Source organism: Aphelocoma coerulescens, chromosome 1A (assembly GCF_041296385.1).
Source record: "Aphelocoma coerulescens isolate FSJ_1873_10779 chromosome 1A, UR_Acoe_1.0, whole genome shotgun sequence".
NCBI classification, from domain to species: domain Eukaryota; kingdom Metazoa; phylum Chordata; class Aves; order Passeriformes; family Corvidae; genus Aphelocoma; species Aphelocoma coerulescens.
Window position 1 is genome coordinate 31,234,614 of NC_091014.1, and position 260,157 is coordinate 31,494,770.

Sequence of the window (260,157 nt, forward strand, 5' to 3'; positions counted from 1 at the left end):
TGCTTTAGTCTTTACTTCTCTTTGAGAATAACATAGCTTTGGTCACGTAGCCTCCTTCATTTATTGTCCCAACAGAACAGTAGTGGCAATAGGGTTTGCATATTGAAGTAATCCCCATGCATTAAGATACTTCACACAAACAGCAAAAACAGCTGCAGAGCTTAAGGAAGACAAACCAACCCTTGGCAGCTGGAGAGAAGAGGAATTTGGAGAAGATCCCCTGTAAATCTGAACAGATCCAAGTCACACACAAATGATCTGTACTGACTCTGCATGACAACATCCCAATGGCACATAGGATCTGATATTTAAGCATGTGAATTTGCTGTTTAATCCACTGTAATGACAAATTACTTATGTGTATCTTAACAAAGACATGATAGGCATAAGGCTGTGCTGGGCATAAGCTTCCACATGTAGAGGAGCTAGACAGGCAATACTTCACCTGTATTGTCCAGATGCCCAGGAATGCTTGCAAAGAAGTAACAGCACACATAAAAATGACATCCTTGAAGAGGAAAGATGGCACAAACAGAAACTTAAGGTAAGAGAAATATTTATTTAAATTTGCACAATTACGAGCTTATACCGAACAAAGTCAATCAAGAAATAATAGTAAGTGCAGTAAAACAAGGAAATATTGATGACTTTTCCCATCAGAAAACATTAAGAAGCCATGCCTGTGCATCACGGGTTTTCTTTTTTGTTTGGATTTTTTTTTTTGGTTTTTTCTTGTTTTGTTTTTTGTTTTTTACAATAACTTTATCTTTTTTTTTTTTCAGCGCACATACTGTACATATCACATCTTAGCTGCTAGGTTCATTATTCCTGAAGGCTTCATCCTTTCACTCAAACATCTGCTAAGTTCTGCAGTAAGCAATCAAAGACATCTGTGCAGTTCCAAATATGATTAGGTAAATCTGCTGCATCTGGTCAAGCGTTGGACTCTCAAAGCTTCGGAAGACCCTGTAAGAACTCCTAGTTGATTTTAGATCTTGACATCATTATGTACAGCATTACAATGTGTCACTTTACACTAACCTAAATATTCTGCACAAGGATGCCAGACAGACAAATAGCCAGAAGATTTGGACCTAACCTCATACAAAGGTTTACACATCTGAGCTTGTCTTGAGTCCCATAAATTTCACTCTGATTCAGGTAACCGAGTTCATCACATATCTGCACTTCAGATAGACAAAACCAACCTAATTTTAGTTTTAATTTTGAACAATTTTTGGTCTAAAGGTCTATTTCTGTGAAGGAAAATTCTTTATCCAGAAACTGCTTGTGAGAGATAGCTGTTGAGTGTCACAGTTCCTGAAGGCACTGTGGATCCACTGAGCAACAGACATGGCCATTCTAAAGGATGAAAAAACAGAAAGAGGAATTAAAACAATTTGCATTTGTACAAAACAAGTAAATTTAACAAGTTCAGCTGTTTGCAAATACCCATCAGATTTGAACGTACAGACTTGTAAAACACAAAACATGCACAGACTTAGACCAGATTCACGACATTGTGCTCATGTCCTTATGTTGCCCAAAGGAACAGGCTATTATGATTCCTCTAATTGCTTGGCTTGTTGAGGTCTGTGTCCCAGAGCTACAACAGTCAAACTGAAAGAAGCTGGGATCAGTGGAGGGAATGCTCCCAACATAAAGGTATCGGGCATCTGCTCAAATACATAAAGCTGTTGAACAAGACAGGGCACTAGGGAGTTTTATTCAGATCAGGCAGAAGGGACTCTGGGTTTTATTTAGCCCTGAAAGCTTCAACTTTGTGCATCCTGGCTGTAACACCAGCAAACATTAATCCATGCACTTTTTCCTAATAGTCCAGACATTCTTATGAGGTTACTAAGGGCAATTAAGGGAACAGATTGCCTATGGACATCATTAAAACACTGGAGAAATAATTTCTGCATCTCTACTACTTATTTTCTTAAGTCTGATTCTTACAATGCAAATAAAAACTGAGTATTATTTATAAATTAGTCCAAATACATTAAACTGACTAAACTGACAGGACTTGTTAAAGACCAAGGTCTGAATAATTCAAGCATTTTCTTTCACTCCTTCTGTTACAGGAGGTTACAATCCTACTCTCCCCCTTCTTTACTTGTGATTAGAAATGTTTTTGTGGCTAAGTCTGCTTTAGCTGATACCCAGGTTTCTAAATTCTTTAAGGATTTGTGTAAACCTATTTTTGCTATTGCTTGTTTAGAGAGGCTTACACTAGAGTTTTGACCTTCCATGAGATGCTTTACAAGAGAAGAGGGGGGTGACACAGGATGAATGAGAAGGAGCACTATACAAACTGGGCACACCACTACCCTGATCCAGAGGGAGCGGGCTGCTTGCATGCAGAACTACAATATTAAAATGCTGGCAATATGAGCAGATAGTGTATTTCAAAATGAACATTGCTCTGTAAAGAGAATTGAGTAAGATTCGGCTTGTTTAGGGATGAAGTGGTACCTCTACTTTGTTAGGCAGAGTCACACCTGAGTCATTAAAACTATGGAGTTTGGCAGAGTATCTGTTTAATCCCCACTATGTTCACAAGGCAGCAATGGATTTGGTTAGTCTGTGTATGTGTTTGCACTGAATACCGATTAGTCAGCGCTTAAGGTTCAGTCTTTGCTTAAAACAAAAGGCCAGATGGGAGCAGCACTTAGGTGGCCACGATCAGAACTGATACATGCCTTCTGCATTGCCCCTGATTAGCAGTACAGCAAGAGCATATTTCCCACCACTGAGTCTCAAAGGTGCTTTAGGGAAGAACCACACAAAAAGATTGTTTTTACAGAGGGGGAACCAGATGCATAAGAACCGTAGCAACTTGCCTGAGCAAAAAGTCACTTCTAGCATTGGAGCTGGTGTATACCAGCAGCTACAGACCCCAGAAGTACAGGTTTCTGCCTGTAAGCCTGCTTCAACATCCTCTGGGCAGCAGATGGCTTTCTAACCATTAGCTAGTCTGTCAGACTACAGCATTTTCTTCTAACCACTGACCCATTCTGACATCAAGACAAATGCTGACACTTACTTGGTGCATATCACTGCCCTTGAGAAAGGACTCTGCCTCGACAGCAGCACCTGTTGCACTCAGTATTGCATCAGGCAAAGTGGAGGAAGGAAGTGATGCTTGACAAGCTTCTGCTGCCTGATCACACAGAATTCTCACAGAAGAAGGTGCTGAAGATAGACTATTTTTTATGAGCACCTTTTCAAAGTAGTTAATTGTACCATGTATTGGAGTCTGGGAAGCATCTTGCTTGGGAAAAACATAGAATGAAGTCCAAAATCAACTGTGAATTTCAGTAATAATTAAAGAACTCTGCATGAATCCTGCTATCTCTCTCTCCTTGGCTACTGTGTTAACACATATTGTCACTCTTCAGTACCGGATGGCAGGAAACACAATTCACTTTATGGTCTTATTTTGAATAGAAACACTTACGTTAAGCCCTTTTTCTTTTCATTCTCAAAAAGAGATGCCAGAGTTCACATTTGCACAGAGCTATTAATTTTTCTCCTCAGACAATAATTTCTTTGACTACAAAACCAGTAAATGTTCTAAACATGTTGATTAATTTTAAAGTACAAAAGCTATGTAACCATATAAGTAGTCCTTTTATTCTGAAAACAATTACTATTCTCAAAAAGCAATTCAAGCAGTTCCACTAACACTATAGTATCACACTGAACAAATTTCTTGGGTGAAGTCTAGGCTTACATAGCCATATTTGCATGTTTCCAAGATAGCATGGAGCTTGGAGCTCCATGTTTAAACTTGAATTCAGCTATCCTGGTGGAAAAGCAAAGTCTAGTACCGTGCCTACAGCACTCTGCAGTGTGGGCTGTTGTCCTGTTTCTGACCTGCTTGCACATCACACCATGCTTCTACCACATGCAAAAGTACAGTTAACTAAGCTGAACACTTTTACTGTCATCTCTGCTGCTTTAAAACAAGTGTAGACACCAACTGTTCACTGACTGGACTTAGTACATTAATATTTATGTGCCACAGAACAAGCTGGGAAGAAGCATCTCAGCTTCATCTTTATAACCTCTATTACCTTGCACTGGCAGAGGGTGCACTCTGTGCCATGCTTAATCCAAGAAGATCCAGTGAAGCGAATGACATTGGTTTCATCCAGACATGTTTTAGTGATGTCATTGCGAATGGTGTCTGCTTGGCAGGGGTCAGTGACACAGCGTGGGCAGCACTCATTCTCGGGGAGGACACTGAATTCACAGTCCACCTCTGGGCATGGCAAGGGCCAGCAGTCAACTTCTCCTTGCTGTTTTCAGAAAGAGCAAGATATTATTATTAGCTCTTATTTTGTTTCTCACCCATTCCTCTGAATCAGCACCATGTTTCCTAGCTGGCTATTTTTTCCCAACTGGTCCTGTTCAGAATTCAGCATAGAAAACACTGATATTCACTGACTGTGGGACACACAGCAGATCAGGTGTTTTTTAATGCATGCCATTCGGGAAGTATATTAGATTTAACTTATAAATACACTCTCCATCAAGCTGCAGCTGAAAATTCTCCATAAAAGTTATGCAATACAGGTTATGGGCCTGTCCTTGTGACACCCTACTTCTGCAAGTGACAGAAGTTGTAACATGACTCCACAAAAGTGCACCAAAATCTTCAGTTTCACCCAGTTCTTAACTCACAATTTCAACTGTTGGCTTGCCATAGAAAGCCCTCAAATTTATCTTTGCCATGGTTACAAATGTATTGACTGGATTAAGGGTGTCAAGCTACCAGCAGCCCAATGTAACAGGGAACACCAGCACAGTTGCAGTGAAAGGACCTCCAACCACTCACCATCCACTTAGGATATTATGCAGAATACCTGAAGTTCCAAACTTTATCACACCTTCTGCATGGTGGGTGTAGTACAGTCAGGGTAAGAAAAGGTCCGAGCAGAGATTTGTGTTAGGCCAGCATATCCTTAGGGGAAGTTACTGTATGCCTGAACACAAATCTAAAGATGTTTAATGAATCATATCAGTTACTAGAAGCTGGAATCGGCTTCCCTTCACTCTGGACAAGGGCCAATGTTGCAGATCTACTGGCCAAAGAAAAGACTTCACAGAAGTTATTAATGCACTTTTTTTTTTGGAGCAGGTCCATCTCTGATCCCCAACTTATTCAGCTCATTTGAGCACAGATTGAATAGTCTGGACTTAAGGGAGGGCAAAAAGCACAGCATTTGGTCCTAGGAAATCAGTTTATTCATGAAAAATGTATCTAAGACTTTGATGAGAATGAGGAGTTCACTATCTCCAGAGCAGAAGCTGAAAAAAAAATCACAGACACTTGTCATAGCTCCAAATTTCCTTCACTTGTTGCAGAAAGTATTGTGAAGTTAGTCTTTTAAAAAATTCTCATCTGGGTCAATTTTCTTCCTTTTGAATTGCATGATGGTAAGAATGAAAGTAATCTTTTAACCCAGTCACTGATCTTGATACTTCAATCTATTTTTTGCACTGATGGACAGTACAAGGAGTAGACAATACTTTGTCACCCCAAAAAATCCATGACCACTGAAAGAAAGCAGGCTTTTGCTACAGAAGTAGGATCTTGAAAAAAAAAGAAACATCTATTGATGTGATCTCATGATCTTTTGAAATCTGAAGTTGTAGGTTGGGTTTTTTTCATTTTTAAGACATTTAATAAAGCACATGGTAATCTATTTCATTGGATTTTAGCACTGAAAGCACAGTCTACAGAAATGAGTTTCTGGCTGTTACTCATGATACACTGACAAGCCAAAGCTGCTACATGGACTAGCCTTTATATTTTGAGATAATCTGTGATAAAAGCTAGTTGTTTTATCTTGGGATTTTCTCTGTCACAGAAACTTCCTGAGCAGCATTATGCAGAATAGTTTTTGCTTAGACTCCGAAATACATGCCTAGGAAAAAGATGACAAGCGTTAACAGATGTGTGTTTTTTTCAAATCTCATTTCACTGTTTTGAAAAATGCATAAAGTCTTATTATTTTTCTGTTACTCAAAATGTCTGAATGAATAAATAAGTTCTGGTTTACCAGCATCCTTAAAATTATCAGCTGTGATAATAAATACATATTTAGAATTTCCCTATAGAGCTTCATCAGTCTCTGAATAAGTGAACACGAGTGTTGCTGTGTAGGTGCCATATCCAAATGACCTCCATTCTGCTGAAACCACCTTCATGATTAAATAATTTCTATTGCGTCTATTGCATCAAAACACTTTTTTGACAGGAACTTGACAATACTGACAAAAATCCACGAAAACCCGATTTTGATTATACCGGTTCTTCAGGGGAAATTAGGTGGATGCTAATGCATGAAAATGAAACTATTCAGAGATCAGAATATCTCATACCGATTTTCCCTCCTGCCTCTGCTGCTGTAATCAGGAACCTTACCAGACAGCGGCACTGCTGACAGTTCTGTATCCAGGAATCACCACTGTTATAGGAAAGCTCCCCACTCTGATGTAAACATTGACTGCTGAGCCTCGGGTCACACTCAGGACAGCAAAAGAGGTCAACAGTGGGATTTTGGCAGTCACAGACCATTCGCCGGCACATCACATATCCATTCTGTTTTTAGAAGAGAGACATACAGCAGTGGCAGAAATTTGCACAACTACAGCCATATTCCAGCCAAAATTTTATTTTTTACCATGATTCCAAGCCATTTGCAGCTCACAAGTTTTCCACTACACAGTATCTTTGTCAAAATACAATTCAAACCAAGCCAGAAACCCCAATACACACTCAGTAACTACCATAAAGTTCCCCTATTTCTACATCCTTCATTCAACCAATTTCCAGGCAGCTCTCCCCTGAGGTGGTGAAACCCAAAGGTGTTCTTCCCAAGGGTTAGATTTTAATGGATTGCACTAAGTTTGTAATTCTCATATAGATGCTTGATGAATCTTGCTTTAAACTTCATTGAATATCCCAGTTTCATAGACTGGAGAGTGTCAAGGAAGACCAACCCCTCTGTTCTCTAATTATTCACGTAGGAAGATGATAGGTGATCTGAAACTAAACCATGTACGTGAGAGTCGAGCTGCTGAAATGTTCAGGATACCAGCAGCAGTGTTTTGGGCCTTCATTCCCCATCAGCATTTAGCTTGGGACCAAACTTCCCACAGCAAACATTTGAGAAAGTTAAACTGAATTATTCTGCAGACAGAGAAACTACTTCTATTTATAGCCATCTGCTAGATACTGGTCTCAGTCTCCGACCCCAGTAGATGTCTAGACAGTTTATTTGCATGAAAATGCTGTTACTCCCACCCAGAGACCACAGGTGGCATCTCTGCTAACAAAACAGTACTATCATCCTTCTCCCAGTACCATATAATAAACTTCCAACAAATGTTCTGCTCATGCAGGTTGGAGAGAGAAGCTATCTCCAATGTAATATAATGTAATATCTCTCCCATGCAATATATGATTTTATTTCTGTAGCTCCACACATGCACCTGAGAGGGCAGCTAACCAGGAATTTCACTTGAATCCTGACACTCTGCCCTTCATCCCTACCACCACCTTGCAGAAGCAGCTACTTCCATTTGTACTGACCTGGCAAGAGCAGACAGAGCATCTGTCATTCTCCAGCACCCAAATCTGACCATTGTGCTTGATTTTGCCTTCATGGATACAGTCTCCTGTGCAGTTCTTGCCATGGGGACATCGACAGTCATACCCACCATCCAAGTTAAAGCAAACAGTGTCATTGGCACAGCTATGCCTTCCAGTTCCACATTCATCAATGTCTGCAAAAACATGCCATGTAATGCTTTTAGACCACATTCAAGTAACAAAAATCTTCTTGTGGCAGTCAATATAAATGATTCCTGGCCATTAAGGCGTTCAGCTGAAAATTAATTTGTACTTCACCAGCATGGGGAGAAATAACTCAAAAATTCACAAAAAATATTTTACAAGTCACATCAGCTTTTTTAGGTCATGTTTTAACCTGATATTTTGAGTTTTGCTATACATATTTCTAAGTGAATGCTTTTGAGTACAGTAGATAGAATGAAGAAACCACAAGAAACATGAGAGCAAGAATAATTCTCAGCTCCCCTAAAGAGCCTTAGTTTGTGGCAACCATTCATGAGACATGTTCTGTGAAACAAGAGCAACTTCAGAATCTTGTTCTGAAAATATTTTGCTGGCTCTGTCTAGCACGTTTGAGTTCACTTGATGAGAATTTACTGTAAAAGGAGATGTCTGACCTGTAAGCTCATTTAAGCAAGCACATCATCTTTAAATTTCATCCTTTATTAGAATGTGAAAACTAGAATATTTTAAATATTGAAGTTGCAGTGTCAGCTATAGCCCTTGTGTCTAGAATAGAAAATAAAGAAGAAAAAATTCACATCTCCATTGAATAGAAATAAATTACTTCAAAACAGTTATATCTCAAAGAATTAAAAAGTATTTTAAAGGCCTACCTCATCAAGGTACATACAATTATATTGCAAAGGCAAGCTAGCAGCACACACTACCTTCTACCCAAATAGCCTTTATTTAGCTTTTTCAGCTGTTCAGATGGAAAAGAATTATCGTGGAAAGAAGCTTCAAAGGGGAATGAAGTAAATGGATATATGCAATAAAAAGTGGAAAACCGAGTAAAAGCTAGAACTATGGTGATTGTAAATATCGATATATTGAGTTCAACTCTAAATACAATTTCTCAACAGTATGGCCCAAGTTCTTGATTAAAGTTCATTAAAAAGTAATGTTGTTATAATTAAATGTCCACCAGAGGAGTGAGATAAAATCAGCAATATGGTCATGAATATATCTTTCACCACCAGCACAAAAACCTAATAAATAAAACACTCAGCTTTGGGTTCAACAATGGAAATGAAACCTCCAATCCATCTCAAGCACATTCAGTTTAAAGCAAAATAATTCAATTATCATTTCAATTCCAAGTGTGGCTGCGGTCAAAAACCCAAAAAAGTAAACAAGTTGCTAACATGAATATGAATTGGGATGAAAAAGAGCAAGGAAATTATTAGAATTCCATTGTACAAATCAGCAGCATTGTGTGTTTCTTTCAAATACTGTGTGCAATAACAGTGGCATCATCTTAATAAGAATTGCAAAATTGCTAGGGCTTATGGGAAGATTGAGGGAAATATCATTCGAGAAGAAATGAAAAAAATGGATTCCTCATCCTAAACTAACATCAGCAAGAAGGGATATAACCAAAAAAAAAAGAATACTCCAAATAAGACACGTTGAGAGCTTTTTTCTCCATATTGCCTAACACACAAGACAGGGGACAGTCAGTGGAATTGAAAGACAACAAATTCAAGCCTGATAAAAGGAAATAACTTTCCATACAATGCATAAACAAACTATGACACTCACTGCTACAGAATCCTAAGAGGCAAAAAACAATCGCATAGCCAAAAGTGTATAAAGTTAGCAAGAATATTCAATTTGAAATGCGAACAGATTTTGGGAGAGAGATTACATTTCATGCATTAGGGCCCATGGTAGGCTTATTTACATATCAGATAATCCAGAACAGGAGAATCATCTCAGATCTCTACATCTTCTACCTCACTGCCTTCTGAAGCACCTGGAGGCAGTCACTGTTGTAACAGGGCAGAGGATAACTGGGACCATGAACCAAATTCAGTGTGGCTGTTTGCATGGACCTGAACAGCTGAAACATCACAGGCACATCAGACAGGGAAACCCACCCCAACAGTCAGGATACATAACCAGTGGAACAGATGGCTCTGCAGAGGCTGTCCAGACTCTAAACTTGAAGGTTTGTAGAGGAGTAGCTAACAGGAGTGGTTTGAGTGACTCCAGTTTGGGCAGAGCAGAGGGATGGAAGAGCTGCTCTCTCCTTCCTACATTTTCTCTTAAATCAAACCTGAAAGTAATAGAATCTGGCAATTTAAAATTAAGGTATAGCTGGTTTTAAATTATGCAACAACAAGAACAGACACAAATTGTGTTTAAATGTAATGATTTGGGTTAACAGCAGGATTCTCTTTATTAACAAAGTAACTTTTAATAAATTACTTTTTGAAACTTGTATTCATTTGTTTAGAACATTCTTTTGTACAAAAACTTTTACACAGCTGTTATAAATTAATAATGTCACTTCTCAGCAACCTGGACGCTTATGAGAAGGCAGACATAATTAATGAGATAACTGGACAAAGTTCAGCTGTCATGTAAATAAGAAAGGTTTCCTTTAAACAACAAATGTTGATCCTATAAACATTGACTCTGCATTCGGCACATATATACAAGCCTATTTCACAATTTTCCCATGAGAAAGAGGCTTCTGAGGTTTATTTTTCAACACAGTCCCAGTAACTGAAAATAATGGAGGTTTCATCATTGACTCTGGTATTGAGCCGAGCTTATTTGGCATTAAAAACTTCTGGAAATTCCCAACCTTGTTTTTTTCAGTTGTTTGATTCATGAAAATAAATGTTCTGGATAGGGCAATTTAAATATCCCTAGTCACAGCAGGAACTATTTACATTTTGATTCTAACCTAATCAGAAACAGCAGTGTGTTTATGATGCAGCAAGAGAAACACCAGCTTTTCATGCATGGAACTCTCATCTGCATTATTCATCCACATCAAACTTCAGGCATTATCAGCAAAGAACTTGCACACCAATCATCCATACCAAGCAAAACTTCGTCTGTTTTTTTTTTTACTTTAGACTTTTAATCGATGGTGCATTATGTTACAGAAATTGTGTTTACAGACATAACCAGCTATGGACAAGGGACACTGGGCCCTGCATCTTTTGTGTTTGAAAGGGAAGATGGTAGGATTACAGGTTGCATACTCCAGTATATACAGCCACAAAGCCATTTTATTGCTGCTCCCATATAGTTAACAAAACACACAAATAAACAACCCGCACCCCCTCCCAAATAAAACAAAACAAAAAACCCCCAAAAGAGCCCCCCACAAACCACACAAAAACAAATAGTTCACTTCAGGCTATTTACAACACACTGCTTAAGAACCAAGCAGCTTGAATATTATGACATTAGAACATTATTGCCAAAAGACTTGGAAGTTTGCCTCAATAAAAAAAAACAGAAATGAAATGTAACTAGTTATCTAGTGCTAAACTGAGAATTAGCTCTTATTTATCTAACCTACATGAAAAATTACTGCAGCTTTGATCTGTCACATTTTTAAGGATTTTGCTTTTCTTACCATCATCTCTAGGTACAACTGAATGTTGCAATAACAAAGGAATACCATGGGAGAAGAAGTAGTGATACATGCTACAGAAAATGAGGAGTTAATTTTATCACAAATAATTTCCCACCTACACTAGAAAAATACCCAACTAAAGCCATACAATAGGGTGACAGTAGTCAGAATGACTAAACTCCATTTGCAGTATTTGCAAGACTGCAGAGACAAAAAACTCCATAAAAACGGGAAGTTCAATTGCTCCAGGTTGTGACCCAAAGTTGTATTTAAGAGATTTTAAAAGAGGTAGTCAAAGAAACCTAGAGGGACAAAGCACCATTTCACTTGGCCCTGAGCACCAAGCAGCCTCTGATTCAGAATGTCTCTACAGAGCAACTACCCTGCATTGGTGACCAACAGTGACCACAAGTTCAATATCCTTGAAGGAATTTAAAAGGCTGCAAAAAAACCCCCTCTGTGGTAGTGCTTAGATTCAAAGAGGCTATTACATCAAAATGATGGAGATTTAAATATGAACTAAAACTAGCAACCAAAAGGATAACATTTTCAGATAGAAAGAGGATTGTTTAAAGATACCATATCACAGATTCATATTCAAAGTATACTATGCTAATTAAAAATATTTTTTAAAGGGATAGATTTAATATACTCTTAATATTTTTATTCATGACCTTCCTTGCTCAATACATGCTCTTACAAGAACTATGTGCCATGGAAGAAAAGTGGTCATTGACTCACAGATTAAAAATAATTATATTCATCAATAAATAATAATAATAATTAATTATTTATCCCTGTAACGAAAGGGATAAAAGGGGATAATTATTGTGAAATAAAGGGCAGTAAAAAATGGTCAGGTTGTCACAATGGAGAGCTGTCCCACTGAAGTTCTGCAAGAATCTGTGACAGAATGTGTGCTGCCCAATAACTTAGTCACCTGGAGAAATGGATGAACAGTGTGATGACAAGGCTGTTGATAACAAAGTATAAAACCCAGATATTAAAAGTGAAATATAGAAGCATTTTGTGATGTTGACTGAGCAAACAATAATACGTCAGATGAGATTCATTTGAAAAGTGCATGGGGAAGTAGCCATTGAAAAATCAAATCAGTCTTTTGGATGTATTCTGGAAAAAGATCTTGGAACTACTATGGATAGCTCTAAGAAAGAAAGCTGAATTGTACAGACGAAAACCTCACAAATGGCAGATGCAAAAAATCACAATGAACTCACAAGGAAGATAAACAAGGCACAGTTAGAAAACAAAAGAATTGTGCACACCTTGCTAGGAAGTGACAAAAGGCTCAGAGACCCACTGATATAGCTGATGGAAAGTTGCAGCTATCTGTCCTCTGATGAACTATCCAGACTTACATGCAGGAGATTATCACAAAGCCCTGAAGGGTCTGCCTGAGACCAGAATCATTCTGATATTGGTTAGACTCTCATTTTTGTAAAGAAAAGATGAACATTTGTATCACTGAGAAATATTGGCAGAGATGGTTTGGGAGGGTAGACAGTTCCTTTGCTCTGAAGGAATGGAAGTTTCTCACTTACCTTTGCTCTGAGGAATAGCATTAGCTCAGCAAGGTGAAAGTACCAGGATACCTGAATACTTTTTGCTTAAGGCAAAAAAGGAAAGAGTGCATTTGCTAGGGAGCCCAGGCTCATCTGAGCAGAAAGTTTTATTTCTGTTATTTTCTGTCCTGAGTAAATCTCTTGACTGGTGTAACTATTCTTCAAAGAGCAAGTGAATTGTGACTAATTTATTTGTGAGCTCATGTAAGCCACCTGTGAGAGTGCTTACCAGATGTGGAAGATGAAGAGCTGAGACTTCAGATGTTGGTAACATCAGCTTGACAGAAATGTTGTCTCCCTATACAGTGAATGTGTTCAAATTGCTGTCTTATAAAATAACAGTGGTCAAGTTTCTGTTTTATCAGTCCTTTTATAAAAGACGAGAAACTCTGAAAATTTTGTATTCTTCCCACACTTCAGAATATTTAAATATTAATGTGTCTCCATATCTGCCTTCTGTTTGGTGATGCTTAAGTTGGGTTCCCAAATTCAGTATTGAAAGCTTAATGCCTATAGCTCTACTTGGGACAGATAGATGGAAAAAAGAAAGAAGTCACTTTATTTGCTGACCTTTAATGATCATGAATAAAAGCAAAAGGATTTTGATGGGAGTTTTGTGAGTGCTACTAAGGTTTCCAGCTGAAAAGTAGTGATTTCGTATTTCCTGTTTCCCTTAAGTGCTATCAAAAACAAAGCTTCTGAGAAACCTAAGTGTAGGACTCCAAACTGACAGCGGTTTTTCAACTGCAAGAAATTTCATATACTAGTTACAATACTGAATGTACTGTGAGATAAACTGAGATACCCTGACAGCCAGCAATTCCTCTACCTTCCAGACCCAGAGCAATGGATGCTGGAGTGACTGTTTTGGACTTTGCTCAGTCAGGAAAGCTGGGGAGCATACTGAGGCTTGTAATATGCCTCCATCCCTCACTATCCTGAATTGTTGAAAACAGTGCTCAAGTAGAGCTTCAGTCTCTGTGCTGTCAGGCAGGCTGCTCTGTCACACACAGAAGAAGGTGATTCTAATTCTGGAGGCAGGTTGGCAGAAGAAAAATATAAGATACTTCAGAACAGAAAACCCAAACGGAAGTTCATATATGGATAAACCCTTACAACCAAAAATGATTCTTCTATGAATTGGGCATTCTGGATTGATCTATCCAAACCTTTCATTTGCATCTGTCTCATTTAAAGAATGTAGTACCTGCTGAGAGTGAAGGTACATTGATCTCATATTCTATACTAATAACAGCTGGTACCTGACAGATTCTCTTGGTAAGTCCTAAGGGGCTGCCTTAATTAGGTGAGCTATTCTTTGGATGTGGATGTGTGCCAAATGTCCAACAACTGATGAGGTATAACCTGCACTATTCTGGTACAAACCAATACAGCCTCCCTCTACCACTGATTATGGAAGCTTTTAGACTTTGCAAAGGACAAATTCAAAGGAATCAGGATGTTACACAGAACTGCAGGGCAAACATTAATGGGGCCTGAACTTTCTTATTTTAGGATTTTGCCCTCAGTTGTTCTAGGTTTTTTTTACTGCAATGAAGCCTGAGGATGCAATATCTACTCCCTTAGCCCAGCTCGCTTTATGAAATGGTACGTAAGAGACAACCTTCAGCACCAATAAGACTGTTTAAAGAAACTATAAAGAAAAGCTGTCAGGGGGCAAAGAGGAAAATACCAGTTAATATACCATGCTGAATGCTATATTTACATATATAAAATTTAAGACTTCCCAAAGCCATACAATTCTCAAGGACTACATGGCTGATATTTCCCTTTTCTGGAAATACAATGAGGCATAACATAATTCTATTTCCAAGGGGAAAACAGCAAGTGCTGCTAAGAGGTTGAAGTCCTACAGCTGCATTTCCCACAATTTCTGTCAGTAATTTTTATAGACACCACAGGTCTACCTAGGGGTATAATGGGAATTAAAACTATTAGCAAAGGAATCTCTAGGTCTTCCATTGCCTGTAGGTACAATAGAATGGGATTATGAATTTTTGCATTCAAGTACATTAGTCAAAATACTCAATGGTCTCAGTTGTGCCAAAGAAGCAGTAGCAGCCAAGGTCAATAGATGTGTAAAATAGGCAATTCAGTAACTATTATTTCGTTATCAAGCACTGAAAAAGTCTGGTGCTACCAAGGAGCGTACCTCTAGCTCGGAATATTTAGTATTATGTCCTAAAGGGACCTTTCCTGCAAAAGGTGTAGGTGCAGTTTTGGAATTCTGTTGAAATAAGGTTTTTAAGGACATGCTCCAGTGCCTCTGTGATTTTAACAGAGGTGTTTCCACATGGATTTTTAAAACTGGAGGCTTTGCTGAAGGAAACAAAGCCCTGATTACACTGATCACTGAAATGCTCTGTGTAGTACTATCAGCACATGTCCAGGGGACACAAACAGACCCAGATTTGAGGAAGACCAAGTAGAACAATCAAGAAAGAAAATTTAAATCCACACTTCCTTGTCTTTTACAGGTTTTTTCCACTGAAAGAAGGAACTTACTTCAAAGCAACTAAAACTTACAAAAGATGAGTCAAGTCAAGCCTATTACATACTCTATATAAGACACTACTTTGAAGTAGTTTGCACTGTTCCTTCTACAGCTCTGCAAGCTGAAGCACTTGTACAAGCCAGAAAGTTTCAGAGGATAGAGTTGAAAGTGAGAATTGGAGAACTGCGATTTGAAATTTGAGATTAGTATAGCCTGGAAGCTGCTGCTCCATTAAAGTGACTGTCTAAAAGACCATCCACCAACAGCTCAATCTAATCACATCTAACCAGAGGTTACTGAAGAACTGTCACAAGCAATCCATTTCCTTTTGTCTTTAAACTCAGTAGGGAGATGTCTTACAGTGGAAAGGTCTGACAGCAGTGCTTCTGCACTACTGTATTGTGCTACTGCAAGTTCAACTTTCCATACTGCAATGGATTTTAGGTTGTCTCTCTACACCCTTTCTGGTTTTATTTTTATCTGAGACAACATGTCACAAGCTTCAATCCAATAAAAAGTGATGTAGTAAGACTAACCAAATACCTAGCCTTCCTCCCCATCCAGGTCAGGCTGGATGGGGTCCTGAGCAACCTGGTCTAGGGATGTGTCCCTGCCCAAGGGGGTTGGAGCTATGTGATCTTTAAGATACCTTCCAATCCAAGCCATTCTATGATTCTATGACCTCAGGTTGTTAAGGATTCCAAAGTTTGGAGCTGCAATCAATCAAACTGAAAGTGTTCCACTGTTAGTGACTAGTGTTATCAGCAGTAAAGATAGTTTCCCAACATCTGTGATTTAATTCTAATCACTTGTTATCCTCTGCGTATGTTTAATAAAGAGCTGCTGGCTCTTTGCAGAAAAGGTCAAAACAGTCTAATAATTGCCACTTCTGTATACATATAGCAATCCCCGTATTTCTTTTCCCTTGGCTTTTCACTTGTTTAGAAATTGCTGCTTAATTGCTACTTGTTTCCACACATCTTAACACAGACACTTTGTATCATGTATCTCTCTTGAGACAGCATGCGCCAAACCACGGTCTTCAACCCCGAGATAAGTGTTATACTGACACTGAAGATAAAACTTGGGATACTGAGAATATTTCCATAAATGCCTGGCTGTAGTATTTATTACCGATGCCATGAGTGACAGAAGTGCAATGTTATAATCAGAGGGATCACAACTTATTCTTTGCACCTTCCTGTCCAAACTCCTGGCCAGCTAACACTGACATTTAGTTAGTTCTTGACAAAGAAAGCTCGACGTACAAAAGCAGTGGTTGCCTCAAATTGCTGATTCCTCCTGGGAATACAGGCTTTCAGCTGTGATGAAAATGTGTTGAAATAAAGTATTGATGATGGGTATACCAGAAAGGTCATTCTCACTCCTGGAGAACTGTCTGTGTGTCTGCCTTAGAGAAATTAATTCAATTGCTTCCCTTTGGGACCGATGCAGCCCACCAATGTGAGTTTAAACAGCAAAAAGAAAGCTTACACTGTGAGCACTGAATATTTCAGCACTCAGAGAAAGAAGGGAGAATGGGTGATAATTTTGCCCTGAGAAGTCCATGCCAAAAAAAGACTGGGTTATTCTGTTATTTAAGAGCAGCAGCATGAAATACCATTAAGAGCTGAATAACATTCATTCCTGAGAGATCTGCTTCGGAAAATAACTGTGTTTTTATTAATCTGATGTTCTCTCTAACATCATTCATGAACACAGAAAACCTTTCCATCTCCTTGTCCCCCTTGTCACTCTCTTGTCCCCTACACCTTGCCCCAGCCCTACATCCACTGAGCTTCCTAGTTTGTAATGTAGGTCTGCAAACTGCAGCCTTCTAGAAGCAGTTACCCATTACACAGGAGAAACACCACAGTATTAACCAAGATAAAGGCAGGGGTCTCAGGGATGTATAATCATTTTTTTCAATGGGAAATATTTTTATCATGAACTATTTCAGTGTACGAGGAAAACCAAATGGAGGAAATGAGGTCTGGATTGAGACCCATTTCTATATACAAAGAATCTGACATATAAACAGGTTACCCTGGAGTGACAGATTACTGTGCATGCTATCAGCCCATGGGAAATTACCTATGCAAGGGACAAGCACAGAAGCAGATGTAGGGCCAGAGAAACTGCATTTTAATCAACATGCCTGATTTTACATACTATGTTAGTGAAACACAGAAATGCTCCACTAATGCTCCACATTATAGGTATATTCGTACTTTATATTCTTCTGCCTTTGTTGATGATGCTTATTTAGACTACAGCTCTTTTGGGTCAAGGTTTAAATTTCACTGCAGTGTTCAAGACAATGCATGACTAGTACAATCTGAAACACTATATATTTTCTAGACATTTTCATGTGAGCCACAACAGTACCCCACATTTTTTAGACACTGACCTTCACAGGATTCTCCACTTGGTGAAAACATCCCATTGTCATGGTAGCCATCTCTGCACTCGCAGTGGTACCAACCAGGCAGGTTAATGCAGTTAGCACGGCTGTCGCACTGAACAAAGCCATCTGAGCACTCATCAATGTCTGTTTATTAAGAACAACAAAATAGAAGAAAATTCACACAGAGGAAATTGCTATATTCATCCAATGAAAGAACAATGTATCTGGTATTGCTGGGTTTCACAGAATTATTTGCATTACTGACACTTGAATTTGCAGAATTACTTGCAGCAGAGGTTCTGCTAATCCCAATTTACTGCCTACATAGTAACAACTCATTTTCTCACAATACATGACAGGTAATCTGACATCTGTGGTAGGCTGCCCGTAATATGAAGAAAAGAATTGGGTCCTAAGTCATATAATAAGATGTAAACTCTTTGAGTAGTGCAGGCTGCCTGTTAAAACAAAGATTTTTTTTTTTCTAGGGGTATATCAAAACATTAAATACTCACTCTGGACCTTGCTTATGCTCTCGGGGACACCAATTTTAGGTTAGAAGGGCCGCCCTATCCTGTGGAGTTCCTGTTGACTTATACCAGCACCTCTGACTCTGAATGTAACTGACTGCAGGCTCCTCTCTAACCATCAAAGAAAACAACTGGGTTTCCAAATGCTTAAATTACGAGGTAGAAACACAACACATGCTCCTTCTCCTGGAAATTCCTTTGGGAAGTGTGTCTCTTAAATGAACATGCACTGACTAAACTTCACAATAACAATTTATCACAGAATGGATTTTTTTGATACACTCATTAGATCTAAAATCCATCAGAGCATGTTCTAAAGAGACCTGAACTCAGGGACTTAGCAGAGATGCAGAGAACTTTGTGACATGTTCATTTCCAGTGCCTTCAGGTACACAGTAAGCTGTACTAAAGAATAGGTCCCAGAGTATGAGTGCTGTTAACAGGGAATACCAGGAGTATGGAGCTAAACAGGGGTAAAACTGAGCTGTTCCCTATCAGATTCACTGCCTTATCACTGTGTTTTACACCAGAAGTAGCATACATATCTGAGCATCAAGCTGACAGAGAGGTGCCTATAGAACCAGCACAAAGGGAGGCACAGAATGTGCAAACTGCCTTCAGAAACAAAAACCTCTAATCACCCTCCACCATGAATTTGAACAACTAATAAACTCTCAGTGTACTGGCCACTTTGGCCAAAGCAAGGATTTAACCTTTCTTTAAAGGCTGAATCTTCAAAACTAAGAACTGTAACAAATTAGGACTCAAACTCCTAAAGTACGTCAGCAGTTGATCTAGTATCCTCTAGGATGCAGATATGAAGAAGAGGTGTGATGTGACCACTGAGATACATGTGAAATATGTCAAAATTCTGCCCAGAGTCCCTGCTACCTCCCATTTATGTCATTTGCTATTTTCATAGGAGAAAGTGTAAACTGGCTAAGAAAATAAATTGTGAGCTACAATAAGGTAACAAATCTCTTTTCTGAGAATAATAATGTGTGCCTAGATAGACATACTCATCTAGTATTTTGTATAACCTATTCAAACACAAACCTTAAAAAACCTGGGTCTTCCTCATCCATTGTGAACACTTTGTTTTACATATGAAGTAATAAAAATATTAGTATGTGGGGAACACCTGCATAAACTACAAGGTATAGCACAGTCACCCACATTTGGTTTTGAGTTGCATTTTTCTTATACATGAAAGGGGGATGTGCTCTGGGTATTTTATTTACATGAAAAATAGATTTTTTTGTAATTTCTTTAGAATTACTGTACAACTGTATCATGAGTATTTTGGTTTTTAAAAGCTTTACAGATTCTTGACAAAATCTTATTAGAAATGTTCACTATGATGCATCAGTCTGATTTTCTATCAACAGTCTCTCTAAACAGGCACACCTGATGTACATTACCAGTATTTACAATGATAAAAATTACCAATACTGGAATATTGCAGCAAGTGTACATTTTGTGGCTTTGTGCACCACAAATTAAGTCGTAAGTCTCTATTGGTTTAAAACAGAATTTTCAACTCCACTGTGAATTCCAAGATAATCATCTCAGTAGTCATGCTGCAGGACTGAGAAATGCCAAACCTTTACAATCTTCCACTGCTCAGTGTGTTTCTTTCTAAATCAGTATAAACTCTGGCCTTTTTCTTCTGAGCAGCCAGGAGCCAGTGGGACCTCAGAGCTGTTTGAGAGATCAGAGGAAGATCAATGAAAATTATGTTACAGTAGTGAGAAAAGATTGGCTTGCAGTCCGTGTCTTATCTACTGCTATTCGCTCAGAAAGTCACAGATTACTCAAGAAAAGGGAAAAGAAAAGAAGAAAGGACTGCAGGCTGGAAGTTCCCTAACCACTGGGGAATATGCTGCCTGGCAGCCTGCTCACCAGGCAGAACAGAAGTGACCGCACTAAGCGCTTGGGATCACCTGGTCAGTACAACATAACTTGTTGGGGTTGGCTAAAGCTACGAACCCCAGAGAACCAATAGTGCATGTAAACCCAGAGGCTGAGAGAGAAGAGCTGTTGTTAAGACTTGATACTAATCTTCATACTAACTACTTCATAACATTGCATTAAGACACTGGATAGCATATACTTCTTTGGGAAAGGGGAATGTATTTATTGGTGATGAGCTGGAGAAATGAGTGTTATTTAGGTCAAAGTAACAGACGAATTAAAGAAAGCCTGTGTTCCTCTCTCCAGAAAAAATTATTTGTTAATCTATAAGCCTTAAAAGTGTAAGTGCAGTATCACAGGCACAAGTGGAATGCATTCAGATGAACTCATTGATTATTCAGGAAAAACAAGCCGTGAATGTCACATCAGTATTGGTAAAGTGACAACAAAAGCAGCTTCTCTCTATTTATTTGTAAGCTAGCTTATGAATCTATAACACAGAAAGTATTACTTGGGATGAAATGCTTTATCCAATGTTAATAAACAAAGAAATACATTCTTCTGGTTTTGTTATGACTGCATGCAAAGTTGGAGCGGAGTTATTTAAGAAAGCCTCCCATCACAAGCATGTATGGAAGCATGCTGTAGGTCTTGAAGAATGTCTTACTCCCTACAGGTTGTTTGCCATTGCATTGGAACCATTGCTGCATCCATGCAGAATAACCAATTACTCCTTTCAGGATTTTGCAGCAAACAAAAGAAAACCAAAACAATTCTCACCACTAACTTTTTAGACCAATGATATCTTAAGCACATGCCAGTGGGTTTCAGAATATAGATGTTCTTTATGCACAGAATTTTGTTCTCATTCTCACAGCTAATGCTGATCAGTAATTCTAGTAATGTGCTCTGTAATGGGACAAAATATGACTGTCCCAACTCTGTTAAAGAAGAAAATGCAGCAGAAATGTGTCTTACAGATCAAAAACACTGATTTCATGGAAAAATTTCCTGACATTTGGATAAAAAGATTTCTGTTTTCAAAGAGGCATAGCATGGCTCAGGAAGGGCTGCTAAAATATCTACAACTGAAATTATCTTATTAGTATGGGTAAAGAAGTCAGAAATAATTTTCCCCTGTCCTATGGTGAAACCTTCTCTGATGAATCATCTTGCAGCTGCTCAGTCAGAGGTGTGAGCTGACAAGAGAAGAAAAACTGATTGAAGTTTTGCTTGGCCAGTGGCTATGGTATATCAGTGGGCTATATGGAATACTAACAGTGATAATGAAGTCCTGTTTGATGGAAAAGCATGGAAAATGAAATATTACTCTATAGAAGAAAGTTAGCAAAAGGCTTTATATTTTCACTTATGAAAAAAATTTAAACAAAATGTTTAAGTACTAGAAAAGGAAGGATGTCTATTTTCCAATAGCAAGTGATGACTTTTTTAAGCAGAACAGAAGAGACACCTTATTCTGAGTCTTTAAGTTCTGGTCTTAACTGGTTATAAAGATGTGTGGAAGAGTGAAGGGAAAAAATTTAAAAATAAAGGCAACATCCCCAGCTTCCATAGGAAGTAAAACAGCATCCTATGCCATGTGTGATATGCCAGAGGAAATGGTCTCATCCTGGTCCTGCTCTTATTTATGACAGGACTAGCAGTGGCTACCACAGAGGTAGCCCACTCCTCTGTTTTTCCTTTTCAAATAAAGAGCACAATTGCACATACCAAATCTGCAATCCCACTGATTCAAGTCGCCAGGTTTGAAACAGAAGTCATTGGAAGTAACCTTCATCCCAAACTGGAGACCAGCTACACAGTTGTACCACAGCAGTTCATTACTACCTGCTCTGGCTGTGCTTCCACCCTATGACATTTTGCACAGCAGCAGATTTGTGATTTGGGCTTTTGAAACACTGCAGCTGGAGAAAACACACACCCCTGTGAGACTGGTGAGCCACAGAACACCACGAACATGTGAACTCTCTCTACCCTATGTAATTCATGCACACACTCCTGGCAATACTGTACATACCCGCTTTCCACAAAACAGGGTAACTGATTACTACATGCTTACGTTGCACTTGATTTGGTTTTCAAATACTCAGGTTTTCTCCTGTGCATTTGTCTCAAACTCAAACCAGTCAGCCTTCTTATTTCCATATTTTGTTACCCATTTTTCAACTCACTTTTTTTTTCTTTTTTTTTGCTGAGGCCTCACTCTAATAAAGTAGACACACAATCAGAAGCATTTTGAAAGTAAGAGCTGTGTATGCCTAGCTTCCCTTGACATGAAAAAACCACGCTCTCCCAAATACCTTCTTTATACCTCAGGATCCCTCATTTCCTTAACCGTGGCAACAATTTTAGCTATTATACCCCTTTCTCTCGGGAACATTGAGAAAACTCTGCTCCCTGAAGAGTAAAATAAGATCATTAACAAATTACCCACTGGTGCAAAAGAAAAAAAAAGGAGAACTAGCTGTCTGATTCATATTATTAGAGAGTTTCTGTATAATAAGAATTTTTGAAGACTGAAAGTGGTATAAAATTGCCAATTAGAAAGATAGCAGTTCTCTTTCATCCAGCAACAGGACCAAGCTCTCATGTAGTCAAGCTGCACTCAACAAAGAACCATAGTGTGGGGGAGGGGAGAGGGGTTGCTACCACTTTATTATTCACTTCAAGACTTAAATATTAATCACCAAATCCTCCTCTCAGAAAAGCCTGCATTCACAAATACACAGAGTGACAAAGCACAACACAGTCCATAAGTATTTTCTGTCATAAACTGCTTTATCCAGGTCAATACAAACCAAAGTCCCTGCTTGTTAAGAAGTCAACACCACAGGTTGGGAGCTGTGAATACTTAGAATTTAGTTATCTCCATACTGGAAGTTTTTCTGTGACAGAATAATACACGGCACATAGCTAAGACTGCCAATTAATAGAGACTCCCATTGCAATAATCTGTCCCAGTGTTAATTGGGTTTTATCACTGGTTGGTTATAGAGATTTATGGATATGGTTATAGAGATTAATGAGCAGCCAACACCTTCCATAATGTTCAGTCACTACTGACTCAGGCTAAATTTGAGATCTCATTTCAATGGCAACAGCCTTTTCAGCCTAATGCTGACCTCCAGAGTCACCCACATCCCAGCCCCATATATAGTACAAATAAAGTACAAACTGAAAGAAAAATAATTTCAGCAACAGATCACTGAAGAAGTTGCTTAGGAGACTTTGAAGCTGCTTAAACAGATAAAGCTTCCATGTTTGGTTTTTATTCATGGGTACATTTGGAACAGTCAGACTCTGATATGCCTTTGCATATGTCAATACAATATCAAGGATATTATGTCTGGCTTGTATATAGAAGATCACATTTCAACTATTCAGATTTATGCTCAGATAACAGAATATACAGTAGGATTAAGATGATGTCTGGGTTATCTAATTTTAGTAAATACGTATGGAAGGAGGAAAACACCTTATTCAGTAGGACCAAATCGAAGTTCACTGTACTACATGAGGTATTTGCTATCAGTGACTCAGTTTTCTGGAGTAGCCTTGGAAAGGGTTCATTATCTCTACTGCAAATTCTAGAGTCCCATCTCTTGCATTTAACAACCAAAAAGTGCTTGTGTTAGTTTTCATGTGACAACATATTTCTAATATGATGATACTTGAGAAGACCCTCCTGTTCAACCAGACCTTTGATTTGAGATCTTATGCAAAAAACAGGTCCAGGTGGAGAAATGTAAGATCCTGAAAAGTAGTTCAGTATACCGGAGCTATATTACTGCTAAAACAAAAGATCAGCTTTTGGGATTTCCATCCCACTACATTCTCATATACCACATGCATATAAATATAATAAAGAGGACTAAAACCCTCAAGAATATAGTGGCTAAGAATGCTGACATAATCCAGGAAGATATCAGTTATGCCAAAAAACCTAAATTGTTTGGAATGACTTTAAATCTATTTTGCAAAGTTTAATCAGCTCCTTTTTTTCTAATACTGCACCTGACTCCAAAAAGAACTTTCTTCATTTGTCAATCACAGCCCTAGAGCCTGATTTCATTTACAGTCTCACTCTGATTTGTCATCTTTAAGGAACTATTTAAAGATATCATATCATATCTTGAGTACTAGGGCACTCTTTTCACTGTATGAGTTCTCACATCAAAGGTGTCATTAAACCATAGAATATTCTTGATTTTAATTACAATTTCATCCCAACATTTTATTCAGTTACAAGTTTGAATCATAAAAGGCAAGATTACAGATGGCCCATGGGACACAGCAAGGAGAGGAGTAACCCACAATTCTATCCTACCATAACACAGTTGCATGAGCAAAAGAACTTTCTCTACACATCACTAGAAACACCAGGTATCTCAGATACCGCCTTCAGAGAAGGGTGAAAACCATGGCCCTTCCTCTCCCTGCTCCCCTGGAAAATGAATTAGGCCCATCTTGGGAAAAAAAAAAGCATTTGTAATGTCTTTGGAGTTGCTGTTTCTATCTCAACACCTTCCTGATCTAGTAGAACTTCTGGTTAAATCATCTTAAAATTGCTTTGACTGGTGGAGTCAGTGCTGCAGATGATATGTTCTTCACTCCAAAAATTTCCAACTGTCATGTTGCATGAAAAAATAGCTACTATTATAACAGGTCTTTTTTTTTTTTAATCCCAGCAAGACCATGATTGCAGTTTATAAAGTACCCTGTCCATGGAAAACTAATTTAGTTACATTAATGAAAAGGAAGCAAAATGTGATTGAGAATGTAATACAGAATTATAGTTCATTAATTCTTCAAGTATGCAATTTTCCAGGCTCCTGATCCCCCATTGATTTCTGCATACCCCCATAGGTCCTGCTAAATGCCAGCAAAAAGAAATTCAATCGTGTTGGTATTTCATGTGTGGCAGTGGCGGTGCTCCAAAATTAGATAGAAATGTTATCAAAAGGAATTTTCCACTGACTGCTTCACCATGTGGCCCTGCTAACAATTCTTTGTTGTGGAAAATTGATCAATCACAGATCACACCAATAACTGAAATGATGCCTCTCATTGCACACCCAATATCATCAAAGGAAGTCATATTTGTAGCAACTGAAATTCAGAGCACCTAATTGGCCATGATGAACTAGGTGCATCCAGGAATATTGTCATATAAAAATAATATATTTTTCAGCTCTATTGTGTGACACTGATTATGCCAATTCTCATTAGAAAGACTAATTAAGAGGAATTGGACCTCTATTTGTAGTTGTTGACAAAGAGATGGTTTTGCTTTCACTTTGTTCATCCTTCTCAGTACAGCATCTCATGTTAACTGCAACACATGCTTCTGTTTCCTCATTAGCCTTATCTTGAAAAAGAAAAGTATTTCTTTTCTCCCAGATAGCAAAAACACTTTTATACCTTGAAATACATTGACATACCTGTTTTAGATACCTACTACCATCTGAAAGTTACACAGCTACATCATAACCATGAGATAGGATGTTTACACATATGAATGACTGATGCAACCAGCATTTTCTCAGCCTTGCAAAAGGTTGTTTCAGATCAGCTCTGTTCATAACTACAGTAAATTTCCAAGTACTTAGTTCAGAGGCAATTTATGGAAAACAAGCAAAAGAGACCTCAAAGCAGCTCAAAGTTTGAGGAACTAGGAATCATTTTGACACTGTGATTTGAGCTTGGTCTCCTGCTGTAGTCCTCTACTCTTTGGTCAGGGTATTGCACATACTATATGTGTGCTAAAGTTTAAAACACTCTTACCTATATTTTCTTACCAGTGGCTTCTTATCACAACTCTTAGTCCATAGACCAGTGACAACTAATTTGCATTGCTACTCCTGAACTCTCAAATCATGTAGAGATTGTATAAAATTGCTGAAGCACAAAAAAGGAAAAAAACCACACACATTATTCTTTCATGCTACAGTTGACAACAACTCATCAAGAAAACAACAAATATTCTCAATACAAACATGAAAAAGCTGTAGAAGCACCTTAAAACTAAATCACTTTTCCTTTGCTTGGACTATAAACACATCATTGGCATGATATGTGCAGAGACTGCAGACGTCCTCATGCTGACAGCAAAAGGAAGAGCTCCATAGGGATAGAGGACAATGATTGGCAGTGTTATAGATTTTAATTCCACTAATAGTCGAATGACTCATAATTCATGAGAGAGCTTACAGTAAGTGATGAAGGTCATCCCTATCTCCCTTATATAACAGAAGGAAATTCTATTATAATGCTGCCCAGCTGCACTATTCACATTCTATTTATAGCCCACTGTATCTTAAGAATGTAGCTGAAATTTTAGTTTTCATGTTTAATAAAGGACTTTTTTCCCCATAGCAAATAATAGATAAGTAGTGGATGCATTTTGATGTTTTTCACAAATAACAAGAAAATCCTGTCTCCTTAGAGCTCTTTTGTAGTTTTTTTCTTCCCTGGTTTCTTTCTCCCCCTTTTTTTTTCTCTTAAGCTGCTACATATAGGATTGTAGTGTTGCAACAAGCTAAAGAAAGACATAAATAGAAAAAGATAAGTACCAGTATGTGACCTTTCAGCAAAGAAAAAATCTTTTGTGATTTAAAACTGGTGATTCTGAGGGAGGAAAATAAATAATATGCACCCAAGAAACTGTGTCAGGCAAGGAAAATGGAGAAAAAGACACAGAAGGATGAAGCAGCAAGGCATCTTAAGCTATAAAACTGAAAGGATGAGGTAAGTAGGGTTCATGCCTAAATCCAGAATGCACATTAAATTCAACCCAGGCATTTTTTGTTTAAAGTCTGTCAAAGATTTTCTTGGTGAACAATTTTAAGTAAAAACGTAAAGTAAAGTAAAGTAAAGTAAAGTAAAGTAAAGTAAAGTAAAGCAATTAAACATTCCAAGCTTCTAAAGTCACCAGCCCTTGTCTTACTGCTCATTTTGAGCTTACTTTTCTTATCTGAAAAAAAATCAGATGAGAACAGGGAGAGTGACTTCCCTTTCAAACATTGCAGCCAAGTAAAAAGCATCTGATCTGCAGAACCCGGGCTTGCCTCTTTGCTTGCTGCAGATCTCATTTGTTTACTCTCACAGACAACTTTTAAAGCTTTTTTTCCTTTATAATGAGATAGCCATTTTTGAATATGTCCTCCTTGAAGGTCAAAGGGATTTTTTAGGTTTTACAAATTCACTGAATTTCCCACTCACAGACAATATGCTATAAATCCTACCATGTTTTCTCTCAGAGATTACCGTATTTAACAGACGTGCAAGGGGAGGAGAAATGAGATGACCCACATCTTACCTGGACTTCTGCTACTGTATTCTTATGCAAACTTTGTCACCTACTCAACTTTCCTTGTGTGGTTTAATTCCAAATCTGTAAAATGGGGAGAAAGTGCTTCCACCATCTACCCTTTTCCCTTTCTCTTGCACTTGCTTTATTTGGTAGCACAGATAGATCGCAGAGGTCACAAGGACACCTACTGATAGTGATTGTCCATATTGGGGCCATTGTTACTTAATATCTTCATTAATGACCAGGATGAAGGGATCAAGTGCACCCTCAGCAAGTTTGCAGATGACACTGAGCTAAGTGGTGCAGTTGACACACCTGAAGCACAGGATGCCATCCAGAGGGACCTGGACAAGCTGGAGCAGTGGGCCCCTGGGAATCTCATGTGGTTTGACAAGGCCAAGTGCAAGGTGCTGCACCTGGGTCGGAGCAACCCTGGTATCAACACAGGCTGGGGATGAACAGGCTGGGCCTGCTGAGAAGGACTTGGGAGTGCTGATGGAGGAGAGGCTGGACATGACCCAGAAAGCCAAAGCTGGACGTGGCCCAGAAAGCTAAAAATATCCTAGGCTGCATCAAAAGAGACATGATTAGACAGTCAAGGGAGCTGATTCAGCCTCTACTCTGCCCCTCTACTCCACTCTGGAGAGACCCCACCTGCAGTGCTGTATCCAACTCTGGGGTCCCCAGCACATGGAGGACATTGACCTGCTGGAGCGAGTCCAGAGGAGGGCCACGAAGATGATCAGAGAGATGAAGCACCTCTCCTATGAGGAAAGGCTGAGAGAATTGGGATTGTTCAGCCAGGAAAAGAGAAAACTTCAGGATAATCTAATTGTGGCCTTCCAGTACCTGAAAGGAACTTACAGGAAAGATTGGACAAGACTATTTACAAGGGCATGTAGTAACAGGACAAAGGGGAATGGCTTGAAAACGGAGAGTAGGTTTATATTAGAAGTTATGAAGAAATTATATACTATGAGGATGGTGAAGCTCTGGAAGAGGCTACCCAGAGAAGTTGTGGATGCCCATTCCTGGAGGTGTTCAAGGCCAGGTTGGACACAGGCCTGAGCAATCTGGTCTAGGGAAAAGTGTCCCTGCCAATGGCAGGGGGGGCTGGAACTGGATGGTCTTAAAGGTCTCTTCTTATCTAAATCATTCTATGTTTTTGTGAAACTATGATTGAAGTCTTGCATTATTTGTTTCAGACAGGTCTCATAATGTAGACCACAAGTGTTTTTTGTAAAAGTATAATTGTCCCTGTGCAGTTCTGCTGCCCTCTAGGATGTTTAATTTTTATGGATACTTGAAAGACTAGCTTAATATAGCACCAGCAGCAGTGCTATTAACTTCATATTATTATACATTTTCAGGGAAAATATTCAGAGAAAGGGAAGAGCAGGAAGTTGTTTTGTACACAAACATGATGAGTTTCAGAATCTCACAAACAGCTATCTATATCATTTATGTCAAGTTTTCAACCCATCCATTGGCTGCACATGTCTATTTTTCCATAGCCTGAATTAACACTTGGAACATTGTTAACATAGAGAATTCCTTGCAAGAAAGGGACATTCTCCAGGGGTTAGCTGAACAGTTTCTGAGATTGCTAATCATGTTTTCTTTTTCTGTTTTGAACTTTCTCTTAACAGTAAATATAAAGACTTGGCTTTTACTGAAACATAATTTGCTAAAGTTTGCTGAAATTATTAATTATTATAACAACTGAAATGACAATAATTTATTATTTCTAGATTTTTATCATTATTGAGGAATAAGCAGTATTATTTCTCTTTTTAGCAACAGTCCTTTCTGAATCTATACTTGGACTGTAAACATTGCAGACTCAGGTTTCTATGCTTATTTCTGACTAAAACCCTTCAAATCTCTTCATTTTTTCCATGAGCAAAAAACGTCATGCAGAGGTTCTTGGAGAAGGGTTTCAGCAGAAACTCTGTGCTGTAGTTTCTGGTGCTCTCTGTAAAGGATCTTCCAAATTCTTTTGAGCTGGAGAATAAACTTCAGCCACTTCATGCCCTTCATACTAATGCTCAGGCAAGACAAAAGGAACACAGATGCTATGTTGGGTTTGCATGGGCAGGTTTTGTAGGCAGGGATGCTATAGCAGCAGTGGCTGCTGGGAGAAGCTGCCAGAAGCTTCCCCCACGTCTGATAGAGCCAATGCCAGCCAGCTCCAAGACAGACCTGGCACTGGCCAAGCCCGAGCTGGGATAGTGTATGTAAGAAGGGGGAAAAGTGACTGCACAGTAACTAATGTATAGCTTGTCAACAGAACAGAAGCTGTAAAGATGATGGCTCCTAACCTCATGATTTGTGTAAGGCTTATCAAGAGGAGTACAGAAACAAAAATATAGGAATCAAAAGCACTTTCTGCTCTAGAGCAGACAAAGGAGATTTTTCAGAAACTTTCTAGGAATATCAGAATTGACAGTACAAATTAAGCCTGTCTGCCTAGAACAGTCACCCTCTATGAGTGAGGCTATTTCTCCCTATTAATCTCCAGTCAGGAACAGATACAATATACTGTGCCCTACACAGTACATCAGGAAACTAAATTAACCAGAAACATGTAAGCAGTACAGAAGTCCAAATTCCTAGAATTAGTGTTCTGAGAAACTATTTCTTTGTAACAGAGGTAAGTCAAAACAAAAAAAATTGTTCCAAATTCTGAATGGACTTGGTGACACCACCAAGGTATTGGATGAGATAGTTTATGGGATCACAGTTCAGTATTTGAGTCACTGCTTTTATGCACAGACAGTGCCTAAACAGCTACTACCTACGGTAGCTCAGAAGGTAAAATTTAATAGTTTTCACCCTGGACAACACAAAAATTATAGTAAATTGACTGTGCAAATTACTGTGATAATTTTAGCCTACTCCTTACCAGTCCTTGTTTAAATTTCAAAAGTCACCTTATATTTTGAAAGCATTAAAAGTTTTGCAACCACAAGGAAAGCAGTAATGTTATCAATCAGATGACTGATACGTTGGTATGGCTTTGTAAGGAAATACCTCATATAGTCATATCCTGCTAACCTCTCCTCAAGTCACCAAAACAATTCTACCTGAGGATGCTTGTTTCACATTGTGTAACTGTAGTTCAGTGATAGGACTGCAGAACACAAATTATATATTCAAAATTCCTTATTAGTGTTCTACTTACTGGAAATTTATCATAGGGACACATTAGTCTAAGTTAGAGCTAGTTGCTATGCTTAAAGAAGACACAGAAGTTGATGTTATAGGATTCTTCCCATAAGTTTGCCCAGGATTCTACTATCTGCTTTTCCTACAGGCAACACTAAACACACCAGTTAGATGCATTACCTCAGTAAACCAAGGCTAGCTCAAACACTGTTCTTACTTCTGAAATAAGCAGCTGACATGCAACATAGCATGTTGCATGTTCTCCCTTTGAGAAGGGCATGACTGTAATGCAGACCACTCATTACTCAGCCTGTGGAAGCTGAGTAGGGACTTTATACAGCAGAGATGCAAGTTATAAAGCATGTTTCAACATCCTCAGCAAAACCATTGCATTATTTTTAGCAGCTGGACCCTGTCTCTTTCTGCTGCAATGGAAACCACAGAAGATATTAATTAAATGCAAGTGTAATTCAGAAGTATTTTCATTTCAGAGATGCAGCTCCCAAGAATAAAGAGCAGTTAGATATTTACTGTTAAAGTTTAAGTTAAGCCTGTTTAAACAGGATACTGAGAACTGTGTTTCCATCTACATTTAAGCTATGGCTAGAAAGGCCAAACCTCTGAACCCAATATGCCACATATCCAAATTTCAACAGGGCAGGAAGCCAGGAGACTTGCCTTCCAAATGGAGAGCATGTGGAAGGACTCAGGAAAGAAAAATGGCAATAATTCCCCAAGGCTATGGCAACCAAGTCCAGCAATGAGCTGGACATGTCAGTTCCAGCATCTTTCCTTGCTCACCTCCTCCCACAGCCAGAGCTCTGGGTTACATGGATCTGACACCAAAGCCTCAGTGCTGCTGCAGGGCAGTAGCATCATGGAGCTCAGCATCCAAGCTGGATCTCAACTACTTGGCAAGGCACAATTTAGTTCCTTTGGGCTCTGCCCTGGGAAATTTTTTTTCTTTTCTAATTTTTTTTTTTTGCCTGCACCAAGGAAAAGTTTATAATAGCCCACAAACTTTGAAAATTACTGTCATTGAAATCCCAGACTTCAGTGACTCCAAAGGCCTGACTTTCAGAATATAATGAATTCCTATTGCACACTGGCATCTATTAAAATGTTTTATGCTGCAAATCATGCTTAAGAACTATTTGCAAAAGTTTTTTCCAGACTCTATAGACTAACTCAAATTTCTCTTATTTCTATGAATTGAAGTCAGATCCTTAATGTAAATAAAACATTCCCTGACAAAAGTATCCTCTAACTTCTAAGTTTCTAACTTGGGAGTCCAAAACCAGGAGCCTGAATACTCAGGACACCAAACAGCAAACAAGTCAAGTGGACTATGAAAACTAATGAAACAGGGGAGGTGTCCCTTCTTCCTATAACTCTTGCTTTGGACAGTCCATGCCTGTGCTGCCTTCATGTTTATTCCACATCTCTTGCTCGCTTCTTTTGCTTCTTCCTTCACTAAACCCACCAGCAACCCCTTAAGGATTTCAGAGAAAGAAAATATTAACCCTAAAATCCTTTCTGCTCAGGGTTTGTTGTTACACTCATTTATCCCAGGTCACAACTGGCTTCCCCTCCTAGACTATGAAGGGCACACCTCTTACTCTAGCTTTGTGTACCACAAATTTGAGCCTTTTGGTATTATTGTTATAAATTCCAATCTGCTATCAGTAATTTAATTCTTCATTTTAACAATAAAACTGAGCAAATGGGAGATTCCTGAGTGTTGGAACCCTGAGTTCAGAGAATTTCAGTCTTTCAGTGCTGACAGGCAATGATCAAAAACACACTGCATTTGACCTGAGGCCTTGGGAAAGGCTTCCCAAATTGTGTGATAACACTGAGGCTGTTGCTGTGTAATTAAAGTTATATCACTGGGTGGAATATGTAGAGATGTAGAAAATTTAGGTTTCTGAGATATATGTAACTAGATGGAAGATTTGGGGTGTGGATTAGTTCTTCTTCTTTCCTCCTTCTTCTTCATAAATCTGGGTGTTCAGGTATTGTTCTGGTATTGGTTCAAAAAACCCGCAGTGTGGATCATGAACAGTCAGTTATTGGATTATAAGTAAAAATAAATTAGCTGGCATTCCATAATTGGGTAGGTTGGACTTTAAAAGGCCTTGGAAGTTAGAACTCGGGGCCATTTTCACCTTGTTAACTCAGAGGCACATTCTGTGCTGCTGTATTATAGATAAGAAATAATAAACATTTGAGTCCGAAGATAAACCCTATGTCTCCTGTGTTTCAATCCTAACTTGGAGTAAAAGAACTCACTAAACAGAGGCAAAGAAGAAAAGAAACAAAACAGAGAAAATGAATACCTGAGTTGCTCAGAAAGTTTTGACTGTGATACTCTCACAGCTTACTGATAGTGTAGCCAAGAATTCTTAAGAATTCTGCCAAAAGTAATTTTGGTTCTTAAAGCCTTTATTCAACACTCTGTAGGCTTCAAATACCATTTGTGTCACAGCTTTACCTTCAGAGCCTACCTGGCCACAAGATGATTGTGGTTGTTTTAACTGAACACAAGGGATCAAGACCTTAAATGGATGCAGTTTTCTTGTCATGCTAAAAGTACTAAACACTTCAGTTTTTGCAAACTGCGCTAAGTTAACAAGCTTTCTGGTTACTTTGACAAAGTCTTCTTTTCCTATACCAATAAAATACTTTTTCTAATAACTGGGAAATCATAATGAGAAGATTTTTTTCAAGCTTTCTTTGGAATAGGAATAACAATAGCCTTTAATAACCTGAAGTCTGCTATTATTATGGTCAGTGCACATGAACAAATTAATTTGGACTTGCTGAAATGAGCAATAGTCATTCATGTTAATTATTTAGCTTATACAGAAACTAGCACAAAACTGACAAGATCTGATCTATAACAATTATTTAGCAAAATCATTTGTCTGAGTTGTATTTCAGTATTTTGAACTACAAATGTTGCAAGAATTTGATTCAGCAACATCCCATGAGAGGAAGTTTTCCATATGTGGAGAACAAAAAATTAAAAATGCAGAGAAGATCCAAATAATGTATTTTCCTTGGCACTGACTGTTTCTGATAAGAGCTCAGGTAAGACAGGGTCATCTCACCATCATCCACCACTCGCTATTTTTTTCCATAAACTCAGTTAGATCTTTAATTAAGCCAAATGTTAGTAATAACGTATGGCTGAATTAATGGAGGATCTGTAAGCTAAAATTTTTTTCAATTGTTGCTTTCAAAGGTACACAGCTTTGTCTGCCAGTTTATTTTCAGCAGTTTTAACATGGATTGTTTGGTAACAGGTGGACATGATTCCTGCAATAACCAAGGACAATTCATTAGCAGGAAATTCAAATAGCAGCAAACCATCCAAAAACTTGCAGCCAACCTGTTAACAAAAACTACATCAAAACACTACCAGTAGCAAAACTCTACTTTTGGATCTTATGCATAATTAAAAGCTGTCCAAGATACTCAAAGCACAAATCAAGTGTGGAAACTCAGAAAAAGAAGCTGACAAGCAGCAAAAATGCAGTAATCTTGTATGCATACACTAGCAGATATGCATATATAGTAGGAGAACAAATCCACTCTTAAAGCTCTGTTACTGAATTAAAGGAGAGTTGAAGTAACATCAAGCAAATCTAACAAAGTCATCCTGTTCTGAATTCTAAAATATAACATTCTTCAAACACAATTTAGGACAGCATTTAAAAATGTCAATCGAAGAATTCATAATTTTGCAGTTAAACAAGACAGTATTAAGTCAAGTATTTTGAAAAGTTTACCAGGCACAAATACTTTTAGATTTGCTTTCTAGTCTCATCTCTACACTGCAGAAAGCTGCTCTACTTGGTGAATGCTGGTGTGCCTTTTAAGACTTCAAAAATTTGTAATATATAAACCCTACCTCCCTAAGCCAATGAATGCATCCCCAACATTAATAAGGTCTCGACCCATATCCTTTGGGAGGACACATAGAAACTCTCCCACTCATTTTTGTGACTTGATGAGTTTTAGTCTAATTTTTATGGCTTCATACCAATTTTTTAAAAAGGTGGTGTAGGTTGATATATCTGCACATGATTCTTCCATCTGCTGCCACATTCCACTGGTCCATTTCCACATGGCACAGGCCATGATTAATCTAGAAGGCTCCCAACAGATCATTTGCAGGTGTTGTAACAGCTCTGGGCTTTGTTAACTGCAAGACACTCCACAGCAAATACATCACACTGAAACAACCGACCAGCAATAACAGTTGATTCTCCCTCTTATGTTTCCAACAGAGATGTGGCTCCTAATGACACCCCACAAGCACCATTTTGGAAGCAAAAAATTTTATGAAACCATCATTACTTACACAGGACTTCTCTTTGCAAAAGCTGCACTGAGTTTAGGCTGCATAGGCAGGACCTAAGCATGGACAGCATCATCCCTCTCAGGCTTTGGGAGAAGTATAGATACTGATTGAGTAAACAAAGATGGGTTTTGGAAAGGAAATTCAAAACAGTGAGGTACTCAATGCCTTCTTCACTTTGGTCTTTATAGGTAAGATTTCAGGTGTCCCACATCACCAAGACCGGTGGAAAATTTACCCATGGTGGAGAAGGATCAATATCTAAATAAGTTGGAAAAAAAACACAGGTCAATCAAACCTGATTGGATGCACCCAGGAATGTTGAGGAAACTGGCTGATGTCACTTGAGGCCAACCTCAACTGTCTTTGAAAGGTCATGGTGACTTAAAGAAGCTCCTCAGAAATTGAAGAAAGCAAATGTCCCTCCAATCTTCAAAAAAGGCAAGGATCCAGGGAACAACAGATTAGTCAGCCTCACCCCCACCTCTGGGAAGATGATGGTATCCTCCAAACAGATTAAGGACAAGAAAATAATTTTAAACAGTCAACACCAATTTATGAAGAGGTAATCATGCCTGACCAACCTGATAGCCTTCTAAAGTAAGATTACTAGGTTTGGTGAATGGGAGAAGAGCAGTACATGTTGGTTATCTTAGTAAGGGTTTTCATACTCGCATAACATCCTGAGACAAGCTAAAAAGTGCAGGGTAAATAAATGGGTCGTGAGATGGACTGAAAACCTTCTGAGTGACTAGTGTCAGAGAGCTCTGATCAGCTGTCTGACATCCATTTGGAGACTAGTCACTTATCAACACACACCTGGGTAAACATCAGGTACTGAGCCAGGACTGCTTAATATCTGGAAAGTAAGGCAGAGACCACCCTCATCATGTTTTCAGATGATACGAAATTTGGAGAAGTTGCTACATAAGGCAGTTTTACTGACATTCAGTAGGACCTCAACAGGCTGGAGAAATGGGCCACTGGGAATATCATCAAGTTCAGAGGGAAATGCAACAACTATTAAGAATCCTACAACTATTAAGAAACAACCTCAGGCACCAGTAGGACAGTGGAAAAGCTACTTGACAGAAAACAACCTGGAGATGCTGGTGGACATGAGATGAACATGAGGCAGCATTGTGCACTTGTAGCAAAGGTGGCCAACAGCCTCCTGAGTTGCATTAGGAAGAGTATTGCCAGCAGGTCAAGGGACATGATCCTGCCCCCCTACTCCATGCTGCTGGGATCCTATCTGGAGTGCTGGATCTTGTTCTGTATTCCCTAGTACAGGAGAAACATGGAGCAAATCCAGCGCAGTGCTGTGAAGATGATTAATGGAGCAGAGTATCTGTCATACCAGAGAGGCTAATAGAGCTGAGATGTTCAGCCTGGAAATGAAAAGGCTGAGGGGAAACTTATCAATGTGTATAAATACCTAACAGTGTTGAAGGAAGCTAGAAACTCCCAGTCACGTCCAGCAAAGGGACTAGGGGCATGGAAAATTTCATGTGAACATAATGAAAATAAATTTTTTTTGTACTCTGAGGGTGATTGAACACTGAAATTGGTTGCCCTGAGAATTTATGGAGCCTCCAACCCTGAAAACACTCCAAATCCAACTGGGCACAGTCCTGAGAAGCCAGCTGTATTTGACCCTGCTCTGAGCAGGGGGATTAGACAAGATGATCTCCAGAGGTCCCTTCCAACCTCGTCCTTTCTCTTCTATGATTCTGAGAAATTATTTAAACAGAACTCTTAAACCACCTTTGACAGAAGGAAACAGTAAGAACTGATGATTGCATTTTCTAGGTTATTGCTGGGGTGTGGATTCAATCTCCTGCAATTAATTCATAGGTTCAGCAGCTGCTTACCATGTCTACATAACTGTATATTTTAAATTAAAATTGCCAAGATTCTTCAATAAGCAGTTTTTAAATATGTGTAGTATAAACAGAAATAAGTAATGTGCAATTTTAAAATAGATTTGGCACCTTTACATCAATTCCCCTCCTTCTCTGTATGTGATAGCAACAGAAGAGATCTGCCTAGAGAAGACTGCATCACCTTTGTAGATACAGAGACTGTTCAAAGGGAAACTTCCAGCATAAATTATTTGTAGTACGAACATCTTGAAACATTTCAAGCCTAATGAGAAGCAAACTCTGCTGCATTCACTACAAGTGAATGTGTACTGTTTGAAGCTCCAGTTTTCTTTAATGGCTGATACAGCACCATTCTTCTGACAGCGCAGTCTCAGAAAAAATCAGCTATTACTCTTTACCGACCAGATAGTTCTTCCATTTGCCACTCTGACAGTATTTCAGACTGTATGTTTCAAAGCCATGCAGAAGTAGATGACAATCCTTCTCTGCATATTAGTATCCACATGAGGTGACCAGACCTGTACTCCTGTGGCTGACCTCTAGCACTATTTATTTCTACAGTAGGAAAAAAATATCATGTTCAACAGAAGTTAAACAGGACAGCTGGTCTTCCCCTCAGAAAACTGACCTATGAAATTGGTTTGGGGCTCACACATTGGCTCCAAATCATAACACTATCACCAGCTATGTGTTATCAGGTCACCACCATGCTAACTTTATGTTAAACATTGAGATCAGGTATACAGAAAAGTGTAAGATGTAGTCCAAGGCTCTGCCTGCCTCCCTATATGTTTCCTGAAGGGCAGGAAGGATGGGAAGTCAGAACAGCAGAGCTCAGACTCTTTTGAAGGACACTTGGGGCTGAATGCAGTTAATCTAACTTAAGTTATCTTAAGGTACTTGAATTTACTGGATTGGGGACTGAGTGTCCCTGGGTTGTCCTATAAAGAAGGGAGCACACACAGGACTTCCAGGATCAATTCTGAAAAGCCAGTAAGGTCTCTCTTTGATAGTGGCTATTGATACTGACTATAGGAGACTAAAGCAAATATGCTTCTAGTCTACACTTCAGATAGGAGTGTAAAACTGCAAAAGATGATTACACACTTTAAAACTATACATGTTATATTTAGTTGAGAACAGAGGAGTGGTTCAAAGAGCATATAAGACAACTGCTACTAAAACAAATTAACTGTTTTAATACTTGAGCATTATCTTAGCATACAATTTGTTCCAAGCAGTGTTACAAAGGAGAGACCTTAGTACCCTGTACTATGGTATTTGCAGTCTGTGAAATAGTGAGCAGTATTTGAAAACTTGCTCTTTTAACATTTTTTAAGAAATAGATGAGCAATTAGGATGCTGCTTTTCACATAGCATCCCTCGTGGACTCTGTGGTAATACCTGCTCAAATACAGAAGAATAAAAACAACCACACTTTTCACCTCTTAAACAGACCAGATAATACAGAATTCAGACTGGTCTGTGTTTTTCATTAAACTGGATATGTTTACAAGTCAGATGAAAGCAATACTTGCTCAAATGACCTCCTTTCCACTCCTTGGAAGATTTATTGAAGGCAATATAGAACAGCAACAATAGTCAATCATAGGTGGCAGACTGCCCTTTTATTAGGCATACAGAAGCCAATTAATCTAAGCGAGCTTTCTCCCTTTACCTCCTGGAGGCAAGTATGCTTAGAATGCATTTAAAAATTCTGCAGCAGTAACTAAAGGTGCTGAAGCTATTCATCTGAACTTTGAAAAATTATTTACAGGCACTTGAGATGCTAAGAATTAACACTCTATATACTCTGCTGGGCAATATAATTTGATTAGATCCAAGACTTAAAAAATAAAGTTCTAAAACAAAGCCTTGTGGTACTGCCATCCTCAGGGGTAACAGGGAGAGATAAAGGAATGCTTGAGAAAGGAGGTAAAAGCAGTAGTAACACTGAAACCTGCCCTAACACTGAGTTAAGTAAGCTGGGTTATTCACAGGTCTTCAAATAAGGTTGTAAATGAAGGTGGGTTACTGAACCAGGAACACATACACAGCACAGAAGTAATCAGTTACTCGAATTTATTTCCAGATGTCAGATTATCTGTTATTTATATGAGACACCAAAGGCCATTTGAGGTGAAAAGCAAGTCCATAATAATCTTATTAATTATGAAACATCAAAACCCAAGATGTCTTAATTCACGTTCTAATTTTTGCAGTCCATGTGCTTCTAATTAGAATTGCTGTAATATATTCTCTTGGGAAGCATATAAGAAAAGTGAGTAATGTTTTAGTGCAGCTTCCTCTTTCAGGGCACAAACTTAAATACTTCTTTATTCTTGGATTACTTCAAACATCCTTCTTGGATTATCTTCATCATGAATTAAGTTATAATCTTACCAGTCTCACAGCTGGGCCCAGTGAAGCCTTGAGGGCAGGCACACACATTGGAAGCAATACAGGCTCCTCCGTTCCTACACCCATCTTTGCAAAATGCTGCAAAATGCAAAATCACAATATATGGGTAAGAGAATCACACTTGGCAATCCCGCAGGTGGACACAGCCCGCTAGCAGGCTGGCACGGAATGCCATCCGTGCAGCACTGAGTGCAGAGACTGCCTTCTCCTAAGGATAGAGGTCACAAAGAGATGGTTTATGGCCCCCCTGCCTCACTGGCCAGATGGGCTGACAAGCTACAGAAGGAGATTAGAGTAAATCATCTGAAGACAACAGGTCCCATATGTGCTCCTTTGCGTGCACTGGGAAGAAGTGAAAGACAACATCTTCCCTTGGAACAGAATCTTCCTAGGGCAGTGCTGGTCTGTTCTGCTGCCCAAATAAAGGCCTGAGCATAACAGGCACAATTGAGTATTAAACTAACTGGCTACCTCAGCCCTTTATTAAGTAATTTAATAGAAACAATAAAAATACTAATTTTGTCTCAAGGGATCCTGAAGAACTTCAAAACTTTTAGCATTTACAGCTTAAAGCCAGTCCTTGGGTTTGCTCTTTGGCATGCTGCAGTCTGAGAATCTGCACTTATATATTTTGGTGCAGCCTTCTCCACTAGTGTATGCTTTAAAGAGCCATTTCTGTGGACCCAGAAATGCAACCAGCTCTGATTGAAAACCAGCAGCTGTTAGCTGCTCTAACTGCATCTGCAATATAGAATTGGAAATGCTCTGGCCAGAGAAACTGTAGGTGAAACTAGGCAGATCGAAATTATAACCAACACAAAGAGTTGCTTTAGGGCACTGGTCTAGCCCTGCATTTGTAACCAGCCAGAGATACCAGGCTTTGGTTTCCAGCTCCTCTGTGTAACAGCAACACTGATGAGGTCTTACGGCTCATCTGAGAGAAAACTGTCACAGATTTGAGCTATCCAGCTCCCAGTTTTGAGACACCAGCCTTGTGGTGTGAGACCATTGTCACTAAGACATCCAAGTTTCCTGATCCAGGAGTACATGGTGCACAGGAGTGCAGCTGGCAGCGCAGTGCATGAAAAGCTGCCAAAGGCACGGGGGCAAGAGGCGTATCCAGGTGTCTTTGAAGGACACTGGCACCCAAGCCAGGGACGCAGAGAAGTGCATTTCTCAGCTTTCAATACACAGGCTTAGAGCCTTCTCCTGCATACTGTCTTCTCAGTATTGAGGAGGGAGGGAGGGAAGGGATGCACTTTTCTTCCACAGTGGAGCCAGGTGCCCTCTGAAATGTCAGATCTGCAGTCAGAGCTCTTATTCAGAAGAGATGAACACAGTGCTGTAGGGTTATGCACCTTCTCTTTGACCCAAAGAAACCTTAATCACCTCTTTGTAGCTAGCTCACCTCCAGTAGATGATTTTGGGACTACTCCCAAGCACAGCACAGGACTGAGCTGTGCAGACAGAGCTCTCTTCTGACAGGAGATGCTTTGGGTTTGAACCTCATCAGGATAAGACTTTCTTCTCATTCCCCAGAGAAGAGAGCCCAAAAAAAAGGACATATTTGCTGACATGTCTCCCTCTACCCATGTGTTTGACTGGAAGTGAACCAGGCCGCCATGTTTTACAAGGAGCTTGTCTTTGGAATACATAGAAAAACTGTACTGTTAATCAGGTGATGGAATAACTAGTGCTAAGACATTAATTGGATTTAGCAATTAAAGAAATTCTGTGTTGCTTAGATTTGTCAACACGCAGCAGCAGAAGGCACCTATGTGACATTATCAGTGTTAACTCTGGACCCTTAGATTCTGACATCTAAGAGATCAAGAGCACTGAGGCACAACTTCAAGGAAGATTGGATATGATATTGCTGCATCTGTCCCACTTCTCACATCTGAGCTCATTCCCCCACAGCTACACTGCTTTAATTTTCAAGCACTCTCTAAATCCAGTGCTCAGAGCTTGAGAACTTCCAAGGATTTGGGCCCAGCTACCAAGTATCATTTCTTTTGATGCGAAATGCAACAGAAATAAAAGTAGCATTGTACCTGTGGGAAAACACCTTTCTAAGACTAGAAATTTAAGTTCTAATGTTTAGCATTGAATCAGAGTATTAGAAAACATGACACCTCACTTGTAGTGAAAGTTTTGTGTGCCCATGTCTATTGCTTTTCTCACTCACGATAAAAAGACATACCAAACAATTTTTAGCTCATCCAAGTAAAATAGCAGGTCATTGACCATGGACAATGTAAATCTGACAATATTTTCACAGACGTAACTTTGTTGGTAACTGTAAGCTTCCTTGAATAGTATAACATATATAGAAACTGCTGACACAGAAACCAAAACATAAAAACTACAAAATTTAGAGCCTACTATCTATGTATGCATCATCCTCAAATTACTGCAAACTGCCAAATGCAAAGTCAGTGTATATATGCCTGTGCAGATCATATAGGTGCAGGACTCAAGTGCCTAGCCTGGCATTTTGTCTGTCTTGTTCAAGGCACATGACCAGAACTGCATCAGCTGTGACACAGCATCTCATTCAGGTTTCCAGCAGCTTACCTTTGCAGATGGTACCATTTCCCGTGTAACCCGGCTTGCAGACGCAGTTGTGCCCACCCACGGTGTTGAAACAGAGTGCATTTTCATCACAGTTGTGCTGGTTTGTTACACATTCGTCATGCTCTGAAAAGGGAAACAAGAATGGGATGGTCCTGAATTTTTAAAACCACAACAAAATAAGAGCTTTGTATAGGTTTCCATACTAAAAAGAGAGAAACACAGTAGTATTTACTGGCAATAGGGCTGGCTATGTGAACATGTAACCATGGGATAGCCAGGGTATCTATTTTTAGCACATACTAGTATGCGATAACTGCACTGCAGCATAATTCCACTTTCATTAACAGAGAGCCACCATCATTACACTTTCAATGTGGGCTACAGTGTTCTCATAAACATTTGCCAAAAAGCTGGCTAGCACGCTGAAAATCCATATGCTACTCCTACTGTATAATTTATTCATGCGGGTCTATTTTATGCGGGATTCTTAGAGTTTCCTTCGGAAAGCTGACTAATGGTGCGAGACGCACGCTCCAAACTGCAAAAGACATGGTTAGCAGAAGGCAGGTCTTCAAAGTGCAGCCCGTGTTTTCCCTCCCTTCAGCCCATACAAAGCACTTTATTTAGATGAAATAAATAACCTGAACACAGAGGTCTGCCTGCTTTTCAAGGGACTTTTAGCATGGCATTTCCTAGCACTGGAGTGTGATGGATGAGACTCCTCAGTCTGGTGACTAGGACATACTAGGAAATGTCCCTTTTGGGAATAAATTAACAGTCTGCAGACTGTGATTTTGTGTTGACTTCAAATGCACTACTTAATCGGAAAAAAAAAAAAGGCATTGCTTAAGTGTTTAGTCTACAGAACATTTTAATGTTGTAGTTTGTGATTTTTAAGAAATGATAAATGAATCTTAAAATACGATGCCCTAAAGTATCATTTCAAAATACATGAAAAGCTCTATTATTTTCAAAATGCAATATCTTAGTCAGTAGGTGTCAAAATAAAATGCTTCCATCTTCTGGAAATATTCCTTGCATTTTTGTTAAATCAACAGTATTCATCTATCCACATATAATTTCAGAGCCCTGGAATTTAAATTTCAGGAAAACCAGCTGTCTCAGGAACATAAAGACATTGAATTTTAATCAGCACACATGGACTAACCTGCATGTGAGGTTTTCACGGTTATCATTCTGCCCAGGTTTTAGCGAATTTTATTAGTGCAGCTTAGGTCAGTTCTGGCTATTTAGCACAAGTCTTAAATCTGGAATCAGATGCTCTTTCTTCCCCCATTTTGAGGGGGAAGACTGTTCTTTATAAATAATGTCTGCACATATCCCACAGAGTTGTCGAGAAAATTAATTTCTTAACATTTGCAAATCACTATGGAAATGTTCAACTTGCTGTTTCAACAGTGGCCATAAACTGTAGGAGTATAAAACTGACAGAACAGCACATATCCAATCCATCAGTAGAGGTAAATTTTCCTCTAGTAATGGTAGGGACTTGTTGTTTTAAATGGGGAAACATTCACCTCAATGTAGCTAATAAATTTTAAATGATACACAATTTAGTTTTATTTTGGTGGGTTTGCTGTTTATTTGTTTGGTTTTTAAGAATATTAACCTCATATCCCTCTTCTAAACAAGGACTTATGTGTCTCTTGTATGACCTGTCATGCTCTCCTCAACCCTCACTGGATGCAGTAGAGCACAGGCTGCAGGCCTCTGCCCTCCAGCATGAGATTTAATTATTTTGCTCTCAGCGTGAATAACTAAAATTGTTATTGTTCATCAAATGATCCAGCCCCTCTAAAATCCACTTAATATTTGACTCTGACCTCCTAATATAAGGAAATCTCTTATGCTGGCTGAAACAATATTTATGTGAAACCATTCCATAATAGAAAAATAAAGTAATGACCATGCAAATTAGGTTAAAAAGTATAATCTGTATTGTAACAGTATCCTGGCTTTCCTATTTTTTGTTAATATTATGATACTATTTAAAGATGTTTTTTATTAAAATATTAATTATATATTATTTTATAATTTTTAAAAAACACACGAGGAAAATAACTATGGAAATGTGTGAAACGTATTCAGCAGGCCAAAATATCTTGCAAAGCCATTATCTTGGTTTCTCAGGAGGAAGGGTCCCTACAACAATACATCACACTGGTAAACTCAGCTTAAATAACTGAATTTGACAAATTAGGTATCATCCTCAAAGAGAAAGCATAGTCATCCATCCTATGCCTTAGGAATGCAGAAGCATCCCTGGCATGTACAGCAGCTCTTATCAAGGAAAGAGAATGTATTAGAGGACAGCAGGTGATCACAGACTGCCACAGCAAGAGGAAGGGCTCAGTGTGTGTGTCTGGAGCAGCTCTGAAAGCCCACTAAGGTTTGCAAGCCTAGAGCCTTGAAGACCATTTGCACAGATGTACGTCCTTTGTATAAAGAGATGACTGCCACACTTGAGTGTGCCTTCCTAAAATTTACTTTTTTGGGAGTAAGAAAAACTATTGGGTCTTTCAAGATGGATTTTTTCTTAAAGCATGCAGTATCAGTAAAATTAACTTTCCATCAGCTAAATAACAGGACTTGGGTGCAAAGGCAATATGCCTGGTATCGCACTCTATGTAAGCTTTGGGGTTTCTTATCCTCCTGTATGAAAGTTCATGGAGATGCTTCTCTACAAAATATATTGAAACAGCCATCACTACTTCTTCTTCTGTGGTTATCTGCTCAAACTTTAGGTCTATTTTTATTGAAATCATGTATTAGTGACTCATGAAAAATTCATGATCTCATAAATGATTCTTGGATTGAAGTTTACTTGTCATTTTTAGGAGGAAAATGTTTCAGAGTTAGGAGGAAATTTGTGATTCAATTAAAGGAGATTTTTAAATTATAGGAATGCAAAAAAAAAAACAGCAGAAAAATGGATCAGCGTGTTTTACAATCCATCTAGATTTGTTTCTCTGTATCATCTGATCTTAGCTTCAATAACACAATTAAAACCATTTAAACATAGTGTTTCTTCATATTGCTTCTTACAGTGACACCTAACAGAGCAGACAGCTTACACTTCTTTCATGGACTGATTACATGGTGATCTACACGTGAAAAAATCCTGTACATAAACCATGTCACTACAGCTACTCTTTCAGCACTTGGCACACTATCCACACCAATTTAAAGAGACCATCAGAAACAGGTTTTTCACTAGTAATAACAAGATAGACTGTTCAGCTTTATTAAAACAGAAATACTTCTTATTAATAAAAAGGGTGGTGTTCTGTTCATAATTCTTCATTAACTCATGTTTATCATTTTGGTATCTTTTTTTAATCAAACACTTGGAAAGTCACCTTAAAAGAAAATGGAGAAAATTGCAGAACCTGAGTTGATCAATATTAAACAACAAATCAGAAACTGCAGAAGCAGACAGGATCATGCATTACAAAGAAGTAAAAAAGCAATTTATAAAAGAATCATTAAAAGAGAACCTGCAATATGGTTTTTAAGTTCAAAAACCAGTTTAGAAACATTATTTGCTAATTTAGAAATGGTAAAACTTTATTTCTCAAAGCCATTTATTTCAAAAATCTTTAAAAATCATGTGACACATTTAATGGAAGTTTTATACTTATTTCACTGCACACCAAAATGAAGATGGGAATAGGCCAGGTACAATAGTATTACAGAGATGAAGAAATAAAAATTAATTTTGCAGAGAAATTTTAATGATTAACCAACCTGAACTTGCATAAACATCTTGTAGAAAGACCAAATGCACTGGTTTCAATGATGGCTTCTAAAGCTTTATTATCTGATATATCTAAATTCCATTTTGCACTGTTCAGGACTTATGCTCAACAGTGTTAAAATTCATAAAATCTGTGTTCTGGGAACCAAATGAAGTTTTAAATACTCTATTCATATTGACTAAACTATCTCTGGAATGAGATCTTTCTAGATAGAGAAAAAATTTTAACTCCAGAATTTGCTATTGCTCCATGGTAATAACAACAGTAACAGTAAGTGCATATGAATGTCTCATTAAGTAGTTCTTTTGCCAGAGACAACTTAAAAAGGCAAAAAATATGTGATGATGCAACTGATTTACTTAAGCATATTTGCATGTGCAAATACATCATATAATACACACAAATATATATACATACAAATATATATACAAATATATATATATATATACATACCTACCTATATATAGGCACATACAGTAAAGGTGAAGAACTTTATTTTATTTTGGTTCATTTTGAAATACTACTTTAGAATATTCCATATTGCTTGCTGGGGAAAAACTACTTCAGGAGGGTATCTAGGGTGAAGTACTGCACCCTACGAGGTGAGACTGATGGCATAAACCAATCAGGACCCACTAGATGCTGTGATGTATCTCAATGCAATGACAGCTGGGGATCTGTCTTACTAAATTTGTTATCTGTGCAGAGATTCTTGCTGAACTTAGAAAAATTTAACATGCTGACCACAAGGTGTGGCAGCTGCCTCCTCATTAGCACCATGCAACGTAAGTCCCTGTCCTTCCTACTGTCTATTTTGTGATTAAAAATAAATGTATTGCATTTCCTACATGCATACTGCAAGCCTTCCCAATATTTCCTTGTATATGCAAATTCTTCAAAGGTCTAAGAAAAAAAAAAAATCATAATCCAATCCAGTAGCAAATAGGAATGATGACTGAGTTGCATCACTTACTTAGGGATAAAAATATTATGCTGGCAGTTTTCCTGAACCATCCATTACCAACACTGGAAAATAAGAGCTGAGATCATGTTTAAGGTGCAGAAATGTATAAAACTTCCCAAAAATATAAATAAGATACATTCATGCAATTGTAATCTTGTAACATGATGCAACAGCTATTCACTGCTGAGTGAAGAACTTGTGAACCAGGATGAAATTAAAATAATTTAAATTAAGAGAATATATTAGGTAATTTTCCCTTTTGATCCCTCTGCATTCAAGAACTGAAATTACTTTGGCCTTCTGTCTCCTTCCCATTGATTTGGTACTGAACTACAGAACCATGGTGACCAGCTGACCATCTGATGTGGCAGTGAAAACAAATAAGAGTTACTTGAATTATCAATGCCAACATACTTAAATGCCCACTTACACTTTATCTTAACTTCAAGGGGTTTTCTCCCCCCCTACAGTTCATGTACGAGACAAAAATTAGTAGCAATTACATGTGTAATATGGAAGACTTATTCCATTAAGATCATTGAGAAATGACAGATGGTTAATTTCTTTAAGACTTCATATTAACTCATTTAAACTCTAATTGGCAGTTAATTTAAGTCTCAGTATATGCACACTATTTTTAAAGAGCAAATGCTGTGAATTTATTGAACTATTTGCTGGAAGGTGTCCAAAGAAGGGCATTGAAACTGGTGAAGGGACCAGACAACAAGTCTTATGAGGAGTGCCTGAGGGAATTGGAATTGTTTAGCCTGGAGAGAAGGAGGCCTGGGGAGGACCTTCTCTACCATTACCTGACAGGAGGTTGTAGACAGGTGAGGCCTCAGTCTCATCTCTAAAGTAACAGGCAATAGCACAAGAGAAACTGACCTCAAGTTGTACCATGGGAGGTTTAGATTAGATATTAGGAAAGTATTCCTCACTGCAAGGGCTGTCAAGCACTGGAACAGGCTGCCCAGTGAAGTGTTTGAGTAACCATCCCTGGAGGTATTTAAAAGACCTGTGTATGTATGTGGCACGTAGGGACACAGTTCAGTGGTGGACTTGGCAGTGCTGGGTTGGACTTGATAGGCCTTTTCCAACCTAAAGGAGTCTATGATTTTATATTTTCCATGTATTTATGTTAAAATTTTTGATTGATATTCCCCAATTTATTTTTTCTATAGATATCTCTTAATTTAAAAGCAAATAGAACCTGTGTTTTAATTACTCACAGAGTTACCATCACACTGTTTACTCTTAGTTAATGTTTAAGTTATTGATCATTAATGACCACCAGCATCTATCTTCGGTTCAAAGCTGGGGACACCAAAAGTGAGGTCTACAAGAGTTTGTTCCCTGCTAATCCTGTTACTTGATCGATTTTTATCTTCATCCACTCCCATATATCCATGCTGTTCTTGGTCCTCATTTTCTAATTCTTTCTTCAGTGCAGTCATAAATGACAATTTCTGTAAAGCAACTGCTTGCTCCCTCCCCCAGCAGGATCAGGGAGAGAATCAGAAGGGCAAAAGCCCAAAACTCATGGTTTGAGATAAAGACAGTTTAATAGGGAAAGCAAAGGCTACACACACAAGCAAAGCAAAACAAAGAATTAATTCACTGCTTTGCAGTGGCAGGCAGGTGTTCAGCCAGCTCCAGGAGAGCAGGGGCCCGTCACATGTAGTGGTTACTGGGGAAGACAAACTCCATCACTCCAAATGTCCCCCTCTTCCTCCTCCTTTCCCCCACCATATATTCTGAGCATGATGTCACATGGTCTGGAATCTCCCTTTGGTCAGTTTGGGTCACCTGCCCAGGCTGTGGCTCCTCCCAACCTCCCAGGCACCCCCAGTCTCCTCCCCAGTGTGTCAGTAAGAAAAGCAGGACGGTCATGGCTCTGTGTAAGCCCTGCTCAGCAAGAACAGAAACATCTCTGTATCATCAACCCTGTGTTCAGCACAAATCCAAAACACAGCCCCACACCAGCCACTGTGAAGACAATTAACTCGGCCCCAGCCAAACCCAGCACACCTATGTTCAGAACTTTCCTACTTTTTTCTTTTAATTATGTAGAAAATAAGAATAGCTCTGGCATGTGCATATTCTATTCTCAAGGTCTGTTTTAGAGATCATCCTGCTTTCTGAGATGCTGTTTCTGTCGGCAATTGCTCAGTCAGTCCATTGTTGTTCTTCAGGGAGAACAGCTGCCATTAATTCATCCAGATCTCTTTTCTCTCTTCCAGCTATTAGCTTATTTACTTATTCTATATTTGGTCTTAATATAATAAAAAAGGAAAAATAAGGCAACTGTAAGGAAACCTTAGGAAGAAAATCCACTTGGGGATACATCCAAAATCCAGTGTTCCTTTTCACATCCATATGAAAAAACAAAGCTCCAGAACTGCATCCTAGTTATACTACTAGGAAGATATAAAAGGGAATCTATATTACTGGTGATTAGTGATGTAGGATTAAAAGTAGCTGAAAAAACAAGCAGTCACTCTCCTTGCATCTGCCCGTGAGGCCAGCAGGGTTCTGAAGAAAGCTCCAAGTTGGCTGCAGCTCTGACAAGACTCAAAACAGATGCAGACTGAGCTGAACTTTTGGAACTGGTATAATTTGTTTCACAAAAGAAACAAATCGTGACACTGTATATGATGATGAAATCCATCCCTAAAATACCTCACATTTCCAATCATGACTTTTTTTTTCTTTCTAGAAGAGCCAAAACTCTTAATGTGTGCATGCTCTTTACTAAGGCAGGTAACACAAGAAAGATACTGGGACCAAAAATATGTAGAGGAATACTGCATATTTATATGCAAATATAACTTCCAAAAATATAAAACATTCTAATTCTAGTTAATGCTAGTTTTTCAAAAACTTACTCTAAAAAGATTTTCAATTTTATGTTTTATTTCACAACAGACTTTCATCTAAAGAAAACTATTTTGCACACCAAAGCCTACAAGAAGCATATACCTTTTTTCCTATCCTTCGACTTTAAGACTTTTTGCTTTGCAAAAATCTCTTTTCTTTACTTTTTGGTTATTCCTGTTCTGGATCTTCCTCCTAGACTTATGGAATACATAACTCCTAGCTTTAAGTCCTTTTGAATTCTCCACTAATATTTCCAAATTCTGTAGCTCTAGTAATGACTCTTATGGCTCTAAACAGTCTCTCATCTAGGACTCAGCTTGAAAAGACTAATATATAACTTGAATGTTGACCAGTCCATATTTTGTGTGGTATCTGCACACCAAGAAGTCTGTGCCAAGATCTCTTGGAACACTGGGAAGACAAAGATATACTAAGTCATTTCAGACAAAAAAGACAAATTCATGGATAAAATACGTATTTCAAGGCAGGCCTGCCCTAATGCCCTCCATCTTCCTCTACAGCTCTTCATCAAATCATTTAAACTTTGTTAAACTAAGATTCATTATCCTCAAAAATGTGTTTTGTAATTTCTGATTTCATGGAATAATACATATTTTTACAAAATAACTCCTCTCATGGAGGCTTCTATTGCAACATTAACCAGTGTTAATTCATGCAACATCCTGTGAATCTTTACACTTTTCAACCAGTTAGGCAGAGTAAATATATGAAGAATATTTTGTCTGACAGCTGAAGTTAAAAAAGCTTTAATTTATCTCCCCTTTCTGTCACGTCTGCCATTTTCTATACTCCCTCTTGAATAGAAAAGTTTAAGGGAAGGATTTTCTAAACCATTTAGCAGAGACCTAACTGTTTTTCCTGAAGGAACATCTGTAACTCCCACCAATTTCAATGGCAGGACTGTAGCATAAATGCAAAATTATTTTGAAAATCCCACCTTAAGAGATTTCAGTCTAGACCTTGACAAGGACTCATCACCCACTTATTTTTTGCCTTAATTCAAACTGATCTCTTAATATCTTTTACCAGGGACACTTTAAATTAGGTTTCTTTCTTTTAAAAGGTATTTAATTGTGTACACTTTCTAGACTTTCTCCACAGAGTCATCTTTTTTTTTTTATCTCTTTTTTTTTTCTTTTTAATCTAGCCAGATGCACTATTTTTTCCTAGGCAAATCTTACCTAATTCCAACTTTTATTGTACACAAAGCCTCCCAGACACTTATGATAAACTGATGCTTTCAAAATCTTCTATTATGTTGTCAAAAGTGATAGTGATAGCAAATTCTGCATCTTTAGTGGTGTTCCCTACTTCATTGCTAGTAGAACAGCCAGACTAATGCTGTAAATATGTTTTCCTCAGACAACTGAAAAATGTTTATTTTAGTTCTTCTCCTAATTCCAACCCTTTTTATTTACCGTTTCCTTACTAAAAGGCTCCATGTTATAACAAGTCTGCCACCAGCAACAGATACCCATTGGGTGCTTGGCCTCCCTCCCATGCATATTTCTGTTACACAAGTAAAAGCTGTCAAGTAACCTGACTGCTGTTGAGGCTGGTAACTTGCTGCCTGTTCTCATACTGCACTAATAACAACTTAGAGATTACCCACATGACCAAAAGGCTCCCTAAAAACACCTCTGAAGACTTTCTCAGCGCAAAGTTAACAGAAGGTGGATAAGCACAACATGATAGAAGAAAGATGTCTCAGCAACCAAAACTGCCAGAGAACAGTAATGTTCTCAAAGCTCTCTGGAAACAGCTGGTGCCGCTTCTGTTCTTTTTGGAATAGCATTGTGACCAGGGTTTGTCAACACATTTCAGGGGCTCCTGGAAAATCAGTTACAACATTACAGCACCATTATCAAAGTCAGCATTTGTCTGGCAAAGAAAATGAGAGGCACCACAGTGGTGGATGAAATGCTGCTGTTGCTTTAATCCTGCTCTTGTCTGCAGGAATCTGGAGCAACTTACCTAACCATAAATGTTAGGAAACAAATGAGGCTTTTTTCCTGTTTTCTCAAGCAGCAGAGAGACTTCTTAATGCATGAATTAGTTCCTCTCATTTCCCTGGCAGTGCTGTGACTCAGACACTCAGATCACTCACTATGTATTAAGGACAGCACTATTTTTGACAAGACAAGATGCTTGAGCTCTCTAGGGAGAGGAGGCCTTCTTTAAGTGTTGCTCACCTGATTTCGAAGAGGGTTCTCTACTCGAAAATGGGGACAAAGTTATACTTCAGTGGTGGTAAGGCAAAGCAACATTGCTGCTTTTCCCTTTGGTCAGCCTTGGTGCCATCTCCAGTGACACACCCAATTTTCCCCAGCATTCATCCTCCGATAGTTTACAAAGGCACACCAAAACAGCACAGCAAACATATCCTTCATGAACACTGCATGTCAGCTGCCTTCCCTGGACACAAAAGCACCAGGGGAGAATGGTACAGCCAGTCCTCACTGCTGTGCAGTATCAGGGAAGAGCTAACACACAGAGCCAGCTTTGAAAGCCATGAAGTGCTCCTGGCTTCTGCAGTTCAGATAGAGCCCTTGATGCCAGGAGATAACCTGCAGAGCTGTCTGAACTGATTCTAACAAAAAACTGCACAGCACAGTAAAGGAGGTGCAACAAAATGCGCTTCTACCTTCCTTCCCCCACCCCTGTAATGGTATGAAACTTGACACTGGCTAACTTGTTTCATGGGTACATTTTCCAGACCACATCATGTTTTTGTTGCCATAGTTCAATTGCTAGTGTCTATCAAGCTTACAAATAATTATTTCTGTACTTACATATATGAAAGAATCATTAAGGTTGGAATACTTTTAAGATATTTATGTGTGTATTTTATATTGATAAATAAGTATTTGCATAAGCACACCTCAGCAAACTCTACATATCTGAAAAATTCTGCCATCAAATTTGCTGTGTTGTTTAAGAGCACCATGAACTGTTCTAAAAAGCAGAACCACAGATATGAAGTCTACAGTATTGTTCAGGTCTCAAAAACTCAAAATATGAATTTATAATCAATGAAGTTAAGAAGAAAGTAAACTTTGACCAGATATTCAATTTTGCTACTATTACTGTCAGCCCAGAATGACTTCACCTCTGTAATCTTACTTCCTTCACAAGTCTGCTCTTTGGAAAAGTTAGGATTTAAGCAGAGATGCTGTGAACAACTCCAGAGGACTTCAAACTAAGATGAAGCCCACCCTATGGAAGGTGCACTAACATAAACCCAGGGTATTCAAAACAGACCGGAATATCTGTTCAGACTACCACCACTACCAATTTTATTTACCTCTCAGGCATTAAAATGATGCAGACAGAATTTAAGTCCATCCAGTTTCACCTTCTGAAGGGTTAGGAACAAGGTAACAAATTTTTCTTTCCAATTATTTTCACACTCCAAAATTTTAAAAACACTGAAACAAATGAAAACAGATACTCTTGATGAATCCTCCCCTTTCTAGAAATCAATCTTATCTTGAACAGGACTGGCCATTTATCTCTGCTTTGAACAGTGTGAAACCTTTAGCCTTGTTTCTTTAAATGCACTGTCATTAGAAGACTCTACTACAGGTTTCCAAATCCTAAACATCAAAGTTAACGCTGTGTGACAGCTGGTATGTTCCAAGCTCATCACATTTACTCATCTGTAACAGGGTAAATGACACAATTACCTGCTGTAATTACTGTTGCTGACAATATATTTTTCCTGGTGATTGGTCTGTGTGACTCAGAGCTGCTTATCTTTTGTCAGTCCAGTCCAAATCTCTATTTCCATGCGACTTGGACATTAAATTACAAAGTATTTACAAATTAGTTCCAATATCTGCCAAGACAGATATTTAGTATAGTATAAATTTATCTTTTATTGCATGATTAAGCAGTCTACCACGCTAATATTATTTTGCGTTAGAAAATAACTATTCACGATTAAATTCTGTGCCCCATTCAAATTAAATGCACCTTTACTAGTATATTGGGAGACACACTCAAAACAGGTGAATCTAATGAAGGAATAAAATGCAAATAAATAAGGACATTGATATTTTAAAAAACTGCTCATTCCTAAAGCAAAACATGAATAATTAAAAAGAAAGGTTAAAACATTAAGATACTTAATTCTAATTGCCTTCATGTGACAATTGTAAAAAACAGCTACAGAAAACAACAGTGACTTTTGTTTCTGAGCAGTGTGAGTTACGGGCTAATCAAGCTAGCTCACTGCATGTGTTTTCCATGGAATACCTTTTACTTTTAAAATATAAAATAGATACAATTCCTTGCACCATTTCTCCAAAGAACATATTTCAGAGGATGTGAAAAGACTGCAGCATATAACAACAGAAAGAAGCAGATACAGTCTTTTTGAGATTATTTGGAAGCTTGTCAGAATGAAAAAATACTCCTACAAAGACTCCTACAAACCATTTAGGTAGAGCAGCTTCCCATTTTATTGCTAAGCTTGTTGACAGAGCTCTTGGTGCTTGATAGAAACATCAAGATTTTCAAAGGTTTTTTTGTTATTTGTTGCAGAGTGAGGGGGAACATCTATTTTTGCACAACTGACTATATGAACTGTAAAGGGGATGGTTTCAAGGTAGTAAACTGATTACCATTCCTGAAATAATTTAGATTTTCCGTTTTCTAGCTCAGTCTTGAAGATGCCACAAACCCATTAGCATTCTCTTATTAAAAAAAAAAAAAAAAAAAAAAAAAAAAGACAAGACAGAACAGTTCTGTGAGTTCTCTGTATTGAGAATGTCCTCGGGAAAAATATCCAGTATCTTTTATAGACACAGTACTTTCAAAAATATTACCTCACAAAATGGAACTTCACTAACAAAAGTGAAATTTCACCCAAACCCCTTAGGATTATATTGTACAGCAGCATGACCTAGACAGCAGTGCTTCTCTTTGTATCAATGTGACTTTTCAAATTACTGATGATGATTTCACCAGTCTTCCTTGGGGCATTAGCAGATCACAACCCTAAGGATGGGTTCCAACATATTCTCTCAGTAGGTAGTATTTGTTCCTTCTCGTTGATCCACTGTCTTTGACTGCTGTAGAGAGGTCTTGCCAAAGACTCTGTCACCTTTATTCATTTAGATGAGCTGGCAAACACTGACAGAGCAAATTCAGGAACTGAAACTAGTTTTAGAAAAAATTAGAAGGGCAGCAGAAGTGAGAGTTTAACTTGCACGCTATGCATTTGTGCATGACCAGCCACAGCCTGACTGCAGAACCATCAGCACATTTCAGTGTGAATCAGAAGTTACATGCAAAACTAAAAATATAAGCCTTTATTTGGGACTGCACATAGGAACACAGACACTGGGTGAGTCAGTGAAGTGGATAAGTCCAATATGTTTACTTCGTGCATTTCAAGGTAGATTTCAGCATAATTCTATCTGCAAAGAAGGACTAGGAAGGATGCAACTCCTGCTGTGGTCAAGGGGTATGTATCACAAGAAAGCAGTTTGATATGGTGAAGTATAAGGTTTTGTAAGTCGATAATCATCAGTCCAAAAGACTGACAAAAGATAGCAATATTGATAGAGAGTTATTGCAGAGACAAACTGTCAAAGAAGATGACATACTAAATTATAATGACTGACAGTATAAAACATGAGTTAAGGAAACAGTCTTCCATTTAGCATAAAGCAGATTAATCTCTTATAAACATTTAATGAAAAACAAAGGACGCTTCTAAGTTGTTTCAGGAGTCAGTGATTATAAGATATGCCATGTGGCATGCAGTAGGAATCCAATTGCAAAGAATTAAAGGTTTCCATGCCCACAGATTGTCTGAACAGAAATAATTCAGAAATTCCTATCTATCCAAACAGGAATCTTCCATATTCATTCAAAGAAAAAACTTGCAGCTATAATATTAATAGAAAAGGCTTCTGAAGCCCTGGACAATATTAAAAAATATTATGTCTCTCCTTACCAGTCGTGGAATTTAGCTTTCTTACCCTCTGTCTTTTCTTAAAACTGTGTTATCTTAGATTAGAAATGTTTTCCAACAGTAGAATGTCAAAAGACAGACATGATACCCATATACTGCCAGCAGTATCCACTACCCTTAAACCCCAGCTAATTGGTATCATGGCTATAGACATCTTATTTTACTGTGAACGTGTAGAAAACCACTGACTTCAATGCAGCATAATCACATAACCTTAAATAACTCCACTGTTCCTTTTTTTAAAAAACTGTCTTGCTTCATACAGTAGCTCCAGTCTCTCACTGACCTTGGCTGGAGTCCCTCTGAGAACAGGCAACACTCTCCCAGCATGAGGCAATCACCAGCTGTCTCAGACATGATAGATCTGAGCCATCCAACTTCCCTCACTTCTGGCTCGCTCAGCGAGACAGCAGCAGATTCCCATCTCCTGAGCCAGAAAGATCCTTATGACTTCAAACAAACTGTCCTCAAGGCTGCCTACTGTGTTTCCTGATCTTTACAAGCTATCTGTCATAGCCTCTGATCATCCACAGAAGGACAGGCCAGGGGAGGTCCAGCTGTGAAGGGATGTCATGTTGTAACGAATCAATACCAGCCATCCCCTTGTTACCATCATCCTAATCCTTACAGACCACCCCTAACACTGCGTATCAGGATGAAGCTTCAACCAGACCACAGCCTACGTATTCTTCAGTCTCTTGGACTTAAACTCTTCTAAGGAAAAACAGCAGATCTTTGGTTGCTGGTAATCCTGGGTGCAGTGCAGCCCCAGATTTAAATACCTAATATTTATGTGTGTGTTTCTGGGCAGGATTCCACAGCATAAATACATGCCTAGCTAACAGGTCACATCCAGCATGACACCTCATGGATATCCAAGACATCAGTAAAGGCTGTAATGCAAGGCTCTACAGGAAGACTGTAATAGCAGTTGGAGTGCCATTAAGACATATCACAGCATCTAAAAAGTTGCTAGAACTATAACTGGGCAACCGGATCGTGCTATAGACATCTAAGTTCCCCTTTTCAGTCAGTGTTACCTACAGAACTGAGGAAGTGCAAAATAGGTACCTAATATGGGATTGATCCAGCCACAGGCAACACAGACAAACACTTGGAAAGAGCTAACTTACTCTGTATCCAGCAGAACTCAAAAAGCACAAGTCCTATAAGCTCTTGAGTGGAATCTGCTAATCCTATCATGACAATTGCCTCAAACCTGTAAATAGACAACTGAGTTGGGTCCAGCTGAATCCTTGACCTCTGCTGATCACAACGTGGGCTTAGACAAAGAGATGTAGATTGGGGTGTCTTAACTGCAAACTGAATTCCACCTCCTGTGCCAATGTCAGTAAAATTCTGACATACAAAGTCAATGTAATTACCTTAGGAATTAATAATTCATGTACAATTTGTTAGACTTTCTATTTTTACAATAAACTGTGTTAATTTTGCTATACCCCTACAATTCTGCTTTCCAATTGGATTGTACTAACACAGCACATAACTGCACTGTGGAAGCTGGCAAGGGATGCTGGCTGATTGAAAGCTGCAGAGGGCTTCAGAACACCAAGAAATAGGAGGTACACTGGATGTCTGTCATAATGCTGTGATATAAATATCAAGCAATGTTAATGCTTGGAAATACTGCAATTTCAAATTTTTTACATAAAAAAAGGTTTCACTCTTTTCTGAGTTAGTTGTAAACTGAGTATATTCTCAAGTTGATATCTAGAACTCCGTTAATATATTAAAAAATTCCTCATTGCACAAAAGAATGCAAAATATATTCCTTGTAGAACAAAATAATCAATTCTGATGTCTTCTTCTGCAGAAAGAAACATTTTAAACACAATACCAAAATTATAGAAATACAAAATAGAGCCTGATAATACCTTTTACCAACCTTTGTTCCTAAGACCAATAGCAAATCCAGTTCTATAATGCATTAATAGATATATAGATAAACACAAACAAGCACACACACGTATACCAAATATATATATATTTGGTTAAAGAATGATTTCCATAGAATAATTAAGCATTTAATACTGGAAATCATACATTCACATCTTGATGTCAAGGGAACACATTTTCTGTTTAACAACTCAAATCATGTTCTACCAAGGATCCTTTAAAAATGCATTGGATTTTGATCAGCTGAGAAATCCACCCTGCTATAACTGCATAGCCAGATGAACAGTTGTCATGAACTGGGTCAGTAACCAAGGAGAAAATGGGACCTAAAAAGTATCCTCTAAGAAAAAAAAAGTTCTCATTCCAAGCTGAAACAGACTCCAAACTAAGTTGCCAAGGATAACCTAACTGAATCCAAATAAAGCATAATTGAGTTCAGTTGTATAAGATACAGGAGATAGATAAAAATTACTTGTGTTGTTATCTTAGTAATGTGGTTGCATAGCAACAAGCTCAGTCTGAGCGATCATTCCTTTATTAGCTTTGTGAATTATCGTACAGCTAGAAAGTGGATATTGGAGAGAATTTATCCTGAAAGAAGATTGAGAGCTTCATGTAGGCTGACACACTATAAAGCAGAATGGAAACTGGGCCAAGTAATAGAAACCAGAATCAAACAGGCTTTGAGTTAAAAATCCTCCGTGCACACAAGCCGACTTCTACAGTGCTTATTACTAATAGCAACCCTGGCAGGATAGCTGGACACCATCGCCCCTGCGGAGTTTGCACTGCTCTGCGGGATAATGCATGTACACCTCACTTCTAATGTAACTGGGGTAGGGGTGTAACCAAGATTGGAGATGGAGAGGCAGACAGTTCATCTTGCCCACATCATTATGTTCTCCAGTGGTTTGCTGACTAAAACATTTCCTTACTCAAGCTGTGGTATGTCACTATGTACAGTGATGTGACAACCAGCCCCTGTCAGTATGCTTGTTTATTGCTCTGTCCCTTGCACCATACTGAGCAATTATTCTGCTTTTATTTAAGCACAGCCAATGAACTCAGCTGCTCTATAAGCTGCAGAACTTGAGGAAAACCTGAATGTTGCTGAATTCATCAAAAGTAAGTCAAGGGAAATAAACAGGAAGAAATTAGGTTTTTTTATTGTTACCATGTCTCACATTATGGCATTTTCATGTAGCCAGGCTGGGACACTATAAGCCTATGACTCCTCTGAGGTCATATTCTATTTTTTGGACTTCTTTGCAGCAGTGGAGGGTGAAGGGCATACAGCAGTGCTGAATAAAGTTGCATCTTGAGGCCACATTTAGTCACTTATTAAAATGTGGCCTCATTTACCAATGTACTAAGCACTATCAGTTCTTATTATCTTCAGGACAACTTGTGGATACACTTCTGCATCTGAAAAAGCAGGCAAATTTTATACTTCAATTAACTGAGGACAAGCATGTAGCTTTAAACAGAAGATGGATGACTTCATTCAACTCTGGATTACATCAGTCTTACAGTAGCTTTTGTCCATGGAAACTCAGACAACTACACTACTCTTAGAAGAGGTTAGTGTTGATGCTAAAACACAGCCCACATGCCTTACATGTAAGCTAGATTTTATTTATCATTTTAAATACAGAAAGGTATTCTTCTTCAGTTCTCAAAACTCATTTGTGGGATCTGAAATGTTCAGTTGGAAAAAAGAAATAACTAGTAATACATGATACTGGAAAATACCCACACTGCACAGCTAGCTGAAATCCTACCAATGTACACTGTACAAAACCATTTTCCACCCCACATCAGAACCCAGAAATGTACTTTTCCTGAACATGTGAATTGGTCTGCATTCTAGGGAATAAAGATGGATTTTACCTTCAGCATTTGCACAAGAAATTCAACAAAACTTTTTCTCAAATATCCCTGCCCTTAAACATTACTTCTACTGCACAGTATAGAAAAAAGTAGGAGAATTCTCAGACTGTTGATGTCCCAAGCAATTGACGGATTTATAAGTCAAAAATAAACCAATGAAATCTGAACAGAAGCCCACAGGCAGATGCACTTTTATGAACTTGAGTTTCTAGATGCCAAGAGGAATCATTCATCCAAAGTGTGTCAGAGTACTATGTTAATAAAAACCCCCATGTTACAGGGACTGTAGTTCCCCTCAAAAATAAATGTAGCTTGCAAGAAACAGAGGATAACAACTGGGAAAAAAGCTGAAGTCTTGATAATCTGGGGATCTGAATTACAAATGGTATGAGCTGTAATTCCAACAAAATTACAGGTCCTTATAACTGGCATTTTAAAGTCCTTCCAGATACCAGACTGCTGGATCCCAAAGTGGAGGCATCTGTGCTTGGGGGATAAGGATGGGATGCACTTGCACTGCAAAGCGGTGCCTGTTTTCTCGTAAGCATCCTCAGAGGATTTCTATTGTAAACAAAGCATTCATGAAGGAAAAGGAGACAAGACCTAAACTTTGGCTACACACTGTATGAAAAAAAGGAGCAAAATGCTAAACCAAAAGGTATCTTTCTCAAGCAGGGACATGACTAGTGGCATTAGCTGAAATCCAAGCAGATATGTAGGCTGTTTATAAGTCACAGATCGGTAGAAGAATAGAGCCAAACAGGAGAGCTTAGGAAAGACACAGTTTTGACTGCTATGGGCACAGCAAATGTAAAATAAATCCCAATGATGTAGCCAGTTGGAAAAAATTAATGGCTGCATAGGAAAAAAGGCACAAAGATGGACAAAAGAGTATCAGATGCATGAGGGCTGAATGGGCTAAATGTGGCAATCAGTTCTCTTTTCAGTCATCCCACAGTATCATTAGAGAGTAAAGAATATGGGTCAGACGTGAAAGACTTATGTCAAAAGGTATTGGCCATGCATCTGCAGGCCGGCACTTTCCCCTACATTTTCCTCTTACTATTGAAACCTCCCCAGTAATTATTAATTAGTATTACTGTTTCCATAATTCCTACTTTTTTGCACATTCATCATCATTATGCAACTAAATGTGTCGTTTTCTTCTTAAATCTTTTCCACATGTCAAATCAATCTCCCCAGACTCTTAATTGTTTTAATGTTGATATTGGAATTCCTTCCAATTTGCAACAGATTTGTGATTTAATTTGATTTGCAAAATATGCAGAGCTGCCAGTATTCCCAAAAATTAACATTTCAGGTGTCACTCAACTTGCTACCACCATGTTTCTTGGTAATTTATGTGAAAACTATTATTAGACTTCAGTTTACTGTGAGAGGCTATCACAGATAAAAATTAAATGATGCTGAATGCATTGACACCCTATTCAGAAACACGTTGTTAGGAAAATCTCTGAGACTCACAAAGACACATAGGCTGAGGCAGAGGAGGAAGGAGGTCTAGCAAGGTCCAGATGGATACAGCTAGTTAATGCCTGGTGGATTCAACATATTCCTCATTGCTTTGAATAAGTTTGTCCATATGGCTAAGTCAAAAAGGCCAAAGACCAAAGCCATGGGCTTTGAGCAATCTGATCTAGTGGAAAGTGTCCCTTCCAATGGCAGGGGGGTGGAACTAGATGGTAGTCAAAGTCTCTTCCAACCCAAACCATTCTATGATTCCATGATTCTAAAGAACTACTTCATCCCTTCTGTATATTTTGTTTCTGAAAAACAAACCCTCCAAATGTTCCCAACATAGTGATATTACATAAAAATCCTTCACCATTTTCTTCAGAAGTCAGAAAATAAATCCTGGAGCACAAACGTGATGGTACTGGGCCATAAAGCACAATAACGTCCTCACAGATTTATAATCTCCACTTGGTTTGCCAACTCCTTTGGCTTCTAAGTTACTATTTTCTAAAAGGAGTAGCAAAAAAATCAGCATGTCTTGGCTAAAGTGAAAATGAAAATAAAAGGCAAAATAATCTGGAATAGATTGATAAAAACTGTTATGAAAATGTTACATGGTCTGCAGACACTTGAAACATGTATGTGAGAGCCCAGTTCCACATGTGGCAGTGTTCCCACACAGCTCAGATGGACATCGTTGCTGATGTGGCCAGAGCATGCTTGGAAGAAGTAGTCAACTTGCAACATGCCTGGTATGCTTTTAATAATTAATCAGTTAAGAATCCACATGTATTTTCTGCCAAAGTACAGCACAATTCACCAGTCTCACTGGTGTCCGGGTACAAAGTTGTAGATTAGTCACTTATCTCAAAAATCCCCAAAACCAAATCCTAATAAACCACAAAACACAAACAGAAAAAAACCCCCAGAAATATGTAATACATAATTTCATAAACCCCAGGCGACAGCAGGTACAAACATTAATTCAAAGATTCTGGTTTATATACTAATACTTCATATGTCCTTCTTACATTCAGTCATTTATCATCTTGCCCAGAGCACAGGCACAGGGAGAGTCAACTGAATACACTGTCCTAGGGTACTCCTGGAGAGCACCAACACTTGCCTCACCAGTACCACTAAATGTGAAACATGAAACAGCCCCTGGGGAGGAAGTCTCTGGGATGGTAACATCAGCTGCTTTACCTCCCCTACATTATCTCAGTGACTCCAAACCACAGGAAAGGCAGAGCACACCACCAGCACTTCCATCAGAGCCACTTCCCCCTTTTATGCCAAATGGAAAGCAAAAAAATAAATAAAAGGTGGCCCATGATTTTGCACAGAAACAGAGCCTTGAAAGTCATCTGGGGCTCAGAAAATCAATGGCTTCTCCAGATAAAGGAATGCACCTTCCTCTGCCTTAATACAATCTAAGAAGGATGCACTAAATCTCACAGGGTCTTGTATCTTTTGTTCCATTCTTGTTGGGTTACTCAGGTGAGTGGTCCCTATGCAGAAAACTGAAGACAATTGTTGAGACTAAATATGATTAACCATTCACTGTGGCTAGTATGAGCTCTTCACTGTTAGAGCCAAGTGTGAAAAAGAGAGCTCTCATCTCTCATTTCCTAACTTCTCCCATAGTAAATGGTGGAGGAAAAGACATCCACTATGGTGTTCAGAGCAATGCTACCAGCTGTGAATTATACAGTAGCCTGAAAGACTGGAGGTGACATTTGGTCCTTCCTTGTTTCCTGAAGGAAAAATTTCTTTTTTCCAGCCAAGAAAACAGCCTGTGCATTTCTGTAATCCCATGCAAAGTAAAGACACAAATGTTATTATGTCAGAAAATAACTAAACATTCTGATTTGATCCCAGCTAACAGTGATGGTGCAGCAGCATACTAGTGCACATATAAAACCACCCCAGCAGAGACTCATGCCATTTTCTACCTTCCTTCCCCCAGCACATCATCATTACACTCCAGGTTCTGGAAAGCAAAGTAGAAGGGGAATGAGACAACATCATTGTAGAATATCAAAGCATGGTAGCCCAGGGCATATTTTTATGCCTTTAATTTGCAGTTTGTGCACCCATTTGGCATATGGGTGCAAGTTAGAAGTCATCTCTCCTTCTCATAGCTATGATTGATTTCTGAACATAAAAATCAGTCATGAACAACAGATTTCTGTGTAAATACGGTTGTGACTAATGCAATCTAACCCCGAGAATCTTGGTTCCAATATGAATACAAATAACAGTATCTGAAATTGATGTCTTCATTACATCCTTTGTTGTGAAAATAAAAATGTAATTCAGATCTATTGTAAAACTTGCAATAAACATGCCAGGACAAAAGAAACTGGAGCTGTTTTGGAAGCAGCTATAGCCTGTCTAAATCAGTCTTTTGTGCGCATGACTCCGACAGAGATGGATAGCACAGATTTCTTTTCAAATGTCTTGTACAGGAGAAAAACTCTTCAATGTCACTGATTTTATGTCTCTTTTCTATTTTGATCAACGACTGATAAATTATATGTATGTTCATAGGATGGAACAATAAGGTATGTTAGTCTGCCAGCAAGTTGTGGACATCACTTACATCATAACCTGGCTAATCAAGGTTCACATATAATTTTTCAACATCTTCCTGGGCTTCAGCTATCCTGTGCAAACAATGACATATTTATGCCAAGCTACAGTACATTTTTTTCCTGCTTAGTAATATTCCCAAGGATGTGCCCCCAGAGCTGCTTCTCCAGTCAGGTATTTTATGCACAACTACAGTTTCAAAACTGGATTTGATTACACAGCATTACAAGAAATTGTGACCTGAAATATATTTTTAAAATTTAACACTTAGTAACACAAAGGGTCAATTGTTGCTTGTTTGCCCCATTCTTGTTATTCCTGAACTGGATTAAAAAACAGCCTCTTCTTCAGTTTCCTTGATGTTTCAGCTGGCAAGTTAAACCCAGAATTGCCAACAAGGCAAACAGAAACTTGATAAGAACTTTAAACTCTGCAGAGGGGAAGAGAGGGTTGAATGACTACATTTTTGCAGACACTGACAAAATTCAAAGTGCACTGGACTCTCTGCGAGCACTACGAGATTTGGACAGAACTGCATACTATACAACTCCACCGACATAGTCCTGGATACATATTAATTAACTTAATTAGCCAGTGCCTCCACTGGAGGTGCTCACACAGTAGTTGTGGAAACAGAAAAAATAACACATTTATTTTGTGACATATACACTTAATGACGTTAGGCTGCCATTCATTGAAATTCTATCATCTAGCGGGGACTGTGTCCTCATGGTTGCCTGTCAGTATCCAAAATTCACTAAAATGTAACTCCAGAAAAACTCTGTATTTCATAACAGTATGCTTCAGCAAGTATGAATAATGCAATGTGTGGAATCTCAAGAGCTACCTTTATTATATTTACAGGCATCCAATGCCCCTGCAAAGTTGGTGATGGTTTACCATTTGCAAAGTTCAATCAGAACAGCAAGTTAACGGAAGCCAAGTGGGAAAAGTATCACACGGATTTAGATACAGTCAGCCCTAAAATAATCCCAATATTCACACTCAGGAGGTAGTGAAACAATTTCTTTACTCAGCTGAGAGTGTGGAAAACGTAAGAGAATGATCAGAAACATAGTGGTTCCTTCAGAAAGGACCTGCTGTGGGCAGTCTTTATAACTTGGGCCTTCAAGAAGTGGGCTCACTGCAGTAAAACAGTGCTTGCCAACGTATGAGAGGAATGACAAGTACAGGTAAGACAAAGCATTCACAAAAATCACATGTATGTGATTTGAAATCCATGTCCCTGAGTGTTGTGCGTGTTTGGGCAAGGAAATCATCCAGTTTATGAAGAGGCTGTTTCTGTACCAAGACATATCATTGATGCTAAAAATGCCAAGACACAACGGACAGAACAAAATTAGAAATGAACTTCACAGTGCTGCCTCCACATTCTGAATACTCTCGTCCATTTATAGCCAATTTCTATTAGATAATGTGAACTTCAAGAAAGCTTTACTGAAAAAATATAGCCTTTTATAGAGAGGGCTAATTTGTTACCCTGTGCACACAAAGTAGTGATACTGTTTTGTTCACTGAGAAAACATGCCACATCATTTTTTCTTTATCTGTGTTGTAGGAAAACACACAGGAACAGTTAAGAGTCAGCCTGGCTCTGTTTTAAATGTCCAGAGTTCATTCCATAACCCTAAATTACCTTGCAATAAAAAGAGCAGAAGACAGAAAGTCAGCATGAACCAAACACGTCCACTGGCAGTAGAGCAAAAAGGGAAGATACAGATACAAGACTGACCATCATATTGTCCAGTGGTTCGAGGCAAGCAGAACTCCTGCCCTCTGAACTCAGTATTCACCTGGGAAACCTGACTGAGGCTGGAGAGCTCCAAATGAGGACACAGCCACTTTTAATATGTAGCAAATTTAATTCCATCCAAAAGTTTGCAGAAGAGTCACTATACTCAAGAGAAGCTGTACTGGTATGGAACATGGAAACCAAGTAAAACAACACTATTTCTGCTCGCCTATTTTCCTCTTCAGTCTCCTCTTTTTAATCAGCACCCAAGACCATGCATACCCATGAGACAACCCAGCCTACCTTACAATTTCAGGCAAACAGTATGACCTACATATACTCTGTAAAATGCATTAGCTTTTCTGCACTGGATTTTGGTGTTTATTCTGTTTTACATTTCATTTAGATGCCTTGTGACTCAAATAAAGATTAACTTTAGGAGAATCATATCAGTACTCCTATACACTACCATTCTGTTGTTTCCCTCCAGAAATACAGAGCTCTTACCTGTACATGAATAATCATCAATGCGTATGTATCCTGTTTTGCAGACACACATAAAGGATCCTGGTGTATTTACACACATGGTGTTCTCACGACAGTAGTGCCGTCCTTCAGCACACTCATCAATATCTGTGAACAAGGCAAAGAGGAACACAAGTCAAATTCAGCAGTATTTTTTGTAATCTCTCGCTACACTGCTGTTCACTTCCAGCAGTAGTGAGCCCGACTAAAGAGTTACAGCGCATTTTGGAAAGCTTTTGGCTGTCTGCTTTTAAAAAAAAACTGCTTGAAATATTCAAACAAGAGAAGCACCCTGAGTTTCTATGAACAGCTGTTAGTGGAGTTACAAAGAAGATTACATTGGCTTACATCTTTCCTTTTGAAGTGCCTCTGATGTTATTCCTATGATTTAAATAGGAACAGGAAAAAAAAAACCCCAGGGTCCCAAACAACTGAGCAATGGCCTCAGCACTGCAATGGCATCCATCACTGCACCCTGTGCAGTCCTCTCAGTCATCAGGACACAAACACACAGCTATATGCACACTATCTGCCTTTGATCTAACAGGAACTACTGTTTAGGAAGAAGCTTTAAGGAACATGGCAAGATCTGAAAGGACCCTGGAACTCAGTATAAATTTCTCTTAGAACTATCAAGTAGTCAATCCGATTTTTAATATATATAAACACATATATCTATATCTGCAAATATCTACATACATATGTATATATATCCACTGTACCTGTAAGAATCTCATTCATATAAAGATCTGCTCTGATAGAAAAAAATACAACTTGCTAAAATACTTGTTGGGCCAGAACACCTTTTGCAGTGTAAAGTCCTAGAGCAAACTCCCAATATAAATGACTGTAGCCACAAAATTCAAAACGAAATTTAAAAAATTGGTTTTTTACTCTCTTGGGCTTCAAAATTAGACATGTTTCTTTTAGCAGGTTATACTTCAATGGTAAGACAGAGAGAGCACTACAAATGACAAAAAAACCTTCTGCATAGTATTATTATACTGCAAAGAAGAAAAGCTATACTTATTTAGAAGTGCTCAGTAGCACACTGTTCCTGTAATACTAATGATAGACATCATTACTGAGATGCTCAGTACACCTATTTATATTGTCATGCAATGTGTCACTGAACCCTGCTACCAAAGTATGCTCAAAATCAAAAGGGCGGATTGTTGGCTTGGTTTTTTTCCTGCTCATCAGTTTTGACTTCCTCCTTGTTTTCAGTGATGTTTACAGCTGTCAGCGTTGAAAACAAAATCTCTGGATGGAAAACCATCTTGTTGCAGAGTCTAATGAGAGTTCAAGACAATAGACTGTATATATAAACTCAAACCAGGGTTGATTTCTTAATACTGCGATGCTAAATGTCAATGTTACTAACTCCTGTACTTTGCTCCTGCTTATCCCTCAATTCTTCTGATCTTCCCTGTGTCTTTAAATAACAGGAATTTACCAACTGCACTCATTGACCGCTCTTTTTTTCCCCCCTTTTGCATTCTTAGAAGATAATTTGCCTTCCTGTACAAAACAGTGTGACACACTGAATATTAGTGATTCTGTAGTAAGTTCTTAATTTCATTCAGTTTGGAAAAAAAAATTTCCACAGTTCCTCTGCCCACTGGCTTCTGCTGGAGAAGCTGGGCACAGTTGGCTACAAAACATGAAGGTGTCCACTGCAAAAGAATTTCATGACTGAAGTACTTTGGCTGGTTTCTTTCCCTTTTCCTTGTAAAATCTGCAGGCATGAAAGAATCATAGGTCTATTAAGGCACTTGTTTGGAAAAGCTAATTTTGCAATTTTTATGTACATGCATACTTGCACAAATGAACGTGTATTTACAGCGAGCACATGAGCACACTAAGGTTCCAAACACATTTTGTGAACTTCATCTAAGAGCACCACAAAAAAAGTGAAGCTATCATAAGACTACCACAGCTGGTTTTGCACAGAGAGTGGAACAGGGCACAGATCTCCTGACTCACAGATGTTCTGCAGAAACACAAGTACGCAGTTCACAAAAGCAGCCAGCAGTTACAACATATGCCTCAACCTCTACAACAAATGATGCAACTTGTGTTTTTCATAATTCCAGTTCACAACTCCATATTAAATTAATTGTGTTGATTTGTATTTAAGTAACAACATCAGTCCTCGAGTAATTAGAGGCCTTATGTTCTCAGCATCAACAGACTGCCGAGAAGCCAGTGCTGGCACCCTCAGAAAATTCTACTTAAAAATCCAAAGCCTCTGAAGCATTAAATAGAACTTTCTGAGAACTATACTAATGATTGCTTTGGCAGGTAAATAGCCACAGGAGACCCAAAATGTCAACAGTTTTTATTCTGCAGGGAAAAACTTGAAGTCAAAGCTCCTTTGATTCAAACCTCCTAATTTAGAAATGTTCTGAATAAAAGCTTTCATTTTGCCAACATACCACATATTGAGATTTTTGAAAAATGTTTTATTTATAATCGTCTTTTTTTTCCAAACCTTGCTTGTTCAACTGATACAAAAAAAAAAAAAATTAAAAAAGAAAACCCAGCCCACAGCTGTTCAGGTTAACTTTGAAGTGTTCATTTGGACAAATCTAATGTATTGTTTTTTTCAAACTGATTTGCAGAGATATTATTCACATTTTTTAAATGATCACTGGAAATCAAAACTCCCACCCAACTCTCTGTTATTGCTACTATCACAAGATCTTGTTATATTGGCTCCTAAAGGCTCTCTACACCATGGACCCACAGCAGATAAGAAGATGTTTTTACAAACAATTTGCAACTTTAATACTAAATAAAGATAATTAATATAAAAACCGGTAAAGTAACAGTCAAATGACAACTAGTCACACAGAGCTTGACCACACTAAAAGCCTGCAATTCCATTCCCATTTTGGCACTTCCCATGCAAACTTCAAATACATGAGGTTAAGGTATTACAGATCAAGGAGGACTGAACTAGGGCAGGTAATGAGCCCAGCATCTGTTCTCTTTCAAAGGTACCAAAATAAAAGCCTTTTCATCCTTTTCATTGGTTGAAAACACTGGTGTAGCCTTTTATTCACCTGTCGTGGCGTAAGCTCAGGTGGCAGCCAGGCCCCAGGCAGTCACTTGCTCACTCCCCAACCAGTGGGATCAGGGAAAGAATAAGAAGGATAAAAGGTAGAAAACATGTGGATTGAAATAAAGACAGTTTAATAGGGAAAGCAAAGGCGGTACACACAAGCAAAGCAAAACAAGGGACTGATTCACTGCTTTGCAATGGCAGGCAGGTGTTCAGCCAGCTCCAGGAGAGCAGGGGCCTGTCACATGTAGTGGCTACTGGGGAAACAAACACCATCACTCCAAACATCCCTCCTTCGTCCTCCTTCCCCCATTGTATCTACAGAGCATGATGTCACATGGTGTGGAATCTCCTTCTGGTCAGTTTGGGTCACCTGTCCAGGCTGTGGCTCCTCCCAACCTCCCAGGCACCCCCAGTCTCCTTGCCAGAGTGCTAATATGAAAATCAGGAAGGCCTTGGCTCTGTGTAAGCCGTGCTCAGCAATAACAAAAACACCTCTGTATTATCAACCCTGTGTTCAACACAAATCCAAAACACAGGCCTGTACTAGCCACTGTGATAAAATTAACTCTACCCCAGCCAAAACAAGCATGTCACCTTTAGATATAAATGCACAACAGAAAACCTTATGCATTTCCATATCTGAGAAATCCTACAACATTTATCTTGATTTCCTCCTGCCAAAAAGCCTAGTTAGCATATTAATGCATATTCAGGTCTCACTGTTCAGCCAGTAAGATGCTGAAGTCAGTTCAATAGGATGAATGCACCACTCCAATGGCTCTACACACTCAACAATAAAGACTTGTGTGCTTGAAGTCTGATGTGATACTGAGCCACCAGCTGTGATGTACTGACAACAGTGTAGTCATGGAGATCATCAACCTGCTCTATTCCCAGTGGAACAGATAAAAGAGGCACCTCTGTGAAAACTGGTTACTGCAAAAGTGTTCGGAATCTGAACTTCAGCAATTTATTTATACTTGCAAAAACATCAAAAGCAGAAAAAAAACCCAAACAAAATAAAAAAACCACGTGCCTTTCTTTATTCCCCCAAGCACTCAAACAAAATTTATGCAAAATATATAACCAAAGAAAAGTTTCCCTGTATCCCTTCTTCCTGTACCCTAATGAGTTTGCTGCCCCAGAGTCAAATTCCCAGTTATGTTTTACAATCCCATTAAGAAGAAGAGAACTTGACCTGAAATCTATAAATCATTGTTGACCAAAGCCTCACACTAACAAACAAAGCCTCTCCTTAGGCCTCCCTATACATCACTGCCTTTATCCACCACAAAAGCCTGCCAGAACAAATGAGTCTGGTACTAAGTCAGTAATTATGAGCTGTTATGAGAAGAGGCTACTCCCAGAATTGAGGATCCTTTATGGATAGTGTGCTGCCTCCAGCTACTTCCCTTAAAACACAGTAGTGATTTCTCTGGCTACTGTATACCTCTGTAAGTGTGACCAGGGAAGTGCTAAAACTCTTGCAGGATTTTTGCAACAAATAACATTAATTACCCAGGAAGAGAGGGAACAGGAACATGAAAAGCTTTATTTATAAAAGAAATTATTTCATAAACACATTAGAAATCACCCTAAATACAAGAGCAGAGTAGACACACCTACAATTTAAAACAAAACAAATAAAAACCCCCATGGGTTTTACGTTAATAAAACAACAATGTCTTCACAGCCTATAAATATCAAGCACCACATTTACCTGCTCAAGAGGCTAATGTCTCACACACACAACTTCATTAACACACCTCCATCCTGATCTGACGGCTCTGCTGTTAATCTTGGGCCTCACTGCTGAGAATCCCAAGGATGGATACCAGTAACAATGATCACAGCACAGGGCTCTCAGGCCCTTTAGCTTTATCACTACCAACCTGACTCATACAGAGAGACAAGCAGTGAAAGATTGAGACTCTCCTCTGGTCCCTGACCTAGAAAAAGGGCATCACAAAATCAGCAGATGCTACTCAGCAATTAAGGGACTGTGAAAATGAACAGTGACTGATCACAGCAATCAATACCATTAAAAAGGTAAATGAGGATTTAAAATCTTTAGAACAAATATAACCTGTTCTGCACCTGGAACAGAATCACAAAGAAAAGAAGTCCATTTTTTGTCATCCATCCCTCCACCAACAAGTCCTACTTTTCTCACTTTCTACCTCTGACATCAAGCTTCTCTGCTGTTTTCCTCCTCCAACAACCTTCTATGTAACTTTAGTCCCGTCTTCAGATCTAGCTCACTTTGTCTCTCCTCCTGTACTCAGCCCATCCCTTCACCCACCAGCAGCTCTTACTCCTTAAAAGGAAAAGAACAGGGCATAACTTTGAAGCAAGATCCCACCAGCTTACCCATCTGTGAAAGTATTGGGCTTTTTTATTTCCACCACCAAACACACTACCTTCCCAACTGCTCAAATGTTTAGTACACTAAAACTTCCTGGCTCAACTGCTCTAATAAAAATACTCCCAGTAGGTTCTCTCACACTTCCTTGACTGTATTTCTAAGCTCCTATTCTCTTCAGCTTCCCTTCATTTTCACCTACAGTCTGGTTTCAATACCTTTTTTGTGTTTTGGTTTCCATAACACTATCTTCTATGTGTCTGTTCTTGTGTAAACCCTTTCTCACTTGCTGTCTAAGATGACAAAATATCCTGGGGCTCTGGCACAGCTCTTGATCCTCCTCCTCCCACTACTATTTCTAGACTCTCCATCACCTGTCAAACCTATGGTTTAACTACTGCTGTTACCTCCAGTCAGTCACAAAACAACCACTGCACTTTTGTTTTGCTTTGCTCTATCAAATCCACTGCACCATTTTTTCCAACTGACATATTCCACAAAGGATCTAACCAGCAACTTCAATCAAAATTGTGTATTTTTTCACAGTGCTCCATATTATTTATTCCAGCTGACAACACCACCATAGTTGTTATCACTCCTACCCTCTACAGATAATTTTCAATTTTTTCTTCTCTTTACACCCTGTTCCTTTGGTGCTACCAACAGCCAGTAAAAAGTCTGGCTCTAACAGCAAAATTATCAAGAAGATGTATACAATCTACGTCCAAATTAATTTTTGCTTTTGGGGGCTTTTATTACTTTTATTTTTGCCTACCTTTCTAGACCTGTGTGTCTCTCCTCTCCCAAAGAGAAAAGCACTACAACCTAAGGAATCACAATTAATCTAGCCCTGTGAATCAGTTATAAGAACATACCCCACATACTGAGTTAAAGCATACAAAAATAACCTCAAGTATACACAAAGACCAAGAAGAGTAAAATAACCTTCCATTATCCCCACCATGCTGCTCCCAAAACAGAACCTGGTCATTAACAACTTCTGTAGCAATGCATAGCGAGTATAAGAAGAATTGGGCAGTTACTAGTGTATATTGATTTTTACTGAATTATTAACAGAGCTGTAGAGAAACTGGGCGAGTTGGATTATAAGTGTTAGCACTGTTGTAATTAAACTAAGAAGAGATTGTTATATTTTGACTAGACTGATAAAGCATCAATTAGACTAAAATTAAATTCTAACTATTGCTTCTTCACACAAGGCATGTTCTTTCCTAGCCCATAACTAAACTGCACAGATAACACATATACATATTGTATACATCTTGGTGCTTTTCCCTTCAAGCTATTTTAGATCTCTGATCTTTGCTTAAGTTCACGATTTCTCTGTGCATCTCCTGTGAGTGGACCATCAGGAAAAAAAATACTTTAAATAAAAGGACTCAAAGTCTAAATTCCTTGACAGAAGTTCTATATAGCTTTGCAATACAAAATATAACATTACAGCATTCAGAAATATAATTTTTAACAGTACAAAGAGTTGTTTTTATTTCAACTTCCCCCAGTTTTTGGAAAGGAAGACAGACTGTTGAGATAAAACTGTCCTTGTTAAAACATGCAGTAGGAGATATTGCTCAACAGCTACTTGTGAATGTGAGATTCTTGGAAGAAATTAAAGTCTTCATCTCAGTCTTGTGAAAACATCACTGGACTCCACACACATCACGTAGTTTTAAAAATGCGTATCACAGGAAAATTTTGAAAACAAATATTGTCCGCCATCATGTAATATTTTACTTGGCAAACTGCATCTTCTTACTATTTAATATCTTATAATTAATTCATATAGTAGTGTATACGTGATGAAACAAGTAATTATACATAGTTATTTGTCAGACATGAAAGCATCCTGGGGGGCCTTTCCTTAGGCTCCAAGTAACTAGTCTGATACAGTTGCATACTGAGAATAAAAAGGATGTTGTACATGATTAATTAGAGAATTCCAAAAATCAGAACAACTTACTGACACACCAGCTCATGATCCAACCCCCTTCAGCACTGCACTTAGTTAGAAATAGGTCTGTAAATCTGAATTGCAAAACAGTATTTTTCTTTTCTTATTTAAGTATGACAACTTCTCATCATTTTTAAGTGTGAATGTCAAGAATTTCAAAATACTTGCCACTCTTCATGTTTTTGTTTCCCCCCATTTCAAAAGGGTAATAAGGAACATCAATATTTTTATACAGAAATTACAAATATGTACCAGTTTCTTCTCAGGAAGACACAGCACAGATTGTATTGCACCAATGTATTTTAAAACTCCCTATTGGCAGACAGTAAAGACAGTACCTGTAAGCAGTGGTAAGGCCCCTGTGTGTGGGTTAGACTGTATTTGGGGTTTGGGTAGGGTCTAAACCATGCAGCGTATTCTTGTGAGCTCCCTGGTAGATTACTGCCCGTGTTACAGAAAAGCACTGGTATCACAACTCAGCTGTCTCTCAAACTGTGCCAAACTAGTTATGAGTACCATAACAGATACAAATACTGTGGCTGCTATTGCTCTGCACTCTTCATGAAAGAATATTTATTTTAAATTCAGTTTGCCTTAATGCAAGGCATTTCTGTGTCTTTGTTAAAACCCTTGGGGATCCAGCCTTTATGCATTGTTAAGATGCGTCGCACATTTAGACTGAGGTTTTAAAAGTTACAAAAGAAATCCAACCATTTGGCTGTGGGTACTTTTCACACACTGAAAGCACCTAATTTTTTCAGTAGTCACCTCCCAGCTAACAGTGAAAACTGGGCCAAAAGTAAAATAAGAATAAAACTAAGACTTTATTTTCTTTTCTCTTTTGCTTGGAGGTTGCAGGTCTACTTAATTGTATGGAAACTTTCACCTTAATTTCTCATTTGAAGCCAAAATACATCATATTTTTTTATTGCTAGTGGAAAAGGGCTGCTCTAAGTACAATAAAACCTCTCCTTACCAGATACTAGTAGCAAGGTTTTAAAGTTTTCAAGAAGCTCCCTGTATATGATTAATTTCAGCTTTTTGGTTTTTTTAATTGTAGTAATATCATTGTCAGTCCTGGCTATGGCTGGATGATAGAAAGATTCTGAACATAATTACTGCAGAAGTAAATAAAATCAAATAACACTGAATCACATCCTGCAATTTGTACACATACAAACTATCCCACTGCTACAAGTGGTGGAGCTATCTGTACCTCAGAAGGCACCACATTATATGAACTGGTGTCAGGGATACTGCTCGTGCACTTTAAGTTGGGAATAAGCTTTATTGTTTTCCTCAATTGAAGCAATGGCAGACAAAAAGGATTGGTCCCGCTCTGACACACTGACACATTAAAACTGCTTTTATAATTCTTCATATTAAGATTTCTCAGTAACATAATGATGGAAATAAGATGACAGTGCTTTTGATGAAAAAAATATCAATAATTAGTAACATATTAATAGTATTTAATATTAATGTTTCATTTTAATATTAATACCATTTAATTCCTTTTTTATAGAGATTTGGAAATAACATTCTGCCCTCCTGGAGTGAAAGGTTTTCCTTCTGCTTCACTGGTTTTCCAACCCAACTCCAAATAACTAGGTACTGACTCAAACACTGCCAGCTGATGGAGGTGGAAATCTTTATTTCTTAGCTATATGTGATACCATTGACACTTCTCACTTCCAAAAAATAATTTTTCTATGAAGAAGGCAGTGGGAGTAGCCTTCCCAGGTTCACAAAGCTGACAGTACTGTAGAGCTTTTAAGTAGGACTCTTACTGAAGAAACATGGTGCATACCACAAAGACAGCAAAGCTAGCAAATAGCCCAATACTGTCTGTTAAAGACCCAGAGGACTTAACAGAATATATTCTAATAATCTGAGGTTTATCTCCATTATGGAAGTCTCTTACTTACACTCTTCCCAATATTACACTTATTTTAAGAGAAAATATATTATTGATAACTGTACTTGGCCAATATGATGCAACAGTGTATCCCACTGCAATTTGACTATAACTATTTATCCTTTATAAGATTTCTTCTATTCACTAAAATCTGTGAAATTCAGATTAATTTTGAAAATTCACTTTTTTTTTTTTAATCCAGTAGTTAAAACCAACAAGATTAAACAAGAAGATAAACAACAGACTGTACTAATTAGGTAACTGAAGAAGTGCAAATTCATATTGTTGGGGAAGATGGTTAAATAATGCATTACTATTTTTAACAGGGATAAATCAGTAAACCTTTCCAAACAGAATCATAACATACAACTTTGAGCTAAGGGACACCTGATAAGGTCTAACCAAGAGGCATTTCTGATGTGCTCCAGAAATCTCTGTAAAGAGACAATTTCTCCTCTAAGGCTGCTAACTTCCCTCCACTGAAAATGATTCAAATCAAGCCAGCTTATTCAAAAGCAGATTTCTCAACTGAAAACCTTCTCCCCTCAAGGGACAATCATCAGTGAAGCTGATGTAATTCTCAAATCTAGACAAAGTCATTCAGTCTTTGGTCTAATTTCATCTGCTACACTTGAAACTGGGACAAACATGACAAGAGCAGAGAAACTAGAAGAGTTACTGAGGAAAAGGATAAATTAGAATATAAATGGAAAATTGTTTCACAAAAAATTGTTTAATAATTCTAAATTATGCCAGATTGTTAAATTAGCTGTGTTGTGTACAGTGCAAATAGTCCAACTAAGTTTCCAAATATCAAAAAATAAACATTATGGTCCACACACCCATAATGTAAATTTGTGATGTGTAGAGGGCTGACCCTGGTCAGCAATTTAGCACCCAGCTCCTTTCTTGCTCAACTCTTCAATGGGATGAAGGAATTAATGAAAAGAGCAAAAGTGAGAAAAAAAACTCATGAGCTGATATAAAGACCATTTAATAAGTGAAGGGAGACAGGAAAAAAAGTGACTCAAAGGTAACAACACTAGCTCCCACCAGCAGACTGATGTCCAACCAATCCCTGAAAACAGCCACACTGTACGCCTGTTTTCAGTACTGAGAATGACATCATAAACCTAAACCACAGCACCAGCCACAGGCTGCTATGAAGAAATTTAACTCTATCACAGCCAAGCTAGATATGTGACCTTAAACAGCCTCTGCATTACGCAAAATCCCCTTGATCAAGAAGTAAATAACCCAGTTCTCTCAAGTCATGCTCTGTCTTGGTCTCCACAAAAATTACTGTATTCTCCTGTCTTCTTTCTTGAGCTTCCTCTCTCTGTTTAATCAGCAATCCTTGGCAGTACTTCTGAACTGAAATCAGATTTTGCACAGAGATAGTTGAAATATGCTCCTCTACATGCATCAGATTATCTTTGTAGCCAAGAGTCACAACCTTTATCCTGAAAAGCCTTTTCAGCATAACTCTACCATCATAAAGCAGCAGGTATTGAACACTATTTGAAATATATTCCAGAGGGTGATCTTCAATTTGAGAGTACTGCAGATATTGCTTTGGGAAAAACTAATTACACTTCACCAGAACACCTGTTTTAGCAAGATGTTGATGTTAGGCAGGATGCTGTATTTAAAAGCACCTATGCCTGGGCAGCACAGCATAATCCATACACAACCTGCCCACAAAGTATCTCAAACTGCATAATAGCCTCAGGCAAAAAATAGATTGAAAAGTATTTGTAATAAGGCTTACAGCACGTAAATGAAGAAATACCAATTCTTTAAGTATTGCTTTACACAGTACTCTGAGGGAAAGCTAAATGTGATGTAAATATTAACAAATATTATAAAACAAAGTTATAAAAGTATCTAGAGATCACACAGCTTTGGAAAAGCACCGGTTCATTCCAGGACAGAAGCCAAACTCTTCCCTCATTCAGCTAAAATTTATGCAGCTTTTCCAGACCCACACTGAAACCAGCTTTGAGTGTTTTTATTTTTGTTCTTCTCCTTAAGGGGAAGTTCTGCCAGTGGGAGCATCACTATTTCTGTTTATTCTTTCAATTTTGACAGTGCTGGAGAACAAATCAGGATTGTATTTAGTGAAATGTGCCTCTAACACAGAACCAATGATATCCTATTTTGCAGTATATATGAAGTTTATGCCGTGCAAACACAGAAACAGCTCTCATATCTATGGGCTCTAGCCATTACAAAAAGGCTTCTCTGAAAGGCTTTGTGTTAACTCGACATTTCTATACCTGGCATTGCTTGCAATTAAAGACCAAATAATGGCAGAGTGAAGAAAGGGCATCCACTGAGAAAGGGAGGTTTCAGCCTTTCAAGACGAGGCATAGGATTCTGAAAAGACTTGGTGTTACACTATTGCTATTGTGCCATTTGCTGTTAGTTAGTTTAGTATAAGGCAAGAGTCCCTTTCCAGAAATAAAGAAAACCTCTGCTCAGAGAGACATTTGAACTGGGAAAGGGCTACAGTAATAAAAGCCCAACACTGGAGAAACATGGGTATTTCAGTCCCCTGCCCCTTATCTTCCACAAAAACAATCATAAACTTTCAATTTGTAACCTTCCCTACCATCCTTCCAGCACATGGCCCTCACAGTCAGTCAGGGATGGACAGTCAAGGCCAGGTCTGGACCCAGGTACCAACTGTGCAGAGCTCAAGTGTGGTGCCAACACTGCAGCTGGAGCACAGAACCAGCAGCAAAGCCAGGCTGGTTTGCCTGTTGAGGCAGCTTCACTGCAACCTTTTGGGAAGTGACCCAGCCTCCTGAGCTTTGCTCATGTGGGCACATCTTCCTAGTGTAACTTATTCCCATTACCTTCAACGTGAACAAGTGTTCCTGGATCAAGAACATTTTTAAGTGACAATTTAATGCCTTCAAACGTAATATGCAAAATGAGTATTTTTATGTAACGTGTCCCAAGCTTTTATTCACTTATGCATGTTCTCTGAAAACAGTTAAGCAGATTCATAATTACCACGCAGAACCAATGCCATTTGCCCATACAGGAACAACTGGGCCAAGAAATCTTCTCAAAAAATCATTATATTGAAAGCAGGTACTGCACAAACTGGTAAATCCTCTTATAATAAGAATGTATCAGCCTCACATATGATAATCTACTGTGTCCTCATCAAACATTTCACCCTCAATGCTGATAAAAAAGTTTATTTTCTTTTTATTGCTTCTGGCATGCCTGGCAAGTTCCACACAAAGCCACACACTCTAATGTGAGAGACTTGGAGATCACTAAGAAGGTGCAATTTGTTTTTTGCTTTCATTCAGCAGAGTGACAACAGAGCTGCAGGAAAAAAAACCTCTTAAAACCCCTAACTTCACTGTAACTCCATTGCTCCAGTGACTCCCTCAAATAGGGAATGGCTGATGAGTTCCTGGAAACACAGATCCACAGCCTAAGCCACAGGATAGTCTCCAGAGACTATGGGATAAAAAGTGGTTGATGCTACAAGTTACACAACAGGTCCTGATGTCAGATGCCTCCTGGAACATGATGAGGGCAAGGGATTTGTTTCTGTATGATTTTTAGCTCTGCTTCTCAAAACTGGCTTACATCAGAAGGCTTACCATAAAATTAAGGAGAGATGTATATGAAGCTGAATTAATTATATGCTCTTTTCCTGAAAACAGCCACGAATTCTCAAACCTAAATCTACAGATGAGCATTTCCATTGACATTAATGCAGCTACTAATTCAAGCAAGCTGCAGGCATTAACTTCGGCAGAGTTCAGCCAAAGGAACAGTCTTAAAAGGCCTCGATTTACCCCATTTATTGTGCATCACCAGAGAATAATGCAGGTATTAGATGGGACTGCAGAGCACCTTAAACTACATCTACTCACAGATGCTTGACTTTCAATTCAATCTGAACAGAACTACTTATTAGTCAAAGCCCATCCTGCTGCCAACACTTAAGCTTTTTGGTAAGAATGGCCTGACAGCACACTGGTATTACATGTGTACAGACTCAGGGTTTTCATAAGGAACAGTAACAGCCCAAACACCGGAGACTGTGCAGAGGACTTTGGTTTCCACTGATGGAGTGGTGATTGGTTCCTTTCACCTGATTATGCTACACTGTATAGATGATTCTCTTCTGATTAAGTAGATTGTTGCTCCCTGATACCAATAGAGATACTCAAACAATGACTCTTTACTCAGTATGATTAACAATACCAGAATCTAGTCTATATCATTTCTTACTTCCTGGGGAGAGAGAATAGGAACAGGCAGCAGTGAAAAGAGAAACTGAATGTTGCACCAACTTGTTTTTCAAATGGTTGAATTTAGGCTGCCTAAGTATCTGAATACCAAGAAAAAAAAAAAAAAGGAAAATTTCCCTATGGAAGCATGTTTCTAATTCAAGACCTCAGCCATATTAACTGGTCACCTCCATGTTGATCAGATTTTTAAATTTTTTTCTTTAATTACTTAATCAAAGAAATTATTTTAGTTGATCAACATGCTGCACATCTAATTCATCGCACTGAATATGTCTATCCCTTTGACAGCTTATGAAGCAATACATTCATCCCACAGTAATTTACACAACAGTGCTAAGCATGTGTACAAGGTCTCACCTTCACAGTAGGCATTGTCCTCTCGAAGGGCTCGGAAGCCATCTCGGCAGCTACAGACAGCTCTGTCCTCTAGGTTTCGGCAGACAGAATGCTCCATACAGTTATGTCCTTCCGTGCAAAAGTCATGACCTGTACAGAAACAAGCATGACTGAGGGTTAAAAAGAATCCAGGGATTACAAAACATACCTGTCAAAGACAGTCCTATCTTCTTCTCAGTTAGGTCAAAGAATACCTTTCTATTGTCTGTGAGATACAGAAAAATAAATTGTACCAAGCATGAAACGGATGAGAGTAGTAAAGGCCACGAGAACAGACTGTCTCTAGGTCTTCAATTCAATTTCAGGTTATAGCACTGATCTGAAGCAGCTGGATAGGAGGCTTGCTTAAATCCCCTTACTGTCTCCTTGTCATTGTTAATTACTTTTACAGGACATGTCTTAATTATATATTTCTTGTCACTTTCTTTTTTTTTATTTGTTTATTTGCACATATATAAAAGAGCTTAACAGCTTAGACACTCAGCATCTCATTTACTAGTGATATTACTTTTTTTTCTAGCACTTTTAGTTCTCAGGTGTATTTATAAAATCCTTCTGTATTTAACATAAAGTCTTTGATAAACATTGACTTGTTTTGCTTTACTCTCCCCTTATCTCTTCCCTTCCTCCACTAACTGAATACTCTTTCCTTATTGCATCATTCTTTCCATTACAGAGAATTTTATTTTTAACATCTTACCTGTTAGCCACCCCTATTTCCTATTTTCCTATTTTCTCTTTTCCTTTTTTCCTGAATTCAGCCATTTTACACTGCACCTTAACTACAAATTTTTAAGATTGTGAAGTTCTTTTTGAGGCTGGAAAATTTAGATTGAACCTTTCAACTCAGTAGGTTTCTTTTTAAATTTCTTCTGTTTGCTCTCATGAAATTTAATGATTTTATGTTGCTGAACAACATTAAATCATCCTTTTTTATGCTGAAATCAAGCTGGTTCTAGAAACTGACTTGAAGCTTCTACAGTTTCCAGATCTGTATATAAAGGTGTGGAGCTTGTCTCCTTCCCTGTTTTCTCATTAATTTTATTTGTTTCAAGTTTCCTTCTTTCACTGAAGCATTAATTGATCAAGTAGCAGTACTGTTTTCCAATAATTATTTTCTTCTCTCAAAACCACAGGAGACCTTGGGAATGTGGGTCAAGCTCAGGGGACCAGGACTGGTGTAACAGCAACAGCTCCAGAATGCAACCTGGCATCAGGCTGCAACACAAGCCTCTTGCAAAATAGCAAACTTATTTTTTGGCAGTAAAGATTATTACTTTTATCATTCCACCTGGTTTCTGCTTCATATTTTTCTGTGAAAGAGCTTCTAACCCTAACCTCACAGAAGCTTAGGTAAACAAGGACCCCAAGCAGGGCAGTGGCAGCAGAGATGCTTGGAGGTCAGGTCAAAGAAATCTTTTGCACTTGGACAGCTCAGGAACCAGTGTGAAGCAGCAGGAATGAAGCAAAAGAAGAAAAGGAAGCAGAAGACCCCATAAAGGCAAAATGTTTTACTACTGAGACCCAGTGATGTGGTTATGACAGAAACATCACAGACCTCTTGTGAAATGAGAGGCTGATGTTTTTCTTTCTCCTGCTATGGGCTGTCTCTCTAACCTAGAGATATGCTTAGGTAATGTTACTTAAATATTATCATTCACCACAGCTACCACAGTGCTGGCATCTAACATAGGACATTAAGGAGCAAAATACTCTACACTTTCACTGTGCTAGAGGGTCTCCAATACTCCTTGACAACAGCAGAAATGTGTGCATCAAGAGCAACCTCTGGCCATGGCAACATCTACTCCTTGGCTTTTTGCTGCTCTCCTCACTGAATCCTGAGTTCATGGCAAAGCAAGAGTCTTATTTCTGGATTTCCCGGTCTGTATTGGATTGTATAAGATTTTGACATTAACTAAGAAGACACATGTCATCCAGAAAGGATGAGGGCTTTCATACTGATTTATTATTAAGATTCTCAACACTTAAACAGCAGCTGTATTAATAAACAAAATACATGCTACTGAATAACAGCCTGCCACAGCTTCTTGTTTATCAAATAAGCTCTTCTCCACATGAGAAGCCAAGCTAGCATAGTTCAGGAAGGCTTGAAAATATTCAGAAAGCACTCAACCAACATGCATAAAAATTTTTTAACTATAGAAAGGCACAAGAAACATAGAATCCTTTTCTCTCAGCTACCACAGAGTTAATAGAAAATTATCATTAAAAAATCCTTTTTGACTGTGACAGACTTGAAGACCTGTCTTCTCTTAAGTTCTTTTCTTCTATTTTCTTATCCCTCTGCTTGATGCCATTAATCCCTCATGCTTGCGCTGTGTAGCACAGAAACAGCTATAGCTGCGCTCTTCACTGAAGTATACCTAAAATCAGCCCAAGAGTCTAACACCTTCCTTCGTGCCAGGTATCAATTTATTTTATTTAGCTACAGAAGAAACAGATGTAGCTACTTGAAGATGCAATTGCTCAAAGCTTTGAAGATACTGGTGTTAGTCCAGATCAAAAGGGTGGGCCAAGGACTCAGAGCACTTGCTACATCTCTCTTCTTTGGCAGGGATCACACTGGGTGTAGCACACAAAGGTGCACAGCATACCAAAATATTCCCCAAAGTTTCTGCTCATAGATGCAGACAACAACCCCAGAGAGGTAAACAAGTTACTCCAGGTACTTGAACAACTGCATAGCACAAACAATTCTCTGAAAGAGATACCTCAAAGGACCTCAGAAAGATGCTGGCAAACATGGGTATTTCTCCAGTCTATTTAATTTGGACCCTGGAGTGGGTGAAGGGGAAAAAAACCACTAGTTGTGTATATGATTTCTTAAACTTTCCACCCATTTTTGGCTGGAATAAAACACAAAAACATGCTTCAAAGAATTCACATTACTAAACATTTTACGAACAATTTTCAGATGTCAGAGTGTAGTTCTTACCTATTCAGTTTCCCAAGACCTACAGTGACCATCATGCATAGGAGTGTCCTATTCAAAATTATCAGAAAAAAGTCCATTTGTAATCTGTAAGAATGAAAAATTACACTGAGCTTATATATATCCTGCTATTGCCTTACCTTTACAGATTTTGCAGCAACTGTGAGATAAGGGGATCTGTTGAGATTCTGGGCAGTTCAAAGCTGTACAGCTGTCTTTCGGAATACGCTGCATTTTGTGGTCCTGTTAAATTGAGGTAATTGATTAATACTGTGAGATAGGAAATAAAGTTATAACTTTAGTGGCGTTTCAGCATTATAATGCACAAAGAAAACCAGCCCAGGCCAAACTCCAGGTACCTTCAAAAACCATTTGAGAGGACAAAATAGTACAATAAAAGCATCAGGAATTCCCCTATACTCAAACTTTTTCAAGCAAGCAAAGGTGATGCAACAACTCTCATTCTTCTCCTTTCTTAGCTGTCAAGTAACTTGCCTCAGAAGCTTCTCTTACCATTATGCCTGAAAGAGTAACAATTATTTCTCAAAATCTGAAGCAGCAGATTCCAGAGACGAGGGTCCCCATAAAGAATACTCTAAAGAAGCTTCTTATTTGCACAGCAAGTAAAATCAAACTTGAACATCTCTGATCTCACTGCTGTGGCAGTAACACTGAAGGAAACTGGCACTGAGTCCCTATTAGGAAAGAGAGAGTTTCTCAGCTAAGTTTGGATTAGGCATCTGGAAGTGCAGAATGCCACAAGATGGTATCTAGTATCTTCAGGCACTCAGTGCAGGTCACATGAAATCACTGCAGTATGGCCACACAAAACGCTTGCCTTAGCAACCTGGCTACCATGGGTGTACCACCTTTAGGCTTCCTCAGGCCATAAATAATGTGTCTTACAATGCTCTAATCATGATAGGGCAAAGAAAGAAAACAAGGCAAACAACAACATGCTCCTCAGAGGCATCTGTCTTACAATAAGCAATGTGGTTAAAAAAGACCTCAATGTACTCAAGACCCTGCATTTCTGCATGCAAGAAAAGCATCTAAAATAATGCAGATGCCATTGTATGTATGTGTGTGATATTATTATTGGTCTAGCATTAATTTTTATCCTCTTTGACTGTGAAATATAAGGATGAACATGAACACAATGGCCAATATCAAAATTACTGCTCAAACTTTACCTTAGACAATCTTGACAGAGAAGCCAACCCTAATCTGATAATACAGTAAAGCAAACCAGCCACAGATGTGCTGTACACCAGAACAAACAAAACCCAGCAATCCGATAAGATAAATTAACCTTTGATAGAAATAACATCAATTAGGGTAGTCTGGATTTCATTTAATTCCTTTGTAAATTCTAATCTGGAAGATAATTTTTCATTCACTTATTTATAATATTCAAACAGAAAAGTGCATGCCTATAGCACACACAACTGCAGCAGCCAATAAAAACAAAACATGATGGTTCTAATTACATCCAGACAAAAAGAAAAAATTCCATACATTGCCTTGATAACATTATTGTAAGCCTTCAAGCATGAAACCAGTACTTGTGCCAATCCTACTAATACCTCTTGACCTGATGTCATTAATTATATCCTTTTATGAAAGCTCTGATAGTAATAAAATAATGCCCATCTATGAATTCCTAACTGACCAACAAAGTTTACAGTACATGGATTTTCTGCTCTGAATTATCATTCACAAGGCTGTTCAGTCCTTGAAAAGCCAACATTTCAATCAGCCAAAGCTGCTGCTTACTATTTCTACCGAGACAGTGAGACAACCTATCAGAAAACAAGTCTAATCAACAAAACACAGACTAGTCCAGCCAACAGAGGCATTTTTTTCATACAGTATCACAACTGCCAGCTGCAAGGAACACAAGGCAACGTCACATCACTTTTGATGGTTCTTAATTATATCCACTGACTAATCATAGAATTCATGTCCTGGGTGTCATGTTGAAAATATGAGCTTCAGAGCCCTAAAAAGCCTACAGCTGAATCCAAAATTATTTCTGGTCAGCTTCTCCTTGCCGCTCTCAAAAGGGTTTCAAGCACCTACTGCAGGAATTAAGCTCATAAAGATTAAAATCTTTATAAAGATATAAAGATATAAAGATATAAAGCTCATAAAGATTAAAATCAGTAGTTAGACAAGAGTTTCCAGTTCTTCTTTGTAAAATACACCTTTTAACAACTGTATGAAAATGTTTGTGATTTCCAGAAACTGACCTGATGGACAGCTCCGCAGCAAGAGGAGTTGTTTGCCGCTTTTTCTCTGCCCTAGAAATGTGCGTTCAGGTTTTCAACTCCACCCCACAACATGCTGCTCTCTAACCAGACAGGATTCTTCCCCATCCTCCCCAGACAGACAACACACAACTCACTGCAGCAGTTTGTGTAATTCCCAACCCACAACTGTCCCTGGGGTATATTTTGCCATTAAGGTGTACTTGTGCCCTGAAGAGCAGCTCTGTTCAGGCAGCAGGGCAAGACTCAGCATCAGGTATGTTCTGTTTACAAACAAAAACCCCACCCCTACTCCATTTTCATTGCTAGAAATACCAGATACCTGGTGTACCAGCTTTTTTCTTCCTTTTTCTCTAGCTTCTCCTCTAATAATGATCCTGAATTCCAAACTATGCCCCCATCACATTCGTGTATGTCTTACACCTGAGCATATAATTTTGAACAATAACACTGCAAATGGAAGCATAAGGTAGTCTTGCTGCTGTTTTATTACTGATGATGAGGACGATACCTAGGGAAGAAAGAATGCTGTTTGATTGTCAAGCTGTATCATCAAAGCTTCCAGCTATGCAAAGTAAATTGATTTGCAAAAATTTGATGTGGAACTCAGACAAAATAAACACAGGACCTATTAGATGCCTCTTCTGTCACTTCCCAAGGTATATCTGTCTGTATTCCAAAAGTTTCTTTCAGTGGGACTTTGGTATTTCTAACATGCAAGAATTTTTATTCCATCAAGAGTATTCTTACCTTGCACTCAAACAGAACACAGTCTCCTGAGCTTGAATACACAGTTTCTCTTTGTCCTTCAAAGTAGGTTCTGCCTTCAAATACACACACCGCTTCAGAGGAAAAAAAACAAAACAACACAATTTTGTATAAATATGTTGGCATTCTGCTTATAGAACTGATACATTTTCTTAAAGATAACTGCATTTCAAAATGAAAAGACTGATTCAGATGAAAGAATATTCTAAACCCATCTACAGGACTCTTGGATATCATAAGAAAAAAAATTAGAGAAGGAAAAAACCCCATGAACTACTCAGAAAAGCAGACGTAAGTAGAAAGGTGAAGGATGTTGAAGCAATAGGGAGTACCGACAGCTACTGAGACAGCAGAAGAGACCTGTCTCAGGTCACACCAAGGGAGGTGACTGCCTGCAACACAGCTCAGGGGTGCACACGAAACTGGAGCTGTGAGAGCAGTGCCAGCGGCATTAATACGTAATTAGTTTCTTGAAGAGGAATGTTGCATGACGAAGGGTGATCACTGAAGCCACATGTTTATTTGTTATCAGAGTCCTTTGAAGTTTCATCACCCCACATGGTTATTTAAACATTATGGATTTGTATCTTGATTATGCCAGTTCTTTATCATTACTGCTGAGGCATATTACAGTATATGAATTTTATTGCACAGTAACTGACTTTTTGTGACTTTTTTTTTATCCCCCAACAAAAAAAGGATCAAATCTCCAATGATCAAATGACAGATGGATGTCACTAGGATTGGTGTTTGTTATACCATGGCCTGGTGCTGTTCCTGTGCCCTGGCAGCACCAGGTTTTACAACAGCATGCTGACACAGCTCATACTGGATTGCTCACCAAAATTCCTATTCAATATTTAAAACTTCTATAAAACATCCTCACAGCAAACAGTCTTGCTTTTTCGTTTTTTTAATGGGTCCATTACTGCAATTACATTATGCAAAGTGTAAAGGCTGAGTAACATAACTGCTAGGTACAGAAAATCAAATGTCTGTCTCTGTTGCTTAGGACACAGTCAAGGCTCATCAAGTAAGCATAATCATGAAATAAACGGAGTAGGTTACAGCTTTTAAATTCTACATTACATGTTAGAGGTCTAATTTGCTAATCATTGATTTGGAGATGCAAATCAATCATACTTTCACAAAGAGATTTATCTATACTGTTTAAATAGACTGCGATTGGTAGACAAAAATATCTAAAAGTGCAAGACTTTTTATTGGTTTGTTTTTTTTAATTTTGAATTACCTCTGGATTTACTTTTTTTACCTTTGAATTACAGCATTACTCCTGTTATTTTCTTTTCTACTTTACTTTTCAACTTGAAGCTCTTTCTTATTACTTTGTCAGCATGTAAAGTTTTGGAACTGATAATGAAAAAGAAGTGATGGGTACAGCAACAAAAATGGGTTTTTTGAAACTGAAAAATTTGAGTTATAATATCTTATAAAATATAAAGTATCTTGTGTGACTTAAGCATCCAAAACATTTTCAAGAATTGGTATCACAGCATGTTGCAACACTATAAATCCCATGAACTGCAGAATTTGCTGTCAGACTAAGAAAGTACAGAAAAGAGCCACAGGTCAGAGTCTTAGGGGTAACAGAAAGTTTGTACAACATCCACAAAGAAAGGTGTATTGCGTTTGCATGGCCAAGCTTTGGTAGCAGAGGTGCTACAGAGGTGGCTTCTGTGAGAACCTGCAGAAGCTTACTCCATATCCAGCAGAGCCAATCCCTGGTGGCTCCAAAAATGGACATGCTGCTGGCCAAGGCTGGGCCAGTCAGAAATGGTGGCAACGCCTCTATGATAACAGATTTAAGAAGAAGAAAACCAAGAAGTTATTACACAGATGTAACTGTGGCCAGAGAAGAGGAGAGTGAGAATATGTGAGAGGAACAACTCTGCAGACACCAAGGCCAGTGAAGAAGGAGAGGGAGGAGGTGCTCCAGGTATCAGAGATGAATTTCCCCTACAGACCATGGTGCAGACCATGGTGAAGCACCTGTACCCCTAACAGCCCATGGAGGTCCATGGAGGTGCAGAGATCCACCTGCAGCCTGTGGAGGAGCCCCAGCCCAGAGCAGGTGGATGCCTGAGAGGAGGCTGTGAGAGAGGAGCCCATACCAAAGCAGCCTGTCTTTGAACTGCACCCTGTGGAAGAGTGACCATGATGGTGCTTGGTGAGCAATCTCTCTCAGTCCTTATCTTGACTCACTAGTCCTTTGTTACATTTTCTCTCCTCTGTACAGCTGTGGAGGGGAGTGAGAGAGCAGCTTTGGGGGGTGCCTGGAGTCCAGCCAGGGTCAACCCACTGCACACAGTGTGTGACTCACAAGAGTCATAAAAGCTCAATACTGTGTCTCATTCCTCTCCCCGAAACAAGCTCTTCTAGAAGGAAGTAGATGAAAAAATTCTATATAAATCTTTCCGGGGACTAGCAGATCTTGAATCCCAGCAAGACAAGACAATTGTCCAGTCATACATATCACCTCCTATGCATTATAGGCCATGACACTAAACTGAAGTAGTCAAATATTAAGCCCTTTCCCTTGCCCCATACATTTCAAGTTTCTAAGAACAACTACATGTGACAGGAAAAAATACAGTACAGCAATGCCTGAGGATCACACAATGGCAATGAACTGTTAACACGTCCTCATGTTCCCAACAGGCAGACTATGACTGTTCACAGAAAAGGCAAAAGACATCAAAATCACTGTCATTCTATCTTAGAAGAAAATATGCTCCTGAAGCCAAAATACTCTCAACATATGAGTGAGACTACCCAGGTATCTTAAAAAAAACAACAAAAAAAAACAAAGCAACAAACTAACTCAAGCATAGTCCACTGAATTCAGTCTTCTTACTAATGGCAACAAACCTGATTCTTCAAAGAAAAATAGAAAATAACATACACAGAAGAACTATGAAAAGAACACATCCAGCCTAGTGTGAAATCACAAAGCTATTTTTTTATTTCACCAACAGGCTTTGGAAGTCTTCACATATGAAACCATTCTAATGTAGTAATGCAGTATCACAAACACTTGCTTTCAAGAAGAAAATCAGCTCTTCTCCATAAAGTCTTGGAAACAAGAAAAGCTTAGAAATTCTGGGTCTGTGAGAGATGGCTCCGCCCAGACGGCCCTTGACCCTTTCCCACATATCTTCATGCACCCAAAGATTGTTACTCAAAGGTTAAAACATGGCAGCAGAGTGCATGTTTCAAGACATTTGCCTGTGTGGGTGCCAGAAATTTCAAGCAGACATCATGCACCCACCTCCACAACCACAACACTTGGCCATCGTGCAGCTAAGAAAGTTGTATCTCACCCACTGAACTGCCCTAAATAAACCATCCAAGCATTTTGGTGTGGCTTTGTCAGCAAGGTTATGAAGTCTCCAGGCATCAGGGACCTGTCTGTATAGAATGACCAAACTATGCTTGAGAAAAAAGAGAAAACCCAACCAACAATAAATGCCAAATTAAAAAGAATTGTTGAAACTGAACTGAAAACCTGTTAAGCTGAATAATCTAAGCACAAGCTTAACCATGTCTTCTTACAGACTGCTGCTCTCACTGACAACGTTCAAAAGGGGTATTTCTTCTTAAAATCATCAAAATCAACACGTTACTTCTTTCCTACTAGTGTTCTCTAAAACATGAATGATTCCATCATATTTGGGTAGTTCTTTCCATTAAAAAGCAGCAAGAACTAAGGTATGTGCTGAAGCTTTAATTTGGAGCACTATCACTTGGTTTTTTCTTCTCAACCATGCCAAAAACACACAGGCACTTCGTCTACACCAGTACCACTGGCTCCATGTTTATTTATCATGACAGACTCCAGTGGGTTTAGCAATGGTGTAAGTTTGCCAATGCACACTGTCTTTTCTTCTCCCAATACTGTCACAAATGCCTCTGTCTTTTTCCCGCTCTCTTGGCAGCCCACTCCTCTTCCACTGCCCACTGAGGAGGCATCCTAACATACAGAAATTTTCCTGACAAACAGTAAAGGGCAGATTTGCATCAGGCTACCTGGAGGCTTCTAAAAACTTTTAAGATTGTCTGGTTAGGTGACTATTAAGCACACATGGGAAGATTCCTAGAAAGACAAATCTACTTTTTTCTGCACCACTTTCATCCTAAGACATTGGCACCCATGTCCCAGGCAGGGTGGAACAGAATGTTCCTCCTGCCTCTTGACAGCAACTGTCACAGCCAGTAAACATTCCATGATGATGGTATTTCCTGTCTTTATTTTCCTTCAGAAATAAAGATGGTTCAGCAACATGAGCATCTGGACTAGCACTAGTTGGAAAAGTCCAGTGAAGATTTAATTTCTGCTTGGCTAGATGCTTCCCAGGATTACTTTGATTAGTTAGTGATTGGTATCTCTCTGGGGAAGCATATCATCCTTCATCTTCCTTTCATTCAATAGACTGAGTCACAGTCAAGACATTACCTGATGGTTAGTTGTTCCAGATCTTGATACTTATTGCCTATGTAGGACTTCAGCTACAGCTGAATTACATCAACCATTTCCTCTTGCCATCAAATTTCCATATTCCCCCAGTACCCAAAATAATATACATTATTCAAATCACAGGTTTCTAGGAAGATGAAACAGGAAGCCTACAAAACCTGCTTAGAAGTTTGACTACTCTTGATCTATTTGTATGCAGAAAGTGATCAAATATTACATTGGTAAGCATCTGTGTACACGGTCTAAAAAATTATTAGCAAGATCTGCTTATATTTATGCAGCTATAGTAATAATGCAACTATCCTTTAGTATTATTTAATGCATGGTGATGACATGGAATCTTCTCCATGTTCTTCCAGCAAAAGGAATCTTTCAGGAGCCCACTTGCTGCTGGGTTTGTTGAATGAATTATCAACAGTTTCTTAAACCATCCCTTCTCTTCCACAACCCTTTCTTCTTCCCACTGGCCTCCAAATGACATTTTCCTTTTGCATTATTTTAAATGTCCATGCAAAATCCATGGCCCAGCAAACTCCTGCCTTCTGCTCACTGAGTTCTCAGGATGTCATGTAGTACATTTTCTCATTTCTGCATTTATCACCTTCATTGTTTAGATTGTGTATGCCTTCCCCTGAGGAATGCATACACAATGGTGGTATCTCAGCTGGTCTGGATTCAGACTTACCACCAATGAAAAGCAGAAAGTTTAGCCCACTGGTCAACTCCTCAAACCACTTTAATTTCTTGTATTCACAACTGCCCAATGAGTGGCAGATGGGACTTGCAGTTTTGAGAAATCTGTTGGTAATGATAAACGGACAACTTAAATCTGGCAATTAAGTCTATGTTGCTTCAGTCTTTGAGCACTTATGTTGGTTGGTTGGCAGGGGGGAAACTCACACAAAATTATCTCACAGAAAAGCCCCCAAACCTGTCTCATTCCCTTAATGTTCCAACCTCCTCCTTGGAATCTCTTTGATTACATTTTCCACTGCTCAGAGACGAAGGCTTAGGCATTGTGTAAGTCCCATTAATCCTACTTTGCAAGCTTACATAGCGCAAAACCACAGTGTGGCTTTATCCTTAGAAGTACACACAGACATAATCGTCACCTTTTCTGAATTTCTTTCTCTTGATAGCCACACCATTACTAGGCATGTCTCTCACCCCTTGTTCATTTATCTTTGCAGGGAGTTGGGCATTATTTCTTTTTTGTTCGTTTTCTGGAAAGCACAAATTCCTCAGTTACTGCAGTCACTGAGGCTGCAGACTTACTTTATTTCATACCATCTCCCTCAACAATTCAAAATTATTCCAAATTTCAAGCTGAAAAATATATTGTGAATTTTTCCAGTCAATCACTGCTGAAAAGCTGCATATATCTGCTTCTGCTTCCTCAGCTGAAAAATTTATTTGAAATTTTATCATGACAAGGAACCAATTACTATTCGTGTCTTATTTCTCATTAGCTGGAAAAGCTAAATGTTCCTATTACATTTAAAACACTAAGTCATTGTTCTACATTAGTCTTAGAACCACTGAAGAGTATCTATGGTGTGACACACCTCCAAAAACACTAACAGGCTGTTTAGTCACATTGGCACGGAGTCAATCTGAAATCCTAAATTCCCTCCCGTACCTCTCATATTTCCTGTATTTCCATCAACTGCTACCAGGAAATTACATAATTCATCTGTTCTACGTGTTGCTGTTGAGAAGTCTTCTATAGAATTCATATGAATTCCAGAATGCAGCTCCTTGAGTCATCCTTGAAGACTAAAAAGTAATCTGAGCACTGAAAAAGCACATGAAAACACAACTAAAAACTCTATTGATAGAAGTTCAGCTGAGGAAAATAGACCTAACAGATGAGTAAAACTTCCAAAGTAGGCTGTCAGACAGGGGAGTCTGGGAAAGAGGCTGCAGCCAATCAAAGCCAATGAACACTAATTGCACAAAGGGAGGTATCCCTTGGTAAGCAAAGATCCAATCTGGACAATGTGTTTCATGTCAGCTTCTCTTAAAAAGGGCATTACTGCAATCCACACTGCAACTTTAGCTTGGTTAAACAGAGCAGCCAAAACAGTTCAACTGACAGACATGCAAAACTTTGGCTTTAGTGCAATGGACCATATTCTGCTTGTTAAAGATAACTGGAGTATTTTGGAGTATAAACATAGGATTTTAAAAACTTGGGCATGACTAACGTGACCAAAATGCCCACCCATTTTATGGCAATTTCACTATGTTGACCATCCAATACTCAAATAACTTTCACAGCGAAATGTTAAACTATAAAATCAAACACCAAGACAAAAGCCTCAGAGGGTGTCAAGAGAAGAAAAGCAATTGAAGTTAATATTAATTAAATGACAACCGTATTACAATTATATTAAAGGTTTAAAAATAGCACAATAGTCTGACAGACCAAGAGAACTCCAGTGCAAATATTACAGGCCTACATAATCCCCATAAAGGTGGGATTAGACATTATCTGATAGATTCCTTACATCAGCTATCCGCAACAGCCGTGACATAGCTGTATTAAGTGAAGGTGCAAACAGGTATTTTATCAACTGCTGACAGGTACTAATAACAGGGAAATTTCTACTTTGTTCCACCTTCTCTCAGCTGGACTGCTGGGCTAGTTGTAAAAGATACTTTTCCAAAAACTTTGTTAAGAGAAAAATAGCGGAGTTTAGAAAACTAGACACCTCCCCAGAGCACTTTATACTTCAAGACATGCTTAAACTCACCCATACACCCATCAGAATGCCTCAAGTCACAGGCATCCATATGCAAGATGATATTAACTGATTAGGACTGAGTATTGAGAATCTATGAAATTAATGAAAAACTGCTATAGACTTGAACACTTTTGAGTCAGTATTTTGAAATCTGTGAGAGCTAAACAGATTATCACCAACCAGCATTACAACATAAAAAGAAGGTTGTGTTGTCCACTGCCATAAGTTAAAACCATCCATGGACATGACACGGGAAGATACGCATTTACTCCTGCAGCTGCTCTTACAGGGGGTTACTGGTAATCCACTCCACAGAGACTTCAAACAGATGGCAGAAGGGAAATAAAATAATACATTTTATTCATTAGGATATTTTGCTTAGATTTGCCACGAAAATAAAAGAGAGTGCACCAATTATGCATAATTTTAAAAGACACATTTTTGCATGTGACTACTGAGATGGTGACTTTCTGCAGCTTTGTGGACACAAATCAAGTGAACAATGTTCAGTAAAAGGCAAGCACCTCTGAGCAGCAGCATTTTCCCAGATTTTGACAGTTTCATTTGACAGCACTAAAAATGATCCTAAGCAAACTACAAAACTACAAGCTCCACCACAATATAGTAAAACGGGCATTTATTAGGGTGAAAAAAACTTGGAAGTGATATTTCCATGCTCCCAAGTCAAAGGTTCTACACAGCTTCTGCTCCAAAAATTTACAGCTACTTCCAACAGTCATGTGGGTTTTTCGTCAACAGCTTGCTGTATTATTTAAGTACTCACAGGCTACACTCATATTTAAGCAACTATCAGGGACCCTACAGATGCTTCCATTCTCAGACTCTCCTTGGTCCAGAACAGTTGCCACAGATGTTTTAGCTAGAAATTCTGCACTGTGACTTTGCTGCACACACCTCCCTAGTGAAGGCACAGCATCCTGTGACCCGGCATCCATCTCACTGTATTTATTTTCCTCTCAGATCCAAGTGCTTTCACTTCTACAAACAGCAACCCCTGGTTAAGTTGGCTGTTACAGCAATGCTCACATTTGCCTTCTTGGCACAAGCCAGTCTAACGTACTTAGACATTCCCAGGAGTAGAGCACCACATCTATTGCTGTTGTTAAACCTCACTTCTTTCAAAGGACCTGCATCTAGCTCTGTACAATAACTGACAGAGTTCCATGCTCCCAAATCCTCTTCCATCCACTTCTGTTACCACATAAGGAATCTACCAATCCTTCCATCCCTCCCTTCAGCCAGAAAGACAGGATTAGTTGGCATAATCACAAACACTCCAGAGAACTGTATTTAACATTCTTAAGCTAAGTTCTTAGCATTAGTGCAGCAAAAGGTTTTTAACACAGACAGTGGTGTAAACACATTTTTGGAAATCGTGATTAAAACTGGTTATGTGAATTGGCTTTCTAAATTTTTTATATACTCAGTCTCAACATTCATTATCAAATAACATTTAACCAAAAACTAACATTTAAAAATCAGGTATTACCAATAGTTTTGGAAATTTTCAAAAGTCAACTTTAAAAAGAAACCTATGTACATCTAACATGCTGTTTCTCAAGGCTCCTAGAAGTTACTCGTACCCATTGTGCATTCCCAAACAACACAATACTTCATGTCTAAAGTCAGTTCAGAATTTGAAATAATTAAAAATTTAAAAGTAGCTGGAGCAGATGTTCACAGATTCTGCTATGTCACAGCTAATTTCTCCCAAATGCATCTGTTCATACGCCGATGCATCACGGAAAAACCATAAGCTGGAGTTCATAGCAACTGTTAATGTAACTACTACTTTTATTCTTTGGGAACTACATCAGTGAAAGAAAGCCTTACCGTCACTAATAATTAAAAAAAAAAATCATATTTGTTAATACTCCTATTGTCCTTAGGAGGACCTTTCCAGCCATTAGACATGCTTCACACACAGTGCTACTAGGTATGTTTATCTATATGGAGCTTATTCAACTCCAACTGAGCTTTGGCTGCAGCAATTTTCTCCCTACAGTGGCAAACAGCATCCCTGTATTCCTCCCATGTGACCTGACCTCGCTTCCACTGGGCATACACCTTCCTTTTTTGCCTTAGCTCCAAAAGAAGATCCCTTTTCAGCCAAGCCAACCTTCTGCCTCATCATGCTTGACTTCTAACATTCTGGAATTGCTCCTGCACTCTTAAAAGAGGGTGTTTAAAAAGTGACTAGCACTGATAGAACCAGTGATTCCCCAAGGATGTGATTCCTTTAGTGATTTATATGTCTATTTTAATCTACTTCTAAAATATATTCATGTCCTCCCATGTTTCTTCACAGCAACTCACCAACAGAATACTGCAAAACTAGTGAAATGAAAAATGGGTGGTTAGGTGCTTACATCATACTACCAACTCTATTCCTCCAGAGTCACAGAAGACAATGGACAACATTTAAGCATTCTGAAGTCATATGCTACTACTATTAAGAAGTCTGTCTGAGAAATTCACAACAACCATATGCAAGACTGTTATCTCTTCTATGCTATACTCAGATTTTATTTCTCATTTAGCTGCCTTGAGGATCTACAAAGGTTTCTAGATAAAAGCATGATGAAAACATCTACAAAACAAAGTCCCCCTTTACATGCCTGTAAAATTTGCCTAGAGAGAAATACTGCACTTTAGTCAATATGAATATAACCTAAAGAAACATCTTAAGGAAATAACATCTGAATTTACCTGTCTTTGTCAAAGTAATAACAACATAGGGAGAAGCATGCCTGTTCATCTTCCCTACCTTCAAAGGATTTGAAGTGCTCACTCACTAGAAAAAACAGATATGTGCCTATTTTCCAGATGAGTCAAGCATATTTACTTGCTTTGATTTCAAGATGCAGGAAAAAAAAAATCTTACAACTGAAACCAGGTGTTTTCTGTCCCACTTTACTGCATCAAACAATAATGTCACTGTAATTCTAACGCTACTATATATGTATACACTAGACATCAGAAAAAAAGCAAGCCTAGTAGTATCTTCAAATTTTATTCCTCTCTTAGGAAAAAAAATTCTAGATGTAAAATAATGTTAAGAGATTTTAACCAAATGTCACAAATTAAATTAAATCTGGGAAGACAGTCAAAATTATACTTGAAAATAATTTAAAACAAGAAGAGGAGAACCAGAATTTTCATCTGCAATCAGAAACTTACACAAATAATTTCAACAAGTAGAAGGTGAAAATACACTAGTCAGCTACCCTGTAGAGAAAGGCTTAGGATGATCAACCACCCTTCCAAATAAATGACCAGGGCTTTCTTCTTAGTGGAAACTGGTACCAAATAAACACCCCCCCCCCCAAACTGCAAAAATTAGTAAAAATTCTCTGTATTGGCAGAGAGGCGGAACAGAGACACAGAAACACCACAGACACAGTCCTGTGACTGGTACAGTGACAAAAGCAAATTGCAGAAACTCTTCAAATAAAGAGGACTGCAATGATGTTTTTGAAGGCAACAGATGAGGAAAGCAGGATAAAGGTCTGTTACACCATATCTGCCAAGATTTTCATTTTAAAGTTGTGTCTCACATGGAACTAAGTGACCATTATTTGAAGCTGAATATATTTTATGAGCTGACAGATGTAGAAACAGTGATCAATAACAGCCTGGAGGTCTATACATCACACTTCAGATAGCTGCAAGCAGTGGTTAAGAGAAGTAAACCAAGCAACAGATGGTTTAATTCCCTACATGTTTCCACTGAAAAAATGTCAAATTTCTGCAGTCCAAAAGACTGAAAGCCACTGGTTTAAATCATTATCTTCACAAAAGACAAATAAAGGGTAACAGTATACATCATTTTATATTAATCTCACTGAATCAACTTCATTCATATTTTACCATCCCTTCCAGGGGAAATAACATCACATTATTGACAGTTTTGTGGTGGGTTTTCTTCCAATAATTTATTTATTGAGTTTCAGCCTTCACAACCTTCTCGTTTTTCCATTTCACAGACACAGGCAATGTCAAAAAACTGTATGTACGCCTTCTTGTACACTCCCATATCTCCTACCAGTGTCGCCCCTAGGACAGCTTTCCATCCAAACAATCCTTGTCAATCCTGTTCTGAATAAGAGTATGTCAGGTGCGAAGTGGTCTTTGCAAAACTGTACAGGCCAAGAATCTCATTTGGTTGGTTGGCTGGGTTTTGCAGAGCCTTTACTCTATCCAGCTCCATCAGTACTCTTTCCCTCCACCTTGTTACTTTTCTTTGACTTTGTCCAAAACCTGCAGTTCTGGGGTTTTCAGCTAAGGCAGACTTCTCTTTTTTTTCACAGCACATACCCATTGAAGATGTTTGCTACTGATACTATAGGTATTTCCACGATCTACATAATAAAAGACCCAGGCAAAAACTAGAACATCAGCTACAAGCTGCTGTTTTGGCAATGTACTTCTGGTTATGGGACAAAAAAAAAAAAAAAAAAAAAAAAAAACACCAGCAACTCCCCTCACCATAACCCTAAAACAAAAGAACCCCATAGACCAATGATGCATGTATAGAGTGACATAAGCACATTACTAGTGAGAACAAACATATTGAAATCAACACCCAGGCATGTGAATGCTCACACATCTTAGATGATTTCTGTAATTATAAATAGAACCAGGATTTTTTTAATTATTATTTCATACCGACCTAAGTGAATTCTGGTGAAATCAGCATTACTAAAGTTAGGGTACCAACTTATTAGAAACTGGAACGCTGCCAATCTGTCCACTCCCACCTGTCTGAAAGCAAATATATTCATATCTAGCATATGTTAATGTTTTATTTGCACTGGAAATAAACTAAAATAATAATATGCTGCAGGTGTTTTGTATTTTATTAACTCCCTGGTAAGAATATAATGAAAAAGGAATGGAAAATATTAGCTCTTTTTCCACATGAACTCAACAAAACAGGTTATAAGGAGCGTAGAGCATGGCCTACAGCAAAATTCTCCATGTAAAAAAATATTTTTAATTCTCTACCAATAAAATTACCAATATTATGTTTCCAATTTCTTCTTTAGTGCAGATTGCTACATATCCAGTGTAATGCATTTTAATGAATAAGGATTTTCTTAAGCATACTTTATTTTATTATTCACTCCTCAGGCACAAAGTAAGACTAACACAAGATGACTTTACCATTAACTGGAGTTCTCCTCATATACTGATACATTGCCTCCAGATCTAGAGTCTTCTAGTGGAATTCCACAATGCATGGGGTCCAGAATAGCTAAAAGGCTGCTCACCTAGGAGGGTGCCACACTGAGGCATGTAAAATCTGAGGCAGGCAAAGCCACTGACTCCCCAAATCCTCCTTTGCTAACAAGGAACAATGAAATTCAAAGGACATGGGGAAGGGGGAAAGGAAACATAGGAGCAAAATATTCTGAGAGCTGTAAGCTGTATTTCAATTTACTGTAAGCTGTATTTTAATTTATAGAGAACAACAGACCCATAGGGAATGGGTTTCCTTCTCAGAGGGGAATTGCAAGTCAAAAGACTCCCTGTTTTCCTTCCGATGAGGAATAATGCCCAGCTTACAAAGAAAAAAGGTCACCTGAGACTACATGCTCAGCAGCAAAAATCCCCTAACAATTCTGTCATTGGCTACTTAACAGATATAAACCAAATACTGCTATGGTATACAAGTAGTTTGAAAGTTTCTATAGCTTTACAATGGAAAATATAGCAGAGATAGAGAACCTTGGGTCAAGGGTTAGACTGGCCCTGCCTCCCAAAGCCAAGGGGATTCCTTCCATTTTCTTCAGCTGGCTTTCAGCATAGGAAAGCCCCCCAAACATTCTTAAAGAGTCTCCGTTTCTTGAGATGTTAGACATCCCAGAGAAGTGAAGGCCCTGAGAAGATCTTCCCAAAGTGTGTAAACTCCTGATGGAAGGGAATGAAGAAGAGAAAGATAGGCTGTTCTCAGTGGTGCCCAGCAACAGGACAAGGGGCAATGGGCACAAATCAGAACACATAAAAATCCATTTGGACTCAAGAAAATACTTTGTTACTGTGACCGAGCACTGGCACAGGTTGCCAGGGAGATTGTGGAGTCTCCATCTGTGTAATTCAAAAGCCACAGTTCTGGGCAGCCTGCTTGAGATGGCCCTGCTTGAGCAAAAGGGTTGGACCAGGAGACCTCCAGAGGTCCTTTCCTACCCTTTTGTGAGACTGACATTGTAGGAGCTATGCTGGATTCACAAATGACACATGCATCAAGTAGGCTTTTCTATTATAGCTTTGTAAATCTAAAACATCTCCTGATTTTATCAACCTACATAAGTCCAAGGACATGTTTTTTTCTCTTGTAGAAGTACTTAATTAGAAAAATTATTTGTGTCCTATTGCTAAATGAGTATGGATACTGACTCTCTTTTGAAGTCACAACAAGTAATAAAATGGTTTAAGCAGTCAGTAAAGTACAATGTAATTCATCTCAGTAGTACAAGTGGGTATATAATACTTTTTATCTGTCATTCCAATGTGGTATTATCATCATATGTTATTCAAAAGCCTAAAAAATAAGGTTGATGTGAATTATTTCCGCACAGAAAATCCAGAAAGTAGAGGCTGAATGGACACTGTTCTGCTAAATAACATTCAGAAGTTCTGCATGCTGACTACAGGAGGTCATAGCAAATAACACAGCTCTAAACAATCCAGTGCTGGCTATAGTTCAAGTATCTTTTAATACTATTCTGAAGTAGGCTAATTTATCTGAATTTTCATATTAAAAAGAAACCTCAATAGAATGGAATTCATGTCTTATGTTCTTTAAAAAGCCACATATAAATATTTAAAATCAAAAAGCAACTATTTTTTGTATTAACCAGAAAGTTGCTTCTCCTTTATATTCAAAAGTGTGCATTTTTTTAAAAACTATGATAAATGAGAAATCATTGTTTGACTGCTGAAAACTGCCTCTTCTTCCTCCAGTATTGATGCCTGCTGGCTGCCCACAGCCCTCAGACTCACGGCATGTTCCAGACAGCCTGCTGGAGATGCTGGAGATGCTCTTCCATTTCCCTTCCCATTTACTGCAAGAATAAGATGACCTGTTCAGTTAGCGACTAATCCTGTCATTCAATCACTTCTCCAAGCTGCAGCCTCTTCTCTGTGCCACAATGAATGCAGAAGCTTCTCCTGCACTCAGCTGAACGAGGCAGGGGCTGGCATCCCACTTGGCTACTGATGGAAGTCACCCAGGTCTAGAGGATGAAAGCCCATACAAAAAAAGTGGCAATTTTGTAAAAAGATGGAACTCAGTAAACAACACAGGCTTAAGTCCACAATGCTTCAAACCACCTGAATAAATTATGAATTTCAGAGTAAGTTTAACCAGTATTCCTTAAGTTTCTAGATAAAAATTTTGCACTCTTGCTGGTCAATTGCTACTGCAAAGGAGAAGCAAATGGGCTTTCACAGCTCCTTCTCTGTGTCAGTAGGCTACACGTGCTGGAGCTGGCAGAAGAGTGTCTAGCTTTGGGGGAAAAATGAGTGCATTATGAAGAACAAGAGGGGAAATGCCTTTAATTTTAATCATAAAATTAAAAGTTTCTGCAAGATAGCAAGACAGATCACTGCATCAGAAATCCATGCATGTTATTAAGAGCTACAATGTCCATATTTGTGTTTTAATTATTTTGTTTAAAAATCCTTCCCAAGTTATAGAACCCCTTTACACACTCTCTCCACACCTGCTACCACCAGAACTGTGAGCTGATCCAGTACAACCCTATGCTTCTCACAGTTGCTTAAAATACTTGTTTGTGGATTTGGCTACAATGCACCAGAAACCTACCAAATATCCTGTCTCAGAAAAAAAAGCAAACAAACAGGTATATGGAAAAATCACAGCCTGCAGATTTGAGCATAATAGCTCAGATTTTAATCTCTACTGGAATCTGTTGGGATGGAATTAAATAGTTTGCGATTAGTATCTGCAGTGTCACTGTGAGGAGGAGAGTGATGAGGAGAGAGCAATTTATTCCTGGAAATCAGTCTTTATTACTGCACCAGATACTGGCACAAATATCACTTCTGGTCTTATAAAAACAAAACCCAGCTAGTTTGTTAAAAACACACTAGTTCCATTTAAAAAAGAATGCATATAGCTTTTGGAGGTGATGCCTTAGTGTTAACACACTATCTAATAATAACATTACCATAATAAGATCTGCTGACCAAGCACCAATTGTCTCAGCTGCTAAGATATTGGCAGTCCTTCCACAATTCACTTAAAATAAATGAACTCGTCCTTGTACTTCTCAAGCCAAGTCTGTGGTCTAAAGCAATATTTATAGGGTCAGTAGTGAAGCTTAATCTCTCCACAATTTGTATTGGGGCCTATCACCACACAAAGCATTTGTCTCTGCAGAGGAGAAAAAAATTTAATGATTTGCACATACCTTCTCAGAATGCTTTAAAATTGTATTGAGCATAGAAAAAGTAGTCTCTGCCTTCCAGCTCCAAACAATTCTCCACAGGAAGCTCCCAATGAACTAAGATGTTAGCTATGGTAACTGGACTGAATTTTATATTGTCTGCAGCTGAAACATATATCCAACACACTGGCCCATTCATCTGCCCTGGAAGATTGCTGCTTCTTTTAACCCATTACAGCTAATAGAAAACACTGTGATAATTTGCATGCATTGCCACTCCTCATGCTACCAGCATCGACCTTCACACAAGACAAAACAGTACAAGTTGTCTGAATGGCCTCAAACAAAGGTATGGAGTTAGGAAAGAAGGTCAGGGTTTGGTTTTTTGTTTGTTTTGTGGCTTTCTTTTGGCTCACAAAAAGAAACAAAGTCAAAGCAATATTGGTTTAAAAAACAAAATCTAAACCATTCCTTACTAAGTGTTCTTCCCTGAACTAAACATTTAAGAAAAACATGAAGAGTCAGTTGTGCTGAAATTTCCAAAGTGTTGAAAATGTCATCAAACAAGACATAACAAAGCTTCATCGTCCAAAATGTAAATGCTGGATTCGGCTGAAATTTAATCCCTAGGATTTGGTAGCGTGGGAAAATCTCTTAGCATAACAGTTTAATGCCAGAACCAGGCTTGAAAATCCAGCACTTTACATTCCTATTTTACACACCTGATATACATCACAGTAACTGATGTAAGATAAGTCTCACAACTTTAGCTGTCTAAAAGTTCAGTATATAATCTAATCACCTGGGCTCTGTATCCAACCTATGGAAGGAGATGCCCACTTCCAGAAAGTAACTAATCCCATCCCTTCCAGCCCCTCAAAGCACCAAGTGCCTTCTGGAGGTGCCAGTCTCTTCAGCTGGTTATCAAGAGAGCCAAATTGGTGATGTCCACAACTAGTAAATGAAACACAACAGGTAAACGAAACAGCAAAAGACAACAGGCTTGAAAACACTTGGTTATGGCATGTAACTCTCCCTGCAGGTTGAGTGTTAGCACACATCATGGCACCATGTCAGCCAGAACCAGCCAAGATGCTCTGAAACAGTGCCAGGCACAAGCTGGGGTAGAGCCCTGATCAGAGGCCATTCCCAGTCAACCATCTGGATGCAGATAATCTGCTGGGGGTGGGAAAGGAGAAGAGAGCCACAAGTGCCACAGGACTGTGCCTTATTTTATTTGCTAGTATATGTGAAGCAACTTCAGATTGTATTCCCAAATTCTGCATGCCTAAAGCCATGCAGAATGACTCCATCCTCAGTCACTGAGGGGTAATAAATTTTTTTTAAAAACCAAACAAAATAAAACAAAAATTCCAGAAAGCCTGATTGCTGGTCACTGAAAGAGCCTGAAGTGCTGTATTCTTAACTCTTCTCTGCCAGCTGTCACTAAATCCAATCTCACTCTTTTGATTTTTAGTGACTTTGTTTTAACACCAGCAAAAGAAAGGAAGAAGTGTAGAGGGAAGCACACAGCCCTGGGGGAGCGAGACTCAGCCACAAGGCTCCAGCAGCTGTCACTGCCTGGGCACCACTCAAACAACAGTCTGGCAGAAACAACCCATCATCTGGTATGAGATAACATAAATACCAGGAAGGAAACATCAATATCCATACATGTTCTGTCTTGAAACAAATACAAAATCCAGCTAAAGAACAGTCTATCAGGCATTATTTTTTCTCAGCAGTTATGATTGCTTGTCCAAACCCAAGGATATGGCTCCATGAGCAACACCCCCTAATTAGCTGTTTTCCCAATTATAAGCCATCTGTGTTCACTCTATATTATCTAGTCTGAAGCTACATCCTTTGCTGTTGTTCTAAGCATTGAAAACAATTAAGTTATTCTCAGAACCTGTCCAAATGGAGCAACACAGCTTTGATGCCTCTAGCAAGAACCAACTTCACCGAGCACACTGACGTCCATCAGCTCAGACCCTGACCTGAAGACACCAAGATAGAATACAGCTGGCACATGTATATGAACTCAGAGACAACTTAGCATTTCCTCCAAAATGGCCTGGAGAATAAGTGAGAGTCTTGCAGCCTCCATTGCCTCTAACTTCCTCTCTTTCACTGGAATTAACTACCTTGTCAATGTGACTCCAATTCACATTCTCTGTCCTTTGGTTCCCAAAATTGAGCCACTTTAAAAATTCTGTGATTTATTTTAAAAGTCACTTTAAATAACCTAGATGAAATTAGGAAAAAATTTTCAAAAGCCATTTTTATTTATATTTTCTGATCTAATTATTTTTCTGGTAGTTTGTCAAGAAAGTAGTATGTGTGCATGTTAGTTCTAAATTTAATTATGTACTGGCATCAAATTAGCAACACTGAAAGCTAAGACACTGATAATATTAAGAATATCAAACAGGAAATATTAGAGTAAACATCAGTGTGCTGTACCAGAACTGCATCTTAATTCAAAGAAGTATCTATGCTCTATAACAAGATCTGTGCCCATATGCTCATTCACATTTCTTGACTTTTGTCAAGACTCCCAATAAAAACAACTTTGGAAGAAGTCATATGATGTGAGTGCTTCCCCATTAACATCTGGATGGAGAATTCCCAACTCAATGGACAGGCAGTACATTACAAAAACATACTCCAGAGGATCAGGTTTTCAAATTCTGCCACCACAGTCAGTGATTCAAACAGCCTGAAATAGAGCCTTGAATGCCACACATCTCACCTCCCTGAATTACGAGCTCCCTGAGTCATCTAATATGCATGGAAATTCTGTGTAGTTGGTTAAAAAAAAGGATTTGAATTCTTATTTCCTCTTAATTATAATTAATCTACTTGAGTAAGTTAATAAGGTTTCATAAAAAGGGATGGTTTGTGTAACTTCTACCACAATTAAATATTAATAAACTCCTGTGGGAGCTAGATCAATGGAGAACAAAACGTCTTCCGGAATTTTATCTTACAACATGTCATTTTAACCAGTTGTGTATTTCTCTATACTCTGTAAGAAGTTTTATAAAGCAGTAGAACAGTGATGAAACCACACAGAAAAATCTCAACACTTACAGAATAAAGAAGCGTGTGCATGTCATGCTCAATTTCAAGAATGGATTCTACCGTAGTCTGAAATAACTAACCGTAACATACGGAATATACATACATAATCAATCTGAAATACTATATATAGTCCATCTAGATTGTGATTAACCTAAAATTCCCCTTCTCTCGCCCTACTTGCAACAAAACCAAAATGCTATAAAACCTAATCATGTATCTGATCCTAAATGATAATAAAAGGTATTACATCACCTTTTTCCATTTTTCCTTTAATTCTTTTACGACCTTTTGTGAAATAACATTTCTAGGTGTCTGGGTTTTGCTGGTTTCTTCTTTTCTCTTAACTACAGAAGAAGAATCATAAATCTGAACCTCCATTTCTAAGCTCTATAACATAAGGTTGGTAGTACACTCTTCTTGTGATAAAGGTGTTGGAGACACTGGTCAAAAAACACACCAGGCAATTGTTCTTGAATTTCTAGCAGTTTGGTCTAAAACATAGATAATGAAAGCCTGCAGAAAGCTTTATAAGCGACTTCTTTTTCTTTTTAAATTTTGAATAAATATCTGTGCTAAATAAAAATAACATAACTAAAATGAAACTAAAATGTCCCCATATTAAATATTAAAACCTCCTGGTTATCAATTTCCCAGAACACTTCAGAGAAGTCCAAGTTCCCCAGTTCCACAACCCAGCTATTTAATGACCAGTTCTTCCACTGACATATTTACAGAAAGGTTCATATTCTTTAAGATTTCAAAGCACTCATTAGCAAGAGGCACAACAGTAGAACTTACATTGGCATTCCTTGCAGCACTTGCCATCCACATAGGCCAGGGCAGATTTAAGTGGACAGTCAGCAAGGGGGCAAATCAAAGCCTCGCACTGCACAGTACCGTTCTAGGAGAATAAAAGGTGCTTAACTGGCAGTTTTATTTAGCAATAGCAGAGATGTTCTCAAACACAGGAACTTGAAAATCTATTTTTAAATGCAATGAACTTTCTAACAACATCCAAAAAAGACAGTTTAATGTGGGTCTTTTAATAACTACAAGAACAGAAAGCATTTCTTCAGAATGTCACACACACAATCTTTTTAAATGAATGATGTTCTCTTTGAGATGATAATGATCAATTTTTTTTTAGAGGCAAATCTATTTGGAGGCAAAACATTCTGCCAATCAGCAAAAAACTGACAGATTACTGTGAAATAACAACTGCACAGAACAATACTCTGCCTTCTGATTTTATGGCAGAGACAATATATTTCTAAAAGGTAGTAATATTAGAGCTGTGAGAAAAATCCAGGTCAAAAATATGTATAGAATTTAACACTAAATTCAAAGAATTTTAAATATTTATCAGCCAGATTTTATACCATAAAATACTAAAAGCAAAATGAATATCCCTTCAGAAATATAAAGGTCAAAAAAATACTAAGCTTAAAGAGACCCTTTTAGCAAATTACAGATAGCAGCAAATCAATCCAAGGTGCAGTACAGACAACAAAAGCCCTTTCACCAATTTCTAATGGCCTTTGGATTAAGCATTTAATGATTTCAAATGGAATGAAAGAGTATTTTACATGAATGGACAATAATACAGATGCCCTAGTCTGGTACCTAAAAGGATACTTGCAATCACATCTGGAGTTGTGATACCTTTGGGAATCTTCCATCCATGAAATCTTTTTCATTTGTAATATAACAAAGCTTGCACATGACCCTGACATTTTACTTTTTATTACTTATTGAGATGTAACCAAAGGCAACCAAAGGAAATCAGACACAAGGGATCTATTAAATCATTTGCTATGAAAAAGGCTGCGTTTATAGTGACAAAAAGCAAGGAATTAGAATTCCAGAGAAACTGTTTGCAACTCGGTGCAAGGGAATAACATGATAGCTAAGTATATTGCCTAGCACCTGCATAAGGTGACATGAAATACAGGAGCTACACATGCTAGCAATGCTGAAAACATAGGAAAATACATCTATTAATACTATTCCTTAGATTTAGAAGAGATTTTAAAGATCTTTGTTGTTAGTACCTAGCATATATCTGAAAGTTCTCATTATTTGCCTCAATAAAACTAATCAGAGGAAACACTGGAGTTCCTGACTCTCCACTCAAACCATAGCCATACCATGCAAGTGCAGTTCTTACAGCCATCCGTCCAGGACTCAAACTCTCTGTAGGTTGTGCCTTTCATTGTGCAGGTTCTTTCACAGTAGCACTGATCCAACTTGTTCATCCTCTGCTCAGCTTGAGACAACTGTATTTACAGTTCACAAAAATGTTTTGAATTTTTAAGTGGCTTCCACATCAGTAAAAACACAATTCAAACTGTCCCGCTTATCATCAAGTAGGCAGATGAGAGAATACATTTAGGAAAATGCAGTCAGAGACAATATAACTACTATTGTTAAATACAACATGATTAAACCACCAGTCATTCAGAGACGGAAATTAAGAAGTAAGACACAATGCATTTCATCTTTCTCATCATCATGACATCAGGGACGTCATGAAACAAAATGAGCAGGTCAAGATGGGTACAGCTCCTGATTTCTCATCTCTGTTTCGTGAACTGATCAAGAATCTTGCTCTACATAAAGTACTTGCAGATAGAGCGGCCAAATGAAAATAAAGCTCAGAACCTCCACTAGCAGTTTTTCTGCGTTTCAGCCAAGCATTTTTAACATTAGTGTATCAAAGCATCCAGATAACAGCATTCCTGCAGATATCTAAAGAACTGACATTTAAAATCAGAGTAGTCTATTTTCACCAGCAGACATGAATGCTTTTGGTGTAATATTCTACAGGAAAGAAAGAAGAAAGTCCTGGTTTGGATTCTTAGTTCCTCGTCTTGCATATATTCTGTCTGAATGTGCCTTTGGCAGCTCAGGTCTTGAAAAATCTTGGTGAGTCTTGTAATAAGCACTACAAGCACAGTTACCTATTTCGTTCTAGGTTTCTTGATTTATTAGCCTAATAGGTAGTGTTTGAATATCTGTGAGCCCTTTCCTTACTCTTGGATTTGGATGCTGTTTACTACTAAAATACATGATTCTATAAAAATATCAAAACACAAGAAAACTCTCTGAACTGAGAATTTTTATGTATAAACATTAGGCACAGGTATATAAAGATGTAAACATACCATGAAGGAATGTTCTGCACACAGCCATGCGCACAACCCCATATAAGCATGAATAATCTAAAAAGACAGTCCTCACTTCTCCTATGACTTGAGTCCTAGTAAACATTACCTTAGCTGATGTTTTTGCTAAAATGTCCTGCAGTTCCATAATTTTCTGCACAAGTCCATGGAAGTCATTACAAGTTGGGCATGCTAGAATAATAAAATATGTGCGTTAATAAATTAATTCACAGTAGGTTGAAATCATGCCAAAGTTGACAAACAATACACTTAAATTCAAGGTTTTAAGAAGGCTTGTAGGACAGAAAGAAGGTAAAAAGCACACCTTTCGTTTTACGATATAAGAATTAATAGACTTACTGCGATTAAGATCTGGGCACTGAGAAATAAATCCTTGAGGCATGACAAGTAATTGCACATCTTGCATTATGCCCTATGTGTAAGTGGAGAGAAAACAAAAGGATACATTATTTTTACCTGTCAAAATTATGTTTATATTTCATTCACCATGTAAAACATTAAAGCCCACACAGAAAAACTACACTTATGAATAAACAGCTTCTTGTCTGGACCCAATTCAATGATAAAAGAATAAACAGAAATTAAATTAAATAGATGTACAGGCATACTGAATAATTTTTAAAGACATAAGATTAAATTTCAAGATATAATTATGTGGCAAGAGTTTGGTGGTTTTGAATTCATTGTTATTTTTAGTTAGTCACTGCAGAAAAGCTTGCAAATGACCTTTAAAAAGTAATTTGAAAACAGCTGCAGTTTCAGTTACTTAGAAATACTCTTTTAAATAATATGCAAATTTTTTTACAAGCTATAACTCTTAAATAGATTTGAAGATTAAAGAAACTAGAGTCAAGAAAAATACATTAATGCAAACCCTTAATGAGTTTGTGCTGGTTTTGGCTGGAGTAGAGTTAATTTTCTTCAAAGAAAAGTAGCTGGTATGGGGCTGTGTTTTGGATTTGTGCTGGAAACAGTGCTGATAACACAGGGATGTTACATAAATTACACAGCAACAAGGCCGTTTCTGCTCCTCCTACCACCCCACCAGCAAGGAGGTTGGGGGTGCACAACGAAGTGGGAGAGACACAGTCAGAACAACTGACCCCAAATGACCAAAGAAGGGGTCATACCCAAGACCACAGGGCATCATGCACAGCATTTAAAGCTGGGGCAAGAAGAAGGAAGCAGGGAACGTTTGGAGTGGCAGTATTTGTCTTCCCAAGTAACCATTACTGGTGATAGAGCCCTGCTTTCCTGGGGATGGCTGAACACCTGCTTGCCCATGGGAAGTGGTGAATTAATTCCTTGCTTTGCTTTGCTTTGCTTGTGTAGCTTTGCTTTACCTATTAAACTCTATCTCAAACCATGAGTTTTCTAGCCTTTACCCTTCCAATTCTCCCTCCATCCCACCAGGGTGGGGAGTGAGCAAGTGGCTAGGTGGTGCCAGCTGGGGTTAAACCACAAAAAATTTTGGGGATCCTTCAATAAAGTTTGCAAAATTATGAGCAACTACATTTCTGTTACACAGCTGCAGAGTTGCATGTCGTTAAGAACTTAGGGAGATTTCAGCATGAAATTCAACTATGATATCTGGAAAGGGATGATTTCACCCAGAAGAACAGATTCCATACTTGCAGGCAGACTTTACATGCCATGCTTAGTTAAGATAAAATTAGTTGCTAGTCTGCTGCTCTCCAATAGCAAATTTCAAAGTAATCCAAGATCTCTGTTACGATTACAGAAATGTAAACTGGTTGAGGCTTGGAGGCACCTCCTGAGATCATCTACTCCAACTTCCCTTCTCATGCAGGACCAGCCAGAGCAGGTTGCCCAGGACTGAGTCCAAATAGCTTTTGAATATCTCCATAGTAATTTCTCTTTGTCAAATCTCACAGTAGAACTGTTTTCTTACATTCAGATGGAATTTCAGGAGTTTCATGTTTTGCCCATTGCTTCTTGGCCTTTCAGTGGGCATTAGTGAGAAAAGTCTGGATCCCTCATCTTCATTCTCCCCACAAATTCAGGTATTTATACACATTGAAGAGATCCCCTCGATACCTCCTGAGCCTTCTCTTCTCCAGGCTGAACAATTCCAAATCTCTCAGTCTCTCATCATATGAAAGATGTTTCAATCCCTTAATCATTTTATTTAGGTTCACTGTTTATCTTTCAGGGAATTCATACCTTAAAATAACCATGTGCCGTATTCCTCTGTCCCAGCCAAAAGGTTGTACCCAAAGGTAAGTCCATGAAAGGCTTCTCCACAACTCTCTCATAAATTCTAAAAAAAGGAAGGGGAAATTAGAACCCCAAGTTGTCTCATTTAGTTTACTCAGAGCTCAAACACTCCAGATGTGACAACTTCTTATAAAACAACACTCTTTACTTACTTATTGCAGTCCACGTGTAAAATCAAGTGAGAGGCACTGATTGCTAAGGAAAGTCTGTGCCATTTATCATCTGCCAAAATGTATGGGAATACTTCTGTGTGGGAGCGATGACTGCCTGAACGATAATGCAACCTGATTTCATTTCGATGACCGCTGCTTTCCAGCTCCAGGTACCTGTACCATAAATGCATCATCATGTCATGAACCATTCTCATCAGCACAGCAACATTTTACATAAGACATCTTCCCATCATCATGCAGGAACTATTTAAAAGAGGAAGAAAAACAAGCAGATACAAAGGCAAAAGTAGACCCTTTTCAGATTTCCACTGCATCTCTTCTCAGTGACAAATAATGGCAGGTTCAAACTTTCATGTCACTATACAAGATTCCAAGTCAAATATGTTTTCCTCCAACAAAACCATTTTCCATAACATGATCTGAATTACACTATTATAAATAGTTGCCTCATACAAAGAAAGCACAATAGGGATACTGTGAAGGCATGAATGCACAGAAGACAACCCCAAGTTTTGCAACAAGGACATCATTAGTAATTACCAAGGGAAGTAAGGACTGAGACTGAACACTCCTTTGTTTGCTTTTATATGTACTGTTACATCTTCTTTCCTTTTCTGTAATAAAGTTTCTCCAAAGATATACAAAATCAAGAAATGCTAAGTCTTCAGAACAATTTATATATGTGTACATATTTGCTTTGTTAAATAAGTATGTGTATTTGTGGGGTGGGTGTACACACATATATATACACATCTATATATGTATGCACATCTATATATGCAAATACGTATACATATAGCAAAAACTCAGCAGTGCAGCTGTGCTGAGATAAGTGAATCTAGCAGATTGCAAACACAAGCTTTGATGGTGAAATTCCAGCCTTTCAATTTAAAAAGCACTCCATAACCAAACTCAGTTCTGAGGCTGTCTCTCGCATGTTGGACATCTGGGAAAAAGCGTGGCTAACCATTTGTTTTTTAAGTACTAAGTTTCTCATTTTAAAATTCCCCAAGAAAATTATTTTACACAGGAATTTTTGTGGCTACATCTGAATCAGACATGACAGTGGCTTGTAACCGGAGTGCATGTGTTCCAGGATGACATCATTTACTTTAACAGGCTATCTACATTAAGGAATAGAAAAGACAGTGATTGTGGTTTTGAAGAGTAAAAATGAGACCAAATCAAAACTATCCTGTACAATCATTATCGCTAGGAGAAGGCTTGCTGCACATCCCTGCTTCCTTCAGGGTGTTCCACAGTGGAACATACCTATCAACAGCACAATAACGACTAGTTTTTTGCAAAACCAGCAAAGGACAATTTCTTCTTCCTCCCCAGTATTAAGAAAGCAGTTAACTAGAGTCAGATATAAATTTTATAATCAATTTACCTCCTCATGGCCCAAAAATAATTTTTGCATTGGCAAGAAGTGGAAACTAATTGAAGGCCTGGCTGGAAAAATTGCACCATAGTGGCAGACCATCAGTCAACTTAATAAGTTATCTTTCAGAAATGAAGCTTCAAGGATAAAAATAAGGTTACTCTCAACCCAAAAGAGAAGGGGAACATTAGAGACCTGGACTTCTCCAGCAACTTTTAAGCACCTCCACCTAGCAGCAGAAAATAAATGGAAAACGAATAGCATGGATATGTTGAAACATTATCTCCTGGTAGAACTAGGAGCTCTCCTTCATTCCAAGTCAATAGCAGAACTAATGCCAGCACATGAAATTCCAGGCAGGCAGGCAACAACTACACTAGTAGACATACAGTCACTACAGAAGGTATAAAACAAACACTCGTGTTGCCCTTATGCATGTAAGATAATGAAATCTCTGCAGATGAATCATAGGTTTGCCAATAAAAAGAAGACGTTGCTGTACAAATTTCATGAATTAAGAATTGCTGACAGAGGATGCTGACAATCGATGATGCTGTAATAAGCAAGGAAATTTTCCTACACAAAGCTGGGCAGAAACTGTGGACACTTGTGGTTTTGCTTTAATGGTGATTAACACACTGCTTTCACATTCACAGACGATACGTTTTGTTCTTCCATTTGGTAAACTAACAAATATAACTACCTTTGAAATGAGAAAACATGCATCAAAATGAAAAAGAAAATAATAGCCATTAGAAGAATTATTAGGAGAATAATTTATGGTTATTAATAATCTGTACAGGCAGCAGCAAAACACAATTAGAAAAGCAAGTGAAATGACAGCCAAAGCAATATTGCTTTCAGCTTGAACAAATGCCATGATACTGAAACACAGAGAAGTGAAAATTAATCATTTCCACTCCATTTTTTACAAAATGCTGTGCTTGCTATTCTCCTTTTCTACATTTGTCTAACTGCCTGGACTTACATGGCTCTGTCTCAGCCTCATGAGTTTCAGGAGATGGGATGAGACTCAGCACTGACAAACACACATGGGTGAAAATGAAAAGTCTGCCCACAGTGAGGCTTCTTGTTCCATCTGTGAGGCTGCAACACTTGGGTGTGTGGTTTCCAAAGGTTTGGAAGATTCTTTGAGAAAATACGCTAAGCATTAACAGACCTGGATTTTAGAAATTCATTTCTGGTGACAAAAACACTCTGCACTTCTCTGCACACTCAGGCTTACTAATCATTTGAGAAAGAAAGGAGGGTGCTTTTAATGCCTGAAGGACATGCTCCCAAAGGAAAGAGTAACTGCATTGTACTGCAGTCTTCTCTAGCCAAGAATCTCATTACTGAAAAGCTTCACAGGAACCTCATCAGCTGAGTCACCAGCTTCTTGTCCACACCAGCCTAGCCCAGCCCACTCATTGCAGGGAGAGCAGCAGCCCAAGACATCCCATTTTAAACATCAGATGCTTCTCCCAACAGCTCCAAGGTGTTCTATGCTGCAGAAGGCAAACGACTCTTGGAGTGAAAAATAAGCCACAATGAGAAACCCAAAACAACAGCAGAACCTGCACTTCTCTTTCTACAATTCATAATCTCTCCTGTTGTTTAATCAGTACCAGCCTACTTGATTTTAGCTCCTCAAAAAAACCACACCCGCCTTGGATTAACCTTGGATTTAACTTCGCAGGGAGATGATATGTGCTTAGGTTTTTCTGCGTTCTATGACACACAAAGAAGAAAGTGCCAACCTAGAAAAAAAGGTTGCTACATCTCTGTAGATTGCTCTGTGCGTGCACAATCATTGCAAAGGCAACAGCCAAGGCCACGATAGCAGATCAGCCACTCTGCTTGGAAAGTGGCCAGACAGCAATCCCTAATGTACTGACTAAGGATGAGCCTGTCATCCTTAAGAGGAAGAAATTTGTTTCAAATGCCCCGGAGGAATCTGAGACAGAAAACAGTGATGATTTCTCTGCTGCCCAGCACTGATCTATTGTAACTTCTAGGTAAGAGCTGGCAGTCAGCAAATCTGCTCAGCTGTGGAGCTCTAATGACCATCCTGGCAAAGGGCATGTGGTCACACCAGCCCAGGCAGGACCTGCTCTTTGGGAGATGGCAGACTAGCACAAGAAGACTGTGGAAGTAAAAGTCAGGATGTACAGCAAAACTTAGAGATTTAGGAGGTGAAACACCAGAGGGTCCTGGTGCACAGAGTAGCAGTCTTTGAGAAGAGGGAGGTATGGCCATGCCAGCTAACAGGCAGTGCTGGCAACGCAAGGTCTTTGATGGCTCACTTGTTCATTTGGCATCCCTTCTCACACAACAAATGCACATACCTGCTGCGATAACGAGCAACGCAGAGTCCCCAGTCAGGTGCAAAGGAGAGCCCTTTATTGCAAAAACCCAGCCTTCTTAAGCAGTTAGCCAGTTATCAGTTTACATAGTTTTAAGGCATAACAAACATAATTCAACCAACCACCATACACCACGATGTGAGCACACGACAGTCACTCAGCATGTTTTTCTACCCCTAATTCAGCTGTGCCTTCCCTTTACAAAGCTTTACTTCTCTGTAACACATACTTACTCTAGGCAGCTAGTAATTTCAACTTCAATCTACAGCACGTAGACAAGTATTTCAGAAGCTAAAGGCAAAATATCATGTCTGCTTATGAATTTATTACAGGGTGGTGGGTTTTTTTAACTTTTCCTACTCACATTTATAGGTACAATGTTAAAATAGTTCTTCATGGCTCTTTGATCTACACTGAAAAAAAAGGCAAGTCACTAAAATTAAAGAGCAATATGTACTTAATAAAAATTAAAATCCTTATCTCCATTACTTATAAAAAATCTTTATCTGAAGATTTTTGCTATCAAAGCTCTGCCTTTTTTGCTAGGTATAATTACATAAAACATTAAAAAAAAAAAGGAGATCCTACTCAGTAGACCCTATTCATTGCACAACAGCAGCAAGCAATTCTGCGAGGTGTAGATTATGAAGATATAAAAGCAACTCATGCAGCACCACTACCAAATCCAGCAATGTGTTATTTGCTCTTTTCTGTGGTATCATGACTGGGCAGTACGGAGCATGAGCTCCATTTTACTATGTTTCAGAACATTTAATTTGGAAGCAACACTAAGTGTTCTGAAATATTAACTATCAGTTTTTACTGCTTGGTGCATCCCCTAGAACAACATGGCATCAAAATATCCCCAGATAGGTTATCATTTTTTCAACCAAATCTTCTATATGAAAAGACAAGTGGTAGCTTCCTTTAACCTGTAAGAATCTAGTTCCCACCTCTCACACTACTGCTTGACCCTACTGGTTTTACCCTTTTCTGTCTAGAGCTCCACCTAGAGAAGACTAGCATTTTTATCAGGGAATGCTTAATTTAAAAATGGTCTTTGCTTTTCTGGATAAGTTGTAGCCCTTAGTTCAAGTGCACAATGGGCAGAAAAGCCACCAATTCTGTTTCTGTCACTTCCTTTTGCTGAATACAGTTTTAAAGACATACTGCAATTTTCTGATTAGGGTATTTTCGTTCAAGAGCGTTGATCCGTTCATTAAAACCAAATCTTTTGACAGAAACAAACATTCTCACAGCAAAGCCTGTGGGGTCTCGGGTGATATGCTTCCTAAAATGGGAGAGAAACAGAGAGCAAATCTAAGATTCTCTGAAAGACTTTCTCAAATATCTTTAATGCCATGATTATTACCCATATGAAAGCAGAGATCCCAAGTGAAGAGAGCTCAAAATTAGAACAGGGTATTACCCATATCGACACAAAGTGTATAAACAACGGGACAGCAAAACCAGCCTCTCAAGTTTTGTATTATAAACTAGTGCTCCACTCCAACTCATATCCATCTTGGTGATCTCTCACACTTTTTCCCTGAAACTGGTGGGCTTTTTCACACCGACTGGTAGGAACAGGCCTTGGCCAATGCTGCTTCACAGACTGCCCTGACATTATCTGCAAGATAACTGCAGGAGACAAATGCATGTCAAGGAGGATGCTAACAATTATGCAAAATGGACAACAGCAGGCCAATGCTCCAGCCTGGGCACTGTTTGGTTTACTAGCACAGCCCTTGCCAGGCACTGCCAACAACTCTGCATCAGCACTGCATCAAGTGGAGAAAAAAAAAAGAGAATGACATTCCTCAGCGTACTTGTCTCAGGTGGAAAAAAAACCAAGTTCAAGTTCCTGCTCCAAATCAGGCAGAGTAGAGATTAACCATGTGAGGAAAATGGGTCTGAAGCACCCCAGCCAGACAGCTGCTGATCATTCTGGCATTTACATATCTCTTATTTTCTTCTACCACAAAAAACAGTCAACCATTTCATCCTTGTTTCACCACAGCACTGCTGCTTGCACTGGACACCTACAAAGAACAGCTGTGGAGGAGGAAGGTGCATTCCTGATGTGCTCAGGCGACAGAGCCCAGTGCTGGGACATGCATGGAAGAACACCCTCCTTGTTGGCACGTTCATGGGACAGAACAAGCAGGCCAGAGAGAACTGGCAGAGCAGAGAGGCATCATCTGCACATATTCACCTGCACAAACTACTACTGCACAGCACTGCAGCTTCTCTCCAGACAGAAAGAAGCCACAGCACAAGGTAGTGGCTAGGAAAATGAGGTTGCAATACCCTGATGTGCAGGTGGAGGTTAGGAAAAAAACGTGAGGCTGTTCACATCCTTTCCATCACTGTGCCCCTCAGTGTCCGTACCCGATTCAAACTAATAAAGCATGCAGGAAAATAAATCTATGTCAATAAGATATTGTTTTTATCAACTCCTTGCAGCCCCTCATCTGATTTCAGTGGCACTGCTGTGGCCTGGAAGCCTTTGCTGGCTTTGAAGTCAAGAATTTGCCTCTCACATGAGACATCTCTCTGATGACCTCCCAAAACCTGAGGTCAACTAAATCAGGGAGGCAAAATCTCACCTTATCCCCACTGCAGATTCTACATAGCTTCTGCTGGGTTTAGTGCTATGATCCAAGAGCCCACGGCCATCAGAAGAGCAAGACACTCCAGACCTTCCAATGATACTGCTGATGACAAGGCAAGGCTCCCAGTCAGCCTTTCCACAACACATAGGAAAGAGACAGAAGCAGGAACTGAGGCCCCACCAAGCTCTTCAAAGCACTCCAAAAAAAAAGCTATTCCTGCAAAAGGTGTTGGCTTGGTCTTGGAAAAATTCAACCCCAGTATTCCAGCACATTGTCCATGCCATCCCTATGTGAGCCATGGATATGAAATCAAATTCCCAAAAGAAAAAATAATTTTGAAACACTAATTCTTGTCCTTGAGCAATTGCTCTCATTCCCCTCATCTCTCTCACTAACCCCCCATTTATCAGTGTATTTACTTCTGTTTTATTTTCACTAACACATAGTCCCAGGAATATCAATCTTGCCTATCTGAAGCTTCCTCTTCTACTAAAAATCAACACAGGAAGAACTTTCTCAACTCAAACACTGTAGAAACAAATGGCATAAACCATGCCTCCCATTTCTTGACAAAGTTTCTCCATGGACTACAATACAATAAATATTGTAGGACTGCAAATACAATGAACAATTTTCTAATAGATGTATTAGTAAAAGAGAAAGGCAGTTTCAACATAACTTCTCCCATTTCCTGCCCCAAAAGAATACAGATTTGTTTGTTTGTTCATAGAAAGCCTTATAAACAATATCAGAATAACAAAATCTGTCAAAACCCACATTTCAACTATTTCAGTGGGGGTTTTCAATGTCATAGGAAAGAACAAATCTTCTGTCTTTTACTCAAAAGGCCTGTCACTAGTCTTAATTCAAGTAATACGTTCCAGGGGCATATAAGCATTCTGTAAGATGTTTTCAAACAATTCACACTGGATTAGTTGGTACTGCAATGATTTATACCAGACAGGCTGGCCTCACTTGATTTAACAAAAGTTATGGAACAGTAAGGTACATGAACTACAGAAATTTACATCCTACTGCCATTTTTTTTTCTTTTTTTTTTTTTTTTGGTCACAGAGTATAAACTAAATTGAAGCAAAAAGACCCCAAATCCAAGCAACAATGACATGGCACCAATCAATTTTATAATAACCTTTATAGCCAGCACTTAAAGAAACAGGTCACTCCTAACACCATGAAGGCATTAAACAGAGTATAACACAAAATGACTGCTTTACAAATATTTCCATCCAACCCCATACTCAGGGATAGAAATTACATCTCCCAAACCAACACAAACAAGGAACTTTTTTCTTTTGAGACAAAGAGCCTGGTTAAGCTGTCAGTGTCTACACAGAGAATCCTTTGTCCCACAGAATATTCTCATGCACTGGAAAAGCAGCAAATGAATGAAAGAAAATACCTTTTTTTTGACACCTCTGATAAAACATGCAAACTGCATCAAAAGAATAGAAGACTGACATGGAGAAATTTAAAATCTCTAGAAGAATTCCAAAGCAATTGACTGTTACGAACAAATTCCAGAGGGTTCATAATTATTATCAGACCAGTAAGAAACAGAAACTAAGATTTAATACCAAAAAACTAAAATACAGAACACCACAACCCTCCACTCTTCCAACAAAGATCACGGGGTGTTCTAAAAGGAAGAAAGAAGCTATTATCTCTTTTGGCATAGGAAACAGCCATACACAACTTTAATGTTTGAAAATTAATCCCATATTAGTCTTACCTAACATCTGCTCTGCAATTATTGGCTTGGTGAATATTGGCTTAAGTGGTAAATACTGAAAGCTTTTCTCACTGTAAGAGGTTTACAGCAGATTTTGTGGTGTCAGAGAGGACACTTCACACTGCAGTCCAGAAATACCAACACTCATACATCAAAAGCAGGGAACGTACAGTTCCACCTCTATTTTAATACAATGGTCAAATGAGAGAACAAAATTCATGCATGGGGAATTCACCTCTGACAACTTATCTCCTTGCAGCATAAATCAGTACGAGAGAAAATGTCACAGATAAGTTCCTCCTACATACTGAAAGAGGTCTGAAACCATTGCACAGCACAGCCCATTTGACAGCAGATAATCAAAAGAGACCAACTGCTGTAAAAACAAATGCTAAGGAAGGCAGAAAATGAATAAATTAGTACAGATACAAATTAAGTGTAGGGAATGCCTGTCCATAATATTCCACTGATTTCAGCTCTCAGTTCCAGGATATAAAAAGCACTAACCAAAGGAAAGAATGGTTAAACTACAACCATGCAGTTTCATCCTTTAAGGGCCTAATATGAAGTATCTCAAGAGATACAAATACAAGATTAGTTACATAAAGCCATCTAACCACAAAAGGAGCAAAAAGCTTTATTATATCTCTCCACTGCTGATAATTAAATAAAAATATATGATGGAAAAGCAAGACCAAACATATATTACAACCCCATCACCGAGTAAAATCATCTCTCTGCCGACTATTTTATCAAGAAGAAGGTGAGATAAATTCAGAAGTGAAGTGAGGAGGATAATACAGCTTAAACTGAAAGATGAAACACAGAGCAATCTGTTTAACAGGGTTTCTGCTCAGACTTAAGGTATCCCCCTTCATTAACACAATTAAAGATATTTATCTTCTTAATGTGAAGTACAACACGTTTTAGGCAGGGCACTGTCTGTGGTCAAGGTAAAGCTCTCAAGTTAAGAACACATTTAGAACTTCTATCTTTCAGACATATGCCGTACATAATTCTGCCATATATAAAAGATGCATTCAGCTGCTTTAAATTCATCTGAATGATTACTGATGTGTAATTTGAATTCCCTGACACCACAAGAATTTTTTCTGAAATTATCACCTCCACACTGTGCCCAAAACTACTACTGCCTGAGCTCTTTGGCTTTTCCCCACTCTAATCAGTGGGGAAAAAAGCAGTGTCTGCGGAAATGTATGAGCAAGTTAGAAAAGGACAGTTACAGGTATTGTTTCAGATTCTTTCACTTTAAGATTAATTTTAAAATATTTTAATACATTAAATACTACAGAAAAGCATAATCATAAAAAGGGAAGCCAGCTTTGATACCCAACTAGGAAAAGAAAAAAGCATTTAAATAAGTATGAAAAGATTACTATAACTTCAGAAGATGATTTTGGGAGCATCTTTTTGTGGTGACAGCAACAGCTCAGCCTCAGCAAATGCCCAAGCCTAAGACTTACATGGGTAACTTCTGTATCTCTCTGACAGCCCAAGGACAGCACTCAGCACATGACATTAGAACAGAAACTTTGTGAGACCAGCCCTGTCAACTTCTTAAGACCCAAAGTCTTAAATAGCTGCATGATCATATCTCAGTGGAAGTATTCATTTTTGATGATTCTCAAAAGGGAGCCAGCAAAAAGGAACAAAAACAACAATTACATAAAACTAGACAACACAGACTGAATCAGTAAACTCTGAATCATGAAAACTATTTTAAGTTTATAAACAAAATTATAAATTTTTAAAAACCCTACAATTTAGGAAATGCCCTCAATTGCTGTAAATTCACATATTTGCACCAGTGTCCCTAGAGCCATGCAAAGAGAGGATGAGTTTTTACTCTGACTTGTTTTCAAAAACACAAAGTAGTTCCCTAGCCTTTGAATAAATGCATATTTTTCCACTTTTTAAACATTTTCGTTTTCTTGTACCATAGAAATTCTTTTACCCTAGAACCATTAGTTGCCATGAAAGCTCTGTAAAATAAAGCACATGAAAAGGTACTTGTGTGATAACTATTACATCCTGCAGTTGCTGCCACCTTCAGCCTATCTCTCCACCATTCAACTCCTCACTGCAGAAACGTAAGAGCTAGTACTGACCTCTGTAAATTAGAAATATAGCTGCAAGGCAGAAGTTCAATGCTAGCACAACTTTTTTTGACATCAGAGTGATAAAAGGCTAAAGCTAGTGCAAAGGAGTGGACTCAGGTCTGGTATTGCTATTTTCCCACTATGATGACTGCTGTGACAAAGACTTCACAAGAAGTTAAGAACTAAAGGACTGTTACAGCCAAGTCCCCGGTCAGAGGTGGGCAAGGTCAGAGATGGAGATCCAGCACTGAAGAAGCAGCTATTTAATACAAGCCATCCAAATGCTTCCTTTTAACATCTACATTTTCTTGTCTTTATTGTCATTCATCATAAAAGAACATTAAAACCATAACAGAAACTACAGGAGACTCAAGAGATGCTTGTCTGGTTCCAGTATTATCCACACCTAGGTCAGCCCTCATTTTAGCACAGTTAAACTGAACAAACACTACTATGGCACAGAGATATATTTTTGTACATCCTAGCACAGAAGAGACCTGAATGTGTCTATTAAAAGCCTAAGGGCACAACTAATGCCATCCAGGAGACATTCAACTTCTCCTTTACAAGTTGGAAAATGCTTTTATAAACTTAGTATAATGATCCTTTGGAATGTTCTCCTTCTTGTTGTTTGTTTTGTGATTTGTGTTTTGGTTAGTCTTTTTGTTTGTTTTTCACACATAGCTAAGTGCAGAAGATGGGGCCTCTCAGAAATAGAATAGAAATTGACTTGGAGTATCTTCCAGCACAAAATAATTGTCACCATGCTTGCTAATGAAAACTTGTACACTCATGTAAAAGAAACAGACATTTTGCTGCACTTAAACATGTCTTTTTTTTTTTTTTTTTTTTGCTATTTTGTACTGAGACTGTCAAGAAAGAATTATGGGATTGTACACAAGGAAACAAAAATAACTAGGAACCTAAAGCACAGCTCACCTGTTTCTCATGCTGATGACTGTTTAGAAAGTGCACATTTGAAAACTCCTTTTTATTCTGCCAGAGAATCATAGGGCAATTATCTTTAATAGCTATTATTCAGACAGATATATAAAAAACATCCTATTTCTCTAGCAGTCTTTATTCTATCGAAAGGATAATCCTTAAATGCTATCTGTCATTCACTTCAGTTTTTTAAGGCTGACAACATTTTGAATAAAGTGCTCTGCCATTTCTGGGAAGATGTAAACCCATAACTGGAGGATTTTTTTTTTCCTTCTTGCTTGCAATGTTAAAAACTGGTGAAGCTGGGCCCTTACAGGGCCAGGCTTCGTCAACCAGTGTAGCTATAGTGATATGACAGTTTTAAACCAGTTGAGAATCTGGTCCTTGTGGTTATGAACAACAACAGAGAACTGGCTTTTCATGCCCTTGGTGGCAAGGGACATGTAAAGAAAAATCCCTCTTTCCGTTCCCTTGGCGGATTTGGAACTGTGACTTTTTATGAATCTGCACAATGTGCCTATCCAAACACTATCAATATTTACCAATCATCTGCTATACAACAATTTTTCTCTATGTTCCATTTTTTAATGCATGAATACATATAGTTTCATTAGCCAGCACACAGGTATCAGTACTTACCTGTGATCTAAATGATGGATAGAGAGAATAACCCCTGAATTCAAATGGGCTTGTTTTAAGGTCACCAGGATTGTGAATTCACATTTATTTCTTAATTTCTGAAAAAATATTTCAGCTGTTTCTGGAGATGCCTTCACACTTCTTGAAGTATCTAAAACATAAGAGGAAAAACACTCAGTATAAAATCTTATGTTACTTTACATCCTCATTCAAATAGCTTACAAAATAACAGGCTATTTCTGAGAAGCACAGCTGAACAGACAGGCAAAAAGCAGGGACCAAAGTATTTAATACATTCATTTTGCATGCAATGGGAGCCATTTCAATGAAAGAGAACACATTTTCTAGGACACCTATTCTGTTCTGGGGAGAGGAGGTATTTTGTTTTGATCCAGGGTCTTAACTCATTTTCTTCATGGATGGCCAGATGGTACCTTTAACATCCAAAATTTGGGCTCACTAGCAGTGAAGCACAGTGACAACACTAGACATTTGCACGTGACCTGAGCAAATTTTTAAGGACTTCTACAAAACTGTTATGCCTAATAGTGTAAGTACATAAATAAATAAACTAATAAAAAACAAAACTAAAAAAAAAACAAACAAAAAAAAAAAAAAACCAAAAAAAAAAAAAAAAAAAAACAAAAAAGAAATTTATTCAGCTTTAAGTAATAGTGAAAAAATCCACCAACTTTCAAAAATATTTTATCACTAATTAATTGCTTTATACTCCAGTTGAGTGGCATTTTCCTGCTGCTTCCTGCACAGGAAGTCATGAATGTTTGTTAGAGTAATGGCACACATACAATAAAGATTTTACTTTCAACCCACACACAACCTAGACTGATGAAATATTTCTGCTGAATTTGCACATAACATGCATAGAAAATAAAAAGGCCCAAGCTTAAAACCTCTAGAGAGATAATTTATAAAATAAGATGTCAAATTCTAGAAAAGTAATTCCCAATCTCCATAATACATTATACCAGAAAAAAATTAATACACATTTTTAATGCACAAAATCAATTCATTAGCATGTGTAATCAACTGTGTAAGAAATAAATCAATTCACAAGCTTCTTGTCACAGCAATTTGACCATTCTGCTCTACTTGGGAACACTAACTCAGGAACAGCAGTAGAGAGCTAACAGCAATAGAACTGGTGATTTTCTTTCAGCAGCACTGGAGCTGAGCTCTCAAGTACACCACTCTCAGCTTACACCACTGTTCCTAAAATGGTTTATTCTTTAAGTTGGACCTATGAAGATACTGCTGTCCATTAACAGAAACAGTTTATTTTGGTTTATGGATCAGGAATATTTTTAATATCTGTTAAAAAGTGCAACAACCTATGCAAGTCCTAACCAAGCTCCTGCACAGTGTCACACCCGGTTGATTTTCATTTGTTTTTCACAATGGGGAATCAAAAAGAAAGAAAAAAGGAAAAAATTAATTTCTACCACATTTCTATGATATTCCCATAAGCAACTAATGAAAGAAAGTATATGCTTAACATCCCTACACTTAAAGAAGACCAGCTCATGCATTTGTATTTATCCCCTCCTTCTACAGGCCCTTTTATTTTAACTGGAGTTTTTGGGATGCAAACACCGCACTACAGATGGCCTGTGCTTTAGAAAGGAAACAAACCCTCACCATCACACCGAGCTCTCCAGAGACACCCCAGTCCTCACTGCTGTGTGAGAGGCAAGGAAAACACAGAGCTGTCACAACACCCACAAGACAGGAATCATTTTTAGGTCTCTTCATGTCACCCTGAATCATTACCTGATCACTACTCTGGGTGAGAATTTTCCATCCTTTATTCTATAAAACTTTATCTGGGTATGCTATAACCCTTCACTGTGGCCTTACATAACCTTCTTGTATACAGACGATAGCATCAAGACATGATTACCCCACACTGGCAGCCTATATACTAAGATTACCATCACACTGACTGCTGGAGTGCTACATTGCCAAAACACATGGCCACTCAGTTTTGGTATTGCAAATAGGTCAGTTCATATTTGCTGCTCAAAACACCTACACAGCCTTTTAAATTATTACTACTCTTATGAAGCACAACACTCTTTGCTCAGGGCAGGCACCAGGTGGATTTCTTAAAAGCAAGATGACTGAAAGGTCCTTGATCTGTCAGATCCATTCTATTCACACTAACACAAGAGTGCAAATCCGTCCTTCCAATTGCCTTTGAACACTATCAGTAGGTGCTTGATAGATCACCAGCTGTGCTCAATAAATATTGCTTCAGGCTTCTTCTTGATATTTGGCTGCTAGTAATCAGTTTAAGACCCAACAAAAATACTTTACTGGAACTGGAGTTCTTCCATGGCTTGGAAAAATCAAACTGGTATATCTCAGACAATAATTTGCAGTTTCTCAATAGTTACATAAAAACCTCATACTGTGAACATTTCTAATACACAAATCAAAAGGCATAAATCTTTTCAACTTAGAGTGCAAAAATAAGGAGACACTCAATAATTTGAATGAGAAATTTGTCTCTAGCCCTGATACATACATTTTGGATTTATTTTCCTAGAAAATTGCATGTGTATGGTTTGACCACACCACATCAACTCACAAATCCATAGTCTCATCACTCCATCTTTAAGTTATAGAAACATGAAAGTGACAATTAATGAAACAAAAATCCAAACTCAAAGCATGTCTCACTCCTTGTTCAGGCTAGATCTTTTAAGATCTAACATTGCAAAGCAGTCTGAAAGCCCAGCGAAGAAAACCACTGACCATAGGACCTGCAGGAACTCAGCCCTTCAGAAGACAAGCTTAGAAGCTGCCTGTGCTCACAAAAGCCCTCATTATTAAGGACACATTTTCCTCTCTCAGAGACAACCTGCAGTCAGAGTTCTGCAGCAAACACCAAGATCACACCAGTGTTTCCTGAAGGTGTCAAGAGCAGACACTGTCATTTCAGTCATGTTCATGAGATAATAATTACTGCACTGTAACAAAGACAGCAAGTAACTTTCATCAGGACTCACTCCACAAGTCCAAAGGACTTCCACCAGTCCAAACGGGTATTGGAGAAAGCAATTTTACCCTTTGCGGTCACCAGCCTTTAACTGCTCTCACCATCCCTGTGGTGACAACTGCATTCATAAAAACATATGAGGGACTATTACAGGCAACTGATCCAGTCTTAACTAGTCCAGCTGTGCCTCCCCAATCGACAAAAAAAACCAGCATTGCAAGCAGCCACGAACAAGTTACAGGAGGTAAGAAGGAAAATTTCCATACACAGCACCAGCAGCATACTGTTGTGGTGGCTGCACCTGTGGCAGGGGCGGCCTGTGGGCCAGGGGGCCCAGGGGTGATGAGACAGCCCCAAAGTTTGAACCAACCCCCTTGGGTAAGCCTTAAGGCAGGGTGACTGGAAGGGCCTCTCCCAAGGTGCTCTGTCCCTTTACGTTAATGTACCCCAGTTCTGCTACCCTGATTGGTTTGCTAACTCTCCACCCCCTGTACCCCTTATAAGTTCATGTCCTAGAATGTTCTCCCTTGCCCGCTCTCCCATTAGCTCTTGGTCCTTGGCTCCTCCCTCCATGTTTCCCCATTGGGTTGTGTACCCTCGCCACCCTCGTACTTATACCCTGGACACTGCTGTACTCGTGGCCCTTCACCCCTGGAGCCCTTCATGTGTTCACCAATAAACTCCCGTGGAACTCTATGAGAAGGACCCATCGCGCCTCTTTATTCCTGGTGACGCACTCAAGAGCTTTCCAGTGCCGTACGTGTGCGTGGCTTCTGGGGGCATAGCCCAGCTCTGTGGCGTGGAGGCTGAGTGCTGGTGTGGTGCCAGCCAAAACAGCCTCAGCTGGGACACTTTCTGGGAGAACGCAGCAGCCTCCAACCACCATGGGCTGGAAGCATCAGCATACTGAATCACACAGTTGAAAAACTTAGGACAAGCCATTCATTACCATTCATTTCCAGTCCACAATAAAAGAAAACAGTTATTAAATGGAATGAGTAAGTTGTCCTAGCAAAGGGTATGCTCTCAAATTTCTGAAGAGTATCTAAAAGTAAACATATAGTATGAACTGAATTATAGAACAAATTCCTGCAGAATAGTCTTTGAAGGAAGCATTCTAAGTGAGCTCCACAGTTTGTTTCATGTGCACATAATCAGCTTTTAATAGCAGCATCTATAAATCAATTCTGCATCTGAGCTGTCTGTATGCTAAACTATCCAAATTAAATTCTAGTGGTTTGTGAGAAAAAGGAGGGCTGTGGGCTAAAATGAGGCTGAAAAAATATAACTGGCGCAATTTTATTTCAATTTCCTACGCTAGGAGGGATGAGTGTCACAAGCATATATTCACATCCTGTCACTTTCCCATATTCACATTTTTGATTAATATTTTCTTAACTAGGGATTTCACACAGTCTACAAAGGGCAAGTTTATATTAGGTTTTTTATACCCTTTATAAAGGCTTTACTTTATATTGTTCTTTTAAGTCACAAATATAGATTAAGCTGCACCCAGCCAGCAGGGCAGCATGCAAAGCCAGTCCAAAAGCAGAATCTTTCCAAGGCTGACAGCAGGATTTTAAGCAGAGCACAGTGCATTCAAAATCAGGAGTTGCATTCCTGTAATGAAAAATGAAGATAAAAAGAACTAAAACAACCTTTATTAGACCAAAACCTTGTAGACATGATATGCATTACATCCTTCAGTAGAAAGGCTGGTTGTTTTGCTATTTGAACTGATAACATAAAACATTTTGAGCTACTTTACCTATAAATTTGTCCATTCCCTTCTCACAAATTCCCAGTTGTTTCAGAGAGAATAGCAAAACAAGTAGCTGTAGTTTACCAAACCCATGTGAACCTGAGTTGGTTTCTCCAAGGCTGTAGGAAGGAGCTCTGCAAGAATCTGGGTGAAGGTGTTGCAGTTCTACCTGAAGTTTAAAAGACTACAAGATAGAGGGTAAACATTAACCCTGTAAGACTCCCACTGGGGCAATTCCCAAAGGGTGTGCTTAAGTTGCAGGACCCAGGAGCACTGCCCCATTCACAAGCCTGGTAAACTCTAGGACTACAATTGGAATGTACATCAGGATACAACCAGGTACATCCAGACCTCTGTGTGCCCAAGTGCCCCTCATAAACTGGATCCAAACAGGTCTCCCCAGAACAAAAACTCACAAATGCCAGGAAAAAGGACTCTAGTAATTAATTTTTGAACTGGCATGATCAGGACCTTGGCATACCCCACAGACTGTTTAGGGACATAGCCCACAGACTGCCCTTGTAGTTTATACACCACCATGGTGTGGTGTGTCTGCCTTCTGATTTCCACTAAAGAATTGCTCCAGCAAGGATTTCTGCAGACAGAAATGCAGTGGATGGGAAGGAGAAAAGGAAGAGGGCAAAATGCTTTTCAGCTGAAACTAAGCAATCGAAACAAAAACTGACTTGAAGCCAAAGCATTAAATCAAAAACACGGGGGGAAATGTCACAGTTTGTTCTTGCAGCATTTGGGGAGGTTCCAACTGCCTTTGCTTTATAGCTTCCTCTGTTCTGAATGTCAGCTAGAGCTTTGGTGTGTCATCCAGCAAGGGCTTTCCTCCAGCTCAAACCATATGCAGTCACAATGGACTGACACAAAAGACTAGAAGACCTGTTTCTGGACACATTTTTCCCCAATTATATTGGCTTTTCACACTTACAGCCTTAAACAACTGTAATCATATCACTTCTGGCCAAAACTCTGGCTCACCTACATGCTACATACTTTGATGTTTAAAGTCATTTTGGCATAGCTGAGAACACAAACCCACTGTGGGACAAGAGGAGGGAAAGGTACTGAGAGCCTGGGCAACTAGGCTTGAAGGCAGTTGTTGCTGATCTGAAACCACCAAACCACTATTATGGACCTAATCTCACTTGTTTAATCAGGAGTAGTCGGTGCATTTGTCTAAATGATCATGACTTCATTTAAAGTGCTTCACTTGAAATGTTTTCTTCTCTCAAAGTCCTCAGAGAATTTTTGCTTGGTTTGTTAAGCTTGATTGCTCTATTGTTTGGGGTTTTTTTTATGCTAGAGGAACATTAATAATTGTCAACTATTCAAAAAAAAAAAAAAAATAGAACATATTTAATAGGGGGGGAACCTTCTACCTGTTATGGTAGATAGAGATAGCTGAGCAGTAGCAAACCCTCAACTATTTTTGCCTGCTCCTGGCACTTACTTGGATGACTCTTTAGGACAGACTTCACAAATCCATGACTGTCTGTGGAAAATGACAGCGGTAATATAATTCATATTCCCTGTGAACAATAATACCACTGAAATCTGCCTAGAAGCATTCTGCAAGAGAGGATACACAACTAGTTTGGGGGTGATTATACTAGTGGCTGGGTTAAGCCTCTGAGCTTATATACCAACTGGCTGCTTCTAGAAACCAAGGCAAGTCAGATGTGACTGAATCGTTCTGCGATGGGTTAGGTACCACGGCTCTGTCAATCTCAGGCTTAACCTGCCAGAGCACAGTCCTAAGACACCTAGACGTCTTTCATCTTCCCTTGGGCTGTTGTCCCTTTGGCAAAAAAGGAATTTTCACCAGGATTACAAGTGGGAATAATTTCCTGTAATGTAAAGCAGCCCAGTTGCACCACAAAAAGTCAGGCGTGCTCTTCCAAAAATGTCAGGTCCATGAACAAGGATTTCATGACTTTCAGACTCAGGAGGCAAAAAGTAAATAAAAGATAAATAGTTACACAAAAGATTCTAGTGACTGTATCTGCCACAGCATATTTCTGACAATTTTTCCAACCTTTTGGAAATGAAAGGATAAGAAACCTAATCGCAGGCAAACCTGAACTTTGAATGTGTAGAACTCCAGAATAGAAGTCTGTATTCTCAGCACAGGAGGCTGAAACAGCAGATTTGCTAACAAGCAGTACAGATCCTGCCACACTAGATTGTTAATAAAACAACTCCTATCAAACTGCCACAGAAAATGAGATTGTGCTCTCCTGAACATTTCTGAAATGAATTTTAGAAATGCATAGATCAACCCACAGAGAAGCACCACACATACAAAAGTACTATCAGGAATTTTTAAAGGCATACATGATACAGAAAACTTCTATTCCTTGTACACTAGAAATACCATCCCTTTCAGAGAAACTATGTCATCATGCTAGATACTATCACCAGGAGAGTGCACCCCTATAACGGATGCTATATACCCATTATATGACAGCAAAATAATGAAGATAAAAGACTTATGATCTTGTTACTGAAATTCCACTCCTGGAAAACTAAAATGTGTGCTGCATGGTATGCTCTGCACCATGTATTTATTATTGAAATACTTTCTGGTGATTTATAGGTTCCAGGTTATCAGTTATATAACGCAATAGCTTTTTTCATGACCAGTTTTTCCTAGCCTATACTCACAACACTATTCTTAAATCCCTTTTAAGTTTTGAAGATGCCTTGAATGTGCTCCCTCATAGGCAGAATCAAGTACTGCTACTTAGAATTATGTTGTTTAGGTTTTTCACAGCCACTACCACTATAAAACCTACTATGTTTGAACAAGGACACTGATGTAGCAGAGTGGGATTTCTTTTGTTTCTTCATTTCAGTGGAGGTTCCAGCTGTATTTAAAAGGTTACAGCTACTATAGCTTTATAAATATATATGTGTATATAAACATGCACACACAGAACTCCCTTTAGGCACAAAGCATCCTTCTAGAAGCTGCTTTGAGAACACCTTGAAACCTGTGGAGAAAACCAAGCCTGCCTTGTTTTCCTTGCAGCTGCCATCTGGCATATGCACCTAGTTATGCTTGGCTGCATACTGTCACATGAGCACTTTGTGTCAAACTGACCTAACAACAAACAAAAATATCACACCAAGAAATGCTGTTAACACTGGGACACTGAAGAGCAGAAGAAAAACAATGCATCATCTTGCAGCCCTACTGGTACTGTAATAAGGGCATGACACACATGAGAACTGCTAAAAGACTGATTTTATTTTCAGTCCCTCATTGTATAGCATGGCCAGGATTTTAACAGTTATTCAAGTCACGTCAAGGGGGAGGACAGGAGGAGGAGGAGGAGGAAGTAGTGTTGCCAGCCTTTTCCAAATGAAAATGCAGGCTACCAAACATAAACAAAGCCTAATCAATTAAAAACAATAAAGTACAAACTTGATGGCAATAATAAATCATGCAAGCAGATTATGCTAGATGTAGATCAAGCTGCATTACATGCCCGACTCGTCTCTCTGAAGATATGACACAACTCAAGTTCTCAAATATATCATATTCCAGTGGTGAACTATCATACAATGACAGACTGTATAAGATCAGCACCTCTGAACTAGGATCATGCTTGGTGTAGGCACTCCAATACCCTCTCAGCAACACACCATGTCTCTCTCTCACTTGGTTCTCACTGTGCAAGTGTCAGTAAGACTTACTCATGCTCTCTGTTCAGTCATTTTCTCTCAAAACCTCCTTTTGTTGTGACCAGTATGCTGCTCTTGAGGACCTAACTCCTACAGCCTGTGTTCCACAGGCTCATTTAGGCTGGGAAGGACCTCCTGAGACCATCTAGCCTAACTGTAATCATTTGTGGATGACCTAGAAGGTTTACCTTTTTTCTCCATGAAGAATCTGTTTCTCCCTCTTGGTAGTGATTTGGATCTCTCATCCTAGTTTTCCTTCGTCTCTGGCTTTCTAGGGTATAACTCTTTTTGCCCACATTAGGCTTAATTGCCTTCAGCTCACCAAAACTCTACATGTTAAGAATTTAAGTGCCGATTTATTTTCACACAACACAATGGTGAGCTTAGGAAAGCATTTATATGAGATCATTTTGCAGAAAACCACAACCATGCGGTCTGCATGAAAGATTAGCTTCTGACACAGGAGAATGGCCAACAGTCAGTGACAGACAGAAAGCTCCACAAAACTTAAACCTGTATCCTAACCGCAAAAATAGAGCAGGGCAGGGGGAGGGAGGCCACCACTGGAAAAAAACAGTATCTGAAGCACGCCAGACACATCCAACATCTCTGTTGTTAGCCACAGGTCTCCAGCAGCAGACAGAGCAAACAGCAGCAGATGGGAGGAGAACGTAGGAGAGTGAACTGTAAAGAGAATTCAAGCACCAGCAGAAACAGGAAGTGGCAGAGAGACCACACCTGAGGGCAGAGGAAGGACACCAGTGCCACCAACCATACTGGAGTATCTGGAAAAATCTCTACTGGCAGGCTATCTGTTTTGATGGCAGGAAAAGGAAAGGGTAGAAGGTTTTGAATTGGGAACATCAAAGAGGAGAGATACCAAGGAATACCATGTACACAACTCAGCTGTGAGCAGGGCAGACAGGTAGAAAATACATGGAAGACTCAAGCCAACCATTACCAGAGATTTCAAGAAAGCTGAGAAAAAGACCAGAGTTCAAATTGTCCAGAAGTTTTAAGTCAGGTATTAATGGAGTCCATGCTTCTGTGAATGTGCCCACGAGCCCTGATGAACCAGCTACAGGTTTAAACTCATGCCAAATTTATACGCTTGGATAACTTAAAATTTTAAGATGTTTCCAAACCCTAATTTTCTCTTGTAGGCTTATTTTACTCAGGCATCATCAAAATATACTTAAGTGCACCAAAGAACAGGTTTCAGGAGAGTACAAAGGCACTGGTTTTAATTGTGTACCAGGTGTTTGATGCTACCTTGTATCTTTGAAAAACTCTCCCTATACTAGATCAATTTCACCCCCGATCTCCAGAGTACAGAAAGACTTAAAGGGTCATCCACCCATTCCTCAGCCTATTACCTGAATGTAACACAATGACTACAACAAAGCTAATGTTTCCTAGATATTTTATTTCATGTTATCTTCTAAAAAATCAAAAGTATGGAGATTTCCACCATTTCTTTTCAGCAGCTATTCCACAATCTAAACTAGTTCACTGTGAAAGTCTCCTTTTATCTTAAATCCCCTCCATTTGTAGTATCATTACTCTTACCTCTAGCTCTTTGAATACTAAATAATTCCTTCGTTTCAAACCTCTAAGAATCTTCTAATACTAGACACTTATCATACAACACTTTTGTCGTTTCTTGGACAAGCTGTACATACTCAAGTTCTTTCAAAAGCTTTGTTACTAAGCTAGTGCTTTTGTTACTGTATAATCAGATTTGCTGTTTTTCTCTTCAGTCCCTGCAATTCATTGATATTTTTCTGAAATGCAGAAACCCAGAGTGAATGCAATAACCCAGACACAATTTTTTTTTAAATAATTCAACCTCCCAGATCTCTTCCTCCCATATGCTTTCCTTATGGTAATGGTGTGTGCAAGGATCCTTAATAAGAGCAATACTGAACAGGGTACACAAGGTTTTTCTTCAAGTCTACCCTCTTCCTGGAATGAGAGCTGAGCAAATCTCGGGACTATTTCAAGTTCAAGGCATATTAGTTAATGTTACAGAAAATCTTAAGAGTGTCTTTGGAACAGCCAGGGCACAATATGCAAATGCATGCTTAGGGAGCTATTAAAACACATATTATTAACCTCAAAACTGGAAAAGATCCTTTTGAACCCTTCTGGATCATTACACAGCTGTATCTAGAGACTGATGGACTTCCAGGCAGAGTCAAGGCTGGTGCATGTCTTCTCTTTTAGGATAAACACTGTGGATGTTATACCACCATCTAATTATACTTAAATAAGCATTTATGCTGGGGAAATTGTATAAACATTGCTTTAACAGAGTGAGCATCTCTACAATTGGAGGTCTTTTTCTTACTATACTCCATGTTTTCAGAGAAGGAAATAGCCACTCAAATTCCACTAAAAGAGTTCTCAGTTATGGATCGCTAGCAATATTGATTGTAATGGCTCCCTTGGAAACATTACAGTCTATCATAGCAATGTTGGTGCTGCAGCAAATATGTTAATCTGCTAAAAGCCTTTTGCACATTGTGTCTTCAGAAATCTCTTTTAGTCTGCTGGTCCCTTTAGACCATGCCCATTGCTTTAGCACCTTACAACAGCCCAGAGCTGCAAGCAGCAGCTCATGGGATGACTCAACCTAAAGGTCAGTTTTTCTGAGGTTGCACATCTCTCAAGTCATCAGCATCACACCCCCCCACCCCCCTCCAAAAAAAAAAAAAGCATGCACCAAAAAAGAAAAGTAAATAAAATGTTAACAGATACAAAGAATTTTTTGCTGTAAAATTCTTCCGTGTTGAAAATGGCTACAGAAATTCTTTTCTATCTGAAATATCTGAGTGAACATTCATAATAGGTATTAATTGTGGAAAACATGTCCAGGCAAAAAAATTAAAAACTAAAGTACCCTTTCTTATACTTCTCCTTGGATTTTCCTGAGAGGAAATCATTTGACAATGTCAAGATAGAAAAAAATAGCATTTCTTAAACATTGAGACAAAATATAGAAGAATTTGGACAAAAAAGAGGGACAGAAATAAAACCAAACAGTCAAAAATCTTTTTTCACCCCTTATTCAGCTGTACCTCAGCAGTACAGGTAGGAGAATACAACTGCTCAGTGGATCTGCACCTTGGCACAAAACCAAATGGGACAAAATATAGGGAAGAGTCACTACACAGAAGTACAGTTTTCCACGACAGCTATATAAAATTTCCAGCTCTTATCCAACAGTTTTAAATAACTTATGAGCTCAGTCCTGTACCTCCCTTAAGACTCAGTGGAAACAGTGAAGTTAACCATACTTGGAGTTATTTTTCCAAGCCAGCACCTGTATACCCTGGAGGATACAGACTAGAACATAAGCTGGGGAGGAGGGGAGAATAGAAAACCTATTTCCCACATCGTATAAGCAAAAGGTAGGGGAAAAACAGATATTGTGATTGATCTAAAAGGGATGTGTAGGAAATGCTGCTGTCCTTTGTGAAATCTCACTGGAGAATGAGCCATGCTGCTGTGAGGGGAGAAACCATAAAAAAAAGATTAACCTAGCCAAGTCTCAGGCACACTTTGTGACTATAGAACTATGCCACAGCAAAAGCAATTACATAAGGGTAACAAGACCTCATTTTCCCCCATCACTACCTCTTGCTAATGCAATTCTTCCCCAGCAATATGGAAAGATGTACTTGACAGCTACCTAGAAGGGTCACTGTCCTCTCTCTCGGGGCACATGTGCTGCATCTACTGGGTTCTCTCTGGCACGCAGGACAGATGCTGTCCTGCTGTCAGCATCACATCTTTTAACTCCAGCCAACACCATTGTCCCCTGCCATGCTGCCAGGAGAGCAGCCATCTGCACCTGCCTGCTCTTGATGAGGGCATTGACATGGAGAGAGGCTCTCTGGCCCCACTCCTCTGACTATCAGGTCCCTTCTCATGGCCAACCAGGGCTCTGCTCCACATCACCACACTGACACCGTCTTAATGTATTCCCCTTTCATACGTGCCCCAGAGCTGTACATCATATACCTTTCCAACAAAAATGCCAGGTTGAGCCCTGAGATAATATAAGCCTCAACAAGGATTTTGTACTTGAATATTTTAGAAGAGGCCTCATTGTAAAGGCAGGAAGAAGCAAATGCAATTCTGTCTGCCATTCATCAGTATGAAATGTTTGAGGCAATACTGAATGTATAAACAATACATGGTTATTTGCATTAACCTGAACAACCAGACACTCATTAAAAAAAAGTTTTAGAGATTTATCATTGTCCCAACAGAAAACAGACCCCCAGGGACATCAATTTATTGCAGGTATCAGAGGCAGCCTGGCTGTGAAAAGCACAGGCTCAAGTCCACAAGAGCACAATAAAATATAACATTGCTTTAAACAGAGTCACACCCTGCTGATAAATAAATGCAGGTATTAATTCACTCCAAAGACTGAAGTATCAGAGACTGGAGATGTTAGCTGTCCTACCAAGCCCAGGCAAAGCCACCAAAGTCATGCTGGAATTTAACAGACTGAAAGGTGACAAGAGCCCATATCAAGACACACGGAAAGAAATGTGAGTAAGAAACAACCAACCAACCAAAAAAAAAAAAAAACCAGCAACCCTAAAGGCTATGGAGGAAACATTTAATCTCTCTTGAGATTATTTTCTTTCCCTCCCCAGAAAAAGCCCACTGCAGAAAATCAAAAGAGAACAAAACAAAAAAGAAGGACAACAAAATAAAACTTTGTGTAAAATACCTTTCCTTGGGATGAATAATGACAATTTTTAGAGCTGAACTCAAAACAACTTTGTGCTTAACATTTATACTTCTGTGATAGTAATGCCTAATACACACTCTCAGCAACAATATTTACTTGAAACTTTCAGCATAAGACAGTTGCAATCCCCAAATGCCACAGGCCAAGTTTTGTGTCATTGCTTAACATTATTTTGTATCAACTCTGCACTAATGACTACATTCAGGGCTTACAAGCTTTTCTTCTGAGTTTCTGTATCTGCCATACATTAGATCCTCATTAGCTTTCCATTTCTCAGCCCTACCCTCTGCTGTACCATTATAAGCATCAATCAGAAGCCCATGATATTTATGTCTTTCTTCCATAATTTTTTCCCCTTTATTTAAGGGATAAACCAGCATAACCAGTTAGGACACAACACCATCTCCAGTATTGGGCATATTAATGACTCTTCAGCAGGGTAAGTGCATCATAGTTCTCTATGCATTAAAATTCATGGCTTAGGATGGAAAATGGATGCAGGATCTTCACATGCTACCTCCTTTTTTGGGCAGGGTCTTCAAGCGGCAGACACTTCACAAACATCTCCTCTTGCTACCACTACTCCTCCTTCCCAGAGGAGGATGCTGAATATTAAGTTCTTCTGGAGCAAGGGGATGTCTCAAAGGAGCAGTGAGACCAGCAGGCTCCAGAAAAAGCAGCCCAGCTTTTCAGGGCTCTCTCCTTCAGCACCCAGCCTGGCTCCCCAGCAGCATCAATCACAATCCTGGCAGTGCTCTACCACAATGGTTCCTGTTTGCACAGGTGCAGAGGCAACTTTAGAAAGTTCCAGAAGTAGAAGGCAGCAAAGGGAAAGGCTGTTATTCCAGATACACCAAAACCTTTCTGGCTACCACAGTGTCATAGAGCAGTTGCTTACATTAGGCATTTCTAACATCAAAAAACATGCCAATGCCTACTGAAATTAAATTTTGATTAAAACTTTTGCTATCCACAGATGATCTCTGTGCTGGAGGTCCCACAATTTGAGGATTCAGTGTTTCTGAGAGAAATCAGTTTGCATGCAAGACAAAAAAAAGCTGCAGATAGGTATTCACTCTGCAGTCAGCTAAGCCAGTTGGCAACATTAACATCCTCTTTCTCAGCTGTCTGTTACCACTCCTCTGGGAGATGGGTACAGCTGGAGAAAGGGGATTTTACGGGACTCTCTAATCCATGTCACTGCAGTCAGCCAGGTTCACTCCTGAAGCTGGCTGATTTTGCCATCAGCAGACATGGGAACACTCATATAATCTCTTGCTTTGGAAAAGTTGTGTGGACAGTAACCTCTAGCTTCTGGGCAGTGACGAGCAGCTGGGAACAGTAGTATTTTCAGCAGGCTCAGCTGGAATCTGGAGAAAGCATCTGTCTATAGTTTCAATGACAGGTGGCAAGGAAAAAGCTGTGTGTGTGAAGTGCATAGGCAATGTAAATCCTGTTTCTATGAAAGTTTACTCACCTCTGCTTTTAAGGCTTTATTTTTAGCTCCTTCATTTAGTAAATGTTCAGAGATGACATCATGAGACAAAATAGAGTGAACTTTCCAAAGGGATATAAGATAGAGTAATACTGTCTTCCTAGTATTTTAACATAATGTGCTAATGATCCAGTCATACAACAACAGGTAACAAATCACTTTTACCAAGAGGCCTATTTTAGGGGGCTTTTTTCTGCCAGCAGTTTGTGCTGGCCAGCACCAATTCAAAGAACAGTACTGCTGAGCCCTTTCATTCATCCCACTGACATATTAAATTATTTTTTGGTGTTTTATAGCACATATTGAACCTCATCAGAATATACCATATTTTGTCTCTAAATTTGTCCTTCCTCATTGGAAATATCAAAATATTATTTATAACCGTATTATGAGTTACATACCCTAGCTGGCACACGAAAAAAAAACAAGCAGACAACCTCTGAATAAATTCCAAATTCTGCATTCAGATACACAAGCTCTCACATTTTCATGACTGACATGTCCTTTTTATCTTTTCCTTAAATACACATTCCTGTGTTCGTAACCATCTGACTGCACTCTTCTGTCCACCTTTTAGCCTTCTCTTTGAAGAGAATATACACCTTTTGATGGGCATATACTGTCCTTAAACATCACCCGGCTTTCATTTTTGTTGCCTCTCATCACTTGATTTACAGTGTACCTTCCACCACTCTCCACTGGTGCTGGAGGCAATTGGAAGGTGTCTCCATTACTACACACACACACACACACTCTCTTTGGACAAAGGTAGTCTGATGCATAGTATCTGCTCTCAACAAGAGAGACCCAGAAAGACTATCAAAATATCTATAAAATACATATAATGCAGAATTTAAAGAGAGGGTGACAAAAAGCTATTGCCTAATGAAATGCCAGAGGAGACCAAGTTACTCTTGCAGCCCTTCTTTAGATTGTCACACTTCAGAACACCATTTCCTACTGCCAGTTGAAATTTTTAGCTTCACTGGGACCTTGCATGTGCTTAATGCTGTATCCCCTGGCACAGACTGGAATCAGTCATCCAAAACCCTCATCATCCTCCAGCCTCTGTTGTGATTTTGTCTACTTCAAATTTCCCTGCAGTTACATATGTAACAAGTGCTCTTGTAGAAATATGACTTCCATATTTGCATAGGAAAATAGCTGCACTGGACTTTCATCTTCACCTATCTCCTCAAATCACATTAATGCAGTATACTCACAAAAAAAGAACTATGAGAATGACAATTTGTATTTCTCCAAAAGCCTGCTTTAACTACATTAATTACACTTCAGTCCACCCATCTGGTTTGGGCTTTACCCAAGTGTCATCCTTGTTTTGCAAAGAGAAGAACAAAGGTGTTGAAAATTTCACTGACTTATGTAAACACTTGCCAACAGAGAGACATTTGTGACATATATATTCTGACTTCTTTTCTGCTGCTCTGACCAGCAGAGGAATAATTTTCCTCTCAACATATTTTGACACAGTAATATCTGCTGTTGGCTAGAAAGTGCTGGCAGATGTTCACATACAGCAACACTAACATTTTTGAAGACTTCCTCCTGTTTTCTATTCATAATTGTATCTTCCCACAAGCTATACTGGAACGTTTTACAATTACTTTGCAAATCACATTTCCAGAAAAAGAAGTCCCTGCAGCTAACTAGAGCCAGATTACAGAGGCATTCTGTTGCTACCATCCATGACAACCAAGGAGCATCAAACACCTAAAAAGCTTTTGAATCCAGCACCTAAATCTGCTGAAGTCCAGTACACACACACACAAAATAAGTCCAAGTAACAGCAAATTTCAAATGGCTAAAATTATTTCTAAATCAGGAACTGTATAAGGAGCAACCTAAATTATCTTGACTGGACAGTCACAGACAAACCACCTTTAGAGAGTAACTGCTCACTGTTTTAAATGCCTAGAAATACAAGTACCTTTGAAAAGTCAATTACACAAGGGAGAATTTGTCAGAACAGCCAATTAGATGCTAAACCCCTATACTGAAAATTGATGTTACAGCTAATTAAGCAGTCAAAACTGACTTTTTTCCTAGAAATAAAGAGACTATTCTGCTGTAACTATATGTATAATTATCCCATCATATATCTTTAATTGTCTATTACCTGTTGGCAGTTCAATATGCCACATTTATAATTTTCTTCTAAAATATAGAACAGCATTTAGGACTTCTGAATGGTTTAAGCTTATGTAAAGTAAGGCTTTACATCAGTTGAGAATGTGGTCTATCAAAAAGGCAACATACCAAAGTGTCATAAATACATATATGATACGAGAAAAGATTTGCTATCTGAAAAAACCAAGAGGCAAAGGATCACAAGTTAGAGCTTCCAGAGTAAGTTCACAAATCATTTAAAGTCATTTGCATCTTTCTCACAAAATCTTTTCTATCTAGGACTAAGGCTTTAGCTGAAATAAGGAAAAAACCCACACAGACAAACCAAATTTCAAGTCGACACATACATGTATTTGAAATTCACACACTGCAAGTACATACATTAAGAGGCACACATTGCAGCAGTGTTCCTAAAGTGCAAGTTCTAAGAGCAGAACAAAAATTACTAAGTGGACCCAGTGGTCTGGTCAAGGAAGGAAATTTCTCTATTTCTAAATGCAAGTTCAAAAATGAAAATATCTCTGCTCAGTAAAGACCACATTTACTATAACAAAAACAGCAGTCATCTTATGCAGTAGCAGGGAAAATCATCTCCAGTCCTGCAGGGCATTAAAGACTTCCTAAGGGACACTTAGTGACTTCAACCACCATTTAGACACAAGTGTTTTCATCCTTGTTATTCCCCCAATTGTTCTCAACAAAATAAAAAGATTGCTGTGAAAATTTAAAACTCCTGTCTTCTTTTGTTACAAATAAGCTGCTAACCCATTTGGGAACTATGTACACTTGTAATTGCAAAGACAGAGGGAAAAACTTGAAAAAAAAAATTCTTTAGTAACCCAGTAATTTTTTGTGCTGACACTGGGAAAATACACAACAAACTTTTATGCTTCTAAACCTCTAATCGTACTACCACTGAAGACAAAGTGAGTTTTAACTTCCACCCACTCCCTCAGCCCAATCTACTATAGCACAATGGGGCTTCAACGCAGAACCATACTTTAAAAACTACACCTATTTTAGGACACAAATGCCACACACACACATGCATTGCCATTCTAAGCAGTCACCCCCTCCACAGAGGGCTCCGCTCTGTAGCCACAAGCCCATCACAGATGTTTAAAGCCAGCATGTGCCAGTGTTTCTGAACGCATATGCCCATGTCTCCACATTCATGTCCATAGTGACACATGCTGGCTGTTCCGGGGAAGAACACCGCTAGAGAGGTCACCTTAAAAAAAAAAAAAAAAAAAAAAAAAAAAAAAAAAAAAAAAAAAAGCCTTTGGCAACTATTAGCTTCTGATAAATTACCTCATTAATGCAAACATGAAAAAGAAATTCCCTTTCCAGATCTTATCTCCCTTGACTAATAGCTCTTCTGTATGTGAAACACAACCTCTTGCCTGTTGCACTAGAAATCTGTTCAGATCCAGCTGAAACTCCTCGCGTGACACAATCAAGTTCCCCTATCTTAAAAGTGCAAGCTTATATGGAGATTTGCTTGTGCTTCATCAGATGTTGAGCCATATTCCTTGTTCTTGTTTAGTCATAGATTATAAGGAGCATTTAATCATCTTTCAGAGAAGAGACTTGCCTCTAAAGGACAGGTTTAGGCTTTTTTTTTTAATTAAGATAGAGATGGTTTTTTTCCTGAAAACGTTGTTGACTCCAGCTTCATTTAAGATATCAGTATATTATTGAAGTGTAATTCAAAAACACACTGATAATGAGCACGTGTATGGAATGTAAGCAATGCCAATATATTCAACGAGATATTAACAGTTATTTACAGTCTTTTATGAATTACAATATAAGAAAGTTTAATAATTTTTAATAAAACTCCTAAATGTATTTTTAAAAGATGGAAGACTACTATTTTATTTATATTCCCAATATTAACAAAGAAACAATCACAAGCACTAAAAGAGACCAAAACTCATTCTTTGTTTCACAGGAGGGGTACGTCATGGAAGCTCCAAAGGGCCACTTTCCCGTGACAAAAAAAAAAAAAAAAAAAAAAAAGGGTGTTCTTATTGCCAGCCATCTGCCTCCCTCCTCCGGGGCACTTCATTTCAGCAATTTGCTCGATTCACATAAAACTTTCAGTGAGGTTTTCCTTAGCTGGAACTGGGGTATGTTTAGCGTTTCCCAAGTAAAGCAGTAGAGTGGGTGGTGCTATTATTCATCACCGCACCCCACGACTCACAAAACATGCCATCTGCCATCCCCGTTCCTGCTGTACTTTAATTAAGCGTCTACCAGTCAAAGAAAAAAAAAATGGGGTGAGAGGAAAAAAAGATTTTAAAAGAATGGGAGGGGAGCTGTAAAGAAGAGTGGAAGAAAAGCGAGCAGGAAGGGAAGGGACGGGATACCGATGTCTCAAAGCGAGCAAACCTCTCGCGTTTTGGGGACTTGGGGGGGCGCGCCACGTGCGCGGCGCCGGGGCCCGACAGCCACGGCCGGAGTTGCGGGGCAGGGCGGGCCGGGGCGGCCGTACCTAGGAAGAGGAAGGCTTTGCTCCCGTTGTGCAGCCCCGGCACCTGGCGCACGCCCTCCGTGGAGCCTCCCAGCTGTAGCTCGGACAGCACGTCGATCTGCAGCGAAGGGTCCACGCCAAAGCCTGAAACTGACCCAGAAAGTGCCGTTACCCACCCGCCGACACCGCAACTTCCTGAGCCCCCCCCAGCCCCGCCGCCGCCCTCCGCACCTGCGGCTGCCCAGGGGCCAGAGCATCGCCGCTGCGAAGCTCCGGCAGCCCCGTGCCCGGGTACTCTCCCGGCGGGTCCAGCATCCGCCTACCTGGCCCCAGGCAGAGGAGAAGGCAGAGGGTGCTCAAGCGGATGCCCGACTCCATGGTACAGCGATGCGCTCAGTCCATAGTCCCCCTCCTCCGGCTGCTGCGGGCGAAAAGCCTCCGGGGCACAGGCTGGGTCCCTCCCCGCCTCTCACCGAGCGGCGCGCATCCCGCGCCGCCCCGCAGCGCGCATCACGGCGGGCGCCGCGCCGCCCCTGCCGCCGGCCGGAGCACACAAAGGCGAGGGTGGGGGGCGTGCGGGCAGCGCAGCCCTCCGCCCGCGGGCAGACAATGGGGAAGCCCGGCGGAGCCTCCCGCCGCTGCCGCCGTGCGAGCGAGGCCGCGGCAGCCGGAGGCGGCGCGCCCGTGCCCCGCAGCTCCCGCCCCGCCGCCGCCAGGCGCAGCCCCTCCGCTGGAGAGCAGCCGCCGCAGCCTCCGCCCGAATGGCAGGGCAGCGCTGCTCTCCTCCCCGCCGTCCAGCGGGGACAGCGGCACCGGCGGGAGGGGCCGCCCGTTTATGCCACGGCCACAGGAGCCGCCCACCGCCTCCGCCGGGCCGGGCCGGGCAGGGCTGGGCTGGGCTGGGCCGGGCTGGGCCGGGCCGGGCCGGGCCGGGCCGGGGGAGGTGCCGCCGCGCCGCCCCGTCCTCCGGGGGAGCGGCGGGGAGCGGGAGCCGCTGTGGGCGGGCTCCGCTGGGAACTTTGAGGGCAGCCGGCGGGGAGGGCCGGTGTGCCCCCGGAGGCCGCGGCTGGCAGCGGCCGATCGGCGCTGGCCGTGACCCTCGGGGCGCTCTCCTGCCTGCCGGCCGTTCTGGTCTGCCTGTGCTGAAGTCACCGCTTGGTTCCCGTCCCGAGGTGGTGCCGTCCAGGGTCTGGCGAAGCCTCCACCTGATCTTTGAGCACGAATAAAAATAATTTGGGAAAGGCGGGGGGTGGAGGTAGGGGGGTAGAGGAAGGGAAGAAATCAGGACGTTCGCAGTAGCTGACTGAGGTGGGAATGTGAAGAACTGGCGCGGGGCTGACAGCCGCAGGTTCGCTTGCCCTGTCGTAAAGGACGATTCTACACAGCGGTCCTGTCCTCTTTAACAAACCCTCCTCCCGCCCCAGCAAGTGACATTTGTGTGCCGTACTTTGTGTGCCTATAAAGGGGGCTAAGAATAGCCTTTTTCTTCCCTTCCCTTTCATAGACTCCCAATGTGCAGGGCAGAAATGTCTTGTTGCCAGTTTGTCAAATCCTGCAGGATAAAGGATTGGGGGGTTAATTTTTTTTTTTTTTCCCTAGTTCACATGCATGTCAGTAAGACCCTGGTGTCACCTGGTGATTCCAGTATTGTTTATTGACCTCCCCCAAGTTCATCCTCTATAGTCTTTGTAAATAATAAAATCTTTACAAGTAACCTTTCACATCTTTCTCAACAATAACTGAAGGCTGAAAGAGAAAGCGATTCTTTCCCTTGCTTTTTTGGTTTGTTTTTTGTTTTTGTTTTTGTTTTTTTTTTCCCAAGACGACCATGGGAGTCAATGGTAAATCTCCTTTCCAGACTAAATTAACCAATTGAGATACTAAGCACCATACAAAGCAAACATCCTCTTTCTTATAAGAAAGAAAAAAAAAAAAAAAAGAGAGCAGAGTGTCTATACATGAGAGTGGGGAATGCAATGCACCCCTTAACCCAAATCCAGAGCATGGGAGTTGGAGTTCAGTTCTGGTGTGCCCAACATGCATGTCACCCTCAGGAGAGCTACAGGCTTCTTCTCCAGTTGATGGAGCCAGTACAGCCGCTTCACATTGCAACTGTGTGAAAACAAACAAACCAAAAAAGAAAAGGAAACCTGCTGCTGGTACCACCCATGTAACTGATCAGACAGCATCCCTGATGTTGTATCTTGCATAGTCATAGTTGTCAGTGACATCCCACCCCCATCCCAATCAGCCTAGCACCTCTTCTGCACCCAAGCTTTGTCTCCAGCCTGTTGGTGACATGGAACTGTGCTTCCGAACTCATGAAATCCACTGGCTGCCAAAGCAGTCTTAACAAATGATGGGTTTCCTTGGGAGAGTTAACAGGCAACAGCCACGAGTCAGTGATTGTTTTCATGCTATTTCAATCATGTTGGTTACAGATAAATCAGCCAGAAGCAATTAATTTGAGAAGAAATAAGTTCAAAATCTAGAACAATAAGGGCACATAATGAGCCCCTCTGCCAGTTAAGTCAGGCATACAAGTGAACAAACCAAAAGAGGCAAACTTCTGCCTTAAGTCCTTTGCAGCTGCCAGCAGACAGTGACATTTTCCATTAGCTGAGGCTGCCAAAGCAACATAAGCATGTAAATCAGGGAGTCCATCCCTTTAATAATCTACTTCTCTCTCAGAAGATCTCCAAGGAGGGGCCACTCATATTCACATACATGAAAAATCACTCAAAATGCCATCCAACCTGCTTTATGTATTCCTCCAGATCTATGTGAAGCCCAGGGCATACACATTACATGGAGCTGTTTCTGCTATGTGAAATGTCAATAGTGACAGTATTCAGCTAACCAAGAAGTAAGTGAACAGCAAAATGAGAATTTCTACCAACACAAGGAATATTATATTGATGATTAAATCTTTCAAATAGTTGTCTAACCCTGGAATCACTTTCAGATCACTCTAAAAACAAACAGTTTCACAGTATTTTGGGCATGTCCCTTCTTAAATTTTAACATTCTGGAAATACCTGAAAGAAAATGGCTTTTATACCTTCAGATGGCTGGAATGCTGTTCCTTTTGATGGAAACTATGTCTTTTAGCCAAGAGAACTACAAACACTTCATACTGAGGCTCACCATAATCTACTCCACACATGGAAAGGGGGACAGACCTAAGAAAATGGTGAAGCATATACATATATCTACTAACCATGCATCAGTGAAAGTGTTTTCTGTGTTAAGCAAGGTTTCTGTCTAAAGAAGCCCATTTCAGATACTAACTTTTACATGTCTCAGCAATTTTCAAGGCTCTCCAGAGACTAGATGTCTCAGAGGTAGTTTGGGTTTTGTTTGGTTTGGGGAGATTTTTGGTTGATTGATGGGGGTTTTTTGAGTTGGTTTGGGTTTTTTTGTTGGTTTGGTTGGTTTGGTTTTTGATGAGTTAAGAGTTTGTAACCCTACAAATGCTAGAGATGAGATTACTCAAGGAAACATCTGTAGAAGACAAGACTAATCTTTTGCACTTTCTATGGGACTTCTCTTTGAAATGCCACCTGGTCACAGGTATTACTACATCTACAGTAGAACAACTTTCTCTTTACAAAACCTCTTGGATGAAATGGCATCCTGTAATCCCACAGCGATGGACGTGTCAGCAATAACACACAAACATTTTTTCTGAGTATAAGCAAAAAGGCTTCTCAAGGAGACAACCCTGGAATCAGTCACCAGATCTAATATTCAGAACAATTTTCATATCAAATGAAGAATTAAGGGATGTGTTACAAGCCTCAAATTCATGAATGACTTCATTGCAGAGGGAATCTCATATTTATTATGCACATATTAATTACACTCATATTAATTACACTCATATTAATTACACTCATATTAATTATATGGTAATAAACTGAACCAAGTAGAGCTCTTAAAGCATGCAGAAGACAATCCTGCACCAGGAAAGCATTACCTCTCTTACTGCATCTTATGTGGGTCTATTTATTTTTAAAGAAAAACATGAATATTTTATTTACAGTAGTTTTTATCCATGTATTTCTATGCTGGAATCTGGAGAGTCCATGTGAATTTAAGAAATACATAAGGAATTGTCACTGACCTACTTACAAAACACTGATGTAACTTTTTTTTTTTGAGAGTATAATGCAAAACACACAGAGTTGTTTACTCAACACTATAATAGTGCTTTGGTGCAGCATTTATACAAAAAATATTTGTAAAACATGATGTTGCATAATTTTTAAGTGGAACAAGAAGAATAGTCTGTTGTCATAGAGAAACAGCTTTTTAATTTGAGTAAATTTGATACTGCTGGGGATGAGGGCTTTTTATTAGTTACAGTCAGGGAAAATGCAAGAGGCAAATTATGTTGCACCACTTCCTGTTAATACTCTTCAATGTGGACTTCTCTCTTCACCATTATGTCATTATGATCCACATTTTCTGTCTATGAAAACAGTCATATGTAAAAACTGTACAGCTGTTGTGTGATGTGTAAAATGCCATGAGGGACTTAAGTGTGACCACCATACCCATTTTAACTCGTTTTCTAAGTGATGGCTTCAGCAGTGAAGAACAAAGCTCGGATGCTGGTTTTGAATAAACCCCAGTTGTTTATCAGATAGTTTTTTCTTGCCATCTTGCTGACCAGATCTGCGATCTTCTTTTGGTGTACTCTCTCCCTTCAGCACATATGCTCCTCTATTTTTATCTGCAAAGCACAGAAGACTGTGCACAATCTTCTTTTCCCAATTTCCCAGATGCTTTCTGCCCTTTAGCAAAGTCCTCTCACACAGGTGCTCTCTCTTTCCCTCCTTCTCACACAAACTTGCGTGCACAGCAGCTCCTTTGCTCATCTTCTCCTTGCAATTTGTTAGTCTTGCAGCCTCCCTGAGGTGAGAGCTGGTACCAGTATTAGCATCCTGCACACTGCAGGCTGTACTCTGCCTTTCTGACCAGGAGAACTTGGGATTTAAATCCAGCACTTGGCAAAGCCCCAGCAAAGACTGACAAACTGAGTAAGCTACACACCCAACCATGACAGTACCAGCCCTGTTAAAAAGCCTTGGCATCAAAGACACCCCTCTCAAGTATGCGTCAGCTGAGGAGACATCACCCAATTTTAGCTACAGTTATGAATGTTTCATACTGATTTGATATCACTCCACTTGTAATTGCAAAATTTACTTGCTATCAGAAAATAGAGCTGTGAAACAAAGGCTATAGCTATTTAAGGAACACACCTTAAGTCTCTGAATGTTTCATGTCTTCCTGGGGTTTTATACCATCTTCACTTGATTATGCTTCACACCTTGAGCCTAAGGTTGCAGTTGTGGCAAGTGTACTGGTGCAGTCAGCAGTGGAGAAGCATCACTAGGAGTGGTGGAAATCATAAGGTTGTTGTGCAGCCGCATTCTTCTGAGTGCAGAAAGAGAAATGGAGGCAATTACGTTAATGAGAGGTAGAGATGAAGGTATTTTTCAGAAGTTTTCCCAAAGATTCTTGTTTGATTCAAGGACAAGGAAGAAAGGCTGAAAGTGCCAGTTGTGCTCTCTTTTTCCCAAATTTGAACTTAGTTGCAAGGTCCCCACATTAACTGTCCTTGCTAAAGTCTTGTTTTTTATATTAGATTTATTTTCTTCCTCCAAGGGAGTGCACATCCCTTTGATGTAAGGTAGAAGATAGACTGCCCTGCTGGCAGCCTTCACACATTTTGATGCCTAAAAATGTCTTTTCACAGAAAATGTCAGCTAGAATTGCTGGCATTGTATTTGGCGCATGGAACTATATAAAGTAAGAAGAGGATAGTTCATGATCAAGATTTAATTATCTCAGTTCTGTCAGTCCAGATCACAATAACAATTAGGCAAGATTAGAGTTAAATTACCTTGACCTAACTGTGCTCTGTGTTTTGATCATTTTCTCATCTGAAGTATTATCCCCTATTAAAAAATGAATCAGCATATCCATCAGAGATATTTATGATAACAAAGCTGGCATGAAAAGACTTTAATCTTGTATGTTTTACTCTTGTAATAGAGAAAAAAAATCTATGCAGCCCTCACTACGGTCAGACACTGGTTGGAGTATGTGTCCCTAAAAGAAGGTGGGTGTAATTTTATTCCGCCATCTAATATAATAAGATAATTCCATCTGCAAGTACTAAAATGGAGAGAGAATTCCTGGTAGTAGAAGACTTTCTGTAGAAACAAAAGGGAAAACACCATCTAGTATCTGAGAATCAAATTAGAACAAACTCATACTTGCCATTAAAAGATTCCATTTTAGACAATACAGGTTTAGGTTTGACACACACACACACAGGGGGAATTTTTACAGCTTTAAGTCATGGTCAGAGTCAGTGGAGAGATTTCAGGCAACTTTGGATCAGGCACCAAATCCAGACCCTGTCCCCAGACCTCAACCCCATAGTCAGACCCCTCTCACTCAGAAAGAGCAACAGATGCTTGTGATGCTGGACTCTACTTTCCTTTCCATGTGTTCAAGCTGCCATATCAACAAATTTGCCAAATCCAACACTCATAGTTTAAAAAAAATCCAGTGTGCCTGGTGTGTCCTGAGTGGGACTGGCATGGAACAGTTATGATCCATTTAGTTTTCAGTTGAGCTAAGCCAGATTTTGGCTCTTGCATTGTAGAGAGAGGAAAAAAGTAGTTTAAAACATGGTCATGACCTCAAAGGTACAAATTATACATCTCCTAGTACAGTGTAATTGCTTCTGCAATATCAGGACAGAAAGTATCACAGGATCTCTTACACTGCCTGACAAACAATAGGCTTTTCACACTTGATCTGTACACTTTTCACACCCAAAGTTATATATAGTAAGCAAATGGGAATAGTTTCAATGATTCTACCACTCTATCAAATAATTGAGAAGGCCTTCAAATGGTGTAGTATTGTGTAGTAGCATTAACACATTATCAAACTTCAGTTCTTAAAGGACTTTGGATTTCTCCTGCCTAAAGAGAAAAATGTAGAGGAGAGGGAACAACCTGGGTAGTGAGGGATGTGTTTACACTCTGGTGCAGACACACCTGAGCCACATCTGGCTCTCCTGCTAGGAGATCTCTACAACCATGTTAGCTCAGGTACTGCAGTGCTGGGACATGCTGGGTGGGTGCCAGACACCGGGAGGTGTGTTAGAAGAGCACTTCACTCTGGCAGAGCAGTGCTTGGAGATTTCTGAACACTGCAGAGACTAAACATGCCCAGCCTCAGTCTCACCAAATCTCCCTGCACCCAAAGGGAACCCTGACTTGCATCATCAGGAAGAAGAAATGTATGCAGTACCTCAGCCCACACTTCCCGGGTTAGACTTACGGGGGTAAAAGAAACCCCAATTCCAAAGAGCCAGAACAGTCTGGTAATGAATTTAATATAAAATTCTAGAGTATAAATGTTACATTATTTTGGCATTGCTTTTTAAGCCACAAAATTTAAATTCTGAATTTGTATAGCTAAATCAGTACTGGATATGATACTAAATAAATTCTATTATTTAATTTTTTTGACCAAACAAAAGGAAAAGAAAGATTTTTGCCTGTATGTTCTTAATCATCCATAGACATATATTTTAGATCCCACTCCTTGTCCCCTTAATAGCAAAAATGCATGTAAGGCTAGGATGACCACATTCAAGTACCTGCTTCGCCTGATTACAACATCTGCTTCATCCTGGCTTGTCTGTATTGCTAGTGAGCACCTAACTCTTCAGTTATTTCTAGCTGAAAATTATTTCACCATAAAATGCTTGATTAGTCCTGATCTAAGTGGTCTGTTTTGAAAAAGTCTGAGCACTAGGCATTTCTCATGAACATCACTTGTGTTTTACTCATTACTTATTCAAGCACATAGAAATCTGGAGGTTGTGGATTTTAACAGGCTTGGGTATGGGAGGTAGACTCTTAATCAGGACATATGGTGGTCAATGTCTTCAGTACATAACCACTGATGGAGAAAACAAATTTAGAAGCTGGGAATTCCTTGTCTTCTCGGGTTTGAGTTCTAATAACCGTGTAATTTTGAGAAATAAATTAGACATCTGAAATAACATCTTCTTGGATGAGGGGAAGAGGATTCATCACAGCTGCATAAATAACAAGAAGGTACAGAGATACAGAAGGGGAGGGTTACTGATGGTTAAGAAACCAGTACTAAGTTGGGAAGAAATTAAGCAACTGTGAATAAGAAACTCTTATTAGAAGGAAATATCAAAAGATGTTTAATGATTAGTTTGTTTAGAGGAAGATAAAGGCAAGAGTTAAATTGTGCTACCTAGACCACTGAACAGAACTCAGTGTGTGTAGAAGAAACTGACTCTTAGCACACAAATTCTAGGTCTGAGAAAAACAAATCCAGTGCTGTAAACACAGCATATACTGTGAATCAAAATGATTAAGCATGAAGAAATACTATGTGTAATGGAGTTCATTAAGTACTGGATTTGTTTCAGGGAGTATGGTCCCAAGTACAGTAATTACAATGAGAATAATTATGATTGATTTACATGAATATTTACCTTGAAGCTGATAGAATTACAACTCTGGGTGAATACTCATATTCAAGCTCAATAACTTGAGCAAAATATCAGCATTTTAAGATAAAATATCAGCATTTAAACCAGGTCTTTTTCTCCCAGAGAAATAATTATTTTTAAAAAATGTTATTTATAACTTTAGAGTGGAAGCTATTTATAACCTGTGCTTTAGCAGATCTCCACAGTTCAGAACAAAGAAATGAGGGAAAACATAGGATAATTAAATGGTAAAATTCCAGGGTTAGTTTTTGTTCCCAAAGCATCTTTCAGGAAAGGATACTCAGTTATAGCATAGCAAATAAAATGGAAGATTTGACAGGCAAGATACAACTCATACAGGCAGTTGAACCTCAGGAAGTACACAAAACCAGTCAAAGGCATGATGACAAAGAAGTAGTGCAAGTAAATCACATATGGAAAGCTGCGTAGGTTTACTAGACTGCTAAGTGTAAAGAATTAAATCACATGGTGAGGAAAGATTGCAATGAAAGTAAATGATTCATTTGAGTGTCAGAAAAGAAGGACTGAGAGTGAATCTTTGCTCTGAAGTTACATGTAATGGTGTGAAAGCCCTGTTGGGTAAAAGATGTTAAAATTATCAGTGGTGTAACCACTTCAGAAATATATGTTCCAATAACTCATAGTACCAAATGGAATTTATCGGAGACTCTGAGAAAATCTTAAGAATGGAGTACAATTTCAGCCTAACATAATTCATCATTAAAGATATTTAATTTATCATTAAAACAGCCACTCTTCTGGGTAACTGGAAAATGGCCAACACTGTAGCAATCTTTAAAATAGCTCTTAAGAATGACCCTCAGAACAGAAATATAAAGAACCTTAATTCATTAATGGGCAAAATAGTTGAGACAATCACTTAAAATACATATAAAACACCTACAGCTGATATGTAGGAGAGAGAAAAAAAATCAGGATGAATAAATTGCAAGTCAGCACTGATCAGCAGCAATAAATTGATATACTTAGCAGTGAGGATAAACTGTGTTTTTCTAACCTGTTCAAGTGTTACAAAGAGGTAGCACAATACTGACTAAAAAAGAATCACAAGATATGCATTTAGAGAGGCATTTGATAGTATCATTCACACGAGGCTTTTAAGGAAACTCAGTAACCCTGGGGTAGGAGATAAGGTTTTGTTATGGGTTAAAAGGGAGAGAGAAGGATGGGGATAAATGACAGATGACTGGGATGAAAAGGGGGTAAAAGTGTGATGCCACAGAGACTCTGCCAGAGGATCGCTGCTGGGATTAATTCCACTCTTTCTCTGGCCCCATCTATTTATTAATGACTAGGAAGAGAGGGAATACAATGAGATGGCAAAACTGCTGACAACACAAAGCTGTTAAATTAGATAAAATTAAGGTGTCTGTAAATAACTCTTGTGACTTGTTGCAAAGCTAGCAACAGGAAAGGAAATTATGTTCAGCATAAGCAACTGCAGAGATATGGCCATTAAAGGAACTGCTTAAACTTATTACGCATTAATGAGGTCTGAACAAATTATGGGAGAGCCTTGCTGAATTGCATGTAGGACAGAACTACTGTATTTTCTTGCTTACGTGCAACTACAGGGACTATTTTAAAATAGCAAATAATGCCAAATATCTCCTCTTTGTCTATTTAAATAGTTTGGATTTCATTTTATCTGAATCTTTCCTACTATCTGAGTGGTACTCCATACTCACAGTGACATATCACCGCTGAGAAGGGCAGTGTCTGCCTCTCTCTTCGTAGCTGAGAAAACTTGGCAAGCAGATGGTTCTGAACAGTGGGGCCAGCTAAGCAGTCTGTCATAGCCTCCTTCCATCACCCAGTCTCAGAGCCAGAGGACTCCTGCTGTGGGAGCTTTTATATCTCTTCATAAAAAACACCGACGTTATGCTAAAGATAGCCTCTGCTTACGTGGGGCAAGCCAAACTCTGCACAGAGGGAAAAAAATGAACAGCCTTCCCATATGGCAGGATATTTTTCACAGATTACGGTGCTGTTGGAAGGGGCTTTGTTGGAAGCTCCCCTTGGCCAATCCACTGAAGAATTTCCTTCCCTTTTCCTGACCCCAAGTGACTCCAGAAAACATGAAAGGCAGAAGAAAGAGGAGGAAAATTCCAGAGGTGCTCTGAAAACCTTATGCTGGGTTTGAGCCTGTTTTTTCCTTGCACTAATGTAAATGTGGAGTCAATGCCACAAAGTCCAGCAGAGATGCCTCAGCAATAGGGCTGGGAGAGAGAGCAGCATGTGGAAGGACCAGCACTCGGGTCCTGAGCTGTCACTGCCAGCACCCAGCCCCACAACACGGAGGCTGCTGGCATGTCCATCTCTCCTGCTCAGCCCTGTTCAATCCTGAGCAGAAAGAGGATACAGCTGACAGGCATGGACTTATTTCACAGAACTATGAGAAGACTCTACATTCTTGCCTTAATATCCTACTGTTGCCATGCTTCAGTAAATGAAATAAAGGTAAACATTTTCTCACCCCCATCATGAAGTTATACATCAGTGGAAAAGGGAACTCACTTCTTCACCTGTTGACTGAACTATTCCTTAGGGGATGGGAATAACTCAATAAGGAAAACATTAACCCAGAGCAGCAAACCTTTTATGAAAACTTGGGGAGGGAGGAGAATAAAGGGCACACAACAGAGAAATGGTAATCACTGCTATCCCATCTGACCTTTCCTGCTTGTACATACCTGCATTTCCCTGCATTTATTACAGTTTAAAGTATCTTTTGAACACAGATTAGCAGAAATGCATATTATCTGAGCTCAATACCTTTTACCCTGATACTAATTCCTTCACAACTCTGCTGCACATTCTCACCAGGTACATTTTGGAGCATCATCTTCAGCTGTTTTCACAGCCATAAGGCATGCGGGAGCTTATGGCCATCCTATGGTCAATCAGCTTGTTCATCTCTGCCTCCTCCAGTTCATGAACCCCTTTCCCACAGCAGAAGTTCTGGTGATTAGTCTTCAAGGGCATGATTTTGCACTTTGGATTATTAAATTTCATGCTGTTTCTGTTCTGCTGTTCCACAAGGTCATCTAATTTTTCCTGCATAATAATCAAGTCTTCCTCTGGACGGTATTAGCTGTACATACCAGCTTTGTGCCATCGGCAGATTTTGTAAGCACACGTTAGTTCTTACACCAAGGTCATGAAGGAAAACAGTAAGCCAGACTGGGCCCAAGGCTGCCCTCACAAGGAACATAACTATTGCTCTGCACTCCTGTTATCCAGGAGCCTCCTCCGTTCTACAAGGTCAGAATTAATCCCCTGTCACTTCTTACTCAAATATTAGTTCCTGTGAAGCACACCCATTCTCAATGCTTTCCTTAAGGCTAGAGAGATTCACTCCACTTTTTATTTGCTTTTATCTTCCATATTTTTTCCCTAAGATCTTCTCTGGGGCTCAAATAGGATTTGTGATTATCTCCCTCCACCACTCCTTTCTTTTTTCTTATGCTTTTGTCATGAAGCAGCATTTTTCTCTCTAGGGATGGTGCCAGCAGAGGACAAGAACTCTGCCACCATCTCCTGAGGAGAAAAGAAGCTACTGATCAGGTAAAGTGTCAGGACAGATAGAAGTAATGTTTGGGTCATCATCCAGCCCCACTTTTGCATTGTTTTTTTTCTTTTTCACTAAATATTTAATAGGTTTAACAAACATGCAGGTTCAATATTATTGGGGGCATTTCTTTCAAAGAACATGAGACACTCTTACTGAAGGAAAAGAGCATTCAGGAAAAGCTCCCTGCACTGTCAAGGACTCCCTATAGATCCTTGCAGCTTTTCCAAAATGAAAGAATGCTGGGGCATAGAGGGGAGGATGCTTGGGAAAGGCAGGGCTGAAGGCCAAGCCATGCTGAAAGCAGGGTGAAACTGCAGCCTGACAACTCAGAGAACAGAGAGGGAAGAGAGAACAGGACTGCTGAGCAATGACAACAGATATGCTCATCCACCAGAAAATGAACAGGAGAAGCTCAAAGGGACCAGCTCCCACATCCACTGGCTCCTCAGCCAGATGTGGGAGTCAATTGGGTTGCCTTTCAGATACATATGCAGGGCTCTGACAGCTCAGGACTTGTTGAGGTTTTTATGTATGTGTAGCTGCCTTCGTTTTTATGCATCAGAGCAACATCGACTCTCTGAGCCTCTCACTGCCCCGATGTAAGTATCAACCCGGCACCCAGCAAACACTTCTCACCTCACCCAGCACAGCAGTGGAGGAGAAGATGTAGTCAGGATTAGTGCCAGCAAATGATTTTAAATGTTTGCCCTTCCCATGGCAGATTGCCCAGGTTTCCCCTCTTTTGTATGTTCAAACCCTGTAATAGAATTTCTGTTTGCTCAAGGCCATCTGCCTAACTTACAGTTTGGGGCTGGGGAAGTGTCATCTGCTGCTTGCCCAGGCTGGAACTAAGTTTCCCACATTTCCAAGTGGGTGGTGAAGTCAGCCTTACTTCAGGTTTTCACTAAAGATGGCTCAAAATTGGATGGAGCCTCTCTAGCTGCCAGGCAGCGCTGGGTGGAGGGGCTGCATGAGAGCAAGGTCTATTTTTTTGCAGCCACACCGGTGCAGCCCAGCAGAGCCCCCGTCACAGCTGCCTTCCACCTGGCCAAGCCACAGCAGCAGCAGAGCTGCTTCTCACCTGACAGCAGCATATTGTGTGAATGTACCCTCCGTCTGCTTTGCCTCAGGAAGGGGTGACTTCCATCACCCTGCCATCCTCATTCACATCCCAGTACTATCTCCACCCCAGATCCTGAGAATGGGATTATTTTACTATTTGGCCATACCTGGATTAACCTTTCATTTCTATCTGTCAGTCAGCAGCTCTTCTTATTCTCTTCTTATTTCACAAGATACAGTATCTCCTGCTATTTTTTTTCTTCAGTTTTTTTCATGAGGTGCAGTTCAGCAAGGCTTTTGAATGTTTTTTGTTTATCTCTGCATTTTCTCACCTTTGAGACCTAGCTATCCCAGCTTTCAGTTCCTTTTCCATTAGACACAGGTTTCTTCCCTTAAACACTTTTGGTGGGTGCTTATTTTTGCCAGGTGTGTCAACTTTCCTTTCCTACCATTTTCCCCTCGTGCCTGCAATCTGCAAGAAAACTCTTAAATAATACACTGACTTAAATTAACTCCAAGCCTTCACATTAAAATTTTTGAGCTCTTAACTTATTGAGCACTTAACCTTATTTCACATGCACACAAAAATTGCCATTCTGAATCCAAAACCTTAGTTGCCAACCTGTTTCAACTGATTTACAATCGCCTCATCAAAGATGATTTTTGACAGCCAGTTCCTTTGTAACTCTGTAAGATTCTGAGTATAAAGCAGGATCACTTCTGGTTGATATACCAACCTTCTAGCAGAACATGCAGACCTTCTCATTCAAAAATACCAGGACTTTACAATTTCTGGTAGCATAACTTCCCAGACTACATGTACAAGTTAAAAACTCCTACCAACAGATAATTCTTCCGTCATCTTACAGAGATCTCCACCATACCCACAGCTGAGCCTGGGGACATCCACAACAGATGGCTCTGACAGAAACATATTTTCTTCTCTGTGCCTTCTGTTCATCACAAAGCTTCTGTTCCTGTACCTCTTATTCCCACCATAAAGCCCTGTACCTTTTCTTGCCCTTCATGATTATACAGTTTCTCCATAAAAAAAAAAACAAACAACCAGTTAAAAAGTAGAGACGCTTTGATGGCTATCTCAGCAGCACTCATATTTTACTTTGACTCTTGGGATGTTTCCTGTTTTTCTGAAGGCCACAGCTAACAGCAAGCAATTGCATGAGACTATCAGCTTTCATTAAAGAAAAGATTTTTTAAAAGAAACAAGAAAAGTGTTTGTCACTTATATTTGTAGATAAAAGCTTGAAAGTATGACTCAGAGGCACATGAATACTCTGAAGAAAGAAATGAAATGAGGAGATACCTGAAATTATTTTTTTTTAAAGGCCAGCATAGGCAATGTCAAGAGGTTTGGAGTCTGAGCCACGGTTTTAGAGAATTGAAGCTGGGGCCATGTTACGATCCGGTTTAAACTCAGAAAAGCAAAGCAAGCTAAGTCTCTGTGCATAAAACAGAAGGAACTCAGAGGGTTCAAAATATCCCCAGAAACGAGATTAAAACCAAACGAGGTTAGATGTTGTTGCCAAAAATATGGTGTATTTTATTTAATAGTAGAGAGGCAAAGAGAAGGGAAGAGAAAAGAAAGAGCAAAAGTAATAGAAAAAAGAAGTGTGCGTGGGGAGTGGGGGAACAGGGAGAGGTGACAGGGGTTAGGTGGAAGCATATCCCCCATCCAAGGGTCCCGATGACATCTCGTTGCTCCCCTCCATCTGATCTGCTGGTGGTGAGGGTCCCCTGTCGCTGCCATGGCCACACCACCACACGCTCCCACATGCCACCACACCACACACCAGAGTACAGGACTCTGTGGATTACTATACACTGTGGGCCAGGTGGGAATGCCCATGTGTCTCCCCTTGCCAGGGGCCAACTTGACACTGTCCCTTGCAACACTGAGGGTCTGTTGCATCATCTCTGGTGCTCTGGTGCAGGGTCTGGGGACCCCTTTGAGGGGGCCCCCTTTGATGGGCCATGTCACCCCCTTCTGCTGTGGATAAGCTTCCCCCCACGGGTGAGGACCCCTCAGCTGGGCTCCTCTGCACAGTGGAGGATGGGCAGTCACTGCACCTCTGACCAGAGGCTTTTCCAAGATACCCAAAACCTCTCCTCCCTCCACCCCTTGGTTTGAGGGTCTGTTCGAGCCTGGCAGCTGATAGCCCTGGGGCTGTGGTCTCCACCTTGGAGGTGTTAAGCCTGTGCTCCGTGAATGTCCCCAGCCCTGAGTTGTTACTTTATCTTCATCAGCGAGCAGTATCAGGCTTCAGTCAGGGCCCCATTCAGGGTGCAGCGGTCTTCTCTGCAGCTTTTGGAATACAGTTGTAAAAGTCCTTCAAGAAAATGTTTAAGTCATAGACTATAATATTTCTGTCTCTGACAGGGCAATACCATGATAAATGGAGGGAGAGACAACTGAAGCCAGCTCAATGCCTGTGTGCACTGTGGAAAAGGAGAGGTGAACCTGTGCACAGAAGTGACCTGCAGGATCACAATCCTTGTATTACAATCACAAATTATCTTCTATCATTAGCACCAGGAATCATGAGGTGAAGCAGATTTCATGACCTGAAAGTCTTTTCAAGAAGCCAAGAAAGTGGTACAGAACATAGTTTCACATGTTCTTTGTAACAGACTTTGAAATATTTTATTACAGGTGCAGGGATGTAGAAAATGGTTTAATCAACTACTGTGTGCTCCTTATCTAGGGAAAGCTTACCATACTGTTAGGATACTTCAAATAAGCAACATGGGTCATGTCATTCTAATAGTGAAAATGCTGCAACATTCCAACAGATTTCTTCCCTTGATCTCAAAGCTCTCTGTGATACACTGTGCTTGGAGCCAGTAAAGGCAATACAAATTTTGCCATGTTTATTTTTGTGTGTATTAAATAACTGAATAAAATCAATTGGAAAAACACATTAGCATATACTAGGTGTTCAAGAGAAGTGTGTAAACTTCTGACAATTACATTAATTACACAACTACTAGATTTTAAACCTGGGCAACTAAGAAGGACCTCATCCAAAAACATAGTAATAAGAGTCTTCCTTTAATTTTTGACCTAAAATGTACTTTCTCTTCTTTTGTCCTACTTTTTATTGTTTTTCCCATCCTTGGATATTAATAATACACTTGTGTCATTTTTCAGCTGGATGTAGAGACCATGTGGATGCCATCTTACCTTAATGTTCACAAGGTTATCGTAAATAAAAGAACACAGAACATTAATAAGGAGCAGAATAACATGTAATGCCATTTTGAAGAATTCACACTACTGTTATTCATCTTCTGTGACCATTTAATAGAGGAAGTGTCTGAAAGGACAGATGGGAATTGAAAGCAATGCGCTTGGAAGAAAATGGAGATTACAACTCTGCCTCCAATAATTTGAAACTGATTCTCAAGCTTCTTCAAAAATAAATGCAGAGCTCAAGGTCAGAAAATACATTGCTTAGAATCAACCATTAGAATGTAGAACAGCCCCACAAGAAGATTTTGGTGTCTGCAGATATCCTACATTTGTCTTCATCAGCAGTGAAATATCCAAGTTACTGCAAGTGTCTTGGAGTACTGGGATCAAGTAGTTTATTGATTGCAATATACAAGTAGCGATTCAGTGGTAGCAAAACTGCAGATACTCAGCTAGACCCCAAAGTCACAGACTAAATGAACTCAAACTCTAACAGGGATTGTCTGTTCCTATGGGAATATTGTCTGTGTGTAAATACATATGCATGTGTATGTGCGAATATATATATATATAAAAATAAATATATATGTATGTATCTCTCAAAGGACTGGAAGTGTGATGATGGTTAGCCCTGATGTACTGGAAAGCCTGAGACGTGGCATAACAAAAACTGTATGGAGTAACAGCTGGATACTGTTCTGCTTTTGGCTGGGATAGAGTTAATTTTCTTCTGAGTAGCTAGTACAGTGCTGTGTTTTGGATTTAGTATGAGAATAATGTTGATAGTACATTGATGTTTTAATTTTTCCTAAGTAGTGCTTAGCCTAAGTCACAGACTTTTCTGTTTTCCATGCTCTGCAGTGAGGAGCTGCACAAGAAGCCATGAGGGAGCATGGCCAGGACCCAAACTAGCCAAAGGAATACTCCATACCATAGTCTATAAACTGGGGGGAGTTGGCTGGTAGCTGCCAATCGCTGCTTGGGGACTGGCTGGGCACTGGTCACTGGGTGGTGAGCACTTATATTGTGCATCACTTGTTTTTCTTGGGTTTTATTCCCTCCTCTCTCTCTCTCTCTCTCTCTTTCTCTCTCTCTCTCTCTCTCTCTCTCTCTCTCTCTCTCTCTTTCCCCTGCCTCTTTTCATTACTGATATTATTTTTGGTTTTATTATATTATTTTACTTTATTTATTTATTTATTTATTATAAAACTGTTTTTATCTCAACCCACAAGTTTTAAGTTTTTCCAGTTCTCTCCATTGCACCAGTTTGGGGAGCTGGGGAGCAGTTGCATGGTACCTAGTCGCTGTCTGGGGTTAAACCACGACACTGGGTCACACGTGCCAGTGCTGATGGATTCTGCCACTATTTGGTAAGCCACATCTGTCTGTGCTGGGCAACAATACAGTGGAGAAATGTTTCCATGACAATAAGTATCTCTTCTTTCTCTCCCCTCCACTCCTACTTCTTACCTCCTCCTGACTTGCATTCATAATTGCTCTGCAAAAACTCAGTAGCTTGCTGTAGATGCTTTTGGATACCAGCTTATGAGAAATGGTAACTCTGCTCTCCAGGTGACGTGCAGCAGAGGTGGTAGGTGACATGGAGAATCTCTGGTCCTGTTGGAGCAGATAGACAAGATGAAGGTACTGTAATGACTGAGCTCAGAAAAGTGAGGAATGAACTTCCAGCTCTCCAACTCATAATTCTTCATAATACTTCATAATACTTCAATAACATTCAAAATACAATTTTTGAACAGCTTACTGTGCAGTCCTGATTTCTTCAGAATCATTACTGCAATCTGGGTTTAGGAGAGAAATTTGCCTTCTTTTGCATTGCTTAGCACATTTCTATCTTGCACTGGTCTGTCTCCTGTGGTTTTGACCTGCAATAGTCTCTTTCTTACAGCTCTGCAGAAGCAGATGGCAGATCTAAAGTTTTAGCTGCCCTCAAATTGTATCGCTTCCTGTGGGAGAGGAATCGACTGGGAGAGGATTTGCATTCCCACTGCTGTTGGTTTTACAAAGCTAGCAGCAGCTTCCTTAGTGGAGGGTCTCGCCTAGCAGTGAGACAACCTGACAATGAATGTAGAAATGGAGATAGTCAGCAACAGCAGCTTTTCTAGCCCTATTTCTGTCTTTTAACAAGATGCAACACTGTGTGTTGACCAGATGCATTAGGAAAAGGCGAAAGTCAGGGATGCATTTTGCTCAGTGTAAGTCTCTCCCCACACACTCTGGACAAGCTGTGCTGAATCCCCCTCTCCTCCCTCCCCTGCTGTGTCACTGCCTTGCAGCCCAGTCCAGATGCTGTTGATTGTGCTGGAGATACAGGGAGGCAGCATCAGTACTGGGACACTTAGCACAGCAGCTCCAGTAAAATGCAAAGGGAAGGGAAGGAGAGAAAGCATTGGGAGACTGATTATACCCTTTGTCTTCAGCAAGGAGAAGAAGACAGACCCTGTATGGGCTCCTTAAGTAAATCAGAGAACCACTCCTCTGTGATTAAACTAAGCAACCATATGGGATGCCAGGACTCTGCTGTTGCTTGATCCAGAGTACTTCTCTGCCCTGTCTCAGCCTTCTCTCATGCTCTGGGCAGTAGCTGCCTTTATTATTTACTATACTAGGGTTTTGAAAGGAAAGGTGGCCAGATTTAATTTCAAGCATGTCAGTTCTTCCAGTGCTGCTGGTCACAATCACATCTTGACTTCAGTGGCCTGCTGAGCCACCAAGGTGCAGGAGAACCTCTAGATTAGTAGAGCAGACATACAGTTAGGGCTCCAATAAAAGGACCGCAAGAGGTGAAGTCTTGAGGATCCCAAGATGCTACAGGGGCATTTAAATCATTTTGTGGCTCTAGTCCCAGCTTTCTTTTGTGTATTCATAGATTCACTTCCCACACTGCAGTGGGATGAGCACCAAAGGATGCAACTGAGCTCCAGCTCTATTGTGGGTCTCCAACTCCAGCTGATGTGCAGCAGCTTCTCTGAATGTGAAGGATTTTTCTTCCTTTTCTTCTTTGTCTTCCTCTTCTTATTCTTATTTTGCTGCTTCTTGGTCATATTCAATCACCTTCTGAATGAGCTTTAAAATGTCAGTCTTGATTCCCCAGTACTTCATCGGAGTTGCTCTATCAATCACATGTCTTTCCAAATGTGAGCCACTGCGAGACCTCTAGAAAGGAGTCAAACTAGAACAGGCAAGTAAAAGTCAAAAAAAAAAAAAAGAGAGAGAGCCCCAGAAGGTACTGAGCAGAATAGCAGCAGACCATAATACCAAGGAAAATAAATACTGAGTTGGGTTTGGAAGTCATGCCTAACTTACACATGTCTTACAACTTTACTAAATAGTTTGTTATGTGAGAAAATAAAAATCAAGTTTTTTGATTTCTAGAAACAATTGGGTGTGAGGAGCAGACCCCTACCGTCATTTGGTGTAGCAGTTACACTGAAGAAATCCATTACTGAAATAAATATGGGGCCATATCCTGCTACTCTTATTTATTTTGGCAGTCTCGTGAAAGTTGGTGGTTCATGTGAATAAATGAAAAGGATTTAGCTTGAGGTGACAGCAGGTGAGCCCTCAAGCAATGAGGGAATGGAAGTGAGGCTGTCCAAGATTAGAAATCTAATGCTCTCCCTAGATTAATTTAATAGGGAAGACTGAAGCTGTGTGGTGTTCAGCCTACTGTACAGCAATCCATCATTAAAAATGGAAGAGGCGGAGAAGAAAAATGAGAAAAAAGTAAGATTTCTCTGCAGATAGTTTTCTAAAAGGTACACCTCTCTAAAAAAAAAAAGACTGCAAGGGTTTTTATTTGCATATTTAATCACTGCTTTTTAAAGATCACTTCTTTGAAATTTCAAAGCATAAGGAATTTATTAGTAAAATGACATTTTGTATTGAATTTGAATATATTATAACTTAGATAATAACCTTTATACAACAAGAAATATTTTTTTTATGTAGTCTCATTTAAAATTGATAGATATACATTCTGTGCTGCCAAATGTTTAATTTGCTACAAGTACTGCCACCATTTTTATTTCTTGTAAAAGGTCTTTAGAACTATGCAGACACAGCATGGCCACCTTTGTTAATCTTTTCATAAACAAGCAGTCTTCTTTCATGTAAATTTGTTAAAGGAAATTTGGTTTTGTGCTGTGAGTGTTTGAGGGAAGAGATGGAACCCTGAAAAGCCTTGAATTCACTGGTCCACAGCAGTACTTTTATAATACATGTGAAAATCTGTAAAGAGACGTGATTTTCCTGTAATCAGTTCACCACATTACAAGTACAATATTTAGGGATGCTGTTCTATAAAAGGCATGGGAACTAGTTTTAGATACCTTCTGGTACCTTTACATGAGCCACCTTGTAGCCTGTCAGGTTCATTTCAAATGTGCATAGTGTACATCATACATTTCCCTTTTGCACTCCATTCCCTGTAGTTACAGCAGGAACAGCTTGCACCAAAACTGTCAGTTTTATAGCAAAAATCTCTCAACATGCAATGCATATTCAGTGCAAAAATGTCAGGGTGCATTTTCCTGATGTGCATGTCATGCATTGTTTTCATCAATCTTTTAGGAGAGCAGGAAAAAAAGCTGTATTTTCCTTTGCATATGAGAAAAAAAAGAGAAAGAAGAATAATTTAGTTAACTTTCCACATGACTTCTATTTTCTCAGGAAGACAGAGCTGTATTTCATCTTCTAGTAAATATTCTACATGCTGCACACTCGTTTCTAAAAATATTAAGAAAACCACATCATGGTATCAACTGAATGTCCAGAGTTTTGCATCTTAGATCTCCTGTCTGACAGCTAAGTGTGAAAAGAGAATAAGAGCGTGCCTTGGAACATGACACATAACTGATTAAAAACCAGGGGGGAAAGTTAGCTTTGCTGTTGAAGATTATAATATTTCATATCAGATTATAATCACTGCATGCATTGGGGTGTTAGGTAGTGGAGTGCCACAGTGGGACACTTTGGAAGCTGAGACAGGTAGATTGACACTTCATTTGTATGAGTTTGGGGTGAATAGGTTACATGTAAAGGCAAGTGGGTGACAGACTGTGCCTTCCCCAAAAGAAATATTTCCCCCATTGCAATTGATGAATAGCACACCACGTTTTTATATCAGCTCTCGTTTGGACTGACTTTCCATTGATGAGAGTAAAGAAGGTATGGATTTATTAGATGGAAAGAAGAAAAAGTTCGGAGGGGATGTAACTACCCTACTTCACCATCAGCATGACCTGCTACAGCACATATGCCTCTCATCTCAGGACATAAGATCTTGTGACATAACACAACCTTCCTGTTTGCATTTTACTTGGTTGCAGCTTTATCTTTCTGTGGGGGAAAGCATTCAAATTTTTTTTCAATATTTCTCTTGTCACAGAAGATCTGATAAAGTGAATAATTTTTGGTTAATATGGCTCGACATTAAGAATGCAGCAAAACATTTTTCAAGATAAACTGTATCACGATCCTTGTAGAAAATAATTTGATGTAACTGAGATTTGAGCACTCTAGGGAATTAAGATCTTATTTGCAACCATCAATCTCAAATAGACAGTCTAGGAAACATGGCCCAATAGAACCAAAGAAATTAGAAAGAAATGAAGGATTGAATTCTAGAGAAAACTTCTCAGTCTTCTACAGGACAACAGAGGAAAGAAAGGTAGATAGGCATATTCATTTCACCTAACCTGAAACATTTGCAATACAAGTGCTTCCATCTAAGCTTAGCACACTCAACTCCCTTCATCTGAAGGAGGCACTTCTAGGTTTTGAGTCATCTGACCCACTTTAGATGTTGGCTTCAGGGTGAGATGATAATAGCACAGAAGACCCAATTTCTCACTATAAAGGAAGTCTAGATGACCAGCTGTGCTGGTTTTGGCTGAGGTAGAATGAATTGTCTTCACAGTGGCTGGTAAGTGGCTGTGTTTTGGATTTGTGCTGAACACAGGGTTGATAATACAGAGATGTTTCTGTTCTTGCTGAGCAGGGCTTACACAGAGCCATGACCGTCCTGCTTTTCTTACTGACACACTGGGGAGGAGACTGGGGGTGCCTGGGAGGTTGGGAGGAGCCACAGCCTGGGCAGGTGACCCAAACTGACCAAAGGGAAATTCCAGATGTGACATCATGCTCAGTATATATGGTGGGGGAAAGGAGGAGGAAGCAGGGACTTTTGGACTGATGGGAGTTTATCTTCCCCCTTAACTATTGCATGTGATGGGGCCCTGCTCTCCTGGAGATGACTGAACCCCTGCCTGCCCATGGGAAGCAGTGAATTAATCCCTTGGGGTTTTTTTGCTTATGTGCAGCTTTTGCTTTTCCTATTCTTTATGTCAACCCACAAGTTTCTAGCTTTTACCCTTCCAGTTCTCTCCCCAGTCCTGCGGGTGGGGAAGTGAGCAAGCAGCTGTGTGGGGCTTGGCTACTGGCTGGGGTTAAACCATGACACCAGCTCAGACCTGAATGTGTACCAATCCCTCATCAGGCAGAGCAAGTTTATACAGCATAAAGCAAGTTATAAAATGGATCCAAGTTCTACCACCACCTTTGCCTTATGCGATGGGACATCTGTAGTTGCCAGAGATGTATGGGTCTGAAAGACTGGTCATTTTACAGGTCTTAACTGGAGCTGTTATCAACCACACTGCATTATCTTAAGAAATGTTGTCTCCTTAAACTGAGGTGAACAAGAAGTATATATTACTAAGTCCCGTTTCCGAGTATCAACTTTGGCTTTCTCTCTGGAGTTCAAGTAAAAAGTGATAGTTCAAAAAGATAGTCAGAAAACTTACTCAGTTCAGTTTTGCCCCATGATCTGGGCAGTCAACTTCTGCAGCCCAACTACCTTGGTGAAATCATTCTCTCTTTCTTACCATAAAATTTCCCAAGTTTTCCAGGCAAACTAAAAGATTAGAGTCCCTGAAGCTCTAGAAAAGATAAAGCGAAACTAGATTTCTCTTACTTGACACTGATGAATCTTCAAGAGCTCAACTTTTCCAAAGAAGTCCACTTAGAAATAAATAAGAAATTGTAGCTGGTGAAGGGTGTGTCAGAGATGAAATGGTAGCAGAGGAGGTGAGAAAATTGAATGTTGAGTACCCTCAAGATTCACACCACATTTCAAAGAAAGGCCATTTGGACACCTCGCTTTCCTCCAGTCCAGCCTGCTGAAGCCTCAGCCAGAGCCTACAGCTTTTTTTAGTCCCAGATGGTGATTCACTGATGAGCCTTTTGGGCCATAGACCAAGAGGGAGGTTGTGCACTCTGCTGCTGACAGGGAAGGTTTGCTAAAGCTTCTTTTAATGTGATTTATAAACAACCTCCCACAAACTGTTTGCTTTTTTGGAGGCTGCACAGCATATGTTCACCTTGGAAGGAGGTTGCTGCTGCAGAGAGAGCAACTTCTCCAACAGTCCTTCAGGCTTACACCCACTAGCCCCTGCTTTTTGCCATTCTCCGTGATCCCTTCCCCCACACCAGCTATTTTTATTCTAGTGAAAATATCAGCTGTGAACTAACTAAACCTATTTTCAGATCTTCTTCCCCTTAGAAATGGTAACAAATACTGTACCCAAACACTTACAATTCATTCTGTGAAGGGCTCTCAGCTGCAATGGTAAAATGTCCCAAATGACAAATCACACGTCAGCTGAATTCATGTCGTAATTTGTAATATGCTCTTTGAATTTTTTCCTTATGGTGTATTTACTTTGACTGTTTTGTCCTCTTGCAGCTGCCTTTTCTTTCTGTACTTGTGCTCATTTCAGTCATTTTGTGTTTTATGGGGGTTTTTTATTTCTTTCCCAATATAACCCAAATGGAGATGAAGGAAGAGAGTGGTTGAAGAAAAGAAACAGTGAAGTGGTACAGAAGAGGAAAAGTGAAGTGATCAGCTTTTGGCTTGAATCATTCTATGGTTAACCATGAGCCTAGTTTTGTTCTGCTGCCCTGATGCAAGGGGAGGGCTCATAGATTTGGAGGTGGTTTTTTTTTTTTCAACTGGCTTCAGCAAAAGCAAAGCAGAATTTAGTATGTGTTTCTCCATTATGCTGGTGAATATGATCAGTACACCTTCTTTACAGTTCCCTCAGTTCCCTCCTATTAAAAAAAAAATACTGTATAATCAACAGGGATTTTGTGGCTTTGTTTTCCAGGCTTTTATTAGCATGAGAGACTACAGCCAGTGCAGCAGTAGCATAATTACTCTCATTCAGAAAGGAAAAATGCAATTCCTTGGAATTTAATTGGCTACGCTGAATTAATGACCTTCCTGGTCCTAATCAGAAATAATACAAGGAGAAATTAAAGCAAGAATTATCCATTTCCTGCAAAATCTCTCCAAATTATGTCAATGCAGCCATTAATTGCTGAAGCCATTTTATGACTGGACGCACAATAAAACAATCTAGCATTTTAGAAACTTTACTAACTCTCTCTGCATGTTTGTATCATAGCATCAGAAGTTCCTGCAAAAAAGTTCATCACCTAGTGTGAAACATGCTCACAGGTGAGAGAAACCATAACAACCTAAGTCACTAAATGGCAATTTTTAGCCTCCAGACGTAATAACCTTGTTTAACATAGGCTTAGGATTCAGAAATTATGAGTTGCGTTTTTTTAAGTAGAGATTGACAAGAAACAAAATGGAATGAGATCTTTGCAGATGTCTCTTAACCTGCATGGCTTGGGTGGCACAGAGCCTTGTTGAAAGAGGATGTTGTTTGGCATCAGACTGGGTTGGCCAGTGAAGGAGAAGACAAAAGCCCAGTACTAAAGATCTTTGTTGTCAGTCTTAGAGTTCTCTTTCCAGCACAGAGGGATATGTGATCTTTGTTGATCATTTCTTCCAAACTTGCCTCTGACTTGCTGCTTATTTGTCCTTATCTTGAGGCTATTTCATCTCCAGCTCTTGACTAACGGGTGCAAGTGTTTTTGCTACTTCTTTAGCTCTAATTTTCTTTCAACTTTGTCAGTCTCTTTCTTCTCCATTCAGTACAATTGTGCTTTCTTTTACAGAAAATCTGTATTTCCATATCTCAAGTTTATCTCAGTGCTAATTTTCCTTACAGAAGAATGTATTCCTCTCTTCAATCTCTCTCCAGTCTGTCTCTTCCTGCCAAGAAATACCCAGTCTCAGTGTTCATATTAGAATCATCCAAACTTTTCATCATGTCCTTGCTTACTCCCTAGTCTCTGGTCTCCTTCCCTGTGCTGGTGGGCAAAACAATCTCTTTCTCAGTGAATGGCTAGGCTGCTATAGCCAAAACTGTTAAAATAATTTTGCTGAGAGGCTATAATCTCAGGATGCAGAATTTCAAACAAAACAGACTTTAACTTGGTCATAAAAATTGGTTAAAATGGTCTTTTGTAATTGGACAGGTTTTGTGCTACAGGCCCCAGGTATACTGACAAGTCAGTTCCATAAGATTACTGAAGCAAAGTAATCTATTCAAAGTGATATACTGCACCAGATACACTTATTCCAATTTATAAAACAGAAAGTTTCATGGCCAATATTAATTTTCTTTTGCTGCTCTACATGGTTTTATTTCATGCTTCATTAACAAGTGTAGGTGTTCTTGACACTAACTCAGCTCTTTCTAATTAGGTCTCATGCATTCATGCTCTTCCTCCTACAGAGCAAAACAAGGGGACAAGGTGTTTTTAAGAAAAAAGGGACATCACTTATTACTCATAGGCCCAAGAACTTTTAGGTTCTGTTTACAAACTATTCCCAGCTTGGCAATTTCCTTAAGATGGAGGTAGTCAGCCTGCAACCAACCAACCAACCAACCCACCAACCAACCCAGCATGTCCAGCGCTGTCGTGGTTACAGGAGGAAGAGTACCAATATGGGAGATGTCTTCTACACATTATTCCTGGTGAACTGTTAATGGTGGGTCATTTGCAACAGCTGCCCATTGCACAGCCCACCCCTCAGGCTACCAGTTGTGTGGTGCGTGAGATAAGGAAAAAGAGGGTAATGTTTCTTTTTCTTCACACCAATGACTCAGCCCTGATAATTCCCTCCTGGGAAGCAGCAGCACAGTCTCACCCATCCTGAGGGTGTCATCTCTGCTAATGGCCATCATGAACTCAATGGCATCAGCAGAACAGAGGGCTGCAACGACCATCAAGGACTCCAAAAGTATCCTATGTTTCACAGGACTACATCATCCCATTCTGAATCTCCCTGCCTGGGGCAAGGTATGGAACATTCCTGCCTGGACTTGAGAATGTATCATCTGAGGGTTTGGGGACTGGGACCACCACCACCACTGGACATCCAGAGGAGGACATGAACTTCCACAGGAGGACCAGATCTTCCACAGGACCACCGCTTTTGACAAGACTGCAACCACCACTTTAACAGGACTGCAACCACTGCTTAATCGGACTGTGACCACCACCCTGATCAACAGGGGCCAGGCTGTACTCTGACTTTGTGGGTTCAAGTCAGTTTTTCTGTATTGTTGCTTTTATTGCAATCTTTCTATTAAATTGTAATTTCTGACTCGGTATCTCTTGCAAAGTATTTGTGTGGGGTTAATTTCTCCTGCTGGTTTACTTTCCAACCAGCACAAGTACTCACATACCTCCTTCTTCCAGAGCTTCCTTGAATGCTCCCCAACAGCTGTCCCAGAGTAAACACCTCATTCTGAGGTGGCACTGGGTCACTGTCTCTCCTGCAGCTTGGCTGCTCCATATCTTGCCCATCTCCTGTTGTGGCATGGGGTCCCCAGGAAGGTGCAGCTGAACCATCCCATGGCCCTGACCAGCCCAAACCAGTAGACTGGGGAAGGCTGGGAAGGAACTCTGGGATTATTTTGTACCTGATAGGCCACTACTGTCTGCCTCTTTCATCAGGGTCAGCCTCATGGCATAAGCTAGGGTTTATCTGCACACACCCACAGGGGATCCAGGAGCAGTGAATGCTGCACAGAACAGCTGTAGATTGTCCTGTAGAAGGTGACTCTTAATGCTATGGTCTAGTTGACAAGGTGGTGATCAGTCGAAGGCTGGACTCAGTGATCTGGGAGGCCTTTTCCAGCCTAAATGAACCTGTATGTCAAGGAGCTGGAGGCAGACCATAGGGCAGGGACTGTGGTATCTGGCCCTTGCCAGCCATTAAAGGAAGTTTTGTGGCCTGCTTGCCTAGAAAGGTTTAAACTGAAAAATAAAAGTGCCTCTCATGCATCAACAGTGTGTTGTTTTTATGGACAAGGATAAAGTTCATGGTAGCAATTCCCAAAAGCTGAACTGTTTTATCAATTGTAGAGCATGTAGTAGATTGTAATCCTCCGTGCATGTCAGTGTACCTCCTGTTAACCTCACTTACACCTGTCCTGACTGTCGATAGTAATTCAGCTAAGTAAGAGGCCTGTTTGTACCATTTTATACTGCCAGAAAAATGTGCTGTTGTTAGAAGAAAATGGCAAACTGAAGTATTCTGAGAGGAAAAAATATCCCCATATCAGCAAGCACCTAAGTACAGTGTACAACACCGAACTAGTATAATAAATCCATGAGAAAATGTCTTCTCTAACACAAGAGTGCCAAGTCACATCCAAGTTCAATTCTTGCAATGATAGTGCATTTAATTACAGTGTTAGCAGTATCGTCATACTGCTGGAAGATGCAATTTAGCTGAGTTAATTTTGCAAAAGTACAGAAGCGATAGCATTTAAAGCACTTACATTCAAAATAGGTGAGATACCTAGATGAGAAAGGTAGGGATGAATTGTAATTCTCCTTTCAGAGATGAGGACTGAGACACTGAGAGAAGAACCTCTCTCCCTGTTTTTCTCTTCATCTCCTTGACACCAAGGTCGCACAGAATTATGGCAGGGAGCAGAATTGAGCTCAGCTGCTTCAGAGTGCCAAGCCCAGGCTTCATGCCCTACCTAAAGAAGCTTTTGCAAATCAATGCAACAACAAAATTAGACATTTTGACATACCTTATTATACTTAATTAGATAGAATTGTGTCTCCTTAATTGCCTTTATTATATGCTGATTATATGCTGATGACAGGCATTGTGTTTTAAATTCTTAACAAGAAAGGTTTTTAAGCTCAGCTTTCGAACGATCTTTATTGCCTTTGGCTGTATGTAAAAAGTATGGAAAGCTCCTTCAAGGAACTTTAAATTCGTACAGCTTACCACAGCTCTATGAAGGAAGCATTTGAAGGAGTGCACTGTGGTCCTGGACTCATTTTTTTTACCTTGTTGCTTTTGGATCTTTTCCTGAGCTGTGATTCTTCATTTTTTTCACAGAGCTGATCCCAGCTGGTATCTAGATGGAAACTTCTGGGCCATTGACAAAAGAAAAATAAAACCCAACAATGCTCTTGCAGTTATTTTTACACTACAGCAGGGAGGTTGGGGAAGCTAAGGAAGTGACAGATGTCAAGCTATAAAGTGGTCTCATATCTTGATTCCACAAAGCAGTTAGGCACACTCTGAGATTCAACTTTCTTCCAGGCAGCAGGAGATTGCATTTAGGTACATGCAAAAGAAATGCACTATAATAAGCCATCCATATATTGCAACCATCTGGGATGCATATAAAGTGTATCACCACAAAAACCCCCTTTTGCTGTACGAATCTATTTAATGGATCAAGTTTTATGTGTCCAATAATTAAACAGCAGTTGTGCATGTTCAGCCATCAGGTGAATTATTTTGGCCAGAATTATGAATGACAAAAGTTAAAACAACTATCATGCCCTTTTCCCTTAAACTATAAAATCTCCTGGAAACAGTCTCTTCAAAGTATTGTTTTGTTCTAAAAGTTTGTCTCTAGAGAATGAAGTTTGCCGCCCTCCTGTGTTGTTATCTAAAGGACTGCACTGCCATCTTGTGGCAAGAAAAGCCATTTAAAGTGGGGTACTGATTGTGGCTGAGGCGGAAATTAAGCAAAAAGCCTAAAAACTTAAACGTAGGAAATGAACTAAGGAATAAATATCCTATGATAGAGCTTTTATAAAAAATGGGTAGAAGATAATAATTTTCTTCACTCTTCATCACATTTCCTCCGAGGGTTTCCCAAGTGGTTAGAGATGGTGTCTTCTTGGCAAGTTTCTTCCATTGAGTTGTGACTTCAAACCCATCAAATAAAGGTCTTCAATACTTTAAACAGTGGAAACACACAAACTTCTTGACAATATCGGCAGCTTGAGGTACCATCATCTAAACAGACTGTCCCAGCTTCACATCTTCAGGGTGCTTTTGGCATCCACCACACTCTCAGAAAGCCTGCCTACTTCCAGAGACCCATAAGCACACAACATATGTGTCCAATGCTTGATACCTGCCCTTCACATCAGCACAGAAGCTCCACAGCATCCTTTTCTGTGTGATGATCCTGACACCATCTTGTCTTCACACCTTGACCCCATCCTTTCCACATCTTTCTTTCTCAGACAGATGCAGATACATGCAATGGTTTCACAGAATCACAGAACATGCTGAGTTGAAAAGGACCCACAAGGATCATTGAGTCCAACTCCTGTCCCTGCACAGGACACCCCAAGAGTCACACTATGTCTCTGACAGCATTGTCCAAATTCTGGAGCTGTCAGACTGGGTGCTGTGACCACCTCCCTGGGGAGCCTGTTCCAGTGCCCAACCACCCTCTGATACCAGATAACAAAATGGAAAAAAAGGAAGAAGAAAAGAAGCAGAGGTAGAAAATGTGCAAAATGTGCAAATTAAATGTAACATTGCAGGACTAGAGTAATGGGGATTGGGAGAGAGGATAAAATTGCTGATACCTTACAACAGTTATAACCATTTACTTGGGAGACATAGTATATATCATCTGGTCATGGAATAGAAGTACACTGGTATTAATGAAAGCCTTGAGTACATCAGAATTTAAAGATCAGCAATCCACAAAACCTGTTAAAGACAAAAGAGTTCTAGAAAGAAAAAAAAAAGGAAAAAAAAAGGAGTAAAACTGAATTTTTTGAAAGAACAGGTGCATAAACAAAGTAATAACAAAGTTGAGTCTCTCCTGAGAAGCTTTATTTCACTGTACATTTTGTCATAACCAATGCTTGTCTAAAGAATCATGCTTTTATATCCAGTGGGTCCAACAGAAATCAAAGACAATGAGTAAAGCTCCAGTCATTCAAATATTTATATATATCCCTAATACTTTGCATGATTCAAGGAGACAGCTATCAGACCAAAGTAAATAAAACTGAATGTCTCAATGGAAATACAACTTATTTGAGGAGAAAAAAACCCTCTGCTCTAAGTTTTCTGGAGGTTTTGTCCAAATTAAAAAAAAAATAACAACTTGTCTCCTTTTTTTTTTTTTTTTAAGAGGAAGAAGGAGAGAAAAGGGGAAATGAAGTTCATGCTCTTCAGTACCAATCCTGGCAAAGAAAAAAGATGCAACATTATTTTTTAAAAGTGTTTTCCTGTTCAGGAGATTGGGATTTTTTCTCTTTACTCTGAGTTACATTGTACTTTTGCCAATCCTCTGTTAACTATCTGCTTGTATTTACAGGCAGGAGGCATAAATTTGCAGTGAAGCAAGTCCTGGAGCCATGACCCTTTTCCCATCAACCATTTTGCTTTAACTGCTGTAGCTAGGTCTGAATCTCAATTTCTCCTTCGCCTTTCTGTCTTTAAAAATCTATTATCAGTAACACGCTAGACACGTAGGTCAATATCTGAAGAGCCCTCACCAGGACCTCTGAATTCACGTCTGAATAAAAAGCAGTATGCTGACATTTAGCTCCTTGATTGCAAACACAAGTGTTGCCTGTGACCACAATGCAGAGTTAGATATCAAAACACTCTTTCTTTTGCCATTTGGCTGAAAGGAAACAAGACCCTTGAACTGTTTAGGAATTTTTTTCTCTAGAAACATTTCACACAATTTGCAGCTTGTAATAACAATAACTACAAAAGCTTTAATGTGTTTCTTGTTATTTTCCCTACTGCATACACTGCTGGAAAAGCTGCCCCCCAAAACCTAACATTTTCCAGTAAATGACAGATTATGTAATTGAGAAAGGAAGAAAGTGTGGACTTTGGTGAAGTTTTTAGGAAGCTGCAAAATGTCTTTTTCAGTTATGGCCTTATGGCTGTAAATATGATTTCATATATTTTTTTAATAATTGAATAAATGCTTAACTCCTCTAGCAATGGAAGTGTTTGTTAAGAAGTAATTCTTCCCCTTCTTACCTTTTACCTTTCTGTGTAAGAAAAGGGAATATATATACACATTAAATCAAAACATCTCCAAGTATCATGGAGCCTTGGCATGTTTGCATTCAAATGAGGACACATTGAATGGCTTTTTGCTTTGGCCAGATGAATATTTGGTTGTGTAGAAGTCATACTGACTGATCCTTTCCTTTGCGCCTGGAAACTACCACTTTTATTTGAGTTTGATTTATTCCTCCCAGAAGGAATGAAAAATGAATCTGCTTTTAGCTGTGGAATTCCATGTAATTTCAGCTACCTTTTCACTTGTTGCTAAAATGTTATGCAACTTTTATTTAAAGCAGGTGGCCTACTGACTTCAGCAAGCCAAAGCAAACATTATCTGTCCATCTCTAGTAATTCTGCCACCCCCAGTGACCCACTCTGCTCATAAGTGAGCCATCCCTGCACTTTTCTTCTCCATTAATAGTGCTCTTTTCTCCAGCTTGGTCAACAAATATCCTCACAAATTGACTGAATGGCCTCATCTTTCCCCTTTGGGTTTCCATTGTATTGTGTCAGTTCCATCTGCTTCCCAGAGACCCAGCTGAGGATATCTGTACTCCTGTTCTGTGTCAGGGTATCCTTGTAGCTGACAATGCCACGGGGCAGACAGTCACACTGTTCCTCAAGGCTGCTTATACTTTTCTATCTCCCCTTCCCTACTACAGTTTTCTGCATCTCTTTATTCTTGTTCCTCTTGATGCTGTGTTTCATCAGCTTCGGTGTCACTGTATTCATTATGTAGCTCAGTACTAGTTCCTGATTGACCAGAGACACCATGCCATCACCTCCAGACTTGACATCCTGATCATTGATTCTCCTTAAGGTCTCCAAACTGAGTGTAAAATGCTGTGCCATCACTCTTTGACTCGAGTCAAGGGCTGACTAGGGTGTGGGTAAAGGTGGTTGTAAAGGATCACAGCTAAAGATTAGCTGCGATCTTATACCCAGCCTTGCTCTGCTTCTGCTGTCCAACACCCAGCTCTCAGTTTGCTGGTCTCCTCAATTTTCTCTCTTCAGAAATGTTTTGGAGTAGTTATCTGCAGGAGAAAGAAAGAAACTCTAATCCACAAGGCAAATTATCAAGTCTTCCTGTCAGAGTTGGAAGATGCACTGCTGTTAAGCAAACACAGCCTCATGGAGGTTGGTGGTGCTATGTCAAATTATAGGGATAAAAACTGGACAGTAAAGGCAACACATACCATGTGCAATAGTTAAGAAACATGTTGGCTGTTGGAAAAAAAATCTAATTACAAAATAAACCACTACTACTATACCATCTTTGGATTATTGCTTATGATTGACTTGAGTTTAGTGGCCTTTGGTAGCCTTTAGTTCATACCAACTTCACTTCATCATGAACTGACAAATACCACAAATTACAACAAAAACAGTGAGGTCAATATCCAATGACAAAGTATGACTGAAAATTAATTAAGTATAAAACCAAAATTCCGTATTGCCGAACTAGAGGCTACTTCTGCAGGTCAGAATTAAGGTAAATTTATAGAATAATGGATTAAAACCTGTGCTGTGACTTTCTTCCCTTCAAGACAGTATAAACTCTGGTCAAGATCATCCTTATTTAACCTTGCATTATGAAGTGACTCATTCAATGTCTCCTAATCTTGAAAATCTACCACATGATAAGGACACCAGACAAAAATTAGTTCCACACGTGCTCATGCTTGAAGCACACTTTTAATGATTTGAAGTGTATGAGTCAAATATTTGCTAATGGGCAAAGACAAAATATTAACTTGTTAAACAATAGACTGAGCTTCTCAGACAATATTTATACATTACCTAAAAATAATTGAAGAGAACATTTCCAAAGACCCTGATTTGAGCTCCCACTGACTTTCCCATCTCTTTGCTGTTCTCTCTTTTTGTCCCTTTGAAAAATCGTCTGATAAATGTCAGACTACTTAGATAACAATGTTACTCCAAAGCAGTTCTCTCCCATTAAATGATGTACAATGCACATTACAGAGAAAATAAAAAAAACAACCTATTCACCTTCACTACAGACTTTAAAAATCCTCATTCTAGTTTATATAATTTGTCACATCACTGGTATTATTAATAGTCTTTATTTCAAATTAAGAATTTGTTTAAAATCTTGCCTGGAGTTAGTTTTGCGTTAGCGCTGGATGTGAACAAGAATCCCAAGTACAATGGAAAATCTCAACTGTGAGTATTTCATTTCAGCTTCCATCTTCTAAAATATCAGAGGTGGTTCTGCAGGACTTCCTTGCTACTGTTAGTCCCTCACACCACCCTGCTGGGCCTGGATTCTCCACAGCTGCAGAAGGTCTTATCTGGATAGAGCACTTAAGATTTCAGGCTTCTGCTCTAAAAGATACTCAGGGGTAACTTTAAGTAATCCTGCAGCTGTCAGACTGATTAGTCCAACCAGCATATATTCATAGCCACACATATATTTTCATATTCTGCAGAGCCGATGTCTTTATGTTCATTTTCTTTGACAGTATTTCCTTCCTAAAGACATACTCTGCCACTGACAAAGAAACAGACAGCCATGCCATTTTAATTACATTATTTCAGGCTTATATTGCTATTCAAGCAATATAATGTCATACTTAGTGACTTGTATATTTACATACATTTACACGATAGATTTGACAGTGGGAGATAGAGAGGAAAATATTACTGTCACGTTAGGAGAGAAGAATGAGGAAATAGTTATAGTTCAAAACCTATACACCTTAAAAAACCCACCAGAACTGTTCTTGCTAAGCCTTAGATTTGTAGTATGATGATTAATGGCCCCAAATAAATAAGAAAGATGGTGTGACAACATACTTCCCTATAAAAACATCATAGTCTTTGGTTCAGTAATTCTAAATCAAATACATTCTTGGCAATTAAGTTTCACTGTCAACATATTCTGTCTGTAGTTTAAAGAAATGAGCATTTGCTAATGAGTCTGCCTGTGATGGTTCCTTTAGCGTTCACATGTTCCACTACGAAGTCTAGGACAATTTTTCACTGATAGAAATTGTCATTTCCTAAAGATCATTGATAGCTGGTGACGCACAATTATAATTTATTTCTTAATGCCAGGTACAGTTTTCCATTTGACCATGTGGTGGTTCATTCATTTTTGTACAAACATTAACTAAAACGCCTGCACACCGAAGAACAACTGAAAAGTCCAATAACACATCCATCAGATAACACTGAGAAAATCTCACTGTTAGATTTTCTTATATTTTTATTTCCTACAGATTTTTTTTCAACTGACATTCAAAAAAAAAAAAAAACCAAACCCCCACATTATTAGCAGTCTACTTGTCAAGTAAATGGGAAACTTAAATCAGAAGGGATGGGAACATGAAGCTTTCTCTAGCCTATGTCAGAGGTGAAGAAAGGTTTGCTCATTCTTCTCACTTGTTGAGTGACAGACCAGTCTGGGCGGTGAGCTTGAAATGATGAACATTTTTGGCCATCTGGGGTCTTCCTCCTTTCACCAGGTTTTCTAGCCTCAAACTTGCTTCCTTTCTTATTTGCCCCATTCTTTCCAAGCTTCACATTTTAATTGGTGATTTCAGGGAAAAGCAATTAGATACATTTTTGCAGGAATGGCTGTTAGTTCCTTCCAGCTGGGCTTGTGTTTTTGTAACACTGTTTACTTTTTCTGTCTCAGATTTTCTCTTAGAACAAGCCAATTTTTTTTCCAGACATTTTCTTCTACTTTTTTTCATTTTTTCAATACCATAGACTTTACCTTTTTGGATTCACCAGCAAGAAAAGAGCTGAATGTTACTTGGATATATCTTAGGGCTACTGAGCAGCCAGTCACCTACACCTTAGACAGATTTATGAACCCCTGAGAAAGGGATGCAGCTGAACGGGGCAGTTTGATCTCATGCCACACCGCAAGACTGGTTAGGTTTGGAATCTTAAAACATCATGGATTTAACCAGAAACACAAACCTTTTTGCTCCATAGCGGGCCTTTCCATGGTCCCTTTGCTCATGTTTTTTCTTCTATTCCATCTTGTGGTCAGGGAGATCAGACAGGAGCCAGGGGGAGCAGAAGTCTCTGTAACAGCATTGCACTTGGTTGTGGTCTGCTTGAAGCTTCAATTTTCCTTTCTTCTGACAGGCTCTACTCTGCCTACTTGCAGCTGTAACAACCCATCCCTGGCAGCAGTTACATACTAAGAGGTGATAGGGTGTCTGTATATAAATCAGGAACATCAGCAGGCATTTTCAGAAACATTTTCAGGGTAAGAACTCTTCCCATCACTTCTGATTTAAACTGTGCTATTCAAACAGCACTGTCTCCTGCCAGGACTGAGCACACTTGTATGCACAGAGCCACAGCACCCATGGTGCATGAGGACCAGCAGATGAGGGCCAGTGCACAAGAACGAGCAGTGCTTGGCCTCCAGCTCCCCTTGCTCCTGGGCTTGGCTGGAGCAAGAAGGGCTGCTCCCAAGAGCTGTGGAGATCTTGGCAAGTGACACACTTGTCCCCGCAGCACAGTCCAGAAAAACCCCGCAGTCACACAGGTCCTACGGTTCCAGGATGGAGTGTAGTAAAGATGATTACTCCTCTCAGAAAGACAAGATGAGGAGAGCACACTGGAAGGGTCTTGTACTCCTGGCTGGTTATGCCTGGTTCAGGGTAGGAGGATTTTTATTCCTCTGCACTTCTTTCACACAAAGGTCAGTTAGAGCAAGTACACAGGGGAAAGTAAATTTTAATATGCATGCCTGCTTCTCCCTTTTGAAAGGATATTCTGGCCATCCATTTTAAATAACTCCTGTCCTGGGAACAATAAGGATTATTAGGAAATGCTGGAATGAAGCCTTAAGTTACATTACAGTAATTTGTTATTAAATTATTTCCTTTAGCAAAAGTTAGATGTCAACATATGAGCATGATAATTATATATATATACACATTACTCATTCCAACTAGTTTCATCCTTGTCAACTACAACACACAACAGGACCAGTGGGTCCTTAACATTTGGCAGTAAGTTTATTTTTCCAAGGAGTTTGAGAGAGACACGTGAAAGACAGACACACATTCCATGTGACAGTAAACAAATTTAGAGACAGCAGCCTCTATAAATAATCTATGTTCATCATCTTACATAAGAAAGTGGAAGGTTAGGCACTTATTCCAATCTATTAAATGGTTTGCAGCAGTTTAGTAAGAAAACCTGCAGGCTTTCTCGCTATTGCTATGCTGTCACATGGCTGCAGTCAGGAGACAACACAAGAATAAAGTCCAAAAGCATGTGAATATAAATGGTAGTACAAGTCAGTGATTTGGAAAGACACACACGCACACACAAAACCTCTAGGGAACAAGAAGGAGCAATTTTTCTTTTCTGATTCTGGATAATTTATCACTTTATACAATATTTATTGTAATATAAATGTCAAAAGCATATGCACTAGTCTTTTCTCAGCATGGAGCACCTAGTCTGTCCAGAGAAGGATTCCTGAGGTTAGAGCACAGGAACTGAAAGGCATGGGGGTTATTCCTAGCCAGGAGAACTCCTTGCACCATCTTGGAAGAGTCACTTTTCCTTTCAGTGTTTCTTTCATCTGTAAATGATCGAAACACACCTCCTCACCCATAAGTGGCATAGCGCATACTGTTAGTACTTCCTAGGAGTATGAGATCTGGTTTGCTGCTCCCCACAACCCCTGAGTACTGCTGGTGGGGTGAGCAGGGACTAGAAAAGTCTTTAAGTTAAGAGGGAACAGAATTTGTTGCACAGAAGCCATGTACAGGTCAACTGTAAACTGTAAGCTCAGATAGGTATTTTTTATTCTTGTGCAAATTCACCCTCTTATGGTCAATTTGTAACCTTTGGAAAAGAAAACACTCTGTATACATGCAATATAACCTTCTTGGTATTAGCCGCAAACTTTCTAAGCAACCCCACCTCCACTCAACATCCTTCATCCCAGAGATGATGCAACTCTAAACTACCAGGGGATAAAAGATCTTGGCCATGACACTTAATTCAGAGTATGCATAATCTCGTCTGCACTGCCTCTGCTGCCATGCTGTGCTCTGAAACCCTGAAAGAAGAATTTTCAGATTCAGAGAGGATGTGTACTGGTCCCATGTAGAATAGTTTGGGAAGCCCAGGTAGAGGACAGCAGGACCTGAATTTGTCCTTCCAAGCTTCAGGTGTGTTCTGTCAAGCTTCAGGCCTGACTAGTGAGAAAGCAAATAGAATGGGGCAAAAAGTCTGGCGCAAGGAAGGGAATGAAGATTAGGTATTGATGAGGCAGACAGGATAACTAGAAGCTAAGTCTGAGGAGAAAGACTACTAAAAGACATAGGAAAAAGTATGCAACAGGTTGAATAGGTATCTCAAAACAAGAAGGCGTGGGAGATCTGGAGAAAATATCCATATAATAGGAATATTTGGTGAAGGGAATACTTACCATGTGTCGATGTCTCAGTACTGGAGACAAGACTGACAGTTTTGTCTAACTACAGTACAGCCCCTTTACAGCTTGAGATGGAACAAAATGTTCCCAGATCTCACTTAGTGCCACCTTAGTGTCAGCAAATATCTTTACCCTTTCCCCAAAACTTACTACTGCTATCAACTTCTTACCTTAAAAGAAAAATGCCTGAAAACAGACCTCAGGGTTCCAAGCAGAGCTGGGTGAAACTACCTATTTTTTCCCCTGTGGTTGTGGTGAGGGAAGTATCTTCAGAAGAGCAGAGCTGCGACCTAAACAAAAGACTTTTATATCTGAGTTCATTAAAGATATTACTTACATATGAAGCTTTTTGTAATCTGATGTGAGGCTCTTTCTCAAGTACTATTCATATCCTTTGAATGGCAAATTGACTATCCAAATGAGTACATAATTTCACTGTGCCTCTTCACTTTTCTACAAAATGGGCATGATAGCATCCCTCCACCTCGGGAATATGCTGGGATAATAAATTAATTAATGTGCATGAACAGACATATATTCAAGAGCACTAGAGAGATTCCAAAAGGAAAATGATTATGTATTCAGAATGGGCTGGAACAGTGGGTAGTAAATAAGGCATGAGAGCACACAGTGAACAACAGGAGAAAACCACAATTCAATAGCCACTTATTCAGTTGAATAAGCCAAACTAGAATCCATGAGAAAAAACACCATTCAGTCATGTTATTAAAAGTATTAGCTTTTATGCACAAAGAGGGCAAAGGAAGATTCCATAGCATAGTTAGTATTTCCAACTTCAGCAAGGAGAAATTTATAATAACAAATGCCTTGATAATATCTGAGAATATGAAAAGAATGTAGCAGAAATTACAAAATATTTTTAAAAATGGAGGACCTATATATTTATGTCATTTTTCTTGTAAGTTCTGCTATGAAAAAAGCAAAACTTGAGATATTGCCAACTACTCTATGCTGTAAAATATTATTATATCAATGGGGAAGGCATATCTTGGCAACACCTGACACTAGCCAGATGTTCAATGAACTAAAGTTAGGTTATGTTCATACTACACTCATAAAAACTTGGACCTTTGGTACCTCTGACAAGATTCTGTTCTACAGTGATGTCTTCAATATGGTGGCAGATGGGAAGTTACAATTTAAATGAAGCATAATTTCAAATCTGTGGATAGTCCCAGTGTCTTCTTCCCTACTTCACTAAATGCTCTAAATAATTTGATTGTCTAAATAGAGGACATAGCATGTATTCTTTCCAGATGAATACTACAGAATTAACCCTGGGGTTAATTCAGTTCATATTCAACTGCAAATGTTTATCGATAATATAGACTCGGGACCCAAACCTCATCTTTGTGACATCAGTGAACCAAAAGTAAATTCACCAAAGTTAGTGGAGCTACACCAGCATGATGGCCTAACCCAGTGTTTATTGAAGTCAGCCAAAGCCAATTAGAGATTTGAGTGGGCACAGGGACATTGCCTTGAAATTGCCACCTGTGTGCGACAGAGGTATCTGTATTTCCTTAAAATTCTCTTAACTGAGGTAATGACTTTGCCTGAAATTTATCTCCAGGCAATTTCTGATCATGAGCTAAAGAATGCATTTTTGCTTGATGCACTTACAAATATTAAATACATAATTTTATTTTTCTCTACAAAAATATTGTTACTACTGATCCTGTTGACACAGCAATGACACACTTCATATCAGGAAAAATATAGCTAAGCTTGAAATACTTAGTATTATTACAGCACATCAGAGGCACGATATTGACTGTCCTATATGGACACTGTAAGAAGTAGAAAGGATGATGATGCAGCTTTATAGCTAGGGTGCAGCTTCTTTTGAGAGGACTGGCTTCCTTTGTAGTGATTTAGAGGAAAATGAAGTTCCATTGTAGGATTTCCCAAAATCGGCAGCTGGTAAAATATGACACCTCACCCCTCTCAGTAATGTTAAGATAGCAAGAACATCTGTAAATATTCAAATAGTAGGATTCAACCATGCCTTTCACTTTTTGAAAACTATTTTTATATTTTAGAAATATTTTGCATTTATAAGTAAGGGCATTCTTCAATGAAATTGAACATCCCAGAATGCAGAACTGATTTTCTCCTAAAGTTTCATTGTCTAAATAGCATTAAATATTTTAATTATAGATTATACCATTCATGTTCAAATCCAGTTTGTTTCTCCAGGCTATATTCAAGACCAATTGCAGAACTGAAATATACAAAATCTTATATAAAATATACAATACAAATTTGAAGTAATTACATGTAACAAACAAAAATTTGTGTAGAAAAGGACCTACAATTTCAAGTTAAAATTTCATACTGTGTATTACCCTTTCAAGTTTCAGTGAAGATCAGTTTTCACAGAACCTATTTTTCCCTGTGATTGGATCTGTCCTTCCAAATCAATATTAAGTAAATCTTATATTAGATAGAACTAAATTCACACATATAAGCAAGCCCACTGAAGCCAACAGAGATGAGAACAGAAATGTTCTCCTCTTAAAAAATAAACTGAAACAATATCCTAAAAAAAAATCACTTCATAAATAAAACATTAAGACACTGATTTTCCCACTTGACTTGTATGATGCTTAGTAGGTGAAAATCATTGATTTACAGTAATATCTGTTTAGTATGGCAGTATTTTGCTCAGGCACTCCACATATACCGCAATCTGTCCTTACACAATTGATTCTACCTCTTTAGCAGGATGTAAAATACTACATAATAATAACAGTAATGAAGGGTATTTAAAATACCTGAATTTGTAACTGGCTCTATATCTTCAGTTTTACTTAATCTTTGTGTGCATACAGGTCTTGCCTAAAATAGCACAGAAGTTCATTCTCATGAGTAGTCAGCACACCAGCTAAGGAATTAATCTTCTCCAGAGGGTTGAAATAGAGCAGATGTCTCTACTTGTGTGCTACAATCACAGTCACAAATAGTAGACATCTCTGTAGCCCCAAAGAAGACAAAAATGCAGCATCTGTAAGAGGCTGTCCAGCAGAGAAGTAGAAAAGGAAGCAGCACACCTGCTCCATTTGATGTGTCAAGCACATGTTCCATCGGCTCCTGGACTACATTTACAAGCAGAAAATGAGATTTCTCTGCCCTAGCTCAGTCTATACTCATGACCCTGAGCTCACCTGACAATCAAAAGGCAAAACTATGTGCCACCAGAGATTAGTGAATTACTAGAGGGAAGCAACTTCTCAGTGAGTGAAGTTATTTAATGAGATGGAGGAAGGGGAAGGATTTTGCCCAGACTGACAACTGGAGTCAAGAACCAGTTCCTTTAAGACAAGGGAACGAAAGAATGTTTATACTGTGAAGAGTGAGAGGAAGGAGAAGAAGAAGATATAAAGGCAAGAAATATACAACCCAGAGCAAGATGAGGTTTGCAAACAATTCATTTTTAAAAAACAGATAGTTGGTCAAGCAGACAGTTTTTCAGATTCACTCTGAAAAAGCTCATGTTGCTCAGAAACGTTGTTTCCATTTTTCCAGATATATCAACAGATCTAATGAAAAATACTGTGTTTTTACTGACCTTGTATTGTCTATGTCTTTGGATTCTCAAGATTGCAGCAATCCAGAGCAACACAAATAAAGACAAAATCAACAAGTATAGTGATTGCTATATGAAAGCAGGAAGACATTAATTGGACAGCTGTTTCCACAGATAAAAGAGAGAAGAGCAGAGAAGTAAGAAGAGAAAAGTCAAACACGTCTATATGAAGTGATTCTGCTTACAGAACTCAGGGAAAAAACCACAGATCTGAGATCCAGCCTTCAGAAAGTGGTTGACTCCTTTAAGTGGGTAGCCAGCTCCTTTTTCATTTCCCTTTTAAGATCCAGGTTACATAATTTTCATCCTGTTTTATTCAAGAGCTCGTGTTATAAACTTTCAGAGCAGAAGTGTGTGACGTGTCCCTTCTTGAGCTGTAAAATGTGCCTGCTGTTATGTTATGTTATGTTATGTTATGTTATGTTATGTTATGTTATGTTATGTTATGTTATAGGAAAAGGTCAAATCGACAGTGGACAGTATTTGGTTGAAACCAACTTTTTCATTCCAGCTTTTATTCCTTTGTGATGTAAATTAAAGAGTGATTCTTGAATACATAATGAACTCCAGTTGATCTTGCACTATAAATCTTTGGCAGGCTGGAAGGGGCAGAGTTGCTGTTCAAGTAATTTACATTTTCCACGGTTAAAGTTCATTGCTTCTTCAAAACTTAAAAATTTAATATTTTCAGGAACATTTTTAAGATTTGCATATATCAGGAATTCTCTAAGACACATGAAAAATAAGAGAAAATGGCTATTGGCCAATAAAAATAAGTCATTGATCTATGTGCTTCCCATGTGCAGACAACCAACAGTTTTCAGATCCTGTCATATGCATGACTGCTTCTTTTTTGATAATTATTAGAATTAATACTAATATTCCAAGCCTTCAGGTGGACCACAAGCCATTAAGTATTTCATCAGCTACCAAAGAGCTCAGAGCTATTGTCAAGGCTGACTGTATGGTCCCCATTAAGAACTGGCTCAGCAGCACTAAACACTGAAATTAACTGCATTGTTTATTCATTAGATACACTGCAGAGGTAAGAAAATGAGAACTGCTGGATAGTGTAGATCATTAGGCACATCTTAAAAAACTGTTTTTAAAATTAATTTTAGAAATTCTAAAAAATGAGGGGTTAAAAGTATCTTATAGACCCATCGTGCTATCAAACCTTTCAAAATGTGAATCCTTTGGAAATGCCTCTTGACTTTATGCAGAAGCAGTGGCAGACAATAACTTTTAAGATCTGGCTAGAGAAGTAGCTACCTCTACTTGTTTTCTGCCATTTTTTTTGGTATCCACACAGAGTATAGGTGAGAGAGTTCCATTTCACCTTGGTCAGGAACTAGTCAAACTCATGTCTTCTACCTCCAGAATGAGTCTAGCCACCCAGCTGCCCTTAAAAGGTGGGGAGAGGGATGATCTTCATCATTCTGGCAGAGGTGTATTCTTTCCATTTTCCATAAATGAAATCAGGATTCAGGGTCTAGAAAACAGATACATAACTCCAGCATAATTGTGGTGTATCCTCATTTCTAAGCAGACTTCTCCCTTGGCAGTGAAAAACCCCAGTAAGAAGGGCAGAGTCAACTAATTTTCCTTATGACCAGCACCTCAAATTTTGCTACATGTCCTGAGGGTTGCTCAGGATCTCATGCCCCAAAATAGAAAACACCAACCATGTCCACAGGACTTGCAGCCCTTTAGGGATCCTGATCTAAGTCCTTTGCTGTGCTACTGCCTGAATATTTAACCACCGACCATCCTCAGGTACATTTGCAGCACCAAACATGCAGTCCCCAGCTATTACATCTTCAGCAGTCTTACCTCGGATCACCTGCAATGGAGCAGGAAAAGCAGCTCTGATATCAACAATGTGATTTGAAGAAATGGCTAAGAGATGAATGCCATCAGACCAGGCTTCTCTCCCACCCCTCATTTTGCCCATTGCTGTCCTTTTATAAACCCCGTCACCACGGAGATGAGCAGTTCCTTTGCCTGGTCTCCTTTCTCCCACCGTTACCCCCTGCGACGGCCGTGGGCGCGCTGGGACGGACCTGACCACGCCACTTCAGTGCGCGGAGCCGCCCCCCACTCTGCCCACGGGAGGGCTGTGACGGGCGGGCGGCTGTGGGGGTCGGTAGCAGCCCCACCACTGAGCCCGGGAGACCCATTTGTGTCGGGTCCGGTGGGTTGCCGAGGGCAGTCGGTCCCGTCGGTGCGAGGGATGCTCCCGTCCGCTCACCAAGCCGTGAGCTCCGCTCCGGGCGGGCTGGCTCACGGTGGCCGCGGGCTGCGCACGTCAGGGGAGAGACCCGTCATCACGGAGAGATCACAGCATATATAGGAGATGCGGGGGTACCGCCGGCCGATCGCAGCCGCTGCGCGCCGGGCACGGGCTCCGCAGCGCCATGGCCATGGCCCTCGCCCGGGCGGCGGGGCGAGCAGGTGAGGGCGGCGGGCGGGCGGCGGGGCCGGGCCGGGCGGGGGCACACCCCGACACTCCGCGCCCCGACGCCGCCGCCCTCTCCGCAGGTGCGGCTGCGGCGCTGGCGCTGCTGTGGCTGCTGGTCTGCGCTCCGGGGAACGCCGGCTGCCACCCCCTGACCGTGGCCGATCTCTTCGACCGGGTGATCCGACACTCGGGCAGGATCCACAGCCTCTCCACGGCGCTCTACGCCGAGCTGGTGAGTCCCGGGCTGGCCCCGCCGCCGCGGAGCGGGGCTGCACCGCCTTGGGAGCGGGGCTGCACCGCCCTGGGAGAGGCGGCCGACGGGCGGGATAGGGAAAAAGGCGTCAGGATGAAGGGTGGTGGTGGTGCTCTCGGTGTACGTTTAGGTGTTCTTCCTCCGTAGGAAAAGCACTTTCCTCCCCGTGACAACGAACTGGGAAGGCCCGCTCGGAAGTGCCACACGTCGGGGATGCTGACTCCCAACGGCAAAGAATACGCCCAAAAAATCCCGGTAAGGGGCAACGGCGGCGACGGCAGGCAGAGACGGGGAAGAAAGTGGTACCGCGAGGACTGGGGGGGTTGGAAGCGGACTCCGTGGGTCACACCGACTTCTTTCTCCTCTCCGTGGAGAAAGGGGAAAATACCTCCCGTCCCGTCAGAGCCCCGAAATGTCTCATTCATTATGCTGTGATGGTCCCCCACTCCAGTCGGGCTGGAGATAGGCAGAGATGTTTTTATGCTTCTGGAGCTTCATCAACAACCTGGATGGAAGAAGCTGCTAAGTTTTGACCCCAAACCGATGCACACCACAGAGGTATTGCATACGAATCATAAATTAGTTGAATTTTAAATCTCTACGTTGTTACCTATGCTCGGATCATATACACTAGTTATAATAAGGATATTGCAGTAGTACTTCATCAGAATGACTGACAGACATGCTTTGATTTTGTTGTGGCAAACTCCGTGGAACAGAAACTTAGAAACCTGTGTGGCAGAGAAGTTAAGCTAATCAGGATCACTGCAAAGTACAAGAAGCAATCAGGAGAAAGAAATAAGTCATTATCTCTGAATCGGTCGTTAGGTAAGGGGAAAAGAACAGCAAATTGATTTACATCACAGTTGTAATGGCAAAGAGAAAAAAATCGTTATTAGTTCAGAGAAGAGTAGGAAGAGTTTGTTCATACAGAGAAAAAGCAAATTGTGAAGTTGGGGATACACCAGTGGGAGAAACTTTTGCCTCTAGGAGACAGACAAAGACAAATTAACATTTTGTTGTTTGGTTGTGATGGAGTGAGGAACTTGCCCCAAGACATCCTTCTAGAAGGCCACCTGGAAGGGCAATGGGAGATGAGGCCCTGCTTGTATTAGCTGAAAACACGACAAATACAACTTTTGGGTGTTATAGAGACAGTGGCGTTTAAGTGCTGAATTGCAGATGTAAGTCTTAATCCCACTGAGGTTTCACAATGAGACTAAGAGTAGTCATATGATCTGCTGCAAAGTAACAGAGACATTCTCCCTTGTTTTAATTTATAAGAGAGAAGAACTAACTCACCTGATACTGAAACTCTTGCAAGCCTGGAAAGAACCACTTTCCCACTTTAACCAGCATATTGAGCACCATCAAGAGCTATCTGATGACAGCCTTAGCAAAGCTAAGCAAATCAGCAATATGGTACATGAGCTGAAGACTGGAGTTGAGAAAGTAACAGAAAAGGCAAGATTTTTGATGTAGTTTTTATTTATACCAGTTATGTGGCATGAGTGACTTTGGGGAGGGGGCAATGTCTGCTCCCACTTGGGCTTGGAGGCTCTTATTCAGCAAAATGCAGGACTTTGTTACAGATACAGTCATCTTTCTGTCAAAGGATGTGACTTAGTTTATAGATTGGCAGATATGTAGATGGCATTATAGGAGTCCTTACCTGTGGGGCAGTATTTTAAAAGGAAGTGTATGAAAGACACACATGAGTACAAAGACTAGAGCCTTTTGTAGTTTCATATATGATCTGGTAATGACTTGAGTTTTCTAGGCCAGTAGAGAAGATGTGGGTAGACCATGATAAATGCTTAATAATTGTGTTAAGTTTTATTTGGACTTACATTCTAAGTAAGTCAAGTATCACTGCTGTCTGATGCAAAGAGCTCCTTCCTAAGGCAATAATTTTATGCTGGGATAAGTTCTACAAGACAACAGTGGCATTGCTTAAGTCTGATGTCAGTCACAAAACAATTTCAAAACTCTGTTCCAAATTATGGCAGATCATATATAAATCATTGGATAACATTTTTTGTTATTTCCATTTCTCTCTTCTCATTACTAGCTAGAAGTCCTGACTGTTACAATTTTTGTGCATTTACATCTAAAATTAACTGTCGTTTTGGCTGAACAAATGAAATCTGTGTGCCTATTCTCTAAAATGGCCACACTGCCAAGGTGTCTGTTTCAATTTAAAAAGTGATTAATAAACTAGTATCTTACACTAGTAGATCAACTTTCAGCTTCATGAACAAAGGTGGGGAATACAAGTTTTAAAATGGTAAGCAGCTCATCACTAGAATAGGCTGAACTGTAACCTGCTCTAAAATGCAGCCCTGGTTTGGGTGACTCAGAGCAACACACAGAAACTCCATCATCCAAATGCAGCCATGGTTTTGGGTTAAAATGGCCCTAAAGTTCAGAAGTGTTCAACCTCAAAGCTTGACCTTTGCTTCAAGCAATTCTAAACTAGATACACCCTTTTGGTATATTTATCTGCTTTATTTTTTTCTAAGACCTTTGAAGGTATTACTAGGAGGGAACTCTTTGAAGTATTGACCTCTCTGTACTATGGATATACCACAGGGTAGAAATACAATTACAAGAATTAATGCATTTCATACTTTGCATCTGTGTTTTTCTGTTAAGACAGAAAAATTCTAAACTTGCTTTTGTTGTGAAGCACCTACTCCGACAGGTGATCACAATCGGCAGAATTCACCAGGTTAAATAAACAGCACTGGTGGATGCTCATGTTAGAAGCTTCCCTTCACAAAAAGCATTAAAATAAATGGCTAAAAAGTCTCAAGACTGATTTGCTATAATACTTGAAGAGGAAATAAAGATTTCCAAACAGGGGTTCCTCAAACTCAGATGGAGCACTCATTACTAGTGTATCAAATAATTTCAGTCTAGTCTAAAAATTGCAGAGATACCATAAGGATAAAAAGACAATGTTATTCTATGTAAGGACCTTTAAATATATATTCAATTAGTATGTGAAAGACCTGGAGTAGTACAGCCCAACACAGTGACACCTCCCTTGACTTCTGCAGTAGTATTTTTAAGATTTGTTGTATGCATAGTTACAAGCTGTACTTCTTTTCCTGTTTTCAATACAGATGCAGTCAATGGGCATCATCAGCAATTCATTAAATGGAATGGCATCATCTGAAGGCACTGCTTTATCAATTAGTAATGAAGCAAACATGATGAGTGACTCTGACTTCATTCACTGTTTTAGGAGAGATTCCAATAAAGTACAAAGCTACTTAAAAATTCTCAAATGTAGGATTATGCCAGAAAATAGTTGCTAAATTGTAATCCCTTGACAAGTAGTCTTCAGCATGTTGCTTATAAAGATTAAATAAAATAGAACTTCTAAATTATCACTTTTAGAGTAATTTTAATAGGGAATTTGTTTTGAAATCCTTTGGCAGCTACTTGACACAGTTGACCAATGCAGATGAAATACTAAATAAAGCATCATGTGTGTATGTTGGTTAATGCACCAATAAAAAGGACTACTATAGCATTAGATAAATAAATGTTCTTGCACATTATACTGTGACAGACTATATTATGGCTGATTCACACAGGTTAGATATATACACAGAATTACAGAACGGCTTGGGTTGAAAGGGACCTTAATGATCCCTGAGTTCCAACCCCCATTCCCCCATTGGCAGGGATGTCATCCACTAGATCACCGTTGGTCAGGGCCCCACCCAAGCTGGCCTTGAAGACTTCCAGTGATGGGCCATCCACAACTTCTCTGGGCAATGTATTCCAGTGCCTCACCACTCTTCAATAAAGAACTTCTTCCTAACATCTAATCTAAATCTCTCCTATTTTAGTTTAAAACCATTCCCCCTTATCCTGTGACTCTCTACCCGTGTACAAAGCTGCTCTCCCTCTTTTTTATGAGCCATCTTTTAAGTCCTGCAAGGCAGCAATGACATTTCCCTGGAGCCTTCTCTTCTACAGGCTGAACAATGCCAACTCTCTCAGACTGTCTTCATGAGTTTCTTGTGGGCCCACTTCTTAAGCTTGTCCAGGTTCCCCTGGGTAGTAACCCCTCCTCTGCTGCATTGCTCAGCTTCATATCTGCAGACTTACTGAGGGTGCACTCCATGCCACTCTCTGTGTCATTGAGGAAGATACTGAAGAGCACCAGTCCCAAGACAGAGCCTTGAGGGACACCAATTGTTACTGGCCTCCACCTGGACATAAGAACCACTGTCCAAAATTCTCTGGCTGCAACCAACCAGCCAATTCCTTAACCACCAAATGGTACAGCCTTCAAACCCATGTCTCTAATTTGGAGATACGGGTGTCAAGTGGGACCCTGTGGAAAGCCTTACAGAAGCTGAAACATAGTTGAAAGTAAGGTCAATTTGTTAAACCTTGGTACATCTATATACTATCAATAAAGTATATTTTTACACAAAGAAAATATTCCCACCAATTTCTATGTACAAACTACCTGCAGAATATTGCTTAACACTGAAGAGTGGCATTGATGTTGATCAGTTCATTTAACTGCAGGGCCTATGCCAGACTTTTATGTTCACATCATACTTCTTACTGATTTCTGTGGGCTTTCATATGTGTCCCATAAAATCTAGTATTTTTATTCATTTTGAATGCTCTTTTATATCTGTAATGGCTTCACTGATTTCAGTAGAAACTCCTAAAGAAAAAGTTTCTCTGTGAAAAATAAGTCAGAATTCTCATCCCAATAGCATTTCAGTCCAAGGGCTGAGCAGGGAGTAGTAATAAGTCTCTTTCCCATTCCACATGCTGACACAGACCTTGGGTTTTATAGTAATGATGACAAACTCCATAGCAAATAAAAATATGAAAGTTGTCAGATATTTTATGGAAATCACATTTTCCTAGCAGCAGAGTGGTGCTGCTGGCTGTGCACAGAACAAAACTTCTTTGCATTCAGAGCCTAACTGAGCCATTTGAACAAGCAGTTATAATCAACATGGATTTATCTTTAATATTCTCGAGTATTTTATCACTGAATGCTCTTTTCTGGCCTTACATGATTTTGATGGTTGCTGACAGTAGCAGGAGCTCAGGCAGCCAAGAATGAGGAGTAAAATGCTGATTATTTAATAATGATACTGAATTTGGGCTTGAGAAACCTAGCAGGGAAAGCTCTCAAAGAAGTATTTATGCAGACCAGAGAAACAATTTTCAGTTACATCCCTGTAACTGCTGATATCCTCAGATATCTCCTATCTGGTAGATGGCTGATGTACTTTTGCAGCTAGAAGCTGTGAGTGTTCACAATTCATGTCTGGTCCCTGCTGTGACAGGTATAGTAGAGAGGCAATGGGTCACATCGTGCCTGCCCTGAAGAAGTTACTAGCTGCAGTTGCTTGAGCAGTAAGATACCACAGATAATGAAATAACAGCATTCGTGGGCAGATTTTGAGGAAATTCTGGAAACAAAACACAGCTCCAAAAAGAGCAAAGGAAGGCTCCTCTGAGCAAACGGACAGAACCAGAGGGGGATGCCCACACTGCCTGCATCTACCTGTGATCACAGAAGGTGTAGTAGCAATTAATAGCTGTAGCATTAATGCGGCCCCCTGGTGTAGCCGCAGTGCCGGAGTACAGCAGCCCGCCGGCGGTGGGTGCCTCCCGTGCCAGCGAGGGGTCCCCGCTGGCTCCCAAACGCTGCAGTGGGGTAACCGCGCCTTCGCTGGGGAGACAAGCGGTGCCGGGGTAATGCCGCCGCGTACCGGCAGAGACACGACAGCCACCCTGCGTCAGAAGCGAGAGGTGACAGACACGGGAGGGGTCACTGCGTCGAAGAGGCTGACGGCAGGAAGCCCCCTCCGGACCGGCTGTGTCCCGCCCCGCTCCCCGGGGCACCGCGGACGGGGCTGACGCGCTGCGCCCGCGCTGCCACAGGGTGGGAGGTGGCCCTGTTCCCATGGGAGGTGGGCGCGACCCCTATTGTCCTGCCTGGTGGCAAGTACTTGCAAGCGAATTGCAAGGTGACTCAGAAATCAGCCGTACCCTCAGCTGGCAGGACCTCCCAAGGGGTGCAGCTGAGGGTCAGCTGGAGAACGTCGCAAGCGGAGCAGGTCATACAAAAAACTCTCATCTCCTCCGAAGTGCTAAACCCTGGGAACGTTTTGCTGTACAGAAATGTGAAAGCAGATAGAATGAGATAGTGGGTGGCACACGAGGAACAACAGTGCACCGAAGTATTATCCACAGTCATTCATCCTCATTAGTGCTGTATTTCAGTTTTGCCTTTGGCTGAAGCGAGGCATGTTGGTAAAACAAAAGCCTTCCTATATTGCTAGCATTGCCTTGCTTCCTCTTGCGATTGAGGAAACAACCGAGCAGTGAGCTGAAAAGGGCATGTTTTTCTCTGTGGCCACCGATGCCTCAAACAGAAATACCAGTGACGGTTGCTTTTGCACAGGGGAATACTTCATCTCCTGCATTATTTCCTCCAAGACAGCAGCGTAACTGGTTAAGAGAATGTGATAATGTAAAATCGTGTGCTACTATCAAATGCTTTGGAGTTTGAGAATCCATCACTTTTATATCAGAATATTAATTTAGGAGAAACAATTCTGTAAATTAATGGAAAATCAGAAAATCAGGATTGGTTTCCAGTTAAGCAGTGGCATCATGGGCAACAAAATAGGCAAGTCATGATATAATTTCCATTTGTGAAACAATCTGTTTCCATTAAACTTTCTTGTCAACCAAATAAATTTAAGAATTAGAAATATCTCCGTTGTTCTTCAGACCTTATTCCATGAAACACTGCACGATAATCCCAGAATACTGACATTTTTGTACAGTCCAATTAATTTGTTTCAATTATTAGAACTGGCTTCTGCACATCAGAGATTTCCTCATCATAATGTTTCTAATTTTTTCAGAATGAGAAAGGATACAACAGAGACACTCCCAGTGACTGAAAACTCATTTTGTTCCTTTTATAATGTGCTAAATGGTTTTGATAGTGTATCTTAAATTTAGACTGAATCTCATATGTGCTGATGTCTGCATGGTAGATTAAGTGGTTAATGTCACTTGTAGTTTAGCTCTTATCTAAACCCACATGATAGCAAAACAGAAAAAAATTGAAACAGTCTTCTTTGCATAATATACATTTATGTTCAGCTACCCACATTCAAATATTGACCTGTAAATAAAAATTACTTGGAAATACAGAAAAATGCCTCAAGGGTTGGATGCTTATAAAAAGTGGCACTTCTGTGTGCTTTAGCAAGCACTAGAAGATCACTATAGAGATGTTACCTTCTGACATCCTGGTCCACCATGCCCAGCTTCAGTGCTCAGAATTCCAACCAATATAAAAACAAGGAGTTGCCATTTTCTTGCCATGAATTTTGATGTGAGTCTGCATGGGGAGCATTTCAGATCCAGGTTTAACTATCCCAGTTTATCTTACACAGCAGCAGTCACCATAACATAGCTTAGAACCATGCTCATTTAAAGACTTCCACAGTCCATGACAATTTCGTCCACTGTCAACCTTTCTCTGCAGGGACTTTTTGGTCTCCCTGTGGTTCGAAGTGGAGTCTCAAGTTAATTGGATCCTAATTCCTCTCTGGTCCTAAAGGCACTGGATTTACACCCAGCATAATGAAATTGGTTTTTCTTTCCTTCTAGTATGTGAGAATCAGTAACAGTCTAGTTGGTAGAAGGTGCTTGAAGCATGTGAATGTACTTAATTTATGTCAGTCTTTTGACTGCAGAAATATTTGTCAGAGGAGCTGTGTGGCTACAGTGATGGCAACTGGTATTTAAAATGCAGTACTAGTAAATCACAGCAGATAAAACAAATCTGATGTATTACTGCAGCTCAGGAGTGACATTTGACCATTGTGCTACTGTTCTGACACTGAAGTTAGTAATGCAGTTTTGTGCCTTAAAGCAGCAGATCATAACAATTATTTTCTGTTTGGCAAAGGATCAGTAAAAACAAAATAACTTTCAAAAATAATTTTATATCATAAATCTGTACAACCAAAGTTTGAGTGCTGACACCGCTGTGGTCAGCAAATTCAGTTTTTAATGATGTTATATGAGGTCCATGGAGGAGCTAGCTGGCCTCTCATGTTCACAGTCTCAGTCGTTCACACGCAGTAAAACATGACTGGCTGTGGCTGATACAGGCTGCAAAAGTCTGCATCATGATACATTTTAAAAGTCCAAGAGCCAGACCTACAGGGAAATCAGCAGCCTCTTCTTAGGTATCAGGGAAGCTCCTCTGCCTGGCTTTAAGAACATACTTTCAAGATCCAAATTCAGATCCATCTGGAGGATCTTCAATAGGTGGGATGAGAAAAGCCTCTCCTGTTCCTGAGGCTGCTGGGTTGGCCAGTGAGATCCCTGTGTCAGCAGCACAGCCTGAGAGCATGGAAGTCTGCAGCACAGTTAACAAAGCAAGTACTGAGTCTCAGCCCTTTCTCCCTTTCCTTGTTGTATTCTGTATTACATTAGCATTGGTAAGTTGCCAGAACAAACAGAGAGGTGCCCAGCAAGTATAAGTATCTGCTTTGTTTGCAGCCTCCGAAGAGATGAGTTTTTTAACTGTGGTTTGCAGTTTGAGGAACTCTCCCCAGTCCCAGGATTCCAATAAATGTCCTTCTTAATACTCCATAGCCTGTAACTATAGTCTCGAAACACTACACATAGAAAATACCTCAGATACCCTACAACCATGCTGCAAGATCATCCATCAGGTTAAATCTTTGAAGTCCAAGTAGCACGTTGCTGGTTTTAACCTAGGTGTCACTGGTATCTATCATGTCACTCCCTTACACCAGCTGCACTCTTACGCCTTTCACCTCTGCACTGTGTCTGTTAGGAAGCAGTTCAAACATCTGCTGGGCATTTTGCATACTTGTGCTCTCTCTGTTCTTTCTAAAACTAGTATGCATACAGTATTTGAAGAAACCAAATACTACTTGATCCTTCACAAAGAAAAGAGTGGCACTGTAAATATATTTTTATATTTGTACTGGGTGCTATTTCTCATTTACCAAGTTTTCACAGTATGTGCTGAAGGGAAACTTGTCCTTTACATAGTACAAAATCAGAGGAATCAAGGGTGTATGCTTCATGAGCCTAAATCTTAACTGAGTCAGACTATTTTAGATATAATTCAATATTTACATGTATATTTTTAGGGTTTTAAAAAAAGCTTGATCAGCATTTTCAGGTAAAGAACATTTTATCTGGCATACTGAAACTTTATTCTAGCTGTGGAGTATAGGATAACACTGATAGGAGGTGTTAAGAGATTTGGAGGACCTTGAAATAGTTTAACAGGCTACAGTGAAACCAGAACTTGTTGAATTTAAAACACCTGTAATATTACAACTGTGAAACCAGTTCTGCATGAGCTTTGCTTGATCTTTGCCTGTGAGACAGCCTTCAAATGTATTCTGTTCAGCACATCAGCTCACAGTTCTGACAGCAGTTCACATTTTGTGCTTGCAACACCATGAACTGAAAGAATTTCCCAGGGAGCATTCTGAATCACATCTCCCATCTCCAAAAGCGTTACTTCTAACACTGATGCTTCATTGACTTGCAGTAAAAGACTACGAGCAGCTGGGAGGACTCCCTTTCCATTAAACATGAGATTAAAAAACCCTCACCACCCCCACCATACAGATTTCCTCCAAAATGGGAAGCATTGATGAATACATGCACACACACATACCACCACCTGATCATTTGATGGTAATCTGGAAATACCTGCAATGCCATTTCACAATTATCTGGGCTACTAACACTTGCTGGTCCTTCAGGCAGGAGCTGGTCAAACAGGGCAGGTCTTCAACACCAAAGTCATCCCCATGTGTACACAATCTGTCTGTCCCTCACAAAGGTTTTAGGCAGAATATGATTTGGTTCTGGGATTTCAATTGCAAGACAGGAGTAAACTCCTCACATTACTGAACAGTATATAAGACATGTTCAAGGGCTTTCTGAGGGTAGGTATTGAGGCAGCTTACACTAAAGAAGGTTTGTAAATGCAGAAAGAGATAACTTCTTAATTTTTCTGTAATTTCTTTTTTGCTTTAAATCAAGCATAGGAGATCACATGCAAGGAATCACATAATGCAAGACTAGGATTTGCACAGCTGGCCACTGAGAAGGCAGGACATGCACAAGGCAAGATACAAAACTCACCTGATTGTGCATAGATTTTATGATACAATTGCAATCTCAAGTTTTTTCGCTGCAAATGTATCTAAACTCCACCTCCCAGATAATACAATGTAACAAGGGGAATAGTGAATCGTCTACCAAAAAGTAAAAAATTAAATAACAATTTACTCCACAACAATTGCATGGCTTTTTGGAATATGTACAATACAGTTTGAAAGATTTGGAGCTCAAGGCAAGAATAATCAGAAACATTCAAGGCATATATGATGAGAAAAGCCAGACTAGACTATCCTAATCTTTTGCCCATAATATATAGGAATGCCAGAAAGAAAACAGTCCCTATAAAACCATAATGTTCTCCAAAAGGTTTTGCCTGTAACATAAAATATCTTTAGTCTCTCTTCTCAACAAAGGCTTCCATAAATGCATGAAAAAGAAAATGAATGTTATGTGCCCATCTTGAGCCATAAGGATTTGCAAATAAAACAAAGAAAGATACACTTAAATTCATAGACGGATCTCCTTAAATTTGATTAAGCAAGCAAATAATTTTAAGTAGCTTTAATAAGATTCAAGGCTACTTATATTACACAGAATACTGTCCTGTCTTTGATACAGACATATGCTAATGTGTCTGGAACCAGTTTAAACAGGAGTAAGTCAGGAATAAGGCATGTCATCTCCATAAGTACTTTTCTGAAATTGCTGTAGTAGCAATTTTTCCAGTTATGGGTCTGTTGCTTAGTGCATTTTGGCTACAATTCTGCATACTGTCATGACAGTTTTGAAATACAAAAGATTCTACCAACAGCCAAAAAAAAGACACTGCCATTCAGAGTTAAGAATGTTGGAAGATTCATGCATGGGCGAAAAGACAGAGGTCAGTGAACTGCACTTCCCAGTACACTCTCATCAAAGTTACTTAAACATGGAATATTTTATAGAGTAGGTTGGTCGCCTATTAATATTGCATACTTTACCAGGGTTATCAGCTGCCCTGTGACCATACTCTTTAAAGTTAACTGAATACTGACATAGGTGAGGACAGATGGAAAAAACACACCAAAAAAGCTTATGTTTGTCCACATGAATCTATTGTGTTATTTCATGAATTTCAAAAAGAACCCAAGCCCACCTACTGTCTTGAGAGAAACAAAGTTCTTCTTATCTCCCACACAGAAGAAATTAATTGGTATGACTACAATGAGAGATAAAAGTGATTCTCTATTAAGTGTGTTTTTAATGAGCTTCACATACAGTGCAGTTGTATAAATCAGAGCACAAATTCAGCTTCATGCTCTTCTCTTCATTTTACTTACCATCAGTTCCTATTTTACTTTTAAGGTCAGTACCAGTCTGGAAAAGACACAAGAAAAGACTGAGTATTGAAGAATAATTCTGAAGTCATTAGTTGTTTGTAATTTTAATGGTGTTAGACTTTACATATTTTTGAAGCATAAACTAGTTAGCTTTACAATGTTCAAATATTGTTAATCTTAAAAGACTGCTCATTTGAAGCCTGCACTCTCCTGCTCAATTTACAAACTTCCCCTACTCCCTTACACTTGATGATGCCTTGTTTGCAGTGTCTTGGTCAGGATACAAACAGAGTGGGCTCTGCGATGAATTTGCTCTTGGAGGTGGTTGTGTACTAGTCAGTCTTTCAGAACTTCCTGGAGAATTCTCCCTCCACCTTGGACTTGCCTGCTCTTCAGACACTTCCCACACAGATGGGCATGGGGAGGTAAAATTCATGGTGGATCGTGAGAGGTAGTTCTCCTGAAGACCTTCTTCTTGGAGGCACCTGTTAGAAAGCACTTCTTTTTCTTTGGAGTTGCGCCATTTCATCCTTCGATTCTGAAACCAAATTTTCACCTGTTTGCAAGTTAACGAGAGTTTATTATCATTCTTTGCTTTAAACAACTTTGCCCTAACAAGTATTTTTTTCTTTCCATCCTCTTAGTTTCCCATTCCTTCCTTATTTGTTGTTACTGTAGAGATCCAGTGAAGCCAGCTGACTGACATCTGAGGATTTTTCCATCACTATTTACTATACCTGGACCAAATACTCTCCTTGAATTTCACCACCTACAACAGGTGATTATTTAGCTTAGGCTGGAAAATGGACAGCCCAATAACTAGGGATATAAGAGTTTCCTACAGCAACATCCTTCTAGACAGAAGAGAATTCCCAGAGAAAATTAGTATCGTCATTAAGAAAACTAAGTGATATAACTGTAATATTAAGAATTTGGCTACATTTTGTGAAATTTTTTAGGCAGCACACTGGTGAATGCAATTGCACATTTCCATTGAAATAGTTTTCCTGCAGAGATCAGAGTACTGTATATCACACTGAGAAACACCACACTCTGCTTGTTTTTGTTTATTGTTGCAGTGCTTGCAATGGTGTCAGAGTAATCAGGTTGCAAGGAACCAGACCACCAGATCCAACCTCCTGTGCAAACTGGAGCCAACTGCAAAGTTAGATCAAATTGTTGAGAGCCTTTTCAAGTTCTGAAAATCTCAAAGATGATGAGAGCTCCCATCACCATCCCCAGGCTTTTCTGCCCCCCAGTCAGCTTCTGCACACATATCTTAAGCACTTTCAGTCCTGCTGCATGCAAAGAAACAAAATTGTACTGTTACTCTTTCAGTATTTCAGCTGCAATCTAGAGGGCTGCATCTACTCCAGCACCTTCAGAATCCCACCTGTCAGCAACTACCATGTTCATTTTCTGCTGTTACATGCCCTCACAAACTTTTTTTTCCAGATTCTTTCATGTTTTGTGCTCTTCAAGCCAGGCACTTTTCCTTTGTTTTTATCTGCAGATAGGTGATGCCCCCAAGATTCCAGATTGGACTACTGCTGCTCAGCACCACTCTTAATGCAGCTGTTCAGTCATAACAGTTCACTGGATGCATTAGACCCTCAGCTAAACTCTAAAATCCTGCAGTAGACAAACTCAGACTCATGCGAAAAATCCCATGAAGTGTGAATTGGTAAGTGGGAGTGTTTTAGAATGTCACCCTGCAAAGTTTTTCTTCCTATGGCATCTCTCAGCTCTGAAAATCTCTTTCCTTGTGCAGTCAAGTGTCTTTCCGTAGGAGTGGTTGCCTGTTTCTTGGGACAGAACAGTTCCAAAGGAAGTGCTGTTGACTGCCTTGTCCCTAGCTGTTCATCTGTGAGTGCAAAGGGAATGAAGGAATGATCTATGCTCTGATGTTTTTTCCTGCCTAGATCACTGCCTTTTGAGCAGTGGAATAGAGCATAGTTCCCTACCACAAAGCTTCTGAGGGGGATCTGTCAGCAAGCAAAAAAAGGGAGTTGGAAACGAAATGCAGAGATCATGTTTCCTCATGTGAAAATGGAGCGATCAATTTTTGAATGCATACATACAGGAAATACACCAGGAAACTGTTCAAGTATTCCCTGGTTTAAACTGCCATTGATTTACTGAGGTCTTTGCAGGTAAAAGAGCTCAGGGCTGCCCCTGCATTGTTCAATTTTCCTCCTTCAAAGCCATTTTAAAGATTTTTCCCCAAAAGGACATTCCTTACCTGAGACTCCTTTAGACCCAGGTTAAGGGCCAGTTTCTTCCTGTCTGTTTTACTAATATACTTCTGCTTCTGGAACATTTTCTCCAAAGCTTTCCTCTGGTCTTCAGAAAAGACAGCTCTTCTTAATATGCCTCTCCGGGATTTGGAGTTGGACTCCTGGGTCAGAAGAGGCAGTACACTTTCCTCCCCTAGTGGAAATAGATAAGAGTTTCCCATAACATCTAGCACATATCAGAGAAATATTAAGTGCTATTCATTATCATGCTTGCAGATTCTTGTCCCACTTTTGATTTGTTGGTGTTTTAAGTGTGTTGTAATGCTTCAGTCATGTTCATCAAGGATTAAATCCTCACTTGGATCTAGAGGTGTTGTCAGTAGTCAAAAGTCTCCCCCTGACATGGTACAAAGTAAATCAGGTGAGTCCATAGAGGAATATTAGGACAGAGCCTATGATACTGCAAAATTCAAATACAGTCAAGGAGAAACTTCACTTTTCTTTGCTTGTCGTCACCACTAAATAAACTGCAACAAGTTTACCTGTGAGTTTATTTACCCCTTGTGCAGAATGTAAAACCAGATAAAAGTGGTCTGTAATACTGATTCAAAGAAACTAAGTAGGCTTTCCTCTATTTTTTTTTTTTTTTTACTAATGAAAGGCTTTCAGAGTGAACTGTTTCTCAGAAAATCCCTGGTCATTCACTTAGTTATTCTGAAAACTGCAGCAATTTCTTTATTAGAGGATTTGGAGAGTACTTGGACTTGCTCCTTTCAGCCTGGTTTCTAATCCTCTGACGTCTCATAGCAATTCCTGGGAGGGCAGTTTCCAATGAATCCAATCACATCCCCTTGATGCATGCCTAGAGGGAGCCCTGCCCTGGAAAACAGACTCAAAGCTGGGGGACAGAGCTGCAGTGGAGAAGTGGAACTGTTCGCACAAACAGCACAGAAACCTCAAGATAAATCTCTTATGTTCCTCACACCCAATAAAACTTAAAGCCATAGTGCTTTCCCATGGTCCCTCTCCCCTAGAAGGATATGGTGTATGAGAAGCAGTCCTTAGTGAGAGGCTTCATATGCCTCCAGTGCTCCCAGCTTCCTCAGATACTCACAGAGGGAGCAGGAGCAGGGGCCAGTTGAATAGGGCCCATCATCAAGCATAGCATGTGATAATTGGGGCAGATGCAAGCAGGCCAGGAAACAGCTGCACTTTGGCTCAGAAACCTGTGCGATGGCTGTACAGCCACTGACACCTACCATCTTTCTGTTGGAATGGCAATTCAGATGCAAGCTGCCCTCCTGTTGTCCAGCTTCTCACATCCATGGGCCTATATTGCCCTCCCAGCTCACGGTTACAGCAGCTGTAAAGGTGTGTTGCTGCTCAATTCCTACCAAGGATCTGATAATTTTCATATTGAAGCCAATGGCGAATTCCCCCTGAAAAGCCAATTCTTTAAAATACTGAACATTTTTTGTGAAAAAGTCTATTCTAGTCAGCCGTAATGGGGTGGGGGGAAATTAAACACATTTTTTCAATTGATATAGTGCTCTTGAAAATACTAATGAAATCCAGATGCAACTTCAACAAACTCTTCCTTGGGACTACACCACATTTCAACTTCTGCATATTATACATAAATGCACACGGGTATATGTATCTTTAAACACCCACAGAAAAACAAACACACATATACTGAGGATATTATAGTATAATGATGAGAAACTGAAGTGTGTATGTGTATGTCTTGCAAAGTTAACTAAATACTTTTGAAGTCATGTGTTACTGGTTTGATATTACATACACTACCCCTACGTCCTGCTTCCAGCTCAGACCAGTAGAGGAGGAGTATCAGAAGCTGAGCAAGTGTATAATGATTATTCCCTAAAATAACACTACCACTGTGAAACATTACTGATTTGGAGACCATTGCATTCTGTCAATTCTTTTCCTGAACTTTTCTACATGTCAAGAAATAAAGATCTTTATATTTGTCCCTCGTAACAGCCTGTGGTAAAAAATAATGATTATGATTTATAATGTTACAGTATAAATAATCCTTAATTTATACAGATGTATTTCAATTTTCAAAATTGTATCTAAGACCAGATACAAAAATCACAATCAACTGGTTAATGTCCTGTTATTTATTACACTGTGATACACAGTCAGACTTCATGCAAACCGAAATAAACAATCTGCAGAACAAAAGTCAAATACCACAATGGAGGTTTCCACAAAGAGCAAGCCAGGTTGATATTTCTCTGGGGAGTGCAGAGCCCCTTCATAACCCCCACTGCATGCTCCAATCATGCCTACAAAATTGGGGACAAGCTGGGAGCCTTCCTTCCTCAAGCATGTTTTCTCTCTTTCTTGCTCAAACTTAGTGAATTTAGGTACCTTTTTCCAGGTAGCATCTGAGTAGTTTCTGCTGAATTGTCAGCCATTCTCAGGTTTACTGGAAGGTACAGTCTGGCAGCAGCAGAACTGGTACCTTCTCTTATCCCTACTGTGTGATGAGAGACACCAGCAAGGGAAGAGGCACAACAGGGCTGGTCCTTGCCACCCGGCCTCCATTCCACAATGGAGTTGTCAGCCAAGGACAGAGGATGCCAAATTATGTGACCCCTTAAAATTTGTCTTGCCTGGCTGGTTGTTAACAGTCAATCAGCAAGGAAACAACCTCCTGCTGGAGCCTCGAGGCACCAATTAATTCCTGTACAGGCAGCATGTAGGGTCCAGGTTAACACCTGTATTAGACTAACTTAATAGTGAGGCCTCTTTACACTCTAAGGCACGGTATGTCATGGATTTTAAAAGATTACCTAAACAAAATTTAATGATGAGCAGAATGCTCAGAAGCATTAGCAAACAGCCACTGGGTCAAAAAATCTGAAACCCACCCCCAACGGAGTAGCCTAGAGAACTTCTTTAAAAATAAGCCATATTCTAAAAAGTACTCCAACTGTTACATAAAACCTAAATTTCAGTTTGTGGATCATAGGATTTTTCATTGCAGCAGGATAGGCAGTCACTTATACATTTCAACAATTCCAGCAAAATTAAATATGTCAGTTTGCAGCTTGTCACTCTGAACATGCAGCAAAAGGTTGAGTGTTCTGCTGACATAAATGTGACCAACTATTTCCTCTGTGACTGGTTTGATTTTTGTTTTTCTTTGGTTTTTTTTAAGTCTTTCCTTTGTATCCTAATATATAGTGATAAATGTCCTCTTAATCTGTGGAACAATCTTCATTTGCCTTCATGGCAGAGACCACCTTGAAGGAGCAAGTAAAAGCTTTAGTCATGGTTTCCATTTTTTCATTAGAATTCAATACATTCTAGTTAAATGGACAATTAATAGGTCACTTCCAAAATAGTAGTGTATCAGTCCTGGTTAATAAACAATCCCCACAGTTGATAATGGGCCTATGTATTCAGCAAGTCCCTGTATACACTCAGCTCATCCACTAAATCCCTTTTCAGGTAGACAGGGTTATATGGGAAGATGAGCTAGAATGAGTCTATAAAAGTCAGTTTCATTCACTGCTTTATTTTTCAGTCAAGTGCTTTAAATGGTGTCCAGAAAATCTCTTGGAATGTGAGACAGGAGAAAAGACTGGCACACAGAGTATTGCTTTATGGTCATACAAAAGGGCAACTGACCCTTGCCCAGGCCTTTTCAATGTGAAATGGTTCCTAAAGTTCATCTGCACAGTGAAAAATTGTGGTGAGGTCGCGTGTGGATGAGTAAAGTGAAAGTGGTGATTGGTCATGGTGCTGTCAGCCATTGTGGGAGAGCCGAGGCCATGTAAAACGCTCTGTGGGAAAGTGTCAGCCCCCTAAAGAGGTGCTCAGAAACTTGCAGCTCATTAAACTGCCAGCATTTGCTGCCTCACTTGTCAAGAATCATTCAACTTAGCAACTGCCCTTCTGAAACATTCATAAAAAGCATGCACTTAGTCAGGAATGGTTTGAATGCAACTGTGGTAAAAAAGTATATGCCAGAGCACATATAAGCTCCAATTTTCATTTGGATTTGACATGCAATTTGTGCTTTTTTCTGTTTTGAAGAAAAAGGAAATGCTCCTTCTGTTTGCATTCCTGAGCCATAAACACAAAATCATGACTGTCCATTCTTACACTATGGCATGCAATCTTCCCAATAAAGGTTAAATCTAGTTTTGGAATAAATGGAAGTGTGTTCTAGTTCTTCATCCTGAAAGGATAGTGTATACTGGCCAAAATTCTCTTCAACATACTTCTTCAATTTTTTACATTATTATTAAAAAAGAGAAACAAATTAAACGTGTGCACACATTTGACTGCTATAAAAAGAATGACTGTTGTGTTTAAATAATGCTAAGGCTTCCTGAATCATAATTTCCCCCTAAAGAACATTAAAATGCAGCATGCACTTTACGATCCTCCAGCTCTTTTCTTATTTGCAAATGTTTATTGACACTCATTTTTAAAAGAGTTACTGATTTTAAAGAACTGTTTCTAGCAAACTGAAAACAAGACACTTTCCTAGGTTAGCTCTGTCTGGGTGTCTCAATGCCATTAGAAACCTCTCACAATTGCTCAGTGTACTTAAGTTTGATAAATCTTTGGAAACCCTCTGAATAGGATTGCTGTGATTTTACTAAGGAATTAGCTGCTGCCATTGCATCACCAATTAGTTTTCCAGAACACATTAAATCCTGCTGCTTTGGTTTACAGAATAACTCAAGCATTACTGATGAAGCATAAAAACTTACTTGGAAAAGCAGTGGGGGATGCAGGGTGCTGACAGGACCCACCGCAGCATGCTGAGTAGAATGGCGGAGCTCGGAGAAAAAAGTGTTTGGAAAGAGCTGCAAAGAAAGCATAGATCTAATTGATTATCCATTGAGCTTAGGTGATATTCATAACAACAGTCCTCCAAAAAGTCAGTGTGTAAAATCCTGCCCCACAAGTTCTTTTTCTTTTTTTTTCAAGATGGCGATATTTTTAAGGCAAACAATGAAAAACCAAGTAATTGTTCTTTAATTTAGCAAGGTTATTTTACATGTGTAGCTTAGCTATAATATGCAAAATTCTCCCTATAAGAATGAAGCTCTGCAGACTAGAAATTTGCTTCTGTAATTGCTGTAATTGTAGGGGTTTTCCTAAATGTTGGCATTGAACACATTTTTTCAATAATACGTTGTTGAAATAATGAGTATAATGAATCTGAAAAACTTAAAATAACTCTAGGAAGCATGACATCCTAGAAAAACAATCAGCTTGTACTCCAATGCTGTTAATAGTACTCAAACCAGTAACGTCCTCAATGAGAAACTTTTATGAATAAAATTTATAAAATGCCATGAGACGAAACAGCTGACCTCTACAGGCACAAACTACAGGGCCTGATTCTGTTATCTTGACTGTCAACTTAGTCTTGCTGGAAAAGTGCTCTAAATTTAAAAAAACCACTTGCTGAAAGCTCTGCTTGATACAACAAAAAATATTGCAAAATCAACTCACAGTATTAGGCAATATTTGGTAAACTTTTAATGGAATTTTTTAGTCAAAGTCTCTCATATCTAAAAAGTGGATCCTTTCCAAATCATGGAAAGGTCTTCATTATCTATTTATCCCTTAATTATTTTCTATAAGGCTCATGGGCTTTTCCATTAATCCTAATTACCTTTCAATTTCTGCTTGTACTAGTCAACTATGAAACCTGGAATATTTTTTTATTTCAAAAAAAGATACATCATGCTAGAACTGTACACTTGTAAAATGTGATCAGCATCAAAACATCTATGTCACTTTCTTCTTTTGGTTTAGGCAGAAAATAAGTGGCTCTAGAGCCTGTACTGTAGTTGTCCAAATCTCCAGAAAAAAAAAATTAAGTAAAAAAAAACCCATATAACTGCACACTTAGGTAAAAAAAATTTAAGAAATCGACAATCAGAAAGAAAGATAAATAGGTAAATGTTTCTATGCCATGCTGCTAATTTTTAAAGGTTTTTCAACTGGAATTAAAAATAAAGGTCACTCAAAATTAGGTTTCTGAGTACATATTAAGGCCTCAAAATATGTTTTCTGACCCTAAAATGTGCTGTTATCCCAGAGCAAAAAAACTATTTCTGTCAAAGTCTAACTCTAAACATTTTTAAAGTATTAACTTGCAATTGCTGATTGATAAGCATTTTGCCAGTACAGCTTTTTATTGAAAGTTTGCTGTTTCTAATGAAATACAAATATATTCCAAGAGAAATTAATTGTCTGGTTTTGAGGTGTATGCTTGCAAAACATTTACTAAAAAGAATTATTTACACCAGGCATTAGAATTCTAAAGCTTCTTTTCCACACAAGACCATCAAATGTGGAACCATGTCCTTAGAAACTTAAAATAGTCAAGATCATGCAGCCAAGTATTACCTATCCCATGTATCCAAAGGGCTTCAATGCAACTGGTGGAGTGTGTAAGTTGAAAAGGATTTGAGTAACTCAAGAAGCACAGGAGCTGTAGAAGATAAATATCAGCCATCCTCCTGGACATGAGAGCTCCTTATTGACAGTATCTTTTATCTGCTCCAATTCCCGAACTCCCAGGTGAAGAGCTTTTCCTCCCTTCCTTGGGAGGCACATTCCTCATGCTTGTAACAAATTTCCCTTCCAGTCAGGTAAAACTCTCCACTTCTAAAAATACAGCTTAGAATTCAGAAGATGCCACACTCCATTCCTTTACTTTCTTTTTAAATGTCTTGGATATTCCTTGGCTGCCATAATGTCCTATTCCCTCCAATCACTGCTCCAGCACTTTGTTCATGCCACACAACTTTTGTCAGACATGTTGTCCTGTCCTTGATATTTCCTGCTGTGGTTTCTTAACTCTGTCCAGTTCCTTGCTCTGTTTTGATAATGTGAGGTTCATAATGGTATGTGATAAAACCAGAAGACAGCTGGATAAATCAGAATTGAACAAGCTATTGATTCAGATAGCATGCTCCTGCAAATAACGACAGGAATAGGGAAGGACAGTTTCCTACATTCACTACATCTCTCAACAAGTTAGCTGCAAGCATAAAGGTCTGAAGATGGATTAGAGTAAAAACTTAAGCAAACTCTTTGCTTAAGCAAATTCCAGACAAGCAATGTATTTCCATGGAAGTTGCTGACAATGATTTTATGCACTAGCACAGCACAACAATGCAAACAGCAGATATCTTGGCCCTAATTCTGCTCAAGTTGATGGAAATCATGAGTCTGGCTTTCTTGGGCATTTTACTTAATTCTTTCAACCAACTGCTGCTTTTTCTGCCTGCAGGGCACATATCTCCTTGAAGCAGAATACTTGCTTAAGAAATAAGATGCAGGTGATATCCACAAGTAACTCTGAACAAAGAGGTTCCTGAGCCCACTTCTCAAGACTGATTCAGTCTAGATCCTGGGGAATAAACAACGCCGTGATGTCTCTGTAAGCCTATAGCTAACACGTATCTCTAGTTCATAGACTTTTTAAATGTGCTGCAGCTGTACTGATGCACAAGTGAATTCTACATTATGTACATGAAATGACATCCCTACATCTACTGAAACTGTTGCACTCAAACCAATGTGCGGCAGTTATGCAGAGTTACATCAGTAAAAAAATCTGACATGATACAGGGATACTCAACTCTATCGTGGGAGTTCTACATAAGAGAAAAATGTTAATGCTTCAACATAGCATATCCAATTATATTTTTTATCTTTGATACAAACAACACAGTTCATCACATTAAATGGCTTCCACTACCTGTGCAAAACTGCATTAACAGAATTTAAATTGTTCAGAGAAAAATGATATCTTTGATATATATGTATTTCAGAATTATACTGAAATTGTACCAGTAGAAGTTACATAATACCTATAAGTTTTGAGAACAATACAGAAAAAGCACTACCTATTATTTTCTTTTCACATAGATCACGGCAACTCTATCAATAACTGTTGGTCAAGAGATGTAAAGCAAACACTCTTTGCTGTTCACATAAGGCTGAAAATTGCAGAGATGTCAGAATATTAATTCTGACATTTTTTGGCCAGAGTGAGGTAAACAATAACCAAAAGGCAGCTGTTGCTCCCAAACATGTATAGGAACTTAAAGCAGGAGACAAATCCTAAAAATTTGTATTCAGGACACTTAAGTCTTCTCCTGCTTTACATCTCCATTTCATAAAAACTGAGACTGTGTGGAACTAAGTGTTTCACAAAAGTCAGTCTCTACAGGTTTAGCTTCACACACACGAAAAGTATCAAAGTATGTGTTCCAGTGCCTTTTGGCACTCCAAAAACTGTACGACATGCTTTAAAAGAAAATGTATTGGATCATATACACAAAAGTATTAAATATCTAATTTTTCTTTCACAAAACAAATTTTTTTGACACTGGTGCTTTATGCAAAATTTTAGTAACAATGTTCACTACATATACCTCTGTGAATATAAATCATTTTACAGACACTAAGATGATACTAAACATGTAAATGGACCTCAAGCTTATCTAGTGCTAAAACTCAGATACTGATATTTTAAAATACACTGCCTGCTCTGAAGATATTCTAAATTCAAAAGCCCTTCCATTATAAAAAGTCATACTGACAGTGGGATCAGAAGTTTTCCTTCCAACTATCCATCATTTTGAGAATAAGGTTCCTAAGTACAATCCAGTTCAAACAGTTACACAACTTTGAGAATGGCTTATTATAAAGGACACTGTTTGCTTTTCCTAACTCTACTGTTGTGAAATAACTCAGAAAAGAGCGTAGGCTATCAGCCATCAGGAAAGTGGGAAGGCGTGAAAGAAAAATGGCTATTGAGGGAAAGTGAACTGATGGTAAACTTCTGCTATTATCCATACTGGCTCCTTCACTGCACATGCTGCTAGTCTGTTGGGGGTTTTTAAAGATAACTGATAAAAATGCGGTACCAACCTGTGAAGAGAACTGGAACACCTCCAAAAAATTATTCAGAAAACTGCCTAGAGCCAGCTAACAAAACTAAGAACAGGACCAGAGAGATCTAAAGCTGCATGAAGACTTTAATTCTCCGAGTATTGCTCAGTCCACATGAACTGCTTTCCACAGTGATGCCTAGGCTCCAGCCCTGGCATAAAAATTAAATATATTACCAGAAAAATTACAGCATTTCATCTGAAAATCTTGGATGGTTTGTGCCCATAACATAGGCACAACTGCAATTTCCTACCTACATCCATTCTTGGCAATGATTAAAGCAGGCTTTTGCAAAGCTGCAGGGAAGAGCTCCCTGAAAGTAGTCCAGCAGTAGCTCTGCCAGCTTAGTGATCCAGCTGAGCCACATTTCCGCTCCTTGAACCACAAGCCCTGGACCTCATGATGAGTCATGGCTCTTTCCCTAGCAGTTACTTACTTTAGAGTGCAATGTTCCAGTAGAAGTTGTGCACCCCCAAAGCATTTCAACCAGCTGAAGAGGAGCCTCCATCTGTGAGAATGAAGCAGCAGCCACTGCCATATCCCACCCAAAAGCAACTGCCATCACATGGAACTGGAAAAACTTACTGCAACTGCCTGTGGTGCAAGACCCCTCAGAAGTAGCTTTCCTGCACTCCCAAAGTTACTATTTGCTTCCTATTTATTCCTGTAAAACATCATACGAATGCTCAAAGGAAGTCAAGCCAAAAGAGCAGAGCAGAGCAGAATATGCAGCTGAGTTTCAAGAAACTTGCAAACATTCATAGAAAGGGTTTTAAAGTTCTAATATATATATTGTTAAATACTACACAAAAGGTGGATGCAATAAACTTGCATTTTTATGTTGGGTCTTGGTGGGGCTTTCAAAAATTGGCAGAGCAGCCCCCAAGAAGGGCTTGAAACATGCTAACAGCATAATCATCATTTACACCTACAGCAATGTAATGGCCAAGAGCATCATGCTGTAGATAATCTGAAACCACATCAATCACTGTCAGTTTTCAGAAGTATCATCCACATGCCTTATTATTACATTGTAATTTGTTGTACATGTTTTTCATCGCCTGAGGAAATACACCAGCCTGAGGCTGGTGACAATACACGGTCAGATCTCACCTCTACAACCCAAAGCAACAACCAAACTCCACAATGTTTGCCAAAGACTCCATGGGTCCCCTGATGTCAGCAGTAAAAGTGGCTTCTACCCTCTCCATGCCTCGTACACAGCCTTGTTATTGAAACAATGGGAATCTACCTGAGGATTTACCAGCTTTTTTTCTGGCTTTGTCCTTCCTCAGGATGCCCATGTACTAGAGTGCCTCAGCAGTTTATGATTACCAGTTCTTGTCAAAAGGGGCATCACTGTCAGTTCTCTGTCTAAAAGTTCAGTGTCTTGCCCGAGTTCCTTGTCTGGGCCTCCTGTACAACCATGAGAAGAGATAAGAACCTCTACATAACAATTCATTCCCTTAGAACAGACACATAAGGTGTGTCACGCTGTGGAGGCATCTCTCGGTATTGACTATAGATTAGACACGACGCATACTTTTTATTAGACAGCTGAATTACTATGACATTCTTCTTATCCTTCATAGGTAACAGCAAAAGAATACTAACATCTGTACAGCCATAAAGACTCTAAAATTCAATTCAAATTTTCTTTGATTTTCAACATACTACAATTTGTAGAAATTATTTCCTCAAGCATGACAAAATTAGGGTCAGATGCTTCAAGAGGACAATTCACTGGTTCTTCATTGTTGCAGCTCTAATTCAAAATCTTACACTAGGGCAAAATGCACCATTTATTCCAGTGGTATGCACTGATAAACCAAAATTTTCTACCTGGACCAGTCTTTACTTGTTGCAGTATTGCTAGCTCCAAACAGACAAAAGTCTCAAGATAATATAAGCAATGTTAGAATGAAAAAATAACACTTGGTGAATTCTACTTTTATTTTTTTTTTTAACATGAGGGGTTCAGTATTTTTACATTTGTACAAGGAAATACTTTTTCAAGTTGAAATTTGAGATATTCACATAGTCATAAGGAGGTAAAATTCTCAACACACATTCAGAATAACTGAGAGAATTATGTGCTACAACTGCAGACAAAAGTAGGCTCTCAAGAAAAATTTTCATAAGCTTTTCAGCACAAAGCAAAGGCCACTTCTCCAAAGTGACAATTCACCTCAAAGAAACAATCCAGGTTACTGAAAATATTTAGATGCATAATTTTATAAATATCAGGGTCTACATATCTGACATTTGAAACAGTCTCCTACTGCTTTATAAGCCTGCAGCTGTTTTCATTTTGAAAAAAATTCCTTTTCTACAAACTCCACCATTTGTCTTCCTAGTGCAGCTCTGAGATCTTCTGGCAGTGCCTAAATCTTGCTAAGGACCAAACTCAGGATCCTCTTCCTTCTAAGAGATGGCACAGCAAGAATAGCCAAAGGAAGGAGCAGTGTCCAGCCAATGCTCATATTCCTCACTGGGCACAGACTGCCAGACTAGTGGCTGGGTTGAAGAGTAGCTGGCACTAGTCTAGCTCTGGCAACCTCACAATGAGGACAACAGTTTGTCCTTTAAAAGCCATTTTGCAGCCACTCTTAAGATATGCTGAGCATTCTAGACCAATTCTATTAAATGGCTCATGAAGTTAACTGGAAACAGGAAACGTGCTGGACAGAGTCTGTGATTTCTAATACTTACAAAAACTTCTTTGCTTCCAAAGACAAACTTTTAAAACAATGACAGTGTCTCAGTGCTCCTGGCAATCAGGGAATAAGAAAGAAGCCAAACAGATCTCCCCACCTCAAAGAAGTTTTCTATCTCCAGAAAACACCAACAAAACAAGAAAATCCTAAGACTTGTCAGTCAACTTGTTGCCTGAGTTAGAGGGAGTCAAGATAAAACACTGGGCTCTTTCCTGTCTTTTATTTTACTGAAAGCTAGTGTGACATGTCGCTTGAGGACACACCCTGGCTGCCAGTTGCCTTGAAATCAATAATTAATAAGCATTAATTCATTAAGAAAAGGTCCAAAATGAAAGAAAAAAAAATCACTTAAATTTCAGTAATTTAATTATCTCCTGGTTGTCATAAAGAAACACGAGACACTTTATTAAATATGGAAAATAAGATATGTTTGATTCACTAAGTATTACAGTATAGAACAGTTGTCATCACCTGAAAAGGAAAAACTGATATTTTCCGGAGACTTTGCCTGCAGAAGACTTGGTTTAATCTCCTTGCAATGCTACCAGTTTTCTGTAATATCCTAAGTAAGTCACCTAATTTCTTTTTGCTCCAGCTCCTCCTCTACACAGTAGAAATCTCTCCTATCTCACTGGCACATTGTGATGATAAATGCATCAAAATGTAAATACCCAAATGTTACAGAAAGAAAAGATACACCTATAGCACAGATGAATCTGGATATGTATAAAGTACATCTATGGATGTTTATTATAAGTCCAATTTATATTTACTACGTAGCTCTTCTAACTGATTTCTTTTGTGTTATATGTGTGCTGTCCTTCATTCTGCTCTATTGTATTCTGATGCTTTAAGTGAAAATCCCCAGATAAAATTTTCAGCAGGTTTTACAATGGAATTATCTCACTGTTATGTTTGTTTTGGTGCATTTTTCAATTCCCTTTCTCTGTTAATCTATCAAAATACCAAAATCAAGCAGAAAGCCAGATTCTTTCCACATGACCCTATTCAGGTTGTAAAGCACTTACTGCCAACCTCCTCCAGGGCAAATTACTTGAGTAGAGCAGAGATATTCAGAAAAATTATTTCAGGTAGCAGGTAACTTTGCATTTCCCAAGGAGGTCATCTCTGCTCTGGTGCCAGCCAATACTTCTGGAAACTAAGTCATGAGGAAATATGTGGACTGGACCTCTTTACAGCACCTGTCTACAACACACAGCATCTCAGCATCCTCTGGACAATTTTTATGTCTCAGAAAACACTAAAGAAAACTGTCAGGTCTTCTAATTTATCGAGAAGATAACAATATACTTGGCATGCAAGCAACTAAAACCCAGATTAGCAAGCAGAAATTGAGGACAGCACAGAGCAAAGAGGCTTCAAGCTAAGTGCAAGAAAGCCTGTGGGAATCCCAAGCCAGTATAAATTGGCATACCACTGCAGAAGGCTCATGAATTTATTGTATAGCAGTAATGCTCCTTCTGCTTTTCCTGCCTAAGTTTTATGTAACGTGCTCTTTGTTCATGTTCTTCTTAAATTAAACCAAACTAATTTCAAGCACCTATGATGATTACATCTAATTTTTAAAAATGTGTGTAATGATGGAAAGTGATTATTTTAATTTTTACAAACAACAAATATATTTATTTCGAACATGTTCATTAGATGATGCAATATTTAGGGTGTGACACTTTTTGAGTACTTGGTCAGTTTTTTATTCACAATTATTTTGTAGGAGATACACATAAAATACACATTCATTAAGCACTTGAAATAGTCCAACTAAATACTTTGAAACCTGTAAATTATGGGAATGGAAACTCGCTGATACAATTCAGTTGCTGAGGAGTTACAAAAGGAAAAATTACCACGACCAGATAGTCCAGATGAAGAATGCCATCCCACCTGGTCTCCTTTGCCACCATGGGCAAGTGTTTTCCAATTTACAGAAAGAATACAGGATTTACATTCTTTAGGACTTTCACAGAGTGTTAAAAGGTACCCTAAAATGGAGTGCTTTCTTTATGCCTTTCCTTTGTTGGTACTGTGGATACATGTAAAAAGGTTCAGCTTATTCAGTTCAGTCCCTGGTGTGATTTTACATTTCCTTCTTTTTGAGAACTTTTGGTGACCTCACCAGAATTTGGGACTACATGAATAATACAGATAACTCTTTCCAAAAAGTCTGGTACTTTTCCAATTCTCTTTATTTTTTTTATTAAAACCTCTAGGTTATGCCAAGCTAGTTTATTGGGGGACTTTTAGTTCCTGCATGATCTGTAAAGCACTTGGTAGCCTAGAAAGATTTTTTTTTTTTTAATTGCTTTATCATTTTCAATAGTCCTATTAAAGACTTAGACAAAGATTTTCCAAAATGCCATGTGATTTGGGGGGTCAAAATATGAGTTTATTCTTAAAAAAAAAAAAAGAAAAAAAAAGAAAAAAAAATCATAAATATCAGTAAATTGAAAAACCCTACCTAGCACAAATTTCTTAGTTAAAATATCTTCAGTAGTCCCTGAAGGCTAAAATTTTTGTTCTGCCAAATGCTCCTTTGCCCTGTCACTGTATAAACAAGAAACATTATACACAGCCTGACGACCTCAGCCCTACTCACAAATGCAGTGTCTGGTCTGAACAGTTTCCTCAGTATACGCCTACACTAGAGACAAGAGACTCCTTAGAAACCACAAACTGGCTCAGCAAGCAAGTTCCAATCTAATTCAAATTTATGAATGTTGGGACAACTAAGTGTCCTTATCACTTTAAGACATACAAACCAGATCAGAATCAACAGATCCCTGTTAGAAAACAAAAGTCATTGTTGCAAGTGTACAGTCACAGGAGAATTTTCTCCTGGGTGTACAATGAACGAGGAAACCCTAGTATTTCTCCCTGCTCAAATCTAAGAGCCTGGTGCTTTTGCTGAGATCCGTGGGAGCTCTGGAATCAGAAGAAACATAGGACTGGACTCCAAATCACTAGGCAGACCTACCACACTAAAATCACAACTACTACTAGGTCGATCAAAAAAATAATTAATCCCGGAAGCAAGCATTTGAAAAATTTGACATTCTGGAACTTCTGTAGTAATTGACCTATACCTTTTTAAAACAAACAAACCACCACCACCACAAAAAAACAACTTTACCTCTAGCAAAGAGCGCTGGGGCACCCGCTATCTCTCTTTTTACAAATAAATGTAGCATTTTCTCTAGAACATTTTTTTCAGGGGAAGGGCAAAGGGAAGGCAGGGGAAGAAGGGATAATAGTCACTTAATTGCAGGAAGATGATACTCGTCCTGTTCCCTGGCTTAGCCTCTAGTTAGTTAAAACAAACATGTTTAAGTAACTGATATGCTTAAGATAACACTTACCTGAGAGGTCTGGAACATTCAGAAATGTTAATGGACACTTTGAGTCTCTCCTGCCTACCTTTAAAGTACATAATGCTAAAGGATCGTACTGCTTTGGATTTTGAAGAGCAGTTTGCAGGATTTAATTGAAATAAAAATATGTTTGAAAAGAAAACAATTACTTCTGTTTCCAAAACAAGATTTTTGGTTTCACATCTCAAAAACTTAATTCAATAAATACAATTCTGCTTGTCTGATTTTCATTTTAAATTCATTTAAAGCCGCTTTACCATAAATAAAAATTCTTAAAACACCACATAATATTGGAACAAATTTACGTATTAGAAAAGAAAAATACAGTATAGATGGTAATTCTAATACCGAATTTAATGAATTAACATTGACTACAACTTCAATCAGTTCCCTAACCAACAGAAGTGCACATTTCTTAAAATACGTTGCTCATGCCCAGACAAAATGTATTTATACGGAAATCGGCACATTCAAGAAACAGAATGGGTTTTGTAAACCTGTTTGTTTCCAATTCCATGGCACCGGTTCCTGCGGGCACCCTGCGGCTGCGAGCTGGTCCCCACCGCCCTGCAGAGTGCTGGCTCTCAGTGTGACACCGGGCCGAAAGGCGACGCACCTTTACACCGCTTTGAAACTTTTTCTCCCCCCCCCCGTCCCCAGTTTTCTCAAAACTTCCAGAAAATTGCCTGTTCTACATGGCTTAATTCTCCTCTAGGCAGGAGGAGCCCGGACCTTCACGCCTTACTGTCCTCCAAGGCAGGGCATGTGGAGAAGGCGCTGCTGCCTTCCCAGCTGTCGCTACTTAGGAGGATGGGACCGCTCGCCTTTCTACCAAAAGTTGGAATCTCAGACTTTCCCGGAGCGCCTGTTGGCGGCGAAGCTTCTACCATCCGTTGAAGCTGAGGGACGTCAAGACCTGAAAGAACTGCGATTAGGGGCATTTAACAGCGCCCGACGCGGCCATCACAGGGCTCTGCCGCGCTCTCTGCACCCTCAGGTGCGCCGCCCGGCTGCCCGCACCACCAGCCCCCTCCCGCTCCTCGGCGTCCCGTCGCCAGCGGTAGGGCGAGACCCTCGGCCGGAGCCCCGGGGGCAGCCCCCGCCGTGCCCCAGCGGCACGGCACCTAGCGGGGCCGGGCGTCCCGCCGCCGCCTCTGGGCTCTCCGGAGCGGCCGCGCCTCTCCTGCCGCCGTCTCCGCCGTGCGGAGCGCGGGGCCGAGCCCTCGGGAAGCCCCCGGTCCCGTCTCCCCGGCGGCGGGACGCGGGAAGGGGCCGGCGCTCACCTGTGGCTGCCGGCGGGAAGACGCCGCCTCTCTCCGCCGCCGCGGCCCGCGCTGGCGGGCGGCCGCCGTCCGCCGCGGAGGGGTTTAGCACTTGGAAAGCCCATCTTGCCGGAAAGGGACCCCCTGAGGGGCTGATTTGTTCCGCCGCGGGGCACAGCTTGAGGGGCACGGGGTTGGCGGGGAGGGGACGGAGCTGGGCAGGGCTCGGCGGCGCCCCGGCCCGTAGCAAGTTCTCGATGAGGAAACTTTTGCCCAGGTTGCCAAAGCCTGGTGCCGCCGGCAGGTTGAGGAGGGCCGAGGAGCCCACCAAGTCCCAGTAAAGGGCGCTGGGCAGCATAGCGAGGGCTTCTACCCTCGTCGCTCTGCCCTGCCCAGCCCGGCCCGGCCGCCGCGGCCCCTCACTGGGCTGGGACGGGGCGCCGGGCTATGGGGCCGGGCGGGCTGGCGGGGCGCCTCCCCGAGGGCTGTGGGGAGCGGAGCGGAGAGCTCGGCGAGGCTGTCCGTGGAGACGCGACGCCTCTCCGCCGGGCTGGAAGGTGTGTCCAAGCGTATTCATTATGTCAGCCGGGGACGAGGAGTGATGGACGCGGCCAACAATGCCGGCTTGCCCAGCAGCCCCCCGGGGAGGGGGCAGGGCGGTGAGCCGAGGTGCCTGTCCCGCCGTGCCCGCCCCGACATGGCGGCGGGTCGCGCCTCTGCCGAGGGGTGCACCTGTGCGAGGGGACGGCAGGGGAGGGGAAAGGCCGCTGGCCTCCGTCCCGGCGGGGAAGTGGCTCCCGTGCTGGCCGCGGAGAGATCATGTCGACCTAATGATCCCATGAGGTAATGGGAAGATAGTCATTAGCTCACTCCCTCTGGGTATTTTTATCTGGCCTTTTTTTTTTTTTTTCTTTAGTTACCCACGCTCACCATACACGCTGGATTTTCAACATTTGTCTTAATAAATCTGATTAAGATCAGCACGCTGCTGTTAATCATGTTTTCCTTGAGATGTGGGACAATGCTTTTTGTGGGCATAAACATTCTTTGTCCGGAATAGCTTAGTCCATTTCTACTTCCTTGCATGCACTCTTCTTTATTTGCTTACAAATCACGTAATGTGGCAAAGATGTCTCATTTTGCAGTTCAAACATGCATGCAGAAAGTTAAAATTGGATGCTGTTCCAAAATCCTGAAAGCACCTCCCTGTTTTGCAGAGAAATCCTTTTATTTCAAAGCAGCTCTTCACCAGTCTAATCTTGAGGATATTCCCTGCAAAGTCCTCTGGAGGAGGTGCGTCCCTTGTTTTTGTATAGCAGCAGAGGCATAACCCCTGGACATCTGGGTAGTTCAAAGCTAAAACCAGCTGGATTAGTGGAATCATCTGTGCCCTCAGATGAGAAATGGGAAGGATGTCTTAACTGCTGTGGTACTAAGTAATACCTTGAGGACTATAAATCAGATGCTCACGTCTGAAGCTTTCCTTTACATCTTTGGGTGGATTGGCACTGCTAGAGTTTCAGCACTTACTCCATTGGTACTAAGATAATGGTGAATGGGAGTTGATAAGGCTGCTTCATGCCAGGGACCCATGAAGTCTGACTTTCTGTCTTACAACAGTGGCTGTAAGCAGGAAGAAGAGTTAAGTCCAAGATCAGTCTGATCGTTTTGCCCTGATACATTCCCATTCTCTAACTGGTCTCAGCTTAAACAATTTCCACAGCTTGAGCACTTGTATTTGCAAATCTTAAGGTCTTCATCTCAAGATGTTAATGCAAATATTTTACTTGTGAGCATTTTGAGACTCTTGCTTCTTGCTGTAGAATGGACAGAATCTAGGCTGCTGTATCCTAGACTACATCTGAAGCTACTGTGTATTGTCATAGTATAAAGTGCAGAAATTATGTTTCTAAGTGAAAGAAACAAGTCTTCCCAGGAGGACACCGCTTCCGAGCATTGCAAGTAGCTGGCTTTTCAATTACCCCTCATAAATTTATTCACCCTTAAGGATTTATTTTGTCTTTAATTTCACTGATCAAATTCTCACAGTGTTCCCAAGGGCCTGAGACACTGAAAACCATAATTCAACACCTGGGAAGTGCAGTTAGTCCATCCAGCTGTGCTGCATGAATTAAAGGTATTCACCAAGGAAATGTTGGTTGTCAAAGACTGTAGCCTTCAAGGACAGGCTTGATGTTTGGTTTCCTCCAAGGCTATTTTCGATGCCAAAGTCCTACTAATGTGTTAGTCTCAGCTGTGAAGTTTGGTAAAGTATGATTAGCAAGTTGCACATTTCTGTGAAATATAGGCACAACACACAGAATCACAGAATATTCTGAGTTGAAAGGGACCCACAAGGTTCATTGACACATGTAGCATTTGACTGCATGGAAGAGAGTGATCGACCACATGATGAGTTAACAATTCATGTTAGGTTGCATCTCTAGTTCCAGGGTTAAACCCATGCATTGCAATGTGTGTTTAAGCAGTCTCTTTCTTCTCTCTGATATTCATCTATCCCCATGTTCTGACTCTGCTGTCATAGCTGTACTAAAAAAACACTGTGAGCCAGATGACAGGACTCAGGTTTTAAATAAGACAGGAAATATTATTTTTCAAGAGATTCCCAGTGAAGACCTCAAACTGGTTGTGTTGTGTTAAGGAAGGGTGGTAGAGCAGAATAGCCAAATGAACTCATTAAACCAGAGCAACCACTAAGCACTTGGTCTCTGGGGCACTTCGGCAGCTCTGCTGAGCAGTAGCTACCAAATTCTGTCTATCCTCTGGGCATGTGGTAATTGAGCACAGTAAGGCCCAAGAGCTGTTACCTGTCAAAAGCTGGAGCGCACAGCACATGCAAATACAGATTCCTTGTTCAGATCTGGAGTATGGAGTGATTTGAGAGTAAAACAAGTGGCATAGCTAAAATCCAGATCCTTTCTGGTGAATGCAGCCTGGAATTGCATGATCCTTAGCTGTGGATCTGAAAAGTTGTTGGATGTGTATTACCCAGATACATTCAGAAACTAGATATGATATTCATATGGTGAGTAGCTCTCATTTCATTTGATAATGCAAACTTGGAAAGTACTTGCTCTGCATTTGGATTTTGTCAATTTATTAATTTACCTTAATCAGACTGAAGGAGAAGAAAATTTGCCTTCACTGGGTATCTTGGCTTGTATCAGATGTTTGGAAAACATGAAGATACACTTCTCAGGCTGCAAAACTTAAAAAATGGGGTACATGAAACATACATTAAATTCTCAGCACTCAGGTAAGCCTTCCCTGCTCGGAGTCCAGAGTACAGTCTTACTGACAGGGCAGACAATTTATGTAACATACCAAGCACAAGATCTGTGCAACTACATCAAAGTCTCTCTAATGATCCCTCTTCTACATCAGGTCTGCCCTTTCTCAGATGGCATTTCCATCCTTAAGCCAGGGACTTTCTCCCTTGCAACTCCTTCCCCGGAGCAATTCGTGTGACACTGCATCCTGCCATTACTTCAAACTTTTCTTGTAAACCTTTCTGATGCTTAATGGGAAGCATGCATATTAGCAGCGTCTACAGTTTTTTGCCAGATTTACATATATGTGATTTTTCTGCAAGCTCTTTTTTTTTATTTATTTTTTTTTTAAGGTTTGAACAGCTAACACTTAGTTAGCTAGTCCAGTAAATCCCCATCTGTGGCCTTTGTCCTCATGGTGGACTTCGGCTTATCAGATGTCTGCTGGTAATGCAAAGCAGCACAGAGGAAACAGTCAAGGAGGTTCCTGGACTGTGTGGAAGAAAACTTTCCCACAAAACTGGTGTGTGCACCAGCTGGGGAAGCTGCCTTGCTGGACCTGCTGTTTGTGAGCAGGGGAGGACTCCGGGTGATGTGATGGTCAGCAGCTTTCATGTGTACAGCGGTCATTAAATGACAGAGTTTTCTATTCTCGGAAAACTAAGGAGGGGGCTCAGCAGAATTGCTGTTCTGGACTTCCAAATGGCAGGCTTTGTCCTGTTTCGGAGCCTTGTTCATGGAGTCCCTTGGGAGGCAGACCTGAAGGGCAAGGGATTCCAGGAAAGCTGGATGTTCTTCAAGAAGGGACTTTTAAAGACACTGGAGTAGGCTGTCTCCATGTGGCAAAAGACTGGTGTGGCTGAACAGAGAGCTTTGTCTGGAACTCAGGAAAAAAAAGGAGAGTTGATGACCTTTGTAAGAAGGGCCAGGCAGTTCAGCAGGTCTACAAGGATGTTGTGAGGTTACGCAGGGAGGAAATTGGAAGGACCAAAGCCCAGCTAGAACTTAACCTGGCTACTGCATAAAAGACAATAAAATAATGTTTTAATAAATACCTTTGTGAGAAACGAAGGGCCATCATTTGTTGGATGGGAAGGGAAACACAGAAACAGAGACTGAGGAGAAGGCTGAGGTACTCAATGCCTTCTTTGCCTCAGTCTTTAGGAGTAAGAACAGGTGTTCTCTGAGTACCCAGCCCCCTGAGCTGGGAGACAGGGGCAGGGAGCAGAATGAAGCCCTCATAATCCAAGGAGAAATGGTCAGTGACCTGCTACACCTCTTAGACAGACACAAATCTCTGGGGTTGTATGGGATTCACCCAAAGGTGCTGAGCTGCTTGTGGCTTGAACAGGTGCACTGTTTGCAGGACAAGTTGTCTGGATGGTTGGGCCCAGAGAGTGGTGTTTTAATGGAGGCCAACTGCTGGTTGGTTTCCCAGCGTTCAGCATTGGGGCCAGTACTGTTTAATATCTTTATCAATGATCTGTATAAGGAAATCTAGTGCACCCTCAGTCATATTCCAGGTGACATCAAGTTGGGTGGAAGTGTTGGTCTGCTGGAAGGCAAGAAGGCTCTGCAAAGGGATCTAGACAGGTTGCATTGGTAGGCCAAAGTCAATTGTATGAAGCTCAATGAGGCACAGAGTGCTGGGTCTTGCATTAGAGTCACAACAAGCACATGCAGCACTACATGCTTGGCAGAAGAGTAGCTGGGAAGCTGCCTGGCAGAAAAGGACTTGGGGGTGCTGTTCAACAGCCTGATAAACACGAGCCAGCAGTGTGCCCTGAGGGCCAACAAGGCTAGTGGCATCCTGGCCAGTATCAGCAAGAGTGTGACTAGCAGGGCCAGGGCAGTGATTGTCCCCCTTTACTGGGCACCAGTACAGGGGCCAGCCCAGTTCTGGGCCCCTCACTACAACAAGGACATTGAGGTGCTGGAGCATGTCCAGAGAAGGGCAACGGAGCTGGTGAAGGGCCCGGAACACAAGTCTTACGAGGAGTGGCTGAGGGAGCTGGGGTTGTTCAGCCTGGAGAAAAGGAGGCTCAGGGGAGACCTTATCACTCTCTACAACTGCCTGGAAGGAGGTTGTAGCAAGATGTGGGTCACTCTCTTCTTCTAAGTAGCAAGCAATAGGACAAGAGAAATTGGCCTGAAGTTGTGCTAGGGGAGGTTTATATTGGGTATTAGAAAAAGTTTTTCAGTGGAAGGGTTGTTGAGTATTGTAACAGGCTGCCCAGGGAAGTGGGTGAGTCAACCAACCCTGGAGGTATTTAAAAGACATGCAGATATGGTGCTTAGGGACATGGTTTAGTGGTGAAGTGGGAAGTGCTGGGTTAATGGTGGAACTCAATGATATTACAGCTCTTTTTGCAACCTGAATGATTCTGTGATTCAATGACATTCCTCCAAGGGATCCAAAGGATAATGGAGAGGCTCCTTTATTTTACTGCATAAGCTGTGTTGGAAACTGGTGTCTCCTGGAAACATAGGTATCTCAGGAGAAGATGTATTTTCCAGGACCTTGTGACAGCAGCAGCTGAAAAGCCTTGTAATTCAAAAGAAGCATGTAAATAGGGAGAAAGTCCTACCTAGCCCAGGGCAAATTCACACTCTATTTTTCCTGACTACAAGTTTTCCCAAAGGCACCTCCAATCAACATGGATAAAATGCATAAAATTTGTTTAAGAAGAGAAATCGATCATTTAAATGCCCTTTACATTCTATTAAAATTAGATATGCAAAAAACTTCAGCACACCTGCCATTTCTCTTGTGAAGACCTGACACGGTGTGAGCCATATGCCTCCATGCTTCCACACAATGTTCCTTTCTGACAGCCTGAGATGCTCAAACTTTATGGAAGCCATATAGCTTCCATAAAGCCAAGAACAAGGATCTTGATACAGAAACAGATGCACACTTTCAGGGGACAGAAATGAGGTAATTAAATACAGGTCTTCTCTAAGGCTGTCTTTGCTTAGATGTGCTAAAGGCAGCTCTACCCAGTCATAATTTTACTGAACTCTGTATGACACTTTGGAAACATCTGTTTGAACTCACTTATTAATTATTTCCAACTTCTCTTTTCCAGCAAAATACCATGCTCTCTACATTTCCACTTGTAAGCTTTGGAGTGACATATTCTAGCCAATGAAATTATACATGAATCTTATCAAAGTATTTTTTGAGATTGATCCTGAATTTCTCTGGCAAAAAATGCTTTGGACATACACATCGGAATGTATTTGTAATAACATCGCTATCTGCCATTTTCTAAGTTAGATGGATTTTGCACACTCTTGGAGATAATTGTCTCACACTGTTTTGTCTAACCTGAGCATGATAGACAGAAGTCTTTAAAGTATGCTCTTCAAAGTATTACCAAGCTTGGCAAGCTGAGCCTGTGTTACATCATTACTGCAGAGCTGCTGTAGAGTTTTAGGCAGATTTTGCACCAAATTTACTCACTCAAAAAATGTTTCCTTTACATTTTGGCGATGATCATTTGGTGGGTGTCCTGGTCTAAGAAAGTAACTCACTGTCAGATTATGCTAACCTGGATTCAAACCACTCTGGTTAGCTCCAACTCAGAGATACCTCAGAACAGCAATGGTAGAAATAACACTTAGCAAACTAGGAGCAAAACTCCAGCTATTCAGGAGGGATTTAAGTTTTGACTACATGTTTAATTTCTACATTTTTGTACCATCCCCAAAGTATTCTGGCTTACACCTGCTGCTTTGTTTACCATGAAGCTTAGGGCACAGTTCAAATAAAAGGCACGACACCTGACGGATGTGGGGCATGAACCTGTTATAAGCTGACTTCTTAAGCACAGCTTGCACCAAAAAATGTTGTGGTGACTTGCACTGTGCAGACTTTTCATGTACAAATGTTACCTGCACCACTTTAAGACTGGGTGTACCACAAGTGGCCTGGGGAAACCTTTGGTCTATCTTTCAAGGAAAGGGAAGGATGTGAAAATAGAGCAAAAGTAAGTTTGTGCACTCTGGCCAGGCGCGGGTCCTGTCGCAGCTCAGTATTTTCGCCATTTGTCTCGTAAGTATTTTCTGTGCATTAGGAGACATAATCCGTGTTCAGAAAACAGAGTAGGAAATGACACTGCTGTCTTTCTCTGCATGCAGCAGCAAGGGACAGCCTCAAGGAGAGCCTGGGTGGGCTTGTGATGGATACTGGCTTCCACTGTAGCTGCCCACACAAGCCACTTGCAAGCCTCCCAATCCTTGCAAGCCACAGCTGCCTTATGAGGGAGGAGCAAAACTGGCATCCAGCCCACAACATCAGAAGATTTGGGGCACCCTGTTGTTGCCATTTTAATTTCTGAGGAGGCAGTTTGCTTCTCTTACTTCTCTTCCTACCTCCCGCTGTTTCTTTTTTTACAGTCCTGACATCCTGAAAGCAATATAAACTTTGCCAGGTTAGTCAGGCTTTTGAGAAATCTAGATTTAGCTAAAGCATTTCAGAGCTCTCCCAGCTGAACTTAACCATTCACCAGGAAACTGCTGTGCTTAGGAGTCACCATCATTCTGAACAAACACAGATGGAATTAGCATTCTTTCAATCCAGTTCCATAAAAAGCTTCAAGAGCTCAGTTTCAAATGACTGAAGTCATTTCCGTCAAATCTGGCTTGGCATTAGATCTCAGCAAGTTGCAAAAAAATACACAGAAGTGAAATATTGAAGTGTGAAAAGAAATTGATTCCCTGTCAAGCTATGTTGCAGATGTGCACAAAATCTAACTGTAGCATGCACCCTGACTTTTGTGCATGATTTTAACACACGTTGAAAGCTAGATATATGGATGTGACTAAACTTTTTTTACTCTGCTTCTTCCTGCAGAAACCACATATAGAATGCTTCAGTCCTACAGGATCTTATTTGGAAATTTCATTTTCATAGTTTGGAATTTTTTTTCACCTTTGTGACATATCAGGAATAGCACAAAGCATGTGAGAGAGCTTATAGAATGGAACTTGTAAATCACATTTAATTAGACAGTAACAGGATCTATTATTCCCACTCTGGTACAAAGGATTCAGAAAGAAGTATATAAAACATACGATTATTTCTCGGAAGATGACTTATATTCCTAAGAATAAGTCATGTGTACAACTCTGCTGATATGAAATGCAGAGCTTGTCCAATAGTCCATCCAGCACTATTTCCTGTACCTTCGTAAGATTTACAGCAATGTTGAAACTTCAGGCATCTGGTGGTATAAAAATCAGAGCAAGGTGTTTTCTGAGTGTCTTGGGTATTTCCCACAACTTCAGTTGCGTACCTTTGTCCTCTGGGGACAATGATGGTGTTAGAAACTTGTGTAATTGTTTTAGGGAAAGTTTTTCAAATTTGGATTAACCAACTGAAATCCACGTAGTGGTTGAAAGTATCAGCTACTTCTGTGATCAGAGCACGGTGGTCCTCTTACAGATCATAGTTTGAAGCTACATCTTTATAAAATACTTAATTATTATATGTTCTTCTAACAATTTATAGATTTAAGTAGTTTAAAGAAGGTGAGAGGGTCACAGTTTTCTCTAATTCCCCTCCTTTTCCTGGCAGCTTCCTCTGTCCATTCTCTCATATGGCCCATCTACCCCATATTTTCTATTTTACAGCTGCTGACACAGTTTCCAAAGCTTTAACATCTTCAGGTCAGAGGGCACAGCACACTTCTGCACCACTCCAGCACAGGTGTGTCTGTCTCAAAATAACTGGGACAGATGGACAGTATTTTTCTATTCCTTATATATGTTTCATTTACTGTACTAGTTTCTTAACTGTGCCTAGAAGGGCCCTTCAATAAGACACATGCAAATAAGGCTGTTAAGAAACAAATCAGTCACCATCATATTATCAGAGGGTGCATATTCTCTTCATGCTTTCTTTGAAAAGAAAAAATACAGTGATTTTTTAAACATTATCCTTAAACATTAGAAATAACTGCATCCCAAAAAATAGCAGAGTTTCAAGTGCAGTTATATGTATGACAGAAAGAATATTTGCCCACTTTTTGACATAATTAAACTCTTTTAAACTTTGTAACATAATCCAAGGGAGCACATGAGGTGGGTTACTGCATTCAGAAGTATTTTGCTGAGGTGAAGGTTCACAATTCTGTTAGGTCCCAAATGGCTGCCTTGGGTGACTCTGGCACTTCCTAACTGAAGTGTTAGGTAGTATAATGAAATTTCAAGGCAAAGAGAAATGCATATAGCTTGTGCAGTTGTGAAAGAAGTAAAATCTTGACAGCTAGGTCTCAACCTAACAATTACAATTACAAGGTCCATTAGTCAAGTAAAAGTCCCGCTCAGGTAACACTGCATGGAACACAGTGGACTGGTTTCCTGTGACAGTTTGTCTTTACTGCACACTGGCACAGAGTCATGGAGATTGTGTTTATTTCACCAAGGGAAGCAGAGCTGTTACTAGAATAACAAAAAAGAAATCTAAATTCAGGGTGAAGAGCCCAGCATGGTCGAGCTGGACATGGTTTGCAAGTGATGCAAAAGAAACAGGTTTGGCCATAATTTGCCTAAGAACAAACAATGTAAAGAAACAGCATTATTGTAGAGTATAGTTATTCATTTATCAAAGGACAATATCTTTTCTCTTTCTGCAGGTGAAATGCCTGTAACCTACTTTCAAAGGAAGAATGGTATAACTGTCAGTTTGATACCAGTATTTGAGCACTTTGCCTGCACAATTCAGGGACCATCTTTTGTGTAGGTCTAGCCAAGGTGTTACTGAAGAAAACAGTATTTCAGTGTGGTGTTCTTGAAAGGTTTGAGCCTTCTTGATCCAGATAGCTGAAAAGTTAGATTCCATTCTGATCATGATAACTGAGCACCACTAAAGTCAAGATGATAATTTATATTAGTTAGGCTTATGGAACACTGAGCCTTATAATTTCCCAAAGCAAGTCTTGCTATTTAGCTATCAGACTTTTGTTACACTGTGGCAATTTTTCTGCTCACAAAGGAACCATTCATTATCATGGTAACAGTAACAGATTGAAGCAAGAGCCCCAAATATCCTGCTTCTTAGGAAACAAACACAGTAAGTACTACCCAAATAATCTGAGAGGTGGGGGAAGAGAAGAAAAGGTCTGCAAAGCAGCAGTAGGGGTTATGGTCCAGCAGGAGAGTAGATGGGGAGTCTTGCACGGCTGCTGACTGCCAGACAAAGTTTTTATGGCTACGAGCAGCATCGGTACTAGGCAGCCTAACCAAGCACTCTGACCCAAAGGAAAGCAGGATTTCTTCAAGTAAAGAGAGATAGAGCCCAAATCTACTCACCCTTATTTCTCCTAGTGGCTTCACTGGGGCAAACTGACAGATCAAGGCAAGGAACCTGCTAAGTAATCTCCAAAATTATATTTTGCATTTCAACAGTAGTTTCTGGGAAACCCTATTGTAGTACAAGCCTTTTTTGTCTTTGTATTTTACTTTACTTTGTATTTTCCCAGACATTACTCTTTGACATATGTAGGGCACCATGCCATGTGTGTCACATCTTTCCTGCACATGATCTGTGTGTTTATAAAATCCCCCTGTTTCCAGTGAAATCCAGGAAAAGCAGGATTGGGAAAATCCTGTCAAGATTAAATACTCCTTTAATGAAAATTAAATAACTTCAGTCCTAGAAATTTTTTCTATTCTTTCAGTAGAGCTATCACAGAAAGCATTTATTAATGCAACCATTACTGTTTATTGAAATTCTTTTGGAAATTTTTGGTTCACCAGACTATGCAAAAAGAATTCTTCTCTGGGTGTTTCTTATATGAAAAATCCAAAATTATCTGTTTACTTCTTCATAACAGCTTCTTGCTAACAGTGCTTTCCTCCATTGTTTCCAGAGCCCAAGACACCTGAATGTTTAAGGACTTATCTCTGTGACTTTTGCCTTGTCCCATGTAAACGTTTGCCAGGAAGGAACTGGGCTGTCAGCTTCATCCCATCAAAAAGTCTTCCAGTGCCATGAGCTGAAGGCAGGTTCCAATTGTTAAGTCATTCTGGCCCGAGCTGAATTTAAAGGCAGGCTCCTGTAGCTAACGGAAGTTACTGGAGGCAACTACTCAGCAAAAGGCATTAAAATCATATGTCTCATAATTATTCTTTTGACTCAATTACCCATTTACTCTTTATTTTTATATCCAGTGGAACCTGAGGGCAACAAATACTGCGTAAGGGGAACAAATCCTGTATAATAGTTCTTGTTTTGGTACATTCACTTAGTGGTGATTTATTAAGGGCTGCTGAATAAGCCTGATTAAAATGCATAAACAGTTCTGAACAGTAAACAACCATGTCTGAGGATGAAAAAATGGGACCCACATGCTGTGCATGGAAATTGCCCTTAACAACATGGCCTATTGTTGAACAGATAGGAAGCCAAAGGTTGCTTGTAATCAAATTTGAAGTTTCCCATCACTTATAAAAGCAACACTTCCTTGTGTAAACCTTTCAATTTGTTGTTGTCGAAAACTGCTTCCTGACTTAATCCCTACAGGAACACACAAATTCTTTGATTGTCAGGTGGAAAGACAATTTTAGATAAAGTAACTTTTAGATTTAGACTAAAATAAATATGCTTTGCCTGAGCATTCCTGCAGCAGTGAAATCTGCATAGTTTCCTGAGATTAATTAGAAAAAAAAGGACTCATTGCATCATTTTAATCTCTCCTGAAAATTTCTTCTGTTCTTGCAATTAAAATAATACCTAATAGCAGAGACACGGTACACAGTACAAACCCTCCTGACTTTGTACAGCAGCAAGAAGGTCCCTGCAGATTTCTTATTTTTCCCTTGATTAACAAGGTTAATTAATTACAGAAATTTTCATATTAAATATCTGATCTAATCTACCCTAAGTAAAGTAGTCTTTCTATTGTCAGGGGCTTTGAGTCATACTTGGAGCAAACACAGGTACCTTTCAAAAAATAAAAGTTGCTTTCAATTACTTTGACAAATACAGCTTCAGAACAAGGAAACCCTAGCCTTAACTGAACTATAAATGCCAGTACATTTCCCTCTGGAGGCAACAGGAGCTTTGTCAGAGGCTTCCAGAGAGCCTAGATTTCACCCACTGCATTTGAGGTCTTTGAACAAAATGATGTCTTCCTAACATTGTTAAACCTTTTTTTTACTTCTGTAACAAATAGGATCAAATTACATTTAACTATGTCCTCATGTTTAAAACATGATTCTCTATTATCTGTTGTCTTTGGAAGATCCTAGAGACTTAAAGGCCCCTAACAACTGGAGAAGGTCAAGAAAGGCAAGTGTTGCAATCATCCCCCAAAAGAACAGTCTGGGAAACTACAAGAGCTAAGGGGACCTTGTGAGATTCAGCAAGGGAAAAGTTGCAGTGCTGTCCCCAAGAGTGAAGCACCCCTGCAGCAGCCTAGGCTGGGGAACAGCTCTGCAGGAATGGCCCACCCTGGCGACCCAGTAGGCAGCTGTGTGCCCTGGCAGCAAGGACAGCCAGGCTGCCTCAGGTGTGAATAGGGACGCAGCCTTTGGGCTGTGGGAAGGGATTGTTCCCTGTTCCTCCATACTTGTTAGACTACATCTAGGTACTGCATCCAGTTTTGAGCACACCAATGCAAGAAAGCGATTGATAAACAGGAGTGAGTTCAGCATTGTCTCCAAGCTGATTGGGGTCTGAAGTACTTGCCCAGTGAGCAGAAACTGAAGGAACTGGGCTTGTCCAGCTTGAAACAGACATAGCCTCAGGGGGCAACCAACAGCCCCTCAGTACCTGTGGGGAGGTTAGCATGAAGATAGAGTCAGGCTCTTCACAGCAGAGCACGGAGAGAGAACAGGAGGCAACAGGCATTAATTGAAACAAGGAATTCAGACTGGATAGAAGGGAAAAAGTTTCCCATAAGGGCAATTGGGCAGTGAAAGAAACTGCCTAGAGAGGTTGTGCAGTCTTCATCCCCAGAGATGTTTAAGACCTAACTGGATAAAACCCTGAGCAACCTGGTCTGAATTCAGAAGAGACCCTAATATGAACAGAAGATTAGACTATTGACATTCTGAGGTTTTTCCAGCCTGAATTATCCTATGATTTATTCTAGTATTCAGGAACAAAGTTCCTGATGACAGGTCCATGTAAACTGTGCTGCAACATCAAACCAATTTTTAATTATGTTGTAATTGTGAGTATTTCATATAATAGGCTTTACAGTGTGTATTGGACCTCAAGAGAAAGCTCCCTGAGCTGAGAGGTGGGAAAGAAAAAGTATTTCTAGATATTTCTGTACAACCTCTACAAACCTTATTTATGGGTCCTTATATTGTGATAAGACAAGGATCCACAAAACCTCAAGTCCTTGTGTATTTGGGCATCATCCGGGTAAAAAATATTAATTCCTATTTTTGCAGATAACCCTTTTTAAATGGAAATACTGGGGGATTTTTTGTGTATCACATGCCATGGCACTTAAGCTGAGCTCAGTGAGGACTAGGAGGTCTGTGGGGCAGGAGAGAAGGCATTCAGAAAAGCCCCACTCTGTGACCTGGGGTGACTCGTCACATTCCACTGTGGGATTGCTTCTAGGCCTAGCATTAGCTGGCCTGAGGCTGACTAGCTGTACACCTGGCTAAAGCATAAAAAGGGGTATCATCTTTTAACTGAATGTCTGTTGGCTAAAGGTGGCCCTAGCTACTGTGTTTAATCTGGTTTTCTATCCATTATACACACTGGATTCTGCTGAAGAAAAAGGACACTTACAGAAATTTTGGTGAAACAAATCCTACATGTGTGCTCCAGTGAAGGCTTAGGCCTGTGACGAACATTGGTGTGTTGACTTCTGCCTTGGGGTGACAGACTCACATAGTCTGGGTGAACTCAGAGCCCACAAGGTGTTTAACTCTTGAAAGTTTTGTAGTTGCCCAGAAGCTGGTGAGAAATTTGTTTGGGCCAAAGCCATACACACAGAGGTGTATACTCATGCTTCAAAGGTTATGTCTGCTAAGGATCTGGCTGAAACTGTATGATTAAAACTTCCAAGGGCTTCTGCTAGAGCTAATAACGGCAACAATGAATGTAGTCAGTAGGAGGGTACTTATATCTTTGGAAATTAACTATTTTATAAGCAGTGTGAACCAGCTTTGCTGTTTTTTGTCCTAACCATGGGGTTACACAAGCTTCATGAAGACAAATATAAAACGGAAAGCTCTATCTAACATCTGTTATGGGTCTTGCCCAATTTGGGAATTTCACTTAGAAAATTCATAAGTCAAAATTAGTGAAAAGATCATTATCTATTTTAGGAATACTTTTGAAATAAAGATAGCATTCATTGTCTTGGTGTATTGATGTCTTTTTCCTGACATGTACCCTTACTTCAAGCATGTGGTAATACTGATAAGCTTTCACTTAAGATTAAGATAATACCTTAAATATTTTAAGAGTGATGGGATTCAGAGTGTCATGAGGTGCAGGGCTGTAAGCATGAACTATGCTATGGTGAAAATTCAGGACTGTATATAAGAAATCCTTTTTTTCTTTTTATTCCTTGCAGGTTGCCAGGGAAAGAACTGCCTTTTCTGTAGGTTAGAAGCTCCTCATATATGAGATACACTCTGTTACTACCTGTGCTCCGTGTCTTTTGCATTCTTCATCCGTCTGCTTTCAAAGTGAGGCCAAATTAACATATCAAACTGTATCTGTTCATTTACATTTTGGTCTCCAAGAAAACAAATAGCAAAGAAGATATTTCCTTTCCCAAATTTTTACAGCTACCAAGTGTTGTATTTGAATTTCTGTTTTACTCTAGAAACCTTTTCTCTAATTATTTTTACAGAAATGCAAGAATAAATTTTGACAATAAATATGGTCTAAGATTCATTACTTTAAAATATCTATATTTCTAACATTCATTTTCTTTCTTTTCACTAGAATCCAAGCTTACATTTTTTTTCTGCTTTGCACAAGTGTGCATTTGTTACAGTGTTTATATATTACTGGAGGGAGTGCTAAACCTAATTCTCATTACAATTCTTACGACATCCCTAAATTTATATCCATTTAATACAGTTTTCTTATTTCATTTAGGGAACCATTTTTCCCCAGTGTAAGATGCCACCATCAATACCACATTTAATGATGGTACATATCAATCTTTTATGTGATGCTAAATAAAAAAGCCTCTTTGTAGTCAACTTAGGATGTCTCCTACTTCACACCTGTCAGTTTTCATTGTCTTTCCCATGAAGAAGTTAATCACGTTAGTTAAACAATTTTGCCTTCATATATCCATGCTGACTAGTGTGTAGCTGTTCATATGTTTGCCAGTTATCTTTCCAAGTAATTACTGAAACAATTTTTGTGGTTTGCTGGGTTTTTCTTTAATAAAACAAACGATACCTGCATAGCATGTATTTGGGAGATCAGTTAACTGAAACACTGGGCCAACAGGAAGAAATTATTTAGGAGATATACTAATGTTACAAAGAAATGTAGTTGCCAAAGAATGGCACTTTGACATCTTTCCCATGTGTTATTTAACCTATCACTGTTTGTCATTCTGTCTGTCCTATGTACATAAACATTGATTCTGCATTAGCCACCTATAAGAACATTACTGCACATAGTAACCTCTATTTAAACCCTCTTCTCAACTCATTGAAATAGAAGTCAAAAGGATGTGATCAATTACTCAATTAAGGTAGATTGTAATCTATCCAGGTATTTGCATAGCACCTACTCCTTTGTATACAATTACTTCTCTTCTTTCTTTGCCACACACTCATGTCATTTAAATGTCTTACTTTATATTTGGAAGAAGAAAATAACATCTTAATGGTGCCATGTAAGAGTCATTACAGCTAGTCAAACACTGACAAAATAGTTTTAGTTGGAAAACACTCACTTGAAAATACCAAGATCAATTTTGCCTAAAAGATCTTTAACAAAACTGAAAACTTGTATTATGTTACTATTGTCATTGGTTTTGATGCTAAAATACCAAGTAATCACTAATCAGTGTGAAACAGTAAAATTATCTACATGTTCCGAGGCAGCACTTATCTGAAATTTCCCTGTGTAGGAACTGATAGGTCCCAAGTTGGGAATGCAATTTCCAAAGGTCAGAAGTGATCATGAAATAAGTTACTTTCAGGATTTATGACTATATTGTTTTCTTACTGTCCTCATGCCATCTTTAATGGGAGGCCATTTTTATTCTCAAGCTACTTGAAGTATATTATTGCCAGTCACTGCTCCAGGACCTTCTCTTTGTCACTTACAAGTTTTTCTTTGACATTTATCAGCTGCTGACAATATGAGGGTTTTTAGTATTGTGTCCAACTTAAAAAATGTTACGTTGTTTTTATTCAAAGTCTGGTTACCTTCCTGATTTTCTTCCTCGATATCAAACGCATAGCTGTGTTTTAGCATAGTTTCATAATTCGTCTTGAAGACGCATTTGTAATATCCTAGCATCATTTGCCCTTATCAGACTTTAGCCCAATCGTTGCACCTCATGCATTAATTTCTTCATTTCAAATCTCATGTAATCACCCTTCTCTTTGTTCTTATTTAAACCCACCTTCAGGATTTTTTTGCCATTTGATATCACACTAGAATATCTACTACTCTTATATAATTGAATGAGACCATACCATTGTTTGAGGTTCTGTTGAATTTCATATATGATCCTTTATAGGTGCTGCACATCTGGTTTATTTTTTACAAAATTAACACTGGAAAGCATCAATTTATTTTATACGTATTCTAGTTGTCCTATTAGTTATCCTAAGTACTGTAGTTATATTATTCTTACTATACTGTATCACTGTTAACACTGTTAACACTTTTGGTGTTAATATAATTGTAACATCTAGAGATCAACTATTCATGGTCCATTGTACAAAGAGCTTTATATGCAGATACAAAAGTCAGTATTAATTATATTTAGCCATAGGTACATTATAACTATTCATTGAGAGTGCTTAGAGACCTCAATTCCACAGAATCACAGAACGGGTAAGATTGGAAGGGACCACAGTGGGTGATTGATCCAACCTCCCTGCTCAAGTAGGGTCATCCCAGAGCACATTGCACAGGATTGTGTCCAGACAGTTCTTGAATATCTGGAGGGAGACTTCACATCCTCTCTGGATAATCTGTTCCAGTGCTCAATCACCTGCACAGTAAATATTACCTCTTGTCCTATTGCTTAGCACCACTAAGAAGAGCCTGGCTCCATCCTCTTGACACCCTCCCTTCAGGTACTGATAGACATTGAAAAAGTCCCCTCTCACTCATCTCTTCTTGAGGCTGAATAGGCACAGCTCCCTCAGCCTTTCCTCATAAGAGAGATGCTCTGGTCCCCTCATCATCTGTGTCATCCTCCAGGAGCTCCATGTCTCACTTGTGCTGAGTAACCCAGAACTGGGCACAGCAGTCCAGATGTGGCCTCGCCAGGGCTGAGTAGAGGAGCAGGACCACGTCCCTCGATCTGCTGGCAGTGCTCTTCCAAATGCACCCCAGGATTCCACTGACCTTCTCTGTGTCCTCTGTTACCAGGGCCTCCCCTCCACTTAGTAACAGGCCCACATTATCCTTTGTTTTCCTTTTGTTATTGATGTATTTGAAGAAGCCCTGCTTGTTGTCCTTGACTTCTTTAGTGAGATTTAATTCCAGGTGGACCTTGGCCTTCCTTGTCTTATTTCTACTTACTTTCAAGTAAGTATGAAGAAAACTTTCAAGTTGAGCAGCACTATCAGGTAGAGCTATTTTTTTGGCTTCTCCCATCTCACCAAGGATTGGGTCCCAGACATCTGGGCATGAAATTCTGGTGAACGCAACAGAACCCAAAGTAAAGATGCCACTTATTTCAAGAAATTGTTTCATCTAGGATACAAACACTACCCTGAAAAATGTTGAAAGATAATGTTACATACAGTCTCTGCCTGTTTAGGAATGCAAATAAATCCATACAGGAAATATTAAAATTGTCAATGACCTATAGTTGATTTTTATGCTACACTTTATCTAACAAGCCTTCAAGCAGTATAAATTTGCTGTTAAAACGCAATTACTTTTACTGGACTCCGTTCAATTAACTGCTGACTTAACTCTTCCTCTGTATTGTAATTAAGAACAACAGCAGCTGGAAGAATGGTTTCTACATTTGTTTGTTTGTTTTGCTTGTGAGAGAACAAAGTGAAATTTACAGATTACTGATGTGATAGCTTCAGGAGCCTTCCTGCCTCTGCATCCCCAAAGCAGAGATGCCAAAATAGATTGTGTAACTGGCTCTGGAACTTCCTGAATCCAAATATCAGCAGTGTCAGATCAATTTAATTGTCTGTGAAAAGCTGTTAGGATAAACTCAGTAATTTTGCAATGAAGACAGTATGAGTCCTCACATGAGCCATTTTGGACATGCTGCTGTTTGAGGCTATGTTGAAATTGCTGTTAACTGGTTTCATGTTTTTTCCTTTGGCCCTGCCACTTGTCGAAGGTAATGAAAAGGTGTAGGTGGCTGCTAACTTCAAAAAACCACCATTCATATTCAGGTGACCCAGATGACCAGTGATTCCTTCCCTTTTCTACCTCATCTAATTGCATCGTCCTCAACATTTCCATTTAGTCTTCAGATTGCCTTTGAACGAGATGCAGAATTTTCCATTGGCCTCTTCATCTCCTCCTGTAATCCCTTTCAAAATTGTATTCACCATTTTACTTAAGGGTAAACTGAGATGAAGCAGTTGTGGGCTGGGGCTACTAAACTCCCAGAGATGTAAATTTACGGGTCGAGAAAATTATGTAGCGATGGCATAGCAATTAAATGTAACCAAACTGTGGCTGTGGAGATTTGAGGACTTAGCTTTGTAATGGCTGACAGCAAGCAGGACACAAGCTTTTCTATACTAGGCTGTAGTAGCAAATAAATCCCACCTAATATGTCAGGCAGGGCTCATTGACCAAGAATTAACTGCAAACTTATTTGTCAGCAAGTGTACAGCATTCCTGAACTATAACAGTGACCCAAATCCTTTCTGGTGGATCTGAAGGGATATGATATTTCCTTAGCAGACTGTTTTGTTTGTATTTATTTTACATTATATCCACTGATGGCACCAAATTGACTTACATGGTAGCTCTTTCTGAAATAGAAAAATTACACATGGACTAACAAAACTAGTTTTGCTCATAACCAAGATATAGAGATGTCATGCCGTGCTACTTTTCTGTTGCTGTTGTATTAAAACAAATTAACAAATTCTTGCTGTATGTTTCTCCACTGATTTTGTAGTATAATGTGTATTGACATAGTAGGAATACCCGCCTATATGCCATTTATGTGCAAACAACAATTTCCTTACTTCAGATTTCACACATGGTCAAACCCAAAGCTGTAGTTATTTTAATGTCAGTTGCTCTTTCTTAGAGAAAAACATCTCACAGAGAATGTGAGAAATGGCCAGGATGCTACATAGCTTCTCCTGATGTAAAGATAACTTACTGTGAAATATTAAAAGGAATCTTTGTCAGACAAAATTATCTACACAACTTTTCTGTTTGCCTGAAAAATAGAAAGCCCTTAGGATTTGGCGTAAAGTGAGTCCCTTTGGTCTGCAAATCTTTTGTTCCTGTTTTTATGGAAAGTGTGGAAATTCTGAAAAGTATACCAAAAGTTGCCACCCAGCCAGCTGGCTGCTGCTGCCCAAGGCAATGGGCATCAATTTTCGAAAAGCGAGAATGATTTAAAAATCAGTACTTTGGGGTTTCATGTCAAAGTCTTAAATATAAAAGAATACCCATTTAAAATATGGTTGAGACACTACCTACATCGTTGTGCTCAGAGACTGGATCCTGCAAAAGCCTTAATGATCCATCGATGATATAGGGAGCTGTTTTATACTGAGCCCAAAGCCATAGTGAACTGTGCTAGCAGCCGCTAACAGCACACAGCATATTCACCAAAGATGCTGACACTTTGTGGAGACAGGTCTGCAGACGGACTCCAGCCCAAGAAGCACAAACTTGTTTCACTAGTGGTGGAAGAGAGAGCAGTTCCTTATTCTTGTCTTGGTTCGGGTCAGACTCTGACAGCCTTCTGCAGCTTTTGTAGTTCCTTACTCCTTCAGTAACTCAGCTACAATCTAGGAGAAAAGGAACATTATTCAAGGCAGGTAAACAAAGCAGAACCTGGCCCTCTGTCAGTAAATGATTTGCGAAAAGGTCTCTTAAAAATGTACTGCGAATGACTGCTTGCCTTGAGGCAGCAAACAAAGACAACCTCCAAATCCCACTGTAGCATTTGGCAAGTGTAATCCTAGCCAGCGTATTTCAGTTGATTTCAAATACACTGTCCTAAGTGAAATGGGAATTTCAAGAAAGCAGAGTTAAAAGATGCTGGCAAATGAATCTCTGCTACAAAGGCTGAAATAGGGGATTACAAATGAGTGATCCCTTTAGTCAGCCTGCTAAATTGGTGTGCAGGCCTGGAAAAAGGGAACAATGAACACCTCCTGACACCAGGCTGTTTGTCTGGTGAGTATCCCTCAGTGCAAATGTTGGTACTGTGTGAGTATTTTTTGTGTTTCTATAAAGTCCTAATGAGCTCCTTGGGTGAGAGTGAAACCCTTTGCTTTTTCACACTGTGCTCAAGACCCTTAAACTTCATGGGGTCAGGCCTAAAGAAAGGGTAATGGACCATGAGGTCCAGCTTAATAGACCCGATATTAACACAGCAGCAAGAATGTCATCAAATGCAAAGTTTAGGGCAGGCAGTGAATGAAGTATTTGTTACACTTAAATAATATACAAAGATTATAACAGAGTAGTAGCACTATATCAATGTCATCATGCGGGACTTTGAAAATCCCCCATGTATGAAATAACTTTGCAATGCATCCTTGTATAATAAACAACACAATTTACCTACATGTCCTAAAAGATTAATTACATTAATGTGTGTTAAATGTCATATCTAGCTAATAATATTTATCATAAGTTCTCATTAATCTTTGACCTTGAAAAACCTACGTGTAAGAAAACCTCTCTAATCTGTTAGATCACAGTAAGAGAATATTTGCATATGAGAAGCAAAGAGTTTATTCAATCAGTGGCTGAGATTCCTGTACTGGCAGATCAACGATTTTATGGGAAAGCGTATGAGGTTTCTCACTTTTAGTTTAGCCCTGACATACTTATTTGTGCAATTAAAGATTCATCTGACTGATGAAGTTAATTGATAACTCATGATAAATTATGAACCAATATGAGGTCAGGTATCACCAGCTCAACAGCTTATTTAATAATTGTTTAACTTCTTTTCATAGACTTACATTTGTAAGCCTAGAACACTGCATTTGAAATATCTTTATATTGAACTTTATTTGTAGGTAAGGAGATTTTATTATTGTCTCCATTTTGTATTGTCAGAAGAATAAAATGTAAATATAAATAGTAATTTGGTGAGCTTTCTGAAAGTGGCAAAAACACACTTCTAAAAAGAACCCCTTTTTTTTCAATGGGCAGAGTTTACTTCTCTTTTAATGACTAAGCAAAGTGCTTTCCAATGACATAATTTGAAGAGAAGCTGCTCTGTGAGAAGTGTGTTGTCTCTGAAATACAGCTTCACACAGATGCTTGAAATGGGAAACAGAAAAATTAAGCAACAGAAATATTGGTAAAATTGGTAATTGTATTTAATTTTGCAGAAATTAAAAGCTCTTTTTATTTTGGACAAAAAGAAAAATTTCTCATGTGTGATGCCTGACATCATTCAGACCTGGTATTCACCAGTATGTGCTTGCAGGTGATGGGAACAAAGAATGGCCCTGACCTGCCTGGGGATTCCAGGGGACAGAAGGGCTGGTTTTTTGCTCTTGGTGAGCAAACGAAAGCAGTGGAGCATTGCCTGCTTTTCTGGCATAGGATAGTTACAAACAGGTTACCTAAATTACAGATCTTCTTCTTCCTTCTGAAGTTAATTGAAGGTTGCTCAGTAGATGGAGAACAGCTCCTTTTCCCAGGGTGCCTTTGTTCCCACAGAGACTTTGTGTGGAAACCCATATGCAGCTGAGCCTTCCCCGCACTGGCCAGGGAGATGGCAGGAGATATGGAACAGGCCTGGCTTGGTCCCACGTCCACAGCTGGCAGCAGAAACTGTGCTAAACTGTGGTTGTCTTGCTGGGGGACTCAGGTGGAGGTCTCCCTGCCCAGCATGAAAACTGAACCCACAACAGTGGTGCTTCTAAAGCCAGCTGATGATCTTGTCCACTTGATTGGTTTCCAGACCACTCAAGCCTGGACAGCAAGCCAGGCTGTATAATGGAGGAGGTGGCCATGAAAAGCAAAGAGACAAATTGCTTCACTGACATCTCTGTTGTGCCTGCTAGAGAAAGATGGGAAACCAGGGCAATTGGCAAGGTTATTACTGATTTCACCATTTGCTGCCTTTCACAGTAATATTAAGTGCTCATCCTCCATTTTTAAAAGTGAGTGATTCAACATTTCATTTAATCATTAAAACATAACAAAACACAATACTCCTTTAAATGTAAATAGTTTTTCTTAAATTATTTTGAGAAATATTGTTCTCTGTGTTTTAAAATTTTTAACTCAATTTTCATTAGGAGGGAAGGAAAGCACACTGAACTCCTCAAGTATTCTAATATAATTTCCCAAACTTTGGGATATCTCAAAGCTTTGCATGGAGAAGCCATATATGGCTGATCCTTGCACTTTCCAGTAGCAGCACTATTAGCAACTTACCTCAAGACCAAAGACACCAAAATTATAGTCAAGTATTCTTAAGACAGTGCAGTTCTAGTGCAGGAATATGCATGTCTGCATTAATTGTAAGCTTAAATTTTATCAGTACTGAGTGGAATAAAAGTAACATCTTCCCTGACATGGAAATCTGTTCCATTTTGAATTTGACTTGGGCATTTAAAAAACCAGCTTTGTCTATCTGTCAGTGAGGACAGATTCAAATATCCAGGATTGTAGTTGCCTTTTTCCCCACTTCAATGGGAGCAAAGTGACCAGAGACTATCAGATCATAAGGAGAACAAAGAGACTTTATCATCTAAGCTTACTTCATACTATCCATGATTGGGGAACTTATGTTGCAGCTTTGAAAGAAAACAACAACTCTGCAGGATTTTAGGCTTTTCTTGAAAATGTATGAAGCTAGCAATTCAAAGTCAATTAAAATCTGAACCTAACTATTCTAACTGTAGGAAAACTAACTACAATGAAACAATACAATTAGGATTCAGACAATGAGAATCAAAGTAACTGTTGTATAAATAAAATATTACGAACTCACAAATTATCTTGAGCAGTGGGTAAAATCATCAAGGAAACACTGTGTGCTTTAAATCACGAATATATGTAACACATTCAGAGGAAGGCTTGAAATATGCTCTTAGTTCTTGAACAAGTATATGAAGTATTGAAATATGAGTGTATACAAATATGTTGTATATATGCATCAACAAAAGAGAAAAGTAGTGAGTTTAGGTTTTTTTGTCTTGTGTTTTCCACTGGTTACTCTTAGCTAGCTTCCTGCTCATCATTTAAGTCTTCTAGATCCCATTTCAGGGGCAATTTCAGTCAGGATTTGATATGTACTGCTTCAATGGGGTCCCATGTTCTTATTTTTGATCATCTGGCTCAGACCAGATGTCTCATGAAGTCTGGTGTAAATGATTCAGTAGTTAAGGGAAAAGATAACATCTTCAGATGGTATGGTCTTTGGAGCATGAGGGTTAGAGCTGTAATCAGCCAATTTCATTCCTCTTTGATAATTCATACCATGCAATTTACTTTAATCGTGAGGCTCCTCAGGGTAGCATGCTATGTGACTTCTTGTTGTTCTCATTTGGCCTGAAGACATTGGTGTTTTCCAGAGAAAACCATGTGTGCCAAGTTTCCTACCTCAGTGAGAAAAAACAGTCCATACTCAGCGACACGTACTCGACTGAACATCACTCTAGCAGCAGCAGAATGCTGAATGCAGCAGACTGACATTCAGAATATAAAAATGCACTCCAGAATAAGTGACTGCAGATATTTTTTGTCTATTTTCCAGCTTTTCTGTGAGTAATAAAAATCTCTTCTAAAGAATAAAAGCAATCTGCATATGTATATGTAATATATATATATAAAATATACAACATATTTAGAAAAAGTAATAAACCTTGAAAAGTACAGGGGTTGGAAATTTGTACATGAAAGTTTTATTCCAGTGTATATCTCTTCACCCAGATGTGAGGGCTTGACCTATGTGTCTGTGCAAGTTTTGAAAAGGAACTAGTTATTTTGAAAATCTTCTATATAATGCAGGGTCTAGAGAGCAGGAATGTAAACACATCCAGAGTTTCTTATAGAACAGAAGAAGAACATTGCATTTGTAAGCAAGGAATGTGTAACTTCTGAGTTATATTCTAATATTTATATAACTGCTATTATTAATAAAATAGTCACTTAGATGCTGCTCTGCTTTGTTTTCCTGTAAATAATTTTTTAAAAACCCAACCTACTGTTTTCCTCAGTTTACACTGTTACAAAGAGAGCGCTAAAAGACTCTGAACAACTCTCCAGCATTAAACTCTGCAAGCTCTCCAGGTTAAGCCTTGCTGCATATCTTAGGTCTCAAAGTCTCTTTTTACTTACATTGTAAATATTAACTCCAACAATGTATTCAAATTTTAGCTGAAGTATTTCTCACTGACAGCAGTCAAGGAAGCACAATAACTGCTCACAGAGCCCAGAACAGACTTTATCAGGGGTGATGTATCTCACTGCTGGTGATGGAGAGAGCAGAAACAGGATGCAAAAGCCAAAAGCACACAGAATTTTAGCATTGTAGGAAGCTTTCCTTTGGCACAATGTAGTGTCTCGTATGTGTGCTCATATCAATACACTTAGATTAGTGACATACACCAGTTTGTAATAATCTGACAGCAAACAGAGTCCAATTTTCTGCCAGACAAAGATGACAGAAAAAAAATATAGCTATAACCTACTATCCTGTTACATTCCTTTGCAACAGTGGAACTCAGTAAATGCATTTCCAGGAACAGCTTTTGCACAAGGTTGCACACTAATGCCAGCACACAAGACAGCTGGCAAGCAACCATTTAGGGCTGTGGGCAGGTTTTTCACACAGCTGCCACCGAAATCCTGGACTGCAGCTTCCAGGAAGAGAAGAATGGGTATAGTAATGCTAACTTGACTTACTTCAAACTCAACCCATAATAGTCAAGGAGGTGTGACCCCAAATGAAAAGACTTGCATCTACTGAAAGTTATAGTGTAAAAACTGAAAGCGGCAATACCATCCCTTTCCTGGAAAGCTGAAATCTGTTTTTTCATCATGGAAAAAAAAACACCACAATTTTTCTGTATATCAATAGTAGCAAGAGCTCTGCCCACAAAATGTTTCCAGGTCTATGGGTAACCTGTAAGGAAAGCCTGCCTGTTCAATAGCCAGTGTCCTGGGCTTAGATTGTCTCTCCAATATTTGTAAACTAACAATTATTTGCTTAGGAAAAAAAACAATGACAAAGTGAAAAACAAATACTTCAGTTTTAAACCCAAACATATCCTCAAAACTTTACAATTAAATGGTCAAAGTAGTGGGTCTTCTCTTCCTAGCATGAAGGTGCAAAATGTGTAACAATAATTATTTTCCCATTCAGTGAATTACATCTATACTTGAAGCAGAATCACTTCAACATCTTCTCTGGATTGTGTTGAGTTAGAGGGAAGTCTTGCCAGGACTCTGAGAGATAGCACCACTAACTTTCCTCCATTTTTTTATAGCCCATGAGACATAATTTCCCTTGTGGGCAAAATCAAATATCTGAATCGCTCCTGCATAATGGTTGCATACGGCCTGAATTCCTTTTATTTACAAAAGGATCTGCAGTCTAGTGAGGCAGATTAAATACCAGTCTGTCACACTGAAAACAGAGATAAAGCACTTTGAGTGCCTGAGAGTAGAGAAAAAAACCCTGTAAAATACAAACACTCTGAATAAATTCATTTACTTCAGCACACAGAACATGAGGAGATTATTTCCACAGCAAATTGGGGTCCTACAGAGACCTATAGGACCTATAGGACCATTTCTTCTGTCAATTAAAGTAACTGCTTCTACTCAAGTGTGTGGCAAAAATTACCTCTATTTGGATTATTATTTTCTGGGGGAAAATATTACCCCTTGCAGACAGCGACAGAGGAAGATATGTTAAACTGAAAATGTAGTGAACACACAACCTCTAAGTGCCAGTCAACACAAAAGCATGCTATCCACCACGTGGAACTCCTGGTCAGAACCAGGTTTTTCATTTGAAAGGAAAACAGTGAGCAGACCCCTTAGAAGTTATTGTGTAGTCCTGCTTCCTTATCTGCTGCTAAAGGACAGTTCCACAGGAGCTCCTCTGCCATGGTTTTAACTTGCTGGAGGTTCTTCCCTCTCTGTAAAATCAGCCTGCATTGAGATACAACTGGTGAAAGCCACTTCTTGTGTGTCTGCACCTGGGGTTTCCTTAGTGAAAAACAGGAGATGGGAAGGAGCTTTCCAGGCACTGAGAGCAGCTGGACCTGGCCAACTGGAACTACACAACTTTGGGGTTCTGCCTCTGAGAGCTCCAGACAGATCTCACTTCAGCAGGACAATATGGGACATTTCTCTTTGGTGGGGTGGATTCCGTGGGTAAGGTTTAGAAAGGGAAGAAGGTAAATCTAAAAAAAAGAAAAGGTTGAAGTTGACTGAAATGTTTAGGATTTCACTCTCTATTTTCTCATGGTTAAGTTCAGCCTCTTTTAATTCTTGGTATGAGGATCTGCAGGAGAAATGAATGGTAGCTCCATTAGTACACCACACTAGGGAAGCTTCTCCTTGTTGCAAATTTGCTTCCAGCATGCAGATGTCAAGAAAGGACCAACACCACCCATTTTTGGGATGAATTTTCCACAAGTTTTTTTCTCAGATTCTTGTGTGGTGCACAGGACTGCTGTTCCATGTTGAACCCCATGTGCTGGGCTAGCAAACCTAAATTTTCAGTGCTACAAGGTCATTTCTGCAAGTGAAGGCTTTTCTTTCTTTTGAGAAATCATCTACTAGGGACTAAAACAAGTAACTGGGAGGTAAAATCTGACCAGCACTTGTGTATTTTCTTGTGTATTCATCCTTTGCATGGTTTAAAATAAAAAATCATTCTTATTTAGTGTAAGTTATGGGTTAAATCCTATTTACTAAAGGAATTTACATACAGGGGAAATAAATTACTATATTCAAATACAGAGTACATAAAACATACAAAATGGTTTCATCTTTACATTGTGTGTGGTAAAATTTACATCAAAATGTCAACAAATGTCTAGTATTTTTTAATTGTTTATAGGTCTCCAGAGGTTTAAAGGAATAATTAAACGCATTTTTATTTTCCTAGAGATATGTAAACTAATATTCTCCAGTTAATTACATTCACAAACCTCAACTTGTCATACTAACAAGCCTATATGGCTTTTTATCTTTTCATCTTCTCTTTTTTCTTGTCATTTTAAAAAATTTTATTAGCATTTTTCCTTTTTTCGCTTTTTTTTCTCTTTGTTTTGTTTTGGTTCTCTTTTCTCTTTTCTTTCCCTTCTTTTGCCCTATTTTCCTTCTTTTCCCTTTTCCTTTTTCCTCTTTTATTTTCTCTTTTTTACTGTTTTTCTTTCTTATTTTCCTTTTTTCTCTCTCTCTTTTTTTTTTTTTTCTTTTTTTCTCTTCTCTCTTTCCTTTCCTTCCCGCCCCCCCTCCCCGCCCCGATAGCTGCTGCCCCTTCTCGCCGGGTTGCAGGGCAGGGTGGGCGGGCTCGGTCCGTGAGAACGTGCTGCCACCAGGAGGCTGCCTGGGCTCCTCCGGGCTCCTCTCCAGCGCTGCGCCTTCTGCTTCAAAGGCAGCTGTAAACAATCCCCAGCTCTTTGACAAAGCTCGTGGGTATATAAATAGCAGTGAGAGAGAACTAATGAGCTACCCCAGGGCTGCATGTAAATTATGGCTAAAAGTGACTTTAGTTAAGTGGCTGTTAGTGCCTGCACTGGGTATGCATGAGTAAATGTGTGTTTAATCGCACTAACGTGACTGCCACACACTGTGAAATACGGCAGTGGAAATCACTCCACGCTAGCGGTGACTCTTTCAAAACAATCAGGAAACTAAGTGCTCAGGTGAAATAAATATATAGTCTTTCATATAGGATCATAACAATTTGATATCATTAATCTTTCCAGCAAATCAGTATATTTGGTTTAGGATTTTTTTTCAATAACTTCCAATAGCAATTTAAGTATATTCCTAGATTACAGACACACACATATGTATGGGGTAGGTGTAAGTTACCTAATGCAATTGGAGTCATTGGAGCTACCTCTGTATGCATCATTTGAAGAGCTTTCTCTAAGAATGCCTCTGTAGAAAATGCTGGTACTACAGCTGCCCTCTCAGTCTCTGATGATTTATTTAATGTTATTTGTGGAAAAATTCAAATACAGAGATAATATTTTATCCAAAGTTAATTAGAAGTTTTCTTTTTTTTTTTTTTTTTTTCCTTAGAGAGACTAACTGCCCAGTCCTGGATTATTCTGGTAACCTTCTCCATACAAATCCATTTCTACAGGCAGACACAAGCGGTCTGTAAAGTAAACATACTTACCTTTACCAGACCATGAGCCTGGATTCTTTCCATTGCTATTCCTTGGTCTATCAATGATTTGTCCTGTGGTCTTGAGAGTTTCTTAGCTGAGCTGTGCCTTGAGATGCTTAGATCAAGATCAACTAAATAATTATCATGAATTATTAACCTCTGCAGGACTGGAAAGGAGTCCTGAAGCATAATGGCCTTTCCCTCCAGCCATAATGCCTAATGGCATCTCTTCTGCTGGATAATGCAAAAACATCTGCTGAGGCTTTCTAGTAACAGCTTCCTCCTGACAGTGGTGAGTGACATTATAGGATGAAGCAGCTTACAAATGCCACCTTCACACCTACCACACCAGTACCATCACAACACACACCATTTTGTAGCTCCTAATGTACACTAATGATAGATTACCTGTTTCCATGAAAAGCCAGCCCAGATATGACTGCAGAAAGGGCTTATCTTTAGTTCTGATTAGCAGTATGTTCCATCTTAAAACACCCAGATATCCATAGTACCAGGCAGACACTTGGCTGCTTCACTGAATGCTGAGACCGTCTGACGGTGGCCAGTGTGGCAGTGGAAAATGGGAGAAACTGCATAAAGTTCCAGTGTGCTGCCAGACACAGCTGATGGGTCCCAAGCACCCAAGGGAAGCCAGAACACACAGTTTGCCTCTGCCCATAGCCCTGTCCTTCCCAAAAGTCAGACAGATCCCAGCATTTTGGCTTACTTGATGTGCGCCTTTCCTGAATCAGGAAGAGGCAACCTCTTGATGTTCAGATATTCGAAGCCCCTAACATTTGTGTGACCATACATATATCAAAAAATAAATAAGAAATTTCAAGGAACACTCTATTTTCTTTAAAACAATTTTCAAGTTTTATTAACTCCTTATAGGCAGTCTTTTTTTCTTTTGAACTGGTGGTATATATTCTGACATTATTTCCTTTACTAAGCTGTTCTATTCACAAGAGGTAGCAGCTCTCTTTTGAATTTGTGAGAGCATTGTACCACTGGCCATAACTAAAGCAGCCAGAACCAGCTGGTAATTAATTCTTAATGAAAGCATTTGCTTGAAAATTATCATTTTGCTTTATTTTCTGTCTGTACCCTATGGGTGTTAGCAGCCTCTTCCCATGTTCTGCACTTTAGAAATGATGAACACATTTTAAATACTAAGCCCAGCCTGGATTTTTAGGGCTGTGTGTAACTACAGAAAGTTTCAAAGAGCTCTAGGAAATGGAAGTGCACTAAAGAACTAACTAGTCCCTCAAGGCTCAGGCCAACAAATACACAAACTTCACAGGAGCTACTAGTCTGTGCTTCCAGGCTTGAGCTTTCTACCTACTTTCAGTATAATACACAGTTTCCCTTGGTGACTCATTTTGTCTGCACAAACCTCTGAAGGCTTTCTGCTACAACCACCCTTTCCTTTCTCACACATTGTGGTGTAAGGAGTCTCTTTAAACTTAGACCATTTCAGTCAAAGGGATGCTCCATGGGTCCTGGCCCTTTGACCTCACAGGAAAGGAAGATTTTTCTCTCCTGACAAAGCTATGAGGAAGCTTTGCAGATTAGGAAGGCAGAAGCTTTCCTCGAGGAAGCCCAAGCTACTGTACAGGCAAGAAACCCACCAAAGAAGGAGAACCTAATGCTCAAAGCCAAACCTAGTGGCTAGCCTACCGTGGTACTTCCATGACCTCCTACAGGTCCTTATAGGACCAGAAAGAGACTGTATTCCTGGTTTTCAAAGATTCAAGTGCTACCTGAAGCCTGGAAACAGCCTTAATCTTCCCAGTAAGGGTCAGAGGGAGGTTCCTCCAGGCTGACAGAGGTAGGAGCTCCTGGGCAAGACGCCCTACTCCTACTGGCTGGGCAAAGCTCGTGCCCATGGAGAGATGCTACCACTGCCCACGTAGTCTCTCCTAGCTCCATGTGAAAGCAGGAAGGAAAGGTGGAGCCGTTTTAGCTGAGGTATGAAACAAGCACAAGTCATAATGATATATATCTGTAGCTCTTGTTACTGTTATTCCTGACATAATACATTGAATTTCACAGGAAACTATGGCAAGATTCTGGAGAGAGATGCTTTCCTTTTTGAATGTGAACTGCTATTCAGTGTTTGGAGTCTTAATAGACGTTTCCTTCAGAAAGAAAAAACAATGTTAAAGTCAGGTATTTATCTGGCTTTTGTTCCTTTTATGTACAAAGGCTAAACCCAAAGTTATCAAAAAAGGGCCAACACCTTATTCTCAATTTTAAAATCCTTGCAGTGAAATTGTCATGGAAAGATGCCCCTGGCTATTGATTTGTTATGAGGCTACGTGCCTAATACTTGCCGTGCCTATTTCCTTGCTTTTCTGATGTTTCTTTGTCTGACTGTGACACTTTTGAGGCTTCTTTTTACATCTACCTCCATCAAACAATGTCCACACCTCTTTTTATTCAGCCCAAAAAACCCTTTTTTTATCTGGGATCTTTACAATGGTGTATATTGCTACGATCTTGGCATGGCTCTTTTTTTCAGCTGTCTAATTCCATGAAGGAGCTTTGCTGTTTCTTATATTTTATTCTGAATGAAAAACAGCTGTTGCAAACAACACCTGCAAGGAGATTTTGTCCAAGCCTTAGCATAATGCACCCTCACCCTCATGGAAAGCATCTTTCAGAATGAAATTCTGGCTTTCAGATTTGACCTTTTCAAGGCTCTGAGGAGCTCAGAAACAAACTTTTTGCATTAGTTGGGTATATCAAAGGTAAAAGGTCAGGCTATGGAGTCAGAAACGTTGTTCTACAAAAAGAACTATAAAACCAGGTCAAAACACTGTACCATGTGACTGCACGGCAGGCATTGCAGCTGGTCTGCGAACTGCAGACATGGAGCTGGGGGTAGTTCAGCAGCTCGGTTTGTTCCCCTCATGACCGTGGGAGACTCTTGTCTTAAACTGGGTTTCTTCATCCGTGAACCAACCCATCAGCACACCAATCCCAGCTCACAGCCAGGTGTGCCTGGCTGTAATTTCAAAGAGCAGTGCTCTCTGATGTTCTTTGCATCTCATTTGTGCATATGGACGTCTCTTGCACATCACAGAGCATCACTGTACCTTATCACTGTAAGGCCACACCAGGAGGAATATCCCCAGAAATATCTGGGGAAAAGTATGTTTAGGACTCTCTCTGGGACCAGAAGAGTTGTGTCTCTAAGGACAGAAACATCACAAACATGAAGGATGATTTTCGAGGTCCTAAATAAAGACTCATGCCTGTAAGGGATGAAAAGGGACCAGATTTCCCTCCCAACAACATAGAGGTGAGCTCCACCAAGGACTATGCCCCTCCTCTACCCCTGCTAACAGAGAGATGGATGGATTTACACACTCCTGAGAAATGGGATGGGAAGGTTTAAAATTCCCATCTCCACCCTGAAATATTGGAGCTATCTTCTCCACCCTCCAGACTAGAGTAATGGGGTCTCTTCTTTCTGACTTGAACAACTTCCTGTGTCATAAGCCAAGCCCAAAAAGTGAGATGGACTGGAGATTGGAGGGCGGGGGTGTGGTGGGGGGTGGTGATGTCAGCAGGAGCTCTTTGCTGCAAATGCAAAGGGTAGGTCACTGCCAAGGCAGCCCACTGCTGGTCTGTGTGCTGAGCTAAAATGCCATGTTCTCCTTGTCCTCCTTCTCTTATGTATGACCTTGTCTTACAAAGGTCTTGCCAAAAATCCAAATATAAACATGCATTGGAAAACCTGAAAGAAGTTAATAGTGTTGCATCCCCAGGTAGCTGCAACATGTGTGTGTGTTGTTCTTAAGAGCTGCCAGTCACATTTGGAAGGAGAAAAATCACCGTGCAGGGGCAACCAAATCCAGCATGGAGCAAGACATTCATATTCAGTGTCTGAGAGTAAAACCAGATACAATATATTTAGTGGTAGAGATGCATCACTGACAGAAATTATCAGGGAAATTATTTTATAGAAGTTTCATTCTCTATTGTAAATGATGTAAGTATTGCATAAATAGGATAGATTTGTTTGTATCACACATGCACAAAGGCTGCTGTTGAAAAAACTTCTACATTTGGACACTAACTGCAGTTACATTAAAAAGTACTATTTTCACCATAGGACCCTTGCTTGGAACCCATTCAGAGAAGAAAGTGTTCAGTATTTTGCTTTAGCTACACTATCCTGCCTCTACTGTGGTCCATGTGCAGGGCTGTGTTCAACTTACCTTCCTGGGGCTCTGCTCTGACACTTCTTCTCTGAAGTGAATCTGTCACAAGCACTTTTTCTTAAGGCATCCCAAGGCAGGGCTCTAATATTATTTTATTTTAGCAAGCTAAGGCTCCATTCCTGAGAACACTAGGCATTATAGTATATACAATATACAATATTGTACATATTTATTTCCAGTTGTCCATACATACACAATTGTAGACCTTTTTTGTCCACATAATAATTATGTGTAATTACGTTACTGTTGTTGCTGCTGCTGTTGTTATTTTTCCATAAGACTTGTGGGAAAAAAGGAACATGACGCTGTCTTATGGAGTGCAAACTAAAGTACATACACTGTGTAAACCCACTAAGAATGTGCAGACAGCTAACATTTGGCATTTCCTAAATTTTTCTCAATTAAAATCACAGCCATTTCATGTTGTTTAATTATTTTAATGTCATTTTAGAAAGAGTGACAAATAGAGTAGTTTGACATGCCACATTCCTACAGCCAAGCCAAGCTGCTTCTGCTTAAATATCTGCACCAGAAAACAATGGATTATTGAAAACAATTTTAACAGAATTAACATAATTAATTTAGTCATGCCCAGTTAAGGGAGGGAGTTTAAGAGAAACTGGTGTTTGCAGTTTAGGCATGGATAATTTAGAAGGAAAGATATCTCCTAGCAAAAAGTAAATAAAGGTTGGTGAGCCAGGCCTAATATTAGACTTTGCTTAAATGGCTCATGTACAGCGCAGTTGGAGTGTATGGCCAACAACAAAAGAAAACACTTAAGTGAACGCAGCCTCTGTGTGGGTCCTGAGGTGTAGTGAAGGGGCCAATTCACACTGCACCCTGCCCATAAAGAGATTAAGTCTATGTGGCAGTATTTACTGTATCTGCTTAGAAACTGAACATCATAATTGATGCAGTACAAAAATATGATGGTGAAATTGCAAATAAATAGGTATTGAAGGTGCAGATACATGTTCCTGAAGTGAAATCTTGAGTTAATTTAAGCAGAGTTGATTTTCTTCTCCCTTGTTAGCAGTAAAAGGCTGTAACTCTATCCATGGCTCTGCAGGGCACCCACAAAATCGATCAGTGCAGAGGTGAACTCTTCGCTGGAGCTGTGGTTACTGAAAACCATCAGCTGCTTTCAGGCAAATCAAAGTTGCTGATGGCAATACAAATACAGTAAAAACATCCCAGGTGTTCTGAGGGGATATCACATAGCAGGGAACCAACTCGTCATTCAACAGGAGCTCCCACAAATGTGTTTCTGTGTTAATGTGATTAAATGGGCTAGCCAAGTTAGCCAGCGTGCCCCAAACAGCCTGAATTTACTGAACTCATTCCCTTTAAATTCATTTTGAAAGGGCCACAGCAATCATATAATTTACTTTCTGCATACTTCAGTATAATGTGGAAAATAATATGCAAGGCCATTTTGGGTTGCAAGGGCTTACTGGCTTAGAGAGAGAGAGCAACTAATCAGGAATGCTAGCATTTTATGTAGTTCCTGGACTGGCTGGCTGGCAGCTAGTCAGCTCATATCTTCAGCAAAATAAGATCAAAGCTGTTCACACCCTTCTGTGCATTGGCAGTGATCTGTCACATCCCCACACTGTAACATCAGATCTAACAGAAAATATTATTATGGTATTTGATTTTGGATTCTCCTAATTTCCTGTTTATCTAATATTTTTCCTTCAAAATGGGAGGTTAGAAAAGTAAGAATCAAGAAACAGGAGCTGTAGTCACTTGGTGTCTCAGACACAAGTTTGAGAATGGTCACATCTGTAAATGGGAAGGAAAATTTCTTGCTTTGAAATTTTAATTTCCAACAGCAACAAGCAGAGTTGCTGTTCACAGAGCAATCACCATGACTTCAAACTGCAGATCTGGAAAACTGTTGCAAAGTGTTAAATAGATTTTCTGGTACTTTTCAGGATCACAGTATGGACTTTGTCACTTCATGATTACCATCATTCTGGACCCCGTGGTTAGGCATGTTGTTTCTCTAAGGAACTAGATGGGTATAGCACCTTACAGAAGGAAACTAAATTTTGGATGGAAGGGCAATTGTGACAACCTTTACCTGGAAAAGTTTAAGCCACAGACAAGCATTAAAATTTTCTCTGACTTGAATACAATGCCTGATGTGAAGATGTTTCTGCTGCAGCCTATGGTGGTCACAATGAAGAGAAGCCTTAACACAGCAGCCTGATGAACATTTCTGCTTTTCCTTAGAGGAAGTCAACAAGTTCCCCCTCAGCATTTTTAGCCTTTGATCCTACAGTGCTTGAATCCAACTAGCTGCTTTCAGGAACCTCAGAGTCAGGAAAAATCCTCATGCTATTTCTTGTACATTTTTCCCACAACCAGCCATGGTCCCTTGCTGAGTATGAGGTAGTGGCACAGTCACACCTTTAGGCTGACCAGCTACTGCTGGTTTTCACCTCAACCATCAAGCTTTGAAAGCTGAGTGCTTTCAAAGACTTTTATTTCTTATTCATGTAATTTTATGTGCCTGCACTTGGAGGTGTGCTAGACAGGAGAACAAGGTTCTGTTTCATTCCTCTTTATCTCACTCCTGAGTTTCTCTGGGTAATAAGTCAGAGGGACCTTGTTAGTAAGATGTCATTTCACATCTCAGTTGTGAACATGTTCATGTAAAGTCACATTCTGTGCTTGTTTATCCTCTGCAGTTCTGGTGGTGTCACTGGGGATTTGATGGAGGAAATAAGGTCGGGATGCAGCTCTTTGACATCAATTCTGTTGAATTTATTCTGGCAAAAAAAGCTTGTGGGCTTCCTCCTCCTAATACCCCATGCAATGGAAGGAAACATATGCTCCTCCAAGTGACCATGGAAACTGGTGCCTTGGTTTCCAAGGTGATTTTCTGGCAAGTGGCCGAAGGAGGAAGCGTTAACAAAACAGGATCCTGGGCAGCAGAAAGCATCCACATTCCTGGCGATGCAGCAGCCTGCACTGAGGAGGACAAAGCCACAGAGACAAACAGAAAGCTCCTCATTTTAAAATCACTGTAGGTGTCGAACACCTGGCAAAGGATGGGTAACTTAGTCTGTGGTCCCAGCTTCCTCACACAACTCTCTATTTCCTTTTCTGCTTCTATTTGGTGAATGAGATCGGTCTTACCCAACTAACATCTTAAGGCTCATATAATCTCATTTTCAATAGAAAACAAAAAAAGCAAAATAACACAAAGAGACAAAAAAGACGTTGCTTAAAACTGGCTCATACCTTGAGGTAAGGAAATTTTCAGACTCTGTGTATATGTATATATATGTATATATGTGTGCATATATATATGTATATGTGTGTGTGTATATATATAGACACATATTTAATGCTTCATAGTAAATAAGAGTGGTTTTCTTCCTTGCCATTTGCAAGACATGGAAGACAGGTGAAGAAAGATCCATTTCTCTTTCAAGTACAATAAAGATACTTTGCAGAGCATGTGAGTATTCCTTCTGGGGCTCCAAACCAGCATACAGCAAGACCCCTCCTTCACATTCTTCAGGAGGACCAAAACTCTCCTTGCCTGCCTGTCAATGTAATTCCTTCTTGGAGTAAATTTGACATACTGTGAGGTGCAACATGACACAACAGAGTGGAGGAGGAGGAAGGACTGGTGACAAGATCATTTCCTTTTGAAGCAGAGGGGAAGAGGAGTCGATACAGGCAGATATATGTGCTCCTCCAACTCCTGTGCAAGCATTAAAGCCTGTCACAGAATGCTCTCATCATCTTTTGTGGAGTCTGCTGATTTATACACTTACATGACCACAAGTCAGTACAGACATAGCATCTAACAGTGGAACAACCCAGCAACAGAGATGTTACTGAATTTCAGATGAAAATTAAGACCATCCCCAGCAGAAGAGCGACCCATCCTGATAGAAGAAGTCTGATTGGGAAATAAAAGAAAACCATTTAAGTGTTAAGTATTTTCATGTGCAATTATGTCCATGCTTTCAGCTGTAAGTAAAGCCTTATGAAGTTTGATTGGCAGGTTTTCATTACTGCTAGAAGGTCCATCTATCCCTGCAGGATACAGTTATTGACAAGTTATTTTAAGAATGTTTCATGACCACAGGATAAAACCAAATTATCCTTAAAAGTGCTGGGAAGTATTTTGACATTAAGTCACTTACCTAATGGTGGGATTTATTTCAGAATTCCTTTTTCTTCCTCTCTTCAACTTTTAATGGAAAATCTGTGCTTGCAAGTGGTGGGGAAGATGTACAACAGCAGTAACTGAAAGCACTTTGCTTACCACAAATACAGAGCTTTACTGAAAGCACGCAGAAGAAGCACTTGCTTATCCCACTGGAATCAGAGTTAAAATGAACACTGGCTGAAGTGTTGGATGCATCAGCCACCACAGCAAGAGGAGATGATTACAATGAGAGGAGAGGATGTAACCTGCAGGAGTTACTGCCAAGAAAACCCCTTCAGACCTTATAACTGAAAAACATATTTTTCACCAGATAAATTCAGGTTTTTCCTGAAAAAATACCTATGCCGCTGATAATGGAGCAGTAAGTTTGCTACACACATTGCTAAGTGGATTCTACAGAGTGGAGCTTTCTCAGATACTCAGGGAAGATTGTCTGAGTAAGCCAACATGGAAATGGAAAGGTTAACAAAGTATTTATATTAAAAATAAAATATCATGGCTTCTATTAAAAAATTTCTAGAAACATACTCTTGTTTTAATGTGTGTTTTTGTGGCAGCTGCAGAAAAAACTGCAGTCTTACCACAATACTCTGGTCACTCTTCAACTTTTCCAGTAACTTTTATCTCTTTATGTTCCAAAATTCACAAACAATTTTTTCTTTCCAGGACATACAGCTCTTATTTGAAATTAGGACAACTGTTAAAGACTTCATTGAAAGATTTTTTTTTTGTAGTCTGAACACTCAGCTGTGGTTGTGTCATTTCCACGCTGGCTTGCATCAGACGTTTTTCCCTGAGTAACTGAGAAAATGCCACTGTAAAAAACACTTAGCAGCAAGTGTAGTGAACTTACTTATCCTTTACTTTCCCAGCCAGAGTGTACCTACACTTGGACACAGTAACGATGCACAACATTTTTCAAATTAGTTTAACCATTTCAGTGGGGTTCAGGTCAGTACGAAATGCAGCTCTTAGCATTTTTTCAGAGCACTAAGACAAAACCTGTTGGCTGCCCTACAGGTGTGGGCCATGACTTCCCTAGCAGTCAAACACAACGCCCAGATGCCACAGCTGCTTCAGAGCAGCTTAGTGTACCCCAGCAACCCTCACAAGTCCTAGCCCTGGCTTTGAAAGGCCTGGTCACGTTAGTCACGTAGCTCACCTGGACTAAGTAACACACATGGGTGACTGTGCCTTCCCCACCACTTACCTATGTCAATGCTGTAGTCTGTGTGCACTTGCAGGGCAAGGCAGGATGACTGAGAATATACCCTCTCTTGAAGAATGAGTAAGATTTGCTACAGTCATTTCCTGTGACTTAGAGATATCCAGAGACATGGGACTATTTTTTTTTTTTTTTGCAGTAGAATTAAAATATCATAAAACTAGTACAGCTCACCACCAATAAAATGATTGTCATTGTTCATAATTCACTTTTTGAGGTAACCTCATTATCTCCCTGAAGTTAAATATTCTGAACTAGCCAAGTTCAGATATTTGTGTTAGAAAAATAGAAGTATTTGAACTCTGAGTCTATTATTCTAAGATACACATTGGCCATGTATATACCTTTCCTAAGACTTAAAAGCTTGGTATTAAACAGGTTAGAAATATGAGACAAAAAGTTTGCCAGATGATTGCCATGACTACTTCCCATACTAAGGACAGCTAGTGAAAGAAGGCAAAAGGAACACGTGGGTAGGAGTCAGCAGAAGACTTGGCAGCCCTTACGAGGCTTCTGCATCAAGTAATTGCACACGCCACTGGTCTGAGATCTGTTATTTATATCCTCTTTTATACATTGTAGCTCACATTTCCTTGGTAATTGTTATTACCCATTCACTTCAATAGAGGGCAAAAGAGACTGAAGTTGTCATCTCGGACTAGAAGTTGCATGCAAGAGTGAGAATTAAGAAATCTGTGAGGATTACACGCAATTGGAAACATAACCAAGATAAAAGAAAAATACTAGAGCTGTACAGAATTTGGGTAAATTAATTTCCCTTAATGCTTCACTGCTCTCCCTATCTGTGAATCATACTGAAATAAACACAAGAGCTTGAAGAAACAAAATGATCTCAAAACTCTTCACAGTCATTTTTCTCTAGACTTGAACAGATTGCAAACACTAACTTAACAGTACCAGGATAAATACATGGTGTGCTGAACTGGAAGTAGTTTCTTCTAGATTTTCTTTTACTGACTTTTAATGCAGCAAATTTCTGAATAATTTGGGGCACTTAAGGGAATTTCTTGTGGGGAATGACCATTTTATTAAATAGATATTATATATATGTATGTATGTATTATTTATTATTTAGTTAGTTAGTTTTTATCTTCTCTCTGATTTTGTTTCTCCATTAGAGCAGGGGCTTTGCATTTCAAATGATCTCTTTTCTGTTAGTGAGTTTCAAAGTTTCAGTAATGGTGTAAAAGTCACCTGCTTTCAGACACAAAGGCACAACATCCCAGCAGTTATTAAAAAGTCTAATGTTTTATGAAATGTGAAATAGTAGACTTTGGTCCCTGAGATAATTACTTCTTTCATTCTGACTGAGAATGCAGAATAGAAAGACAGCTGTGTTCTCTGCTCTGCAATGAATCCCACAGTGATGAACCACTCCAACCCTTGTATCCTTAAAGAAATCCTCACACAGAATACTTGTCTCCTGCTGTTTTTCCCAAATTTGATGTGCACTGCTGTGACTTGCTGTAGTGGCCTTAATATCTTTCAATAATTGATAGCTTTCCCACAAAACTCCCTCCAAGGCTTTTTTGAGCACACTTGACCTACCAGTCCTCCAAATCTTCTGAGTCTTTGCTTTCTAGATGCTCATGGACTTTATTTTGCTAGGCCTGTGGTTTAGGCCATATGAATTTTGTCCACTAGCAGTTTGCAGAAACCAAGAAAAACACTCGTATTCAAAATTATCTTGAAAAATGAGAAAGAACTGATCGAATGAGGAAATATAACAAAAACAAGGGTAAAAATGTCCACTTAAGAACAGAAAATCAACTACAGAAATACAAAAAGGGAAACTGCCTGACAAAGAGCTCAGCTGCAGAAATTAATCTAAGAATTTATTGCAGAGTGCAATAGAAATATGAGTTGACAACTGTGGAAAGACAAAAATAAAAATTGTTGTTGTGGACATGTTAGAAGGAAAATCATGTCCAAAATGGTACAGCAATAGTATTCACGGTGGGTGAGTTCTTATTTGGAATATAGTATTTGTTGTTGAGCACTGTACATTAAAATAAAGGGTTAGGCAATGAAAGAAAGTGTACAGAGGTATTGACTTGTAGTAGAAACATTAAGAGGGAAGAAATGAAGGATGAGTGGGTATAAATGCATAAGCACGATAACAATGGACTATATGCAATACAAAAATGGGCTACATTCAAAAACAAGGACATAGTCCCCAACAGAAAGATCTAGGACTGTTTCCTGCATTTAGCATTCCAGTCAAACCAGACCACAGATTGCCTGTCAGCAAAAGACTACCTCTATCAAAAGAAGAAGGTAACATCACATCACATACATCATTCCTTTTCTTTCTAGTTCATCTGTAGCACAGACTATGGCCTTAAGGAACTCAGACCAGACTTGCCTAAAATTTATGGAGGTGGAAATAAGCAGAAGTCTGATGTAAAAGAATCATGTCATTGTGAGTTTTGGTTCTTGGGTACAAAAACACCTGTCCAAAAACTAGTTTGTCATTGCTCAAGGGATATGATGAGGATCTAATACCTGGCATGCCTTCACAGAATCACAGAATCATAGCATTACAAAATGGTTGAGGTTGGAAGGGACGTCTGGAGGTCGTCTTTTCCCGGCCCCCTGCTAACCAAGGACCACCTGTACTGTGTCCAGGTGGCTTTTGAGTATCTCCAAGGATGGAGCTCCATGGCCCCCTGGTGCTCTGTGTTGTACACAAGTGACCCTGCCCAGACCATCTGGACACTTACATGTTGGTTCTCATAATTATGTGGATGTGAGAGTGTAAGTGAATGCAATCATTGAGAAAAGGACTGTGAGTGGGTAAAGCCAGTGTACTTAAGAGATTTTGTAAAATGATTATCACCTTCTCCTACCGTATATCCTCACACTGCGTTTTTTACACTAACTTGTAACAGAGAGAAAAGCACAGGCAGTGATACGTGCTGGAAGGATGCAAGAACTGGATTTGTGTAATCGGGATGGGAAAAGCTTCAGAGGCATTAAGGTGATAGTTTTCCACATCTAATACATCATTATCAAGAGAACAACAACCAGCTGTTCTCACGGATGCTGGGAGAAGGACAAGAAGAAAACAGCTTCAAATGCTGCAATATTATTTTGGCTGTATATCAACAGGAGTGAAACTGGGGGCCTCGTGGACTCCCCACCAGACAATTTCAAGTTCATGATGGAAAATATTTGTCACCAGTGTCTGGATATGTTCAAACCCGCCTTACTGCTGGGGGCTGCACCAGACCAGTGACTGACAACACGTTTCTGATGCTCAGTGCCGGATTCTTTGTCAAAGGCCCTGTGACTCAGAGCCCCTGGTGTCAGCCCAGATCCATGCCATTTAAAGACTTGGTGCCTGCGCCAGAATTTTGTCACCACTGGGCTAAACAATCTCTTTTACCCTCTTCTTGACCTATATGGTTACAGTTGCTATGAAACCCTTACCCATGCAAGCAATTTTTCCACTGGCTCCATGGACTGTCTCTGTTTCTCACTACCAGGAACCTTAAAAGAGTTTTATTTCTTCAATAAAATTGAATACAGTCATGCTTGAGCTGGGGTGAGGATTAGTTAGCCTAACTTTTTCATTTCAGATGACTTTTGAAAAACTTGGATAGAGTTTACCTAACTGCAGTTTTTGAGCGGATCTTTTGCTATTATCCATCTGACAAAGAGATGGCAGCAGGGTGGTGCTGTTGCATTTTACTCTTCATTTACTTTTTTTTCTTAATCTGTTTTTCAGGAGCAACAAAACGGAGCTTCTAAAGCTTTGGTGCTTTACCAAAAGTACACATGGAAATATTTGCATCTGGTACAAAGTTAAAAAAAAAAACAGCTATGCATTTTCCAGCATACATGGATTTCCTGTGAATTTTACACACAATATTCCCCTCTGTTTTTAAGGTATCTGAAAATCTCAGCTCTGTAATCTGTGAAATTGAACATTCAGGTATTGAAGGCTGAATAAAGCCTACAAAATCTTTATGTTCCATAAATGCTGGGAGAAATCTTCATGCTGGGAGCAGGAGGTAGATCATCTACCTGTATTTTTAGTAGCATCAAGTTAAAGAAATCCCACATTTTGTTAAAGCCTGGTTTTGAAGTGCTCTTCTTTTTTTAACTTTGATGGTTTTGGATTATATTTTCATTCATCAAATGTGAAAATGGGAAGTATGTAACCAAGGTAACAATGATGTCCCTGGAGAGTATCTGAGTGCACAAATCTCATGTCACCATCCTAAGCCAATCTGTACCTTGTCTGTAACAATCCCTGCCCTCTTCCCATTATTTATGAAACAAGATCTCACCAGCCAGGACCACATTTTGGGGAGGACCTGCAAGGAAAGGGGGCAGATGAATATTACACAGTACAGGTATGTAAAGATGTTACTGCAGCTGTGTGCCAGGCACATCAAAACCATGACGTGTCTGCAAATGAGTCATCTTGGAGTGAACACTCCTGGCTAGGAGCGACTAACTGACTCTCTCCCCATAACCTCACGGAGTGTGAAACCTGACAAGGGGTCACAGCAGTAAGTAAGGCACGTTCTTAGATGGTCAGAGGCAGATTGGATGTGTCACAGGGCAGCACACCAGCTTTCTAACTTAGGACAAAAAAGAACACATCTTGCTATGCATCATTTCCCCCTATTGGGTATCCTCCCATCATATTGCCTTTTTTCTCTGGTTCTGCTCTGTGAGTCTTTCTTAATCTGAGTGAGAAAAATGCACAGTGTCAGATGGTGCAGATAATGATAATACTAGTGAGGTGTTATCAACACAGCAGAGCAGTAGCTTCTGTTCTGATGGTTTCAAAGTGGCCTTTGCAGACCACTTCTGTCTTTAAGCAACCTATGAGAGAAGGTCTTTGCCAAGCAGAGCTCTTTCAAAACTCCGCAATTAAATTTCTCTACTCATTTTCTTGCTGCAAGTGCTTGCACTTAGATTTGCTGTAATGCCAGGCCCTGCTGTGACTCTAACCCACAGCTGACTGACAACAGATAACCATGTTAGGAAGCAACAAGCTTGTCTGACAAATGGCTTTTCTTCCAGTTTCTTGTTTGTACACTTTAAACATGCTGGGTCCTGTGAGTTATTTTGGTATCAACAATAGTGAGATTGCTTGTAGGGTTTTTACGCTTTCTACATGGAAAAAACCTCAAATGTTATCTTGTTCTTCTCATCTTTCTCTTTCCCCCATTTTGCTCCCCCATATTGCTCCCCCATTTCTTCAATCCATTTTTACAGTCTTACTTCCATTTCTTCCCACTGTACAACCTCAGTCCAGTTCCTGTCTGGGCAATCATCCAGATGTCTTGCAGTTTTAGGAACCATTTACTTGCCCCTGGAACCAACACACGTGAGCAGATGAATATATTGCTGAGCACTCAAATCCCTTTTTATGAGCACTTCTGCCCCCGCAGCATTCCTGCATAGTGACAATTCTGCATTCTCTGTGCTGCAAAATTCTCCGAGGTTGTGTCTGGAGGCGAAGATGGAGATGAGGACAACCTCTTTCCTGTGAAATAGCCAACAACGAGTTGAATACATTACTAGAGCTCTAGCGATAGGCTTTTTATTCAGTCCTTGAGCATTCCTCCTTCAATTTCCATTACCTTTTCCAAATGATTCTACCATTACT

At 39.7% G+C, this 260,157-nt stretch overlaps 3 protein-coding genes across 4 annotated transcripts; 1 reads left to right on the forward strand and 2 right to left on the reverse strand.

Moving 5' to 3' along the window:
* Positions 1-539: 539 nt before the first annotated feature.
* NELL2 (neural EGFL like 2) lies at positions 540-142,138 on the reverse strand. 2 transcript variants are annotated; one of them, XM_068997892.1, is made up of 20 exons: positions 141,606-142,136; positions 141,304-141,432; positions 121,913-122,063; positions 110,073-110,246; positions 109,867-109,963; positions 108,022-108,094; positions 107,771-107,853; positions 106,645-106,773; positions 105,296-105,398; positions 85,716-85,807; positions 82,836-82,938; positions 79,701-79,829; positions 65,718-65,843; positions 41,956-42,078; positions 39,361-39,456; positions 17,764-17,904; positions 7,613-7,806; positions 6,443-6,619; positions 4,086-4,310; positions 540-1,362 (listed from the first exon to the last, which is right to left on the reverse strand). In XM_068997892.1, the coding sequence occupies exons 1-20, from the start codon at positions 141,658-141,660 to the stop codon at positions 1,312-1,314; spliced, it is 2,451 nt and encodes an 816-aa protein (XP_068853993.1). In that variant the 5' UTR covers positions 141,661-142,136; the 3' UTR covers positions 540-1,311. The 2 variants fall into 2 exon arrangements, with proteins under 2 accessions (XP_068853993.1, XP_068854002.1); XM_068997901.1 differs by lacking the exon at positions 17,764-17,904 and having other exon boundaries at positions 141,606-142,138.
* A 43,336-nt stretch (positions 142,139-185,474) lies between these two features.
* Positions 185,475-189,438, forward strand: LOC138104465 (prolactin-like). Its single transcript, XM_069003766.1, has 4 exons — positions 185,475-185,750; positions 185,919-186,026; positions 187,056-187,235; positions 188,900-189,438. The coding sequence occupies exons 1-4, from the start codon at positions 185,475-185,477 to the stop codon at positions 189,092-189,094; spliced, it is 759 nt and encodes a 252-aa protein (XP_068859867.1). The 3' UTR covers positions 189,095-189,438.
* Positions 189,439-197,191: 7,753 nt separating this feature from the next.
* Positions 197,192-216,594, reverse strand: DBX2 (developing brain homeobox 2). The gene is made up of 4 exons (XM_068997914.1): positions 215,890-216,594; positions 204,288-204,383; positions 199,533-199,720; positions 197,192-197,846 (listed from the first exon to the last, which is right to left on the reverse strand). The coding sequence occupies exons 1-4, from the start codon at positions 216,224-216,226 to the stop codon at positions 197,523-197,525; spliced, it is 945 nt and encodes a 314-aa protein (XP_068854015.1). The 5' UTR covers positions 216,227-216,594; the 3' UTR covers positions 197,192-197,522.
* Positions 216,595-260,157: the final 43,563 nt, after the last annotated feature.

Excerpts from the sequence above, each read along its gene's own strand:
- NELL2 (XM_068997892.1), bottom strand. The coding sequence starts at position 141,660 with ATGGAGTCGGGCATCCGCTTGAGCACCCTCTGCCTTCTCCTCTGCCTG. Across the intron at positions 122,064-141,303 it reads CAAAGCCTTCCTCTTCCTAG|ATACTTCAAGAAGTGTGAAG; the intron begins GTACGGCCGCCC and ends CTTATGTTTTAG. Across the intron at positions 17,905-39,360 it reads TGGGCCCAGCTGTGAGACTG|ACATTGATGAGTGCTCAGAT; the intron begins GTAAGATTATAA and ends CTTAATAAACAG.
- LOC138104465 (XM_069003766.1), top strand. The coding sequence starts at position 185,475 with ATGGCCATGGCCCTCGCCCGGGCGGCGGGGCGAGCAGGTGAGGGCGGC. Across the intron at positions 186,027-187,055 it reads AATACGCCCAAAAAATCCCG|AGAGAAGAACTAACTCACCT; the intron begins GTAAGGGGCAAC and ends TTAATTTATAAG. Across the intron at positions 187,236-188,899 it reads TTGAGAAAGTAACAGAAAAG|ATGCAGTCAATGGGCATCAT; the intron begins GCAAGATTTTTG and ends TTTTCAATACAG.
- DBX2 (XM_068997914.1), bottom strand. The coding sequence starts at position 216,226 with ATGCTGCCCAGCGCCCTTTACTGGGACTTGGTGGGCTCCTCGGCCCTC. Across the intron at positions 204,384-215,889 it reads CTTCCCGCCGGCAGCCACAG|CTCTTTCCAAACACTTTTTT; the intron begins GTGAGCGCCGGC and ends CTTTCTTTGCAG. Across the intron at positions 199,721-204,287 it reads ATCCCCCACTGCTTTTCCAA|GGGAGGAAAGTGTACTGCCT; the intron begins GTAAGTTTTTAT and ends TATTTCCACTAG.